This window comes from Manacus candei, unplaced genomic scaffold (genome assembly GCF_025592945.1).
Source record: "Manacus candei isolate 608988 ecotype Guabito, Panama unplaced genomic scaffold, ASM2559294v1 h1tg000061l, whole genome shotgun sequence".
Taxonomy (NCBI): domain Eukaryota; kingdom Metazoa; phylum Chordata; class Aves; order Passeriformes; family Pipridae; genus Manacus; species Manacus candei.
In genome coordinates, this window is record NW_026138109.1 from 3,696,552 (window position 1) to 3,984,909 (window position 288,358).

The 288,358-nt window shown below is 39.3% G+C and overlaps 3 protein-coding genes across 7 annotated transcripts; 1 reads left to right on the forward strand and 2 right to left on the reverse strand.

The window, feature by feature from the left end:
* Nucleotides 1-9,665: 9,665 nt before the first annotated feature.
* Nucleotides 9,666-18,206, forward strand: SELENOP (selenoprotein P). The gene is made up of 5 exons (XM_051804806.1): nucleotides 9,666-9,914; nucleotides 11,384-11,587; nucleotides 14,139-14,351; nucleotides 15,461-15,578; nucleotides 16,448-18,206. Exons 2-5 carry the CDS (start codon nucleotides 11,397-11,399, stop codon nucleotides 17,096-17,098), a joined length of 1,173 nt encoding a protein of 390 aa, XP_051660766.1. The 5' UTR covers nucleotides 9,666-9,914; nucleotides 11,384-11,396; the 3' UTR covers nucleotides 17,099-18,206.
* Nucleotides 18,207-18,287: 81 nt separating this feature from the next.
* On the reverse strand, nucleotides 18,288-31,762 carry CCDC152 (coiled-coil domain containing 152). 2 transcript variants are annotated; one of them, XM_051804818.1, is made up of 9 exons: nucleotides 31,621-31,762; nucleotides 29,546-29,638; nucleotides 29,031-29,136; nucleotides 23,153-23,221; nucleotides 22,063-22,127; nucleotides 20,799-20,901; nucleotides 19,980-20,107; nucleotides 18,950-19,036; nucleotides 18,288-18,419 (listed from the first exon to the last, which is right to left on the reverse strand). In XM_051804818.1, the coding sequence occupies exons 2-9, from the start codon at nucleotides 29,630-29,632 to the stop codon at nucleotides 18,297-18,299; spliced, it is 768 nt and encodes a 255-aa protein (XP_051660778.1). In that variant the 5' UTR covers nucleotides 29,633-29,638; nucleotides 31,621-31,762; the 3' UTR covers nucleotides 18,288-18,296. The 2 variants fall into 2 exon arrangements, with proteins under 2 accessions (XP_051660778.1, XP_051660779.1); XM_051804819.1 differs by lacking the exon at nucleotides 18,950-19,036.
* Nucleotides 31,763-44,993: 13,231 nt separating this feature from the next.
* Nucleotides 44,994-208,385, reverse strand: GHR (growth hormone receptor). 4 transcript variants are annotated; one of them, XM_051804777.1, is made up of 11 exons: nucleotides 208,137-208,385; nucleotides 192,313-192,368; nucleotides 129,573-129,657; nucleotides 116,986-117,065; nucleotides 61,203-61,332; nucleotides 58,912-59,072; nucleotides 57,770-57,948; nucleotides 52,916-53,084; nucleotides 50,764-50,854; nucleotides 48,021-48,090; nucleotides 44,994-47,763 (listed from the first exon to the last, which is right to left on the reverse strand). In XM_051804777.1, the coding sequence occupies exons 4-11, from the start codon at nucleotides 117,053-117,055 to the stop codon at nucleotides 46,801-46,803; spliced, it is 1,833 nt and encodes a 610-aa protein (XP_051660737.1). In that variant the 5' UTR covers nucleotides 117,056-117,065; nucleotides 129,573-129,657; nucleotides 192,313-192,368; nucleotides 208,137-208,385; the 3' UTR covers nucleotides 44,994-46,800. The 4 variants fall into 4 exon arrangements, with proteins under 4 accessions (XP_051660737.1, XP_051660736.1, XP_051660738.1 ...); XM_051804776.1 differs by lacking the exon at nucleotides 192,313-192,368; XM_051804778.1 differs by lacking the exons at nucleotides 192,313-192,368; nucleotides 208,137-208,385 and adding an exon at nucleotides 173,603-173,769 and having other exon boundaries at nucleotides 57,872-57,948.
* Nucleotides 208,386-288,358: the final 79,973 nt, after the last annotated feature.

Consider the following 288,358-nt stretch of genomic DNA (forward strand, 5'->3'; position numbering starts at 1 on the left):
ATCAACTGCTCATTCCTGTAATGTTATCAATCATTTGCAAGAAATCTCTTTATCAGACAACTCAGCATGTGTCCATTGCACAATGACTTGTTCTGTGCATGAAAAGGCTTTACTGTCATGCCTGGAGCAAGCCAGATGTGTGCTGTTATGCAAGAGGAAAACATTTCTGTAGAGCCCCTTTGGTAGGTATACCCAGGGAAAAAATATCAGTACCTGTTTATAAAGTCCTATAGGAAAATAAACATGGGTTATGCTTCTGACAGAGAGCTGTTCTGTTAATCCTCCTTATTTCTTTACTATCTCCAGAGGGAAGGGAAGATATAAGAAGTTAAAGAAAGTCAAAACGATAGTGGTAGCTGCAAAATTAAATGCTTGAAAACTGTAATGTGTCGAATTGTGGATTGAAGTAAAAAATCCTTAAATCTTGCTCTTGAGACACAAAGGTGTCAGCCTGTTCCTCTGTTATCTTTCTATTTTCAGAGGAAATGCCCAGCTAGCACAGGATGGGCGTTTATATCTATTCAGTATTATCTGCTGACCTACAAGCTCCATGCCAAATCTTATCTACTGTTGACAAGCGTCATATTTTTGTGACTCCAGAGAGATCAGCTGACTGCTGAAATCAGGGAGATCACTGTCTGGTGAACACTGCAAGAGTGGGTTGTTGCATTCTAGAGTTCTTATCTAAATATTTTCTTTTATATGATTTTAAATATCTGGAAGAAGAAGCAAGTCCAAAAACTTACTATATATCAGTTTCATAAACCATAGTTATTTGGATTCTGCAGAATTATAAGAAGCATGCCTAAGGGTATTGTATAGTGGCTTAGAGCTTAAATAACAGTAGACATTAAGTACTTTGCTATTTTTTTCTCTTTTTATCCCAGAATATAGAATCACAGATATAAATATAGAATGGGTTGTGTTGGAAGATTTCTTTAAAGATCATTTCCCAGTATAAATTCAGTAGCCTTGGCTAGGTCAGTACTTGTCTAGGAAACCTCTTAAGGAAAGCCTCTGTAAAAAGTTACCTGTGTTTATTGATAAAATACATATATAGCATGTCATTTTTGTATTGCAACAAGCGTGGGTAGTGCCTTCCCAAATCTTCGTTCGCAAAGCCTAGCCATGATTTGTATTGGTGTGCGTTGTGCATCATGAGTAGAAATAACATATATAGACATTCTTAATAAAGATTTTGTATATGTAGTTATTACCTCTTCACAGGTGACTCAGATTTTTCACCAAATCCAAATCTTTAACCTGATTTGCAAAATTATTTTTGTTTTGTTTTGTGGGTTTTTTTTGGTTTTTTTTTTTTTTTTTTTATAAGCAACAGTGAACACAGCACATCAGTACATGAAATGTGGTGGCTTTTCTAGCTCTCTTTCATAATCCATGAAAATCTACAGAGTCTGTAAGGGATTAAAGGTAAACTGTAAGAAAAGGTTTTGACCTAGCCCATGATAAGTGCTGCAGTTCCATGTGTTAAACATGCAGAAACATTTAACAGATAATTTGTGTTTACTCCTCCTTCAGGGCACATAAGCTTCCTAAAAAACTGCAGACCTATGGATCATCCTATTGCTGTGAGAAATTATGTATGACCAATAGGTGCATAAAGTGTTCACTGCAGGTAAAAGTCTGTTTCAGAACCTGGAGACAATCCATGAAACATTCCACATTCAATTAAAATAACACTAAGAACAATAAAAAGTTGGAATGTGGAGCAACCTAGAAATAATTCTTGCCGTTAGGCAGGGAAATGTTGCTTTTCCCTTCAAGAACTTTTTTCTTTCTGGCACAGCCTTCCATCCATCAAGTGCATCTTCCATCTGCACCAGACAACGCATGCTCTGTGTCACACTGGCTGGGACTGTGCTGATTGTAACAGCAACGTAAGAACTCCCTTTGCAGACACACAGGTGGAGCAGCTACCAAAGCACATGTGCTACTGAAAGACCACCCAGCTTCTTGCTGTTCTGTCATTCAGGTTCTTAAGACCGGCCTCATGCATGATCCACACTGAAAGCCTCAAACAGTGCCTGAGCTGCCTACTGCATAATGATTTGCCTGAACAAAGGGAGTCTGAAGTCCTACACTTGGCTTCAGGACAACTGAAATGCCTCACAGTCCTTTAATTACGTATTTTGTGACTTACCTAGGCATACGTCTGTGTTAAAGAATTAATAAGAGTTTTGTAATTAACTTAAAACATTTACAGGCAAGACATCATGAAGTCTTTGCAAAAAGGGGAATACAATTAAAAAGCACTTATTGTTAATTATTACTGTAGTGCAGTCATGGGATCGCTTATGCATTTAGTTTTCTGGTCTGTCTCTCCTTCTGAATGCCTGTTAGCTGTGTTGAAGAGAATGTTTAGAAACTTTATTGCCATGATTTTTAAAGCACTACAGATTTTTTTCACTTCACAGTCATATTTTGTTTCCTCTTCTTGAGCTCTTACAGGAAATCTGGCAAGGATCATGATGCAGGATCAGCACAAAAATCCCTACTTTGTTTTTCCTCTTTTTTCATTTTTTGCTGACAAAGAAAAGGTCAGAACATTTCAGCTTGAAATTTGATGGGCTGGATAAAATGCTGATGGTCAAAGGCAGGTGTGGGAGCTGCTCAACTGTTCCATGAGATGCAGACTGGGCTCTAAGGTGGAAACTGCCACCTTCTTATGTACAATCCTATGACTGTTATATGCCTGATATATAAATAATAACTAGTAAATAATACAAGGCATACATGAATAATATTTTGAACATGTCTTCCTACCAAGAGACAACCATTAAAAATTGAAAATAGAGGTCAGCTAGAGATGAGGACTTACCAAGGTAAAATGCCAATCCTGAACTCACCTCTCCTGTAGTTCTACAGGAGTCCTTACAAATGAGCATCCATGCAAACCTCTATTGACTGGAAAGCTGTTCAGGTATGTGTGATGACTATTTCTTGACAGGGCCAGGACCTAGTCACCTTTCAAGTTCCACAAGTTGAGCTAATGCTTTTGAAGTGGGATGAAGAACATCAAAAGTGGGTGTTGCTGTTATTGTCTGTAATCAGACAACATGATATGAAGCCTGTTCAGTGTGAGTCCTCAGTTAAGCCAAGAGGTCCATCCAAACACATGTGAACATAAGAAATAATGGTGATTTCATAAAAACAACCAATAGTGGCTGCTTGAATTTTGCAGGACAGATTTTTTCCATGTCTTTGCTATTTGCCATGAGGTGAAGTAGTGTGGCTTGTGTCAGTGTCCTCAGACAACATGTATCTTCTCTACTCTCACTTCTCTTTCTTTCAAACACTGAATTACTTCCTCTGTGTTGCATTCTGCACCCTTTATTCTGAAATGCTATTGCAGTTCTACTACTCTGATCTTACCTTTTCCTTCAGCCAGCCAAAAACTAGGAGACCAAAACTGTACGGAGAACAGAAAGACTGCCAGTGTCAAGGTGTGGCTAACACATTTGCCAGATACAATGGTCTCTGATTTTTACTGACCCCTTATCAATGTAATACAGAAGTAGTATTTTGTATTCAAAATTTTACTTTGCCTTGTTACCTTCAACAGCTGCATCTGTGGAAAATAAAATATAGGACTATACTATCCAAAGATTGAGAACTTCTGTTATGTATATTTCCTCCAAAATACAGGAAAATAATCATATGTTAGTTAATAATTATAATTTTCAGCAGAATGCAAACTCTTCATGAGAATAGGAAATACTTGGCTATCTGAAGCTAGTAATAGTTTTTCTTCTTTTTTTTTCACCAGTTAGTATGAATTTATGACAGCTACATTGTATACTCCTACCTGGAGTATTATATCCAGGTTTGGAGTACTCAACACAAGAAAGACATAGACCTGTTAGAGCAGGTCCTAGACCTGTTAGAGCAGGTCCAGAGGAGGCCACAAAGATGATCAGAGGGCTAGAGCACCTCCTCTATGAAAACAGGCTGACAGAGTTGGGGTTGTTCAGCCTGGAGAAGAGAAGACTCCAGGGAGACCTCATTGCAGCCTTCCAGTACCTAAAGGGTATAAAAAGAAGGGAGGGGGACTTTTTATATGGGCTAAGAGTGACAGAACAAGGGGCAATGGTTTTAAACTGAAAGAGGGCAGCTGTGGATGCGCTATCTCTGGAAGTATTCAAGAGCAGGTTGGATGGGGCTCTGAGAAACCTTACCTAGTGAGTGGTGTCCCTGCCCATGGCAGAGGGGTTTGATCTGGATAATCTTTAAGGTCCCTTCCAATTCAAACCCTTCTATGATTCTGTGATTATATACTCCAGTGTTAAAGCATTTAGCACTTCCAGAAGGTGTGCAGTCACCCATGTTACTACAGGCACAGCCATTGCATTCTGAGTGTGGGCTGCAGACACCAAGTACCTGTACACCAACAACACGTTAAACACTTGACAAAGTACTGTCTGCTGAAGACACAATTTATAAGCTGGTATAGCTTTGTTAATAGAAATCAAATCTAGGCAGGGGCCGAATGCCAGTTGTTATTGCTGACTAATAATGGCCCAGACAACAACAGCAAAGTTATTATTGTAAGATAGCTGCTGTAAGTCCTCCTGACACACCAAATCTGTTTTCTGATCTAAATCAGGGAAAAGAAAAAATCTGACTCATCCAGACTTCAGTCAGTCAGTCTGTTCAGGGTTTAATTGCTGCAAGCATGTGACATGTATCAGCACAGCACTCCCTCTGCTTTTATATTTAATAAACAGTTTAGTTCTTCCAACAGTCCTCAGAAGGTCAGTATTGCTTTATAATATTTGTATAGCTACCACTTCAGGTATTTATGTGTGGAGTTGTTTATAGTACTCAGAGCTCCCTTTCTGTGAAAAAGGTTTTATTTCATGGTGGGAGTAGATGGCTCTCAATCTCACCTTCCTGTGTGCTACAGCAGCAAAGTATATTTTCATAAGTGAAAACCATTACTTGGACTGATCTACTTTTTTATTTCCTCTGCAAATTGTTTCAACAGTTCACATACAATTGGCTACTCAGAGGGCTGAAATGGCAGCTGCTTTTGAATTTCCAGAATGGACAGAACAGTAAAAAGTGGTTGATTTAGTCAGTTAGTTCTTCATTACTGGTGGCACATTCACATTTTCTTGCCCTAGGAGGGGACAATAGTATTTTCCATCACATTCAGCATTCCATGACTATACTATTTGAAAAGAAGTATCATCAGCAATCAAAGCTGAAGCCACAAGTGTTTTAGTTTATCAGACTTAACTCCATGTAAGACAATCGTCATCTTGCACTCAGCTATCTGAATCTGGCCCTAAACACTCCTAACATCTCTTACAGACCATAATGTTTGCAGCTACTCCTGTATTGTTCAGGAAAATAGAGCTACAAAAAAGAAATTTAACCAAGAACACATAATCCATTTTTTAATCACAGTTCAACAGTTCTCGAAAAATAACTGTTTTGTATACAAATCCCTCTTATTCATTAGCTGGACCCAGTTTTCACTTCAGTTTTAATATATTTCACAACAGATAAACAAAGAACAGATTTGAACTTCCTGTAATGTTCACTGTGTATTGTCCCCAATTCCACATACTGGGCTATCTTAGCTTCCATTCTGTGGCTAAAGTTCAGCACAGTGAACTACGCCTAGATGACCTGTTATAAATCATTAATAAGAACTTGCTGGTGCAGACATTTCTGGTGAAAAGCATTTAAATTTAGTCACCTAGAATGAACTATGTGGATTTAGTTGATGAATCATTTTCCTCCACATCTCCTAAGGAGAGTTATTTTATGTATTGCTGATGATACTTCTGAAGTTTTGATTACTATTACACACTCTTGAAGACTTGATCCGTTAATGTAAAGAGAACTGTCTGAATGGAGAATAATCAAGAGTTTTGTTTAACTTTCTCTGTATTCATTGGTCCAGAGTTGTAATCACTTTATACATTTACTCATTCATTTGTACTGGAGACCCTGACGCTGCCTGCTGAATTGCTGGTGCAACTGCATCATTCCTTACAAGGATTGCTGATTATTTTGTGGGATATGAGATCCATAGGGGAGGTCTGTACAGATATCCTGCTTTGGGCACTGCATGAGTACTTAGCTTCTTTTTGGTTTGCTATCCCAAACACCAAGAGCCTCAGCAGATTCATACCAAACAAAAGGAATTTTCAGTTTTCTTCTATAGTTCACAGGACTGCCAAGGCACCGATGGAGATACAAAAATACAGGTGTTGTACAGCTGTGATCTTCTTAACCACCTCTTGGGCACCATTAAGAAATTTGTGCTTCCTTCAGATGATAAGAGGACCACTGGTTTTAGGCCCACTGAGGTGACATGGAGAATTTGTGGCTTGACAGAATTATTGCGGGATAAATGCAGAAAGTAAACACAGCCAGTAGGGAACTCAGAATACATGTAGGTATTCAGCAACCAGGGTCCGTTTGCATTTGTAATGATTATGACTAAAGACACATAAAAAAATATTTCCCTTCCTAATTACAGTGTGCTACAGATAAGTTCAAGTAGAGAAAGATATTTACTTAATATAATGGAATTTCCAAGCAGAAAACCCAAATATTTTTCTACTAGATCAGGGCTCCTTTAAGTCTTATTTTGTTTATAAGTAGACAATTGCATGTAACATCTATTCCTTTGTTCACTGAAACAGTCTTTAAGACTATATCAGAGGATGTCAGCTTTTGCTTCTTCCTTTGAATTCTGAGAAGTGTGCATTTAGTTATCTTATGCTGCTCTGGATCTCAGATGCGAGGAGCACAGATTTACTTTACTTTAATGTATCCTCTCACCCTTCACTTAAGTGACCCTTTTCTTTACAGCATTTATGCAAGAGTTTAAGGCCTCATAAACAAATGGAAATTTCTTTACATGAGCATTAAGTAACTCTAACAGCCTGCTGTTGTTGCGATATTTTCCACTCTAAAGTATGAGTAACTGCACTGAGTTGACACAGTTGTCTGAGAGGACATGAGAAGAACTAGCAGGGACTTACGATCTGCAAGTGGACTTTGAATTCCCTGTTGGTGACACCTTTCAGTCACAAGAGAAAAACAGACTCTGAAGTCCTAAGGCCTCAGGACAAAATTCATGCTGGATCTATGTTCTTCCCCCGTCCTCTCATCATTTGCACACGTTACAAATCACTACAGCAGATTTTAACAGAATGTAATTTCTGACAGCCACAATTCCTTATCCATTTGAGTTGTGGTATCGTGTTGAGTTTTTTGGGGTTTCTGGTTTTTTTTTTAAGAAATGTGTACATTACTAAACAAGATAACAGAATTAGCAAATTATATTTCTGTGCTCTGATACTTCAAAAAGTTTGAAACATATCAAAAAAGGGAGAACTGATGTTCAGTAAGAAGGGAAAGGGGCTTTTATTTCTACCAGGACTATTATTCTCCTCCCCAAAAGAAAGTGAGTAGGAACAGGATGATAATTATAAAAATTATTGCTTAAAACTGAGGGCTTGTCCAAATTAGAGTTCATAACTCCCTCCTGCTGTGACATTGGAACAAACTCAACAACTAAGAAAATACTTGCAGTGGAAAGCAAAATAAGGATCAAAGACAATTGTTTCTTTAGAAGCTATGGACAAAGGGCTACAGAAGCCTATCAACAGAAGGGGGATTAATATAAGAAATTATATGGTCAGATTCTTAGACTATTAATAGCTTTATCTTCCATTCCTAAAAAAAATGTGGAAGTGGATTTTTTTTTCTTCTGAGAAACAGTAATGCTTCAAACTGAACTTTAAACATATTTAATGTTTATACATTTCTAAACCAAATTATCTAGATCTATCTTAATCCACACCCATGATTATAACATTCCCTGCCCCTTGCTTCAAGTCAGATTATTGAGGCAGTACAACCATCTAAGGTAAGGTGAGTGTTATAAAGCAACATGCTTATAGCTTATCGCTAGGAATTTAGTTGAAGTCACCTTAAAATTATGAAGGTTATAATAAATATAATGTAATATAACACTAAATGATACTACCTATAGTATTTATTGTCACAGTGTTAATTGCTAACAACAGTTGCTTCTCATCATTGGTAAGGCAGGGTCTGCAGGGGCCTCTGCATAGTCTAAGGAAGGAAATAATAATTTTTCAGTAGTGACTACTGTACATTTCCATCCTTAGTGTGCTTTCCACAACAATGTAGCTGTTTTATACATTAGCTTCTTCAGCTCAGTTCACTCCATCTGGCCTGTTTGTTCTTCAGTACTTGTGGGCTTTATGTCTCAGCAGCACTCAGTGGTATAACGTAGTTTATGGGTTCAGCACTTGCTAATCAAACCTTGCCCCCATCCTCTCTACAAAGCAGAAAAGAAATGGGGATGGAATATTGCTCTTCATTTGAGAGTATCTCCACCTGTGTTGCAATAATTGGCAAGAAACCAACTGTCAGTCACTATTGAGCTCACTACTGAGCTATTATTATTAGCCCTAATAAAAGATTTATTAGCCCTATTAATAGAATAAATTTTATTATTCCTATTAGTGAGCCCTGCTTAATTTCTATTTGGCTGCTTCCATGCTCATGGAGGAATTGATGGACATGGTGCATGCCACATACTTACTTCCAAACAACCTTACAGGACTTTATTAGACCTGAGAATTCAACACCCAATCCTGAAGCAGGAGGTCAGCAAATTGTCTATCATTTGGAATAGTAAAGGACATCACAGATATGAGGGCTTGGTCCCAACCAGCAAAGAATACAAGATTTGTTTCCCTAACAATATAAGGAAGATAAACACATTCTACCTTATAAAAAAACTTCAGGCCCAGTATGATGTCTGTTTGTTTTCTGCATTGTATCTTCCAAGACTATTGAATGAAAGTTCAGATTTTCCTCATTCTTTCCACTGACTTCTACAGCATAAAACCCCAAGGTCAGCAGTTCTTTTTCTCACACCCAGCCAGACGCACAAAGCTTATCTGTGCAGAAGACAGTGTCAGGCCATAGAACTAAGCAATATCAATCTCACCACTGTGAACTCTTGAGGGCACAACCAGTTTTTAAACATTTATTTCCCCATAAACACACGTAACGTTTACATTGAAGGAAATCAAACCCAAGCAAACTGCTATCGAAGTAAACCACCCCGTGCATAAGCTATTCTCTCACCAAGGCAAGGGGGTAAGGAAACAGTTTAACCTGAATGCCCGCAGATACCTCAGTGATGAGGGTGTAGCTATTGCCAGTTATATAGCTATTGCCAAAACTTCATGGCTTTCCTGCAGCTACATTGATTTAAATGGCTAAAGTTCTGGGCTCTAACTTTCAGCAAAAGCTGATAAACTGGCAAGTTCTACAGAAGTAAGTTTGAAAGCAGAGTGATGTAATCAAGAGCAGCTGGGCAAAAGGAGCTCCGTACACACATGCCTTTAGACAGAGCACACCATTCTCTAAGGCAAACAGCAGATAAAGCACATGAGAAAAAACCTGCTAGCTCAGCGTTTTTATAATAGAGAAGTACCTTCCCCCCTCGCTGTGGTTACCACTGTGTTCAGAAAATAATGACTCTTTGGCCCATCCCCCTCCCCTGACTGTACCACTACCTCTAGCTGACTGGGGTGACCGAAAAACCGCATAACATGATATTTGAAGTCATTACATTAAAAATACTTTGTCATTATGCACCGTAAATGCTTTCCACTTGGAATTAGTTAATGGAGAAATATTTTGGCTCTTTTTGCTAAAGGCGTTTTCTTTGCTTGCAAGGTTGTTCAGAAAAAGCTCCCTGAACTTTGAACCGTATCTGCAAAGTGAGATAAACAAGAGCCATATAAATACCACAGCCCTTTTCCCCACACTGTTTTCTTCTGCAGCAGAGCCAGCTGGAGCTGCCAAGAAGGGGGAGGAGGGAAAGGGTAAGTGTACTGGGTTTGCTGTGAAAGACCTTCATGACTTAAGATTTGGCAGTGTGTCTGCTTGTTTCTTTGGCTGAAAAGGCTGACTGTGGAAATTTCCATTGGAAACAAACTATAGAGTTGAAATGTGAAGAGAAGTATAATGCAGAACATAGCTCTCCTGTGGTTCACAGGGTGAGACAGCTGTTGCTGGGCACTCTATGCCACTGCTGCAGGAGGCTACTATAAAGGCATAGAAGGATCTCAAAATGTCCTAAGAGTTCTATGTGTGTAGAATGTATGTAAAGGCAAGAGGTTTTCCTCGTATGTGGAAAGAGTGAAAGAAAGGTCTCTATTGGTATCTATTGGACCACAGTTTAGTCTATAAAGTACTGTACCTGAAATGCTTTTGGTAGAACTGCAGAAAAGAAACATTAGGAACAGCTGGATTTTACAAATGCAGCAGCCGGCTCTTGTTTTAAAAGATCAATTATTAAAATGTTTTAATTTTCTTAGAATATGACAAGATTGATGAAACACACGTTATTTATCAGACCTTGTTGTTTCCAAACTGTTCTGTGTTCGCTATGAGACTTTGATGTAAGTGGTGAAGTTATACAATTCCACAACCTGGGACATGTTGGAGAGCAACTTTATAATTTTATGTGTTTCTCGATAATGAGTATTTTCTGAACATTTTAAGCCGAAATTGTGATGTTCATGGAGTAAAAGGGAAAGGTAATTACAGAATTTCTCATGTGCTTTGGTTTTCATAAATATTAAAAGGACTAAGTGTGGATAGGAGATTTTGTAAGATCTGAGGAATCCTGAAACTCAGTCTTCATTTCCTGTTTATGCAAAATTGTTTCTAGTGCCTGTCTTTTTCAGAGATTTTCACAATGGGATCCAAATTCTCCAGAAAGACTTGAAAAAATCTTGAAATCTTTTTTTATTCTTTTCTACCAGGTTCTGTAGTACTCGCTGGGTACTGATATACAGTGTTGGTGCATGTACTTTTAAGTCAGTGGAATTACCCTGGAATCTGAAGTGAACTGGTCTAGATTCTTACTACTGTAAACTGGCTGAGCACAGTTGATTTCAAAAAACAAGAAACAGGCCACTTTAAAATCACTGAAGTGATAAAAACAATTAAGGAGAATTTACAAAGAGGAAGAAATAACTTAGTGTGATTAGTAGTATTAAGAGAAAATCCAGTTATTCTGAAAGGTTATTTTCAGCTGTTAAGATGCAATAACGATCAGCAGCGAGAAAAAACAACAAAAAAAACCAAACAAGCAAAAACACCTGCATATCTGCTATAGCGGAACTCCACTGCAAAATCAAAGACATTGAGCAGTAAACAAAGTAGCTCAACTTTATTCTTGAAGGTTTGACTTTTTCTTTTCTGGACTGAATGGAGCCAAAATGCTGCTGTGTTTTTTTATGGGAGCTTTAGGTATTGATCTCACTTTTATTTTCTCTCTTCTCAGGAAAAGCCCAGCCATGTGGGCAGGGCTGGGGCTAGTTCTGGCTCTCTGCCTCCTCCCAGGAGGAGGGACTGAAGTCCAGAACTGCCAGGAGCCCCCAGAATGGCGTATTGGGGAGGAGAACCCAATGCTGAACTCCAGAGGCACAGTGACGGTGGTGGCTCTCCTCCAGGCTAGTTGATTCTTGTGCCTGCTGCAGGCTTCCAGGTAAGCATAAGTGTCTTCCGAGTTTTTGTTACCCAGCTGAGGATACTATGTGTGCCCTACTACAGTGCACTCAATGAACTCTGGCTGCCTCAAACGCCACCACTACAGCTGGAATATGTGACCTAGTAACCAGTTTCACTCTCAGCAGGAGGGTTCTGACTTCAAATCTTCTCCAAATTATATTTACAACCTATTAGTGTGATCCACTTGACATTAATGAAACCCAAACCACACAAAAACCCAAGAGAAACAGGTTCCTCAAGATTATGCTTCAGTTAGGAACAGATGATTAAGACAGCAAAGACACTGAAGCCAAGAAACATCACAATTCTCTAACATGGCTAGATCACATGAAACAGAGATCTGTGACCACTCATTTCTTACACAAGATCTGTAGGGGAAAAGACAAATCAAAACATGATTTTAATGTGCTTTTCCAGCCTGTGTTCAGAAGTCCTCTCTCTCTATATATCATTTGCAAATGACACCAAGCTGGGGGGGGAGTGTTGATCTGCTGGAAGGCAGGAGGGCTCTGCAGAGGGACCTGGACAAGCTGGAGAGTTGGGCTGATTCCAACAGGATGAGGTTCAAGAAGGTGAAGTGCCGGGTCCTGCCCTTTGGCCACAACAACCCCATGCAGTGCTACAGGCTGGGGACAGAGTGGCTGGAGAGCAGCCAGGCAGAAAGGACCTGGAGTTTGGATTGACAGGAAGCTGAACATGAGCCAGCAGTGTGCCCAGGTGGCCAAGAAGGCCAATGGTATCCTGGCCTGGATCAGGAACAGTGTGGCCAGCAGGAGCAGGGAAGTGATTCTTGTCCTGTACTCAGCACTGGTGAGGCCACACCTGGAGTGCTGTGTCCAGTTCTGGGCCCCTCAGTTCAGGAAGGATATTGAGGTGCTTGAGCAGGTCCAGAGCAGAGCAACAAGGCTGGTGAAGGGACTCAAGCACAAGTTCTGTGAGGAGAGGCTGAAGGAGCTGGGGTTGTTCAGTCTGGAGAAGAGGAGGCTCAGGGGAGACCTCATCCCTCTCTACAGCTCCCTGAAAGGAGGTTGTTGCCAGGTGGGGGTTGGTCTCTTCTCCCTGGCAACCAGCAGTAGGACAAGCTCTGCCAGGGGAAGTTTAGGTTGGATATTAGGAAGATATATTTTACAGAGAGGGTAATCAGGCATTGGAGTGGGCTGCCCAGGGAAGTGGTGGATTCTCCATCCCTGGAGGTTTTTAAGATGCACTTAGTGCCATGGTCTAGTAACAACAGTGGTGTTGTATCAAGTGTTGGACTTGATGATCTTGGAGGTCCTTTCCAACCCAGCTGATTCTATTATTCTATGATATATAAAAATCCATAGGATAAGGTAAAGACTGGCCTTTCAAAAATGAGATGAAACATTCAAAGAAGTCAACTGTGCTGTGTTTTCATACAGGACTGGGACATTGGGGCTGTGATTTCTAGAACCCACTCTTTGCAAATAATTAGCTATCATGACAGTAACAGTAGCAAGAAAATAATTATGAGGTGACCCAAACAGGAATTGTATAAAGCCTTTATCTTGGATTCATTCAGTGATCATGAAATCAGTTTGGTGTAAAAATTAGTAATACTGGTTTCAGACTTGGATTTTAGTCACAGTAAGGACATCTTAGTTTGCCCCTCTTGGCTGCATAACTTCATAGTACAATAGGCTTTGCAAGTTTACTAAGAATTGGATTTGAAAAAGTACTGGTAAATCTCTAGCTCCATCAAAGTCAAAAGTGGGCTTTGCAGTTGGCTTTCAAGGTATTTAGGTTTGATTCTCACAGGTCAGAAAAATTTAAAAGAATTTTCCACATTCTAGATTATTTCCTGCAACTGAAAAATAAAAGTTTTCTAGAGCAGCTCAACAGGAAGGCTACAAACCAAAAGGAAGAAACCCCACATCAAGCAAGAAATCAGCTTTCTGAACTATTATCAGAGATAGACTTTTGTGATGAAAAGCCAGAGGAAAGACTAACAGCTGCCAGACAGGTTGTGCAGCATTTCTATAGCACTCATTTTGCCCCCGCTGCTGTAATAGCCCTTTTCTGGCCGTTATAGAAAATAGCCATGTCAAGATGAGTGGGAGAGCTGTCGACCTTTTGCTGCAGGTTTGCTTTCTTGATATTTCATTTCTCTGCTGTATTTATGGTGTGCGTTCTTTCACCAACTGTATGACCAAAACCTCAGCATTCAAATAAAGGCATCAAATAAACTGTGTTGGACCATGGAGGCTATGAAAGAGCTGACGTAAAAGTAACACTGAATTCAGTCTGAAAACAGATGTCTGGTTTACTGCATTCTACTTACAAGGACAGGACTCATGGCATATGAGCTGTTGCAAAGTCTGGTTTAGTGACAGTATAGTTGATAGTCATGGAAAATGGCAAGAATGTTTTAATACTATTAGACTGTTGCCATTAAAACTGGGATAAAATAACTTCACTGTAATAAAAGCAAGATGGAGCATATTCACTTTTGTGGCAAATCTTATGATTCTCTAATGATTTATGGTCTTGCTTCTCTACATTCCCACTAGATTGGAGGACCTGCGAGTAAAGTTAGAGAATGAAGGACTGGTCAACATCTCGTATGTGGTTGTCAACCATCAGGGAGCTCAGTCCCGGAGGAAATTTCACCTACTGAACGGAAGTGTTTCAGACTATATTACTGTCTACCAGCAAGAAGAACAACAGGATGATGTCTGGACTACCTTAAATGGAAACAAGGATGACTTTCTCATCTATGACAGGTGTGTGTTTACAGAGAAACACGGAAAAATATTTGTGTATATTTAGAGTAATGCTTTGTAAATCTATATCATTTCATTTATGTGCAAATAACAAAGACATCGTTATTAACTTCTTAGCTGAAGTTTACTGGAAAAAAAGAAGTCTGCTCTTGCATAAGTAATTTTGGAATAAATAATTTTTTCTTTATAATTACTGTATATTTAGATTAATGTAACTGAGTGTAGAATTTGATAACTTTTTTCTTGTTTTACACTATTTTTATTTTCAGACAACTTCATTACACCCATGCATGTCAAAGTAGAATCAAAGAGGAAAGCTATCCAAGTTCTAGTGGAAACATTTTGACCAGAGTTGTTGAAAATGTAGACATATGGAAAAATTAGTCTTCAGTTGAAACTTAAAACTTCAGCAGAAAATAACTTTTTGATACAGGATTCTGGCACTTGTATATTTTGGCAGAGCCAGTAGTAACTGCAACTGAAATCTATCCAAGTTATGCTACTGTAATGAGCATTCCCAATGGGTTTACCTGTTGATGGACATGCACTGCAGACATGTAAGGAGCTAAGGCTAGAGGCCCACACATAGATGGGTATTAAATAAGAGGCCCTTGTGTACAGGTTCTGGATTTACTCAACTCCTTCAAACTGACCAGTAGCGTAGTCAAGTGCATATCAGAACACTCAAGTAGAGACTTGGAGCAAATAGGCAGCATAAAAATCCCCTTATGTACACTAAATGTGTAATGGAGATGCACCGCAATACACTTTCCAATCAAAATACATGTGAGGTTGCATAAAAACACGTTGTAAGGATGCAACAACTGCTGTGCAAGCAGCCCTATTCATTAGCCAGATAACCTGTAATGAGTGTACCTTTGCTAGTCTAAGGACTCCTAACACAGAAGCTTCTGCCAGTACAGCTAGAAATCTCTCTTCACGCTGCTGGCTGATGCAGTTGAGCAGGCAACCATTGTAAACTCCTTGAACAGGAACACTCTCCATGGGACTATACAGTTTGGGTGGATTGGTGCGAATAATGTGAGATGTGATGAGAAGAGAGATTTAACTTCAGGTACATGTAACCACAAAGTTCTTTCTCTCCTTAGATGTGGCCGTCTGGTGTATCATCTGGGACTGCCCTATTCCTTCCTGCATTTCCAATATGTAGAAGAAGCTATTAAGATTGCATACTGTGGAAACAAGTGTGGAAACTGCTCTTACACGGTATTTTCTTGTCTCATCTGTGTATACTAGGACAGGAAACTGGATTTGACTAGTACTTAAAAAAAATTATTTCAGTGTGATTAATCCACAAAAACATGATTTAGAATTTACACATTTCATATGTCTTGACAGAGAGGTTTTAAATATTTTTCCAAATTAATTAGATCTAATTTATAATAGACTGATTATCAGAATACTTGCCTGTGATAGAAATAATTGTTGGAAACCTAAATGTAATCTTGGAGGCTAATTCTGTTTGTGGATTTATATACAGCTAGTGAGCAATTAGCTACTCTGGTTTTGGGGGATGGGTAAGGACATAAACAGATGGTATTTTTTTTAAACCTGGGAATCAAATCCAAGCTGGTTTGAGGTAATATTCATTTTAGTTTGCATTTAAACATAGTAATTTTAAAAAGTGATAATACAAGATGACAAATTATTGTTACTGCTATAAAAGAAGGGTAGCTTTGTTTTATGTATAATTAAAGATCAGAACTACTCTAAGGATTATCAAGAAATGTACATACATAGTCATGAAAGTTCACTAGGAATAATATTTTTTGATCCCATAATGCAGTTTTCCATCTAAATATAGGCCACAGGCAGGTCAGATGTGGGATCTAGAAAAAAAATACTTCTTGTTAGCGATTACTGGAACTATAATTGCTAAAAGCTTGTATTAAAAGCACTTTTATCAGTGGTGTTTCAATGAAAGGTTATTTTTTATACATCCATATATTCTTCAACAAGGTGGCACAAATAATTTAAAACTGGATTTCAGGTTCTGCAAAAATGTTAAGATAATTAATATTTTACAACTAGTTAAATACTCTGCCTTGTATTTAATGTAAGCCTCTGTTTTTCAGGAACCTGATATTGATGATGTATGTGAAAACATCACCAGAAAAGCAGATAAGCTAGAAGAGAGAGAACCCAAACCAACTGGTCAACACCCACATCACCACAACCTGCACAGACATGGGCACCACCACCGCCACCACCACCGCCACGGCAGTCATCATCCCAAAAATGAGAATGGCCAGACTTCCTCTGAAACTGAGAGGCATCATCCTCACAGCGGCTGGCATCACAGAGTGTTTGGCCATCACAGACATGATCACTTAGGTAGTCAGGAACAGGTAGACACTGCTCCTCCAGGAGAAAGCGTGAAAATTACGCAAGAGAAAAAGCTATGAAAAAAAGGGAAAAACAGGTGTAAGAACCAGTTGACTTGAAATTGGCAGACAGCATCAGACTCGACTTCTAGTAGCTGATGCTGTCATTGTCGACACCTTCTGTTTGAAGAGTTAGGAAATTCTGTCACTTGACAGTGTCACGGAGCACTTCCAAATTCTTGCAGGTGACATAGCGAGCTGGCAGCAGAGGACATCACTGAGTCCTGACAGTGACGTCTGCTCTCTGCTGCCTGACAGTCACCAGCAGCAGGAGAAAGTGAAACCAGTGACACCTGACAGTGACAGGAAAACGCGAGAAACTGAGCCTGAAAAACAAACTAAGCACCTTCAAAATGCAAGGGAATCCTGCTAACTAAATTCATATGGTTGCAAGAGCAGAAAAATGAACAGATTAGGTGTTTTTATTGCCTCAGATTAAAAATTACCCTGACAGGTGTGTGGAGTTAAAATATTGCAAAGAAGTAGACTTTTAGAGAAGTCCTCTTAGAATTACAGAATACCTGTCAAATTCCATCACTGAGAAGCATCATAATTTAATGGAATTTAATTGACCCCTAGTTTGTTTTTCAGGTGCACTGGGAAGGTGTCTGCATTCTTGATTAATTTGTCTTTCTTGCTTTTCTTCTAACATTCTGCTTGCATTTTTGAGGACAGGAGCATAAACTATGACCTAGGGGCTCCTGTCGGATGTTTTGCAATAAAGAACAGAAGATAACCAAGACAGATAGTTTAATCACTTTTTATTCAAAAGTTCAGTTAGTTTTTTTCCTAACCTGGGGATACAAACTATGCACACAAAAAACTTACTCCTAAGCAATGTGACAAAATAACTTTGTTGAAAATGTAATATACAAACAGTAACTGAATTATTTTAAAGTAACAGATTTATATGCTTAACTTTTGTGGCTTAGATACAATAAAAGGATCCATTAATACATAATCCTACTAAATCAGTAAGATCATGCCTAAAGAGAGAAGCAGTGTTAACAGCCCTTCATGCAGAATCAGTGTCAGAATCAATAAGAGGGAGGGATAAAATGAGTTTAATCTTAGTATAATGTTTATCTTTGTTTATAACTGTGCTGAATTTGATAAATCTGTATCAATTAGTAAGATAACATACCACTGAAACTTGTATAATTTCTCTGTCTGTAGCTTAGCATTTCTAATGTTTGGTTAACTGAATGGAAGTAAAACCAGTTGTTTGAAGGATTTCTGGATGAAGAAAATAATATTTATGAAAGGAAAACTGCTATGAAAGCATACACCATAATTAATGATGGTTTGATAGGGAAATTATTACTCCTACAAAACCTGAGTCTTTCTATTGTGAATGCTGATTAGCAAGAGTGTAGCCCTGCATATACATGGAGTGCAAGCCTTTGGAATATTTGACAAGAGTGTTTTCAATAAAAAAATACTATCTTCATATATTGTTTTGACTTTGAGATGCACAGTTTGAAATACACTATCTGTATTTTGAATTGCATGTTCTGCTGAAATACTTCATGTCATTTACTCAAAATCGCTTCCGTTTTAGGTGCAAGTCTTGGCCTTTATGAAGACGTTGTTCTAAGTCTCTTATGGTGTTTCGGAGAAATTCAATTTCCTTGTTTTTCTCCTCCTGGAGATGCTGCAGCTTCTGTAAAAATGCAAGAAAGGCCTCATTGTTAAACATCACACAGAATTATATAACAATACAATTTGCTATTGCAAATGAGAGATTTTCTAATTAGAATATTTTTCCTCGTTAGTTTGTATCACAAAATGACCAAGATTACTTCCTCAAAATCCTATTTTTGTGACATCCCAAAATCTCAAGCCTACAAAAAAAATAATGCCCATACACAGTTTATATCAGTGTCACTTATGTCACCTGTCTTAAGTTTCCAGGTTAGTCATTCTGGTGGTTAGAAAACCACCTCACATGTGGTCTTTTGTTGTTGAACCCCGAAGGTATCAATATGCAAAAAGACATGACAGCTGGACTTGGTGATCTTAAAAGTCTGTCCTACGTTAAATTATTCTATGATTCTATGAATTTAGTTGTCTAGGTGTGGGAGGGATATGTGAGAGAGAACACACAGACACAGACAAAACCCAGGGAAGTCCTGTTTCCAACAGGCTGTAACAGTGCAGCTCCTGTTGACCATGGACCATTAAAGCACATACCCTTCGATAGATACTTTGTGGCAAGACAGAAGCATCTGAAAATGACTTGGTGGTTTTATCCTGAGCTCTTGCTAATTTAGCATTGAACTGAAAGAATGAGGAAAAGATAAAACAATAAGAACCATCAGGAAAAAAAGGTATAGTAAATAATTCAAATATAATTTTCACTTTTTTTTAGTTGCATTTTTTACCTGAGACTAGTAATAACAGGCTTATCTACTAATTAATCCTAGGCAAATGCAGCTATGTAGGTTTATTTAAAAGAAAGAACGCCATTACAAGTTATGTTTCTTTTTAAAAAAGCCTTAAAATATTTCAAAAGGTTTGTAGCACAAATATGATCAAAAAGATGTAGATGTAAAAAACATTACTGAAAAAAAAATAAATTGAAGGCTCCTGAGCCACATGTCTACAGGAGGGGAAGATGCAGAGGATGCTAAAGACCTCTGAAACCATCATCCTTCCCTCATGTTCCAAGAGTAACTCAGCATGAACACTTCCACACTTTATTTCTTTTTTTGATATGTGAAAGATTTGAAGTATTTCCTTAATTATTTCTGTAATGAGAGTGGTTTAAAACCTGAGCAATTAAATACATGTTGAATACTTTGACTTAAATCTCTGCAGGATTCTAATTTTTTATTGGAATTTTATTACGAAAGTAAATTGTAATATATATTCCCATCATTTAGAAATTAAAAACAAGAAAGTTAAGCAGAAAATGCTGTTTAATTTTTTTTATGCCTCAAAAGCCTAGAAAAGTTTCAAAGTAGTTTAATTTAAAACAAGAACAGAGCAAACTTCAGTCTCCCTATACAGTAGGCAGAACTTGAATCCTGAGCAGAAGTGAGTCAGATTCCATTGAGGAAGGGAGCTTATGCCACTGATCTTTGTAAAGACAATAATTTTTTAAGTTTTCTAGATTCCATAATATTATGTTGTTAAGTACTAATTAATGTTTTTTCACTAGAGTCTCTTTGAAGTTTACCCAATGCCCAATTCATCTTTAAGTCAGCCTTGTAATGCATACCTCTATCTGCAGTTTAATTATTTCATTTTGCTTCTCTTCATTTTGAATTTTCAGCTGTCTCGTTAGCTCTAGTATTTCCAGTTCTTTTTTCTCTCTCTCTTCTCTATACTCCATTTCTTTTACTTCAACTAGCAACAAAGTAACACCAGATATTGTGATTATCGAAGATTCTTTGATGGAAAAATAACATAATTTCCTAAATATTAAAACTTTCTTGAATATCAGGTGAGTGTTTCATTGGAAAACATCTTCATTCAAGCAAAAACCATATCAAACTGATTGAAAACCACCCTGTCCCATCCCAGTGAGATGGTGTCTCTTTAAAAAAATCATCATGTTTTACAAAAACTTTTCTAGTTGTTTTCAGCTATGTGGATGACCAAAAATCCTACACTTCAAGGTTATGCCTCTAATGGAAAAAATTAGTATTGAAATAAGCTTTTTCTCATTGCAATATTATTTATTTGTTAAAATAATGTCCTACTCTCCTGAACACAGATAGAACACTCTAACAGCAGTTTAGCTTACAGTTCAAAGCAAGTTTCCAGTCTACACTTTACCCAAAACTTCAGTCCTTCAGATTTTTAGGTCCAAGTTCCCAGCATTTGTTCTAACTGTTTGGGAATTTCTGCTCATCCTGTGTTGCTGTACTATTGCCTTATTGTCACTGTCTACTCTTTAGCAAAGATAAAATTCAGATAAACACTGTCCACTTCTAGTGTTCATATGTTTCCACTAAAAAGTGGAACTTTTAGAGGAAATGTAGCTCCTACAGGTTATACAAGTTTTACCCCATACAATAGCATTCAGAGAACTTACATTTTTTCCTTATATCGCAATTCAACTGTGTTATTTCTGATTTATGGTTGTCCTCTTTGTTTTTAATTTCTGTCATGAGTTTCTCAATCTGATCTTTATATTCCTGTGAATGTAAAATGTTTTATAAAAACTGTGCAGATTCTGCAAAGCACAACAATTAGGCAAAAATTATATGCTCTATAATATATGCTCTATAATTCAGCACTTGTTTGATCCTCAATCCTGTAAATTCAATATGCCAAATTACTTCTTACACAGTCTGGCTGAAGTCCACAGATGAAAAATGTAGCAGATTTCGTTGTGTTGCAGCTGTCAGCTAACATAAAATTAGAAATTGTACTTCTTAAGAGAACAGGTAAATGGAGAGGTAATATTCCTTTCCCCACTCCGGGATCTGACAGTGCAGTTAGTTCAGCCAGTACAGTTTTACTTTTGTGGATCTTTGACTCTAAGATTGCATTAAAAAGTTGTATTTTAAGTACGAATTTTGTTAGTATTGCTTATACCAAGGATTCCACAACTTCATACTGGAAGCAGTAGAAATACCAGCAGTAGCGATGCTGGTGGCACTGATATTCAGAGTCTGAGCACGCAAATTGTATAAATATTGGTATAAATATTTAATTTTAACTCATAGTACAAACACAGGCAAAGTAAATCAGCAGTGAGATTCCTAATCCTATACAGGTAACAGATCTGCATTTTGTGCACAGAGAACTAACACAACTTATGATTAGCCCTGCTGTTTTTACCTCCTTTGCAAAAATGAGTGCCATAGATAGAAAGTAGAGAGATCATAAATGGAATTTATTATGAGACAGAGATAAGAGGTAGAGACCTATTATCTTTGTAGTATTTATTTCCAAAGAAACTAGACAAAATTCAGACCATTCTTGATTCTCTGGCAGCACAACCAAGTATCTTGAATATAAAAACCTTATTTCCACACAAAAAATTATTTTAATACAACAGATTAGAATTTAAAGCTGAATTTAAAGCTACATAGAGCTAAAAACCCCAAATGCATCTTAGACTGAGACAGAGTTCTCAGCACCTATATGGTTTTAATCTCTCAGTTCTTTTAACACCTTCTCACATGGGTGCTGTCATGAGACCAACCCTTCTCTTTTTACACATGATAAACATTGAGAAGAGCAACAATAAAGGTGTCAACAGCAAACCTAAGAATATAAAGATATATGAACTGCTACAACAGAGATAAAATATTATTCCTCTACCTAAAGAATGAACATTTGTGACTTACCTCTTCAGAAGCCTTTAATTTATCTTCCAAGGTGTGAATGGTATCCTTCAGTCTATCATTTTCATCTACATAAATAAAAAAACTAGATTACATACTAAAAAATACATTTTGACAATATCATTAGCATGAAAGCAGAATAAGGAAATTACTTTCATTTTTCGACTTGGGTGAACTTTAAGAAACTTTTTTATATGCATTATAATCATCATTTACAGAATTATATGCTCTCATTCTACATTTTTTAACAATCATAGTTTAATAATAATATTTGCCTGGTACTACTACTTGGAAATGTCTTTAGCCTCCTGGTAAATGATGCATTCAAGAAAATCTAAATGCAAAGTTCTTTGACTCAGAAAATAAAAGATTTTTATCATGGCTACAACAGTTTCAAACTGGAGGATGCAAGTCTTTAAGTACTTGTTCCCTAAAAATTAGAAAGTAGTATCTCAAAAACAGAATTTAGGAAAAATAGATGCTTTTTAGAAAATTAGTATCAGTTTGAGTATTAAAAGCAGCAATATACTTCCAGTTTTAGAGGTTTATTAATATTTATGCTAATATGCTTTGAACACGTAATTGTTATAAAGTTAACTACAGCGGAATAGTAGTATAAAGATATAGCAAATATTTATGTATTTTGTTTTTAAATAAAAATTAGTAATTTTCAAGTATTTATGGATAACAGCAAAACTTGAAGAACATTATATTATGGATTAATACTCTTTGGTTTAACATAGTGATAAAAACTATTCATAAATGCTTTAATAGTCTACAGACAAAAGGCTGAATGATGCTTTCTAACCTCTTGTAAAATTGCCTGTGCTATACTGAAATAAATTTAAAGCCCAAGTATTGATTAAAATAACCTCACTGAAGCAGAACCTTTTTAAATGTGGATTCTAAGTAGAATAATAGCAATAGATATTTATTACTGCACAAAATTGATCTGAGATATATTTTTTTACTTTCTGTTTTTCTGGCAGTGAGTTTCTCTGTCTTGAAAACCCAGCAAATATAAACAAAAACATTAAATGCCTGCTCATTTGAAATTACAGTACAGCATATATAAGAACATATTTGCTTTTACCTTTGACATTACACTGGTTTTCAATGGTTTGTGTTAGACCACTTATCACATTCTGTAGAGTAGTGCATTCTAAAAGAAAGAAAAAATGCAGATTTTTTTGAATAATTTCTTCACAAGGAAGTTTACGTTTTGTTTATAAACTTCTGTCAAATATTTGATAATAATTTTGATTAAACATTATTCTAAGTGTTCTTACTGACTGTAGAAATAACACAGATTATTATTACATAGTTACTGCTTAATTTTAGTTTTTAGTTTGATGATAGATTAAAATCAATTTTATGAAGCTATACAAACAATTTCATAAAACTATTAAATTCTTGTTTCTAGCCAGAAAACAAGGATCTTATTGTCTTCTGATCAATAATAAAAGTTTTCCATATCAGTCTTCCAGCAATCTGTGTATTTAATGAAACTGTGGCTTACTTTCCTGACAGCATTTTTGCCAAGTTTTTTTTTAAGAAGATCAACTATATTCACTCATTGCAGTCTCTCACCCACTTTTTAGTGTATATTAATATTCATCTTATGTCTCAACATAAACTTAGAGTGATTCAGGATATGCTACTATATCCCTGTTATCTCAATAAATACAAAGTAGTTATGTGCATTTATATCTATACACATGCAACCTGTTATCAGCCTGCATATTTGTGATTCGTGATTTTATTTTCTAAGCTGTATTTTAGACAGTTGAACACCGTGTGTACTTCCTGTAATATACCATTTGGTTCCATTAAATACTACTTCTACCCCTTACATGTTCCTTGTAAACCTACCAGTAAAGCTGCAAAACAGTCAAAAACTGGGAAAAGTGGAGACGCTAAAACTGAATTTGTTTACTCTTTAAAATTCTCTATTTCCAGAGTGCTGCTGCATTTCGTAAGTGGGTTTTAACTTCCATAACAGATAAAAGTAGGATAAATAACAGTTACACGTTTCATCAGGCTGCAGCTCCGTTGAAAACTGTGTATCCTATAATTAAAGACCACGTTACAAATAATGGAGCCAGGAAGACGAACTAAGATCTCAGCTGAGAGATTCAGTTTTCCACTCAATCTTTTTGACTGCTAGCCTATTCTTCCATCAAGTCTGCTTTTCATGCAGCCGAATACTTCAGCCAGATGTCTTCTCCCGTTACATGCTTCCAAAAAAACCCAGTAGAGGGAGCACGAGCAGCACAGAAACCGCCAGCTCTCACTCCGTGTATTGGATCAAAACCATTTGTGGAAAAATCCTGTTCCAAGTCGGAAGCACTAGGTTAGCATGCCCATTTGTACCAACTAGTTCTACTACAAACTTCCTCCCGTTTGAAAATATATGGAAACAAATTCAAATGCTTGTAATTCATGCAAAAATGGAAAGACACTAGAGCAATATCTAGTCTTCAAAAGAATAAAAACTGAGTGCAAGCCACTCTTCTGTTCAGTCCCAAGAATATCTGCTCACAAAAATATCTTTCTTATCTTTAAAGGACATATCTTGGCAGACCCCATAAGTAATTACAGTTGTGACTGGAAGAAATTACTGGGAACCCACAAGTTTTGCTTGTCTACATTATAGAGAAAAAGCAAAATTTTGCTAAGTGATTGCAGCTTTGTGATCTCTGGCATATCTGTTATGGATTCTGTGTAGTTTCTTCCCTGTAAGGACTATTCCCTACATGCAGAAAGATCACACAGCCTAATGCTCATTTTCCCTGCTTAATGACTACTTTATTGCAGTTTCATCCATCTGCACTTCTAACTGATTTTTTTACAGGGCAGTTACATCAACCACTTTTTTCTTTAACACCTTAGAAACACTAAGTAAACAAATAGGCAACTCTGAAGATGCTAAATAGAGCCACCTTAGGTGTTTCATAGATACTAATGTGATTGCTTCCTTTTAAAAAATTACAGCAGAACATAGTTCAGAACTGTAGTACCACACGAGTCAATTTAGTCACCATAGAGAAGGTTTAGGAGCAGAGAACAAGGATGCCAGACTTGCATCTGCCTTAAGTGGATCTGCAATGATTTACATAGAACAAAAACTGCCATTCTGAATCTCAACTTGGTGCAGCAAAGAACATATGAAGGGAAAATAAAGTTAATTTATGACTTTTCAGAACGTGTACTTGCCAAGCTGCTTATCTTTCCCCACTTTATCTTGGGTATAAGTGTTTCACTGCCTTCTCTCTAGAGTTTCAGAAGTTTTCTTTTTTCCTTTGCTTTTCCTTCAGAATTCCCAGTCTTCTTTTACCTTAAATGGTTCTACAGAGTGACTTTTTGCACTCAAGGATATCAAGGAGCTCTCAGATTCTCACTCGTTGGAGATTTCTTGGGATATGAAATGCTACTATTTTTCTGTTTCACATACTAACAGAGTTCTTCAAGCCGGGATAAAATTCCACCTCCTCCACCCCACTACCACTAGTAGCCACAAACCCTTCAGGATAGGTGGAACCACAGTCTTTCCTTCCACGGCACTCTTTCTTTCTGCTCCTCTGCTGTAAGCAATTTCTGTTGCCTTTGGGCCAACTCTTTAAAAGAAACTTTCAGGAACTGGCTGAGTTGGTTCTGGAAAACAGTTTGGGACATAAGGCTAGGAGAAATCTTTTTTCCAAGCCACAACTGGCAATGTCACTGTATAAACGCCATTCTCACAACTACAGTCTATTAGGATAACTGTTGCCAGAGCAAGAATGAAAGTATCAATGCTGTATTTGGTCTCTTGCATCTTCTCTAGTTCTGCACAGGATCCCTCTATAACCTCATCAATATTAAAGAGGGTTTTTTTTAACCCACAGTGTTTTGACCTTCCAAAAGTTTTTTATGAACAATTTAACTTGAGAAACTTCTAGTACTCTGATTCTGAATACAACATATGCCATCACCCCTTTTGAAGGGTCAACATGGCAGGTGAATTTAATAAAGGCGCAAAGCACAGAATCACAGAATGTGTCAGGTTGAAAAGGACCACAGTGAGTCATCTGGTCCAACCTCTATGCTCAAGCAAGGTCATCTCAGAGCACATGGCACAGGATTGTGTCTGGACAATTCCTGAATATCTCCACTGAGAGAGACTCCACAACCTCTCTGAGCTTAACCTAATAGAACAATCATGATAACTGTTTTAATTGCTAAATACATTCTACCCCTTTGATATCTTTACAGTATTTTACTTCCTTACCATCAAGGAACTTTCAGAATCACCTGCTGGATATCCCACATTGTTCCAAGGTTGTACTTCTCACCTTTTTTTTTTTTTTTGATACTGCTACTAATATCTTTGCAATGGCTCTTACTCACTGATCAGAATCCTTGTCTTCCAAAATTCTGCCTCCTGTCTATATCCATATAACTTCCATGACTACAGTATTATTGAAATTCGTTTTTTCCTGACTATCCCTGCTGCTAAAACTGGTTCATATTTCAGGCTGATTGCTCTGCTATTTTTACTTGGACTTCTGCCACTCACAATTTTTTTTCCATGGTGTGTTTCAAAAGAAGCTCCACAGGCTGTTCTCTTCAGTTGTATCAGCATAACTATCTCATAAAATAATTTCTCTCTTGTCTCATCAAAGTGAGGCACTGCTGTTTACAAAGCTCAAATCTCTCTTCTGACTTTTATCTGTTTTCAGTACATTCTACTTCCTTGTTGCAGTCAACCCAGATGCTCTGATTTCCTAAGTTGTCTCTTTCACTTTCTCTGCTACTTTTTATTCCATAGGTTTTACAGAAAGAATAATTTCTTCTTTTTGGCCACCTTTTCCTTTCCCCTTTTACAATCTATTTTATATAAACTCACTCTTCTCTGGTTTCATCAATAATGAAGCCTCTTGTTCTGTTTCTGAGTGACTGTCCTGCACTGTCTTTTCTGCTTAATAAAGAAACAAGTGTCTCTGACTCAAACCAAAGTTCATCCAGTTCACTATTCCACTTCACAATACCCAGTACAAAATACTTCAGGAAAGAGAAAAAAAAGCTGGATAAACACTTGATACATCCTCTCAACTTCCAAAACACAGAAGTAAGGGAGACCTCAGTGAGAGATACTGTCTTCATGTTTGTCAAATTTTTTTAAGTTTTTTTCCATGTTTTTTTTCTAATCTTATTGGACTATTCTATAATTCCGTTATCCACAGGTTTTTGTGGAATTGATTTAACTTCATTTTGTAATGTATGGAGAAGTTCCTCCTGTTGTAGGCTTTAAATCAATCAAGTTTTATTTCCATCTAGTTTTCTTATTACATTGGACAATGAATATTCATCCTGTAGTCACTTTCTCTGTGCCATTCACAGTGTTGCAGCTATGAGTCCTATCAGCTCTATTCTTTCTCTTCAGGCTAAGAAGTTTCCAGTCAACTTAAGTCTTCCTTCAGATGTTCCAAAATTGTGAACGAACCTTCCAGGTTCTTGGCTGCGCACAAGGCCGTCTCAGAAAGAGTATAGCTGGTGACCTTGCTGGAAGTTGATCCAGAAATGGCTGCCCCTCCTTCCCTTGGGAGCTGCTTTTAAGCTGAGGCTTTTGCCCTGGGCCTATGGTGCAGCTGTGTTGCAGCCACATGCTAGACTCGGGTCATGATCTAGGGAGTGACTTTCTGGCTTGATATCAGACCTGCCTCATCACTGGAGACCTGGTGGTGATCCCTAGGCCATATCTGGCCTTTGTTACCATTTGTGAGCTCCATTCTGACTCGGCCTCCTGAGTCACTCCCATCACTACATACTTGTTTGGTAATGTGCACTTTTGTCTGACCATGGCAGTCCTTGCTGGGCCAGCCCTGCATGGGTACAGTGGATGGTTGGTTAAGAGCCTACATCCATAGTCCTTGTTACATGATTGGTTCCTGATTCCCTGAGTCCTCCTCCCTCACAACAGAAAACCTTACCACCTTCTCTGTTACCTCTTCTTGTTCTGGTATGTTTGTTTTCATATGTGTGGACCAGAAAGCTACATGAAAATCACAGACCTTACAGGGGCATGATGCTTGTTTCTCTTTTTCTTCCATAATCATGGTTATCACGATGTTTGCTTCTTTTAGCACTGATATTTTAAGAGAACTGTTCAGAGGACATCAAGACCTCTTTCCTGAGAAGCTGCCACCTATGTCCAACCACTATTTATATAAAATGCCTCCCATACGAACTGCTACTGGTTTTCACCTCCCCTTTGTATCACCTGTCATCCTGTATCATGAGTTTTTTGGTATATCTGAGTAGATTATCATGATTAGCAAACTTCACTCTCTTACTCAATAGCTTAATTTCTCAATTTCAGTACTCAATTTCTGATTATGCTAAATTATCAAAGTCCCAGTGAAGATTTAAGTGAAACCAACTGGCAATCTCATTCTGGTATGAAACTAAGTTTATTCCTATCCTGTTTCCTAAGTTTTAGCAAGTTGACGTCCCAGAGATGAAAGTCCTACAAAAAGGTGCACCTTTCAGCAACTCTACCAGCTACAAAAAAATAAACAACCACAAATCTATGCTAAGTACTAGATATTATCTCTTATTTCAAATACTCATCTGAAAACATACAGTTCTAGAGTAAAACCAAAAATCTTAATTTTATAGTTTTCTCTTTAGTTCTTCCTTTATTTGGCAACATTTTAATTACACTTATAGATTTATAATTTCCACCTGAAAATGGTAAATACCATTTTATTACTTTTCATTGAACAGTTTGAATTCTTATAATATTAATGCAAACTGTTACTATGAGAGGGATTTAATTACATGACCTAGGATTAGTTATTGCTGCTTTTCATACAGTATCTTAGATCCTTGTTATTTTATTTTTTATTTTATATGACTGAAAACAGTGGAAATATCTCACAGAACTTCCTGAATATATGCAAAAATCATACCTTAATAAAAAAATAACTTACCTTCTTTTACCGATTCCTCCTTTAATTGGCTTAATGTTAGCAACCTGTTACATTTTTCCAGCTGATGAATCAGTAGGTTATTTGCTTCGTTAATTTCTGATATTTTCTAGCAAATTGGAAAAATACTAACATTATATTAATATGTTTTAAGTTTTAAATCTTGAGGTTTAAATTAAATTAGCAATTTCACAACACTGCAGTCACAGACCTGTATTATTTCTCACAATTCAGGAAATTCCTTTATAGAGAAGAACAATGCTAGACTTGAGAGCCTGTGCTATTGCAAGTTTACCTGCAGAACTAAGAATGCTGACTTACATAATTAGTTATGAACTGTTTTCCTCTCAAAGTGGCTTTACAGAATTCACTTCTATGATGCCAAGATATAATTGGTGTTATAAGGCATAACAATAAGCTGATACCACTTAAAAGAAATTTTCACTTGAAAAGCTCTCAAAAATGTCACAAAATAATTATAGATAGCAGTTTCAACATTTTTTACCTTCTTCACTTACCTTTTCTATCTCTGAGAAGTCATCTAAAAGTTTATCAAGGTTCACCACACTGTTTTTTTTCATAGTTTCTTCAACACTGTGATTCATTTTTTTCTGAAACATACAATCTAACGATTAATATATATAAAAAAATCTCTCTATGAATTCATATATTTCTCATTCAAACTATATAAATTCTTAAGCACAATTATAAGCAGAACAAAGTACACTCCTTTTTTAAAGTTAAAACTACTTCTGCATGTGAAGCTAAACTTCAGCCAACCTAAGATCTTGCATTTCCAGGAAGTACAACGAATGTCAGAAAGCCCAAGCAAAAATTCATCAAACTGTTAGATGATATAGTTGAATTTGGAATTTTTGCTGCAACCAACCAAAAAATTAACGTGAATACGCTTTCATAGACATAATGATGCACTGGGCACATACATCGAGACCTTTTACCTGTGTAGATGTTTTAATACTCAGCTACTCAGGTTAACTTACATATTTTCTTATAAACAATGTGTGTTAAGATCCGTGATAGACATTGCAGCACATAAACCCTATTGTAGAATTAAAAAAAATGGTATTTTGAAAAACACCCATATAATTCCAGATTATTATATACAATTCCTATTTTTATAAATTCTACGTAGAGAATCTTCAACATACATTTGCAAGATGGATCAGAAATACACAATGTGGTTGCTTCTAAAAATATTTAAACTATCTCTGAACATCAGGCTCCATGAGACAAAAATTCCAACACCAGATAAACCATATGGTCCAAACAAAATCATCACTTCTGTGTGATAATGTGTGAATAGCCTTTTTACAAATAACAAAAAATTACAATAAGAGAGATGAAACAGAAGATAGAATGTGTTCATTATCCAGAAAGTGAATGGGTTTCCAGACAAAAGTACTGGCAGCAGAGTCAGGCTGGGATAGGTAAATGCATAACACTAAACAGGAACAAAAATTACATAACTGAATTAATTTCTCAGTCTTTCAATATTTACAAGCCTTTATTTGTATGTAACTTCTTTACCAAAGCAGTAAGATACTTGTTCTGTGTGTTTCATATTCTGTTTTTTTTTCTTGTACCCACTGTTTCCTCAGTGAGACTAAAATTAGTGACACTAAAACTAGTAAAGCTTTCTTTTTAAATCAACAATTTTTCAGAATATAGGTAACATTAAGGAATTAATGCTTCTAAGTTAAATTAGTGGGGTTTTGTTGTTTGGGTTGGGTTTTGTTGGTTTCTTTTTTTTTACGAAGTTAGGAATCGATGAACTTCTAACTTACTACAATGCAACGATTTGTTAAAATAGAGTTTTAAATATATATTCAGGACATTCAATTTTTTAAAACAATTACACATCTTAATATTCTATTAGCTGATAGTCTAAATGTACTCTATGAATGTCAAGCCCCGATCTTTCCAATCCTTATCACGGGCAGTATCTTGCATTTGTCAATCAGCATTTGTTTTCGTTATACTCTTAAATCTGTGTTCTACCCTCCTAATATTGACTGAGGATGGGAGTTCAGGGAGCTGCTGTTGTGTCCTGCTTTTAGTTTGCGTGTTTCCTTATTCTGTGGCATCATTTATTTTCTCAGAAGACAGGATGTGCTCAGCACTTGGCAGCATTAGGCAACAGTGCCACTGGGAACAAAACTCCTGCTGAACCGAAACAGTAAATTAAAAATAATGTATTATTAATGCTGTGTTTTTCCAGCAGGAAGAATATTCATCACTGTTATTTTTGTGCATATCACTATGCACGTGTTATGTCTTCCAAAGGCATTTTTGTTTTGAACTGTGATATTTATGCCATTGAGGGAAAACTAAAAGATTTAAATTGTAGTTTTGACGGCCATAAAACTGACACCTTCTTTTAATCTCTCTTTAGCGTCTTGCCACCCATGCTTTTTCAGTACCCTTTTTAAATTAGTCGGTTATCCCATCTTTGAAATTTAAAGTTTCTCTTTTTTTTTTTGCTTCGTTATGGCAGGGAAACCTATATTTTAATATATATTTATTTATATATATATATATTTTAAAGTAGATATTACTTTTTTTAAATTCATACCTCAACTAAACGTAGTTGCTATTCAGTAAGAGGCGTTTCAAGCATTCCCATCGTTTTCCGGATCCCCACAACCCCCCCCCGCCCTCACGGGCACCTGAAGGAACCCGCGCGCGCCCCCGAGGGCGGGAACACGGCCCCGCCGGCGGAGCGTACCACTGCCGGTCCTGCAGGGGGCACTAACCTCCCCCTCCCCCGGGCCCTGATGGACTCGACCGGCCCCCAGCTCCCTGGAACCGCCTTCCAGGCATTTGTGGAGAGGGAAAAGGCACCCCCGAGCCTCCTCTTCTCCAGGCTGAACACCCCCCAGCTCCCTCAGCCGCTCCTCATAGGACTTAGACGTGTCCTCTTTAGACAGAAACAGCTGCTAATTTACTTTATGAACCTAGGAGTCCACAAAACCTCGAAGTTTTTTTAGTACATTACACACTTGGCATGGAAATTGGTATGTTGGTCTCTGACTTACTGTATAAGCACATTACAGCTGGTTTTGGATAAAGGGGTAAGGTGAAAAGGGGGAGAGAGAGAGAGAGAGAGAGAGAGAGAAAAGACGACAAGGAAAAGAAAAGGAAAAGGGAAGGTTTGGGAAGGTTTGGGAAAGGAGGGTTTGGGAAGGGAAGGGAAGGAAAGGGAAGATTTGGGAAGGGGAGGGGAGGGAAGGGAAGGAAAAGGGAAAAGAAGAAAGACAAGAGAAAAGAGAAGAAAAGAAAAGAAAAAAAAGAAAAGAAGAGAAAAAAAGAAAAGAAAAGAAAAGAAAAGAAAAGAAAAGAAAAGAAAAGAAAAGAAAAGAAAAGAAAAGAAAAGAAAAGAAAAGAAAAGAAAAGAAAAGAAAAGAAAAGAAAAGAAAAGAAAAGAAAAGAAAAGAAAAGAAAGAAAAGAAAAGAAAAGAAAAGAAAAGAAAAGAAAAGAAAAGAAAAGAAAAGAAAAGAAAGAAAAGAAAAGAAAAGAAAAGAAAAGAAAAGAAAAGAAAAGAAAAGAAAAGAAAAGAAAAGAAAGAAAAGAAAAGAAAGAAAAGAAAAGAAAAGAAAAGAAAAGAAAGAAAAGAAAAGAAAAGAAAAGAAAAGAAAAGAAAAGAAAAGAAAAGAAAAGAAAAGAAAAGAAAAGAAAAGGAAAGAAAAAGAAAAAGAAAAAAGAAAAAAAGAAAAGAAAGAAAAAAGAAAAGAAAAAGAAAGAAAAAGAAAAAAAGAAAAGAAGAGAAAAACCTGGTTCCAGTGTTGGCCCAGATGATGGGATGTCCAGGGTCCTGGGGATGCTTCCTGGCCTTGTTGGGGGTACCTTTTCACAGACAGGTTTTGCCCTCCTGGAAATAAGTTTCCCACTTTCTAACCAAATGAGTTTATCATGTGCAGTCCGATTTCAGACCTTCCTGGAAATGAGTTAGAGGCTTCATCTGTCCTATGTCATCTTGTGCATGAATGGAAGATCTGCAGCTGAGACACAAGGGAGGGAAGGACACAGTACCAAGAGTGTCATGATGACAGATACTAATAGAGAAAGGGGTACTCCTGTCATCTCCCAGTGAACTCAGTACATGCTACTCATGTTTTGTAGCTCACTTTCCTTGCTTCACTTACCAGTTTTTACAAAATCAGTTTCACAATTTGAGTTGTTCTTGTAAATTGTAGCACCCCCAAAAATCTGTTCAAAAGGTTTGGTACTTAAAAAGAAAATAATTCCATGTTAATAAAGTTATTTTTTAACCAAAGCAAAAGGTCATGCTCATCTTACACCTAGAAAAAGGTGCGTGGTTACTCTTGATTGCTATAAAGATAGAAAACCCCACCAAACTCTGAGTAGTGAGCATTTTAATGCACAGTAAACCACACTATATTGCCTAGACTGGTTTTTGTATTAATTATTTAGTGGTGGTGTGTTGTATAGTTTACATTCACACGATGAAATGGAATGAAGACTGAAATCCAATTCTCATGATTAGACAAAAATGTTACCCTGTGGCTATATGTTATATTTGCAGTAATGCTCTGCTAAATGACCTATGTGTCATTTAAATAAGTCATATTTAAGTATAAGACATACAGGTAAGCATGTCATTTGACCACTGGGAAGGTGATTACTGTGAGCAGGCTGGGGGAAAATGCATTAAAAAAAAACTTCAAGGGAAAAATATATGACAGGTTTGGACACAGACATACATGGCACAAAGTCTGTAAGACGGGTAGAACATCTAGCTTATAATACGTTTAGTAGTCAGCAAATATTCTTTTGTTTTAGCTTTTAAAATATTGAGGCTTAAATAGTAGGCAGTTTAGTACTGCAAACTTCCAAGATATGAGATTTTTTTTCTATAGTTCATTTACAGTTCATTCTAATTTTTTTTTGGTCCTTTTATAGGGTAGCAACTTCTCTGGCAAGATAGTTCAAGAGTCTAGTGGTCACTGAAAAAATGTCTGATATCCACTGTGTGTTAGACAAATAGGGAGGTCTTTTCTGTGGAAAGCAGCAGGTAGTTTGTGGTGCTGTAAGAATACAGTGCAATCGACAGAGAGTTTTTAACACACATGCAAAACACAGATGCCTTTTATTGCCCTTGTGAGCATCCCTGTACCAGAAACTTCTGTGCCAAAGATTCTATTCTGACGTGACATTGTTTCTATTCTGGTTCTCACAAACAGCATCATCTGCATACATTTAAAGACTCCTGCTCAGGCATAGGCTTGAGCAGTTATTTACTGGTCTTCATGTCATTTTGATGGTCTTTAATACCCTTATTTGCAACCCCAGCCATATCAGATCTATGTGTCACATTCATTTACAGAGTTAGGATTTGCAAGATTCAACTTAGTTTGTAAAATTATTAGTTTTGTCTTTTTCTGAAGAGCACATGGAAGGAAGAGTATAGGTTTTAACCTGCTAGAGCACTCATCACAGTGTTTAACACACTTTAGTGTCACACTGCAGAGTAGCTTAGTAAGATGGATAATTGTATAACTGTATAATTATTGTGTAATTGTATTATCATGCATCTTGGGCATCAGCATACTGTTTGATGTGTTGTATTCCTCTTGATAAAAAGATCTGTTTTTCTGTTTTATGATATTAATGCTATCAGAAGGGATTTTTCATATAAAAATAGCCGTTTCTCTTGCATTCTCCAAAGTATTTGTCCAAAGGATGAAAACATAGAAATATACACAAATACATACAAATACACATTTATTTATGTAGGGTTTTTGTGACCACGTTTTGGTAGTGACAGGGGGGCTACAGAGGCAGCTTTTCTGAGAAGCTGCTGGAAGCTTCCCCGATGTCCAACAGAGCCAATGCCAGATGGATCCAAGACAGGCCCGCCACTGGCCAAGGCTAAGCCCATCAGAGATGGTAGTAACACCTCAGTGATAACACATTTTAGAAAGAAAAAGAGTTGCTGCCCAGATGTAAATGCACTCAGAGAAGAGAGGAATGAGAATATGTGACAGGAACAACTATGCAAACACGAAGGTTGATGAAGAAGGAGATGAAGGAGGCGCTCCAGGTGCCAAAGCAGAGATTCCCCTGCAGCCTGTGGTGCATATTGTGGTGAGGCAGCTGTGCCCCTGCAGCCCATGGGAAGCCATTGGGGTGCAGAGATCCACCTGCAGCCTGGGGAAGAGATCCACACCAGAGTAGGTGGATGCCCAAAGGAAGGCTGTGACCCCATTGGAAGCATGTGCTGGAGCAGATCTTGGAGGGATCTGCAGACCTATGGAGAGAGGAGCCCACACTGGAGCAGGTTTGCTGGTAGGACTTATGACCCTGTAGGGACCCACATTGGAGCAGCCTGTGCCTGAAGGACTGCACCCCGTGGAAAGGGACTCACTCTGGAGCAGTTCATGAAGAACTTTAGCCCATGGGAAGGACTGACACTGGAGAAGTTTGTGGAGGACTGTCTCCCATGGAAGGGACCCCAGGCCGGAGAAGAGGAAGGACTCCTCTCCCTGAGGAGTGGCAGGAACATTGTGTGATGAACTGACTGTAACCCCCACTCCCTGTCTCCCTGCTGCTGCAGGGAGGAGGTAGAGCCCAGGAAGGAGGGAGGGGTGGGTGAAAGGTGTTTTTAAGATTTATTTTACTTCTCGTTATCATGTTCTGATTTTGTTAGTAATAAATTCAATTAATGTCCCCAAGTTGAGTCTGTTTTGTCTGTTTTGACAGTATTCAGGGAGTGATCTCTCCCTGTCTTTATCTCAGCTCATGAGCTTTTCATTATACTTTTTTCTCCCCTGTCCAGCTGGGGAGAGGAGTGAAAGAGTGGCTTTGTGGGAGTCAACACATCAATTATTAAGTAGGGTAATATACTAGAATACATTTAACTAGCTAAATATATAAATAAATATATATGTGTATGGGCAAATATACCTGCTAAAACAATATCTGTAGCCATCAAAATAACCTCAGTGAAAAGAGTTGTTTACATGTTTGTTACCTAAATATCAGGGTGGGAGTTTTTAAGGAAAAAAAGTTCATTTATTTTCAGCATGTGTTTGAGCTGTTATTTTCTTCAGGAACAGAACAGAAATGTTCTTTCACAAAGTATTTTTTCCTCTGTTCTTTTATCTTTTTACTTGTCAAGGGATGACCTAATCTTTGTTTTATATCTTCCGTAATTGAAAAAAAAATAATGGGTTAGCATTAGTGATTATGGTATTATCAAAATACAAGTTTCATTATTTGTAACAAGAGAGTGGTAAGCAGTAGACTTCTAATGTTGTTTATATGAATCCCATGCTATTGTAATCTTAACAGGAGTGTTCTGTGATGCAGGATGAACTAAAAAAAAAGAAAAAATAAAGGAAAAGTAAACACTAGTTAAGTCAGATGTTTATCATTCAGTGAATCTATAAAACCCCCAATTTCATAATCTCCAGAAGGAGTGGTTAGAGTCAGATCTAAAAATCTCACAATCTTCTGTGTAAGCTGTGCCACAAGCTCACCTTAAAATGGCTTTGGGTTGCCTTGTGAGATAACTTCCTAAATTACTACAGATGGAAAATCACTGTATCTTGCTGTCTACAAGTCTTTGTAGGGAGACAGGAACACAAAAATAGCCCGTGTTCATCTGCAGCATAACTTCTAATAAAATATTAGCCATACAGCATTGAAGGTAGCATGTTCCAGCACTTTTTTTCATAGACAGACTGCTACATGCTGTTTCCAAGAGGAAAAAAGCCCCTCACATGTCATGAGAGTCTGAGACCTTGACGGTCATTTAGCTTGTCAGAATAATATTTTTGTTTTAAAAGTCTCTACTGTCACCCAAGTAGGAGTGAAAACATTAATTTGTAGAACAGCTTGCTGCTCTTTTCACAGAGGCTCATGTCATAGATCATAGAATCATAAAATGGCCTGCACTGGACCTTAAAGATCATCATGTTCCAACTCCCTCGCCCTAAGCAGGAACACCTTCCACTAGACCACTGCTCAGAGCTCCATCCAGCCTGGCATTAAACACTTCCAGGAATGGGGCATCCACAACTTCTCTGGGTGACCTGTTCCAGTGCCTCACCACCTTCACAGTAAGTTTTTCTTACTGTCTAATTTAACTTTTCTCTCTTTCAGTTTGAAGCTGTTTCCCCTTGTGCTGTCACTACATGTGCTTGTAAATAGTCGCTGTCTCTCTTTTTCGTAGGCTCCCTTCAGGTACTGGAAGGCTGCAATTAGGTCACCCTGAAGCCTTCTCTTCTCCAGGCTGAACAAACCTAATTCTCTCAGCCTTTCCTCATAGGAGAGGTCCTCCATCCCTCTAATCAACTTGGTGGCTGTCTTCTGGACTTGCTGCAACAGGTCAGTGTACTCTGACCTGCTGGCCACACTGCTTTTGGTGCAGCCCAGGATACATTTGGCTTTCTGTGCCGTAAGTGGACATTGCCAGTTCGTGTCCAGCCTCTCATCCACCAGCACCCCCAAGTCCTTCTCTCTAGGACTGCTCTCGATCTGCTCATTCCCCAGCCTTTGTTGATACCAGGGTTTGGAACACAGATGCAGCACCTTGCACTTGGTCCTATTAAACCTCATGGGATTCCCATGGGCCCTCTTCTCCAGCTTGTCCAGGTCCCTCTGGATGGCATCCTGTCCTTCAGATGTGTCAACAGCACCACTCAGCTTGGTGTCATGTGCAAACATGCTGAGGGTGCACTCAATCCCTTCATCTATGTCATTAATGAAGATACTAAATAACGCTGGTCCCAGTATGGACCCCGGAGGGACACCACTTGTCACTGATTTCCCTTGGGACTCTGAGCCATTGACCACTACACTCTGGCTGACCTTGTTTACATTTTCTTAAGAATGTACATATCTATGGCAAAACAGAAATCAAATACCTAGACTAAATAATTTAACTATATTAATATAAAAGTTTAATCTATGCTACAGGAAAGAAAGTGTCTATGTGCACAAAGTCATATTCAGATATTCCTGTGGCCTGAGTTCTTCAGTAGTCAAGTATCCTTCATTAGAGTGTATCAATGTCATCTCCTTGTCACTTTCAGTCACTTTCAGACTGAACATAATTATGCAAAAATGGATTGTTGAAAAACTTTAAGTCACTAGTATAATTTTCTTCTCAAAAGACTTTCACCTTGCAAATTACTATTTATTACTTATACTGCAGCCCTGTCAGCATTCCAATAATGCCAAAACTCTGTCCTGCAAACCATGGTGCAAGCCATGGTAAAATCCTACAAAAAACACCAGTCTTTGCTTGAAAGCACTTAGCAGATAGATATTCTATCTAGTTTAAATAGGATATGACAAAGATGATTGATGAAGCTCAGAGATGAAGAGCAGCAAAAAAAGAAGAATGAAGTCAAGAGAGGTAATTGTGTTGCTTCTGGCTTCCTAAGTAACCTAGTTTGTATTTGCTTTCCTATCTACCTCAGATTTATTTTTCTGTGAACATACTGGTGGGTCAAACTGTTATAATTTCAATTTTAAGCACAATTATAACAATTATATTCTTATAATTTATTTGTAATTCTGGATCTCTTGTACTTTTTAAGTAATGTTCAACTTCTGACCTAGTTTGCTTGTACTCCTGAAAAAATCAGGTTGATAGTGAGTGTTTGAACCATGCAAATGTCTTCATATGTGTCAAATTGGCAAGGAGCATATTATCTTAAATACATGTATTAAATACATGTTTTGTTAGGGACTGTTTTCCAGAAATTATCAAATCTTGTCTTACTCATCGTATATCCAAAACAGTCCATTTGGACAGTATTTTCTTTATTTTCTTACTTTTCCCTCCATTGACTATTAGACCTTTTCCTATGGAAGTTAAACAATTGGGGCTCGTCTTGTGAGAAAGGAATGCTTGTGCCTAAAGCATCATTTACTACACTATGGAATCAGGAATATGTAAGACACATATGCTTCTATTTTCTTGTATTTCTGTTTATGACAGTGCTCATCTATCAGTGCATTTTGCTTCTAAATACTCATTTAATACATTCCTGAACAAACTAAATTCAGAAGGTTGTTGTAATTGATCAACTGGCGATTGGTGGAAGTCAGCTAATTAATGCTAATGACATTCAGAAGAAAGTGACACAACTTTGCCATTATTTACACTATAAAAGCAAGAGAACATGCATCCCTAGAGCTTTTCACAAAACATAATTTTTGGCTAGTCTGTTCTTGTAATCTGACTATGACTACAAAGTGTACGATGTGCATTTTCAAATACATTAAGTTTACAAATCTAATTACAGTTAACACAAAGGTGCACATTCTTCCAGCAGTAGTTTGGCTCAGAAAATATAATTTAAAATTTTCATGGCATTTGAAGGCACTAGTAAATCCTTCTCATTCCACCAAAAATGGACAAAGGAAGAATTCTAACACATAGCTAATAACTTAGCCTAAGGAACCCCACACAGCTAGGCCACAGGTGGAGGACAGGATGCTCATAATAATCATAACATCTCTGGTTAACAACCCTACAGTGCTCAGATGTCTGTTGAAGAAGGGTTGGACGTACTCATTTGGTAGCACAGTGTTCACTAGAAATCATGTTGTCTTTGGTAGATTTCCAAGCCCGTGCCTTACTCTTCCAGAGAACGTACATTTAATTGGCTCACAGAATCAGTGCCTGAAGGAGTTTTCCATTCAGAAGGGCAAGGTTGGTATTTCCTCAGTCTTTTGAGACTGTAGCACTGTACATGCTACACAGATAACTGCTGTGAAATAGATCTGAAATTTAACTTCTTTCTTAGTATGAGCGAATTATGTCATACTGTATGGTTCTATACTTTAGTCTTTCTGGTATAATGTCATAAGGTTTCATATGCAAGGGAAATAATATATAAAATATATGTTCTGTTAAAGTTACTACTGAAAAAAAAGCTTGACAAATCAGTTTCCTTGCATGTCCAGGTCTCAGATGTCTCTTATGGAACAGTTTTCATTTTCTTTAATATGAAATCAAAAGCAGACCAAGGGCACCAGTGGAAGCATCATTTGTAGCATCTGGGATAGGAACCTACAAAAAGTTGTAAGCTCTTCAACTTCATTCTTACTCCCATTAAGCCTTCTGCAGACTTTTATTTCTTCCAGTTTCAAGGAGAGGAGTTCACTTGTGTTCTCTCACAAATTGCCACATGGTGTAGAAGGATCCTCTGCTTTCTCAGATTAATTTCAGGAAGCTCATGTATCATTAATCAGCTAATTTTCATATACTAGGATAAAGAAGTTTATGGTATGTTAAAGAAATACTACAAATACTGTAGTGATAAAAAATTAAACCTGTCAAAGAGTGTGTCAGTTTACTGGATGCATTGATTTTAATAACTGCATCTGCTTTTTATGCTAACTCCTGACAGCTGCTCTACTGTGCCTGATTTTCTAACACCACTGGTACAGTTTCTCTTCCATCTGCTTCTGAATGTTGCCTACTCTAATAGGCCTGATTAGAGAAGATGAGGAAACACTTGCTCAATACAATTATGCCAGAGTGTTTAAGTAGTGTACTAATCATGGAAATGGATTTGGACTCCGTCTTGCTTCTGTATGGCCTGAGGGCATGGTTTCTATGGCAGTTAAAGCACTTACTGTGTATGCAATTAATAATGATTAGTCAGAGAGAAGAATTTGTACCATAAAATTACATTTAGACACAGTCAGTTCCAAAAGAGAACTATATCCACTGGTATCTCCTCAAAGTCAATTGGCTATCAAAGCTGGTTAAGTTCTTACCAATTCCACTGTCTTGGTGAAATAGATATTCTGAGTTAACCTGAAAAATTGATAGTGAAAAAGTAATATTCTGCAGTGTTTACTTCTTTGCCAACTAGCCAAGTTTCCATTTCTTTAGTAAAAACAGCAACATGCTCCAAACATTTTCTCCTTTTTCCTCTAAAATCAGGCAGTCTGCATCACGCACTCCTTTTTATTTGTCTAGTGATGAGGCCTTTGAGATAGCACATATCAGTGTAGGAAAAAAAGTTGCCTGTGGCTAAATGTCATATGGTTTTAAGTTTCTCTTTGAACCATAGCATTTTTTCCCATTCTTACAACTATGCTGACGCATACATAGCTGTATACACTAAGCTGTCAGTAGCAGTAGAGTGTTCCCAACATAGGCTGCCATCATTACCTTGAAGCATTTCTAAAAACATGGCAAGTCTATAGAGCACTCACCTCTTCTTTAATACTCCTATTATTTTTAAATGCAAAATATACCTTTGATAATGTTAATTTTCATTCAGAAAGAGTGAAGAGCTCCCACCATCTCACCTCCTGTATTGTAAGTCAGGAAAAACATTTCACCCTAAGTAGTAAAGAAGAGTAGTGTAAGTCTCTCTGTTTGACAAAATTATCTTAATGGCAACTGGTATAAATGGTGATGTTTCACTTGTAACACTAAGCCTTGGAAACGTAGATTGTCTTTGATGGAGAAAAGAGGCTCAAATCCAAACTCTTCCAAAGCAACATGGCTTCTTGATGAAATAAAAACTTGAGTCCTTGCTTTTGAGAACCAAAACGGTTTCTGAATACAGATTCATACAGATTAACCTCTGCCAGGTAATATATGAGTAAAGTGTCACTCTAAGAAAGGGAACAAGCGCAGACATTTTACATGCAAAAGCTTCAATGCAGTGGAAGTTACTGGGTTTACCACCAAAATACTCCTTGTTTACACAGTCAGTCTGTGATGTCTGTTCCTTTTCATCTTGTGCACTTCAGGTATTGATTAACCTTAGAAAGTACAGTTTCAGTAGGCAATTTTAAAATAGTGTATTCCATCACTTTTACATTGACTCCTGTGTCTGGCATTGGGACAATATTTAGCATTATTTCTCAATGTGAAAAAGAGAGAAGTCAAAAAATTACTGGTGCAGAGGTTCTTTCTGTGAAGCACAGATATATTTTCACCCACTGGAAGAAAAAAGTAAATAAGCAGGTTGCTTTGCAACAATGTACTATATGAAGCTATGAAGCTTTAACAGCTATAGACACCCAAAAGCAAAGTCTTCAGGGAGAAACTGTACCAGCAGCACACAATGGATACTGCAGAAAGAAATGGCAAGTGCTTGTAGTGGTTGACTCTGTTAAGGAGCACGGAGGTGCCCATCTGTTGCCCTGACAGGGAGTCATAAGAGCTGTTCTGCCTTCCAGGAGCAAAGATCGGAGATGTTGCCAAGAGGGTGCCACACCTTGTCAAGAGCAGACTACTTCTCTTTCATGTGAGCATGAATGACAATGCAAACCAGAGCCTGGGCAGAACCAAGGAAGACTATAAAACCCTGAGGGTGCAAGTGCAAAAATACTGGTGCCCAAATTATCTTTTCTTCCATTTTTAACAGACAGGAAAGAGTGCAGCCAGAAGAAGACATAATGCAAATCAACTTCCAGTTTCATGGCTGGTGCTGTCATGAGGGTTTTGGCTGTTATGACCATGGGGGACACTTTCTGATGACTACAGTCTGTTAGGGAGGGATGGGATCCACCTGTCTAGAAGAGGCAAGGTAATCTTTGGTGGCAAGCTCGCTAGTGTGTGGAGATGTGCTTCAGACTGAAGGACCTTGGGGGTGGGATCCAAAATGGCAATGCTCCATTGCTGCATCCAACTAGGAAATAAACCAGGCCAACCAAAGCAGTGACAAATGTTCCTAAGCTGCCTCCCAGATAAGACCCAGAAGGCCAGCCACCTCAAGAGTGTATGTGAACAGAAGGCTGTGGAGCGATCTTATCAATGCATACAAATATGTTAAGGGTAGGTCTGAAGAGGATGGGGCCAGACTCTTTTCAGAGGTTCTCTTTTAGTGGTAACTTAGACCTACCTAACACAAAGGGTTTACATTCCCGGACCTGGGGATGGACCTACATTCCTGGGGATGAATTCCACTGCCAAAACAAAGGTATTTACCATCATTCAAGCTTTTAGATAAGATAGAATCTACATAAAGCCTGTGCCATTCTGGACCAGGACGTGGAAGCCTGATTACTTACCTTAAATGGCACTGGATGTCTTTGTAGAGGAACAGATTCTTCTCCTTGGGAGGAAAAGGCTTACCCTTGTCTAGTTGGATTCCTCCAACAGCTTTCTCACTACCTCTAGCGAGAGAAGAGAGGCAGTAATACATTACCAAGTTACACACTGGGAGATTCTCAGGATAGGGCATTTTCCATAGAGACAGACCATCTGATATTTCAGAGTTCCTATACTGCTAGGTTTTAACTATCACTACAAGCAACTATGGGGGTGTCCTGGTTTGAGACCCCTAAAATCCAATTCTCAAGTCCAAGCCCCCCTCCCACATCTCAACCCAGTGTGAGATGGGTTTTCCAGACACTACACAAGACTCAGTATGGGGGGAAAGGGAATTATATTACAATCACTGTACAAATAAATATTACAATATATCATATACATAATCTTAACTATCTCTCCTATGATAAATCAGTATTTACAATGGATCAATCTCTTCTCCCTCCAATAAAAGTCCAGAAGGGAAAAGGAAAGATCCTTTCCACTCTCAGGGCAGCAGCCTCCCTTCTTCCATGCAGCAGCTGTAATTGGATTGTTGTAGCTGGATCTCTTCCCAATACACACAAGGGGGGGTCTCCTCTCCCCCTCTCAGCCCTTCAGCTCCAGTCGAAGGTCTCTCTCTCTTCCGTGGACTACGGTAACCGCGACAAAGGTTCGCCTCACCGCGTCATATCACGAAGTGCAGGGGCATCTTCGTGACGGTCCCTTTCCTCAGGGGGTTTACCCCTGAGTCAGAACGTCTTGGGCAGCTTTCAGTTGTAAGCCTTTGCCTCAAGAGTTCTATCAGAGCTCCTGTGCTCTGTCTCAGCTACTAGCTTGGCAGCAGAGGAGGGGGCCAAGGTCACCCCCTCTGCATTCCGTCTGGCTGTCCCAGTCCAACTCCGGGATGTCTTGAGCTTCTTAGCTCCTCTCTCCAGTGCATGCTGTATTTTAGGACTTCATCCAGTAGGAGTCCACCACCCCTCCTCTCTAGGAGGGGTCTCCAAGGGTTTTGGGGGGTCTGGTTCAAAACTCTGTCTGTAGAGCTTAGTTCTGCTCTGTTGCTGGTTCTCTCAATCTCTCTCTCTCTCTCTCCTTTCAGGAGTTCTCTCTGTGTTGCTGCATGCTTGTTTCTGCTTCTCCTTATCTCCTTCTGGCTCTCTGCCACTGTTTGCGATCTACTGCTGCTCTGCTGCCGCTTTTCAGTATCTCCTGCTGCTGCTTACAGTGGAGAAACTTCCCCCAGCTCTTAGCTACAGATACCTGGCCCAGTCTAACACTGTTCCAAGTTCTTGCAGCCCCCTAGCCGGGGCTGGGGGGGCCCAGCCCCCAGCGGTGCTTCAGGCTCTCTCTCTCCTCATGGTCTCAGAACATGGCCACTCTCTCCAACAACAACTACAAAAACCTTCTTTTCTGGTCTGCTTGTGATATGTTTATATTTTGCAGGAGCGCTGATTGGGTCCACATCTAGTGACACCACCCCCTCAGGGGTTACCATTTTTTTAACTCCAGGGAAAAAACTTTTTCCCCCCCACCACAGGGGGTTTTCAGAATATTTTATTTTTTAGGCTTAACTGTAGGTGTAAATCTTGAACCAGTGCAGCTTATTTAGTTGCAGTCATATACTGTTTGAGCCTCAGACAAACTGGTCTGCTAAACTGGTAACACATGTCTTTGCTAGTTCTGAGTGCAGCATGTCCTGTCTCTCCATCTATAAATTTAGGTCTGTGCTTCTATTTTTAAATACATACATATCAATCGTGAAAACACTGAAACACTGATCTCATGAGGCAATATTTCTATACTAAGGGCAGTGACATTCTACTTTATTCAATGAGAAATACTCACTGAATACTCTATTTTCCATAAAAAAAATTAACTATCCACAAAAAAACACATTGTGTCCAGATAGATCAAAGACAATACATTTATTAAACTTTGAGAAAACAACAAAACACTAACATAAGGAAAGTTAAATAGAAATTGAAAGACACATCTTCTGACCTGCATATCATGGCTTGTGTGACCAGTAAAGTACCAAAATGACATTCTGAGTTTGACTGAGGTATTTAACTATTTTTGGCAATAGAAACAGAGTAAGAAACTTCTTTCCAACAAACACAGAGGCATTACTTGCATTAGTGTCTACCATCTATGAAATTTTATATGAAACTAAATAATGTAGCTGTTAGAAAAATATAGCAGCAAATTAGCAGAATATCTAATGCACATTTACCATAAAGTACGTGCTAAACTTAAAAAACTCACCCAGTAGTTGGGCCCAGTCCTGTAGCACTTGGTCACAGAAAGAGCATCAGTGAGTTCAGTTGGAGACATCATAAGCAAGACCTGCATTTGCTGCACATCAAACACTTCTGAAATGAATGTCCCTATCTGCTTTCTAAGAAGAACCCTGCTGTGATGAAACCATGGCCTAGGAGGGTAACTCCTGAAACAACAAAAAGTTCCATCAGGTTCTTAACAAAGAGAGAAGTTTTCCTAACAAGTTTCAGTTTCCTGTCCCTTCCTTCTGAAAGTCTGCCTAATGCAGTCAGAGGAGATGCTGTTAGGCTGCAGAAATGAAAATCTTGTTTGAGCAATACTGCACTTAATCCCCTTGTTCCACTAAAGTATTTTAATCCTGTTTTAGCTTTAAAAATGAACTGCTGGCTAACTGCTGAAGTCCTTAATTTATTTTTTTTTAATCAAGACTTTATGTGGCACAAATTAATAAATGTAGTGATACCTTTGGCTGTAGAAAGGCTTCAGAAGTTGGTCAAACATGCAGAAACTATGCTGCTAAGTCACCAGAGCTTATTCACATATTCTCAAAAATGTTCAGTGAAAGTATAGTTGCACAGTGTTTAATACTGTGGTCAACAATATTTTGTTTATAAAAAGTATATTTTTATTAGCATTAACTAGAATCTGATGAAGAACAGAATAATTTGTCCAAATATTTTGTATATTTTAAAGTTTTATACAGAACTTTAAATTGCATGTATATTTCTGTAGTAGCTACCATTAGAAAGTAATAGAATCTGTTCCTTTAAGTTTCTACAATATTTCAAAATTTCTCTACAGGTTTCTTTGGAGGTATAAAATGGCTCTGTAAAAAATTTTTTTTTCTTTTAGTTGCAAACAAAACTTGTATAAAACAGAAAACTCCTTTTTAAGACTGCAACAATTACATTCCTTAAATGGGTCATCATAATTGAACTACCGTGTGTAGTGTAGTAGAAAATATTTATGGTTTTATGACTGAAATATTAAAATATATTTTATTAATTTATATAAATCAAAATAGATGTGTTATTTAGTCAAGCTACTTCTGGTTTTCACCTATATATGATCAATTCCCAATTATTGATATAAAGATCTCTGCCAACAGCACGTTTTTTTCTAAATTCTTAGACTTTAAATCACCTGATTTTTAGCTTTATCAAAATGCACTGTATATTAAACATAGTAATTTCAATGTTTAGTATCACAAAAATCAACAACCACAAGAACAAGACAAAACAGCCTTAAGACAAATTCATAGATAATATTTACAGAACACGATAGGAATATTTTGATGTATATTTCATGTTGCAACATTTCAGATAAAATTATAGGAACCACAAGAAACTTCTAGACTTCATTTTGGTTTCAGCATACAAGCCCAGACTGACTCTCTGCTGTGAAACACTGCACACACTTAGTCAAAATAAGAGCTACGGCATGATTTTGTTCAGCTGGTCTGTGCTCACATAACCAGAGGACATGTTGAATTCCTTGTCTGGCACTGGCAGCGCAGTTGCATTGAGCACAAGGCCTTGTGGAGAGTGAACGATATGAATAGACGTGTAGTCTGGGACTGGCATCTCTGAAACTGGGGTTTCTGCTGTTGGAGCTCCAAGATTGACACCAGCAGTGGTAAGGCTCTCTGTGGTGAAGTAGGCATCTTCGTTACAGCTTTGTTCCTGAACGTGTGGCTCATCCTCTTCGCGGGAAGTCACAGCAATACATTTTTTCACATCTGCTTCACAGAAATAGGTGTTGTCGATGGTGAAGTTTTGTTCTGCGCAACCTTCACGCTGTGCTCTCCCCACCTTGGATTTCTGTCCTGGTGAAAGTACAACCCTGCCTGCTGGAGTAATATCACTCACTTGCGCATAAAAGTCAGTATTTGTCAATGAATTCTGGTTACTTATCTGGTGATGGACCGATGGACGAAGTGAGTCAGTGCTCTCTGCAAAGGGTGGCCACAGCTGGATGTTTTCAGACTGAGTATTCACATGCCGGTGTTGGGTGTCTGTGTTGGCAAGGCTTGCAAGTGACTCCTCCTCATCTTTTCTATCAAGGCACAGGAGATCCTCTTCTTTTTCAGTAACCTTTTTGAACTGATCACTATCAGAGATGGCATCACATGTGTCGCTTGCACTGAAGTCTGTCTCTGGAATATCTGGTTCATAACAACTGGCCCGTCCAGAATCATCATCCTTTGCTCCCAAGCAACTGTGAGATTTCAAGTGATCTTCACTCAGGAGCCTGTCAGTATCTGAGACTCTGTTCTTTTCATCAGGGTCTTCTATGTCCAACTCAATAAACTCAACCCACAAGTCATCATTGTATAGCTTTGTCTTGTAGTCACCATGGCTGGCTAAGATGGAGTTCACTTCATCTAGCTTTCCCTTCTATAAAGCAAGAAAAAAAAAATTATAAGGAAAATAACAAAAATGCTTGCACTTTTTATGATATTAATTTATGTAAAGGTAACTATAACTAATGTTATAATTGCAAAGGGCTTTAACATTATTTTATACAAACTAATTATGTGGCAGTTCACCCCATGTCAGAATTTTCTTCTACAAAATTTTTCTGCCTAGGACAACAACTGTTATCTGCTACTACTACAAATATTCCCACTGTAGATTTTAGAGCTCAGTATTACCTTCAGCAGATCTGGGTCGATCCCTTTAATCTTTGGAACTGGTACAGGAGGAAAAATAAGCATTTTTAACCTGGAAAAAAAAATTATGGCTTTTAATTGACAGTGGTCCTTTTTTTAGGAAGTTAGAAAGAAGACAGGCTTACATTGCGTTTATACTTAATTACTTCAAAACCTAAATGTTTGAAAATTCAATTTCAAATATCTCTAATGAAAAGAATTATTGCTTTTTCTCATTGCAAATTAAGAAACAAATTTTCTGCAAGCTTCCTTGTTGAAATCACATTTATGAGGGAATCCACTTTGGAGTCCAGTCTTTGATAATTCAGTGCTATATAGTAAATTCCTAGAGCTCTGTGAATAGTTTCCCTTTTTACCTACTTTTCAATGGAACCTGACACAACTATCAATATGCAGTGACTTTCCCCAAATTTTTTTTCATGAACAGAGCAGCCTTGAATAAACCCAATAAATCTGAATAGGAGAACAGAAGATAGGAATTGGTGTAAAGAGTGAATTACTTTAAAATTAATAAATAAAACAGAAAAACAACTGAAAAAATTTAGGCTAGCATTTTGCTATCTCTATGACACATCTGTTTTCTGAACAAGAAATAAAGGCAGGGTTTTATCCTTGTAGAGAAAGGACTAGTAACTTGCTTATGCATTTGCGTGCTGTGGAAATATATATTATTCTAATCCTTCATACAGCACACTCCTTATTCTTCAAGGGGACAAAACTTCCCCCCCCAAAAAGAAACAACACCCTAATAGAAGGATGATTTTCCATTAATAATAACCCAACAATAACAGGTTATGTCTATTCTTTCCATTTTATCTCCCTGCTTTCTCTGCAAACAGATAAACTGTAGTTCTCAAAAGGAAAATCAGCATTCTTTTTACACTGGGTTACTTGCCAATTTTAGAAAGTGAGCTGTGGGAATGGTAGATACAAATCCACGTATTAGTTCTGCTGCATTGTTAGTGACCTTGGTGAGGTCTGGAGAGGATCACAGGAGTCTTAGAAGTGCTAGAGAGAAATTTACGCACCTTTGGCTTAACAACGGCAGCTCCAAACTCCCCAGCTGCTTTTTGTTTTTGGGCAGACCTTCAATGTTCTGCCCAACAAGCCTAATAAGAGCCAGAAATGCAGTAATTTTCCACCCAATCCCTGGAGGAGTAGTGTTATACGTGCACTGGCTGGGCTATCAGGGTACCAGTTTAAGACTTGGGCTTACAGTCAAATCCACAAATCAGCTATTCTGACAGGACTGGGCATTGCTTCTAATGAAACACACAAAGGATTTTACCATTTGCTGCCTCGAGAAATCATTCAGAAGGGAGAAATATGCTCTGCTTCTTTCTTAGCCTAGCATAATTCAAGCTTTCATCTCTCAGCTCTAATGACCTAAACCTAAGGCATCTGTCCTAGAGAGTCCCGTTCAAGTCCTGTGAGATCAGAACCCAGGAAAATATGACTTGGTATCTTTTCAGAATCAGGAGAAAACCGAGTGGATATTTTGCATTATGGAAAACTTATGCAGCCTGCTTCTCTGCTGAATACATTGCTATTCCACTGCCACATACTCCAGTTTGAAGAAAAGGGTACAGACTCATGGGTTCAGAATAACATTCCACGTGAAGGGTCCTCAGTGCAGAAAAGCCTCCTTTAGCAGTCATAATTCGCATGGAAGATATTTATAACTCTGATCAGAGACACACTTCAGCCCTCAGGATTTCCTGTGACCAAGCCACTCCTTGCTCAGTGTGCTGACCTTAGTGAGTTTCTAGTCCCACATGCGAGTTGTTCTTGCCCCATTCTGACAAGTCAAACTTTTGTCATGAATTGGATCAGGAGCCTTGCTCTTAAATCTGGGATTGGGATGATATTGCAGGGAGCGGTTTCCTGAAATTAAACTCCACCAAAGCAGAGTGCTGCTGCCTAAATTATTTTTTTACATCTGCTCCAACTGCATGACATTCTTTTAATTTCAATGATTTGTCCTTTGTGCAGAACACCCAAGTGTTCACTTTCAAAGTGTATATACAAGGCACTGACAACAGGCATGTGTGCCCTAGTCTTGCCCATGGTGTTGTTTCATAGCTTAGAACAGTACTGGTATGACGTCCAAGCTGAATACTGTCAAAACCTATCCCTGAACCACATATTAGGGGATTAATACACTTTGAGACCATACTGTCATTTTTATATGTTTGATTGTTTCATTTTTATAAATGACACCATTTTATAATTTTTACAAACAACACAGTTCTGTGCTTTGTTTCATTTTATTCCTGTTATTTATAGGAGCTGCAGTCTATCCACAGAGACCAAATATTCCCCTAGGACTCAAGCTCTTTGCCATGGCTTGATGAAATAGAGATTAGTGGAATGGTCTAAGAACAAAATCAAATATACAGATACAGGTCTGTAGGAAACTTTTGAACAGCATGTGGGTAAAAAATAGTACTTACAAAATTTGAATAGATTAAAAAACTAGTACCCTTCAAAGCTTAAGTAAATCAACTATGTCAATACTGTAGAATAAAATGTTCTGCAATGCAAGAGGAAGAGGAGCATTCAACATAATCAGATTCCCACTGCAGAAGGCCCCAGTGTACATGCAGCTTATAAGAATAGACAACAATATTTAAAATAGTTCCTAGTCCCCCAAATTTGAAATAATTCAAGAACCTTTTTTGTCATGCTACAGGTACATAAAATCTGACAAATAAAAACTCTCTACCTTGGTTGTTTAGACAGCACGATTAAGATCACTGTTACAGCCAGCCCACATGCTCCGAAGGTAACAACTAAGAACCATGGAAACCCAATTTCTGAAACAACAGAACATAAACGTGTTATCAGGAATCTGCATCTCTGTCGCATCTCTAATTTCAACCTTCTCTTCTACCACCTGAGTATCCCAAAGTGGTAAAAACTGATGGAATTTTTCGTTACTTAAATGTGAAAGTTCTATGTTCTGAAGAAATAAAAATATGCTTTTGGTCTCTCAATATTTTTCATACTCCACTGAGACTCCTGGCAAAACCAGACTGATTTTATAAACTAAACAAGATCTTAGTAAAGAGAATACTTGTAGCAAAACTAGCCATGAGGAACATTCTGCCTACTTGGAACATGCTGTCAGTAGTCCTGATGGCATATAATACACTTATTCATCCAAGCTGAGAGAACATTACTAATAGCACACTAAATCATAGGCAAACTATATTTCTCTCATAAAAACTAGAGTACGGTGGTGTTAAAAAGCATACTACTTCTCTAAAGGTTGAACATTATGTTGTGAATCATCAGCTGAGGAAAAAAATCTCCCTTTTATTTAGCTGGCATGTGGTATCAAAAAATGTAGAAATTAATTGAGAAATGCAATTTAGTAGGAATGAAGAACAATGCTAATAAATGAAATGTTTTATCCCTTAAATACTAGCAATTCCATTATACTTGAGCTGACACTGTAGAATACAAAGCATAAAGAAATTTATTCTGCCTTTAGTCTTAGATTTTTCTCATTTGTTCCCAATTGCAACTTTTCCATACAAACTTCACTCCTTTTTTTTGGACAAAGGAACACTGGACAGAAAGTTTTAGACCTGTACACATGATCATGAGTGAACTTTCAGAAAAAAAAGAAATCAAAAATTCAGGTACGAGTTTGAGTCCTGCGTTCCAAGTTTAGATTTTGACTAGATGTGCTTTCAGGCATGAATTAAAGTCTTTATGGATATGTCTGTGTTAAACAAGTCTCTATTTTAATAGAGAAACAGAAAGTCCTTGTCATGTCAGTGAGACCAGCAGATGCCTAGCTGCTTCAAAAAGTAAGAATATTGCATTAGAATGTAACTACTTTACATTTTTAATACATGGAAACCTAGAGTTTAATTGTATTCCTTAAGGTGATATATAAAACAGGCAAAAATAAATTCTCAATCAAATCAGCTCACTACTGCTGTGTGAGATGTGTGGATAAGTATCACCTTGGAGAATCTCAGTTGCAGTGACTGAAGAAAAGTGTGGTTGTAAGATGGCCCTAGATTTTTATAGGACTTTAATTTTGTTCATATAAAAATCTTGACAATGTAATGCAGATGGGGTTAATAAAATGATGCCACATGTACATAACATCAGTTTTTCTGAAAAATTAGGTAAGAAAACTAGTAATAGGAAGAGTTAAAAAGGAGAATCTAGTAAGGTTTTAAAAGATAAGAGTTATGAGTTGTTTTATTTAACATCTTTACTACCCTGGAAAATGAAGGGAAATATGTTAAAATATGTTCGGAAGACCTCATATTTTAAAGAGTTAATTCAGTAGCTCAGACCCAAGAACACTTTAGGAAAAGGCACTGTCTCATTCCTTCAATAGAAAAAATGTGGTGATCAATGACTGTTTCTTCTTCTGTCTTTAACAGCACTTTAAAACAAGTAGAAGTCAGAAGCAAGAACCAGAAAACCACTCACTGTCCTTCATAGTAGCAGGATGATCAGAAAAACACAATTCTGCCAACAAACTTAGCCAACAGTATAACACTTTAGCAGAAGTGACAGTTCTTCTCTTTGCTACTGAAGTGTTCATTTTAAATGATGAAGTACGAGATTTAACTTTGTTTTATGCTCTGTAAAATGTGCAACAGCAGTTATGTGTGATTCTTAAAGCTATCTGTATTTTTGCTCTAGGATGAGCTGTGAATGTCTTGGTGAGTTTAATTCTGAGCTTGCATTCTGAACTTGTACATTCTCAATCTCACCAAATTATTTTCATGTAGTAGGCTGAGTAATCTAGCTATTCAACCATACAATATTGATGGTAAGGAGAAAAAACACACACACACACCCACTCTGAAAAGGCAAGAATCACAGTTTTAAAAATACTTACTTACCTTCAGAATGAACACATTCGCTGCCCAGTTGAGAAAAAGATACATAAACGATTTCACTGAACTCCCCAAATTTTTCAGAGGTTTGTTGTCTTGATCGGAGTCGTATCTCATAATCTCTTCCCATCTTCAGAGAGTACAGTGGAACCATTGTTGAGACCCTGGGTGTTAACTACAGAGACAGAGGGACTGTGATTAATTTGTTTGAGTTGTACTGGCAATTTTACATTGTTTCTTGATTTCAGAAAATTTGAAGGCATTTTTGCTACTCTAAATTGTAAGGATACCACAAGAAGAGTTCAGAGAAAATTCACACCATTTACTTTTGACCTACTGGTCATCAGGCATTGCTGTGATTCAGGGGACCAAAAGTGGAGAATCCAAGCTCTCTGTAGAAGTGAAGAAAGGCAGCTTCCCCCAGTTACATGTCATAAGTAGGTGGTGTGAACATCTCTCACTGATCTTATCAAGTTGTAAATACTTTTTACTGTTATAACACAACATTACTTATGGCAAAGAGCCAAAAATGTTGTTAAAATAACACAGGAGTTTAAAAAGTAGTGCAATCTCCACTACCGAATTAATGGTTCTAACTAGACATATTGCATGTTACAAATGTTTTTATTTGGAGAACACTGCATAGGTCTCAAAATCTTCAACTATATGTTAAATGTGATAATGGAGACTGTGTGAGAGAGCTGGCACCAGATTGTTGGTCTTCGAAACTTCTATATTAACTGCAACACAGATACTGCTGAATATCAAACTATTTAGGTAATCACATTAGAAGTCTTTATTAATAAGTGAAATTTCTCTCTTTTTCTATTAATCCTCTAAGAATACATATTTTAGCTTCAACAGTCCAATAAAAGTATACAAAAATAAGGAAAATGTGCTCAAAATAGAAATCCACATGGCAGATGTTATGTTCTACTTTTACTTCAGAATCAAGGATGATACCAGCAAAAAATCACCATGGGCTAAGAATAAAAACACCTGGAAATCAGCAGCCATTGGGAATTTGAAGGAAGCTTTAACAACATACTCTGTAGCTACATAATCTAAACTTGAGACAGTATCTATGATCTGTGGAGTTCTCTGATCCCTGGTGCCTCCACTCCAGTGTTCTGAAAGCCAACCAGGCAGATTTTGAAGGAGGCAGTGATCTCAGGCAGACTGCTTTTCCCTTCTAGTAGTTGAGCACAAGATCATGGAGAACCACTGCTCTATGCCCTAAAAGTTTTTAACATGTGAAGAATATCCAGCACTGGAAAGCACTGGAAAGGAAATTCAATATATACTTATTTCATTCACTGTGGCTATGAAGCCACAAAAAACAGTTCACTGAAGTTTTACAAGTAGGTTTACATGCATCCCAAATAATGGTGTCACTTGGAAAAAGCAGTATGCAGACTAAATTAGAGCCTTTGTGAAAGAAACCTGGATGGAGCAAGATGTACAGACTGCGAAAAGTTCAGCATGAACTGAATAGATGAATAGCACTTGTCATGCATTAAATCAAGTAAAAGTCATATGAGAGAGACATGATAAAATACAACTAATAAAAATGCATGACAGCATACAGCAAAATCATTTAAAGTATGTGAAGGGGAGCTTGGAATCAGACCACTGGACTTACTGCATGCAGTTCAGTCAGGTCAGTGTACAGGGAGTGATGCCTGTGATTGACATACTGAAGAAATGCGCGACAAACGCGCTGTCACGCTGGGCTGTGTGACTGCACTGCCGCATGAATCTGGCCCTGTAAGAGGGGGTTAACACAGAGTGCAGAGCAGTCGTTCTATCATTAGCCAGCTGGAGCCCCTGGGACACCAGGAGTGCCCACTGGGATGGAGTCTCCAGGGGCAGAGGCTGGCCCAGGCACAATAGGCATCACAGCAACCAAGACAATGGCTTTCACAACTTTAACAGAAGAATGGTGAGAACTGGGAGATGGGCAGTACTAGAAAAAGGTTCAGAGGTAACCTGGGAAGGAATAACACAGGATTGGGCACCTGAACAACACAGGGAGACATTGGCTATATATACAATGCAGTGCAGGAAGATGAGTTTCTCATCCCTAGGAGTAGCAAACCCTGTCTCTCAGCCACATTGATGTATGGACTCAATGGTGTTCAGCTCTGGAGTTAATACTCCATGCATCCCTGCCCTAAGTGCACTTGGCTGCAGTATGAAATTTTTCCAGCAAAAATTCAAAAGATAATGAGAGCTAGCAGAGTCCTCCCTGTTTCAGCCTTCTTCATTGAGCACTGAGCTATGATCACCAATTTCATCCTACATTAGGTGGATCTGAGCCTGGGTTGGTTGGGGTTTTTTTGTTTGTTTTTGTTTGTTTGTTTATAATAAGTCAAAAGATCAGGTCAATCCAAAATATAATAACTAAAGCAAAATTAGACTTTCAAGACTCCTTATGACAAATACATTTTTGGCATTCATAGACACTCCATTATGAAGTCACCATTCTTCCCTACTGTTCAGCTGATGGGTGTTTTCACATCTTGTTTAAAAAACAAAACAGTCTCACAGGGTTCACTAGTCAGGACTAGAAGACATGGACAGGCACAAGAGGAGACAGAATTTTAGTCTAGTGAATGTAATGAGTAACAGTTCAAGGTAAGGGGGTAGAATTTTAAAAAGATGCTCAGTAAGAAGCTAGTAACAATAATGGATTTTTTTCAAACTGTGAGACAGGTTGCATTTGTCTCTGTCTCATGAACACCCATTATGTGAGGGTTTAGATTTTATTGTTTTTAGGATTTCTTGTTTCTGTTTTCTCAGAAAATAATTTTGGTCCTCTTATCAATATAACTTACTGTTATAACACTTCACTAATTAATGTTTTAGTCCTCTTTCAATTAATAACTATCTATTTTCAATTAGTAAATGTATTGAAAAAATGAATGCTATACCTGAAAAATCAAACAGTCGTCCCAAAACATATAAAAAAATTACAAACAAGTCTCAGCAAACGAGAGACCTAATACAATATTAAGTACTATAAATTAGTTTTTGTATTACTTATGTGTACAAAGCATTATGGTATATTTAAGCAGTCAAAGATTATCCTTTGTGTAAAAAGTTAGCAATAACTAGACATGTATAACTAGATAATGTGTAAGTAGACATTTATCTCTTTACTGCTGCAACACTCATTACAGATGATATTTGTAGCAAGGGATGCAAAGAGTGAAATTGGAGCACTGCTCCAATGCTGTTATTCATAGATTTGCTATTGTCCTAGGTCAGACGAGGATTTGTTCAGAAATTTGTCTTTTGTACTCTGATAGTGCTTCAGGGAATTATGCCATGTTTGTACTCTTAAGCTGAAAGGCACAAAACCATACAACATATACATCTGAAGACAACATAATCTTTAGTAGTATGTTTGTTGAGGCAAGTATAGTATTCAGCAATTCCTTGTCTGTTTTCTGAAAGAAGAAATACTGATCTTCAAACCTTTGCTCTCCTGAAAAGAACTATTCTGAAGGCATTCTGGAATTATTGATGGCACTAGAGCAAGAACATAGCTTTATGAGGGTACTTATAAGACCGATATCTAAAGGCTTATTAAAACATCATCAAAAATGTGCATTTTTTAAGAGATAGATGTAATGACACTTGCTTTGGAAAATCTGCAGAATTTCAGCTTCTTAAGGAGTATTTATTTACTGCCTAAATTTAACTCATTTCATAGGTTATAGTAAGTACAGCTTAAACCAGTACAGAGGGAAATACAGACATGAATTAGGAAAAAAATTACAGACATTATAGGTCTGTTTGGCTGTACACTTACTAACAAGGAGTAGACTAAAGAAAAAATGCTAACATTGAGAAAAACCACAGGTGAGGAGGAAGCCAAGGTCTTTCAGAGGCAAGCAAAACAGTTTGACTATGTTTCAACTGGTAAATTTGCCTTTTGTAGACTAAGACAAATTCATAACAGTATTATCTGCTTTCTTTCAGTTAACTCATTCATATTAAAAAGAAAGCAAAGGAAGGATTATGCTCTGAAATGATGTTATTACTGCATCAAAGAAGAGATCTCCATATGCAAATACACCACAACACAATGGTATTTAGCCCATGCATTCAGGTAAGATGGGTACAATTTCTTCCCTGTAACAAAAAAACTAACTTAAACTAAATACATGAAAAGTTAAGTGATTTTCAAAAATAAAACTTAAAAGATTTGGAGGATAGGTACTTTATAGTTTCATAGACTATCCATATAGTCACAAATTTCCCCGTACTATCTGGTATAAAATCTGTACATCTTATCTATGTTGAATTACTTTTATTTGCTTATTGTATCAAATCTTAAATTGCAACTCAAAGCTTTGCTATCCTTTTTTTTCTCTTTTTTATTCTACTGAAATGATATTTATAAATACTGAAACTTTACAGTTACTGTAAAGACTCTGAAGAATCTGGACAGATGTGGTGACATTTTCCAATCAAAATATTCCTTGTTCCAACTACTAAAAAACCATGCACTGTTCAAAATAGTTGAAGTTTCAGAAAACAATAGAAAAATATTTTATCCTTGAAAACTTGCATATTTCTATACTTGACTATTCTTGACTATTTTTATACTTTCTAATCTAACACAAGTGTTTCAGGTTTTTTATTATCCAGCATGCCAACTACCTTGACACATTAAGTTACAATATTTGCTAGAAAAATGTCAGAAAAAATATGGTCATATTGTTTGAGAATTGAGGTATAATCTAATTAGCAATTACAAACCTGTTGTTTTCTATAGTGGTACAAACGTGTCAGGGAGAGAACAAGCCTGCACTGTATTATACTATTGTATAATAAATATTTGCTTCATACCTCCTTCCATTTTGTCTCATTAACTTCTTTGTACTGCAATTCATACTCCAGAGTAATCCATCCCTTCTGAACATCTGCTGTTGGTGGTGGATCCCATCTTACCTGGATATCCGCATGGATCCCAGTCTGACTAGTATTTAGCAGAGTCCAGTTAATGTGGACAGGGGGATCAGGTAGTACTGTTTAAACAGAGTATTTGGAATAGAAGTTTTCAATGTGAAGTCACTACACACTGTTAAATGATTTCAGGACTTAAAAAACATATTAACCATGTATTTCCTGCCTAAAATCTAATGAAAGTCAATGACAAAATCCCTGTAGGTTTGGTAACAAGAAGGTACCCTGCCATTGGCAGTAGGCATGCTCTAATAAAGCAGACTAGAAATGTATTACCTATTAAAATATATTTCTGAATAGCAGATTATTAATCACTGAGACATAAACGATTCTCCATCAAAATTTAAATCTAGACTTCTGAATAGAAATAAAAACAATAATTGGAATAACACAGAAAGACATTTGATAACTAATATAGAAGTACATTGAAAAACTATGGTATCTGACAAAATTGATCTATATTTGTTCAGCTTAATAAAAGAAAGCAGTGGGTATTCTAGTCACTTGTAGGAATAAATTAATTGCATATGCATACACTCTGAACAAGCAATAACATCTGCAAAGTCCCAGACAGTCATAATTCTTATTGTCATAGACAGAAATTCTAGCTTAGAAATGCTAAACATCCTGTTTCTGTATATTAATGTTGATTCAGGAACAAAAACTGTTTTGGTTCCAGAGCTTTGCAGAATCAAGGTTTTAACACCATCCTTGCTCGACAAGGAGATGTAGCATCCATTAGAAAAGACTCAGTGTGACAGCAAAGGCAAGCTCATTTGAGCTTGCACATATTTGAGAGACCACTAGTATTCAGAAAAAGAAACCACATATTTGCTTTTATCCTTTTAGCTTTTTTCCAATCTGGGCAATATTTTCTGGTGTGGATCACATCATAGACCTTACAAAATCACATCCCTTCCTATATGCCATATTTTTTAGATACTAACTTTCCTGAGAGGCAAAATTTAAATACAGTAAGAATAATGTGAAAGCTTATAGAGGTAAGATACATAATGGAAGCATACCTATTTCATCAACACTGAAACATTTTTGATCAAATACTTGATTTTTACTGGCAAGCCGAACACAATATGGTACCCAAATAGAGGTGTAGGACACGTTGAAATAACAGCTGTTTTCCCCTGATGTGATATAATCAGGGCATTCTTTCCAGTCCTCATCAATACTAGAATGACAACAAAAACGTAATATATGTGAGAGAGAGGTTTACAGATCTTACACAGGACAAACTGTAGATGTTACAAGACACACTGTTAAAAGTTGTAACCTTTATAAAAGTAAGAAAAACATATTAATATTGATGGTGATTTATAACAAAACCACTCTGCAAGCAACCTGAACAACTGAGTTTAGGTACTCATGTACTGTTAGTGGCATTTCTGAGCTTTGGGTACTGCTTCCAAGAGCACTGATCACTCACACTTGGGAAAGTGCCTGAGGGTGGATGCTGCAGGAGACCTAGCACGAACCAACTCAGGACTACAGGATGTGAAAGAAGAGAAACACAGTGCTGTGAGTGAGGAAGACCTACAGAACTTCTAAAACACAAGCTTGGAACTACCAGCAAGAACCTTTTATATTTTTTTTTCTGACTTTGTTCAAAAATTCATAAATGTTCTTTGTAAATAAAAGAATTGCAGCAGGAAATATCATATCCATTTCAGCTCTTAAAAAAAGACAAAGCAGAATTTATACAGAGTAGCATGAACTCTCAGACTGAGATAGCATCATTTTTAAAATAGTCAAGCTTAAACTACTCAGTAGGTTCAAAAAAGTCTTCAGTTAAAGCGAAATGGGAACGGCTAAATTGTTAGGAATAGTCCATAAGACAAGTAACAGACATTTATTCAGCATTTCTGAAGTCACTTTAGAAAAACAAATCTCATGGTGAACAGACCTGCTGCTGCTGGCTTTTATCTTGATACTATCTTTTCAAAAATTACTGTCTTGGTTTGTTAAAAAATGTGCACCATAAATGCCTATTCTTACTAAGAGCCATTGAAGCTGTACAGAAGGATGATTAAATCAATTAAGCCAAGTGCAGCCTTCAGTACTGAAGTAGGTGCTTAAAAACTAAAAAAGCAGATGCTACATAAAATGAGTAGGAAGCATTTCTGCCACTGGTCTTGTGCCTAGCTGATGAGACCAGACACTGTTCTGAACAAAGTGCTGCAACTCTGTCAGACTCAGGACTTGATAAAGGTGTACACAATTAGATACTATGGCTTCTGTAAGCAGAACACTAGTTTAGATGACAGAGTTAGGTCCTGAGCCTTAACTGTAGCTTGCACATTGAAGCAGAAATATTTTTACACATCTTTTATTGCAGTATTCTAATTTCTAGGACAAACATGTGTACCTGGTACTGCTTTATTGTAGAGTTAATTTAATTGATTTTTAAAGTTTGTAATCTCATGGTATATGTCAGCCAAACATTTACACTTAAATAGTGAGTCTTTGCCCATTGCAGAGGGGTTGGAAAATAGGTGAACTTTAAGGTCTCTTCCAACCCAAATCATTCTTTGATTTTATGATTTCTGAGAGGTCTCAGAAGAGTAATGAAGAAAGCTGGCCTTGCCATTAGGCTCAAGTTTGCTATGCAGATGTATCATCATGATCACAAAGTGTGGGTAGATCAAAAAGATTGAAACTCTGTTCATTAGAGGGAACAGAAACCCACATCCCCCTGTTCCTGTGAACAAAAGGCCTGTTTTCATTATAGCCATTACTGGTAATGTCTATGTCCTCTTTCAGGATAATCATTATAACAACCTGATAATCAAAAAAGTTTAAGTGGGACATGAATGATAATTGAACAGGGCTCAATGAAACATAATCCCCAGTCTTGGAGCAGCCTTTTCATCTGGACCTGCACATTCAGACTTTAATACAGCAATTGATCAATGGGAACTTTATAAAAAAATAATAAAAATTTGAAAGGAGTTATATCCAACCTCCACACTGGTGCACAGATATAAGGAATCTCAGCAAGTTAGGTTGGTAAAGAACAAACTGAAGCTGCCAATTAAAAAATCCTTTCCCAAGTGTTCAGTTTTAGATTCTGCAACCTGGACCTAAATTTAATAAGAATGTGTTCCTAATTACCTGCAAAATAACACTTGTTCCTGCAAATTGCTTAATAATTAATAAATTCTGGCATTGAGCAAAATGCACTTAAAACATAGTTTTATGCTCTTAAAAACAGCACGGCTCATATCATAGCAAACAGTAACAAGCTAAGAAGCATAGCAAAATAAATGACTTCTCTCTCATTTCCTCTTTCAGTTTTTATTACCTTTTCATGTACAATAGTTGTATTGTTCTTGGAGCAGTGAGGTTATAAAAGTTTCCATCAGTCCAATAACATGAAAATGTCTCCATTTCAGGTGATCTGCAAATGCTGATTTGTGGCCACTGCAAAAGGTCTGTCAGGAAAAATGGCAGGGGACAGAAGGATACACATTAAACAAATCCATACGCCAGACTAACATACTGTTAAAATGAAACTCAGCATTTGTAATGATTAATTAACTTCTCTTCCAATCCATTATGTACAATCAGGCAAGATTTAAATTCTTCTTATGTGCATATATGTAGATGACTACACCTGCAGAAAGCCAAATTTAAGATGGGTCAAGCTCTCATTTGTACAGAGTAGAAGTGTTAGTATCACAGCCTGACAGACAGCATGAGGACTTCCCAGTCCTATAGCTGTAGCTGAATAGAATAGAAAAGACTATTTCAGACGGAAGGGACCAAAATTTAAAGCCTGTTACTAAGGGCACTGTCTAAACACCTCTTAAACACTGGCAGACTTGGGGCATCGACCACCTTTCTAGGAAGCCTGTTCCAGAGTACGACCACCGAAAGAAGCACTTCCTAATGCCCAGTCCAAATCTGCCCTGGTGTAGCTTTGAACCATTCTCACGTGCCCTGTCACACCAGTCCTCTCAGATCTGCACACAGTGAGGCCACACCAAGGCTGAGCACAGCGGGACCATCACCCTGGTTTTGGTTAGTTCAGTACAGACAGACTTGATATGCCCCGCATGTGCTTTAAAGAAACTGTGGTACTGCAGAGCTTGTATCAGACCAACCACAGCTTAGTATGTACCCAGCTGGAGTTTCACAATTATGTCTACTCATGACAGTGGCTACCTTGAGCTGAGCTCAGGTTTGTGGATATAATTTCATGTGGATATAACCTTGCTCTGAGAGAGATAAGGGCAGCTCTAAGCATGCTGCCACGTGTTGTTTCTATATCCATAATTTCTGTTCTTTGTCTGAACAGAAATGATATTAGGCCATAAAATGACTGCTACAATAAGTCAGCCTCATCGACCCTTGTGAGAAAAATAAAAATAGAAGTTGCAAGTATGACTCACTCTTTCAAAGTAAAGACTTGACTTTTTCCTGATTTTTAAGGGTGTCATGGTTTAACCCCAGCTGGAGATGAAAATACCATGGAGGTGCTTGCCCACTCGCACACCAGCTGGACTGGGGAGAGAACTGGAAGGTAAAAAGCTAGAAAACTAGCTTGACATAAAGACAGTTTAATAGGGAAAGCAAAAGCCACACACAAGCAAAGAAAGAATTAATTCACTGCTTCCCATGGGCAGGCAGGTGTTCAGCCATCTTCAGGAGAGCAGGGCCTCATCACGTGTACGGTTACTTGGGATGATAAACACCATCACTTCAAACATCCCCTGCTTCTCCCCTCTTCCCTTGTCCCGGGTATGTCTCCTCCCAACCTCTCATGCACCTCCAGTCTCCATGCCAGGGTGGCACCACAAAAAGCAGAAAAGGCCTTGGCTCTGGGTGAGCCCTGCTCAGCAATAACGAAAGCCTCTCTGTATTATCAACCCTGTGTTCAGTACAAAACCAAAACACAACCCCATACTAGCCATTGAGAAGAAAGTTAATTCTACCCTAGCCAAAACCAGCACAAAGCATCTAATGCCTATGTTCCCTATTTGGCTTGGAAAGCTTTCAAAGGAAGACCAAAGGCACATGCACCTCTCTTCACTGTCTATCTGGGAAATAGGAGAATTTATTTACGAAAATTTCTCCCAAAGGCACTTCAGTTGTAGATGTTAGTCAGGTGTTTATGGGTGGTGAAATGAACCATGGTCAGGGAACAACATGGATCCTGGATGCAAAATTCTTTGCAAATGTTTTGTCAGTATCACAACTGTGAATATTAGAATTCCAGACTAGATATAAGAGAGAAATGTTTTATGATGAGGGTGGGGGATGGTTAAACACTGGAACAGGTTGCCAGAGAGTTCTTTAAAGTGCTCTTTAAAGCAAGGTGGTGGATGCCTCACCCTTAAAAAACATCAAAGGCCGGGCTGCACTGCACCCTGAGCAACCTGGTCTAGTTGAAGATGTCCTGGCTGGTTCCAGATGGGTTGGACTAGTGGACCTTTACAGGTTCCTTCCAACCCAAACCATTTTGTGATTCTATGATAATACTTGATACAAAATATTTATCCTCACAGTCAGAGAAAGTATTAAGCTACAGTTATCCACAAGCACTATGTGATTACTCCTACACAAGGAGGATTTTGTGGCCTTCCTGAATGTTGACTTCTTTATTCCTGGCTCAGACAGACACAGCTGCTCCATGCCTTGGCAATTTATATTTCTTGGGCTTAATGGTTCAAATTGTGTGCTTTATATTATACACTGACAAGCATCCACATCAGGCAATAACTAATACATGAATATTATGAATTTCTGTTTTGCTTATCCCATAAAATTGTCTGATTTTACATTTTGGACACTGAACAAGGCCTGAACATATGTATGTAAGTAGATTTCACAAGCTGAGTGGCTTACACCTCTCTGGCCTTCACCTACCCCTACCACCTGACTCCCTAGGCATTTAGAATTCATCTTGTCAACCTAAAATAACTGAAGTTTCATTGGAAGGATTTAGGCAAAGTTGGTTTTTTTTCTTCTTCTTAGCCAGCGTGTTCTATTCAACTGACCTTCAAATAAATTTCTTTTTAAAACTCAAACAAATTTTGAAATAAGGTGTTGCAGCAAATGGAAAAAACTGCACTGTTCTTTTTTGGAAAATATTAAACCAAACATTTTTACTGTTGTGCTTGATTTTTTTGGTATGGCATTCAGTATTTGACAGCTTCAGCAAAATTCCAAAATGCTTTTAAGTGGCTTTGATTTGAGCTTTTGCACAGTTTTATATCATTCATCAAACAATTTTCATGTGGTAGTAGTCTTTGTTAAAAACAGCATGTGATCATAAAATAGCAAACTGTTTAACATACATGAAATAAAACAGAATAAAAGATTCAAGAAGAGTATTATATTTATAGCTTTTTAAAAGTGTGAGTGTTCCAGCTTTCAATCTTGAACTTCCTTATTTAATTGAAAATCAAAAAATTATTTAAAAACCAACCAACCAAAAATAAATTAAATTTTCTGCCTTTACTTCAAAGACCTGAGTAAAATTGCATCAATTGCATAATACCTATAATTGAGAAGACAAGAGTCTCTCCTTTCTTCTATAAACAGATAGTGTGTAATGCAGTACATGTTGTGGCTTTTCCTGTTTCTATCCTCAGTTATGCAAATATAGTTATTTTTACTGAAACAGATTAAGAATTTGAGAAAATTATATACTGGAAAACCCTCCTAAATTAGAATATTTCTGTTGATGTATTTATAGCTGTATTTATAGGTAGGACATACAATATTTAAAGCCTGTGCAGACCATATTCTCATCTCCAGAGGTAAATAAAGTCACACTGTCACTTCTTAACATGATGAATTGAACTTAAATTTTGAGAGGTCCAGTAGAATCTTAGATATAGGCTCTATGACGTCTTAATAATTAATTCTGTTGAATTCTGTTGAATTCACCAGCTTTATACACCCTTTTAGGCGTACAAACTCTTCTACAAAAATGGATCATAGCACAACCAGAAGTGCAATCAGTTACAATGGAGAGGAGCAATGCACACAGAACACAGATTAAGACTTGGTCTCTAACACTCTAACGTCAGAGGAACGTATCCCCAAGTCTCAATTTCTTTTCCACTGCATCATGACAGGACAATTAAGTCTTTGTGTCACAGACGTTCCTACAACAGATAAAGAATTTTCGAGCAGGGAATATTTTTGTTAGGGTTCAGTACTCTTGATATACTGGTGTATATATAAATACATAATAAATACGTATAATACATACATATATATATATATATAATGACCACCTGTAAGAAAAATTATCTTATGATTGTTTCCAGGTTTTGTGTCAAGTTTCCAGCCTTCAAAACCGCAGGCTTTTGTGACTGACTGAAGAAAATTTTATCATATTGACTTGTATAAGGCTTGGCACTCATGGAGTAGATCTCATGAATTGCTTGTTTCTCACACAAGTCAATTATCAGCACCTACTGTACCCCGTGTGAGCTCCATCTGAACAAACTGTACCAGAATGTGATAACTGAACACAACAGCTCAGCTGAATGCATTTAGGCATAAGGGCAGCAGGGTATTGAAAGTAAAGGCCATCAAACCGAGATTTTAAATAGACTAGAAGAGCAAAACAAGCATGGATACACACACTTGCTCTTTTCCTACCCCATCCAGTACGTTCCAGTCAAATTGTCATTAATAAAACCACTCGCTTCATTCAGGATAATGGCTTAGCCAAATATGCAGATCCAACAGCAAAAAACATGAAAAAAATTGGCAGAAGGCTAAGTCCCTCTCATAAAATTTGCTTTAAGCATGGAAGAATAAAGGACTGAAGTTTATAACTGGGGTGTAACAAACCAGTTTAGAATCATCTTAGGGAAAGTCCTACTGCCACCAGATTCCTAGTACTCCTGTGGGGACAACAGTGGAGGAGTACACAATTTGTACAGAAATGTCACTTACTAATAAGGGACTTTGGTAGTGAAAGAGTAATGAGGATATTACCGATCCACAAAAATCAAGCTAACTAAACATAAAATGAAAAATTAGGAGGTATTTTTGCTGAACAAAAGATGTTTCTGGTTGTGGTAATTTTAGAAGGTTTATGTAGAATTGTCAGTTATCAGAACTTACTACACCTATCGAAACTAAAGCAAACTTGAAGAAGTATAACATGTTCCAAGATGGAGATCAATGACAGATGAAACTTCATGCAAGAGCATATATCTTCCTCTCAAAACATACACATCGCATTATTGCTAGAGTGCAATAGAGAAGATACAAATAGCAACATAAAGAAGGAAATTAATTACATTTTAAATTGAAAACAGCTATGAAGACCTGGAGCGTTATTTCTGTAGCTCAAATCTGTACATTGAAAGTGAATGCTCTACCAATTCAGGTCCTGCTCCTGAATCCACCAAGCTCATCAAAGGTTGGGCAATTTAATAAGAGCGGGTTGATTTCTCTGCTATCTGGAAATTCTGATTCATTTAAATCAGGCAGCAAAATGAACCACATTTGGTGTCAGTGAATGACATTTTAAATAGCTACAGCCTTGTACTAATAAATTGTGTACATTATATACACAGAGAGAGGGATGCAGTACAGGGAGACAACAACCATCATGAAGCCACTTCATCAAGTTGCTTGCTAGTCTGACTCAGCTTTTGCAATAAATACAGCCTGGCCAGGAAGGACCAACAGTAAAGTTCTGGAACAACTTTTTGGGGAAAAGAATAAAATTTCTTTCATATCAGAAAAAAATAAGATTCTTTTGCATAAAATACTCCACAGAAACAAAACAAAGCTTAACAACACTAATATGCTATATCACAGTGAAAACTGAAGGGAAATGATGCATAACAGAATATTTTGCCCATGGAGTAAGTCTAAATATTGCAACAGTTCTTAATAAATGCAGATGTTTTGCGGAGGAGAGTGAAACAGGGGTAAGTTTTTACCTCTGTATTGAAGACTAGTTTAGTGACTTCTACCTCAACATATATTATGTAGGCACCTCTGCAAAACAGATAACTAATACTCAGGTTGTTCTTTCAGAAAAAAAACTTCTTCCTTCTTTTGTCAAGTGAGACTGATCCAGTTAAAAGCATAAAAGCCTATACAAGCAGAACTTGTTCCACAGCACTGAAGTCCAGTGGCTGTGCTGGTTTCCCACACGCTCTGTGCTACTAAGCGTCCACAGAACAGAAATCAACATGACTCACTGACATGGTCCATAAGTATAGTACACAAAAACTGAATAAATAAATCTCAGGACTGAGGGAAGAACAATGACGCAGCACTACTCAGTACTACTGCCAATGAGACAGTACAGGGATGAGTGAGGATGTGGCCATGTGCCATGTTCCATGGTATTTGGCATTGGCTTTCCAAATCATGCCCTCCCATATGCAGTGGTGGAATCAAGTGATTTCTGTTACAGGTAAGCCATATCTACTGGTCTGCCCTCATATATAACAAATAAAGAGAAGCAGAACCAAAGGGCATGGTATTTGTAAATGACAGGCAGTTAATGTAACAAACCCATTTCCAATTCTCTCTTAAATGCTTATATAGTTATAACTCAAACTGAAATTACATTTTTAAGAAAGTATAAAAGCATAGAAATAATAATGTAAAATGCTTTTATTTGTTACAGCCATTGCTGTAGATGTTCAGTATTAACTAGTATTATGTGGTAGGGCGTATGAGGAAATATGGAAGTGGAAATGGAAATGAGTTGCCGTGGGCAAACAGGCTGTGCAAAAAGCAAGCACCACTAAAGGTCTTGCATGCCCTTCTCAGTGCAAACAAATTCTACAGTACTGATAAGAATTTCCAACATCCTTCTTTCTTCTGCTCATGTGCTAGCAATTTCCAGTCTGAAGCCCAGTTCAAAGTTAACAGCTGTCTAAAAACAATGCTTTTGCTCCCCATCATGCAGCATTTTAAAGCCATCATGCAGTGGCGAGGGACTGTCCTTGCTGAGACGTGGTCCCTCCAAAACTAATGGAGATGGATGCTAGAAGCAGAACCAAAGACCAGCTTTCCAGAAAGACAAGCTAAAGTTTAATCCAGCATTCCCAAATCAGGCTCCAACACCTCCCCAGACTCTAAGAGGAAAATATTCAGAGGACCTCAGAAGTAAAACTGCCAGGTGTGAACCCAGGTTAAGAACTGCAGCTTCAGAAAACCTAATGGAAAGTCATGCTAGGGCACATCTTGATTGTCCTGCCTAAATGTTACAACTCACCTCCCTCGTTTTAACATTAGCTCCCTTCTAATAAACAAGAAGTTGTGCGGAGGGAGCACTTGGACATCACTGCAGTGAGTGCTGGCACAGGGTAAGGGTAGCCAGGTCTTGGTCTGACCAGGGGACAAGGGGGGATGAAGCTTTAAACCCCAGAGCCCAATAGAAGTGGCTGGGGCTGTGGAGTTCACAGTGGTCAGGGCACTGTGGGACACACCTCGCCACATCAGGTGGCAGAAAACATCTGTGCAGCAGTGTTAGGAAAGCAAACAACACAAGTGCCAGTCTGAGAACACCACAGAGAGTGTCTTAACAAGGAAAAGGTACAGCACAGCTACTGCCTGTGGTGGGAATGGACAAAAGGAGCAAAACCAGGGAGTACAAGATAAAGAAGGACAAAGGTACAGGTGGAAAAAAGGATGAGATGATATGTTTGGAAAGAAAAGCAAAAGAGGACATAAGTGGGTATGAGAGGAAGGCAGAGAAGGATAAAAAAAGACTTGAGGTAAAAGCAGAAGAAACATAATATTGACAAACCACAAATGAAATGTGGGAGCTGATACAGTCACTGTTACTCAGCTTAAGTAGTAAAGACAACTTCTTGGTCTGGCACATACATATCCTGATAGTATTCAGAAGAAATTGCACGTATCTGGAATCACCCAAAAGAGATACTAAGGTAAGCGACTGAAGGAGAAAGCAGGTGGCTGTAAGGACAATGTGAAACGAAACAAACAAGCACTGACACAGCAAATCTCTGTTTAAGGACACCTGCAGAATAATGACAACATAACAGAAAGACTGAGGTCACAAATCTAACAAGTGTCAGTCATTAGGTCTGAAGTAATCAGTGCTCCATAAAAGTAGGGCCATGAGTTTGCCAGGTTTCCCTCATAGACAGATGCAGCTGTGTATTGTCAGTTACCAATGACACTATGTCCCAGACTCTGTATTACATCATCAAAACAGTGCTGGTTATGTAGAAATGTGTCCTAATGTTTCTTGTTATTTATTCCCTGTCCACACCCTCGTTTGGACAAAGTAACTGACAAAGATACTGGCCCTCAATCTGGCCTTGTTCTTGACATTCAGTCCTTTTAATTCACACTGCTTTTGGGAGACCAGAGTCAATATGTACATTCTTGTACTTTCCACTGTTGAACTTTCAAGTAACTTCTGGCTTCTACAGATTTTAACCATTCTTCAAAATAATCACTGCTTGATGTATGTGCAAGAACACTTTCATACCTGACATAAAAATTCTACCTCACACCCTACAGAGATTTTCATCAATCTCCATGTGAAATTCGAAATAGTAGAATTTGGTGAGCTTTTTATTCCAGTGAAGTAAGTGAAGTAAAAATGCCAGTTCAACCCACAGAACTGAAATTTCTTTGAAGGAAACTCCCAAAAGGCAGCAGCAAGTTGTTTTTCAGTCCAGAGGGAAGTTATCTCTAACAGTCACCATATAGCAATATAAAAACTAAGGAGACAAAAAAGATCCAGAGACTGTTACTAGGAGCATCATTTGTTACATTCACCTGGAGTGAAACTCCACAGGACATTACTGACCTGTCATTTCGAGAGTCTTCTGAGAGGTCCTGCTACAAGATCCATCTGACACAACAAGGCCGTGTCCATTGAACAGAAGTTGAGTCCTCAAAGCAATCCAAGGAGTTACTTCCCATATTCAGTGACAATTATGACTGAAACTTTTGTGTGGCTCTGAATGCCTGAAGACTGAAAATCCTAGTGATTCTTGCCTATTCTTCATGATGAGAACTCCCCAATTTCATCTTTAGACTATAGAGAGACTGTGAAGTATACAGGTGCTTATATGGTATTTTCACCTGTTGCACATCTAGACCATAATATCCCAAAGAAGACTGAATTGAGTGTTTTAGAACATTCTGTCATGCAGTATTTCTTCTGTGCTTTTTAAAGTGTCTGGTTTGTTACTGTAGCTAGGATGTTTACTCACTCTGCAATTCAGAGTGTTATTATTGCAATGAATCATCAACTGTGTGCTATCAACTTCAAAGAAGATCCAGTGAAATTTAAAAATCAAACCAGAGAGGAATATAAGTATTGTTTTTCTGCTTCTTTTATCCTCGCACTTAGCAATAACCCGAGTCTTTGTGGTGCTTCTGTAAGAGCATCCTTTCTAGTGGGTTTCAAGAGGAAAATGACTATGACAACAGTTCTGTCTCCTGCTTAAGTAGAGTCCTTGTAGTCTGTTATAGGCTATAAATCCCAGGAGTGGAATTTTTCTTCCCCTGCTCCGCTGTGGGAAGAATGGATTTCGAATGAGGAAGGGGAAAGGGAGTCGATTAGCTTTACAAATAGTCTAGCCAGCAAGGCCGCATTCATAGCTAATGGCCCGTGAGAGGCTGGAGTGAGGGGAGGGAAGGAGTTTGGGATTTTGGTAGCTGGCCTGGCTCACAGGGGGAGTTGCTGGCCACCTTCACACAGGACAGGTGAGACTGCTGAGCTCTCTCTCTCTGGGACAGAGACGGGGGTCTGCGTGGGTGCATTGGGAGAAAAGGCCTAGAGGCCTGTCTTTCTGGCTTCTCTTCCTGGTGAAGCCGGATCACTGGTCTCGACTGGCTTTGCACACTGTCTCGTGACTCCAGCTGGAGCCTACTGTGTTTTCATCAGAGAGCTCTGTGCCCATTGAGGGAGAGAGAGGAGGAGCCTTGAGACACCATCATCTGGGAACAACAGTGAGTTCTGTCGGGGGTGGACTGCTTTCCTTTCCCCCTTTTCCTCCACTGGGGGAAGGGTCTCCATCTTCTTTTCGGCTTCTCCCGCGATCCGAGACCACCCCCCCAGGCCCCCTTCCCGCGTGGTGACTGCCAGGGCCTGACAATGCCTCCTGCAGGTCAACACAGAGAACTGCAGGCCCTGCACCTCCAGAGATCCAACAGTGTCCCCCACCAACCGTGATTAGAACTGCACTAAAGGACAGAGAAGTATTCAGACTTTTTTTTCTTTTGTTTGAAGGGAACTTCTGGGTACAGGACTATTGTTTAGCTGTTTTTATGTTCTGTTACTGTTCTTGTCAATATACATATATCTTTTAATAAAGGGTTGTTATTTCTTCTTTTCTTCCACACTTCCTCAATTAAAGTCCCCTTAATTTTTGAATTTAAAATTGCTGAGAGAGAGGAATTTGGTCTGTCTCATAACTCATCCTCTTTAACAAACATTCCAGTCTCTTCAAACTGAGACATAGTCCTACTAGGATTATCCTTTTAATAGTATTTTTAAAGCAACAATCTCCACTCTTAATGGTCAGAAATGAAGGTACTATTGTGATATATCATGTAAAAATCCTGCTAATCTACAAACTAGTTTTATTTGAAAAAAACCCACCAACAAATCAGAGTACCAAACAGTTCTGACATCCATGACCTGACACATGTGCTTTGGATCCCAGCTGGACTCCTGTACTGAAAGGAAATATATGTGACACACTTAAAGTTACAAACAGGGAGTATCTGAAGTTCTTCTCAAAATGGGAAAGGCGCTGAGCTGGATACATTTTTACTTTCTCTGAAATTCAGGATGACGTAAATACCAAATGAGATAGAAAACATGTCAGTGATATCAGACTGATAGAATTAACAGTGGGAAAACACATCCCCATTCCATTCCCTGAAATATTGGCAATTCAGCACTGGAATGAACAAAACATCAGAGAACATACAAACAGGGGACACTCATGACTCAGAAGTGAGTTGAGCTAATGGAATAATACATATTTTCCTTCAGCTTTTATTTCTGACATCTGGCTATGAGCCTGAAAGATCTTTTGATCATCTCTACAGCACTCAGTGGCCCAAATTAAGCCTTCAGACTCATCCTTATTTTACTACTGTAGAAGAGATTTGGACAAAACAATCATATTCAAAATCACAGCGGAGAGATTTATAGAGGAATTTTTTTTTTTGACAGACTGCCAAAAGTGATTTACATCATGTATCCTCTGCCGAACTTCTCTGATATCCATTCTGTCTTGTTTCCCATCTTCCTCCAATGTTGTCTCATAAACTAGAGTTTTTAAATAACCATCGAGTTGAGAAGGAAGCTGTGATTTTTTCATTTGAAAACACAGACATTTCCTGATAGGACACAACAAAGACCAAACATTCAAGTTAACGGAAGAGCAACCTAGGTCTCTACAATTACTAATACATTAGTCTTTAGCATGCCTTAAGAAGACTTCGTTTCTGACAAAAGCATGGACTTCTGGAATATCATGCTATGGAGGAGCTCATTCCCTGAGTGATATTCATGCAGAAGGAATACAGTTTATCTAGATGAACAAAAGATAAATAGGCAGGGTAGACCTAACAATTCTTTAAAACAATGAAAGAAACATAGGTCAGTCAGAAAATGCACTTATATATCTATAGTAACACACTTCCTTCTCCTCTAGGAGCTTTCCAATATGCAAAAAAAGTCAGCAGGTTCTGAACATTCAACACAGAATACATGACAAGTTTTGTAACTGCCCTCATTCCAGTTATCATGAAACAATTACACATAATCTCCCCAGAATTACTGCTTTAGGCAGGGGGAAAACAGGAGAAGCAGAGAGGTTTGCTATGTGAGCCCTAACTGAGCTTAGAAAGTCAAAAAGCAGAATGGTTGCCAAATCCAAAATGATCACTTAGAAAATCCTAGCACTAACAACTTGCTTTTTTGTGTCAGACTCACATTAAAGACACATTACCTGCCAGTCACTTGGAAAGCTCCATTTGCATTCAGTTTCCTAAATGTATTAGTCACTGATACATGTGCTATAGATTGACACTAGGCATTACTGTGAGATAAACCTTTCCTGCTTTGGAGACCCTGTAACTCTGGAAAGCCTGAAGGCAGCTACTGCAGAACTCGTCTCCCACAGCAACCATGCATCACCTCTCTTCTTGCCCAACTTTCCTTGCTCCCTTGAATTTTCTCTCAGTATACTCCTGCTATTCTGTAAGTGACAACAAACACACCATTAAAGCCAGCAGTTGTTCTGCTGCCTTTCCTCCAATGCCTTCGTAAGAGAAAATTGAGCTTATAACAGCCCACAGATCACTTGTGTGCATTTAGCCAGATCTTCCTGACTACAGTCTCAGCAACTGTGATGATTCCATCTACACCCCTGCACAGTAAGAGTTTGCTACCCAGACACGTCTCAAGAATAATGCCATAATCACACAATTTCCTCATCAACAACTGCAAGCTGTAATTATACAAAATGACGAAAACTACATTTTTGGCACTTTGAGGCACCTGGGGTTAAATGATTAATTTACTCTCTTACAAGTGAGAAGGAAAACACAAGGGGTGCAAGAGGGTTAGACTTGTCTTTAAAACAAAGGATAGAAATAACTATGAGGATGATTCATGTGAGAACATCCCTGAGTGATGATATTAAGTTTTACTTTAGGAAATTGTTCTGTTTTTGGAAAAAACTCCTCTCTAGTTGGTGCTTGTTTTACTATTGCATGAATCAACATCAGCAGGTGAAATGGATTTACACAAGTGTGAGAGAAAGACAAAACTAAAATCCAGTTAGTTTTGGATATAAAGTTACTCTTTAATTTCCTACTACATTTAATAATCCTTACTACATTTTCCTACAACATTTAATGTTGGCAGCCTTGTTTTACCCACATGGTTTACCAATTTTGCTCAGAATATTTAAATTTCTAAAGTTTATGATTACTAACTCATCTCCCACAGTATGTTTTTTGATTGCAATTCAAACTGGGTTCAGAAAGTCATCATAACTATTCCCATATTTTTACTGTACAGACAGCTGCTTTTGTTACTGCAACAAGAGTGATCATGTGAAATGTCACCCTTCTACCTAGGTACAATTCTTGATTATCCACCAAATCATACTGTCTCAGTTTATTTAAGCAAACACTACATTTTGATGGCCCTGCAGAGCCAGTGCAAGTTTGAAGGTGAGATGAATTATACATTATGGCATGTGTTTCAATAGAATTTGCCAGAGACAGCTGCAGAATCTTTACCTTGAGACTTACAGTGCTGAACCCTTTATGCAACCTTTAAATATTCCTGTATTTTCAGTCACTTCAGATGTTACGCTGAGCTACAAGCAGCCCACAATAAGTAGGTGGAAAAAGGCAGAAGAAAAAAGGAAAACAAGGCAGAAAGAAGACAAGAACCCAAAGTCATGAACTGTAAATCCTAACGACACTTATACTTCTTTTTTAAGAGAAGCAGCTTTTTTTTAAATGCATGCTACAGAAAGTAACTACTAAACAGGAGCTAAAAAATAACTTAAATTTTGTGACTCTTTCTATTCCAAAGAACTGTTTGCTTTTGCCTGACTGGGTGTTGTAGCTGCCCATTCCCACTCAAAAGGTTGTTTGACTGCCCACACAGGCAGGGAGTTGCCCTGTCTCCACACTTCAGAGGAACACTGACTGCCCTTGAACACACCACGATAGGTCTGGGCAGGGGTCATGCTGTCTTGCACCACAAATAGCAGCAAAGCAGGGTGAGGGGAAGCTACCAAGCCAGCAGGGAGTGGTTGATGGGTGCCAAGTTCATCTCAAGGGTAGGAGTTTCAAAGCTGTTTCCAAGGCTGGATATTGAGACACAGCCTCATACAAATTTGACTGGTGAGGGGAGGGAGGCCAGCACTTCCCACTGCCTTATTTTGTGAAAAAAACCCCCAACCAACCAAACAAAAAAACCCCAAAAAACAAACAAACAAAAAAACCCAACCCAACCCAACCCAAAAACAAAACAACAAAAAACCCCACACCAACCCCCCCCCCCCACACCTGCCTGAGTGCTTGAAGAACCTCTGGAGAGACCAAAAGCCACAGCAGAAGACTGGCTAAATAATTCTATACAAGAAGATAAGAAGGTAAGATATCAGCGATGTACACCTGCCTGTGAACAGAAAGCCCATGCAGAAATGTTATTATTCAACTGAAATAAGTGACACCAATTAGTCTGTATTACAGCCATGGGTGATATTTCTTCTGGTTTTCCAAAAAGTCAGAAAGGAAAGCCTGCACAAATTGGCATTTGCGTTAAGAACCAGCCTAGGCTCATGCACGAGCTCGCAGTAGTAGACAAGAAACCTCTAATTTGAAACAAACACCAGTTCTTTCAGAATATTCAATCTTTACTACTCTGGGTAGCTACCCAATAATTTTTTTAATGAAAACATATAAAAGGAAAGAGCAAAATATTTCCTTGGAAAGTTGACATTCAAGAAACACAACAGAAAGGCAGAAGTTAGAGCAAAATATCAGATCTCAAAAAGTTCAAGAGAGAGGAAAAGGACTAGATAAAAGTAAACATACAGTCTCTTGAGCATGTTGCAACATTTCAGAGCTACTGGCACTTACTGGCATGTCTAAAAAGTGAACTTGTCAATAAAAGCCCATAACATTTGCTCTCCATTATTGATTTTGAAGCCAGAACGATCCTGAACAGCCAGACATGTTTACACCAACCATTATAGTTGAACTTTGCAGACTGTGAAAAACATGATTTTGTTTCCTACAACAATGCAGTAGAAACTACCAAAAGAAAGATATTATTTCCTTTAAAAAGCCCTTCCTTGGCAGATAATCATTTGCATTGAATGCTGGTCACAGCTGGACTAACGTCAAGAAAGTTGAGCTCAGCACTTAAATCTTGAATGTTTGTGTCTTTACAGACTAATTCTTCTTCAGCTTGCAATCCAATTGGCTTTAGTCAGGCAAGTGTTATGGGTTTTGCTCCACAGCCTGCAAAGCTGAGCTGGAAGTCTATGACCAAGGACTCCCCTGTGACTTTCTGCACCTTCCTTTTGTAGCAGGGATAAAAGTAATGCTGGAACAGGGAACACAGTTACACTTTGGAAAACATAATTATGCCTAGAGAGACCATCCTGATTGCTTCCACTTACTCTGAAACACTCCGCACTGCATCACATATAAAGGTAAGTCTCCAGAGGGAATATGCAAACTGCAGAGGGGACATTTAAGGCTCAAGTCAGCATCAAAATCTGCAAAGTTCTGAATTTATGGCAAACTTCAGTGCTTCTGTCACCTTATGTCAGTGACCAAGACAATACTATACTGAATGACATGAGCCATCACATTCTGATGGGTGCCTCAGAAATAAAATGCAATTTCTGCTATGTCTGCACAGGATATGATATTAGGATGTATGATTAGCTCCTGCATGTAGGTCTAGCACAGACAGAGTCAGGTCTAAGATAATAAAAATACACATAATAATAATAACAACAACAATTTAAATTTCAAAATAGGAAAACAGTTGGTAAGAAACATGAAGACCATTCTTTCTCCAGATGCTCTCAGAGCTGTTTCTTTTGAAAAGGTAAGAAAAAACATGGATCACATCTGACAGTGTCCAGGCAATCACACAGATCTCTTTAACAAATTAATCTTTCATAAGACAACACAAGGAGCTGAAATAGAGAACAGCTTAGTTTAAAAAAAAAAATGTCGAAATAGTTATATCCAGGACTGGTCCTTTAATTGATAATATTAAGCTCACTCTTCCCCAAGATAGAAGAGTAATACAGTAAACAAGGGGGACTTGGCACAGAGACAGAGGCCTCAGTGGTGACGCAGAAAATTCCTTCTGTATTTTACAATTTCTCTCTGTGCTCCCCTTTCTCATCAGCCAGCCAAGAGACACAAGGTAGGAGAGGTGGAGAGGTGGCTCTATATGTTAGAGTCTCTTGACTCTGTAGAACTGGAAGTCAGTAATGATAAGGTTGAGTGCCTATGGATCAGAATCAGGGGGAAGGCCAACAAGGTTGACATCCTGGTGGGAGTCTGTTACAGACCACCCAACCAGGATGATGAGGGTGATGAATTATTCTACAAGCAGCTGGTGGATGTCTCAAAATCGTCAGCCCTTGTTCTCGTGGGTGAGTTTAACCAGCCGGATGTCTGCTGGGAACTCCACACAGCAGAGAAGAGGCAGTCTAGGAGATTCCTAGAGTGTATAGAGGATAATTTCCTGCTCCAGCTGGTAAATGAGCCTACCAGGGATGGAGCCCCTCTAGACCTCCTGTTCACAAACAGAGAGGGGCTGATGGGAGATGTGGTGGTCGGAGGCCATCTGGGGCACAGTGACCATGAAATAATAGAGTTTTCAATACTCAGGGATGCAAAGAGGGCCCTCAATAAAACTTCTGCCCTGGACTTCCAGAGGGCAGATTTAAGCATACTCAGCAGACTGGTTCAAAGGGTACCTTGGGAAACAACCCTGGAAAACAAAGGGGTCCAGGAGGGATGGACATGCTTCAAGGAGCAAGTTTTGAAAGCACAGGAGCAGGCTGTCCCAGTGTGCTGAGAGGCAAGCTGGTGGGGAAGACGACTGGTCTGGCTGAACAGGGAGATTTTGAAGGAAATTAGGGTAAAGAAGAGAGCCTACCAATTATGGAAGAAAGGGCTGGCTACTCAGGAAGAGTTTAGGAATATAGTTAGGTCATGTAGAAAGAAAATCAGAGAGACAAAGGCACAATTTGAACTTAATCTCGCCACTTCTGTGAAGGATAACAAAAAGTCCTTCTACAGATACATCAGTAGCAAAAGGAAGGGCAAGGAAAACCTCCATTCTTTACTGGACATGGGTGGGAAGACAGTTAACAAAGATGAGGAAAAGGTTGAGGTATTTAACATCTTCTTTACCTCAGTTTTCAAAAGTAAGACAGGTTGTCCTCAGTACAGCTGGCTTCTGGAGCTTGTAGAAAGAGACAAGATTCTGAATAGCCCCCTGTAATCCAGAAGGAAACAGTTAGCGGCCTGCTGAGCCACTTGGATCCTCACAAGCCTACGGGATCAGACGGGATCCACCCAAGGGTGATGAGGGAACTGGTGGAAGAGCTCACCAAGCCGCTCTCCATCATTTACCAACAGTCCTGGCTCCCTGGGGAGGTCCCAGATGACTGGAAGTTGGTGAATGTCACGCCAATCCACAAAAAGGGCCAGAAGGAGGACCCGGGAAACTACAGGCCCATCAGCCTGACCTCAGTGCCTGGCAAGGTTATGGGGCAGATCATCCTAAGTGAGATCACACAGCACCTACAGGATGGACAAGGGATCAGACCCAGCATGGGTTTAGGAAGAGCAGGTTCTGTCTGACCAACCTGATCTCCTTTTATGACCAGGTGACTCGCCTGGTGGATGAGGGGAAGGCTGTGGATGTGTCTACCTGGACTTCAGCAAAGCCTTTGACATCGTCTCCCATAGCATTCTCCTGGAAAAGCTGGCAACCCATGGCTTAGACAGGGGCACTCTGTGCTGGGTTAGGAACTGGCTGGAGGGCCGGGCCCAGAGAGTGGTGGGGAACGGTGCTGCATCCAGTTGGCAGCCGGTCACTAGTGGTGTCCCCCAGGGATCAGTGTTGGGCCCAGTCCTGTTTAATATCTTTACTGATGATTTAGATGAGGGAATTGAGTCCACTATGACCAAATTTGCAGATGATACCAAGTTGGGGGGGAGTGTTGATCAGCTGGAAGGCAGGAGGGTTCTGCAGAGGGACCTGGACAAGCTGGAGAGTTGGGCTGATTTCAATAGGATGAGGTTCAACAAGGCCAAGTGCCGGGTCCTGCACTTTGGCCACAACAACCCCATGCAGCGCTACAGGCTGGGGATAGAGTGGCTGGAGAGCAGCCAGGCAGAAAGGGACCTGGGAGTTTGGATTGACAGGAAGCTGAACATGAGCCAGCAGTGTGCCCAGGTGGCCAAGAAGGCCAATGGCATCCTGGCCTGGATCAGGAACAGTGTGGCCAACAGGAGCAGGGAAGTGATTCTTCCCCTGTACTCAGTGCTGGTGAGGCCACACCTGGAGTGCTGTGTCCAGTTCTGGGCCCCTCAGTTCAGGAAGGATATTGAGGTGCTGGACCAGGTCCAGAGAAGAGCCTGGTGAAGGGACTTGAGCACAAGTCCTATGAGGAGAGGCTGAGGTTGTTCAGTCTGGAGAAGAGGAGGCTCAGGGGAGACCTCATCACTCTCTACAACTCCCTGAAAGGAGGTTGTAGCCAGGTGGGTGTTGATCTCCTCTCCCAGGTAGCTATCAGTAAGACAAGAGAGCATGGTCTTAAGCTCTGCCAGGGGAGGTTTAGGTTGGATATTAGGAAGAAATTCTTTACAGGAAGGGTAATCAAGCATTGGAGTGGGCTGCCCAGGGAAGTGGTGGATTCTCCGTCCCTGGAGGTTTTTAAGATGAGACTGGATGTGGCACTTAGTGCCATGGTCAAGTAACCATGGTGGCAGTGGATCAAGGGTTGGACTTGATGATCTCGGAGGTCCCTTCCAACCTAGTTGATTCTATGATTCTATTCTATGATTCTATGAATAATTTCAGGACTAGAAGAAAGGAGATGTGAACACAAGATCTTTGTACACTTTGTCCTAGTGAAACCCTCTAGATGTTCCAGCAGAAGAGAAATGGCAACTGTGGTGAGAAGAGAGGACAACCAAACTGTGAAAGATTATGATCCTCATGACAGCACCACATCGCCTGTGCTGCAGCACATGTGGCCAGCATCAGCTCCGCAAGTACTGAGTTCACACTGCTGGTCTTGGGCAACACAAACATAAAATTAATGGTGCAATTAAAATCCATAGCTCACAAAGCCCTTCTTCACACTTACAGGACCAGCAATGTGTTTCGATAAAACCATCTGATGCAGTTTAGCCATTATGTCGGACTCCCAAGAACTTAATTTACATTGACCCTGATCAGTGTGACAGCAATAAAAGATAGCCTGGACTCTGAATGCACACATCACATCTCTCTCCTCTCACTCCCACCCCGGCCCTTCTCTTTTTCTCTGATGACCAGTGTGGTTCTTCCAAGAACACCATGTGGATATTGCAGGAGAAAATGGATGCTCACACAATTAATGTATTCCAGAGAGTGGGATGCTGAGATGTTTGTATTGACTTTGGTGCACATCAGCCTGTAAAAGGGTATGAAACTAAATGCTGCCAGAGACTGGGCATTGGGGTAAACTGGCCTCCCAGGGTTAGAGGCAGCTCCTGGGTAGATTCCCCCCCCGCCACTGGCAGGGATGCCTGCAGGGTCCATCCAGTCCGAAGATGGAATACTCACTTTTTGATACTTGAGTGAAAGCACTTAAGATCCAGCCAAATACATAGAAGAAATCCTAAACTAGCTCCATATATGTGCTTTGTTGCTTTGTATTTGTGAATTCTGTGAGGCCAAAGGCTGTAAACCTATATGTTTCTAGCTGAACCTGCTTATGTTGTAACTCTTTAGATACTGTAATTCATTACCATAGATGATAAGGCTGTTATTTAGATACTGCACTGGCAGTATTTAGATACCATATTATAAATCCAATTATAATCCTTGTAATTACTGTGTCCTACTTCTCGTGTCTGGCTGAGAACCCTTTCCTCTACAACTCTGCTACACTCAGTTTGGTCCCTTCGTTGCCCATGAAGGATCCAATGCTCTCAGGGATTTCCTTAAACTCATCAAAATACAGCTAAGGAACCTAAACAGTAAATCAAATCACATCCAAAACCAATGTATTTACTTTAAGCAGGAGGGACAGGACATACAATAGTTACAATAGGTTGGATAATCTCTTTGTGGGTTCCCTGTTATTAGCAAAGCAAGGGAGCACAGGAAATCTCTCCATGCTACAGTCTGTTGTGCTTGTCACTACAAATGAACCTGGCATCTTTTCTTTAACAAGCACAGTGTTGTCAAAACTCCCCCACAGAACGTGCTTCCCAGGGTGCTATGGATACATGCCAGTACTGTTGCCTCAAAGCCTTCCTTGATCTGGGTGGGCTCTGCCACTTTTCTTCTCCCTGAGTTTCTTGGCATGCTTTCTGGGTGCAAAGACATGGATTTTTGACTTCTAAGTTCAAAGACCTCAATTCATGCCCTGAAGAATGGAGTCGAGGTGCTTTGATCTGGCACATGATGATATTGATCTGTCATCTGGAGATACTGATCTCTCCTCCTTGACTGCAATTTGGCCAGCTCCTGCAGCAGGCACAGCCAGCTGTGCTATAAGAAGGAGGCTCCAAGGCCACTCCCTTTCTCTCCTGGTCCAACAGCCTGTATGACCAGGTGGTATGCTGGACCATGGAAGGGAAGCACCTGACTGCTAACACTGGGTGTGTGGGGGGTGGATTGGGGGCGCAGTGGGAAAAGGAGTATTTTTCAGCTAAATCATTTTGTCAAACCAGCTTCCCATGTGACTGCAAAAAAGCTTGTACCAGCATGTGGAAGGCAGTCATGGTTTGGAAACAAGTAGCCAGGCACAGATGAGCCCAATTCTTTCACTGGCAATTAAGTGCTTATTTTGGGGAAAAAAAACCAAACCAAAACGAGAAATCACCCTTGCTCCTCTTGAGGTGCCTAAGGCTGAGTGCCAGTCACTCTGCACAGCTTAAAAATGATGTAGGGGCACACAGGGGGGAGTAAGAGGCACAAGCAGAAGTCCATTACGTCCCTTGTCTTGACTTGTGGTGTGGCTCCATCAGCAGGAATAAGCATGAAAGACAAAAGAAATCGGCTTGCATAGTTTTCACTTGCCACACATGAACTTAATGAGAATAATTTATATTGATTAAATGAACCTGAAATTTTGGATAACATTTCTATGTTGACCATATAACTGGCTCCAGCAACTCTGGCTCCAACAAATCTGTGATACATGTATATTAAGGAGGAGTAAGCAAGCCAGTTTAGGAAATAACAACAGCATGAAGTTTTATACAAGCCTACTGCCCAGCTTTGCTCTGTTTGAAATTTGAAGAACTGAGGGGTTTTTTTACATTCTTTCAATTTGTCTTAATCTTCAACTATGTTCTTTAGTTCTACCAGGAAGAATAAAAGGAAATGTTAAATTATTATTAAAAATATGCAAATTTCAAATTGTTGCAGCAAAACCAGGAACCAAAGAACATGGGAAATACTGATGTACACTGTGTAAAATTTTCAGGTTTATTTCTAGATGATTAAGCTTGAGGTAAGCATTCAAATTAACTCAGAGCATTTCAAAGGAGAAGAAAGGAAAATTATGGTACTCAAGAGACTGGAGTGATAACTGTAAAACAAAACTCAAAAACTGTAGTAGTTTTTGTGACCTTATCGTAGCATAAGAGAGAAAAAAATTTGGAAGATGGGATGAGTAGTGAAAGTAGAGTCAGGGTCCACAGGACCATACAGATATAAGATAACAGAAACATTAAAAATAAAATATGTATCAGTAGCAAAGCTAACAATGGCATCTGCTAAGTCTTCCTCACATATCCCACTACTGAATCTGGTATTCAAATGTTTGAATCTTTGCTCTAATTTATTCATTTGAGGTGACAATCTCAATATCAGGTGCCTGTTTTTTATGGAAATCTCCATCTGAAACAGCTCAGTGATTCCTAAGTGTTATAGGTTGTAAGTCTGAGAAATTTTTCTTTCCCTGCTTCCCTGTAAGAGAAACAGAGTTCGAATAGGGAAGGGAGAAGGGAATCAATTAGCCTTACGAAAGAAATGACTGGTCAGGCTGCATTCCATGCTAATGACCCATCAAATGCTGGAGTGAGGGGGAGAAGGTTTTGGAGATTTGGGGAGCTGGCTGCCCGGACAGAGGACAGGTTAGATCGCGGAGTTCTCTCACTGGGATGGAGACAGGGACTGTGTCCGGGCATTTCTGGAGGAAAAGCCTGGGAGCCAGTCTTTCTGGTTCTTTTGTCCTGGTGAGGCCTGACCACTGACCTTGGGCCGCTTCTGCCTCGTGACTCCAGCTGAGACCTACTGGGTTTTTTCATCGGAGAGGTCTGTGCTTGCTGGGAGAGAAGGGGAGAGCCTTGGAACACCTTCATCTGCGAACAGTGAGTCCCGTAGGGGTGAACTGCTTTTCCTTCTGCCTTCCTTCCACTGGGGGAAGGGTCTCCATTTTTCTTTTTGGCTTCTCCCACGACCCGAGACCACCCCCCAGACCCCTCTCCCCGTGTGGTGACCGCCAGAGCCCAACAGCACCCCTGCAGGCCACGGTTAGGACTGCGCTAAAGGACAGAGAAGTATTCATCCAGACTTCCCCTCCCCCCCCCCCCGGATTACTGTCTAGGTTTTTTTTCTGTTCTGTTACTGTTCTTGCCAACATACATATATCTTTTAATAAAGGGTTGTTATTTCTTCTGTTTTTTCCACACTTCCTCGATTAAAGCCCCTTAATTTTGAATTTACAATTGCTGAGAGAGAGAAGTTTGGTCTATCTCATAACTCATCCTCTTTAGTAAACATTCCAGTCTTATCAGACTGTGACACTAAGCAGATTAGAGTAAGTGGTTTGCTCATGCTGAGTACTCTGTTCTTCATTTTTAAAATAGCTTTTGAATTAGGAACACACCATTATCTTGTGGAAATCCACCCCAACTCCATTATGCACCATACTGAAGGTTTCACACCATGCCTAAATTTGCACTGGCCCCTGGCACAGGGCAGAATTTTATCACATGAGGTGCAGATAGACCTATTACTTTTATTAAAGTGACTGCTTATATAATGCTATTATAGGTCAGCGTAGGTCTTCTGTTGATGAGATGTTTGTGCTGTTATCTGAGCTGGGAAACCAAACATAAGAGTGATCTCTTTTGAGGCCTAAGGGCACAGAACATGGTGGCACATGCTGGAAATTCCTTCAACAGTGGCAAAATGCTGACAGATTACTCTACACCTGGCCCCCAAACATGCCTAAATATGTCTCACTGAACCATAAATCAAATATGTTTTTACAAGTTTTCTTCTTTTAGAAATCACTCAGCAGATATTCTGAGCTCAAATCAGGATCCTTTTTCTCATAAAAGTGCCAAGCCCTTTTCAACCCATGTTAAGTGAGGAGCAGATTAAAGTATCAGTTGCTTAAGCATCTAGAGGAGCAGCACTACAAAGAAGGGGTATCTCTAATGCTGCCTTGCAGAAGGTAAGTCAAAGAGCCATCATCCCTTATCACTGCAGAAAACTTGTCAACTCCTTCCGAACAGCTGCTGTCACATTTTACAGCAGTAGATTTGCATAATGGGGCTCTCCGAGCTCCAGCTTTCCCTCACTCAGTTGCACTGTGTCAAGTCCTACCACAGAGGATTAAACAACTCTGGAGAGCAGAAGCGTGTGTATGCATGTGTGAATAAATACCGACATCTCTTTCCCTGCCCTTCGTTGGATTTGGAAAGGAAAATTGTATCCTATCCTGAAGTGTTTTCAGACAAGGTTATAAAAAAAGCTGAAGAACATACAATTATTAAATATGCTAGGACTTTCCAGCCTGGAAAAGAGATAGCTTAGCAGGGAGATTTACAAAACTGGAAAGAATGAAGAGATGACCTGGGATTGATTACTTACGGTCTCTTGAATGAAAAAAAAAAAAAATTACAGCTAATGCAACCAGTAAGTAGCAGCTTAAAAAGAACAAAAGGACACATTTCTCCACTCAGTTAGTAGTTGACCTGTGAAAGTCCTTACTACATGGCATTTCGGATCCTAAAATTTTATACGTCTGTATTTTCAAGAGGATAACAGTCAACTTTACAGCAAAAAATATTCAAAGGTAATAAATATCAAGGTATCACCTCCAAAGTGGTAATAAATATCAAAGTACCACCCTCTTGAGGGCTCCAAACCCCTCAAGGCACACATCACCAGGGGAGGGCAGAATGGAGTGCTCGCTCCACTGTTCTGCTCCTCACTGCACGTTTGGCAAGTAACCATCGAAGACACAGAAGATAGGATATAAAGCTAAAGGAATTTTAGGTTTTCATCAGTACATTTCACAATGCTTTTGAAAAGGAAGATAGACATAAGCCACATATCTTCCTTTTGCAAGGAAGACAGATACGAGTAACGACCTGTGGTGGTTCAAAATATTTTTTCTACTACAAAGTAAATTAGAATTTATTTGATTAGTCAACCTAGTTTTGTTATCCCCTGTCAAAAGAGGATAACAAAGGCAAAAAATTAGTAACACTCACCATACAACACAAACACGATACAAGCTTTCTCTTCTACTTTTAGTAAAAAACTACTTGGTAAACTCATGTTGATTCAAAACTCTGTGCCAACAACTCCTATTCCATTTTACTGCCACAAGGAAACATGAGTTACACACTGTATATACAGAGAGCTCGGAAGGAGGTGTATGGCAGGGATAGCATGAAATTCACAGTTTAGAAAGGTGTAAAGTCCTGTACTCTTCTCTTAAACTCTACACTGTCTCCTGCCTGTAAATGGCACCTCAGGCTTGCTTGCAAGTTACTATATAAGCACCAGTATGGGAGTGCAGCCAAACACGGGGAAGTCTAAGCTGTATCCTCTGTTCAGTCCACAGTCAAAGTAATTTTGTTAGTATTTTTTATAAAAGTAAGCAGATTATGGTAAGGAAGGGTATACCAAACTGTAAGGAAAGGTGGCTTAATAAAGCCCTTCAACATCTAGTCATTTAGCACCAATAAGACTGATATCCCCCGTGAAAAAAAATTCCTAAACATTTCTCAGTTACCAGAATATGTACAGCATCCATGGTGGTTTTTAGACTGCTCCATGTGCTGAGCTGTAAAAAACAACAGTGGTTTGAAGAACTAAAGGAACAGAGTATTTCCTGAACTTTTGACATGTGCTTTTTCTGCTGCTGAGATTGTACCAGAGATAAATGGAAAAAGATTTATTTCTCCCCCCCACCTGCAACTGTCCCCCTTCCAAATTTTGTGGAGCAGTTAATGCATTTACTCTCTCTGTGACTTCTAAACTACACATCGAGAAGGCAGAGTATGCAAAGTTTTGCATCACTGATGCAACCAGTTTGAGAGATGAATAGGAAGGCTCAAGAAAAGGGAAGGGGCCATCATAACTTGTAAGCCTGTAAGCTGTTAGAAGAGCCAAAAATACCTCTCATTTTCAATCCCTGAAGAATCAACTGCATGGTACTGTTCATGAACAATGTGTTATAGTGTGGAAGGGCCTGTGACACATTAGTAACAAAACGTGCTTAGCGTAATAATTTCATCCAAGCGTACAATTCATTTACATACATTTCAGTGAACACTGAGCACACTTGCTGCCAGGCATCTAGGAAGGTGAGAGTCAAAAGAAAGGCAATGCTGGGATTAAGTCCACTTTGCAAAAATAGAATAACTAACATTCTTATGGATGGGAAGATCAGAGAAAAAAAAATTCCCTTTCATGCTGTTTTGGAGCATTGAGGATCTCAGATTTTGCCACTTAACCTAGTGACAGAAATTCTTTTGCACTTCTCATTGTCTTTTTTTTGGGGGTCTTTTCTCATCCCCTCCTTCCCTTCCTAAGTTCTTTGCTTCCACTGATGTATTCCCTGCCTTTTTCCTCATTGTGCTTTAACAGAATTCCCAAATGGGTGAGACTGGAAGGGACCACAGTGTATCATGTGGTCCAACCCCCCTGCTTGTGGACGGTCATCTTAGAGCACATTGCACAGGACTGTGTCCAGACAGTGCTTAAATATTTCCAGAAAGGGAGACTCCACAACCTCTCTGGGCCATCTGTTCACCTGCACAGTGAAGTAATTCTTCCTCGTGTCCAGGTGGAACTTCCTCTGCATCAGTTTCTGCCCATTGCTTCTTGTCCTATTGCTAGGCACCACTGAGAAGAGCCTGGCTCCATCCTCTCAACATCCTCTTTCTTCTACCCTTATTTTCTTTGATTTTATCTTTGATATCCCACAATTCTTGACTTCAACTCTGAGTTATTTTCAACATTGCCCCTGATATGTGAACATGGGAGCTGCCTGCTGAGGGACAAATCCTGGCATGGTCCCAGGGCACCACCCTGTTTTCTGTCTAGGGCAAAAAGTCACCAGCAAACGTCCTGAAGTGGTGTCAGAGACTGAAATGTTTGATGATTTATGCATTCTAGGAGACTTTTGCAGGCTTTTGACTTGCATTATACCCCTGATGAGCAATCCGGCCCCTCCCTCCCTCCAGTGCTGAAGGTGTGAAGCCCTGAAAAGGAAAGAGCTGAGCTTGCAGGCTTTTGACCTTTGATGGGCAGTTGAAGGGGCAAGACCTCTGATGACCCATAGGAGCCCATCCCCCCCCCCCCCCCCCCCCCCCCCCCCCCCCCCCCCGGCAGCCGGGAAAAGGGTGGGAACCAGGCCAGACACAGCAGCTCTTGCGCAGGGCCCAGGGAAGGATTGGGGGCTCGAGGCATGGCCCGTGACAGTGACCATGGATATAATAACTCATAACTTCTTGGAGTGTGGGGACTTCCCTCCTTCACCTCCGGCGGATCAAGGCCACCACTTCAAGTGACAGACATGGAAGCTGCAACCACCAAGTTTCATCGCTGGACCCCGTGGGTGGTGGCCATATACATCTGTCCATTCTCAGCTTTTCTTCCCCTTACTCTTATCCTGCTTTTCTCTCCCCTATGCATTTTCTCCCCCCCCAAAGGTTATCTCTATGTCACATTGTTATATGACAGCACCTAAAATTCTAGCATACCTGTTGATGCAAAATTGTCCCCTATGGATTTTCTATCTCTATGCCACATTGTTATATGACAACACAGAAATGCTAGCATGCCTGTTGATACAGAATTGTTAAAATAAACCTTGCCAGTATATGTTTTCAGGCACCGATTATTCAGTGTCGTTTCACTCTAATCCACCCCAAGGGAATTATTGATAAAACCTGGGTTACCCCCCTCCCTTTTTCTGGGGCAGGTCGTAACAAGTGGGATGGTGGAAATTAGCTAATTTAGATCAACCCAGGGAGGGGAAAAAGAAAATGAAACAAAAAACCAACCCAAAAGATTTACAAAGGTATCTATCTTGGTATCTTTAATTAGGATGCGTTCAACAATTGTCCTGCCTGCTCCAGAGGGGACATTGAGGTTTTTGCTATCGGGACAACAGAACTCACTACTAAAAAGTCAGAAGATACATTCTGGCAAGCATTTAGTAAGAACATATTATGAAGAACTAGGAATAATTTAATTTAGGAATAACACATTAGAATGAAATCAAAATCCTTCCCCATGAGGGTAGTGAGGCACTAGAACAGGTAACCCAGAGAAGTCATGGGATGCCCCATTCTTGGAGGTGTTCAAGACCAGGTTAGATGGGGCCCTGACCAACCTGGTCTACTGGAAGGTGACCCTGTCTGTGGCAGGGGAGTTGCAACTAGATGATCTTTAAGGTCCCATCAAACTTAGGCCATTCTATGATTCTATGATTTGTGTGAATTCTGTTTCACCGTTTGAAGTCCAGAAGGATCCGTGAGAACTACAGCTCTGCTATGTGACTGTGAGACCTTACCAAACCATGTTTAAAGACTGCAACAATAAACACATCAAACAAAACTCACAAGTATTACAAATGAAAAGGTACCAAATCCTTAAAATACCACAAAGCTTCCTCCAAACTGCTGCCACAGAAACCCTGACATCCTTTCTAAGATCCTTGTATAATGCAGCTGTTGCAGCATTTAGCCAGTTGTTACAGCATTTAAAAATGGATTTACTTTTGTCATAGGCATTCTGGCGAAAAACCTCTTGTTGACGATGGCAATTTCTTCTATGAAAATAGTCCTTTAATTTCACATCAAAGATAAACTGACTAGGCATTAACATTTCAACAGCTTTTCAGAAAGCTGGGTTATAAATTAGGAATGTCAAGATCATAGTGTCTCCTGAGTAATTTAAGTCCTATCACTCACACTAAAAAAGACACAAATTAATTATGGAATGAACACAGGGTGGGGCTGGTTCCATCATGCTTACTCATGAAGAACAGGGTGTACCTAGCCAATTCCCCTTTGGGATACTTCTGCAAAATGTACTACAGGCCTGTTCAGATTAAATTGAGAAAAGAAATGTAATAAAATGTTCCCTTTTTAACTACTTACAATGCCAATATGTTGCATCTAATGAGACCAAACTGGTGCACTTCTGGTGCAGTGCCTAGATGAATCTCAGTCACCAGCAGATTTATGGGTTTTTTTCTGCAGCTCTCATGCACAGTGGAAATAAAGATGTATGTACATAGGAAGAAAATACGTAATAAATATGAGACAACCTTCCTGAATCCCAACTGTAACAGCACTGTCAGGATGGGAAATGCCTAATTGCTGGCACTCCGTACCTAGCTTGGACATGCACTTCGCCAGTGAGATTTACATCTGTCCAGTATGAAGCTGCAGACCGAGGAGACAAAGAAATACAGTTCTAATTCAGGCTCAAGAAGAAAGCAGGCTGTAGGAATCATCCAGAGACTTTCTGCGCATTTCTTTGCCAGCGTCATCCCTTGTGTCTCAGTATGACAAACCTGTCATTGGCTTCTGACTTCCTGTCCTTATCACAGGATCTACTCTTCAAGTTGTTGTGCTCAGTCCATCTTTTCCATTTAGACAACTCTAATCTTTTCTTGCCAGCTCACTCCTTCAACACACAGCAAGCTCCGTGCAGGCGCCTTCTCTTTCACCTTGTCTAAAACAGTCCAACCTGGCTCCTTGGCTGTGTATCCAGATACCATGTCTCAGACAGCATGGACCCTCACCTGCTTTGAAGTTATGCAATTTAAGGTCATCTTTAGGGAATATCTACATGATGTTAAATCTACATGATGTTAATAAGTCATCGCTATATAACAGGTACAGGCTGTACAGAGAGCTGGATCCAACTGCACTTCAGGTAAGCTTATTCTAAAAGACTATCCAAACAAAATTTCAATACTTTCAAGAATATTCTCCTGGATTATGGGGAGTGTCATTCCAGAAAGGAGCCCCAAATGCATGGAAGCAGGTAAATAATACAGATATGTATGTACAGGGCCACAGAATCTCCTTCAGCTCATATCCACACAGCTGCATAACTACAACCCTTGCCTGTATCCTTTTCTCCCAGTTTAGTTCTTGTCCCCACTAAATTTGAACCTATTCCCTCCTCCACACTGCCCTGGCACCAAAAACGGTGTCACTGAACGCACACAAGAGACAAGCTTCCTGCTCTTGCTTCCCGAGCTTGGCCACATTCCAGCCCACAGCAGCTGGCTCTGGCTGCTGGAGAAACTCTGCTTCATCTCTGCAGTCCTGAGACACAGCGTGCTCAGACACCCTGCATCAGGAGCTCACACAGGCTCGTCAGTGCTAATTGCTGGGAGAGCCTAAGCAAACCGTGATGTCAGGGTCTTTGAGGATTTTAGTTTCTAAGTGCAAAGGAGCTTCTACTGAGCACACACATACAGAACTGAGAATTCTTGTAGCAGCACCAGAATCTGAGCACATTTTCACAAATACACTAAAAGACAATTCCACAGTGAGGCTACAGGGAACTGCGAATATTTCCATAGGAAGACTTGAGCAACCACACACACATGAAGTGTTAGCAACACTGCCTGCAGTCATTCTGCCGTCAGTGTGCTTGAAAGTGCAGAGGAGCACACAAACTTGTGCTTATTTATGATGCATTCATTTATGAGAATGACAGAATTATTTAGGTTAGGAGGGACTTCTGGGGGTCATCTCTGAAGTCAGATCAGGCTGCTGAGGGCCTTGCCCTGTCCTGCTTCGAGTATCCCAGAGATGGATATCCTGTGGCCTCTCTGGCAAAAACTGCTCAGTCTGCAAGGGAAGAATGTTTTCCTTATGCTTAAATGGGTTATCTTCTGTTCCAGTTTGTGACCATTGCCCCTTGCTATTTTTTGTGTGTATCTCGCAGAAAAAACTGGCCTGTCCATAAAAGCTTCTGTAGGTAACAAAAAAGTCAGTTTCCCCTTGTTTATCATGTGTTCCCACCCTCTATCCATCTAGTGTCCCCCTGCTGGACTGCCTCTAGCTTGTCAGCCATATTTGTACATATTTATAAGGCTCTCCAGATTGCACAATCCCACAAGAACACACTGGCTTAACAACAGTAATATAAATATTATGAATACATTTTAGGGATCTTTCATGATTCATGAAAGAAAATGATTGCTAGCAAAGCGGTAGATCTTGGCAGTAATTACAGCACAGTACAGGGCAGTTTCTCCAGGCATGCTGTACAGTAAAGTAAAAAAATAAAGCTTATTTAAGAATATAAATATCAGGTAGAAAATGTCCTGAGGAGTTTGGTAACTCCGAAGAAAAATACCTGAGAGCATGTTGCCTGTAAGTACAGGTTACAAATTTTGAGTCACAATTACTTTCTTTTAGAATATTCCACATATAGCAAAACCACATATTTCTGTGAATTGAGATTTTCATTTGCTTTGAAAACTATTTCAGAAAACAAAGCCTCATTAATCAATTTCTACACTTAGGAACTGGAAACACTTCTTGTCACTGAAAACCAGTCACTATGCTTGAAGCTGTCAACAGAGAAGCTCTCCAAATTATCCAACTCTCTGTTGGGAAACAGCAACTGATGAAAACTCCTCCAGCGTAGCGAGGGCAGTTACCTTATCTCATGGCACTATTTTTTAGCCCTCACACAGGGTTTTATGGGTTTGTCAGGCCACATTTGAGTTCTCCTTGCCCTCATGAAGCCTGTCTTCTCTCTTTTCATTATGCAGAGAAACAATGAGGAAAGCAGAGACCATGTGGCACCAGTTATGGTATTCACAAAGGACAATAAAAATTATATATTTCTGACAATGCCTGCCACTGCAAGCAGCAGGGCTGACAACCTCACTCCCATATTCCTAATATCAAAAGCTGTGTTAATGCCTTTGGGGAAATGCAAGTCCAGGTTTCCTGGAAGCATCCTTCCTCCACAGAGCACTTCTGAAAGGGAAGGGGACAGATGAGCTGCATCAATACTGCCTAACACTCCTTACCCATATGACACCAGAGGTGCCATCTATGCCCTTGGTCCTGCTGTTGTGGGTCAGTGCCCATCGAAGGCTCTGCACTCCAACACTCACTCATGACTCTGTAAGATTGATACTACTTCTCCAACTATATTTAACAGTACATTTAAGTATTTTTTTAAAGATAATAAAACTAAATATTTTGGATTAGTCTACAAAGTGTGGTATAAAAATGCACTGAAAATATCAGTATTTATAAATTACAGTCTATTGGTATGTAAAGGACTGTAGTTGTGGTGTTGAGTGACACTGACAGAACCCTTTCAATGTAACTCCAAATGTTTATAAGTGCACTATTCTAAAATAACAATAAAAACACAAACACCACCACCACTCCCAAACAAAACACAACCTAACCCCCACAATTTTGAGAATCAGCATTTGGAATTGAAGTGCTAAGTGTATTGAGATTGGTGGAAGTATATTTAAAGACCCAACAATTATTTCAATTAAACGAATACTACTACTGTATTTTTAACATCATTAGAAGTAATAAAAATAACAACAATATAGTAAGAGCATTGCTGAAGGAGGTGATAGAAAAATATTTTTCCTTAATTCTGTCTGCTGCTATGTTCTTCGTTTTTTTCAGTGTGTCTTGGTACAGTCATTAATATCTTTGCAGCTGGTCTGCCTTCTGTACACAACATGATAGCAAGAGAGAAAAAGGCAAAATGAAAACGTGGATATTAGACTGCTAAAAAGCTTCTACATTTGGGGACAGGAGGAAAATCCGTAATGTTTTAAACATATTTCAAAGATCAATTATGGAGGTGTCTCTTCTAACTCCTATGCATTTCTGACATATCTAAATAAAAGATGAAGACTGCTGCTGAAGAAAAGCAGGGGTCCTGTGCTTGATTTGCAATGTTACCGAAAAACCCGTAACAGCTGTCCCATTTCCCTCCTTATCTTTACAAACAACTGTTGAACTCTCCCAGCAACTCCCTGCTTCAGCTTCATATATTCCTTTCCTATCTGGCAAAGCACCTTCTGCTATGATTTCCAAATGTCCTCTTGACACACGTACCGCTGCATCTGCTAGTAATTAGGGAGGGATATTTAGCCTGGTTGGAGAATGACGCTCTTGGGTAGGGAAAAGAAGCCTGCAAGTTAGAAACACCTCTTCACTCCATTTCCATTATTTTTTATGCATGGCTAAACAGAAAGAAAAGAGCCTGTGAACCCTCTACAGAAGGCCAGTGTATCTGTGCAGGTTTAGGTTTCTCCCCAAGATGCTGGAAAAGTATTTATTTTGCTTTCCTTTCAACTCCCAGTCAATTGGCATTTTTTTTACATGCCTGTCCATGATGGACCTTTTCTATCAACAGTTGTTAAAACTCTGCCTAGGCTTTCACAGACTAAATAACAAATTCATACTGCCTAATCCAGCCAAAAACTATAATATGACACTGAGGAACAGAAACAGCAGACAAAATTATCAACTTGTCAGGAAACACGCAGAGCAGACAAGAAAGCCCTTTTAGCCTACATCAATTTAAAAAGCTTTGCAAACCTTTTGGAGCAAAGGAACAGGATATTTAGTACTAATGAAAGTATTGTAGTAAATTAAAATACAGTCTTGTCAATGCAAAATGGTAAGTATGGTGCTGTTGCCACAACAACATTCCCCTATAGGACAGATTCTTCAGCATATAACAACTAACATATTCTGTCTTGCAAGATTTCAATAGCCACAAGTAAAATGAAGATATGGTCATTTATGTAACAGTTAGCAAATGTGAGATTCATTTAATTCAATTTTAGATACCCATGATGTGTACATAGTCAGTATCCTTTACAATCAGTGGAGAGAAACAGGTGACATGTAACATCATATAACATTTGATGGACATCTACTGTAGGATTAGCTGAATCACAGTTGAAGCATGCTTGTCATTCCTGTGTTACTGTCAATCTATCTTCTAAGCTCTCTTGCTACAGTTGTCTAAAATTTCACTATTTACTTTTGAAATCCAGGTAAATTGAGTCTCTCGATGACAATTTTTTACTGAAGACATTGGGCAAGACAGTGTCTTCAGTAAAGAAGAAGGAAGCAAATGATGAGAATGAAGGAAATGCTTTGCAGGACCTGCAGACAAGGAAGACCTGGCAGAGGATGTCGAGGTCTCAGCAGCTTCAGCTGTGCAGACCAGGAGAGTTTTGGAACTGGTGGAGGCAACAGAAATTGCTGTAAGGGAAATTCTGGTTAGACATAAAAATTGTTTTTTTTCTCCCCCACAGTGACGGTGGTCAAGGATAAGAACAGGTTTGCCAGAGAGTCCGTGGAGACTCCGTTGTTGGAGACATTGAAAACTTGACAAAGCTCTGAGCAACCTGATGAACTTCAAACTCAGCCCAGCTTTCAGCAGGCCGTTGGACTAGAATTTTCTTCTGATTGAAATCACTCTGTGACTGAAAAATTCCATGACTCAATAGGAAACATGCAGAACAGCTGTTTAACTGTTAACTAAGAAGGCTGTGGTTCTTCAGTTTAATAATATGGGATTCAGAAATTCAACTTTGGATGAAAACAGTAATATCTGGAGATGTGGTAAGAACTTCTAGGGCTTTTCAGAACCAAGGCTTCCTCACAGAAAATCACTCCTTACACATCAGAAGACTCAGGATAATTTCTTCCCTCCTTCTGCAAAGGAACAAAAAATGGGTAAACTCTAAAGAAAATAAAAACAACCGATCTTGCAGACTCTGACAACTCTGCTCCTCTTGATAAGCTAGCATTATGCAGCTTTCATTTCATACAGTCTTTTTAGTGTCCCTGATTTTCATTTTCCTCAGTGTTATTCTTATCCTTCCTCTTCTTAGTTCAGCCCTTTTATGCATTTTCAGTCCACTTCAGCCATATTCTGCTGTCCAGTTCATTCTTGACTTGAACTGCAATACTAAAAATTACTTGATTTACTCTCTCTCATGTGAAGACAAGAGATTAAAACATTCAGTTGAATACACAAAAACATATGGTTAAAACATGCATATACACACTTGCTGCTTCTGTTTCCATCTAGTGGATGAATGATGTTTAATTTTTCCTAACTTTCCATACATTGTTCTTTTTGTTTTATTCCAAAGAGCTTTGGAATAAGTTCACAACCAAGCTAGAAAATGGATATTTGCAGAATAATGTATTCACTGCAGGCTTTTCATCATAATAACATTTAGAAATAGGCTTCTCAGACATCTGGCAGCAAGACTAGGAAAGGCATAGTTGTGCATCTTTAAACTCACCACGATAATTTCCAACAGTAAATATTTCTGTCTCCCTAGAACCTCTCATTATTCCTCACAAAAGAAAACAAATCTGGAAAACATTGTTTTAAATGCTTGTGCTTCTGTCAGTAAAAAACGGTGCCACTCATTAAGAAGGAAAGGCCCTGATTATGAGAACTGTAAGTCCTACTGACAAATGGAACAGCTTATCACGCCCAAACTGAATGTTATAAATCAACAATTAGTGACAACAAGCAGAAAGTTAAACCTCGCTATTCTGATACAGAAAAAAAAAATATCCCATTTCCATGAAAATACGACATGTAGATTCCAGTTGCATCTACTCATAAGATCAGGCCAAGACATCATGAGCCTGATGGAGTCTAGTCATTATTTGTTTTGAGAGTGGACTGTGTCTACTATTTAGAGAATCATCTTAATAAAGATCCTTAATTCTTCCCAAAGCATAAACAAGACTGTCCAGCCTGTGAGAGCAGACAGGAAGGTCAAATTGCACACTCAGCATTGATGAGAAACTTACTATTTCCCAACCTTGAACCTGGTTGCTTATTTCTGGAGGCAACCTAACTCAAAGCATTAATGCATTTATGTCTTGCAATCAAATTTCAAAAGTGTAGGAATGGGTTCCTATGCTGACTGTGGTATGTATAAAGCTCATATATAGAGCTTCAGATACTCATCAATAAAAATATTGCCTGCCTTGTTGTCACATTGCTTTATGTTAAACATAAACAACAGTTTATAGCTACTACAAATTCCTTTATTCCACTAGAAAAGAAAAAAAATTAAAATACTTTTTCTTTGAACCCATTCTGCATTCAAATGCAGTGAATAGCACTGTCAGTCTTCTTCATTTATCCCTCCTTTTTTCAGAAAGTATCATACTCAGTTAACAATTTTTAATTGCTTTAGTCTTCCAATATTTTCTTTGTTTGCTCTTTCATGTTTTTCTCAGTGAATGGTCAGAACCATGGATCTGGCAGATCTGTCCTTCAGCACAGCTCACCATTTTCAGTGTTAGCTTCTCTGAACCAGTTAACAATGCTGGAAGTTTTCTCACATGAAGTAAAATAAATCCAAGGAGTGCCTTTAATTTTGAGTGTTGTTGGGTGCAAAGGGTTCTCAGCTCCTTAGAGAATAAAATTAGGGCCTCACAGTCATATTCAATCCTTTGAAATGTAAGTGTTCTGTCAGAGATTAATAAATTACTTGCATAGGACTGTAAACTGCAAAATAGAGCACCAGTGAAAATCTACTCCTACAAGTATTTAAATACAAAAGCAACTGAAAATCATCAAACTGAGTGTTGTTCACTCAGAATACAAATAATGCTGTTCCTACCTTTCAATCTAATACATATCAAATGGTGTAATTATCATTACAATTACTAAAAGTATTGCAGCCTGGGTGGACCCTCAACAGGGTTTGCTCTCTGTTTATGAAATGGTTGGGTATCAGGTCCTCAACTGAGGTTGCCTCTCACCAGCCACCATCTCAGCCCGTCTGGGACCACAAAACCACATAATAATTTAAGTGGGAAATCTCTTTGGTGGCTACTCAGTTCACCTTCAAAGCAAGGGCAACATCAAAGTTAGATTAGGCTGTTAAAGCCCTTGCCTAAGCCCACGTTGAGGGTTCCTGCAGCCTCTCTAATACACTCCAGTGCTTAGCCACCTGACAGGGAAGAATCCTCTCCTTAGGTCCAAGTTGCTGTTGCAGCTCATGACTTCTGTGTCTTGTTTTTCTGTGTGTACTTTGGAGAAGAAACTGTCTCCCCCTTACATGTAACTGCCCTTGCGGTACTGATGAGCACAGAAAACTGAAACCTGACCCACCTCTGTCAGGCTAAACAAGCCCTGTTTCTACAGCCTTCTGTACACCAAGTGTTGCAGCTCTCTCTCTGTGTGGTGGCCATCCACTCGATCCTGGTCTGTTGTTGTCGTCTGCTGGGATGTCTCGTGTAATAAGGAAACCCAATACAGCATGGAAAAGGGGGGAACAATCTCCTCTCTGGACCCACCTGTAATGCTCTTGATAGAGTAATCTACTGTATGGCTAAGTTTTTAATCTCACCCATCAACATCCACCTCTTCTCTTTTTCTGTTTTCTCCTCTCTTATGTGGCATGGAACAATCTTCCAAGGAGCATCCTGTTGTGAGCATGGGCAGAGAGCACACGCTCATAAATTCACCACTGCTAAACAGCATCATCTGTACTGTAACACTTTTTTCTTTGCACATTTTGCATATATTTTTCAGGTTTCAGATATCCTTTATATAATTCTACAAACACAACTCTCTGTTTCAGAAAATCCAAAGTATTCTCATAAATTACCTATGGTAAATAAGTGAAAATGTCAATATGTTACTTGCCAGGAATTTTTAATCTCAGTGGACTAAAGTAATAAACACTAAAGAGTGTTACCAACATTACAACTAAAATCTCTCTACTTCATTCTTTCAGTGAGGGGAATAGTATCTGAAATTATGTAAACCACAAAATAAGAAGAAATAGAAATTTTTTTCCACCCCTTCCCAAAACACCAGATTTAACTTGCATACACAAGGATCTACTGATCTTCCAGTAACTAGAAGTCAAAACAATTTGTTCTCTGTATTATTGGATTATAATCTATCAGTATACCACATACTTTAAAAAAATCTTCTTTATTACTAATATAAAACAAAAATGCAAAAACCAGTGAAATGGGAAACCTGGCTCTCTGTCAGGATTTTAGTTTTTTTCTCTGCCAGGTCAGCACATTTTCAGCCATCACATCTCCCTTAAGACTTCTGGAAAATCACTGTTTCTCTATATCGCTATTTCCCTCAGCAGTTAAATGAAAATAATACTCATGAAACCTGTTGTGATTCTATATTAAATCTTTATTAAGTATTTTGATATTCTCAAATGCAAGGTCCTCTATAAGAAGCACATATTGTGGTCATTTTTATCTGTGTATGGTTCTGAAACCAAGTCCACCCTGCATATGGAGACATGGAGACCTTTTAAATATCATTTATTACAATATACTATACTACTAATATGACTACTACTAAACTATTTCACTTATTTTAAATCACATTGTATCACTAGTATAGGCTAGGGTGGGTTTTTTGTTTGTTTTTAAATTACATTGTGTCTTGCCTCGGATGGGCGACCAGGTCATAATCTCAAAGCAGTGGTTGGTGAGATGGCTTTAAATTAACAGGCACTGCTAAACATTACTTGAAAATAGCTTGTCCTGTTAGAGCAATATAGTGATCCAAATCCTGCAATTTTATTTTATTTTTTTCACCTAATGTGCTAAGGTTTGATTGATCTATTTATCGAATATTATAGTTAGCTGTACCTCTTGGCCTCTAATCTATATAAGAAAACTGAAGAATAAGCCAACTGCAATTAGAAAACAGTATAAAACAAAGACTGAACATTGATTTCAATTACTGAATTTTCTTCAACATAATTCAAAAGAACAGAGAGGGAATTCGGATTTCATAAGTAACAGCAGGAGGTTTGATACAATTCACTGTGTTCTGTTTTATCTTTGTGGGTAAACTGTTCAGCTGCTTATTTTTGAGCGGAAAGAAAAAAAAACAGCACAAAACTCCACCCTTATCCTCCAGTTCTCTAATCACAAAAAATAAATACACTAAAACCTAACAACATTAGATAGCCATGCCTGAAGTTTTTCCCTTAGAAAAGCTATTTTCAGTTCTTCTGCTTCATCAGATGAGACACTGCCAAGAGCATGTGTTCTTGGATGTGGCTGCAGTTCTTGAGAAGGAATAAAGTCTCTTCAGCTGGAAAAACCTGGCTGCAGAAGGAACTATGAGAAGAGACACTGAGTGCTGCCCATCCTTGTTCTGAAATGTTCTGAAATTTTTCTTCTTGTGTTTTTTTCCCCTGTTTGTTTTTGTTTTGCTTTTTTACTCTAACTGGAATGGTACTCATTTCATACCAAGAGCAGAAAAGCAGCCAAGGACTCCCTGAAGGTGACTACAGACTTGACAATTTCCAGTATTTTCTATGGAAACAGCACAAATACCAGAATGGAGGAGGACATATCAAAACAGGAGCTACTCTAATTCTCTACTACATTTCTATTACCTCCTGCTCAATAACTGAACTTTCCTTTGGGCACAATGTTTTTAAACTCTAGCTTAAGATTTGCAGACAAAACAACTACGGGAAAATAAGACTTTTGAGAGCCTTGCTCTTTTACTGTTTTCTTTAAAAAAACTGGGTGTGTAGTATTTGTCTGAATCAACTATTTTTGACCATGTTTCTCCAGAAAGCTGTTCAATCACTTACTTTCCTGAACTGATGTACTCCCCCACACTCTGCTGTATCAGATGTAATAATTAGTACAAAAGGGACTAGAACCCACCAGGGTTAGTTTCACTATTCTGCAGATTCTGGGACACAGGGTAAAATTAGTTACGCCAGTGGGCTTCTTCCTTCCAGGGAACCTGTGTGCTGTCATTGGGTAGCGTCTGCACACAGCACCCGAGCTGGTCTGAGTGAGAGACACTTTTATCAGAGAGGCTCTTGGTTCTTCATTCCAGGACATAATTAAAGGAGCGTCTGAAGAGTAACAGCTTGGGAAAGGCCACATCAAGGAAGACCTTCACAGAATCTGTTCCAGAGCTTTGCTATCCTTATTGGCCTCCTCTTAATTTTTCCAGCTCTGCTGTATGTTTTTGGTGTGGGGAGGAGCAGAGCTGTGATGAGCAGTGAGCTGACCTTCTCTGGGACAGACTGTCACAACAGCAAAATCCTATCTCTGAGTCATCATGTTTGGAGCACGTGAATTTATGTGTCCCATTAGGGTTGTATTTTGACTACAAGCTTCATTCTACATTAATATACACTGACTATCATTTGCTGACTTATTACCCAGGCATTTGCCTTGTAAGGACTTTCTGCAGCTCTTTAGCTGGCCCATCATGGTTTAGTGGGGCATTGTCAAACTCCTTGTTTTGCAAACTTCAGTATTCGCCTCCTTTGCAGAACTGCTTATGAACATGCAAAAAGAACAGATCCCAGCACAGATCTCACCTCACTGACTTCTGCCCTCTGTTTCCTAGCCTGCCTGTACATGCAAGTACTGCCTCCCTTATACCTCTAAGGGATTAGCTTTTCCTTACACAGATGTGAATGGTTTCCCTATTACTACGCTTGCTTTATAAGTATCTACTGTTTAATGTCTGCACACTAATGATAAGATGAAAACAAATTCCAGCCAACCACAATGAACCAACTAGATTTTCTATACTTTCCTGAACTGATGTACTCCCCCACACTTTGCTGGTTTGGCACACTGTGCCTGCTGGTTTTAAGGAAGAGCTGTGTCCTGGTTTCAGCTGGGATAGAGTTAACTTTCTTCCTAGTAGCTGGTATAGTCCTGTGGTTTGGATTCAGTATGAGAATCACACTGGTGACCCAGTGATGTTTTGGCTGTTGCTCTGTAGTGTTTACCTTATGTGAAGGACTTTTCAGAGACAACGCTCTGTATCTGACCCAAAAACGTAATTTTTTGGGTTTTATAAGTTTTCTGACATTTTTATTTGCTGGTTCTGTATGAAATGTTAAATTAAGCTAGAGGCCTCAGAGAACAACAGAAAGAGGAGAGAAACTAATTCAGCAGGAAGACTGAATCCTGGTTCATGACACAGTTGTGATCCAACACCGTCCTGGAAGCAAGCATTTCAGACTTCTCATACTATTTCATTTTTGAGGATGAAAGAAGGATTTCAGTTTCCACAGGTCTCAGCTACACCATTTCAAGTACACCAAAATAATTCCATACAAACGGAAAATAAAAGTCCCTTACAGTAAGAAACCTCCCACAACACTGGACTGAAATTCCCAACACATATTTCTGTTTCCTCTAGACAGATTTCATTTGCTGTATTTTGTTTTATGAACAACGAACTATTTTAAGCATCTAAATTGTCATATGATTCACACTGATGATAAAAGCCAGCAGAACACATTTGAACTTCGCACACATTCATCTCCTCTTGTTTTTAATGGTTTAGAACAGCCTTAATGTATTTACACAGGTTAGGCAGCTTAAAAGCTGGAACACAGAAAACCTCTGGGCTAAGCTCAACATGATTAAAGTTCACAGTAATGGATGGGAAAAAAAATAAGAACACACTACAAAAAAAAAATTAAACAACTATTTTGCAAACACTTTAAACTGCAGCATTTTTGTTAAGAAAACAACAAAGTAAAATTTTCTCAGCTATTAAAAAAGACTGGTTAATTACAAAATTTTCTTCATTTTTCAAAAGGTAAGTTTGGCAAAAGGATTAAATATGACTTCTAGAATATGTTCTTACGTATTACATTTCATGCTTTAAAATAAACCACATTTCTAAAAATCCATCTTCTTCAATAAGGTACTTTACAAAGAGAAAGAAAAATGAAATAATTTAGAAACTTCCATTGTACCCATCATTCTATAACTACAATTGTAATATGACAAATATCTGTAATTGTATTTCAAGAAATTGAAACCAGAGATTTATCTACTTGGAGATCTTTAAAAATGTTTAAAGTGGTCCAAATAGCACAAACAAAATATTATGGCAATTCACCGAAAATACAGATAACACTTTAGACAAGCTACCTTGAGGGTGGAAAACCAATTAAAATTCTTCTTTTAAACCTTCCATATAGATATTTCAGTAAGAAAGATACTTTCTAGAATCATTAAAATCTTTTGCAGTTTGAACTGTTTTCTGCCTCATTTAAGCAATTCAATTTAACTGATTCTTAAAATTCTTTAAGACCATGAAAAAATAGTAAAACTTTTATGAAATATGATCTGTATACATATGGTTTTTGTAATGTTTTTTTCTTCATTAGTAAATTACTCAAGACTAGGAAAAAAGATAATGGGTGTCAGGCAGCTACATGCAGAGATGTTTAATTTGCTACTCTCCAATATTACAGATTCACAGAATCCATCCACTAGGTTGGAAAAGATATCAGAGATCATCGAGACAAAACTAAGGCCAAACACCACCACATCAACTAGACCAAGGCACTAAGTGCCATATCCAGTATTTCCTTAGACACCTCCAGGGATGGTGACTCCACCACCTCCCTGGGCAGCCCATTCCAATGTCTAATCACCATTTCTGTGAAGAAATTCTTCCTAATGTCCAACCTAAACCTCCCTGGCACAGCCTGAGGCCATGTCCTCTTGTACTGTCACTGGCTGCCTGGGAGAAGAGGCCGACCCTCACCTTTCAGGTGGTTGTAGAGAGCAATAAGGTCTCCTCTGAGCCTCCTCCAGGTTAAACACCCCCAGCTCCCTCAGCCCTCCTCATAGGACATGCGCTCCAGACCCTTCACCAGCTTCACTGCCCTTCTCTGAACTCACTCCAGCACCTCAATGTCCTGCTTGAAGTGAATATTATTAGTATTTACATCCATACTGATAGGTAAAGGATTATAGCTGGATGTGAGCTCTCCCAGTTTAAAGCAAAATTGAGGTTTAAGGAAATACAAGCATACAAACAGTATGACAATTAGGTGTACATCACATCTAAAAATTCCACTAAGTATCTAGTCACCTGTAGTTATCTCATCATCATCATCTATCTGTAGTATCATAACAAACCATAATAATAATAAAATTTATAATAATAAAATTAAATTAATAATATGTGTAGTCTCCATTTATCCAGACTTAAAAAACCCCTTCAAAATAAAAAAAGTAAGGAAAGCAAGGGAACAGCCTAATAAATTATGCAAAGTCACACAGTTAGGGGATCACTAGAGCCCATGCTCCTGTGACACCTGCAGCTCATTCTTTATTTAGGAAAGGACCTTCTGGTGGTAAAGGTGCTCACACACAACACAAAAATGCTAGACAAGAACAAGTTGTTGTCTTAAAAGATGCTATAATTAAAATTTATATTAATTCAGTCAGTATGTGAGTATGTAGACGGAATTGGCAGGTTAGACTGTTTTGAAGGAAGGGAGGGAGCCAAGCATTGCACTCAGTGCCAAATTCACAGTCCAAAGCAAATGGGTAGCTCAGCCAGTGACAATGCAGCCTTTTCCACAACACGTCATATGTTTCAATGTGCTTCACACAGATCTGCTTTGAAAGGCCAATGGTACACTGAGAGAAGTCCTTGCTCTGCTGATGGTCTAATAGAGAAACAGTTACGCTTCTTGACCTTAGTGGTTCTCTAACTCTGCAAGAGCCAAGCAAGAAGTTTGGCTTTAGTAGCAGATCTAAAAGCTTTCAGAAATTAAGCAGCTTAAAAATAAGTCAAATTTAACCTGTCAGAGAGTGCAGAACTGATGTGAGCACCTGCTTGTACAAGTACCTTTCACAAGCATCTGGCAGTTAGCAGAAACCATGGACCACTGACAGTGCTTTCTCCTGTCCCAGCAGAGACACCTTGGTCACCACCTGACACCAAGGACATCTGGGTCACTTGCAGCTTTCCCAACTTCAGTCATCTCAGCTGAAATTTTCCAAGTCAGATGTACGTATCACAACACAAATATTTTAGAAAACTTCCCACAGGACAATGCAATTTTTTCTGACTACAAAAAAAGGGGGAAAATGAGTTCATAATTAAAAATAAAATACTACTTTCTTCTTTGAAATGCTCCAGAATTTCCATTTTTATGTTTGGATGATATTATTCTGTAGGAAGAAAGGCTGTGGGGTGACATGGGCAACAACTAAAGAAAGAAAAGTGAAAATAATTTTTTAGGACTGGTTGTGCCTTTCTGTTGGCTCTGAGCACACCACTGAACTGAAGGAACACCAAGTGGCACTAAGGGCATCTCAGCACTGGAGCAGCCCCACAGACACAATGTTCCAGGTGCTGCTGATGTTTCCAGAATCTTTAACATGAAAGGCAACCTTTCATAATTCAACTTGACCATGCTACACTAGGGAAGAAACATACACACGCACTAATGTGCATATGCTGACACACAGATGGAACAGTATGTCCGAACACAAGCTCCATTCAGGTATAAAAGTGTGGGTGGCCATTTCAGAGTTTCCCATGGCAACAATTAGTTATGGGCCCGCACTAGCACAAGTCCTTGCCTGTTGGAAGAAAAGCATAGTTTCTGCAAGTATGCAGATTTATGCAGAAAACAAATATTCACTGGAGGACACTTCAGTGCTTTCTCTGCTTGTGGGTGGTGTCCCTTACCTCCTGACAAGCACACAGCCACCTTTCCCTGCCTTGGTGGAGGAGGCAGCCTGCCAGCTCCATGAGCACTGGAAGAGGAAATACAGTTTTCTATCATTTTGCTCTGCACAATAAATGCAATGCTGTTGACAGAGGATATTGCACAACCTCAGCAATTTCAACACCATAATATCTGATAGACTCGAACCGATTAAGGAGTTTATCCTTCGAGTGTCTTCTCACTTTACAGCTGGGATACAGATATTAATCAATTTTCCAAGGACACTGAGGAATTTCTGTGGCACAGCCAGATGCTGAAATCTTGTTTCAGACCAATGTCATTATTACAGAACTACTACTCTTCCTGCAGTTACAGGGATTTTGCCTTCTTTAGAACAAGTAAGTGGCTTTGGAACTTCACCCATTCCTGTCAACATGTCTCAGCCTTGTTTGAAAGGCTCAGGTTATTGCCACCCCTTTGGCTTTCTGCTGAGACCCATGACAGGTACGTCTGCTATTGGCAATTCAGGTAAATGGGGCATGTTATGAAAATGGTGATTTCACATCAACCATGTGAGAACCACTTAAAAATAGTAAAAAACCCTAACAAAATAACACCCCTCCATCTCACTCACACCTTAGCACTGAAATAAACACCTAAGAACTCAGGACAGCTCCGCGTGTCCCACAGCCTGGGCTGCAAGGATTTGAGTATGCCAGCTCCGAACTTCCCAGGGATCAATCCATCCTGTAGCCATCTCAAATACAGAAAAGATTCCTTATTTAAGATCTAGGCCTTGCCCTGATTAGAAGGAAGCAAGTTTCAGTTTTATGCATTTTTGTAAAAATCACACCTTTCTAACATGCTACATTTAAATGCTACAGTGCCTTATCAACCAGGAAACGCTGTGACACTTCCCACATACGTAAGAAGTCAGGGCAGCTTACCTCTAGTAAAGATATGATGGATTCAAGGCTTTTCTAAAAGTAATTTGTCAGAAGACTACAGCAGCTTTCATAAGCTACAATTGAATGCATGATGGGATTCCCACAAGCAAGTAGGACAGCACGGACTAGACCACTTCTCTTTACATCCATGAGTCCTACTAATGTAAGCTATATATTATTTTTATCAGTCTCCAGTTCCGTTCTTAAAGAGGGCAAAAAGCCACGTACTAAGTCTAATATTCTGTTTTCCTTTAGTTGGGAAAAACAATGCTGTTTCTAGAAAGCCAGTGCTCATATATAGGTATCTTGGGATTACTGGAAATGTTAATTGTATTTCAAACATCTTCGCAAGTTGCTGAGATGTGAAACCCATGAAGTAAAAAGCACTGACATGGCCATAACACGTTTCTTGAGGGATGTTAAGGGGATATAATGAAATTAAATAGCAAGGCTTTAACTGTTGACACATCTCTAAACTAGAATAAAATAGAGCCTCATTCGCTTAAGAAAAAAATGTGCTTTTTGGTTTAACAAATTGGAAGAAAAAATCTGTTGAATTCCAGTGGTAACAAGCTCTCATAACTGAAAAACAGCATTTAACAATAATTTACAATTATGTCTGTTATAATGCTGGACAACACCAGACCAAATGCTGACTCTGATAGATGTAATCCTTGTACAGTCTTTCCTGTAACTGGAACTGCTACTTAGAACTATTAGCTAGATAAACTGGTGTAGTAGAATACCAGCCCTGCTGTACTGAGGGGATAAGATTGTTATTTTGAGATGGTCAGAACTTCTGGAAAGAAACCCTCACCTCCTGCACAACACTAAGTGGAAGCTGTCACTCACTTATCACAACAAAACATTCACAAGATTGCACTGCAATACATGTGCCAGATTCTGTAACGCATGTTCCTCCTGGTCAAAAACAAATGTTTCTTGACTTAAGGACAAAAACAAGGACAACCCAGAGAAAAACCTACTTTAAACTATGAACAGTGTTCACAGTCTTGGAAAAGTAATAAACATAAGAGCAGCTAGGTGTTTTGGGCAATGACATGAAATTCTGATGGTTTTGTCTCTGTTACATCTCTTAACATGAAGTCTCTGTCAGGAGGGCTCTTGCAATATGATTGCAAGTATTTTTGTAGACAAGGATGGAACTCAACTGGTTTGGTCAAGAATGAGAGGTTAAACAGACTCAGCTGTGATAGCTGCATAGCCTGAAGAGCTCTCAGTGCATTGTTTCAAGAGTGACCTCTTGCCTTCTACCTCTGTGAAACATGGCAAGACTTTAATTTTTCTCTTTCACTTCTACAGCTCCCTATTGTGCAAAGCTACGGAATCAGAAAGGAGAGATGATAAATTATTGATCTCACACCCATTTCACTACTTGTGGAGCTGTCCTAGATGCTTCTTTTTTTTTCTCTGAAGTGGCTTGATAGATCTTCACAGCATGAAGAGCTAAGCTCTGGAGCTAGCTGGAGAAATCCTTGGATAGCAGGGAAATTTCAGACAAGGCAGTTACAGTCAGAGCTAACTCAATTAGTCAGCAAGACCAAACATCCCCTACAAATCCACTGAAAAATATGCTGGAGAACAAAACAGTTCACTAGAAAATAAATTATGCTGTTTCTGTACACATTATGTACATGTTTATGACAGCATTTCTTGTCATTTTTCTCCAGTGTTTTGCATCTCCTTTTTAATAAACCACTCATATTTCCTTTGCCTTATGAAATAAATGGACTTAATTAAGTTGTGGAGAATAATCAGACCAGTGACTTACACTTCCAAACACCTCACTGGGATGAACCCCAAATATCAACACATAGACTATGACAGAAAATACTTCTGCGTTATGCTCCACCCTCAAACATTTCTGGTGCGGAAGCCCTCTAAAATAGACACCGAGAACTTGAAAAGGCATTTCTTTTCCTTGTCAAACCATGAACCACTAATAATTTCCATTCCTTTAATAAATACTTTCAACTTCCAGAAAAACACTTCACTGCAAGAAATGATCAAGCCAGGATATATACGAGTGGATTAAAACAGATGGTTTGAATTAAAACCTATACAACAGTAACTATAGTTGACATCAGCATTTTCATTGGAGTAACTATATTGACTATTAACTACTTTATCACTACAGCAAATAATAAATAGACCATGTTAACAGTTATAGTTATTACCTACATTTGCTTCCCTAACACTTCCAATTTCCTGTTCAAAGTCAAATTATCCCATTATTCTTTGTTCTGTGTTTCAGTGATGAAGAGACTAAACACAAATTCACTGGGCATAATAACATTATTTTAATTCTACATGTTCTTGTTGAAGATTTCATATTTATTAAACATTATCTGTTTTTCCTGTTTCACAGTAGGCATAGGCGGCAAACACTAAGTGTCTTTTAAAAGTAACACGACACATGGTGTTTGCCCATCAGGCACGTAATCGTTCTGTTTATTTTGTCTCTACAAACTGAAAAACAGAGGGGTCTAGCAGATAGGGATTCAAGGATAAACTCTTGATCCAAGTGAGTTTTCAAATTTGCTTCTTATGTTTCTGTGCCAGCCCTAAAGCCAAGACTACACATTTCCAGGGGAGTAAAAAACAAATAAAATTCCATACCAAATACAAGATAAACATTTCCTTTCAGCACGTTTCTCTGAATATGCTCTAGGTAACAGCTTGGGACTGCCCACAGAAGACACACTTCTTGGTCTGGGTGAATCTTTTATAATTCCCCAGGGAGACCTCACTCCACCATTCCATCAGTGTAGTGCCAAGCATCTGTAAATGTGGCTGCTGGGCTCCAGCAGCCCCCACTCACATCCTCCTCCTTCGTTCCCCTGGCACCATGCAGAACTGCACTGGTTTTCATCCCGTCCTGCCACAGAGCTCTCCTAACAGAAGAGATCTTGATTTAATTTCTGCCTGTACAGTTTGTAGAAGGAAGATATCCTTGGATGTATCCATTTTGGGAGATGATAATTTGTTCCCTTTCCCCCCTCTTCTGATTAATTTTTTAATCCATACAAGTTCTTCCATTTTATTCCCTGGCATTATTTTAAGAAACCTTTGCTACGGTGCTGTATCAAAGACTCACAAAATCCACATTGCAGGGACTGAACAACTTGAGTGTGTTGAAACATTTTTTTTTTAATCAGTAGGCACTGTCTTGTGAAAGAAACACGACTTCCACAGACTCCTAAGTGTATTTATCAATGTATTTACCAACATATGTTATTTTCAAGTTTCTTCCAAATTGCTTTGCCCAAACTTTCAGATATGCAATTTCCTTGAGTTCTTCCTCATAAGTGGTGTCAGGCCTGCTACATCCCACTCCTTTGCTGCCAAGGCTGATACAATACAACTCCCAGCTACACAATGTATAACCGTTTCCTGTTGCATTGTTTGAAACTCCCAGGAAAATCTCCATGACCAGCTAATGAGAAAAATATGAGACTGGCATTTTGCATGGCTCTTCAGAAAAGTCTTTATCAAGACTTAATAATCTGTAAAAAAAAAATCTGTATTTCTAGAAAAAGAGAGTCTTCACTGTATTATGCAAGAAGATTTCAAAATCCCTACCAGGGTGACAATTTTTTAGATGTTCTGCAGAAAACTAACCAGTGCTGTTACTACTTAATTTTACAGCATGCTTCTACAAAGGATGGAGATGGCAAAGTAGAGAAATCTCTATCTGGTTAAGTAGTGGGACTCATTCCAGATTCAGAAGCTAGAGAGTCCTTACTGATAGCTTGCAGCTCTGCATCTCACCTACTGCATCACTCTTTCATAGTTCATTCTGGCACCTCTCCAGTAGCACAGAAGGGAAACAGACTATGCCAAGTATTTTTATTCCCCAAGGGGAACCTTGACAAAAGACTTGTTGTGGATGGTCACACAAAGACCAAGCTTGCCAACAGTATCTCAGTCTTGTTCCTCTTTCCATCCTCAGAAGTACATAATCACCTGAGTACCAGTACCTACGTTTGAGTGGGTGAGTTGCCAAGGTTGGAAACAGGCAACCAGGGGAGTCTCTGGGCCAAGAATTCCTCAAGGCTGGACCTAGGCACCCTTCAGATGGTGGCTTCAGTTCCAGAACTATCCAGCTGTGCTGGAAGTTCTGCTGCAACCCTGAAAACATCTGGTTCTGCTGCAGGTGGTGACCAGTTCAAAGGTTTTAGAGTCCCTCTGTGTGACTCAAAAATGGCATCTTGTGAACTCCTATCCTAAAAGGTTTCTCTTCCACTTCTGATCCCTTGGAACAGCTGGAGAGAACACCAAGTTGTGCCAAAATATTGCTGAGATGCACACAACGCTTCTTTCCTTTATACTGGTAGGAACTAGGTCTGTTCAATGACAGCTCTCCAACTTCCAGTCACACTTTAACTCGTCTTCCAGTCCAATCCCCACTGTCACTTTCAAAGAGCACAGCATGAAAAGAGAAGGTGCAACACTGCAACACTGCAAACAGTCTCCCAGTTCTAAAAATCTCTTGTATTTTAAATCAGGCAGTGCAAGTTACAGCACAATTATTGCATCATTTAAATCGATGATAAAGTTAACCCTTTTCATGACCATTTAATTCTGTGCTATGAATATGAAGCAACTAGGGGTTCTTTTTCTTTTTCCAGTTACAAAAGGGTGTTATGGAAAGCAATTTGCTCTGTGTGTACTTCACTGTATGAAATGACAACTCATGTAATATGCTTTTATAATACAGATTAGTGTTTATTTGCTTGAGCTAGTTTTCCTTCCCCTGCTGCAGAATCAGTTAATATTAACTGCGTCCCTGTTGCAGAATCAGTTAATATTAACTGCAGTGATTTGGCTAGTGCAGCACACAGTGCTTCACTAATTCACAGGAAACACACAACTACATTTGAAATACAAACTGAAGTGAAAGTGAAAACTATAACTAGAAATTTCTTCACTTGTTAGCTTCTTGGACAGTGGTAACAAACTGCCACGCATGGTTTTGCATCATTTCCATCATCCGATCTTCCTCGTTAAATATACAGACCTAATTGCATGTGTGGGCAAAAGTTCGTGTTTCAAACTGGCCTCACTCCCCCAAAAGCAAGCCACAAGTGGCCACCATCAGCCAGTGGTTCTGGGTGCAGCTCAGTCCTGGTAAAGGAGGAGCAGTTCTGGTTCACAGGAGGACCAGTGTGTGTGTGGGTGGCTTGGCTGCAGGCTGTAAGTTCGCTTGGGAGAGCAAAGATGTATGCTAGGATCACAAGGTTTGCTGCTGAGAGAGAAAAGGACTAACCTCTCCTTCTGGCTACAGCAGGCACTAACTACTGATGTATAGCTAATTCTTGCAAATTGCCTCAAAACCCAGAAATCAGAGGACAGCAAATCAGCAAGTTTGTGTTTAAAAGGCAAGAAAATACAATGGCAACAAAAGAGCAACAAAGGGAATACACACAATAGTAGGAATATTAAAGATAACAGAGATAACTATGGCATGTACCTTATTTTGCAGGGTGTCTGACTGAAGCTGATTGTCCATGAAGTGTTTTTGGCAGGCTTGTGGGTGAAGATATTCAAAGGCTTGAAAATTCTTCTGTAAGTGCTGGAGTCACAGATATGGTTTAGAGAACAGGACAAAGGAGAAAAGTCTCTGCAACCCAGGTTAGCCTTTAAACCAGTGGGTCTACTCACTTAAGAGATTAAACACAGACATTTAGGGGCACAGCTTCAGGCCTGAAATACCTGAAAATGTTTTTATTTTCTGAGTTTTCTTAGAAAATACAGCCCTGTCTACAATTCATTTTCAGCATATGTTTTCCACTCTTAGAAATCCCAAATCCTTTTCTGTTAAATACAGACAGACAAAGTGAAATCCTTTCTTTTCCATGGGAGAGCATAGATACTGCAACATTGGCTCAGACAAATGGCTTATCTGAAATATACACTACTGGCTAGGAAACAAGAGCAGTAAAAGTAACTCAGAAGTGCACTTCCTTGGCCTTCCCTGGAATTTTCTGCTAGTCATCAAAGCCATACCTAATCCCAATGGAAAGTGATGATGGAAATACTATTTTGCTCTCTGCCAAAATGAATCTTCTCTCCAGCCGAAATGGCTTAGCCAGATCGCAGTGGTATAACTTATGCTTCTCTGTGCCAAGTTTTCTGATTCTGGCTCTTGGAATGTCTCTGTAGCAATTTCTTCCGTTTCATAACGGAACATATTTCTTCCTCAGAAACACTTAAAACTTCTGGAAATAGGGCAACTATTCTAAAGGCTTTGTTTGCAGGTCGAAGTTTTAAACCCGCATTCTCGACAGTTCTGCGCCCGCCCACGTAAACCAGGATGCACTATGATCGTGGTTTTGAACTTTTCAGGTTTTACTGCCAGCTCTGCTTGGACTTATGTTCCACACCTAGTGCATATGATTGAGAAAGTAGGCAACACAGAGAAAGGCATAGCAAAGACGCACAAATTAGAAGAATTAAGAAGAGAAAACATCCACCATGAACGAATGACTACCAACTGTATTATGGCACTACTATTTACCAAGAGGAGGCAAGAAAGTTTGCAGCTTAAGCTAAGGAAGATTCAGCCCCTTAGCCCCTTCTTAACAAGACTAGAATAGCTAATACATGCAAATTATGTCTAGTCTTTCTGATTATCATTAAAAAGAAAAGAATACCTGAGAAATGGCTCATCGTTGCACTGTCTGAAATCCATAAAATTTGAGTTTACAGCCAAGAGTCCACACACTTAATGATCTTTTTTCCTGAATATTTCAAGCCAAGCAATGAGGTCCCTGATACCTCCTGACTCCATGAACTGATGGACAAATTTCCCTCTCCTTGAAGAGAATATGCTGCCATTCAAAGGCATCTTTCTGCTTATTCTGATTCTAATAATTCATTCACATGTCACAGAAGTCTTCAAGCAGTACATGTCTGCTACTTAACTTCATGGTGACAGCAAGAACCCAGCTTTCCTGTCAATCCAGTGAGAAGACCCCCTCATCTTGGTAGTAGCAGAAGACCTACAGCATGTGGCTGAGTAGTGGCTGTAACACTACCCAGAAGAAAGCATGCAGAATCATGCATATTCAGACAAAGCAACTGTAAGAATGAGGCTCAGTTTAAAATGAAGACACTTAAGTTTAGTTCTCTTTATGCCAAGGAGGGCAAAATCCAGTTGCCTAAACATCTGTAGCTATCTCAGACTACCTAGGATACTCTGCCTGCCTTCCAGCTTCTACTTGAAAGGGCACAGATGTGCTATCTGCAAGTTTTATTTAGATTTTTGAGTACCTAGAGGATATGCCTATGATGAATCCTATCCTTAGCTGTCCAAGTCAATGGAGAGTTAGTCCATGGAAAACAGTCCATGGAACAAAGAACAGCTGATGGACTTGATTTAATTGCCTGAAAACAGATGCTCAGGTATATATAAGATGCCTGGCCTTTAAGCTTTTATAGAGCTCTTTAAGCTTCTGGCCATTCCAGAATGATGCAGATGTCCTGCAGGTCCCCTGTTATCCTTGCCAAGACATCTGCTCAGGAGTGTCTTTAATGACATTGAAGTCCTATGCATGGTTATGGATTCAATTTCCAGCTCTGTAATTGGAGCACTGATACACAGTGCACACATACATTTAGATGGTTTAATATGAATATGTAATGCACACAAAGCATCAAAGTACAACAACAGACATCAGCATAACAAAAGGACATTTTGATGGAAATAAAAACTAGATCTGGTATATCTCAGAACGGAAAATAATTAATTCTATTTCTTACATAAAAGTTAGGCAAATAGAATATTTGAGTATCACAGATTCATAAAATAATTTTAAAAAGTTGTGATGGGAAAACATAAATATAAAATAAAATTTAAAACCAGATTAAATGAACAATAAATTCAGGCTTGTAGCTCTTTAAATTGTCATTGTACAAAAGCATTTCACTCAAAATTATTTTTATTGTGCTATCATTAAATATGAATGTCTCTCAAAACCTGTTTCAGAGGACGAATTAACAAAGCTGTAACAGTCTGGAATGAGCTTTGATCTACCATAAAAAAATGATAAAAGGCATTTCCCACTTCTTTTCATTGGGAAGAAATTCATTTTGGAACTGCTTGAGGTTATGTATTGTTTTATTAACTGGGACTAATTCCCAGTTTATTCCTCTATGTCCTTATGTGACCTACACTCCTCAGTTGTAGAAAAGGAACAAGTAGGCAACACTACAACATTTATTTTGCTTCCTAAACATACCGTTGCCTGTGTCTGAAGCAATTCCCCTCCACCACTTCTGATGTCAGCAGGTATAGCAAACCAAAATACCCTTGTGAATTATGGATATGTATTTGAAACACCACAGTTACATTAATGTAACATTTCAAACACAATTTATGTTTATATACACAAATATAAACTTTTTTTCATGAATGACAATTAATTTTGCACAGATGTAGGTGATCTATTTATGAAGCAGTACTCTTTCTTGTTCATGTACCTAATGAATTAGATTAAACTAAAGTGTCAGAACCACACAATTCCCATCTTCAAAGCAACCCGAACTCTTAGAAGCCTAATTCTGCTGACTTAACAAAAAGCTGTGAAAATGGGCCTTGTGCTTTCCAATCCTGAAGGTACAAAACCCATTTACCTGTGGTAATTACACACCTATTAGAAATTACCTTCCTATTATTGTGGTCTTCACATTTTCTTCCTACCACTATCTCTGTTCTGCCCTTATCAGCATACATCAGGCATCTTGAGGATACGGACACCATGTGGGTCAGCATTCCTGGTAGAAAGCCTGGCTGCAAATGCTCATCTCTGAATTACTATCAAAGACCTGCCTGATCACATTCAGCATCACCCTCACAGACAGTGGGCACCCCTGTCACTTCATGCTAACTGCAGTCTCAGTTTAAGGAGCCAGAAATCCAACCTCTTTGCAAGAGGAGAGCATGAAAAACAAGCTAAATAAAGGGAAAGCCTTCAGCAGTACTGGGCACCAGCCTGGAGACAGCAAATAGGTGATTAAATGTCCAGTATCTAGTCTCAAATGTTACGCAGTTGCCTGGCCAACTGCTGGCCTCACACCCTCGATCCCACAAGGAGGAAACACGTATGGGATTTCACCCTGTGTCAAGGATGGATCCAATCCCACGACACAGAGCCAGCTTGAAGCACAGGCTCTTGTAAGGCTGAAACTAAGCTTTGTTTACTTTCAAGACACAAAAGCCTCCCATGTACAAGTCTATATTATACTGGTTCCATAACAGATTGAAATACAACTACTGAACTGAATTCTTTAGAGAACCATGTCATCATAGATCCAGTCCCCCTGGCAGTGAATCAGATATGGTACAGGTATGGAGGACATTTAAGTTTATAGGAAGGCCTCAGCAAGACTGTGCTGGGTAGAGCTCCATAAGATTGTCAGGATTCATCACCCGAGTGTAACTGGATGCTCACAATGACTTTTGCAGGTATGAGCACATTCACATGGAAAAAAAAAAAGAATGAAACATCTAACAAACAGTTCTCATCTAATACTCTGTCCTAAATCATGCAAGAATAGCAAATGGGTGTTCTTTCATGCTGTTATCTCGAATATTCCTGTTCAACTTATACTTTCTTGTCTGACATTCTCAGCTGAGCACGTGCCCTACTCAGAATAAATGTGTTACAGCATCAGAAGCAAGTTAGTCATTAGAAATCACCAAACGAAGTTCTATCCCCTTCACACATACAATGCTTTAATAATGCAACAAATCAGGACATATATATTTAGTGCTATACCTTGTACTTAAGCAGAGAAACAATGAAAATGTTCTTAATTTTTTGGTTCTGAAGGTAATCTCATGGAAGCTACTATTTTATCAGTATAGACAAAGTCACACAAAGATGATGCTGTGGTCAAGTTTTATTTATAACAGATTTTTACTGCATATCTGGACCACAGCTCATCTGCCAAGGATCATAAAATCCTCATATGCCCTTAAAACTTGGGAGAGAAATCAGTTGGTCCAGCAGACTGCACCGGGGCAGGGATTATTTTTTCTGTTGAATGAATCTATTGTAAAATGCAGACACAGTGGGGGAAAGAATCAACTCAGGACACATTTATTTTTGTTCTACTGACCATTCTGTAGTGGCAATGAACAAAAGCTGGTAACACTTAAAGAAAAAGCCTTAACCAGCAAGGGAGGAGACAGTCTTATAGATTCTCTTCCTGATAACACAGAGGACAAGCACTGGAGCCACACACATGGAAGTAAATAAATAGAAACTTGTGTTTTCTCTCTCCAAACCTGCTTGTTAATAAACAAAATGAATTTTATGGAAGAATCACCTGAGAACTGATCATCTGAGTTTTAATTATTTTTATTTCGGCTTAATGTCTCCTTTAACATCAAAGTAACACCCCTGATGTCTCTCCAGTGCTTCTGCAAATATAGATACCTAGAAATTTGAAGTATACAACTCCAAAAAAATACAGAACTGTACCAGAACAAAGGAGGATGGTTATACCTTTAAACTGTAGAACAGTTATGACTACAGGCAACTATGCCACAGCCCTTTGGTTTAGTACCATATTTTACAGTTAACAGTAGAAAGGCTAATGAAACATGACTTGCAACTCTGGAAATGTTTAATTTACATTCAGTAACATGCAAGTATGGATCTAAATTTAAAAAGAAGAAATGGAAAGATGCCAGAAATTCTCACTAAAAATTGTACCAGTTTATTTGCACTTTGCTGTGGAAGCTGTTTTCATCCCATTTTTTAAAAAATTACTCATCAAACTGCTGTCTCGGACTTGTTCTGCTAACACGGATTTTGGCTAGGGAGGCAGGAGGGGCACCTGCCTACAGAGCCACTTGGCTGCAGCTGCATAAAAATAGTTATTATGGAAAACTGTTACTGTCTTTGTTCTGAAGACCTGAACAGGACAGAGACAACCAGGTTTTAAGTTGTACTTCTTTACATAACTGGAGCATAACAAGTATAAGCAGATCAGTTTTACACAACATGAAAGTTCCACTGGAGTTTATGGGAATTTTTGTTAAATAAGTTACAGACTAGTCCCAGCTGGCTGGTTGAAGGTACACAGTTTTTTTAAAAACCCTTTTATAACCTCTATTCAAGAATTTGTAAGTGTATTTCTTATGAAACTTTACTGGCCAGAGATCCAAAGTGTACAGTCTTTAAATGTTTCCTCTGTATCTTCAAATAGTCCTATATTTAAAATATGAATATACTAGAAGACTCGTTAAAGAAAAAAAACCACCAGTTCATATAAGAAAATGAAATCCCATACAATTATTTCATAACTTCAATACCTGAGCAAAGAAAATTGAGGTATCTAACACCAACAATGATCCAGCCTGCTTACACACCAAAAACTGTCTATGAAATTCACAATGTTTCAATTTCATCCACTACATTTACAAAAGATTAACTGATGTATTTTTCACATTTCACATTATGTACCTGCGTTACTGCAATCAAGAAAGCTGCACAGTCATGAAAAATTGAATATAAAAATACTGTTTATATATAATTATATATATGTGTACACACACAAAGGCATGGAAAGGTATCATAAAACTTACCATCACTTGTAGAAAGTGAGTCATTTGCACAGATCAGTGCCAAAGTAAACAGCAAATGCCAAAGATCCATACTTCTAATTCTGTAATAACAAAAGACAGTGGAAGAGTTTCTTTATAAACAAATATTACTAACATGATATGACATTTAAACTATTATCTGGTTTTATTGAATTTCTGATTGGATTTAAACCATAAGTATATTTAGTTTATGGTTTATTGCCTCATAAAGTAGTACATCATCTTGCAGTCTAGGACAGAGAGTATATACACTATATTTACAAGACAACTAGCTTATGCATTTGTAGTTCATTTAATATTGAGAGATGAAAAAACCAAGTATTGTCAATCTCTAGACTGCTTCCAGGGAGTGGCCACATGGGGATGGATCCCAATAACTAGCACAGGTTAAATGTGAAAGTAGGAAAAGAACTGTACTCCTTCAGGGAACAAACATGTGATGATCCCCTTTCCAATTAATGCTCCTGTGAAGCTGTATTCATCTTCCCCTGACAAGTACAACCCTTCTCAAGTTACAACTACATGCAGTAAAGCTGAGAGAAGTGATGCAGTTCCACAGGCCAGCTCCCACACCAGAAATGGCTGTTAGCAGAAAAGCACCTTCTCTGTACCTATGGTCACTGCCCGTGGCAGGCAGCACACCAGGAGCAGAGAGGGCAGCAGCAGTTGTGGGGCTCCAAGAATGAGAGTAACCCAGGCTAATTCTCTGATCTGCTCCTTACTGGCACCCTGCACAACTGTAAGCACCTGTCTTGATGCCCCCGCTCAGCCACTCTGCTCTTGGGGGGCTGCCCTGGAGACTGTCTCACTTTTACCTATGTCATTTCTGAGAGAGAACCTTCTGATGGAGACCTGAGCACACCCACTAAAGCCTTTACAATCCCCAAGCATTCAAACCCTTAAAATCCTAGCATAAACCAACAAGCCTTTACAGCTTCCCCCAAAAGCACGCTCCTCCTTTTACCTAATTCACCTGTGCCACACACACACATCCTACAACCCCATCACACGATCCTGTTTTGAGGCACTACTTTGCTCCTGCCATTATCACCAAAATCTGGTAACAACAATGAAGGGCAGAAGCTGGTCTGTGCTGGACTTGCAGACAGTGCAGCCTACTGCACAGAATTGTACCTTGCTCCCAAAACCTCATGAGGTGTCCACAGATAGTATGGGGAAAGCATATGTACCATGGTTACAACCCGACCATTTACAACCATAGACGTTACCAGAGATGCTGCAACACAGGTGTTAAAATGAGGACTGATGCTGAAACAAGTTAAGAAGCAGTTTTTTGTTCTGTGGCACAAAACTACCAAGATACATTGACACCCCTATTCAATGAGACAGCAGAGAGAGAGAGAGAGAGAATACTAGCTCCACTTTCACATTTGACAGTAAATCCACATGACAGACCTTGATTCTATGTTGGACTGTTTTCAATTAGAGATTTGCTTTCTTTATCTAAAAGGAGATTAAATCACAAGTGTCCAAACAACATGCAAAAATCTCTAAGTGCGTGTTACCAATTAACAACTCAGGCTATCAAATCTCTGTGTCAAAAACTAGTCAGTTTCCTAGTAGAGTCAGCAAAGTTTGAATTAGGTTAAAAACTGTAAAATGCAAGGATGCAGAGTACGTAAAACATGGTAATGCTCAATTTAAAAGGTAATTCCCTCAATTTTCTTGCCCTAAGAGAATAGAATGAATAACACCACAGAAATCAAAACCATTACAAACTCCAGATTTCTCATTCATGCTGTTCCGTACAAAACTTGAAAATCAGAAGGTATTTCTCACATCCTCATTAATGCAACTGCTTAATAATTCTCATGTTTCAGGCTCGGCATAGGAAGCATTTATTCAAACTGCTCTAGACTAGCAATGCCTAAGCCAGACCTGCAAAGCCAAACCAGGAGATGCTCCCTACTGCACCCACATAAGGGCAAGGATGCCCAGAAGCACTACCCAGGCAAACTTGGGCCAGCCTAAGTAAGGGTGGGCCAGTTACATGGAGAGAGAAGCTGGAGGAGCTCTGTGGACTGACCAGGCAGGGACCAGCAGGGCCTTCCCCTGGCCAAGCAGACACGGGTCTCTCCAGCGGTGACTCCCCTGTTCTCAGTGGACAGGGAGGAAAGAAGGGGTACAGAAATGTGTTAGTGAGGATTCACGGCACTGTGGGAGTGAGGCAGCCTGGGGAGCAGGACCAGGGGCAGTGACAGCTGCAGCTGCTGGAGTGCACAGAGCTGGGAAAAAGTTAATAAAGTAAATCACAGGCCACAAATCCTCCTCTCAGAGAGATCCACTGGCACAGCATGAAGTTCATCTGAGATCAGCTACATTTTCAGCTAGCTCAACTGGTCCTCCTGCTTCATCTGTACTCTTGTTTAAAGGATCCTCATTGTCTCTTTTTCATAAATCTTCCACAAAAATATGTCTCTGTATTTGCCAATTCCTCTCTTATTACACAATTTATTCACTGTCAGTCTTCCCTCCTCCTCAGCCCTTCCACTTTCTCCCTGAAGTTTTGTGTTCTCTTTCACAGGCCTGAGCACAATATCACTTTATTTACAAACCTCCTGCTCTCTGCCTGTCACAGTACCCAGTTATCCCATGATGCCTCCATATTCACATTTTCCTATTCTCCCATGTCCGCCAGCCCTGCTAATCTTCCTACCACTCTTCTCCAAGCTTTCCTACTTCTTCCTGGCTAGTAACAGCACAAGAAAAGCCTGAACTCTCACGGGAGTTCTCCTGTGACACTAAATGTCATCTGAGTTCATCATTCTGAGCACACCATTTCATTTTCATAACTGCACGGGACCAGGATTGGCTCTCATGTGCAGCTGTCACAGCACAGCTATTCCCTGTATCCCTGCACCCCTGACTGGCGGCCATCTCAGCTTCCTTCCAGGAAGAGTGGGTTGACAGCTGGAGTGCCAACCTAGGAGCCTGGAAACACATCACAGAGGTCAATAAACATGCTGCACTTCAGTAAGGTCTCGCTACTGCAGTTGAAAACAATTCCATTCCAGTACTGCTGTTCCTCTTGAGCTGGCAGACTTGTTTACATACCTGCATTAAGTGAACTCCACAGGAAACTGTTCCAGTTAAAATTAATCCATAAACATTTATTGTAACGAACCTGTTTGCTAACCAGATTGAACAGGACTCCACAAAGACACAGCCCAGGAGCAGCACTGGGGCAGTACAGACATGGGAGTGAGCAGTGAGTGTGGAGGGGAGGACACAGCTGCACTTCCCTCCTCACCCTTCCCTTCCCTGGTCAGCCACAGAGCTTGACTAAAACAACTGAAACAGGGCACAGGATTAATTTGCATTCCTAAACCTCAAAGATTATCAAAATTGCTGCTTCATCCCTTGCCTTTTTGCTAGTAAAATGTAGTATAGAAACAAATTATGCTCCTTCAGTGGATTCTCACAAATACAACATCTTAGCAAGACAAAACAAAGTGTCTCTACTCTGCCTAAAACCATATGGGATCCTCCACTGCATTATTCATCCAGACAAGTTGTGTCATTGAAAAATATCCAGCTGGTGTACTCTGAACATACCCAATATGGACAGGACTGAGCTCAAGAACAGTAACTTCTCTCATCCGAAAACATGGATGCATCAAGCCCTTTGTGCAATGGCCTCTGTAAAGTGCAAGCTGTGCTACATCCTTGAAGCTCAAACTGAGAGTCCCTGGAATAGGGCTTGTACTCCAGGCCTCACTCAGGCAAATGGAGTCTGCAAGGGGTGTGAAGCATCAGGGACTATGTCTGTGCATCCAGCACAAATACCAAAAGCCCTACTGGGCTGCAGTTATGATGACCACTTCTAGTGGTATCTGAGGTCAAGAGACATCTACACTACCACAGCTCCAGTCTTATGGGAGAAAATCTGGTGCAAAGCAGGAGGTGCCCCACCATGATACCACTTTTGGTGGTTCAGAATAAATATTTTGAGAGAAGGGTCCTATGAAGTCCTACCTGCACCACCATCAGACAACCACTGCCTTGTAGAAAGTTCTCTCACAAATCCATCCCATAACCACCTGCTGCCCTTCCTCTAAGACACTCTTGAAAACTTGCTGTCAACAGAACAGTATTGTCCAGAGGCTTCAGTGTTAACCTAGCAAGAGACAGCTTCCCTGTAGGTATTGGGACAAAATTGACCTTTCATAATCTAGTACTATCTACCTCCCAACATCTACCTCATATGCATATGAAAGACAAATGCCACTTTTAAAATCTCTCTTATTTAACAGAAAAAAAAATAATTCAGTGTTTGCAATACACTCTATTCTAAAGAATAATAGTCTATATCCTACCCAACTCCAGCAGCTTGTAAGAATGAAGAGAGCTAAAATCAGGGGGATAAAAAAAAAAATTACAGCAGCTGACTGTCTTCAAGCCAGCTGAAACTTGACCACAGAAACATTTGGCTAGAGGTCAGCTCAGGCTAATTGCTTCAGTACAGAAAGGGAGCCAGGAGTTATAAAAAGGATAAAAAAAAAATCTTGGCCTTTTTCTATAGCAATGTTGGAGTAAGGTCAATCACAACTGAATTTAAACACGACATCTCTCCAGTGGGATGCAAACATAGCATAAACAGGCAAAACTGGGCTAAGAAACTCCTTGAGAAAAGAAACAGTTTAGTCACAGCATACTGAGTGGCTTGCATCTACTCTGGTCAGGTAAAAATGTTAACACTTGGAGTAAACCATAAGGAGTTTTGCTTATAAACAAAACTTGTTTGAAGTGAGATCTTGACCTTCAGATAGCTCCTGAACCTGAAAGGACCGGAAGGAAGGGGAAGGACAAGGATATTGAACTGCACCTATGAAGGCACTGCTGCTTTTGCCGTCGCCATGAATACAGTACTCCAAATATGAGAGAGTTTTTCCCCTGGTAATGTCCTCCAGTTTAGCACTGCTTGCCACAGCAGCACATATGCAGCTACTACAAAGCCAAAGGCAGCCTCTTTGCTGCAAACCAAACCACAAAATTACTGAGTTAAAGATTAATCTGAAGAGCTTTTCCATACATTGCCGTTTCATCATTCCATCAGGTCACAAACTGGCAAAGGCACAAGAGTGTGCAATGCAGACGAATATACACCAACAGATCCACCACAAAATAAGACCAAATACTGAGAAGGAAATGGTAACTCCAGGCTCTCCAGGTCCGTCCTGAATCATCTTTATGACAACTACAAAATGCATATGCACGTACTCGTACACAATTTTTCTGGGTGAAAGGCCTTTATTTTTCACAGTGTGAACATTTCTTATCTCAGGGCAGGACCAGCGACACCAAGGGGTAACCCTTCTGTGCTTGCCTAAAAACATTCACGCCAGTTTGGCTGATCACACATAGCTGAAATCACTTTGCTTGCTTACCCTCACTCCCCTGAGTGCCAACAGGATGGAGTCATTCTGCAACTGAAATTAGTTTCAGCCCTTCCAATCAACAGAATCTAAAACTGCAGTGGACCTAAAGCCCTCTTCCCTTGCTTGCTGATATTACAGCTTGATTAAGTCATCAGCAGCCCTTGGACAAAAGCCTGTTTTTATAGAACCCTTGTCAAAACTATATACTCAGATGTATTTATTATCTCAGTTGATATGAATAACATACCATTCACTTACTGTGTGCCACTATCCTGGATACGAAAAGAACAAGGAATGATACCACAGAAGCAGAAATTATGTACTTCAAATAAAAGAAATCCAAAAAACCTCACAAAGGGTAAATTTCAATTAAAAAAAAAAGTTCAAAACCTAACAACAACAGATAGGCCCACTGGGAAACAATGAAGGACTATAGCATAAAGCTGCATTTATTATGCATGTTTTGATGCAAATTTGAGGACTACTAAAAGGTACAGTGTAATTAGAAACTAAAACTGTGGAAATGAGGCTATTTTGTATTATTAATTAGATCTTTATGTAAGCTAATTAATTTATAATAGTTTCAAGTGTGAAAGTGTTAAAATTGCAAATGGAGTCTATTAAATTAATTGTTCACTTTGGATTTAGAAAAATTATTTTTCTCCCTACATAAACTTTTAATTTTGGAATAGAGACTATATGAAATCTTCATTTCAACACCCAATTTATTTCTATCTCTATTGTAATAGGCACCTTCAATGCTTTTACTTCAGCTGGTTTCTTTTTCCCATGGACAGATGTGTCAGCTAATACTCTGATTTAAACTGGTAGCAGGCCAACTGGTTATCAGTTCTTGGATGTGGTTAAGGAGCCCTTCAGTGAATCCAGACTTTAGACATTGCTCTGGCCTTGTACAGAAAGCTATTTAAAGTCATACTCCAAAAACTGGGCTAGGAAGTCTCAGGATGGATGGGGCATATGGCCTATCAATTCTTCATTTACAACAAAATCTGTAATACTTTGACAGCAGTAATCTGATGGACGAGGTACAGAGAGAGAGGGGATCTTAGCTGTAAGACCAGCAGATTTCTCCATCAGAAGACAATTCCTAAAAGAGGACTGCAGTTACAGTTCTAAGTTTCTGTCTACTACAGACAGAACATTTTGAACTTGGAAAAGACTTAATTGCTTGTTTGCCTTTCAGCCCCCCGCAACAGACCAAAGTAGCAAAATAGATGCATCTCAGCTGAAAGAAATTGCAACATTTAGCTGCATATCATGCAGATGTGAATCGCTGAGCAGATACTCAGCTGTACATATAATTGTATCATTAAGGAAGAGGATTCAGGCCTGTTTAAGAGAATGGTAATTTTTTTTCAGGCTATAAGCACTTTCTCAGCTACACTGGTAATTCTTCTGAGGCTTTTACCACTCCTTTTTTTTTATTAATTATTATTATTTGGATAAATCATCCAAGGGACAAAATTCTGATCTTCGCTTTGCTATTTGTACAATCAATTGCAAAGAAAAGTGAGAAACTTTCTCTATGTGCGCAACAGTATATTCTAATCTTTTTTTAAGAAATGTAATGCATCAATTTAATATCAAATATCAAAATATGTCAAGAAAGTAAAGAGAAATAGCTGAGTCTGTATCTACAACCAATAGCCTAGTAATCTGTACTAAAAGAACATGGTTTTACTCAAAAACATGTCACATTCAGACTTTATATAAAGAGATTAAATGATTTTTCAAGTGCCCTAAGAAAATTTCATACCAGTATTAAAAAAACCCCAACCAAACACAATCCAAAAACTCTTCAGCGTCTTGCTAGCAACCAAGTTCAAATCCCATCAGGACTTCATCAGTGTAGACCCAATCCATCAAAGCAGTGAAAGACATCTGATTTTAAACAGGCAAGATTATATATTTAACATGAGAATGTTGCTAAGTAATTCTCCTAGCATTGCCAGATAGCTTAGCACCTACAGAAACTATGAAGAATTCACAGAGCACAGGAATTGTGATGGAAAGCAACGTAAGTGACATCACTGGGAGTTCAGGCTGGAACACGATGGAAAACAAACAGGATTAATCTCATGCTTAAAAATAAATAACTATCTTATATGTGCTGCTGGATCGTTGATACACAGCAGGCCAGTTCCACTGTTCTAGTTGGCATATTCTTTGCAAGCCTTCTCCTGTGTGCTACTATCTGTCTATCACTCCAATTAGAAAACTACTACCTTGGGCAAATATAATCAGGCTTCAGCACACATTATAAATAAATACACCTCATCTCTTGGAGCTTTTTTGTAACATGATAATCCTGCTTGCTCTGATTTCCTGAAGTGACTCCTTGAGGCCTGGAAGACAGGCTTGGGTTCAAGGTGATTAAAAGGAATTGAAGATGCTTTGTTCAAAAAAGCTCAGTTACTGCCAAACTCTATTTCAAAATTATCAAAACTCATGTTGATCTCAGGTGAACCAGAATTTGGTTAGAGATGAGCATTTTTGAACAAAACCTCCTCAATTTCTTCTAATCACCTTGAACCCAAACCTGCGTTCCAGGCCTCAAAGAGCAATTGTAGGAAATCAGAGGGAGTAGGGTTTTAATTTTAAATGGCATTTAAATATAACATGCATTTCTTCCAGGAAAAAACATCTTCAAGCAGATGTAAAATTTAAGTTCAAGACCTTGGTATTTACCCTAGACTAATGAAATTACTTAACAGTTCATTACCATAGAACAAATTAATTACATGGTTTAATCGCATGCTAAATTATTCGTATGCTCCTAATCAGATTAAAACTACATAACAGAGCCTGCATGGCATTTAGGAACTTGTTAACTTTAATACTGCAGTAAGTGAAAGCTAGTAAATGACTGACAAAGCATTTCTGAGTGCATTTCTAGATAGCCACTCGGGACGCCAAGCACTCACATATTTACTATCAATTGGTCCACCTGATAAGATTAATCAGCCTGACAGGTCTAACAGTAATCATTGCATTTTAAATTAGTGCAGTTTTGTATGTCCTGCAGCTCATATCAATTTAAGATGTGATGTGTATTGATTTAATCGGCATCTGCAATATGCAGATTAAAGGTAACTTTAAGTCTTGGTTAAACTGATGTAGAGTTAGCATCTGAGCACATCTATTCAATGCAACTGTTTCTCAAAATAACTGCAAGCAAAATTATCTGTTTAAGAAGTTCTGTGTTAATGAGAAGCAGTACGATTGGCTTTCCATTGACTTTCTCTGTAAGATCATACCAGCATTGCTTCCTGGCCCTATTCCTGTGGATTTGGTGTTTTAAGTCCACACAAGGAAGAAGTATGGGAAGCCTCAAGGAAAGTCTTTTTTCCTGCATTGGAGAGGTCAGAGGATATGTGACATGGGATCCAGGAACAACTTGGAAATAAGAGTGATTATTAAAGTGGAGACAAGTGGGCTGCACAGTGGGTGATCAAGCCAGCCTGACATTTAAGGGAAATAAACTAAACAGCCATGCCTAGTAATCTCTAGAGTTGGTGACCTATTAAACACTTACTAGTTTAGCAAGTTTACCTTCTAGTTAATTTTCTGAGTGGGCACTTGCAGCCAGCACAGCAATACAATGAAGCCTGTCTTCTGGAATGAGTGAGGTAAAGGGAGATGTCAGGTTGCAGTTAAAAATGAACACTGGAAACTGACAGAGCTTTGTCTTGATTTCCATCACTTCCTCTAAGAAAACTCTACCAATGAAAAAATTAAGAAGGGTCTGCAAAATAAGCCATAGAAACAGACATATTAATTTTAAATGTAATTTGACAGATCTGTTTTTAGATACGTATTTTAATGATGTCAAACAATATTTTCCATCAGCAAATCCTGAAGCAGTCTGCAGCAGGAGTCAGTGGCATTATCCATTTAACAGACAGGGAAACAGAGACAATGGGAAGAGGAGCAGCTTGCCTGTATTTACACCACAGCCTAACAGCAGAGTAAGGCATGGACTGCAACCCTCTCCAATGTCTTACCTACCAAAGAATATTACAGTCTTCCAGATATACTGCTAGCCATCTTAGCATCCCAAAATAAAGCTGCAGTGGATTAAAAAAAACCAAACAACCAAATCCAAACCAACAAACTCACAGTTTGCATTAGGACAGAAAGAATTACAATTTAGAGAAAGATCAGTTCATCTGAAACACTTAAGCAACTAGCAACACTTTCTTAATAAGTGTATAGCTCTTTTACAAACAATAGGAACAAACTATGCTCTTTAGCTTCCAGTGTAGTGGAAGTAAACCTCTCCCTCCACATATATCACTCCTCAAACATCAGACACAAACACAAGGATAGTTCTGCATTGCAACCTTTCCTTTTAGACATCACAGATAAAATATGCAAACTCTGAATTGATATGCTTAAAATGAGATACTCTGCAACACACAGGTGCTACAAAAATCAGAGCTGCTCAGAGCAAAGCTGGCTGGCTGATGGAGAGCACGTCCGCCTCCATGAATGTTATGACTTCCTCCTCTGCAGGAACTCCATTACAACACCATCTCATTAAAAAAATGAAACTTCAACTGTTCATCAAAACAGAGTAGTGCATTCACAGTTTTCCATTGCTGTTATTGTTATTTTACGTAGGACCATGAAGAAATAGATGTTTACAGATAAAATTCCCATAGTGTCAGCTGCTGAGAGCCTGAGCCTTCATCCATAACCACCATTAAGTATTTCTCAGATTCAAACCAGAAGAAAAAAAATCCACACCAAACTAGATCTCAGGACTTACATAAGACATACAGTGCAATAACAAGGAGCAGACTAAAGTGGAGGACCATAGGACTGTAGCTGGAGAGAGTTTTGTAAAACCCTTCTGGGGGCTCTCCTGGTCTAGCACAACACCCAACTCCCCTGAAGTCTGACCAGCAGCCTTACCTCAGTATCCATTTTTATATTGAAATAGGGAGCAAGGCTGCACAGCAAGTCTTAGGAACTGTTTCCCTCCCTTTAATCAGCACACCAGTAATCATTCTCACATCACTCAGCCCTGGGCTCTGAAAGGCAGTCTCACCAGTGTGGACACTGTCGGTATAGAAGGGAAACAGTATGACTATTCCTTTTTGTGGTTCTTATACTGAATAAATTCAATATCACAGGGAGCTTTACTTCTGGAGAGATCAAAGATTTTCATTTTTATAAAAACTTTACCATGAATAAAAACATTTAATCCTTTTTTTATGTTTAAGAAGTCATTAACGATGATACCATCCTAAAATATGTATAACACTTACCAATCACACTTGAATCATGTGTAAGCAACCATTTCACAATAAGCATGATGACTCTAACTGCTCTTAGGTTCTACTACAAAGTGTACAGCAGCATTAAATAAATCACTTCTGCATAGATTATATTTTCCCCAACATTACTAAACCTGTGAAATATCACAGCAGATACCAGTTTTGAATTGCCCTGATGCATAAATTAGTCCTGATTTTTAGTTCACTTTTATTGCATACAAGTTTTTCTTCAGCCATCAGACTCGATAACAGGTGACTAGATTCATACAATAAAAAAGGGTCACACTTACATGCAAAGGGCTTAAACTCTTGCCTGGTAACACATTCTTAACAGCACATCAAATATGTCAGCCCCTTGTGAATAACAGCATTTCCTAAGGATTGGGATGCTTTCCTCCCTTCTGAAAGTTCAGAATTATTAGTCTTCATTTACAAACAGGAAACTGAAACACAGTGAGGTTACAGAGGATGACAGAATCCAAGTGAGTCTGTAGTGGAGCTCAAAAGCAAGGCCAGACCTCGAGTCCAAGCTGTGTGCTCCCAGTGCTAGGCACGCTTTTTGCAACTGCTGCTTGCAGAGGAATCAGGAATGGGCAGTTTAGCTAGGGATCAACTGGCTCTCTGGGCACAGAAAGCCAAGGAAACACAGCACAGAAACAGTTTTCTGTATGGCTGTTTTGCCATGTTTCAGCTATAAAATAATAGAAGCCATTCATAAATTGTTTTTCAAGTGTGTTTAACTCCGTATGAGAAGGCATGGTAACCACAACAAAAAATGCTTTGGTTAAGGTGGTCCCTAATGACTAAGTTACACCTACTTTACAAGCATTTTTACAAGTAACTTTTCACTATTCTGACCTTCTTATTTTCTCAGTGAAATTGTTTAGGTATAAACAAATCTCCCAAGAAGAGATCCATGGCGCAATGAATGCATCCAGTGTTCTATCATCTGGTTTCAGAAACATTAAGAACATGGATATAGGATAACAAGTTCTATCTATTGGTATCGTAACCAAAGCAAGGAGTATCTAGAACGTCTCTTCTATTTAATGACATTACAGTTGTGTACACTTAGACAGGAATAGCCAGTTCAAGTCTCATAAAACTGCTACAGCCCACAGATAGCAGCTGTAAAGTCTCATGCAGCAATTTAACACCAGATAACAGCTTTTCAGCTTCATGCCATGAGCAGTCACAGGTCTGAATCTCTTACACCACAGTGTATTTCCGTGATCCAAATTTACCCCATTGTATTTTGATTAAGCTTTCAGTAATACATTCTAGATATGAATTAGAACCAAAAGGTGCATTAAAACTACATGTCATTTAAGTGTCATTTAAACCATGATTTGTTATCTACAATGTTTTGCTATGCATTTTCACCTTATCCCTTGCTTGTAAAATACAGACTTTCTCTATTTTCTTCACGAATGTGCATTTACAAAGTCAGGGAATTAATACTCTAAATGACACTATAAATGAGAACCGTCTCATTAAAATGCAATATAATAATTTTTCTCTGACAATGGCAAATAGCCTTTAAACACTTCTAAGAGTCACCAAGCCCTCTATCTACAAATATTGGCTACTAGAAGTTGACAGAAATGGGCTTGAAGCCATCAATTTAATCAGGATTGAATTTGACAGTGTTAATTCACAGATCTCTATTGTCCTGGGTAATAAAATATGACAATTAGATCCCAATCAGAATTTTGTATATTGCATATTATAATTATCACCTCCTGCAGGAATGAATCATGGGATCTGTGAGGATTATCTGCAGGGCTACAGGCTACTATTGATCCCTCTGCTTAGCCAACATTGGTAATAAAGGCACTCACAGGTAAGATAAAAGTTATCACACTACCTCAAATGTCAGCAGGGGATGGATGATGCTTCACGCCTCCCTCAGCTCAACTGCAATCCGTGACCTTCTCCAGCCATCCCAGCACCTACATGAAAGCAGGAGAAACAAACAAGGGATGAGTTCTGAAACAGCAAAGGTCACCTGCGGTGGGAGGGCAACATAACAAAATCCAAATGGGTGTCCTGGCACTGCTATGCCTCAGGGAAGGCTATCGGCGGGGCAGTCTGCCTGGCAGCCCTGAGTGCAGCACCTGGGCTTCTCACTCAAACAGCAGCAGTGGCCTGAAAACCCGTGTCACTGAGGGCCTGCCAAGCCACAGGACCCTGCGCTAACCTTGACATTAAAATGCACCAACAGAGATTTAAATGGCAAAGAGACATCAGGGTGACTGACCAATGCTCATTCTTAATGGACATTCCTGCTGAAAATCACCTGCACTGGAACTAATCTCTGAGTCACCCAGAGGATGTGTAGTACCTCACTAGTCCTATGACTACTTCAGAGAATAAATTGCAGTGTGGTAACTTATAAACTGGTAATTTTAAGAAAATAACATTTCCTTTTTCTCTAAAAGAAAAGTGTCTGAATCTCAGGAAAATGGCATACTGTTAAAAAAAAAAAGGCAGTACATCGATTGTTATGTTCAGAATTCCTAAGCACATTATCACTGCCATGATATCTGGCACAGCAGCAGCACCCAAAATGGTTTTGAATTAGTAGTACCTCTATGTTTAATAAAAATAACAGGAATTCAACATGGAATGTTACTTCTTCCCAAAGATGCAAGTCAGCTTTTAAAAGCATTTTAAAAAAGCTGGCCATGGTGCCCACATTATTTGAATAATTCATAATAATCTGGTTTCTAGTGGGTGGGACTATGAAAAGAAGCCCAGATTTCACAGTATCAGACTCTTTAAATTACCATCAAAAAGAAAAAAAAGGCAGTCTGCAACACCCCACAAATAACACCTAAAGAAATACTGTGTACATTTGAGGTGCTGGAGCAGGTCCAGAGAAGAGCAACGAGGCTGGTGACTGGAACACAAGTCCTATGAGGAGAGGCTGAGGGAGCTGAGGTTGTTCAGCCTGGAGAAGAGGAGGCTCAGGGGAGACCTCATCACTCTCTACAACTCCCTGAAAGGAGGTTGTAGCCAGGTGGGGGTTGGTCTCTTCTCCCAGGCAACCAGCAGTAGGACAAGAGGGCACAGGCTTAAGCTCTGCCAGAGGACATTTAGGTTGGACATTAGGGAGAAATTCTTTACAGAGAATTTCAGGCATTGGAATGGGCTGCCCAGGGAAGTGGTGGATTCTCTGTCCCTGGAGGTGTTTAAGGTGAGACTGGATGTGGCACATAGTGCCATGGTCTTGTAACCACGGCAGTGTTGGATCAAGGGTTGGACTTGATGATCTTGGAGGTCTTTTCCAACCCGGCTGATTCTATGATTCTGTGATTCAGATAGAATGTTCTGGGGTCACACTGCCATAGCTTTAATAACACCTTAACAAGAAAAAAGCAACATTTTAAAAGAGAGTTTTCTTTGATTGAGTTAATACTAGCTGAACAAAGAGCAGGAGGAATTTTTTCGCATTCATAGAACTGTCTTCCTTTTAGGTGTATAATTTTAATGTACGGATAAACAACTAAATAATAAATAATGGAAAGCAAAATGTGATTCTGAATGAAAATTTCATTAGTATTTCTCTGGAATCCCGCTCTAGTGCAATGTGTAAAAGGCTGTCACCTCTGTTTTTATATTAAAAAACCCAAAACAACACCTACCCAACTACTAAATGAAAAAATCATTGAACTTAAAGAAAAATTAAACATATATTTGAAAAGAAGGTAATTTTCATGCAAACCCAAAAATAATATATTATTATAAAATATATCATCCTACGTGTTCTACCCTGTTCTACCCCGTAATATGCACAGCCAAGTGCTATTATGCCAATTTTTTGAAAGAGCCTGCATATATAATTCCACCAGAGTCTTGTTCATTTAATTTCTCATTTTCAAAAGAACTCTGAATTTCAGAGAGAATAACTGATCAGTAAGCCTCTCTTTTCCAAAAATAAAGGGACAGCTTAGTCTGAAACAAACATAAAGTCTAAGCCAACTGTTGACTGAAGTAAGCTACCAAGGACTACTGACAAATTCCTGTTACAAAACACTCAGTAGGGCATTAACAAGGGGAAATGACCTTTTAATGACAAAGCAGAATCCTTTTACAACAGGACAAAGAAAATTATTCCAGTAGTCTTTCCAAAATATTTTGAAATCCTGCTCAAGAGCAGAAAAGATCTCTTAGCTACTTTATGGGCAACAAAGGAAAGTGTCCTAACTTCTGATTACCTGATTGTACTTAGAACATTTTGTTTCTCTCTGGGCAGCTGTGACAATGTGCTCCAACCCTTGCTTTTTTCTGCTTGAGCAACAGACACCAGCAGTGGTTGTGATGGCTACATCTGGCTTGCAGATATCAACACAACAGTTAAGGGCCATAAATCTTGCTTGACATCTAAGGGCCCTAAGTCTTGTTGAACAGCTAAGGGCTGGTTGAGCATGTGCCAACTGAAATACGGCTGCTACACAAATATGACTGTCGGTCAATCATCTTATTCCATAAATAGTGGACAGCCCAAGGCCTGTCCAGCTCTCCTGCAGGGCAGCAGGCTGCATGCCAGGCTCTCTCCTTGAGTACAGACACCTCTCAAGGCTACTCCTTAAGACTGAGAGATTCTTTGCCATAAAAGATTCTTGGTAAGTGATTAGTAGCACGTTAAACTTTGGAATCTTGACATAAAATATTGATTGTGCACATACAATTCTTCGGGTATAAACTGTTGATCAAGTCTGGGACTAAGTCTGAATCCAGACATATCTGAACTCCCCTCAGAAAATTTAGAATGTGTTGGGATCCTTTCTGAACCTCATGACTCAGTGGGAGGCTCTCCTGAACAGTTTTGTCTGACCCCATCCTCTGTGCTCTAAACAATCAAATACACATTGCCATCCAACATTGTTAAACTGCTGACTCATTGGCCAAACTTTGTGAAATCGGTGCTCTACATCAATAAACATTTTGTAACTTTTCTCTAGCAAGTGAAGTGAGTCACTCCACCTGCGACAGCAGCAAGTGGAGATAGCACAAAAAATGCCAGCAGCAATATCGTTATTTGCAGTAATGTAGTTTAGAAAAAGCCACAGAAGCAAAAAGACAGTTATATTTATACTTGGCTCTGACAGGTGTGAAAAATAGGCACTAGTGTACCTAGGTAATGAGCTAGATACTTAAATGAGAAGCAGTCTCCCTCTAAATGGAAAAACTGCAGCTTCAGCAAAAGGAGAACACAGATTCATATGAACAAACAATACAGGTGAGGCTTTTTTTCCAGACACATATTTTGACAGAAACATATTACTGTAACCCACATGGCAAACAAAAGGATTGCAGCACTGAAATTAGAGAGGGCCCATCCAGACTAGTTTGCTTCACAAAATAAGAAACAGACTCAGATTCATCACTCCCTTATTGGGATGTGAGCATCTTAGCCCTTTATTATCTTCTCATTACGTCATAAACTAACGTACCAAAAAATAATAATCTGGACAAGACAGTATGGGCCCAAAAGTGCCAAAAGTTCTTTTGGTCTTCAAAAGAGCATCTAAGGAAACGCCCAGTGATAAAAAAAAGTTGGAAAGGCTTTCACCCCTGTCCCATGTAAAATCTTAATAGAAAAACTGATGAAGTACCAACTAGGTAGGAGTACAGTGAAATGTACTGAAAACTAGCTGAAATGCCTGGCTCAAAGGGTTTCAGGCAGTGGTACAAAGTCCAGCTGAGGGTTAGTCACTAGTGATGCAGTCCAAGAGTAAGTGTTGTTTAAATCTCCCCTAATAACCTTTTCCCTGAAGAGGTAACAAAACAGTGGAACAGATTGCTTAGAAAGATTGTAGAGTTTGAGGCTACTCAAAACCCAGATGGACATGGCTCAGTACAACTGCGTTAATAAAATCCTGCTCTGTACAGGAGAGTCGGACTAGATGATATTCAGGGTTCCCTTCCAACCTTAATAATTCCACAATTCCACAATTCTGTATATTTACATAACTCAAAAGCTGCAGGTAGCAGACAAAAAAGATGAGGGTATAAATGACAGGTTTTGGAAGAAAGATGGCAAACTATGGACACCCCGTGATTGCATAGACCATTGACAAAGAGTGTATTATTTCCAGCCAGACACATGACCTGGATTCACAAGTCCTAAGAGACTGTTCAGGAGTTCTGCCCCTCCATTATGCTGGGCTACCAACAGATGCAACAGAGAATCTCTGGCATCTGCGACAAACTATTTCCAGAGCATTTGTGCTTCTAAGATTTGGCCTAAGGAATCCTAATTTTCTCTTTATTCTATTTCTCCTGTATTTTACTTCCTTCCATTTCTAGTTAAACAACTCCTCAACAACTAAATTCAAAGGACAACAAAACATAATTTGCCTGAGATGTATTCTAATTGTATCTGATAAGCACTTCATTAATTTCTCTAGGTTGCATCAATTGTGATGTGTGGCACTTGCTGAGAGTCTTGAACTGCTTTCTCCTAAACCCATTTTGAAAATATTTACCTCAAACAGAAGGAAAAATGGGCTCTTCATATATATTTTTAAGTTTTCTCCATTCAAGTCATTCCATCCATTTGCTGGCAAGTTGAATATGAGTCAGCAGTGCCCTGGCAGTGAAAAGGAACAATCGTGTCCTGGAAGGCATCAGGCAAAGCATCAGTAGGTGGTCAAGGGAGGGGATTCCCCTGCTCTGCTCTGCACTGGGGTGGCCTCACCTCAAGTCCTGTGTGCAGTTTGGGGCACCACAACATAAGAATGACATCAGGTTGTTAAAGTGTGTCCAGAGGAGGGTCACCAAGGTGGTGAAAGGCCTTGAGAGCAAGATTTATGAGGAGCATCTGAGGTCACTTGGTTTGTTCAGCCTGGAGAAGAAGAGGCTGAGGGAGCACCCCATAGATGTGTACACCTTTCTCATGGGGGGCAGCAGAGCAGGAGGTGCTGATCTCTGTGGTGACCAGGGGCAGCACATGGAGAAGTGGAATGAAGCTGCACCAGGGGAAGTTCAGATTTGACATTAGGAAAAGGTTCTTCACTAATACAGTGATCTGCCACTAAAACAGGCTCCCCAGGGAAGCAGTCATGGTATCAAACCTGTCAGGAGTCCAAAGAGTGTCTGGACAATGCCAGGAGTCTCTGGTCCTGTGAGGAGCAGAGTCAGACTCCATGACCCTTATGGGTCCTTTCCAACTTTAGAAATTGTGTGATTCTATGATCTTTCTTAAGTTCAAACTCTGCTTCTCTAATACAATGAGGTTTCACATCCTCAGCTGAAATATAATTCTTGCAACTGTGAACTCACTCGTTAACATCTCTCACCAACTTTCTCCTTTGCACAGGAATTCCCTAAATTCTTTCAAGGAAACACTTACAAAACCCATCAGAACTTCCATCATCATTCCCTTTCTCTTCTATTTGATAGCTAAGGCTTTTAATCTGGTTTTATCCTCTAACCTTTACACTTTCCTCACCAGCATACGCTGGACAAGGAATCACATTCTAGTTCCAAATTAGAGCCTTTCCCCCCCACCCCCGAACTTATTCATATCCTTAGGAGTCTAACAATAAATCTTGCCCTTCATGCTTTAAATACTTCACTGAACCACATTTCTGTTCTCACAGACTTGGCAGTCTTTGCCTCTTTGACATAACAATAACCGGAACATTTTCTTAGCAGCACTAATCTGAGTAACAACTGATATTTGTTTTGGCACTTGTAGTAGAGATGAAAAATGAATTTATGTTTTCCACTGCATTATGCTTACGAGTGTATATGTGGACAGGATAGCTCATGAGGCCTGCACCACAGTGCAAGGCCAAATACAGGAATTAATACACCTCTTCAGCGTTTTAAAAGAAACCCATCAGTGTTGTAAAGGAGGCAAACAGGTAAGAAATCCAAACTTTCTAAGTAAGTAGCAATTTCACTTGATATACAAGATAGTTCTTGTGGTATCCAGAAATTCAGACTGTCTTCCTTAAGTGAAGTATGTCATTTTCCCAGCTACAGTTAATGATCTTCTTGGGTAGGAGGAATGTTATGAAAAATAGTTTAGTCAATGTTTACAGATAGTATTTTGAGATCTGGACAGCTGGAAATCCAGAACTCTATTACCTGAAACTGTTGCTGACCTATCAATAACTTAAAAGGGAAAGTTTCTTGATAAATTAACAGAGAAATGTCGAGCACAAGATTAGAAAAAAGATGTATTACTGGATTCTTGTAGCCACTTCTGGTGTCCACAGTTAAGAGACTAACAAACACCAAAAGAACATGGACCTAAAAATGTTGCTTGAAGACTGGGACAACTTTTTAGAACCAAGATAAAAGCCCTAGTTTATTGAGAAAAATACATAATAGATTACTGTACCTGATAATAATCCATATGTGGAAGAAGCAATAAACACTAGATTGCTCTTCAATGAAACATAAGACATAATGATGAATCAAGAATGGAAATAAGGAAAAAAAAACTTTTACGAGGCTGAAGCAAAATGAAAACTGGAATTTACTAGAGGCTGAATAATAATAATAATTAAAAATACCCATCACTTCAATTTGCTTTTCACATAAATTACTAGGCACAAGCAGCTGTAACAGAAATATGGTGACATAAGACTGTCAGGCATTATATGGTCTAATCCCACTCTTCACAGACAGATCAATTAATTCTTGCTTGACTCTCATCTCTGACTACTGGATTTTTCTAAACACCAACAAAGACCTGTGAAGATTTTGCAGCCTCAACAAGCAATCTATCCCAATGCATCTATCCCATTCCACTAGGAAAGTTACTTTGACATGTACCTCAAGCCTCTCTTGATGCAATTCAATTTCTCTACTTCCCCTGCCTTGCCCCCATAAGACTATAGATCAGATTATTCCTGCCCTTTTCATAGTCTTTTACCTACCTGAAGACTGTTACACTTCCCTACCTCTCTAGATCACACAAAACCTATTTTTCAACTAAGTTTTCCGGATTATGGATCATTCTCAGGGACTCATTCTCAACAAACTCTCTCCAGTTAGTCCAAGTCTGAAAGCAAAGCAGAAACTTCCTTACTTCTTTAGGTAGTTCTTTTTCAACTTTATATATCCTACTATATCTCTCCTTTTGCAAGTGGATGGGAATTGCATTCTTGAGCCACAATCAGCCAGCTCCAGATAATTTTCTGCAAAACTGGAAAGCCTAGCTTTTGAATAATAAGGTTCCCTTTCCTATTGACATCTTCATCTTATTTTTCATTAAACATTTCTCAATAGGGAAAAAAAAAGTTGATGGATATGGAAAAACAAAGTTATTAACTAAAGCAAAGATAAAAACTGTGGTTTGGGGAATTGGGACTGTAAAAAGGTAGAAGAAAGAAAATACAGAATTTTCCAAAAAGAAATAAAGAACTTAAAGAAAATCACCTGTTAAATGCATTTTGCCAAAATTGTTACTGCTATAAGAAAAAACATGGTGTACAGAATGATTTGGCGAACTGTTAATACAGAAATATACAAACAATATATATTGGATCAAAAAGCTCATGACAACTAGCACAGTGGGTAAATAGTGCAGTGCTTTGAAATACAGGGCTTGAAATTCAGAGATACAAATTTTATTTTAGGCTTACTGGTGCCTTAGAATGTAACTTGGGCAAAGTTACAACCTCCATAGTTTCATTTTTTCCCTACTTTTTGAAATGGTGTAACCTTAGGACATTGTTCTTGAGAACAAAGGAGAGAACTGTAGGGGACAGTAGCAAATTTACCTCATCTCCATCATTGCTATGTTTGAGCTTAGTTTGGCTGTTAAGTCTTGCAGCTGCTACTCTAAGGATTTTTAAAGATCTCAATTTTTAAATTACTAGCTTTTCAAGTTCTAAATATGGCTCACATTCAGACAAAGACCTGTGAGTGGTCACTTTCTTCAAACTTCCCTTCACTCAACAGCGAATACAAAAAGCCCACTTTGTTGTCGTGTCCCAAAACAGCCTCTCTGTGAGTAGCTCAGTCACTTCTGTTTCCTCAAAAAAATCTAACATTTGCCTTTTCAGTTTCCCAGGGGTCAGATTTCACTGACAGAAGAAACACAACTCTTCGTGAGTGTATTTCACCCAAAATTATGTAGCAAAATGGACAGATCGTTCTATACTTTTGAAGTACATTCTCAGCTTTTCAGTCCTGAACTGCACTGCCTTTTGCAGAGTCAGGGAATCTGGACATCACTTGGCTATGCAGAGCAATGCCTAAAACCCACACTGCTGAGCATTCAGCTCCAAGGTCAGCATGACTGGTGCTATCAAGAAAGAGGGCATGTCAATACCTTAACCATTAAAGAAAGGGGGTTATCCAAGTTTGCTAAGAAGAAAGATGCTGAAGTCAGCCAGGAGCAACAAGTGCAGCTGGCAAGTGCATATGTATGAAGGGCTGAAGGGCTAAAATGAAGCCTTCCATCCTCTAGATCCCCAGCCATGGGCTGTTCCTTGAGTTAGGCATCCAAGCCTGATCAGCTGTTCCTGCAATGCTGAGATACTCATGGCTTCTAGTACTACTGGAATATGAGTGAATGTATTAATTGCATTAAACATTTTGTTAACAGAAAATACTGATCTTAGTTTTGTTCATCAACAATTACTACTGAGATTTCATTTAAGACGGCAGCAAGAGTGACTAAGATTTACATTTTAGTTGTGGCTTTTCTATTGCCCTCTGTTAGTTTTCTGGGATGAATTACTAGCAAGCTACATATGTATTTAATGTATTTTCATATTCTAAACATATTTCTCTTATGACAATCCTCTACAATTCTGGAAAACAAATACTCTTAATGCTAGAGAGCTGTCTGTTTAACGAAGCCAGAGGAGCGATATATGCTATGGTTTTTAAGAGCAGCTTTCCAAACTCTAAAAATTGCTTAAGAAGACACATTTCTTGCTGGTTTTAGTCTCCCCTTTCTTCATGCTTTCAAAATGTCTAGTTTCTAAAATCTAAATCTGAAGAGTGACCTTAGAAGAAAAAAAGCTAATAGATCAGAAAAAAAAATCTTTTAAAGGTCTCAGGCAAACATTTTATTTCAGAAACAAATATTTCATCTGGGGAGATCTCAAATCCAGCTTCTTAACTCAAGAAAGATTATACATGGCATTATTGGCCTGCAACATCCATGAAAATAGAGACCCAGAAGAGATATCCCATGTCAAAATGACACTACATAGTTGATTCCATATTCCATATTTTTCTTCCATTCGATTTTAAAACCAGTCACCATTTGCTTCTAGTTATTACTCTAATCAAGAGAAGGAACACAGCTCCAGAATACCTCTCTGCAAGTTGATTACAATGAGGAACTTGGGAAATCTGAGCATTTAATCCAAAGGTCTTCCATTCATATTCCCTAGGACTGCCTTGGCTTGCATATATGTATACGTTTAAATTGTAGGACTTTATGTATATGATATGAGTTTATACCTGTTTCATCTTGTGAGTTCTCATTACAGCTGTCATTTATTTTAAGTTCTGCTTCTGATTTTCATGTATATTTGCTTCCATGCTGCCTCTTTAGCTTGAAGTATTTTTAATACATCTCAGGAAAGGTGCAAGACAACATGCTGCCCAGCCGATGAAAAACAGAGTCCAACTATAAGAGCACCAGTATCACAAATTAAGGTTTCTTTACATGTGGCTAACTAGGAAACAGAAAGTATCTGTGGCACAAATTTTTGTGGGTTTTTTTGGGGGGTGGAGAATAGTCAGAATATACATAGGAGTGGGGTGGAGAATTCCTCCAGAGTATGTTTTACTTGAGGTGTCAAGTGAAAATATGTATCTTGTGCAATTCACATTTTCAGCCAAATACTTCTCCATTGATCTAGGCTTGTTTTCTAAAAATATTAAATCAACAATCTTAAATCAGACTCAGGAATCCAAAGAGGCCTATTTTCACAGGCTCGCAGGAACACCACTGATGGTAGAATTCAGACAGCCTCTAGCCTATACCCAATATTAGACTGAATTAGAAATATAAATTTACTTATATATTTACATCGTGTCATGTAAGTATTTATTGGCAATTTTCTCATGTTTGGTTACATAGTACACGTCAGAAATGCCACGTAATTGCAAAAGAGAATCAGGTAAACTCACTTAACACTTTCAATTAAAATAAACACAGAGTACTTCCTCTTCCCATTTCAGTATGCAGACATCACGAGGGGTCCCTGAAGAGATTCTCATGTGCCAAATCAGATAATCTCTAATAACTTCCTTATGAGACACTTATAACTAGATGGTAAATGATGTCATTAAAAATGAAGGGATTTGCAGTTTTGTTGCATTTCTAAAGGTATGTTTCTAAGGTATGTTTATCAACATCTTTGTAAATTTTACTTCCTCTGTATAAAAGTGACTTGCAAGTTATCAAGTACTCCCAATTATTACAACAGGAAAAGAAGTTAAAGCAAAAAAAATGGGGGTTTTTCATTTCTCCTTAAGCTCAGGTTATTTCAGAAGTTTCATCACAGTGGACTAATTGATGCTGACAGTAAGTGACTAGGAGATGTCACAGAGATTGCTTCTGGGCATAATAACTACTGTCTACCACAAAGCATGTGCATTTATACAGATGCAAATTATTATTCCTTGTTCTGCTTAATGGTAAGTTTAATGTAAAGTTCATTTATTCTTCATCTGTTCTTCTAAGATGGAATCCTCATTTTCCATTACTGAATCACTAATTTAATGAAGCTCTAATTTACCTTGTCAGTGTTTAAGAATCTAGACTAGGGATTCAAGGGTTCCATTTTGTTACAGTGTGAGTCTTTAAAAAGATTAGTTACAAGCAGTTATTTCTGTAAGCAGTTCTGTACTGGGCATAAAGAAAAATCAATTTTCTGAAACCTGAACATGATTTGAAAAAATAATATACCAAACTCAGAATGAAAACAAGTGATCTACACAGATAAACAAAAAATAAGTATTACTGAATAGAAACACTGGTTTTTTTAAAAAAAGAGAAAAGGCAGCATACTTCAACTTTCACTTCAGCTTGTTCTTCATAACTCCAGTGCATGCTACCTTGCCTTGCCAAAAATAATGAATTACAACAGTAGACAGCAGTTAGATTGCCAGGGCAGCATGAATCACTGTCAGACTGAAAATTCACAACAGTGATACTTTTAAAGATAAAAGTATCATTTCAGCATTTATCTATATAAAAAATATATAGATAAATGGATTTGAGAAATTTTCAGAGTGCTTTGTTTCCTTCTAAAGTACCACATAAGTCCTTAGACCACATGTTGACATCAGCAAATTTTGGTAATTTTATGACTTGTAACTTTTGATTAGTGATTTGATTCTTTTACAAAATATAGTTTATCTTGGTAGATGATCAAGCATGGATCTAAAAATGAAAGAAACTGTTTCCAACAACTTGAGTTGTGATAGCAGTGTGAGAAGCTGGAAGTGCTTCTCACCACAGTGAGTGCCTTTCTCCAAACCCATGAATTTTGTATGAAAATTATCACATAAAATCAGACCAAAATACTAAAGCAAGATGCAGTTACCATCCCTTGAATCTGTTGTTTCTGAGGATTATTAGCCTGCTATAGAGAGCCCAGCAGAGAGACCAAATCAGCTATACCCATCCATCTGTGAAAGCCAGTTCACAGAATTCGCACAGAATTCTTGAAGCAGAATGAGATTATCCTGTGATAGCTTTTCCTACCAGAAGCAATCCATTCCTTTAACCACAACTGAAATGAGGCCCATCAGGAGAAATCAGAAGAGTTCCACCCCAATATGTACTAATTTACATAGAATTGCTGATTTACATAGATTTACAACTGAATTGCTAATTTACATAGAAAAGCCAGTTTCAACAACACATCCTCTTTTTTCCTAAGCATACCACAGACTCTCTCCTTCAGTATGTCCCAGCTGCCACAATGACTATGGGATATGCCAAGACTGGCAGGTAGAATATATGTCATGCCCCTCACAGTCCCATCTTTCAAAAGGAGTTCATACTCTTGGAATGGCTCCTAAGCATCTTTCAGCTGCTGGATGAATACGACGTGGTGGGACCTATCACATCTCACCTGTCACCACAAAAGCAGTGTATGAATAAGGACTTAGGTGAATGAGCACAGATGGATTCAACTCTGACAGTGCAAGAAACAGCTCACATATCACTCACTGTGCATAAAAAAAATTAGGTGAGAAAAAGTAAGATTGGAGGTCTAAAACAGACTGGGAAGAGAGTGGAATGAAACGTGCAGAGAAATTAAGAGCTTTATACAATATTTGCTATGTACACTTAGTTCAAAGGGATGAGAAAGACTGCCCAGGCAGGGCAAGACAGAAGGCAAGCAAAGTCAGGTAGAGTAGATACGTAGGTGAGGCAGCTCGATGTCATGTACCAGAGTTTGCACATCTCAGCAGACAGTCTATGGTAAAAAATTTCAAAATAGCCCAGAAAGATTCAAAACAGACCAACAAAACTCACAGGAGATGACACAGTCTGTACTGATCAACAGCCTGTCTCCAGGCTGGCCCCAGGTTGGCTCTTCCCATGTGGGCAATGACTCAAGGACAGCATGGGTGGTGTCGCTCTGCTACAGAGGCCCAGCTTCTTTTCTAGGTACCCGAAAAGTGCTTCAGAGGCATTTGGCAGAACACTGAACAAACTCTGCGTTCACTTTATGAGTCAACATTTAAGCCCAGGAAAGAGAAGGTAATTATGGGCCACATCAATCTTCCACTTACCAAGAGATGTCTGAACAGCACAGATAAAAGATAACAGGAAGCTGCCTAACAGCTACTCCAGATGGGCCACTGTCCCAGTGCTGCCACAAGGTCACCAGCCAGAAGAACTCATCTAAGACTCTTCCCCTGTGGTTTCTTTCCTTTTTGAGGCAGCAAGAAAGGCGTGGATTAGTGTCAAAACAATTTGAACACTTCTCTCAAGTATTAAGTAGATGAAACTTTTTTTTGGTCTAAGTCCTTCAGCTCCTTCCTCTTGCTCTCTGTCCTACTACCCCTCTCTTCGTCGTCTTCATGCTTTCTTCTGACCTTCCACGCTCTTCTGCCTCTCCTTTTCCATTACAAATGTGTTCAGTATTTCTAATCTTACAAAATTCTCTGTCCTATCAGCCCAGAACTATCATGAGTCTTTCCACAATTTTCATGTCAAACTCATCAAACAGTGCGTCCACTCATTGAAAGTCTCATCCTCCAGTTTGTGGGCCTGACTCTGAAGGATGGACCTTTTACACCTCAAGAAAGTTTCTGACGATCTGTTTTTGGAGGCAACTCAGAATCTGAATCCAATCTCAGTCTCCTTTGCTTACTCTTCTGATTGAAATCCCCAAATCTGTTTTTTTTTGGTGATACCTTCCATGGAGTTCCTCACTTCTACATTCACAGTGCTCCCTCCTTCCCCTTTATATATTGGAAATCTCACCCAGAATCACCACCTTTCCCTATATGTAAAACCCTGAGAATATTCCTTCTACCTCTTCCTTCAAATTTATCTTGTCACACTGAAAAATACAGTTGGGAGTAAGTTTAAAATAACTGTAAACTCAAATCAAATTTCACAGAACTGAGATGCAAAAAAAGTCTGCAAAAACTCTCTTCTCTTCCTCCTGAACTTAGTACTGACTAAGTTCTACTAAGTACTGCTATATTTATTATATAATAAAAGGCAATGGTTTAAAGACATTTTACATTTAAAATTTGAGCTAAATCTAATTTTAAAAGGTTAAAGGACAGCTGAAAGCTGGAAGTAAAAGAAAATATTGAAAGGCCAAAGCAAATTTGAATTAATAACCCCATCTTTTCCAGGTGTTTCAAGTAATTAAAAAAATTAACTGAATTCTTGCCAGAAAATAAAATAAATTACTTGAACAGCTCTTAAAGCTACACAAAGCAGAGTTAAGAGTTCATAAGCCACTGATCTCATTTTTAGCAATAGATTTCATATAGCTGAGGCCCATTTTTTTATTGCCATGTCAACACAAAAGAACGCCAAGGCAAATTTGGTTGGCATGATATTAGGGATGCTATCCATTTGAAGTGCCTCTATCTGATATTAAGAGTTCTTTACTGAAAATTACTTTGTTTCTTTTATTTTACGCCAAAATAATAGTAAATCAGGGCAATCAGAAAGCATTTCACCACCACTGCTTATATCTTGATATAAGATATAATCAAACAGCTAATGCTTTTAAATGATAGGAGCCTTCTCCACACTAAGAACAAAATCACACTGGCTTCTGATTAATCAAAACATATCAGCCTCTGTGTTGTTAACTGAACTGAGTTATAGACAGCTTCTATCTATATTATTTCATAAATATGCATTTATGAAAATAAAATGGCAGTAGGCTGTTTTTCATAATAATTTGTGTTTATTATTAGAATGACTGCTGTATTTTTTCCTCTGAGATGAACATGTTTCCATGCCATGTACTTAAGCAGATGTAAATTTCTGTAGAGTAGGATTTTAATACGGTTTTCTTTTTAAATATTCTTTTTCTTTTAAGGAAAGCAAAGCAGGTAGTAAACAAAACAGAGTCAGTGAAGTGTAGCAGTCAGAAACAACAGATTAGGAATCCCGGAACATTTCACATATTTGCGACAGATGCAGGCACTAGCATCTTGGAAATCCCAACTCACACACACACACATCGTGGCCATATGATGTGCTCCAGGAGTACAAATGACACAGGAAAGATCAGGGCAGAGTTAAGCATTAGGAATGTCTTATAACTGGCAAGAGACACTAACCCAAATACCATGCACTTCAGCTGCAGAATAGTGATTTTGACATTACTCATACAACTTACCTCATTTTTAGACAGGGAAAAAGAAATTGGAGGGTTATCCATTGAGCCAGCAGTTCAGTCACTTACCAACTAAATTATTCCTTTTTCTTAGCTCAGAATTCATTATTCAAAAACTAATTATCTTCAGGTGCCATTTTATTAAACACCCCAAAAAGAAACAAGCCCCCAGAAGCAGAGTGAACCCCCTAAAGTCACTACACAGCAAGTACAGAGTATCAACAACAGGAAAAGGGCTTCCTGGGAATAGCCTGCGCCTCAGTCCTACCGATAACAACAACATGGCTAACAACTGAATGTATAAAATAAAAAGGAGGAAAATGGAAGATATTAAGACTTCGTTTTTTTCAATTAACACTTATTTCCTTTACACACTACTTGAAATCTTTAGAGTGTGCTACCTTCCCCTCCTGATTCTTCAAAATGTTTCTACAGCTTGCTCTGGGGTCCTCTGGTACATGAGTGTAACCACACAATGGCAGAGAATATATTAGCTGAGGTATTCTGGAGTTGGATTCTACTTTTTGAAAGCAAAAAGGAGAAACATCTCTCACACAGTAAAGAAGAGCACATATAAAATGCTCTTCTTGTGTCCGGTGCTGACTAGCTAATTATGAATATGTGAAATAAATGCATGGTTCCCAACATGGAAAACTGCCAGTGGCTCCTTATGCATCAGTTATATGGAGAGATGGACTCAGTTCTTAGCTGCAAATCTTCGTAGTAAGAAGCACTGTGCTCTCAAAGATACTAAAATACAGGCATGTTCCCTCATCCCACTCTTACTGACCTGGACTGCTGAGAGCAATGGTCTGTAAAGCACCACTGCAGCCCGTTAGACATGTGAGTGTTGTTCTCCCCTAGCTCACTGGACAGAAAATGGGGATTTGTAATGAAAAGCTGAAAGCTCCATTTCCCACAATTCCTTTGCATGATTTACAACAATCACGATAATTTAAAACTGGCAACCCCAGACCAGAGTGTTTGACTACTATTGTTTTAGTAGCACAATCAAATTACCCATTTGGGGCTTTTACAATTAACTTGTAACATGCACATATTATCACTTCCTAAACAGTAATATTATCATACGAAAAAATTCAGCAGGAAATAACAGGAACAATATTCTGCACATAATTCTTAATCTGAGCCCTAGGGAGAAGTCCTCTATCATAGTACATATTTTATGCCAAAAAATAATTTTAGAAACTTCTATAGCAGTCTGTTCTTTTCCACTCGAGTCCTAGAAAAAGAATGAAGGAAGGTCTTTAAAAATAAACATATAAAATTCCTGAACAGTAAGATAATTGCACGGATGTTTAAGTAATCCCTCAAGCCCTTAAAGCTTTAATTAAGACTCTAAACTACAAAGATACCTACTGCCAAAGCTAACACCAGCCAGATATCTGCTTCCTTCCCAAGTTAGGATCACGAATTACGGTAAGATCCTTTTGTAAGCACATATGATGAATCAGCCAGAAGTGTAAAAGGCCATTCTTTTCTTACACTCATTTTTGTGATGAGATTTGTCATCAACATTAATAGGATAATTCCACGTAACTGACACTCAATAAACATCACTGCACTCCTGCGCACTGTGGTATTACACAGAGTAAAAAGGATGGAGAAGAAAGCTTTCTTTATACATCGCCTTGAAGAAAAAAATAATGAATCACACCAAGTGGGCAGCCTAGCAGTATTTGCTCTGTAAAATAACTATAAAGAAAAAACCGGGCTCACCTGGCAGTAATTTCTTTACTAAGAAATCTGGATATTTAATGAACCTCAGATCTAAGAATTTCAGTGAAGAAAGCTGACAGTTCATACTAATTAGATCCTTTCCTATCTAAGCCAGGGGAATCCTAAAATGGCATTGCAACACTGTCAGACATCAGCTGTGTTCACACTGTCCTGCCCAACTGTGAGTGAAAAATGAGCTGAATGTTGTATGTAGATCCTCCCTCACTGCTCAAATCCTGCCTTCACAATCAGGTTTGCTTTACTATGGTTCTGACCCTGGAGAGACATCAACCCTTTAGAGGTCTATTTCCTACTTGTTTACTCTCTGTTTGAGATTTCATCCGGCAATCGTTGTGGCTTGCTCTTGTTCAGTCCAAGTTACATCCACCTAAAGTGTTAGGGGAACAGCCCAGAACACCAAACCTTCTGCAAATGCAGTTGCAGAAGTGTGTCTTGTAGTAAAATAAAGATTTTGCAAACAGTAACACTATTAGCTACTCTTAAATGCAGCAGCAACTCTATTTCTTAGAAATTTGCTTCAATTAAATAATGAGTGCTCAAAAGCAGTTATTTCACTGCTGTGAGAAGACATCAACACCCAGGCAAACAGTACCAGCCTCTTCAACCACCTTCCTGGTGCTGGCAGCTGTGTGAGTGTGGTCTGCTTTACTATGAAAATCAAATAAGCACTTGAAACTATCACTGTTGCAAATACAATGATCATTTAAAGAGCATTGGTATCTTTGAAAGCATCAAGAGATACTGACTTTAACTGTATGATAAACCTGAAATGGTTTGGTTTACACTAGAGAGGAAATGTGTTGTGACCAGATCCCTACTCAGGTGAAACTATAATGGAGATTTACAACATCATAGAAACCTAGCTGGCTTTGCTACAACAGTCTTCAAACGCAGAATGAAGAACCTCAGTGAATTTCCCTTATTTTCTCTAAAGTTTAAATATATAAATGCTTAAGGAGTTTACATGAATGCTAAGTTTCAATAAACCAAGTCAATATGGGAAAAGAAGAACAATACTTTCACCAATCAGTAACGGTGAAGATAAGTCTTTGTCTTTTCTTAACAAAAGATGAGCAAACCCCTTACACTTCTGCTTCAGGGTCTTTTCTTGTTCTTCTATATCTGTCATATACTTATTTTATTCTGACTAAGAATATCAGGGATCCACAATCTCCTTAGACAGTGTTCAGAAAAAAAAAAAGGTCTATAATATTTAAAAGGAGAAAGTCTCACAATTGTATGCATCATACAACTTAGACATAGCTTGAGAGCCCAACAAATAACAGATAAACATTTTTAGGCTTCTGGAGACAAAGGTTTCATGCCCACAGAACGATCAGTGCTTTTCCAGAGTAACACTTGCAATTCTTGGGCTTGTTCTTTGTCTCCCAAATCTTGAAGAACCTTATGGTGCTTTTACTTTGTGTCGATCATGTATTTCAGGTATTTCAAAAACATACGAAAACCATTCTACAGAGGTATAAATTATTATCCTTTGGCTTAATATCAGCTACAGTTATCTTCAGGTATACTCTCTTTCCTCAAAAAATCATGGTATTTCAATATTATATTAATATAAATCAGTTTCTTTTATTTAGATAGTCCTTTCCATTTAGACCATTTTGCTTTGAAAGCAAATTACTCTCCAGTTGCCAGTTTCAGAAAGGAAATACAGAAAAATGCCAATTAATTTGCAATCCAAAAGAGCTAAGGAGAAATCCTCTTTAACTAAGGGTCATCAGTATGAATACATTCAAAGCTTTCACAGGTTACATTTACCTTCTGTCCAACTTGAACTTTCTAACTGAAAGGCAGAGATCTATCACCATCTATAGAGACGGGGCTTGTGGCAATCAAATAACTTCAACAAGATCTACATGATTTCTTTATTATTGCTCCATCCTTCAAATTATTTAGGAGTGAAATTCAGTAGCTGCACCAGGGCAGAATGATCTGTCTTCTCTCTACACTACACTGGGGGACAGTTGCTGGCAGCCCTGAACAGCACATGAAGACGGCACTTCCACTGGATGCCAGCAGAGGCATCAAGAGCCTACCAGCTTCCACAGAAGCAGCCTATACACAGTGTATAAGAATTCCACATAATTTTCCAAGGATTTTGAAAAAAATTGATTGATTTCAGACACTTTCCCACTGCAAACTCACGCTGCTGAATACAGCTCATGCTTAATGCAGCCACAATTATTTTAAGAAGCACCCTAATAAATCCAACATATGTCAAAATTTTGGTGGTTTTTGTTTTGTTTACAATGTTGGGGGGTTTTCTGTTTGGTTTGGTGGGTTTTTTTGTATTTAGATACTACTCATGTATATTCTAACAGTAGTAGTAATAGTAGTAATTGATAAATATACATAAAAGGAGTTACAGACCCAAAAGCTCATGTTCTTTAATCCTGAACTGTTAAAGCCAAGCTTCAATGACTTTAGTTTGGATGCTACTTTATTTTTTATACAAAATGGACCACCATGAAACTTCTGAGGAAGCTGCTATGTATTTATAAGCTTTTGAGTCCAATTAACTCTAGATACTACTATATATTTCTGTCCAGTGACACAGTGCTGGCAATAAAATGCTGAGTTGACGCAAGCACTAGGTATTCTGATTTGAACACATTACTGCACTGACTGCCAAAACCATAGGACAGCACCAAAGTGTGCACAAACAATTCACAGTGTCCTGATGTTAAATATGAGGTTCTGGGAAAACAGATCTCACTATGACTAAATTGTAATATTTAAAGATTAATTATGTTATTGAGAAAGATTTCCTACTAGTTTGACACTAGCAGAAACCAATTATACTGTATAATAAGCACAAAAAAAGAAGAGAAACCTTTGGTGATTTCTCATTTGGAAAGCCATCAAAAACAGTTTTATGTGATTATGAAATTGAAATTAAAATGCTGTTCTCTCATTTCAAACCAGATCTCCATTGAGCCAAGGCTTTCCTCCTGTTCAAAATCCTAGGCCAACTTGGCCTTAGCATTCATCAGGACATTCCCTCCTGATCCATCAAAGGAATTCATGATGGTAGCTGTATTCTACTAAAATAACATCCAAACCCCGTCCAGGTCTTGACCACAAGCTTGCTGAAGCCATAATGACCTCTGTATGGAAAGGCACAAGAGGTGCAAAAGGACTAGTATCCCATTTCCCCATTTGGGCTAGGTCTAAACTAAACATGGGAATATTCCCAGGCACATTGTCCCTGCAAGAGCATTTATCCATTTCCCACGAAGTCTGGTTATGTCTAGAGCTAAACTGTTACCATGATCCCTGGCAGATCCCCACCTTGGGTCAGTACCACAGTTGAATGCAATTCTTAAGCATGTTTTAAGAACAAAACATGTTGATAGTAAAGAGATGGGCCGTTCTGCACCAGCTGGTCCCAATCCCAGGCATGCTTAAGGTACCAATCCATAGCTCCCAGGCAGCTATTTCCACACTCTGGAGGCACCAACCTCAGAGGGATGCTGCAACGCCATTTTAAAGGAGCAGGAATGGTACAGCCATGCTTTGTTGCCTCCTGACCTTACTTGGAATAACCCTGTGGCTCCCCCAAAATAAAACATCCAAGGAGGCCATGCTGAAAGGACAGGAGGATGGAATTCAAGAGCTAGTGTTCAGCAGAAGCACTTGTTTAAAATATTCCTTGCATGGCAGAATGCACAACTGGACAGTACTGCCTGGCCTTGCTTCACATCAGCACAATCTCACAGTGCTGTCAAGAGGGGATCCCAGTGAAGTGATGAGAAACTCCCATGTAGAAGAGACAAAAACGGTTTTTAACATCCTGAGAAAAATTACAAATATCTCTGCCAGTTTTGAATACTGTCAATCATACCAGGTGTCAAGCCACTTTCAGCAGAGGTGCAGTCTCATTAATATACAGAAGCTATTAAAAAAGACCAAAACTGGGGGGGTCCATAAGAGGCTATGACACACAACAGACTATGCAGAATGCAAAATTCTGTGAATGAAAAAAATACAGGCCTTTTAACAGACTACAAGATGCCTAAGCTCATAACTCTGTTTACCATACTTTCAGATGTTCAGAAGAGCTATATAACGTTTATCGTTTCCTATTATATGTGAAGTATTTTTCTGTAAAGGAGAGGATTTTTAACTAATCAGATTTCTCACCAAATGTATTACAGACCAATGTGTTAGTCTGTAATAAGAGATGGGAAAGAAATGGTTAGTGATGGTTACTATTTGTATAGAGCAATGGTAAAATAAAAGTGTGTTGTGAATTTGTTCTGCTGGTATTATGACTGCATATGCCAGGACAAGACATCCATACTATACTGATTTTTAATTTTCAGTGGACTGGCCATGGATGAACTATTCTGTTGCACTCCTTACCCCTTAGAAGATTTACAACTGCATCATCTCTCCACTGGATGGAACAGTCACTTGTAAAGCACACACTGAGCTGTAAACTGTAAACTATTATGATCCCATGTCCATTTAAGATCCAGGACTGACAGATTATGCCAACTAGCTGATAAACTTGTAACCAAAGATTCAGAATACAACTGCCCAGCCAAAATACAGGTGGGATGGACCAAGTCCATAAGGGCACAAACCAGCCTCCAAGCACAAATGACCCCTTAAAGGGACACATTAAAATCAGAACCTAGTTCAAAAAAAATGTTACTTAAGTTACCCCAACTAAAATATCCTGCTAAATTTTATAGCTATTTTTCCTAATTTTTCATAGCGTATTTGCCTCCCTTGTTGGCATAGTGCTAGGTAAAACTGTGATGTACATACTAAAAACAAGTCTAGAATGCAATCAGAAGCAGACAGTAAAAAACATCCAGCAATCAAGAGAGAAGAGTAATTATTTATTAATTAAATCTTTTAAAACATCAGCAATTAATTCTTTTCCATGCATTCTTTTAGGGACTACTATTTTTCAGGTCATTTGTAGCAAATCTTACAGAATCATAGAATGTGCCAAGCTGAAATTCCAAAGGATCTGTCAGTCCTGGTGCTGTGGTCACTTCCCTGGGGAGCCTGTTCCAGTGCTCAATCACTTTCTGGATGAAGAACCTTTTTCTAATATCCAACCTAAACTTTCCCTGACACAACTTCAGGCCATTCCCTTGGGTCCTGTCACTGATCACCACAGAGAAGAGATCAGTATCTGCCCCTCCTCTTCCCCTCAAAAGGAACTTGCAGACTGCGATGAGGTCTCCCCCTCAGTCTCCTCCAGGCTGAACAGACGGGGTGACCTCAGCCACTCCTCATACAGCTTCCCCACAGGGCCCCTCCCCGTTTACGTTGTCCTCCTTTGGACACTCTCTAATGGCTTAATATCTTTCCCATGTTGCAGTGCCCAAAACTGCACACAATATTCCAGCTGAGGCCACCCCAGTGCAGAGCACAGCAGGACAATCCCCTCCCTCAACCAGCTGGTGATCCTTTGCCTGATGCCCCTCAGGACATGGTTGGCCCTCCTGGCTGCCAGGGCACTAATGACTCGTATTCGACTTGCCACCAACGGGGACCCCCAGGTCCCTTTCCATCACTGCTCTCCAGCATCTCATTCCCCAGTCTGTACGTACATCTCACCTTCCACTAAGCATTTAGTGCAAGCCATATAAAATGGTAGCTAGATCACTTTTCAAGTAAAAAACAGATAAAGGGAAAGGAAAGAGAGGGATCCCTTCAAAAGCTGATTACTTTCAACCATTAAGAAACTAAGCGCTAAGAATCCAACTACTGAAATGTACATATAGGGAGATATGAACAGAAAAACATGACGTGAATGTCACCCCTGGATGATTTATGTCAAGCATTATTCATTCTCTGATAATGGCAATCAAATAAAAACCTCTAAGGGAACACTAAAGCTAAGAAGGATGAAAGCACAACTCCCATCCCTTTTGTAGAGAGCTGGCCAAGGTCTGTACCATGGAACAAGGCTTCAAAATTTTATGTCTGTACAGTGCGGGCAAATATAAACAATAATAACCCTTAGAACAGAGAGGAGAATGCCATTTCAGCCTTACCACTAAACCTCATTTTCTGCATGGGTAAATAATCAATATTTAGTTTATAAAAACCTGATCATACAGGCAAATTCTGCGTCTTTATTTCAGGATGGCCTTCAGTCAACCCAGACAGAAAATTACATTTATTTAAGATCCATAAAACCGTAATTCCTGAGGCCATAATCACATGTAAAATCAAAACCACCAAATCCTTTACAAGTAAAAAGGCAGACAGGGGTTTTGAGACTTCAATATCACTCACTCCACCAAATATGAAAAACAATTATGAGAAAACTGAGACCAAGCTAATGTCAGAGGGTTTTTAGTGGGCTTATTTTGTTTGTTTTTAAACTAAACTGATTGTACCAATCAATAAATAAGTTTCAAAGAGCTCTTTCAGTAAAGGCCAGGCCTAGCCAGCAGGTATTACATTAACTGTCATTATCAATTAGGACTCACCGGGAACAGACATTATTTACAAAGCAAGAGTTCTGGGAATCTACTCATGTGTTAAAAGAACCTCTGTACTGCTCCAGAGAAACGTTAGCAAAGCTAAGTGCTGCTTCATTAAGTGCAGTGCACACACTTCTTAATGGAGAGCAACTTTAATAGCCAGAGGGAGTCCATCTTCACCATCTAGGGTGAGATAAACACATTCCTGTTAGAAATTTCAGAAACAAGAGAAAACATTGTTTGTTTTTTTTTCTTCTTCCTTTTTTTCTTAGAAAAAGGAAGGATGTCATAAATAAAGAATTAGTGTAAACTAGACAAACACCCTTCACAACTACTAATTAGTGCAAACTCCACAGCTACTAAACTCTGTCCGCCTTTAGAAGGTATAAATGTAATAAAGGAAGGATGTTAAAAATGGCAAAATATTTCACCTTATGAGAGGTATCTCCTCAATCCCATTCAGGTAGACATTGATTATTCCACACTTTATGATGGCAACAGCCAAACACAGGAAAGAAAAGAGGACAAGTATTTCTCATAAGTCATTTTGCTATTTCTCAATAAATTCTTCCCCTCCCCTCTCCAAATGCCTCTTCCAATATATATAAACATCAGAAGCATGTTTATTAAGTCACCTATCCTTTCAAAAAGGTAGTTTTTTTGATATTTTGATGATTACAAAGTATGCAAGTTACACAATCACAGATAAATCACTGTAACTGCATTTGACTCAAACAGAGAGAGGGAACCTATTAGCTAATGATGCTGATGGTCAGCACAGTAACAGGCCAAACATCTATTTTGGGTAAAGACTTAAAGGATTTGCTTTTTGGTACGACAACATGAGCCACGCGTGGAATGGAGATAAACCGCATCATTCCCTGCAAGAGGAGAAGGCTCTGCAATGCTGTCAGTATTTGCACTAAGACACTGAAACAAACATGGAATGAATGTGTAAGTCTCTTTAAAGAAAGAAAAACCATCTTAGATAGTACAATTAAAAAGATAAAACATCCTCCACTTCAATCGAGTAAATGTAATTGTCTCTCCTTTTAACAGAGGCCATTTGTCACCACCCTGAAGGCACCTATAAATTGCCAAGTGCAAAATTGTTTCCCAGCTCTGTGTTCATCTATCTCGGTAAGTGGCACTGAGATCTGGATGGTTTAACTGTTGCTTAAAGAAACAGAAGGAAGAACAGAGGGCAAGATTATTTCTTCACTTTTAAAAGCAGCTTTATGCTGAAACACTCTGAAATTCCTGTACTTTGGTTCAGGTAACATCCTATTAATTGGGAGCATGCTCTCCTGAAATAACAATTTAAGAAACAGAATTTCCTGCAAGAAAATACAACTGCTGCTTATTTAACAATAGAAGTAATTTCATATATAAACCAATATGACTCAGAACTACACAGTTTTACTCTAAAAAACTCCTGTACCTTCCCTGCCCTTGAAACAGTTTGACCAACATTTCCCTGCTAAATCATGCCTTATTGCTCCCCCTCAGCACATGAAACTGACATGAAATGAACCCTTTTCAGAGAGATCCATGTGTATTCATCCTGCCAGTGGTTTTAACACTGGCTTGTGCTTAGAAATCTCACTGCAGGATCAGAACCTAAGTAGTGTCCACCTTGAGAAAGCAACTAATACACCACACGCATAAATCTGTAAATCAGTTAGCTTACAGATTGAAAAAGAAGATGTAGAAAAAGATGCTGCTTCTACTCTCTCTGTTTTAAATAGCTGAGGCATTCATACACCAAAGACAGTGAATGGGATTGTATTAAGTTACTTGACTTGCCAAGTTTACCACAGACATTCAACATTCACGAGGTTGGCTTAAAGTCATGCTTAAAAATGAGTTTTCTTATTTCTTCTGGGGCCTCAGCCTTTAGGATTCACAGTTGCAAAATTCTTTAGACAACACCGACGGTATAAAAATTTCATTAAAAGCAAGAAAAAGGCATACTGCACATCTGCAAAAATTAAATACTTTATATAGTACCACGCGTAAGATCAAATCTCAAGCAAGGTGCTAAACAGACATGGAGGTAAACAGGGAGTAAAACAAACAGAATGAACCTTGCTCTATGCATTTACCCTCCAAACCTGAAACATGACATTATCAAGAAATAAACAGGACCAATGAGAAAAGGGAGGCTATGACCCCCATCAGGCATTATGACTGAATTTATCTTGGGCAGTGTTTAAAGAAAGAAGAAATATATGCAAGTGGACAGTGTCCTTTTCAAAAGAAAACCCCTTTGTTACAGTCAACTGACTTTAGCAGAATCTCATAGTCTCTCAAAAAGCCACCAGGCTTCCCTCAAGTAGTCGAACATAAAGGGTAACATCGTTTTTGTGTACACTCTTTCCTCCTGCCTGGTTTGCAATTTTTTATTTAAATGTAAATAGCATTAACTTTCTTCATGTGATTAATTTAGCAGGTTAAAAAGTTCACAGGAATACTCATCTAAGTAGTCCATGGTGAGGAGTAATTACATCTAAGCTGTACAGTGAAAATGGAATGCAAAGTAATTAGTGCTGTACAAACAAAAAACATTATTCCTCAATACTGAGCAACCCCATCTTCCTAGTTTCTGTAAACCAGCCCTTATAATCCAGCATTGCGTTCTGTCCTTCCTTCCTATCACCCTAAACCCAAGAAAATAACAAAAGATAAAATAATCCAGCTTCTGGATTAAGACAAGCCAGCAGGCTGCTCAATGGGAGCTCAGCTTTCAACACATCTGCAGCAATGGTCAACTTCAAAGAAAAAAAGCAGCTGCGACATCCAAGAGAAGGAGACATGCTAGGGCACAAAGGGGGCAATCTGTGCCCAAGGAGAGTGAATGAAAATCAGTAGATGACCCCCTCTTACCTGCTGCAGCCTTTCCCAGCTACTACCCCTTCCCACTTGTCCTACCAACACCCACATTCTACCTGCAATCTCCATTTCTAGATAAGTACCCCATCCATTCATTGTCTCTGGTACTCAAATATTCCCATCCATGGTGCTAAAAAATCAATAACATATTAAATGTCCACTATTTGTCCCACCAAGCACTATCACAGCAAGAAAGAACCATCACCCTCAGTACAATTTGGAAACTGCGCTCACATTCAATTTTCCAGGAATGAGCCCTCTAACAGAATAAACAAGAAAAATGCATTAAGGGATCACCTGGAAGTTTAAGGGCAAAACTGTGCTGTGTGAGAGCAATAGCCCTGTGTACCCAAAAATCAACAACCAGATTCCAAGTATTCTGGAATATGAACTCAGTATTTCTTTTGTTAACAAAGTTTATAAACCTGAGTTGATGCCAGAGAGAAAGGGAACATTCTCATTTTGCAATAAACCTCAGGGAGAGCGAAAGCTCTTAGCAGGGCTCTCCCTCTAGCTTAGGAAAATCAGCTTGCCAGCTTGGGAGCTGTATTTGCACAGTTTTGTAAGTAGAAGCTAGGACCAAAGGAGAAGCTCTAGTGTCAGACGCTTAGCTTGGCCACTCCAGTTACCACTTTAACCCATGAAAAAAAGCAGAGGTAAGACCTTCACTGACCAAAAAACCAAACAGGACTTTGAGCGTTGGCTCTGACAAAGGACAGCGCCAGCAGCAGGTCACGAGTATCACGCTCATGTAGCGTGGGAGCAGTCCAGATCCACAGCAAACCCTGTTATGCCCGCCCCTAACCTGGAAATAAAGATGGATTTTGAGTATTTCACTAAAGCATTTTTCAGTCTGAAGCTTCTTCTAACACAAATTTATTTTGGGCAGTGTTTAAAGAAAAAAAAAATCAGAAAAGACTAAACAAAAAATTTATTAAAACTGGGGATTTCCCATGATTTAATACAGTTTTCTAATTGCTGTATTGCAAGATTAAATGTCAGAGTGTCCTATTCTACCACTAACCAATACAAGTAAGGAGTTACAGGCTAGGCAACAGTTTTTGCTGGGAAAAAAGAAAATAAAATAAAAATCAGTGGAAATCAAAGGAAAAAAGTTAATGAGAAAATGCCATTGTCTCACAGGCACCTGGAACTCTGTAGCACATCAATGGGAGCAGCACGTTAGAAGGCTTCTCCTTTCCAATACTGCTGTCAAATGAAAGTGTGTCAAAGAGGGCAAAATGATACGAAGTTCAGAAAATCTGACTAGCAGAGAGAGGTTTAAAGAGTGGCAGTTGGTTTACAGAGGAGACGCGAGACTTTTGAGCAAGGAGAAGGGAGGCCAGCAAAGAGCTTTGCAGCCTGGAGACAACAGTGTCTGTGGTGAAGAAGGGTTTTTTTTTTCATTAACTTTCCAGCTAGGTAATTAAGAAAGGCAAAACAAGCCTGCAGCAGACCCTGTGGAGCTCACTGGGCAGTGCTGAGGGGCTCTGCTGACCTGTCACACAAGAGGCGACAGCTTCCATACCCGCACTGCACACTCCTCAAGGACAGAGAGGTGCGTCCCCTCAGTGCTCATCATGGCACCAGCAGAATTATAGGTACCATAATCTTTATCTTGCACAATCAATACCTTGCATCAGTAAGTAATCATATAGTAGAATCCTATCTGCTTCAAGGCATTTTAGTATCTTCATGAACATCACAAAAACAGTGGCTTCTCCATTAAAGAAAACTGAGACCAGTTAGCCTGACACAAAAACCAGTTCAGCAACGGATCCTTCTGGTGAGACGGAAAATATTCAGTTGGCTCCGTTCATATTGATATATAATTCCATAGGAAGATTGGAATTTTTATTACTAGAGAATTTGCATCATTTATACAATACAAAAAAATATTTTTTTATTTACAGGAATGCACTTGAAATTATTAGAACTTATTTGAATTTATTTAAAGTTACTTTTGTTTAGCTGTTTTTAACTCATTAAAATCATTCTTCAGACAAAAAACCTAACTTTTTTAAAAAATATGTTTATACAGTCCAGCAGTAAATTATTGTCTCCTGAGGCAAGAATCTTTGCTCCTGTTTATCACAGCAGGCAGCACGTACCAGCAAAATTCAGCACATACCACTGGAAAGCATGCACTAAACTGAGGTGTCTGAGGTGGTCTTAGGCTATTCATAGTCTGTTGAGTCTTTACAGAAAGCAAATAATAATTCAGGTATCTAGTACAGCTACTTAATACTACATCATATATACAGTATTCTTCAGCAACTTCAACAAACTTTGGAGACCACCCACACAGACTAGCTACTATTAGGTCACATTTCCCATGTGCTGCTACAGCTAAATCCTGCTCAACCTGCCTGCCCACAATTTCTCTTCGATTGCAATGCCCTGGTCGTGGAGCTCTCAGACCCCTTGTCCCTGAATACACAGGCCTCTGGGTTCCATGATATACTTGGGCCATCTTGCAGACGACAGATGCCAGTGTTCCCAGCTGCAGGGGCTCCAGCTGCTTCTTTCAGCCACAGCCCTGCAAAAAGACTGGCAGCACCTGGTACACTGGGCTGTAAAAAAGCAGCTTTGTGCCGGCCAAAACCAACCTGACCGTGGGCTGCTGCCAAAAGAATTTGACTCGCCCTTTCTGATGACAAGGGAGCCCCCTGCCAAAGGCTCCCCACCCCTCCTGGTACCAGGCACTTGTGGGACAAGATGTATCGGCCCAATGAAAACCGAGCTCCCACCCCACGCCACAGTGTACACTGCAGCCCCCACGGCAGAAAAATGAGAGCCTCCCCAATTATTTCATCTTGGATTTATTTTCCAGACATAGCTTTTAAATGTATTTCACATCTGAATCTATCTTAAACAGCCTTTGTATTGACACACACTCCACAAAGATGCATCACTCTTAATCGCAGTGACTCCAAAGATATACCTTCGGATTGAGGAACTGCAGCTATCTGGGGAGATAACAGGCTTTCAGTACTCCAGCACATTGCCAGAGTAGTCAACTGACAGCCAAGGAAGAACAAAATGCAAAGAAGCAAAGGAAATGCCAGCTGGGAAACTCTGCTTTTCACTGATGCAGTTTCTATCTACCACCAGCCTCAGGAGAGTTATTGTAGCTTGCTGAGAGCATATCTCAAGGCTCAGAACCACAAATCTGCTTCTATTTACATGGGCGTTTATGAATTTGTGTGTATGCAATCTGATATGCATGTTTTCCTTTGGTAAAACATGCCACCATATACAGAATAGCGGCAGGGAAAAATCACATACTTACAAGCTTTTTAAATAACCAAATATGCTTGATTATTAATTTCCAGTTATGAAAAGTAACAGTCTTATTCCTTCAAGACAAAATGCTTACAGATAATGAGACAAAGTAAGTTACTCTTTCAGAAAGCAACAAGTTATTATGTCCACACTTATTTTTCCTACTAGTTTTCCACCTCACAGAATCACAGAATGGTTTGGGTTGCAAGAGTTTGGGTTTCTACTTAACGACCGTCTAATTCCAACCTGGCTGTTGTGGGCAGGGACACCTTTCACTAGGCCGGTTTGCTCAAAGCCCCATCCATCCTTGCCCTGAATATTTCAAGGGACTGGGCATCCACCACTTTTCCAGGCAACCTGTTCCAGTGCCTTGCCACCCTCACAGTGAAGACTTTATTCCTAATATCTCATCTAAATCTACTCTTAGTTTAAATCTATTCCCTCTGCCCTAGCACTGCTTGCCCTTAGAAAAACTCCGTCTCTGGCTTTCTTGTAGAATTTTTTTTTCTTTGGGGGGTGGTGTTTTCATTGTTGTTGTTTGTTTTTTGGTTTGTTTTGTTAGCCTAGTTATGGAGGCATTTCAGCTGTGTGTTTTTAACAAAAAAAAAAAAAAAATCAAATGCATATGCCTGTCTATAAAACACTCAGGAGCATGCCAGAAAGTAATTAGGAATGACAAGCATATAATGACATGCAAGCTGCAAGTATTCAGTTTTTAGTCTGGAAAATAAAACACTTAACGGATACGGAATGTTTTTGCTCTAGCTCTTTTATGCATAGCTGGCATGACTGATCTAAAAAATAAGAGAACATATGCCAGTCTACTTTTCAGGCAGAGTTCAGATGGCAGAGAAGTTCAAACAGTGGAAAGAAAAAAATCAGACTAACCATACCAGGTGACTGAATTAACTCTGCAGAGCAACTAGGAGTGTATCCAAGGGCCTGTAGGTAGGTATCCACAAAGAAACTGGTTTGCACTTGAAGCCTGCCAGATTCCTATTTTTGCTAAAGAGTGACTTTTCAGCCATTCTGAGACTGGTGAAGAAGTGCTTGTTTCCTGCAGAGAGGTCATCATGTGGCAGAGACCAGAGTAACAAATTAAGATTATCTAAGAGGATACCTACTGGTGTTTAAGTTTTTCTGGATTTATGAAAGTATCTTTTAAATAAATTTGACAGCACAATCTGAATTTTATGAAAGTATGATGAATTTTGAAAAAAAAAAAAAAGGAAAAGTGATTCTGCTATGGCTTGGAAACCAGTGTCATGAGCACAGGCTCTGAAGGCTCACATCTGGGTGAGGTCTTTCTGAACACACTGCAGAGACTCTCAGGCAGTCAAGGACAGGGTTATGGCTCCATTCCTAGCCACAAGCTGCATATCACTTCCAGACGCTACTGTTTGGGAAATGCAGACTAAATCTTTCACTCCTATCCTACTATCTATGCTACAATCCCTTTTGCACAGCTACACTGAAATCCCAAATAAAAGGTGCTGTATGCATTCCCACAGATAACAGGTGATATAAGGTGATATACACTTTTCACATAAATATAATTTCTACCTGCTTGTTTGTCATTCAAACTGTATAACAGTCCACAGAGTATTAATAATCCCCTACAACAACTGGACTGAAAATTGGCTTTGAGTAATTTCAGAAAACTAAGTCCTACAGCAGTGGCTGCTGTTCTCTCTCATTCAGCATGAGCATCATCATCCTTCACCCATCCCACACAACATAGGTCTGCAAAGAAAAAGTCAAAGGAATATGAGCTTTTTTTTTTTTTTTTACTGTTTGGAATGACAAAATAACATAATGAATGGCATTAGTCCTTTTCTGTATTAACTGAAGTGCTCTGCTAAGACAAAGACAAAGAAATGAATGGTAAAAGCCACAGGGATCAAAAGTCAGTGCACAATGCCAGAGCTGCCAATAAGAAACTATTGCATGTATTATAACGTAGAACATCCAGGAAGGTCAGTGCTGTTGAGGCAGAAGTACATCCTTGATCTACAGTGTTAGAATTACTGTCTCAGTTCCATAATGCATCCCAGAAAACTCATGCCAAGTATCAATACCAGCCTGTTAAATGTGCTTCCAGTGCTCCTTCATCGTTGGTTTTCTAACACCCAAATTCCTCCAGTAGTTGGTGTGATTCATCATGGCTAGGCTTCGTGAACGAAGATTTGAGGAGGGCTCTACCCACGTTTGTTACAAGAGTGTCGGTGGCTAAAAAGGCCAATACGAGACAGGCACATCCAATTGCAAAAGGCACAGCAGAAAGACTCCTTAGGTGGTATATTCTGCAGGGCACAAATCTTTCTGCATTGTCTTTTCTCCTCAAGAGTGATCCTGCATGCATTCTCAAAAGCATCAGCAGGGTTATAGATGGTGTGTCTCCAGACCTCCTGATTGGAGGCCAGAGTAGACCAGTTATGGTGATCAATATGGCCAAGGCTGAGATGTTGTTTTAGGGAGTCCTTGTATCTTCTCTTCAGTGCTCCTCTCTTGCGGCAGCCGGTGGCAAGTTCACCATAAAAGCAAGATCTTAGGAAGGTGGTGGTCCTTCATCCTTGAGACGTGCCCTGCCCAATGCAGCTGTGTTCTCAGTAACATGGCCTCAATACTTGTGACTGCTACTTGCTCTAGAACAGACGTATTAATACGTCACATAATCTGACCAGTGGATGTTTAGGATTGTGCAGAGACAGCGTTGATAAAAGCGTTCTAGGAGTCGCAGGTGGTGGCAGTAGATGACCCATGAATCGGATCCGTATAAGAGAGTAGACAGTACTATGGCTCTGTAAACACTGATCTTTGTACTTTTCTTCAAGTGTTTGTTTCGCCAAACTCTTTTATGAAGCTTTCCAAAAGCACTGTATGCCTTTGCTAACCTGTTGTCTATCTCCCTGTCAATCTTACCGTCCGAGGAGATGAGGCTACCTAGGTAATTAAACTGCTGGACTGACTTGAGCACTGATTGGCCAATGGTGATGTGGGGATGATGGAAGACTTCCTGAGGTGCAGGTTGATAGAGAACTTCTGTCTTCTTTAAACTGACTTCCAGCCCAAAGAGCTCAGCAGTGTCTGCAAAGCAGGATGTTAAACGCTGCAGAGCTGCTTCTGTGGGGGTGACAAGGGCGTCATCATCAGCATAAAGCAGCTCCTGGACAAGATGGTTTAAGGTCTTAGTGTGGGCCTTCAGTCGCCTTAGGTTGAAGAGGCTTCCATCAAGACGATATCAAATGTAGATACCGTCCTGATCATCGAGGTCTGCCGTGGCCCTTTGGAGCATCATGCTGAAAAAGACTGTGAATAGAATTGGTGCGAGAACGCAACCTTGTTTCACACCATTAGTTATTAGAAAGGGCTCTGCAAGTGCATTGCCATATCTGACTTGGCTGTGCTGATCCTCATGAAGTGAGATGATCATTTTAAGGAGCTTAGGGGGACAACCTAAGCATTCCAAAATCTGCCATAACCTTTTCTGCTCACAGTATCGAAAGCCTTGGTGAGGTCAACAAATTTCTGTTGGAGCTTGCTGCATGTAAGGCAAAAGGCTGTTTTTCTTACATAACAGGATGGCAGTGCAAGGTGTGCTTGATGAGCAGTTCTCTTCCTCCACAACAATTCCTGGATCTCTTGATTGTTTTCATCAAACCAGTTCTTGTTCTTCTTGAGGGAGAACCCTAAGGATTCTCCAGAGGACTGCAGGATGCTGTTTTTAATACGTTGCCAAAGTGTTTCAGGAGAGGCATCTATAGAATCTATGGAATGGTTATCGAGCCTAGTTTGAAGATTAGCCTGGAATTTGTTCCTCACTGTGGCTGATTGGAGATTGTTAACTTGGAGTCTCCTCCTTGGGATACTGCCCCTTTTAGGTTTGAATTTAAGATTGAGGTTAAGTGTACAGCGCACAAGCCGATGGTCTGTTTGACATTCTGCACTGGGCATCAAGTGGGTGTGATGGACATCGTGGACATCTCTCCGTCGCACCAAGACATAATCAATAAGGTGCCAATGCTTAGATCTGGGGTGCATCCAGGTTGTCTTCAGTCTGTTTTTCTGCTGAAAGATACTGTTGGTGATAGTGAGCTGTTGCTCCGCACAGAATTCTAGCAGAAGTCGACCACTATCATTGCAGCTTCCAACACCATGCTTGCCTAATATTCCTTTCCGGGCTTCAAAATTCTTACCTACTCTGGTGTTGAAATCACCAAGGATAATGATCTTATCATCTACAGGAACCTTTTGGATAAGGTGGTGCAGGTCGGTGTAAAATTTATCTTTTTCAGCAGGGTCAGCTTGGAGAGTTGGGGCATATATACTAAAGAGGACAACGTGTTGCTTGTTGTGTAGTGGAAGGCGTAGGGAGATAATGTGATCACAGTGACCTGTTGGCAGATTTTCGAGTTTAGGAACAATAGAGTTTTTGATCATGAAGCCGACTCCTGAGATACGCTTTTCGGTTCTGATCAAAAGAGTGTGTAACCGGCACCATGTTCTCTGAGGCTGCCTTCCTCGTGAAGGTGAACTTCGCTGAGAGCAGCAATGTCGATGTTGAGACGTGACAGTTCATGGGCGATTAGGGTAGAACGACACTCAGGATGTCCGCTATCCGCAGAATCAAGCATGGTTCTGACGTTCCAGCATGCTAGAGTCAATTTGGGTACACCTTTGGAGGCAGGTGTATATGCCTTTGTCTTTTGATCTTTGTGTAGAAGATTTGTAGATGTCATTACAGGGCTTTGCAAATGTGGGTATAGCCTTCAGGCCTGTGCAGTGGATTTTTTAGGTGAGATGCAGTATGCATGGAACTGAACCCACCCTTTAATCCTAAGGTTCATCTGCCGGGGCCGAGTGAGCTTGGATGGTGGCAGCGAGGTCCTCAGAACACAGGTTTAATTAGAGTGACCTTCTCTTAGATGGATGGCCTTACAGGGCTAATCGAGCTCCATCTGCCTGGGTTTAGAGTTGTCCTTCTCTTCTCTGCGTGCTCCGGGGCCCCCCCTCTCTCCCCTCCCCAGGGGGGCACCGGTCTCTGTGAACTCCGAGGTGCCCTCTCTCCTCTCCCATGAGGGTGCAGTCTCCGCCAGCAAAGTTCCCTCTCTCCTTTCTCCCCGCCCGGGGGGGAACACCGCTCCGTGGGCCGCGTGCCCGCGCTGTACGCCGGGGGTGGGCGGAAGAGTCTGTGTGACAACAGCACCCACAAATGACTGCCAGTCACCTCTACCTATGAACTACACCAATGCAACAAAACGCAGGTTGACTTTCATCTTTCCCCAGAAAATTCCTCATTTCTGTCCAGTAATTGCCTTAATGAGTACAATTGTTTGTTCAGGCTTCCTGCTTTTCTCTATTAGCAAGTTTTCACCTCCACTGGTGCCACACTTCCACCAGCTTTGGCAGCTCTGCCCTCTTAGGGACAGACACTTATGTGCTAGATCACTGTAACATACACTAGCCCAGAGACACTTCAACTTCTGCTCGGCAAAGCTAGAGGGGCTGGTGAGGAACAGGGGATGGCAACTGTGCTCACAGTCTGCTGGATGGTCAGCTGAAGCCCCATCTGCCATCTCTTAATCAAGCACAGCTAAGTGCTTTCCCCAAGCTAGCTTCAACCTGTGTTGTCCGCAAGTGCTCCACAACCCACAGCCTGTAAACAAGTGCACTGCTTCAGACCAGGTATTTTAATAACATTTTTTAAGAATACCTATCTGGTATTGTTAAGGTAGGGAGTCATCAGAACATCTGAAAAGTAGCAATCTACTAGGATATGAAGCAACAACACAAAGTCTCAAGAACAGAGAGCTGTGTGACCACTGGTCCCAAAGCTACTGCTGAGGCTGCTGCTCTGTACTACTGCTCCATCTGAATGGAAACGAATGTACTTCTCACATTTTCAAGATATCTGGTCAGTGCAGGTGTTTAAGATGTAGAGAGTGGGAAGATTCTTCTTTTGCCCATAAGGCCACACTTCTACTTCATACAAATGGGACTATACAAAGCAGTTCACATGAACAGTTACAGCCTCTTAGTCAGATCAGGCTTCTTAGAAGGAACCTTTCAACTTTTAAAAATCCAGACAATTAAATAATTAGTGAGAGATACCTCTTTTGCTTCAGCCCTAACAACAAATGGTGCCAGTCACTTTTTACGGACAGCTTATATTTCATTTTCACACTTCAGCATCAGTAAATAAAACAAAAACTGCAATGTGAACAAACAGTATGTGTACCAACTGCTCACATATAAAACGAATTGGTGAACAATATCAGTTGTTTGATGCAAAAATACCATATTTCTGTTTTCTGTATTCTTATGAGCTGTTGCACTGATAGGTTGCTACAAAATACTGCAACCAAAACACCATTTGGAAAGCATAAAACTGCAAGCTGCTGGCAAAATCAGTCCTACCCTACCAAAAACATTTCTACTCCTATCATAGCTCTATCCACAAAGTAGTATAACCTTAACAATGATTAAAAAAAAATAAAATATTTTGAAAATCAGTATGAAAATATACTTCTGGCTGCAATTCAAGTTATATTTGAATTTTTTAATCAACTTGAGGATGTTGGGTTTTTTACTGTTTTAGTCCAGCCACCTCAAACATCCTTAAACAAATCATTACACTAAATCTTAAACATGTCCTTTTGATTACTGGTCACATAATGTTCAGTTACATGTTCACATAAATGTCCACTTAAGACAGTGGAACCAAATTGTTTGGAGTCTATGACTTCAGTCCTTCCAATAACAACCAATAATTCCCCAGGCTTTCATGTCCTGGTCTTTCTATCTGCACATATTCCATTTTGTTTCAGAAATTATCCAGAATCTGTATGCAGTCTCAGGCTCTTGATCCCTCAACACCATAAAACCTCCTCTCCTTTTCTGCATGGTTTCATGAACTGAAACACCAAACATGTTCTCCCACTATGGAAAACTTCTTCCCTCTTCTAATCCAAGATCTCCTGTGGTTAATCAGGCTCCCAGATTCCTTAGGTTTGAAATAACAAACAATATACCAAAATTCTTTTAAAAAAAATCTGCAAACTCTACCTCAGCACAGAAAACAGAACATGGCTACAGAAGGTTCTTCATGAAGGTTTCCATTCTATCATTCAATGTCAACAAGAACAACTTGTCAAGAGGAGTCCCTCTTCCTAAATCCTATGTCCTTTCGTTTTGATGGATACACTTTTTATTCCCAATGGGTCCATAATGCTCTCTTGGGCTCTTACGGAGTGAGCCCTTCACCTGCAGCAGTAAAATAAGAAAAGGGACCAGCAATGATTTCCACAATACATCTGGTTACTTTAATAAAAGATTAACTGTTTATAATTGGGGAAAAAAGGCAATAGAAAAGATCACAACAAACATATGGGTGGAACAGTAAACAACATTACTTTTGCCATCATGGCATCAAGTGCACCCATCTATGCCACAAGCTGGATCAAAAATACAAGGACACAGTGTATTGCTTATTTCCCCCATATGCTGGATACAGGTCTTATACCGTTATACACAATAAGCGTGAAAAATCACAGAATCATAGAATGTTAAGTGGTTGGAATGGACCCTAAAGATCATCTAGTCCCAATCCCCCTGCCATAGGCAGGGACGCCTCCCACTAGACCGGGTTGCTCAAGGCCTTGTCCAACTTGGCCTTGAACACTGCCAGGGATGGGCATCCACAACCTCACTGGCCAACCTGTTCCAGTGTCTCACCACCCTCACAGTAAAAAATTTCAAACTAATATCTAACTTAAATTTCTCCTCCTTTAGTTTGTTCCCATTACTCCTTGCCCTATCACTACAGTTCCTGACAAACAGTCCCCCTCCAGCTTCCCTGTAGGCCCCCTTCAGGTACTGGGAGGTTGCTGTGAGGTCGCCATGCAACCTTTTCTTCTCCAGGCTGAATACCCCCAACTTTCTCAGCCTGTCTTTGTAGGGGAGATGTTCCAGTCATCTTATCGACTTCATGGCCTCCTCTGGACTTGCTTCAACAGTTCCATGTCCTTCTTATACTGGGGGCACTGGAACTGTACACTGTACTCCAGGTGAGGACTCACAAGAGCAGAGTAGAGGGGGGGAATCACCTCCCTCGACCTGCTGGTCACACTCCCTGTGATTTGGGATCCCTTTGACCATTTGCAGCCCAGGATTTGGTCGGCCTTCTGGGCTGTGAGCGCACATTGCCAACTCATGCAAGTATTCCTGAACTCTTCCTTTATTTGATGCAAGTTAGGAAGGGCCCTCATGCCACTTAAAGAGGTAAGTGCCATCCTTCCTTAACATTACCACCAGCATCCCTGTGGTCAGCTAGAGGTCTGAGAACCATCAAGCAGAATCCACTGAAGTTAACATCCTTTGTGTGTGCCTTGGGATGGATAAACTACATGACACTGCAAAAAGCGTGCCTTGACCCAGTACAATCAAAGGAATTAATTTTCTCAAAGCTACCTATTATTTCAAGGAAATTAGCTATTCAAGTAGAATACTTACATTACTTACATTACAGCAGTAATGAGGCACAGGCTGCTTTACAACAGTGACTGCTTTTTCTGAAATGGCTTCTGAATTGACACAGTCATCCTAATTAAAGCACCTTAGAGCTGGAAGATACCAGAGCTCATCGTACAGTTCCACAAAAACAGCCTTTCTCACACGGAAGTGGAAGGGCCCTTTTTCCCCAGGCTGCAGTCCCTCCATGATGTACACACTGTCCTGCACTGCCAGAACTGGCTGGTGTACAAGAGGCCAGCAGTGACTGTATCACATAACAAGCATCTCTCCTGTGCAGTGTTTGTTACCACCACCCAGCATGAGCCGACCCAGAGACTCACTGACACTCTCCAAGGGTCAGAAATCACAGCTAAAAAGTGTAACGCATTGTCTCACACTCTTGATCCTACTGTAGAAACACTGCAGTGGTAAGAACAGCTCATCCACACATACTGGATCAGTAGGTTGGCACCGTTTGGGACAAGCACAAGTCAAGCCCTAAATGTTTAGTTGCATATGTTTCAGTTACATATGTGCATAAGCCAAAACGAGTGGTATTTCCTACTGCACCCCCTGCAAATAATTCCTTCAGGTGGCTCAACTCGCCAAGTGCATGCCCTAAACCAGCCAGGACTCAACCTGGAGGACCAAAGCCCCAGCATAAGCACAGCTCACTGGGCTTGAGCTATGTGTGCTGTGAAATACAGATGGCCTGATCATGGTGTATTCTGCTTTGTTTACTTGACATCTGACTTAATTCTGAGGGCTATTCCGTGTCAGACTTCGAACTGCCAGTCATTACAAAAGCAGTGGCTTTCTTAAAGCTTTCTTTATAAATAAAAGTCCCACAGTGTTCTCCCAACATACTTGACTAGGCTCAGCCATCAAGTACAACTAAAAGCCAAAGATACAGCAGCTCATTGCTTTAACTGCTCTTCTCTCAATCCTCATCCCAGATCTTCCTTACTCTTGGCAGAACAGGTAAAGCTGAGTCCCAATTCAATCACAACCAGTTCTCTTCAACTCATGCAAAGCAAGAGACAAGTACCACCAAGCAAGGAATCCTGCTTTCTTTTCACTGACTTTTTACAGCATCACATAAAGCCACTAGCAATCCCACAAACTACCAAAACACTGAACAGTTCAAGATTTTCTGGATGAAAACAGTAAACAAGGCATTGCTCAAAACAGTTATAATGTAGGTTCATAACATAGTTCTTGAGCAAACACAATTTAATAAGCATTCCATAACAAATTCAAACAATACTTGCAGTCATGCGATAAATGAGAGCCCACTGCACCAACTCATGCTCTAGGTAGAACTAATGTAATGTGTATGTGAAAAGAGCAGGTAAAAAACATGGAATATATTAGACATCAGGCTGAATACTTGAGAGCAGCTGGGAATAAGGCACACAGTTTGTGAAGTAAGGTGAAAATTGATAAGCACTCTCATTTAACTAAGACAGCTGGAATAAAATGTGTTGGTTCTTTCAGTCTGTTTCTTCTGGCCTACAGACCCTTCTTCGTGCTTAGACTATCCCGAAACTCCAATGGGCCCTAAGGGAGTTATTTGGCTATACCAATAAGGTTGCAGAGATGTACAACATATGAATTAAAACCAAAACTGTTTTATACCAGTCAGGCACAAAGACATCTGTCCACATAACTAACAAAGGGACAGTTTCTACCTACCATCAATGCATCCTAGAGATCTACTGGAATATGGAGTTTTACCAATCTCATTTACTTCTGAGGCAGTAAACATTCAAACTCAATTTAAATGCTTTAATGCTCTAACATAAGGGTTGTTATTAACAACCTAGCTCTTTCCAACTGCCCCTCGGAATTGTTGTATGTTAGCTGATGACAAACTTGTTTGGTACAAAATTACTGTCACGCATCTGAAATAATACTTTCTGTTTGGACTGACTACTTACAAACTGAGTTTGAAGACTGTAATGGATTTATGACAGTATTTAAACAGCTTTTAAAGTTATAAATATTAATTATCTCTGTCTACTATTGTCATAGTGAAATGCAAGTGATTACTCATATTTATGTCTTCATATATCATCTTTGTTCTAGGATTATGAGCAATAAGCTTATTAAGTGATCAGAGGTAGCAATCTTCTGCCTTAATGAGTGTAAAGCCAGCAAAGCATCTTTTCTTTGTATATTCTGAGTTCAGTTCTCCACATTATGAACTCATCTTCAGTAGTCACCCTGTGCCACACACACAGGCCAAGCAGGTCTAGCACTACAATACAATAATGCTGTGAGTCTCCCTAAATGGCTACAGGAAAGGAGACCTGGGGAAGCATAAATCATTCCACACCAACAGAATGGGTGCTGTGTTTATTCTCTTAATGCAGAGAGGTTAAAATTTTCTGCTACATTTACGAGTTTCATATCCTCTCACCAGCAGTCGCGGTATAGAGCTCTTTGTCTCCACCACATCTCTAGCATTCTCCGTGAATCCCTGTAGGACCTTCCCCAAACAACCACAATCCCATGCAGTGGATACCTTCCACAAAATGTTATGTCTAGTTCAGACACATAGCAGGACAAAAGACTATGTTGCAGACTGTATCACTACAAATAGGAGCATCTCTAAGTTATAAAGCTGAGCATGATTTAGAAGATACAGGTGTTGGCATTGCAGTCAAAGGATTTTTTGTAAAATCAAAAGACAGACGTGATTAGTATGATAAGTATGAATAGCATTGCAAATAGAGTGTCAAAGCTCATAAATGTTTGATTACTGGTGGAGTTGTTCAGCTACTGACTAAGTAGATAACGAAGTGGGACAACCTTACATCCGAAAGTTACTACGAACCAAGCGTCTGTGCACACGCATTCACACACTTAACACAAGTATCTCATGCATTACTGATCACAGAAGACTGCATCAAGAGTGTTTTCCAGCACTTATTACTTCAGTAAAAATAATTCTAATTGTCTTTTACATCCTCACAACATTGTACATCTGAAATTAACAATATAATGTACCATGCTGTTTGTTGGGCAAGTGAGACATAAAGTCCTACCCTATTGCAAACCACCCTGCTACTGTGAAGCTTTTCTGAAGTTTATACTACCTCATTAATAATTTAAAAAATAATAATTCTGGTGATTAATGTATGTTCAATGGCATACATGCTTTCTGAAGGTCAATAAAATACGTGCTTAAATATATTTTCATTTCATAAGCTGCGGTAAACGTGATACGGACAACATCCATCTCCGTCACAGCTGTCAAAGGAAACAGCCCTTACAATTTTGTTGGAAAAGTTGTTTCTCATACATTGAAAATCAGCTCTTTGGTAAGAGGATGCTTGTTCTATCTCTCATGAACTACAGTGACGTGTAAACAAACACCTACCTCATACGAAGACTTTAACTGGGATTCATATACGGTAAAGAAAGATTTCCCTTGTGATAAACAATTTGAGCACAAAGTGTTCCTTCAAGTCCTGGCATAAATCTACTCCTGCCAAGCTAGTATCTCATTGCATCAGCCTTTTGCCTTCGCCACAGCAAAGTAGCAACCCTACTACCCCTCTCTCCCTGCTTTCCTCACACTGCCCTCTTCCCAGAATTACTCTCTCAGCTCTGCTGGGTCAAAGAATTGTCTTCTCATCAGACAAATATTTGGTAAAAAAATAAGGAAGATCTTTCATTTAAAAGAAACCTGGTCCTCTAGCTAGTCAATCATTTAAGAACTTCCATGTGGACTAAGCAGACTCGTTATTACACTGGTGATATCCCTGCCCTTCCTTTCCCCACTAACTTTATACCTCCCTTCTTGTTGTTCCTATAATTTTTATTTATTTTTTATGATTTCAAAATGTTTTGACACATACCTTAAGATTGCAAGAGCTTCAACCTGGCTGAATGCAAGTGCTGTCATGTCTGATAAAGCACATCTTATTTTTCAATCAGTTAAAAAAAAAAATCAAAGCATCTCTGCCTACAATGCTTTCTCAATGACAAATATTCACAGCTTCCACTTTGTCCATGGACATCTGGTATTTCAAATAAGATACATGATGTTATATTTATTCTCCCCAATGCTCTCATTAATAGCACAAGATGAATACTAGCTTTGTTAAAAAACAATTTCTGCAGCAAAAGGAAGCTTCATTTAATGGGAGCAAGGCCTAGGTCTAGTTTAAATACACACTTAGAGTCATGTACATATTGGTAATCAAAAGAAGCCCTGTGCGTGAAAGTCATACCCTAAGGGAACCTCAGTCTCCAGATCATGGAAAGGAAAGGTACCAACCCATATAAACAGGGGATTTGCCATCAGAGTTCTTGATCGCTCCTTATTGGAAAATGTCACAAGAGGTCATATATGGTATAACATGCTACTTTAGTTTGTAAAAATGTGGAGAACTAAGCTCCATACCTCTCCCCAACACAGCCAGTGTTGCATAGACACTCAAGCACTCTCTGGGAGCAGTGCTGCTGCCTTGCACAGTGCTATAGGAATTAACACCTCTATAGAGATCCCAATTTTATATACGTGCATGGTGCTGCACTGGGCTGTGCAGATACATCAACACTAGAAGACAATGAAACAGCCCATGGTAATGAAAACAATCCTTGACCACACTAGGACAATTTCACTCCAAAATATTTGGGGGGTATCTATGACTTCTCTGTACATTAGAGTAAGTTACAGCTACATATTTAGTAAAAGTATCACTACCATTTACTGGCAACCTCAGAAATTACTCCTCAGAAGGACTGCACACTGGCATGTTTCTCAATCCCATATAATTATTAGAACATGCAAACGTCGTGAATTAACAGAGCAAGTAGCAATTCTAGTAATGCGAGACTGAGATGTGGTAGGGATGAAAGACATCGTATTCCTATTCAAACAATTCCAGCTGTCTGAATAACTTTCAGTAATACTTATATTTACCACTCAGAGCCACAAGACATCTCAATCGCCATCTGCTTTAATCTCAATATTTTAAAAAGCATCTTTTAAATAAACACCAGTACTCAAATAAATCTTACCAGATCTCCGTACATTGATTCTATTCTCAAATACATTTTCAATGCTGATGTGAGCAAACAAGTCTAAGTTAAAACTTTTGGATTTAAGAAGATCTTTACCTGACAAATAACTTCAATTTTTCCTATCAGTAAATACTTGCTTAAAGCATCTATAAAATAGGATCCAACTCAAGCATTGGGCTACAGCTTTTTAATTGTTTCACTCTCATTTCCTATTTAACCACAAAGATGACCAGTTGTGAATATTTTGTTGTTGTTACACGAGAAGGAAAGTGAAGCCGTGACTGAATACAATAAGTTAATAATACACTAAATTCTGAACAAAATATTCTCTAGTGAAAAGATGAGTAGCTAATGTACATCCAGTCTAGCATTAGTCCCGTGAGAGTTTGCAACAAGTATCACAGAAGACGCCACTGTGATAAAACACTCGTTATTCCACTGCATTAACCCCTCTGTTTCGTATACTTCTGCTCAGAGCATTTGCAGTGTTTGTTTTTAAAAGCATTCTCTTTTTATTTTTAATCCTGTGCAATACTTACAGAAGGCCACACATTAAGAAACAAAATTATAGATAGCATTAAAAAAAAAAAAAAGAAAAGAAAAGAAAAACGAGAGTAGGGAATTGTATAAACTGGAATAAACCACAGAGAACAGAAACTCCGATTAGGTCTATTACAGAGAAGCCTGCAACGCTGGCAGCTAAACTACCATTCTCGCTCTGCTTTTTAAATCCCAGTCCACGCAGAAAAGAGGGTTTCTCTGAAGAAAACTGCTTCTCCAGACCTTCCCTCCCCCATCACCCCCTCCATCACCCACAGCACGGGAGCTGACGGGAATTCTTGCCCCACATTCGCCGTCCCGGCCACAGCCAGAGCTGACGCCGCGGTCCCGGCCCGGCTCCGGGGCCGGGCTGCCCTCGCCAGCAGGGCACGCCGGGCGGCCCCGCGGGGCGAGCTCGCAAAACCCCGGGGCGAGAGCCGGGTGAGGGCGGCGAAGCCCGTCAGGAGCCGGACCCTGGGGCTGGGACACTGGGGCGAGGAAGCCATTCGGCGTCCGCCCCCGGCGGGAGGCGGCGGGCAGGGAGAGGCGCGGAGCCGCCGCCCGGTACTCACCGAGTCGCTCACAAACTTCGCCCAAGTTTCGGCGGCGCGGCGGGCGGCGGCGGGCGTGGCCCCCCCCGGCGGGCACCGGCACCATGGGAGCGCCTCAGCGAGCGTCCGCCGCGACCGGCCCCAACTTCTGGAGCGGCAGCGACCGGCGAGAAAGCGAGCAACAGCAGCCCAGCTTCGGGCTGAGCCCGCACTCCTCCCGCGGGGCGGGGCGGGGCGGGGCAGGCGCGGGGAGGGCAGGGGGCGGTGGGGAGGCCCCCACTCCTCTCAGCACACCCGCCCGCCTCCGCCGGCAGCGAACGCTGGTGGGGTACTCGGTTTGCTCGGCGCAGCCCGCCCTGCCCTGCCCTGCCCTGCCCTGCCTGCCGGGGCGCGGGGCACTCAAGGGCTGCCGCTCCGTGCTCCTCCTCCTTCTCCTCCTCCTCCTCCTCCACCCCGGCAGCTGGCGGCCCGCCCGCCGCGGGAGGGGGGATCAGGGTGCGGGGCCAGGGGAGCGTGTCTGGACGGGTGGGGCGGGCGGACGGGGCCGGCTCGGCGTGTCCTCCGGATCTCTGCCGCCCTCCCTGAGCCCCGGCCGGTGCCGGCACTTTGGCTGCGCCGCGGGGCTCCGTCTGGGGGGAGACGGCGGCTACTGAAACGCACGTCCCTAGCCCCCCCCGGGGGTTAGCTCCGCGCTGCGGGCACAGCCCCCCGGCCATGGGCAGCGAGGGCGAACCTCCGGGCTCCCGAGCCGGCGTGTGCCTGTAAGGGCAGGGCTGGCGCTCGCGTTTGTGTTCAGGAAGGCGATGAACCCGATTTTAGGGAGAAGGGGGTGTCAGCGTGCCACGGACGCGGCTACCAGGTGGAAGTAAAGTGGCGTTGGACGGCTGAAAAGATGATGATAGGCATCTTCCGTGAGCAGGTGTGTGGTGGCTCACACGAAGAACTGAGTAGTGTCAGTGTAGACAGAAGCTACGGCAAAAGGGAGAGGGACTGCTAGGGATTTTCTTACAATAATAAAATATTTCTCTTTTGAGAAGCACCTTAGGAAAGAAAACATTCGAAATGAGCATGGTGCCATCAGTTTGTTTAGGTATCGTTTACGTTGATAAACTATCAGAGGTAGGCACATAAGTGCAAAGGTGACCTCAGCAGTAACACGCTGATCTTTGAGGCCCTTGCAGGCACGCTGTCCTGTGTGTCCCATTCACCCTCAAATGGCTCATCATCTGGCTTCCTCATACAACAGAGGTGGGACAAGAGCCATATAAGCCAGTGTTATAAAAGTTTCACAATCACTCGGCAATCACAAGGCAAAGTCCCCTCTGAAATTAATTGTAGCTCACCCAAGCTCCCTGTTGTGGTTTGGTGAACAGGAATACCAGGGCCAGCAGACAGAAGTTGTTTGGTTACAGTGGCTGGGGACAATAGGGTTCCTGGCACCTCTGGTTGCTCAGGTTGGTGCTGCCCTTCCTGTATTACTGCACCAGGAGCTGTGCTACTGGGTCCTGCTTGGCTTCAGGGAGGTGGTGTGCCTCAAAAATCAAGTGATGTGTTCTCAGCTGGGCTGTTGATCTGGACTTGCTCTGCCCTGAACAAATAGAGTGGGCCCAGGGGGTAAAGACGTGTAGCTGTGGCAAGGTGGACCATAAGATGTGGCCTTATGAATTTTCAGTTGCCTTAAGGGAGTTAAAAATCTGACATCAAAACTGAAATGAAACTGTATGACAGAAGTATCACTGAGGTTTTAAACTAAGAGTATACAGCTTCATCTTTCTTATTCCTAGAGCATACAACTTCATCTTTCTTATTCCTACACCAGAACCACCTCTTGCCTTTTCCTCCTTCAAAAATCATGGGAACAGAACTCTACATTTTTTTAAGTGTCAAGCTCAAGCAATACAGTAGTCTTTCCATTAATATATGTGCAAAGGACATTAACTTTCAGTTCTTACCACTGGTTAGGAAACTCATATCCACATCTCCTATGAGATGCCTGTGCTGCCAAACTAGTGGTTGTTTTCCAGGCCTTTCACTCTTACGTCTTCTACTGAAGCTATGGCAAAGCATGATTAAAAACTCACTGGTTTAGAAATTCTAACTATAGACCTGATCCTGGCCCTGTAATTTGATGGTTGAAACACTGTGTTAGGAGAGAAAGACTTGTATTCCGGGTCCAAATATGTTTATGGGGTTTGTTTAATACAACATTCCTGTAACATAATAAGATCTGAGACTATGACAAACTGTTTTGTATTGGCTAAGTAGCAGTGAGAGCTGAACATCTGAAATACCACATGGGTAAACCAGAGAAAATATTTACTGCTTCCTCATTATATGTACAAATCAGTGTAGATAATTATAAATCCATAGTTTATTATATATTCTGGGTTTATACCTGCCTGGACTTTCTGTATACTAGATAAAAGTTGTTTATTTTTTCACATGGCTGGTGGTTTAGTTTCATGGGGATTAATGTCAAACACAGTTCACTGCCAACAAGACCAGATTTAGGCAAAAGCAGCCAAAATAATTTTCAATCAGAAAGCTTATGAGGGTGTGCATAGGGCTGGAAAAACGGGAGACAAGTAAGAGTGTAGTTTTCACACTGTACAGCTGGTCCTGGAGATTTGAAAGCACAAGCGTGTGTATAACTTGAGTATAGGATAAATATTTTTAATTTTCTTAATCTTTCCAATAAAAATAAACAGCATAATAAATGGTCAGTGGTCTCTTTGCTTCTCTCAAAAAAAAAAAGGTTTGTCTTTTGATAACTATTGTACTCAATTTCATTGGAGGATTTAGGGGGATATTTGTTCTGTGCTTCTTCCCAGTGGTAGTATTTTAATCACCAACAGAAATTAGCTTCAGAGTACCTGAGTTTGGTATCTTATGAAGCAAGAATCTTAAATTTGGCTCAGTAAAAATATAGAAATTGGTTCTTTTTAGATCTGTTAGGACACATCTACTTTTAAAGCTATGTATAATTTAATGAATGTCTATGTGCTTCATTTTTCTTTTTCATTTATGCTGTATTATCACTCTTCCAGATTCCCTCCAATCTTCTTAAAAAGCCTTGAAACTCAAGTCTGGCTTGAGTATTCTCAGTAAAGATACCTTAATTCTGACCATTTACTCTGACACACTATCCAGTCATGCTTACACCTACTCTTTTCTCTGAACATGCTATTGCCAGTTCAGTCCATTCCAAAGAGTGTATTGAAAGCCCTCTCCTTTTTGAGCATGATGCTCTGCAACCAGGTGCAGAAGACAAAATGATGTCTGAGTCTGGTTTGCTCTCTGTTTATATTAGTGTATAACATAGTGTTTGTCAACAGTATGTCAAATAGAATTCTAACAGCTCAGTTCATAACAGTTCTTCATCTGAAAGAGGTTCCTCTACTTTACAGTGTCTACAGCAAGTGCTGATCATAATTTCTGCCAGACTCACTGTGAATGCCTAATGTAAGCACGGGCTAAAGTCTGAGCTTGTGCAACATAGAGGTAGCTGTATTGGTAATGCCTGCCAAACTCCTATCGCTTGATTTAGCAGGCAATAGTTACCTATAGTCAGCAAAAGCAAGGTTAATATATGCATTTCTAGATCAATATAACAGGGTCCACATGCAAGGTCCATGCTAAAAAAAAAAACCACAAAAATCTGTTATTTTGTCTAGCAAAGTTTGTACTGGAAGGAAATAAGGTGACTTTTTTGTTACTAAGCACTTTGCTAATATGGTATTGCAAAATATACTCTTAATTGATACTGCTTTACCTGTGGAGCTCTTACATTAGGCCTGAAACAACATGATCTAGTCTGAGTAGTTCAAAATTCCCAGTGGTTTGAGGTTTAAGTGACTATGAATATGTTTCTCTTGAGTGAGAAACTACTTAAATTACAAAAACATTTTTTATTTTTCAAAGCTGCATTAAAAACTACAGGAGAATGAGATTAAATCAAGACGTTGTTCATATTCCACATTCTTACCTGCAGGTTAAACCTATATCTTTATCTGTTTCCTTGGCTTCTTGTTTAACACCATCATAGAAACAGAAAGATTCAGCTTGGAAGAGATCTCAGGGGCTCCTTAGTCCAATCTCCTGCTGAATTCAGGGTAGGTGAAGAGGGAAAATCTTATTACTCAGGGCTTTACCCAGCTCGGTTTCAAAAGCTTCCATGGATGAAGACTGCACAGCGTCTTAAGGCAACCTGCTCCACTGCTGCAGTGTCCTCACAGGGCAGAAGGTTTCCTTTCTTCTCCAGTCTGAACTTCTCAGTTCTAATTATGCTCATTGTCTCTCCTTTGTCAATCATGCACTGCTGTGGAGAGCCTGGCTCTGTCCTCTCAATGTCCTACTTGTAACAGGGGGAAGGCTGCTCTGAGGTGCCACTGAAGCCTTTCTTTCTCCATGCTGGAGCAACCCTGTCCCTCAACATCCTTTTGGGGTGCTCATGCTCCAACTCCTGAGCTGAGCACCCTGGTGGCACTTCACTGGGTCACTCCAGTTGTGCAATATCTCTGTATCAATGCATGGGCTTCTTTCTTTCCAGGGCAGGATTTTGCATTTGTCCTGGCAGAATTTCACACAGTTCCCATCAACCCACTCCTCCAGCCTGTCTAGGTCTTTCTGGAAGCATTTCTTGAGCATATTGACTGATCCCTCCAGTATATTGTTATGCGCACACTTGACAAGTGTGCACATTACCTCCTCCAGGTCATTGATAGAGATATTGAACAGGATGGGTACAAATTATTGATCCTGTGTTATTGCGCTTGTTACTGGCCTCCAGGCACAGGGACTATGAACCCATATTTTTTTAGTAATACAAGACAACATCTTTTTCCAATTAATTTTTCCAGTTAATCTCCACTGATCTTATCTAGATGGTAATAAAAAATGAGGGCTATAAAAGGAACATGTTAGTCTTTTAGAAATAAGAAAGAGAATGATTCAGATGCACACGTGTTTCCCCCTTTATATCATGTGTCCTGGTTTCAGCTGGGGTAAAATTAATTTCTTCTCAGTAGCTGTTACAGTGCTATGTTTTGCATTCAGAATGAGAATGGTGTTGATAATACTCTGATTTGCTGGTTCTTTACTAAGTCATGTTTATCATAAATCAAGGACTTTTTTCGTGTCTCATGCTCTGCCAGTGAGGATGATAACAAAAGAAACTGGGAGTTAGCACAGCTGGGACAGGTGACCCAAAATGACCAGATGGATATTCCACACCTTAGAATGACATGCCCAGTATATAAACTGGGGACAGTTACCTGGAAGGGCAGGTCAGTCTGGGTTCAGGAAGGGACATCTGGCACCAGTTAGCAGGTGGTGAGTAATTGCATTATGCATCACTTGGGTTTTCCCTTATTATTATTATTATTGTTGTTGTTCGTGCTTTATGGTGAACTTGCCACTGGCTGCCACAAGAGAGGAGCCCCGAAACAACATCTCAGCCTTGGCCATATTATCACCATAACTGGTCTACTCTGGCCTCCAGTCGGCAGGTCTGGAGACACACCATCTATAACGCTGCTGCGTCCTTTGAGAACGCACACAGGATCACTCTTGAGGAGAAAAGACAACGCAGAAAGAACCGTGTCTTGCAGAATATACCACCTAAGGAGTCTTTCTGCTGTGCCTTTTGCAACCGGACTTGTCTATCTCGTATTGGCCTTTTTAGCCACCAGCACACTTGTAGCAAATGTGGGTAGAGCCCTTCCCAAATCTTCGTTCGCGAAGCCCAGCCATGATGATGATGATTATTGTTGTTGTTATTATTATTATTACTACTACTACTATTACTATTATTACTACTATTATTATTTTACTATTATTACTGTATTTTAATTTATTTTCAATTATTAAAGTGTTCTTATCTCAACCTACAAGTTTTACTTCAATTCTTCTCCCCATTCCACCATGGTAGAGGGTGAGAGAGTGGGGGTTGAGCGAGAGGCTGCGTGGTGCTTAATTTTCAACTGGGCTTAAAACCATGACATATGACTTTAGAAAACTTATGGAGAAAAAAAGGCCACTGGTGTTGTGTGAAACATAAGTGAAAGTTAACCTTTGTAGGGAGTAAGTCAGTCTTTTAGGCATATACTATGTTTGCTGTCAAAATATCTGTTTATAGGATGGTAGCAAGTGAAAATTCTGAACAGGGGGTAGGTTAATGCTTCCTCTTTCCTCCCTTCACCTTTTTAATGCTCTTTATTCATCTATGGAATAAGAATAGCTGAAAGAAGAAAAGCACTCTTTTAATCTAAATTTCCATCATAAGTAGAATTGCAGAAAAAAGTACCACAGCACACGATTGCTTGCCACAAAAAGAAACCACACTAATAAAATGCATATTTCAACCATGATCAGACTTGTACCAAGAGCTGGGAATACACAGTGCTTGCTGTATGCAAAAATAAAAACAATATTTAATAGCAGCTCTGTTTTCAGCCTCTGAATATGTGGAAAAATTTAGGTTGTGGGATATCTGGGTTATTTCCTTTAAAGCTACAGAGCAAAGCTCCCCTGAATACTTTATATGAAAGTAGAATAATTACCTAACCAATATCTGTAGAAACAGAGAATTTTCTTTGAGGAACTAATCTCCAAGGAACCAATATGAACAAGCATGCAGGATAAGAAGGCACAGGCAAAGAGAGAAAAGAAAGAAGGAACACTCTGCCAGAGCCTGAGGTCTCTTGCTCTCTCCTTCTGTTATTTCTAAGTCATTCATCATGTCATTATCTGCAGCTAATATAAAGCAAAGACCTATCTGCTGTGTAATGAATACACTGACTTTCTGGTTTTTTGTGGAAAAGTGTAAATGGTGGTATTTTGCTTGCTTTGTTTCTGAAGAAGGGAGATGGGGGAGAGTAGGAGTGAAGGGTTTGCTTGAAATTTAATATTCACTGCTGTTTTTTTCTAAGATAAATATTATCAAGGCTGGTATCCTGGCCCATTTCCAGCACTACACAGATTGTCCTTCATCCTAGATGTTACATTAGCCAGAAGAACTACTTCAAATGAACAGTGAAAAATATCAATCAATTTTATGATAAATAGTGTGATGGTGTTGCCCTGTGATCTTAACTGAATCCCATCCTTAGTCTTTCAAGCATTAATAGAAGATTGTAACCACAATCTGCAAGGCTGGAATTCAGAGCCTGAGACCACTTCCTGCATCCATATGTCCACATTGTCCTCCATTTCTTTCTATGAATAGCACAAGTTTCAGTATCTGGTGAAGCTTCTACCTAAAATGCTAGGGTCTAAAGTGTCTCAAAGGTTTAAGCACGTTAAACAAGGCTTTTTTGGATTGTCTTCCTGTGTTTTAATGCCTAAATTCTAATATGCTAAAGAGCTAACTGATTCACTTTTCCAAGTATTTTACATTTTTTTGCTCAGAGCATGTCTTCATTGTCTACCCATGTTTCATGAGCATTTTTCTGCAACTTTTTGCTACATATTCTTGCTCTCCACCCAAGTTCTTTTGTCTCTCAGACTTAGGTGGAAAGGAGATGAGAAAAGCTAGAGCAGACACTATCTTGATTATTTGGGTACTCAAATTCACTTGAAGCTAAAACAGTAGTGTTACCATGCAAAAGACAACAGACTAGAATTGAATAAGGTTACAGCGTATAAAGTATGTTACTTGAATATCCTGGACTGGTTCCATGTAAACAAAGCCACAGAGTAGCTTTGTTTGTCGTTTTCATAAGTCTGGGACTTCCAAGAACAGCAGCAACCTTTAATTTACAATTCAGCTAGAAGCCTATAATTGACAGATCTCAAGCATATGTGACAGCAAGGAATTTTGGACAGACCGACTAATAAAATACATGCTACTGCCGTCTCTACATAACTGGTATTCTTTCTATTGAGAAAAACATCGACCTCTTTCTGAAGAGCTTGGTTTTTTACATCAACTCACCATTTTGAGAAACACGTAACATCAGTAGAGGAAAATCCTGAATTAGTATTATCTTCTCATTTAAATGCTCACAGGGAAATGTCTTTCAAAGCAGAATATTTTTGTACACATGGAAGTTCCTAAGATGATGTGAGGTAGCACTTTGATTCTTCAAAAAGACTATGTTTATTGACATTCTTCCCAATTCTACTCTGTATAATCCATCTAGTCAGGTGTAAAAATCAGACCCACAGGTCTGTAGCTCCCTGGTTTTCATATTATAGGGCTATTTTGCTGATACTACACTGATCGTTCTCCCTTCAGAAATCTTAATGGAGCCATAACCACCTTGCTGTCAAAATGCAGATCTCTGGACCCTTTTGTTTTTACTCGACAAATCCTTCTCCTTCGTGGAGTTCTCCCATGGACTTTCCATTCCATTCAAAGAAAGTGGTTTAGCTGTCCATCCACACAGTCTCTTGTCCTTTGGCCCTCAGCCTCTGCCTGGGTGAAGTTGCTGCACATGTTTACTTCCAACCCTTTATCCTGCATGCTTGTACTGTGATGGTTCTTAGTGCTCATAACAGTAACAAAAAGCAGTGGATGCTCAAGTCAGCTGACACAGAAATGACCTCTAGAGTCGTCGAGTTCAGGGAATGTCCAACCTTTCAGGTTAATGGTGCTGCATAACAATGTTTTACCTTATGCAAGCCATGTGATGCATACCATTGCCTTGGAGAGGCCAAAGAGCAGCAGTCCTGTGAACAACAGTGTTCTTAGAGGACTCCTGAGTTCCATCATGGGATGTGGGGCAAGCTAAATATAAAGCTGGTTTCCAGGAAAATAGGTGACTTCACTCTAAACAGGATCTGATGATTGTTTCTTTTCCTAGGTGGAACCTCAGATTGAGCAGTAGTTCTGACATCAGAACAGGCCACTTGCTCATCATGTGCTTGGCATGCTTGACATGTCATTGTTTTGACATGGTAAACACATTGGAATTATTGAGGAGCCAAATAGAGCTGAAACCTACGAGTTATCTGCTCGTAGTGTTGTTCACTGATGTATCCCAAAACAGAATTTACTGTCCTTACCTAATTCTTGGTATTTTCTTGAGTAGATTTCTTAATGTCTCAGTAGTAAATACTCCCTTACCTACCAAAGCCGCCTGTGTCAGATATTCACAAGTTTATAATCAGAATGTTTTCCTTAATACCTAACACTTTTTTTGCTACAATTTAAATTCCAGAATTCTTCTATCCACACTGACAATGGTGACCAGATTATTCTCTTTTGTGCTAGAAAATAATTACCACGTACTCTTCAGTTTTTCTTATATCTTAGGCCGAAGGATCTCTGTTTTTGAAATCTTTCATCATAGATCACTTTCTCTTTGCCTCTGATCACTTGCACTGTTTTGGGCTTTCTCCAGTTGGTCCATGTCTTTCCTGAAGTATAATGCCCCAAAGAGACCAAGTTTTCTACCTGACATTCTAATAGTGCTCAGAAGAGGAAAGCATGAAGGCTATACTGCTATTTATAAATCACAGCATTAAATTTGACTATTTCCACCTAAGTGCAGTGTATCATGTGGCCTTTAGTCCATTTTTCATTCCACCACCACAATTTCTTGAGATAATGTAATTCTCACTTTGAATTACGTCTTCCAAGACATTCATGCTTGTGCTGCTTTCCAGCTTTGTCTCATCTGCAAGCTTAATAAGACTGTTATCCAGATTAAGAAAAAGTTGAATAAAGTGAGAACAGAGAAAGATTCCTCAAAAACCCTAATTTTGTGATATGACAGTGTCAAAATAAAGAAAATATGTTTAAGATATGCATTAGCATATTGGTTTTTATGCTATTTTCATTTTCAAAAGTTTAATTGATTCTAGATATGTTTGGGAGTTTTTTGTGTTTTGGGTTTTTTTTCTGTGAGTTGAAGTTAAATTAATTAGTTTATTTCCAGGCTCTTCTTCCTCTGCTTTCTTCCCTCTTTTTCTATAAGGCAGTTGTAATTTTTTTGTCCTTTCCCAGTCTTACATGTTTTAGCAATTTTTCACTGATTCTCAAGTAATTGCTAATCTGACGAATTCACCTCATTCTTAAAATATCCCAGGCTATAGTCTATCTGGTCTAACTGGCTTGAGAGCGTTTCTTAATGCACTCCTGTCCTATTTCTTTCCTGTTTTACACTGAGTACTTAACCCTTTGTCATCAGGGTTAATTACGCTACTGATGTGCCTGCCTGACATGCATATGTACGTGTGGCCAGTCTTCGCGAACGAAGATTTTGGGAAAGGTCATTACCCTTCGAGACACAGTGTGCGCTGAACTGAGCCCACCCTTTAATCCTGAGTTCATCTGCCGGGGCTGAGTGAGCTTGGACAGTGGCAGTGAGGTCCTCAGGATGCAGGTTTGTTTAGAGTGACCTTCTCTTAGATGGATGGCCTTACAGGGCTGATGAGCTCCATCTGCCCGGAGGGGTTCCCTGACCAGGAATTGAACCCCGGGCCGTGGCGGTGAGAGCGCTGCATCCTGACCACTAGACCACCAGGGGTCCTCAACTGACGTGCGTAAAAAGATTTTAAATACTACCATTTTCTTGAGCTCATCAGTTATAGAATCACAGAATCATAGAATCGATTGGGTTGGAAAAGACCTCCGAGATCATCGAGTCCAACCCTTGGTCCAAATCCAGTCCATTTACTAGATCATGGCACTCAGTGCCACGTCCAATCTGCGTTTAAAGATCTCCAGGGATGGTGAATCCACCACCTCTCTGGGCAGCCCATTCCAATGCCTGATTACTCTCTCTGTAAAGAATTTTCTCCTGATATCCAACTTAAATTTCCCCTGGCGGAGCTTAAGCCCGTGCCCCCTTGTCCTATTGCTGAGTGCCTGAGAGAAGAGACCAACCCCCACCTGGCTAGAACTTCCCTTCAGGTAGTTATAGATGGTGATGAGGTCACCTCTGAGCCTCCTCTTCTCCAGGCTAAACAACCCCAGCTCCCTCAGCCTCTCCCCATAGGACTTATGCTCCAGTCCCTTCACCAACCTTGTTGCTCTTCTCTGGACCCGCTCCAGCACCTCAATATCCTTTCTGAACTGAGGGGCCCAGAACTGAACACAATACTCCAGGTGTGGCCTCACCAACGCAGAGTACAGGGGAAGGATCACTTCCCTGGTCCTGCTGGCCACGCTATTTTTGATACAGGACAAGATCCCATTGGCCTTCTTGGCCACCTGGGCACACTGTTGGCTCATGTTGAGCCTCCTGTCAATTAGTACCCCCAGGTCTCTCTCTGCCTGGCTGCTTTCCAGCCACTCTGTCCCCAGCCTGTCATTGCCTTGCCTCCAGTCTCAAAAATAGGCAGGAAAATTAATCATAATTTTCCTTTCTTTTCTTTATTATTAGTGCATGTTACCTTTTGAAGTGTTTCCTAGCTGTATGTTGGGGTTTTGATTTAGTTTTCTAGTTGGATCATAAACATGTGCTGTTATTTTACATGTTTTAGAATTTGATCTGATTTCCACTTCTCAGAGGGAACTTACTGAGTTTGAGATCAAATAAAAGTTCCTGGATTAGCTAAACTAATCTCTCAGTACTTTTCCCTTCTGATAGGAATAGCTTATGTTTTCTACCACAACAACAACTTTTTCCTTTGATGTTTTGTTGACTTGAGTTGGTGGAAGTTTACCTACTTCAAGTCCATGATCATCTCCCTTTTTTCCTATTTTCTTTCTTAGGATTGTGTACTCTGTAATTTCACAGTCACTGTCTCCAAGTTGCCTTTCATCATTCTTTTCTGAAACAACTACTCTTCACTGCTAAGAAACACATCCAGAAGTGCCTGTCTTCTGTTTTTTTCTAATGAAACAGAAATAGTGACCAATGCTTTTCAGTATAGAGCTTGCTAATTAATTTCTGTCCTGATGTTTCTTTTCTTACCCATTCTTTGGACAGTTAAACTCTCTCGTGACTCTTCAGTTCTATGCTTTGAGTATTGAATGATTTGTCATGTTATTAATGAAAAAGACTTCCACTGCATATATGCTCTGTTCATGTGGTTTGTTTAATGATAGCAGCAATTGTGTCCTCCTCTTCCTTCACTGTCACCCAGAGGCTTTCGACAAGTCCAGCTTCCTCCCCTGTCTGGAGCTCAACACCAGTGCAGAGCTATATCCTTTACTGTTAGATAGTCCTATCTTACTTATAAGTCTTTTTTTTTTAACAACAAGATAATTTTTGTGGTCACTTTTCAGGTATCCTTACTACTCTTGTTGATTTCCTGCATTTCTTCAGGCTTTCAACTTGGCTTGTCACATTCCTCTGCTCTCCACACATTTATTTTTTTTAAATTAAATTTGTTCAAATTTGCTTTGTGCACTTGAAATGCCCACATACAAACAGTCATACATACTGAATACATGGTACATAAAATTAAATCTAAGCATGTAACTTTTTCCCTGTTCTTCAATGGCAAATTGAATATGAGTCATTAGTGCCCTGACAGCCAGGAGGGCCAACCGTGTCCTGGGGATCATCAGGCACAGCATCGCCAGATGGTCAAGGGAGGGGATTGTCCCACTCTGCTCTGCACTGGGGTGGCCTCACCTTGAATATTGTGTGCAGTTTTGGGCACCACAATATAAAAAAGACGTTAAGCTCTTAGAGAGTGTCCAAAGGAGGGCAACAAAGATGGTGAAGAGCCTTGAGGGGAAGCCGTATGAGGAGCAGCTGAGGTCATTTGGTCTGTTCAGCCTGGAGGAGACTGAGGGAAGACCTCATTGCAGTCACAACTTCCTCGTGAGGGGAAGAGGAGGGGCAGACACTGATTTCTTCTCTGTGGTGACCAGTGACAGGACCCAAGGGAATGGCCTGAAGTTGTGTCACAAGAGGTTTAGGCTGGATATTAGAAAAAGGTTCTTCACTCAGAGGGTGGTTGGGCACTGGAACAGGCTCCCCAGGGAAGTGACCACAGCACCAGGACTGACAGAGTTCAAGAAGCATTTGGATGATACTCTCAGGCACATGGTGTGACTCTTGGCAATAGGTGCAGGGCTAAGGGTTGGACTCAGTGATTCTTGTGGGTCTGTTTCAACTCAGCACATTCTGTGATTCTGTGATTCTCTGATTCTGTGATTCTTTGAATATGTTTTTAAAGGATTTTTATATCACTGATCAAACAGACAATCAGGGCAAAGAGGTCTTTTATCAAAATTTTAGGTTGAATTGTGCTTTTCTTTGTCATTGTTTACTTTAGTCTACTGCAGTTTAGATACCAGTCCTGAGGTAATTTGCAAATGCAATGTTTAAATGTCTTCAAACAATGGCAGTAACATTTACCTGATGTGGTTTTGTTATTTTATTTTTAATCATAACAACTGTAACCCCAAAGTGGAACACCAGCAGATGTGTCCTTTCCAGTTGCCTTTCACTGTACTTGATAACATTCCATCCATCCTGATGCTTGTAAACAGATGCTTAAATATCCAGCCAGCCCAAACTTTTGACACAGGCCACATCTAGAAATAGCCTGTACAGAAATAATCCCATAAACTATTTGACATAGCCAAGAGGAGGGCCCCATTATGTTGTGACTTGTGCTAGTTGCTGTTTACTAAGAACACTAATGACTTTGACCCCAGCAGTTGTGCTCAAATAAGAGAAAAAGTCACAAAACTGCTTCTTCTCATTTTCATAAATTTGAAGTTTTACTTTTATAACTTTGAATTAGTAGTTTTCAGCTATTACTCCTGGTGCAGACATGGCCAGCAGGCCAGCAGCTAGGACTGTCTCTCTGTCTCACATGAGGGACTCAAGGTTAAAGGCCTGTTTGCCCCTGCCCTCACTCCCAGATCAATCCATGCCTGGCCAGAGCCTCTGCATAGGAAAGCTACTGGAGTATTCCTATTGCATACTAGAAGTTGAATTTAAAATCTGAAACAAGTCATTAACTTTCTCAAGGACAGGGAAATGTGAGGTAAGTTTGTAATTCTGGAGATATATCTCATACGAAAGTATAGCTTCTGTTACTTGTGGAGCACAGACACTGTTTATGTCACCCTGCAGAGGAAGTGAAAGCTCAGTGCTGGTGTTACATAGGTGCCTAGAGGACTGGAACCTTCAAGCCCCATCCAGTTTTCTGCAGTGGAGGAATAGCTGGAAAGGAGGGGCAGGGGCAGGCAGAGCAAGGACTACAACAGTAAGATTACTCTCTTTAATATGTACATATTTCAGTGATGCTGTATATCTCCTCATATGTTTGGGCTGCCTCATTTATTTTTTCCTCACACATAATGATTGCAATGATGTTTACAGAGACAGCAAAACTAGAAATGTGTGTTAAGTTTTTAGTAACCGTTGAAAAGTGAAACACAGAGATCCCCAAAGCATAGGATCATATATAGAGCCTACATGCATCCTGACTTCTAGGCATCATGAGATACAAGTACAAGATTGGTGTTCTTCAGCATATCCCCTGCAGTTTATGTGCAGGACTCTGGTCCACAATTTCCAGCTATTTTCTCATCTAGACACCTTGAACTCTCTCAAAGACCACCTTAAGCAATGATTCATTGAGATAGGAGCATCAGAACTCAGTTTTTCTTTTGGTTATGAATATTCATCTCATTTCATGCTTAAATATATTCATGGCCAGCAAAAATCTATTTCTTCATGAGTCAAAATTGTCCTTTACCTGAAATAATACACTTTCCTCCCAGTGCTTTCCCTGGGTATATTGATAGTTACTTTATTACCTCTTTGCTTTGACTTTGATTTTAGCGAGCTGCTTTAGTCCCTTCTCAGGTAGGAGGCTGATACAGTAGTCAATTCTAGTAGGAATGGAGATCCACCTGCTTAATTTTTCTAATAATTCTGATGCTGACCTGCCCTAAAAAGACAATTTCCAGTTCAATGCAAATATTTTTTGTGTTTTCTCCTTTTTGTTTGCTTTGTTTTGACTTGGATCAAAACCTGAACATTTTGAAATTTCCAGTGAACTGAACTTCTGAGAATGTAGAAGATCAGTTGTCACCTTAGTTCTGCTACCCAAGGCCCCAAGCCTGTGACTTTGGCTGGAGCAGTGAAATGCAGGTCCTTGTCTCCTATATATTGGAACTGGATGCCCTGGAATTACAAAATCTGAAATTCACATCAGTCTGGGTGTAGTACATTTGCTGAACCTAGTGTGAGCAAAGTGCCTGGTTTCTGGGAAGCTCCCAGCAATCCAGCCCCACCTTGGGTTCTGCTGAGGCTCCTCAGAGCTGCATGGTCCAGATTACACATTTCAGTGTGTGAAACACACTGTTCAGTGACTTGTCTTTTTTCTGTCATTAATACTGCCTATCCCTGTATGAAGTTCCTTGTCTGGTACATCTTTCTGCCCAAAGTCCCTTCTTTAGAGCAAGCCACAGCTGCTATAGTGCTGGGTGGAGCTGGCCACTGCTACCCAGGAACACGAGAAGACATGCCACCCTGAGGAGCAGGACAGACAGTGCTAAGGGGAGTATGTTCATGTGTGTATGTGTATACCTTGATTCCCTAAGCATTGCTGACAAAGCTGCATGCGGTCATCACTCCCTTTCTCATCTTGTGCTAAATCCCATCTTCCCTCTTATTTTGACAGTATTTTCAATGTAATGCTAAATAAAACAGGAACAGGGAATGAGATTGCTCAATGAGCCCCATATAACCCTCATCACTTAACATGCCCTTTGGCAGGTTTTGACCTAAGTCAGCAAGCCCTGAGTAATGCCAGGGGTATAGCACTGGCTGGGAACTGTCTCCGGTAGAAAGTATGGAGATGACTAAACTGCTGGAGCTGGCTTCTTGTTCTTACACTGTCCTCCAGCACTGTCCCAGCAGTGTCTGAACCCCTGAGTAGGCAACATGGTACACGTCAGGGGTATGCAACACATTCCCTCAGTTTCACGCTATGAAAACACTGGTCTGGCAGACTGATACCTGAGCCTTGACACAATTTTAGCTACCACAAAGAAATAATCATCATACTATACAAGTGCTGGATGGGGGCCCAGAGGAAACCGTGGCCAAAAGCTATGTAATGTGGGCATTGCCCATCTGTGACTCGTTGTGTTTCACATAGTAGTACAGATGTAGTCACGGTCATCTGCCTACTTGAGCTGTCTCTAATTAATTTCCATAACATAAAACTTAGTAGGATGAAAACAAGGTTTTTTTTTTTTATTTTACTCTGTCCAAACATTTTCTGTCCATGTAAATCAACCAAAACCTCTATATAGAGCCAATGTGCTCAGCTTTTAGATGGTGCTTTGCGTAAACTTCTGAGAGTTTTCGTCCCACTTAGTGATCTCCAACCACAACCTCACTGCCCCCCACCCAGACACAGCTTTTGGAGATCACAGTTCAGAAATACAGAGTTGGAATTAAAATTACTAGAGCAGCAATCCTCATTGTCTCAATTGCCTCTTTCAGCTCCTGCATCATACATCAAGCCTCACTTTTTGGTCCACATAAAAGAAAAACATTAATATTTATATATATTAATATTCTTTCCAGATCATTGCCAGCCTTCTCAGATCTCACCTCTCTCCTTCCCTACTTTCAGCTGCACAGCTCTACTTCAGTTCAGGTTAATGTTTTCAGGGAGGCTGAGGCTCCTTATGATCATTCCTAGCCCACTCTTGTAACTGAACTATAGATTTCAAAGATTTACTGGAGGAATAGTCTCTTATCTGGTAACAGATCCAGTTATTTGCCTCTGCATTCATGATTGCAGTACTTTGGACTTATAGGCTTTTCTGTTATAGGAAGCCAGTTAACTCCTTCCCTATTGCATGGTGGGGAAAACTATCTTCCCTTCCCCATTCTTCAAATTTATTTATTGTCTTGCAAGTTTTTTATAGGTATACGATTGAAAGATAAATTTGAATAAGTATGTTCAAGGAGAGAAGACAGGGAAGATATTTGCCAAAAGCAAAACTTTCATGTGATTCTGAATTGACTTGTTTTTTATATCATTAAAATAAAATCCATTAATTCTAAATCCTAGAAGATGGCTACTGTTCTGAACTCTGCAGTTTAAAACATTGGCTGTTCCTTATCTGACAAGTTCTAATAAGGCCACACCATAGATCCAGACCATCCACATGCTCGTGAAAGCTTTGCTATCCACAGCAGCTGCAGCAAAAAATGCAGCACCTAAATTCAAGCAGAACAGCCACTGCACAAAGGTATTACACTGAGCACTGAGACATTTACTTAATGAGATAAAAAATTAGATGGGTCCTTGCTTGCCAACATTTGAGCTCCCTTTCCACAGCCTACAGCATCTGGTCTGAGAGCACCAACTCCAAGAATGGACTTGATGTCTGATAATCAAAGTAGGATTGAGAACTGTGATGAGCTCTGAAATCACAGGGCTATGGGACTAGAGGGAAAAGAAACAAAACATTTGTGCCAATCTCATTTGCATAATACTGATCAAGTCCTTAAGTCAGTTTGATTATGAATTATTCAGACAGAAAAACTAAGTTTACATGTATACACAATATTGTATATAGCAGAATCTAATCCCCATCTGCCCCCATTGGGTGGTAATCATCACACTTCTTTTTCCAGCAAAATGAAGACCATGATTATTGTTACAGAATAAAATCAAGTCTAATGAGAAAATTTGTCATTAAACTAAATAAAAAACAAATAGTGATGTTAAACTCTGCTTTCATTAATAGCAGAATGAGCAAATGCATGCTATTAGTTACACATTGCTGCTTGTTTTCTCTTGCTGTTATATTCATAGACCTTGTGTTTTTGTTAAAATGAGAATGATAAACAGCTGCAGTGTCCTGGATCACAAACTGAAATGGCCTCTTTCAAAGCATGTGAAGCCAATAAAACTGCAAAACCAGATCTGAAACCAAATCCAGTGCTGACAGAGTAAGACTGAAGTAACCTCACTTGCTAATTTTTTACCTAATTACATCTGATTTCAGCAGATGAGAATGACTTGATTCCTACTGATAGCAGTGGAGTAGTTGCACTGAATTTCCTAATCCTTTCTCCTGTTATAATATCCTGGATCATCACTGTGTTGCTCAAAAGAGAGCAAGTAAAAATTTGGTATGATCATTGTCTTTCTTACCATTTTTAATATTAAGCTCTCCTTTATCTTCTCTAGAGCAGGCTTTTGTCCTTTCTCCCTCTGAATGCTGCCAGCTCAGTTCATGGTTACTACCTCTTCTCCCCTTCTCCATTTACTTAGGTATCTTGAGATAAAATGGAAGTCCCTCAGGACATTAGACTTGGAAGCCTCCAATGCTGTTGTATCTCTTACTGCTTTTCAACTCTCTCCCCATCCCTAAATTGCCTCTTATATTTCTCTATAATTTAAAAAAAAGTCCCCAACTTCCCATAATCTAGCCTAACAACACATTTTTTAATGTCTTGAGCTAGTAAGAGCAATGTTTCCCTTATTTGTGCATTCTAGCTACTTATTTATCAGTGTCCTGGCCATCTATAGACAGCTGAGAATGCAGAAAATTGACTTCGATCTATTAATGTAGAGTTTTCATTCCTTTTTTAAATCAAACCTTCATCCTTGAGAAGGATGAGGCTCTGCTCTTCTGCTTCAAAGGCAGAACCCATGAAATTTGTGTTGAATGTGAGACAAAGCTTTGAAGAGCAGTCACGAACTGCTGCTGTGACCATCATGATACTCATTCTTTTCCTCACTGTTTCACAAGCATCAAAAATGGGCTCTACAGCTAGGACTCAAGCCAGTCAGGGGCCCAAAACTGGTTAAACAAGGGAGTTAGAGCTGATACGTACCAGTTGTTGGAAGCAGCAGGACTTACGAAAGGTATGCCATGACCTGATGATCCTGCCTGCAGGGACAAAGGAAATGTTGATCCTGTGTATCCTCTGCCGATTTTTTGTGCTATTCCATAACATTCTGCTTATTTCACAATAAGTTAATGAGCCTACTGTGTTGCAACTTCACCCCAGAGCTACTTAATTCTTTTTGCTGGGGTGATAAATACCAGCAGACCTCCCAGGTCACCAGGGTTTGTGACATGACCCCTGATTGTGATCTGAGCAGTGTCTGGGAGTAGCATGAGTGCACCTCTCCCAGACTCTGTCCTGTGATAAAGGCACATCAAGGCCATTTCAACGAAGGTCTTGTTTCTCCAACTAGTCACTTGTTCATCATCTCCCTGTTTTTCCATATCAGATGCTATTCCACGTGATGGCCCTACAGCATCTCTGAGAGTTATTGTGAGGGAATGGTTAATACCCCTGGTGAAGGAGAAAGCCTCAAATGGGGCATGTGTAGAGCATTGGCTGTTTAACTTCAATAAACACAATTTTTGGATTTGACTCCACTAGGTTGGGTGATCCAGTTCACCCTTCCTCCTTTCCCAAGTGTTAGGTAACCTTGGAGGTAAGTCCTATTCACACTTATGCCCCACATCACCACTAACAGCATTTGGCTCTGGCCAGTAATATTCCATTAGCATCTGAGATCTAGGACAATAGGTTTCACTGTAGGATGCTCTATTCAGAGTCCCATTGCTCTGTCAGCGCAAAAGAGCTTTTCATCCCCTCTGACCAGACAGGTCTTTGATTCCCTCCATGGTGAGGAGAACCCTGCGTCAAGATGCAGGAAGTGAAGCAGAATGGGCAACAGAAATGAACACAGTGGTCCATAACATAGATCCTATCCTCAGCCTGAAGAAGACCAAACAAAACTCAGAACCCACCAAAAAAAGCCTACATTAGCAAAAAAAAAGTGAGCATAAATGGCTTTCTGATTGTAGTTTTGTTATAAAATCGCTCATCACTAACAAAATTATAGAGAAAAGCCTTCTTTTCTGTGTGCAGAAAGGTGATATGCCTTGAGGTACAAAGCACTTTGGATGTGAAGGAGGTGTTAATGGGTGACTTGCTTTGATTAAGTCAGCCTGTGAACTTTGAGCACTGATTTCTTAGGCAATCTTCAAAGACTACATGCCCTCCAGATTCCTCTGAGTCAGGCCATTACAGGGAAATGTACTTGTCTTTGTAGTGAGGAGTTGTTTGCTCTTCAGTAATTCTTGCTTTCTACTCATCTTGCTGAAACCCTCATTAGTGCCTATGATCAGCTGGCACCACCATTCATTTTCCGTTTTAATGTTTTACTTGAATTCATCTGCCTTTCAGAGGTCTGCTCATCTCTGAGCACAAAAAGGCTCTTAGTTCTTCACTACCTGAAGGGAGTAATTACCATCCTCACAGCCTCTGGATCTTCAGCCATTGCTAGTGCCTAAGGAAATTTCAGGAGCATGGGCTAGGACAAACTCTGTTCCCTATCACACAGTTACCCCAACACAGTAAGTTTTCTGATATTTTTGTTGCAAAGCCTCCTTAATGTGGTCTGTCTGCAGCACTGACACAGCTGTAGTGTCAAAGTGCAAATGCCTAACATTTTTCCGTGCACTTAACCTCATGAGGAATACATTTCCAATGCAGCTAAGTCCTCTCTCCGTGCTCCTAGATGGGAACTGAGACCTTAAGAGGGTGAGATTTAAAAAGTTTCATCCTCTGGACATGTTTGTGTATCCCTGCTGCCTGTGGAGAGACCCTTAATAACTGTGCAAACTAAACATCGAAGCTGACTTTCTTGCTGAAAACTGCAGAGGAAGTAGTTTGTGATTCAGGGAATTGCGCGTGAGTGTTTTGCAGCCCAAAATATTACCAAAGGTGTTGGTTAATTTTTCCTGTTAGTATTTCCTCATTCTTGTGCTTAGTTTCAAGAGACAACTGGCATATTCTGTACTCTGAAGAAAGACTTCTTTTCCTTTGCAAGTATTGGTAAAAGACCAAGAAGGTACCTCTCATTTCAAAAAGAAGCTAGAAGGACATTCAAGCCATCATTTAAGAAATTACAAAAAGGAATAATTGTGATTTTATTGGGTTGCTTTCTTTTACAAGTGGTTGGTCTCTAAGCAAAGAAGATGCATGTGGCAATGACAGAGCTAGTCCCACTGCACTGTCATTTGTAAGTCAATGACTAACTGGTCATAAACAAATATACAGACCAGGTTTGTAAAGAGGAGCTGACCCTTAAACAGCAGCTGAGGACTGTAGGTTAAAGTCACAGGCAATCTCTAGCACACCTTGAAAACTGATTGCTTAACATTTATACTTGCCATTAAAATTGTACCACACAGTAAACTGAAACTAGGCCATAAACTATTTTGGGGAACAGCAGTAATTTTCAAGATTTAACCATTTAATGATTTTTCCCCTTTTGAGGTAGATTTTGAGACAAGAGGCAAGGCAGATGTCCCTGGGCTCCAGCATGAGGACTTGCAGAGGAACACCAACCTCATGGTGTCATTGAAATCTATGACTGTAGTAATTTCCAAGGTAATAATAGCAGCAATCTCATGACTGTACCATAGTAATCTTCCCTGACTGAAAAAAGATTGAAAAACTGATTTTTTGTTTATAATAAGATTGAGATTGGGCAAACTGGGTTTTTTTGAGAGTTGTCAGAGATTCTAGACATTTCCTCTTGCAAATACTGCGCATCAAAAATACAGCAGTACAGTAACACTTGTCCTTTACAGGTGCCCATGTTGAATATGGCTGCTCAGATGAACAGTAAAGTTCAGAGCACAAAATACAAATATATTTAATATAAATTCAGTAAATAAACCTCCAAGTTCTCAGATGGAAGAAAGAAAGTTGTATGTGAAAGAAAGCACTTGACTGTTGCAATGGGGACTGTTACATTTGGGATTTTACTGGATAGTACATACATGAACTGTCTTTATAATTGGTTAAAATAGTACAGAGACTGTTTAGCTTATTTTAAGGCATAAATCCCAAGAGCCTTTGACAGAAGTGAAACAACCCCAAACAAACAAACAAAAATACATCATCCCTCAAACCAAAACACACCCTGGAGAAGTTAAAAGTTATTCAAAGTCAGACTCATATGTCATGCATGTGCCAAATGCAGGCAAAAAAGATTAGGCTGAACCTTTGAATTGAAGTTTCTATAGTTTTGAATGCCTAGTCTTGCAAGTCAGTGAAATTAATTTTCAGAAATCAACTACTGAATTAATATAGCAATCAACCTATAAATTTCTGATGAATGACCTTCAAACGATGGGTAGAAAGAGTCTTTTAAGAAGTCACCTTGCAACCATTTTCGAAAGAGATTCTGTTAGAAACTGTTCCTTAATACAGATTTCAGGAGGTCCATTTTTTTGTGTGTTTTTTTTGTTGTTGGTTTTTTCAGAGGAAGGGCAGTGGGAATATCAGCCTTGCTGTCTTGCTAGTCGAAGCAAAATAAAAATATCTCTCCTGTTACTCTTCCTTGGCAGTAAAAGACCTGCTAAAAGAAAACCCTGAGTCCTGTGCTATTCTTTTCATTGAGGCCATCCTAGCCTCAATCTGTCTATGCATTCCTCTGCTGTTTCTTATTCAGAATATGCAGCCTCATATTTCCTGAAATCTCTGTGTCTACAGCTGCATCTTCTCAGGTACTGGGTTTCTAGTACTCCTAGGTTCAATTTTACAGTAAGCCTTCTGCCCAGCAAGAAAAACACACCACTGCAAGAACAGAAGCTTCTCCTTCCTTAGGGACAACAGGCAGTGACCTTTTTTACCTTAGTCTCACATACAAACCTAAAGCTATCTGTTTCAGAAACTAAAATTCAATGCAAAAGAAAGCAACAAAAAAGCATATATGTGAGATTTGAAATACACTTACAAAATGCCCACATTCAGTGACTTATCTTGCCTTATAGGGATTCTTCTGAGGATACTCCAGTGGAAGTCAGATGTTATAAGAGCGTATATAGACAAAATATTAATTTCTACAATATTAATATGCTGTAAGAACTCCCTCCCATTAACTTGAGCTAAAGCATATTTTATCCTCTGGAAATTTCCATAGGTTCTGTCAAACACTGTTGGCGGGATATGGACAAGCTACACCTTTTAACAATGATGTTAATAGCAAAGACTTAATCAGAAATAAAGAGATGAATAATTGTTCCTGGTGCTGCCATTTGGTATCTTCACGCACACTCTCTAAATCATGCTAAACATGCTCACTAAATATGCTGTTCATTTCAATCTTGACCAATAATATTACTACCCCTATATTGTTTTTTTATTTCAGAACTTCACTTCCCCCGTATAATACTCTTTCTGTCTGGTTGGATATCCAAACATGGCATGTTTTCCTTTAACCACATCCATAGTACTCTGGCTTGAGGATCAACGTAAATAGTAATTAACTGAGCCAGGGTAACTTGTATGGGTGCAATACAAAACATCCCCATAAAAAGCCTCAAAAGAATATTGCAAAAGGATTACTTAACCCTTTCATTAGAAAGAAGTCTGTCTCCCTGTCAAATTAATTCATCTTAATTTAGCAGGCATTATGCAGGTACTTCAAAACATCTTTGTATTTTTAATGTATATTTGACTAGGTGGTTTCCAGGCTGCAAGATAAGGTCCAAATACCACCAGTCATAAAACCTTTATACGGATTTCAGTGGGGTTGGATCCAGCCACGAAACCACACAGCCAGGAAAACAGTTGCAAATGCAGGGGAAAGTACTACAGCAACAAATACAGCTCAGACCAACACTCCATGCTGCAACCACACAGATCTCATCTGAGAAGAAACTGTGCAAGATCTCTGCAGTAAGAGTCTCTAAAAATGCAAAGAAATAATTCAGCATTGAAGGTACTGAGCTCAACTATAGGTCTTTTCATAGAAGAAAAAGATGAGAGGAAAGTTTATGGCTGGCTAGACAGTAACAATCGTGAACTGACTGTGCTCATTAACACTTATAAGAAGACAATACAAGTTCTATCAGTTCCTTCTGAAAGCTTAAGAAACTGTTCTTTAAGACTCCTTCTCAGAAACCTGAGAAATAAGGCACAAAAGAGTGAGGAGTACCTGCACTGGTCAAAGTAATTTGAACAAACATAACTTCAATAAGAGGACAAAGAAACACAATAAAACAATAAACCACTTAGAGATAAAAAATTAATCTACAAAATAGGTTATGTCATTATTACTAACCTTCTCTCATGACAGCAGTCCAAATGTAGGGTAACCTCTTTATCCAAGCTAAGAAGTATGTGAAATAGTCAAGCTCTGCAGTATGTGGAACTACAGGGCATGTATTGCTGGGTAAAAGGTAGCTTTTGTTATTTGTACTGCTGCTCTTCAATTCTACCACCACTCTTGCTGCCTTCCTACCCACATCTGTCATCACTGTCAGAGCACTTCCCCAACTGCTGTTGGTCTTCAACATGTGAGCTCTTTCAGACCTTCCAGGAGACTATTTCAGTGCTTAACTCTTAGAGGGAATAAAAACTTACTCTTCAAAAATGGACAGTATTGGCCATGATTTTTACTTGTCTTAAGATCTTTCACCCTACCATTACTGGCTGCAGTTGCTGCCAAAGCAGCAATTTGTCTATGGGAATATTTGTCAAAAATTTAATTTCTGTAAGTGTCCAGAGCTGCAGTCCTACGATCACTTCAACTTGATAATTTATTTTTTCTCTAACAAAATTATCCTAAGTTATTGCACATCTGGCATATAAGTAATGTCTGGTACAGCTGTTCACTTCTCCTGTATGTCAACAAGTACCAAGACTTGTGGACTCTTCTTTCAAACGGGTCCCTGCTCAGATTGAGTACTTTGGTAGCTTCTGTTTACTTTGTACTGAAGAACATCTCTAGTAAGGAGAACAGCGAGCTGACATTTCCTTTCAACACTGAATTTTTCTTCTAATAAATTTCATATAATTATTTCTGAAGAAATTTTCTGGGTAATAGAATACAAGCGCATAGTGAGATTTGAACCCCATTCTGCTAAACACGTATACCATCTATTTTCAGTTACTTTGATTGCTTGCTTGATACCCAGCACTTACATTCAAGAGTCTAAATTCTCTGTAACAGCCTGTTGAGGAATGTAGGCATCTTTGAATCGTGATGCTTAGCATGTAAATTAGACATGTAAATTCAGAATATATAGCCACACCTTTTATAATCTGCAGATCAAAACCAAAGGTATTTACAGGAGTGCACTGCAGGAAGGATATATAGCTCAGAGACAATGTAGTGCAAAGCATCACCAATGTCTCCATAAGGAAACAAGCAGTCTTTTTTAGCTCTAGCTTAATGACAACAAGTTTTGACCTCATCTGCCTTGCACAGAGCAACATTAATGCACTTATGTGCTTGCTGTGGTGCTCTGGATGGGCTTGTTGTTTTTGGCATTGCATGACACAATGAAAATATAAGATCTAGCATGTGCCCTGATGCTGCATTGAAGGCAGCAGTTCCTCCTAGAAGTCAGAAAGTGCTGAGACTCAGGTACCATAAGTAGGAGCATGGAATGAGTCTTCAGAGGAAAAAGGACATAGAAGATGATGTTCTCTGCAGGAGCCAGCCCTGTCCCCCGGGATCAGCATTGCTCTGCTAGGTTCTGACTTGTTGCTGGACTCAACACTCAGGCAGGTCAGGTGTTCACATGGGTTTACATCGAACTTCACAAGCTTCTGGGACCCAGAGAGCTTTTAGGCAGAGTGTGTTTCCACATGGTACTCTCCAAGAGTTCTGGTCTTCAAAATGAGATCAGGAAGCACCTGCCCTGGATGGGCTTGCTGGCAACCAGGTTGAAGCTGCCAGGATTTTTTGTTTCTAGTCTATTTAGCTGCAGGATGGTGGTCACACTGGTCCAGGAGGTAAACTGGTGTGAGATAAAGTGGAATTGTGCTTATGCCAGACCTTAGCAGTCCTTCCATAATTCACATAAATAGTCTGTAATCCAGATAACTGATATTTGACTGTTGTCAGAAATACAGATTCTAGTAGTTTTCAGGCTAACAGATTAAAAAAATGAGGGTAGACAGTGTATTAACTAAAAAAAAAAAATAACCTAAGTAAAAACAAAAGCAAAAACAGGAGAAAATCTTAAAATACTATCTTTATCAAAGATGAACAATTAAAATTTAGGTAATGCATCTTCAACTAAAAGAGGATGTAAAACAAAGTTCTGTCAGACCTGTCCCATGAAAAAACATCTTCTTTCTAATCTGAAGTATTTATAATCTTTTATAATCAAATGCATTTTCTATGGAAGTGATATGCATCAGAACCTAGAGGCAATCATGATTCCTCCCATAGAAAATTAAAATATTTTGACTCTTCATATTTATTTAATGCAGAAAAAAAATCTTTATTAAAGTATATATTTGTTGACTTCTACTCGCATAATAAGTAAATAGACATTAATCACAACAGCTGTCTTGAATTTTCTGGATATCTTTTGGTGTTGTACATGAGATACTGGCATTTACAGGGCACGTAAGTAAAGAATTCAACTTGAATGGCACACCCCATCCCTAGGAAAGGGTTGCACTATTTTTTTTAACAAGAAAGAATTGCGTGCAGTATTTCAAGGGATGAGGTTAACAATAGGAATTTAAACAGATAGCTATAAACTTACTAAAGTGGGGATTAGTGCAGACCGTGGTGCACATTGATTCCAGATTGCAGATTTGTGGATTTTCATTTCGTACTAAGAAAACAACCACACTGGACCACTAAGGGTATGTTCCCTATGTTCTGGGTCTCCAGCTCAAGACAGCCAGAGTCTGAATTTCTAGATGCTGACAAGTTGGTACAGCTGAAGCCAGCAGATGCCATGAGTGGTGGGTGGCTATTAGACAGATTTCAGGCATCTCCAGTGAAGAAGTCAGGTAATGAAGCACTTAGTTTAGAGGCTGCTTCTGTAAATGCTGGGATAAATATTCAGAAAGTTTACAAAATACCACGTCAGGGAGCTGAGGTGGCCAACTCATTTATGTTTGTAGGCTACTCAGATCCTATGGTAAGAAACATCAGAGAGAATAACTCATTTCATTTTGGATACAAGGTTCAGATTACATAAGATAAGCGTGACAAAGTCACACAAGTGACAAAAATAAGTATTGTGATATTATGTCATCTACTCAGCACTTCACATTCACAACACAGAAATACCCATTCTGGGGGACTAAGGAGAAGGTCCAAATTGTTTCCCCTAAGCAGCTAAGGGACTTGTTCAGCTGAAAAACATAAATGCTTGTGTTTTGCCAAATCACATTCTTTATCACTGTACTACACTGGATGACATAAATGTTAAACAGACTTCATTTTGGTACTTCTTAAATTTCACCAATTTAGAGTAAGTAATCAGTATTATAAAGAAACAAAAAAGCTGCACCCTTATATATAATCTCTTAACCAAAAATGCTGCATAGTTAACACTAACTGCCTAATTCATGTACTTTTACTTCATGTAGCCATTTCAATTAATTATATGTTGCTATGTAATTATATATGTGATATATATAATATGCAGTATTAATATATTGAACATTTAATGCTATTTTTATAGAAACACATTGATACTACTTATAATTTAATAGCAAATATTATTTAATATGTTTCTATTTGCTTTAAAACATTTTCCTACTGGAATACACACTTTACAGAACCAGAGACATCTATATTTGACTAACTTTACTATTCTGCTTACAGCAATGACTGTACGAGGGCATTAAAAGAATCTTCATTTAAAGACAGAAAAAGTATCCAGAGAGTTATTAGGGATGAAAAAGGACTTACTTTCTAACCTCCTCTTTTAATTTAATCTGCATAATTCTCCATTAGATGTCATACAGTATTCAACTGACAAGATGTTAGAAAGAATGTCTATTAAAATGAATGGTTCTTATCATATATATATGTGTCAGTGTCATAGTATGAACAGTTACTGCCCATTTATGCCTAAAACACAAATGTTGCCCGAACTCTGCAATCCTTATGATGAAGCTGAATTCAGGTCTTATAATGTCTAGGTGAGTTTGCATCTGAGTATTCAATAGCTACGTGTCTATAACCATGCAATATGTTAGTCCCTGGTGAAACCAGAAGAGGGAATTTCAAGACAGCTAATTTTTTTTTTTAGTACTTCTACTTCAAAGACTTAATTTAAAGCTTTCTTCCAATTCTCCAGGTTTAGAAGAAAAAATTTCAAGGTTTAGAAGAAAATTCAATTTTCACAGTTTAGAAGAAAATTCAACTTATGTATGCCAGTTATACTGCTGTTATAATTATCATAGTAACATTATTGATCATATTGCTTGATAAAAAATATTCATTGGTCTTTTTTTTTTGTATCATGTATAGCAGAAAGGACTTGTATTTCTTTTCCAGAAAACATTTTGAGACAACTTCAGAGTCAACATCCTAGCACATAAGCGGCACCAAACTGCGCCCTTCAGATGACTGAGATTTTTGACGTATGAGCACATTTTTTCTTGCAAGAGTTTGCAGATGCTTGAGTGATACTTGTACTCATGTAATAAAAGTAGGGCAAGACCAGAACAGGCATGAGTGTATTTTTCCACTACAAATGCTTTCTATTCAATTGCAGCCATTAATATTGTCATAACGACTCTCAAGACAGTGGAACAACTGCAGCACTAATTAAAAGAGGGATCCTAAAGGGTTCTTGCAATCAATAGAAATAATTACCATAGTCTGTTATTTAAACTCACACTTGTCGATCCTTTAACGCTACACCTGCTACATGGTGAAATATTTGAATGCTGACAAATTAATATTTTTACATGATGCCCGAAGAAGGAATTTTTCCGACAGATAGCAGGGCAAAAGATGTGGTGTACTACTGAGCAATGGCATCACTAGGATTTTATGAATAAATTGCAATGCACGTCTTAGCATGTCCCTTTCTATCATTTTGACAATATTGCAGAGAGGTCTTCTTGTCTAGGAGCTCAAATGACCTCAGACAATAAAACAAGGCATAGAGAAATGGATGGCAGCTGCTATCACTATATTCTCTGCCTAACCCACACATAGCATAGCTTTGTGCAGTGAACAGTTGATGTGTTTCATACATAAGAAATACTACAGAGATCATCAAGGTTTTTTGGTTGGGTGGTTTTTAGGTTTTTGTTTTTGTTTTCAAAACAGAAGTATTTATAAGCACAGATTAATTGCATATAACATTTGAAGACAAAATTTGTTGTAATGTGTGGTGATTTGGTGACCCTTTTGCAGACATGTGTTTCACTCTGTCAAGTGTGACATGGTCACTGCTGTGCAATGCATACAAGGGTCTGACCTATCACAGGATCAGCAGGAGAGCTGGGCTGCCTGTAGGACAGTTACTACTGTGAGTGAGATGAAGCACAAGGTTTTACTTTCCTCCTGGCTAGAGATTTCATATCCTCTAAAATCTTAGTAGAGAAAATTTAAAAGTGGTTAGCACTGCAATAGTACTCACTAGAAACAAATACAAAAAATAAGGTAGAATAAAACCTAGGGGTTAGGTTCCTTCCTAAGCAGGCACGCCTAAGGAATTCATGCCTGCAGACTCCTTCACTTTACAGGTAGCCTTTTGGCTGGTAGTGAAGAAATAAAGATACCAGCTTCAGGTGAAAGAGTTCAACTCCCCAGGTAGGCCAAGGCTTCATAAGGAGTTGATCACTGCTATGAGACACTAACATAGCTAATGGACTGATGAAACACATTTGCACTATTTTTTGATAGATGCCCTTTGCTGTGGCATATGGATCCCCCTCTTGAAGGCAGAGTAGCCATGCTTGTGTCTGTGTATGTGGAGTGGGGACAATTTAAATTTTTAGCTATGGGGGCCATAAACCTTCCATAGACTCACAAAGTGTCTTATTGTCATGTAGTCATGTAGTCAGGACTACTAAGTGAGCACCAACATGTTTTCTTAACTCTTTGGGGAACAATAAATGATGAGGAAACTGCAGAATAAAACACAGTTTTCCATTATTGTGCTATTTAAAAAATCCACTCAAGGTCCTTCAGAGATGCTAAAAATCCATGCTGCACATCAGAAAAATATGGGTTTTCTGAAGTGGTTAATGTATTGTCTGAACATGTTTTGAAGCTGTCTTAAACTCTCACAGAATACAAAGGGCTTCTGTTTGTATACTTGATCTTTCAAAAAACTTTAAAAATTAATATTTGTGTTTCTCTAATATGTATGTTCACATCTTTACATGTTAGGAATAAATACAAAGAGATATTTCAAGTAGCAAAATTTTCTTTTACTGTGCATATTTCATGCATGTTATTTTGTGCTGTGGATTACATACAGAGAAGAGGCATGCTTATATTTTTTGGTTTTATGTGACCCTTCTCAGCTCTGCAACCACACTGGAACCAATTACTCCAATTATCTGAGATTACAAGATTACATTTTGCATATTTGTAGGCTTGGGAAGAAGGGGAGGTCATCAGGAGGATAAAAAATGTTGCTGATTATAAGAAGAGGTAACATTTAACCTGATGACAGCATTGAGCACAAATATAAAGGAGCTAAGCCATAGCTGAGTGAAAGCTTCAGTTGCAGCTGGAGTCACTTGTGTATTAGACAAAATAAGCAAGAAAATCAGTCTTTTGAAGATTAAGGACAGGCTGGTATAACACTATTTCCTGAATATTTAGGCCAAATTAAAAGATTATTATTTCCTCTAAAACTAGGAAATTGTAATATGTTAAAATAAGGTTGACTATTACATGTTATTTCTATGAAAATCTAAGCAATAATGCTGTAGGTGCCTTTGTCTGGCACTCATCAACTGCAGATTATTGTAACCTAAAGAATGAAACTTGTGATTAAAACCCTTTCATTTATACGTAAGACCAGTTCTACATCTTTGTAATATCCTGCCACAGTTACGGTCTTTTCTTAATCACTTCAAGCAGTTAGAAATGTTCTTCTCCAGCAGTAACATGACGTCTCTTTCTTTCTTCAGACTGTTCCATTCTTTTCTCTAATTCTCCCATTACACTGTTCCTGGATTATTTCTTATCTCGACTCATTGCAAGCAGAGTCACAGGCTTTGAGATCCATGGGATCACCCCATCAGTGTTTTTTCTTAGGAGTACAACAAATGACTAGTTTATATTAGCACAAGACATAACTGTACAGACACCACCAGCTATATAGTGCAGAAAAAATCAACGGCATGTCTTTATTCTGGCACTGCATATGTACAGAGAGAGAGAAGAGAATGGTATCAGATATTGAAATACCACAGATGAGATTTAGGCAGAAAAATGGCTTAGTAATCGGTGTCCCAAAAATACCATTTCTTCCTCATTGGAAATTAATATATCATGTTTCTATACTATCTTCCTACCCCAAAATGGAAGCAAATGTTCAATTTTAATTTAGAATCAAGAGTTCATTCATTGCTAAATTTGCTATTACCTGTTTGTCTGCTTGCATTTAATTGCATACATTAATTTTTTAATTATATCTCAATTTTAAGATTAAACATGTAAAATAAGATTAAAGAGCTTAACAAAGCACTTAAGAGAAGTCTAAACACTATGGCCTTTCTGTTTGACTGGTACTCTTGTTTCAGAAGAAATTAATTCGAATAGCAGTAATAAGGGAGGACGATGAGTTTAAAAAAATAGCTAATAGGGCAAATAGGAAACTCCTGAATTTTCCAGTAGTTGTTTACATGACTTCAGATCAATCATTGACTCATTGCACATCTCTTCTGCTTCTTATAATATAGGCTCTTTAGGGCAGGGACTGCCTTCTACTCTGTGTTCTTATTATTGCAAGGCTTCTCTGTCACGTTTGGTGTCAGAGGTCACATAGGATTGAACTTACAGTTTAGGATGTGTGGGTTCTCTGAGACCAAACACCACAGAGCAGTCAGAACCAATGATTTACTAGATACCAGTTTTTCTAACTTGCTAACAGCAACTGAAGAAGCACAGAAAAGGACATCCAAAGCATTAGCTATTTCAATTAGAGATAAAATAATGTCACCAGTTAATGACAAATGTCATATCAGTTTGCTGAACACTGAAAGTGTTCTAGTAGTGTAGGGTAGCATTATGTAGGCTTGTAGTTAAGATAAACTGGTATTTATCATTTTAATGCATGTTATTTTGGTCCGGAAAAAATTAACCTACTAATTATTTCTGAGACAATAACCAAATCAAACACAGGTATTTAAGGTCTCATTCTGGCCGCTCAATACCTGAATATTGCTTCACAAAATAACCTCAGTATCTGATGCAACTACCTTGTTGTTCAAGTAGTTAGTAAGCTCTGGAAAAATTCTCAGTATCCTTTCCAAACCTCAGCTAAAGAAAACTATGTGGTAATGTGAAGATTAATAGCTGAGTCTCTCAGACTCTGGCATACTCAAAGCATATTCCATTTGCTAAGATTTGTGACAAAATTTTAAGACCATGTTCCTAAAGCCTGGTAAAATGCAGACTAAGGGTTTTTAGGAATTCCATCAGGAGTTGCACAGACTGCAGTGCTGAGTGTACGGAAGCAACACATATTATACATATTTGGTTTCACCAGTTCAGCCTCACTGTAGACAAGAGTAATAAGGACAATCTACACCACTGAAGTCAGAAATAATTGGTATAGTTTATGAAGGTTTCAAAGGACTTCAGGATTACAAAAATATGAAGATTACAAAAAAGTGATTCTGTGTGTCTTTTAGTGTACTATATTTTAAACTTGATGTGTAAAATCTTCCAAAGCGTTCAGTTCTGGTTCTATGACAGATGTCTTACAAATGTATTTGATAGTATAATGAGAGAATCCAAAAATAGAGCTAAAATTAGAGCTCTGATAGAATGTAGCTCTTCATGATGAGGAATACGAAATTTTTCAGATTTACCAACTCTTCTAAAAATTAACAATTCTGAGGTGAAGTGGCTGAAACTAAATCCCACCAAAAACAATTTCAGTTTCTACAGAGAACATTAGTTGTTTATAACTATAGATAAGTGATTTTAATAACTTTTTGGTAAATAAATAAAATCTAGATTTGAAATATTAATGAAAATGCGATTATTTCAATGAATGGTTTGGGTTGGAAAAATAAATATGAAAGAAATTTTGAAGTTGCCACAAATGAAATATTTGATTTCAACATGCCTAAACCATGCCTTTTAACTATTTTCAATTTGGGATGACATAATGTGTTTACAAACTGATTCACTTTTTTTCAAAAAGGAAAAAAAAACACAGAATGTTTTATAAAAAGGACTAAGTAGACAGGAGATAAAACAAGTTGTTAAGATTGTGGATGCAGATTTTGAAACATTTGGTGTTGATTCGAAATTAAATTTCTTTTATTTTATAGGAAATCAGATTTTTTTTTTATTTTTACCCAAATAAAATCTCTTTTATCCCTTTCTGCCTCTCCAAAATTTCTTTCTGACATAGAGAAAAAGTTGTCAAGATGGGAAATTTAGATCTGAAAGACTTAAAAAGCACACTTGGAATATTAGATTGAACAGACACATTACAAGACCTTCATGAAACCCAGGTACTCCTATTTTCAGTGTGTAGTGAAACTACAGCTTCTATATACCTAAGATGAAAATACTCTAGTAATGTTTAAAAATGTGGCTGTGCTGTAGTGCTGCCAGGGTTTTTACACACAGCAGCAGGCTTGACTGAACCGAGAAATTCACAGCATTCCTGAGCGTGCCTTGTGTTTCAACAGTGACCATTTGTGGAAGAACTGGATTTACCTTATGTCAAGTGTAATATACCTGTGAAGGCCCACCATGGACCTCAGCACAGGCAAAAAGACCCACAGAGTGTTCCTGTGTTAGTTCAAGATTCGTTAGGTGTTGGATCTAACACTGCTAACATCTCCAGAAACTGATTTAGAGAAAATAATTTTAAGATTATGTGATTATCAGGTAAAATGATAAATTTGTTTCCTCAAATGCAATATCATCACACCATCTATTTAACCACTGTTGTCTCTGTGCAAAGTGGAATACAATTATGAGACAACCGAGAGGTTGCTTGTGCTGTTTACCAAGCAGACTAATGTAATTTTAAATGGTATACATTTCATCTAGTTTTCTTCTGAAAGTAATACGACACATCACATTTATATTTTCATTTTTTTGCTGCTAATCTTAGAGTAAATGGTTATGCACAAACATAAATCTGAAATTATTTTCTCCAAAGGAAACTTTCAGTGGAGAAAGAGGAAAAAAGAAATTGTAAAAATCAAATGTCAAATTTCTAGGCATATCACAGGATTGTCACAGAAAAACAGAATTTAAAGGCCTTCTTTTTCGGCTTCTTGTATTTTTCTGAAAAACAAATATATTTTGATCTACAGAGATACTTTGTGTTTTGTAGATTCATTAAAACTTCCCCTCTCCAATCACATTTCCTCCTCTCACCATCTGTAGAGCAGAAGAGAAAGGAAAAAGAGTATTTCAGAGTTGGAGAAGGGAGAGACAGATACAAGCAGTCACTACGTGTGTGCCAGCCTCAGCCCCAACAGCAAGCCAGACTGGACACTGTGGTTTAGTGGGATAAACTGCAGGAACACAGTCCCTCCAGTCCCCCTGGCCAAGCCCTCAAAACGAGGAAGAAAGTTTCCTGATGGGTGCTTTGCTCTAGAAATGCTGGGTTTGGATTTTTCGTGCTTTCTCCTGCAGCCTCCAATGCTGACCACCATTAGATCCAGGTTTCCTAGAGAAATCTCCATCCTCCTACCTTTACTACGCAGCTCCAGAGAAGACCAACGGCGTATTTCCTGTGGCAGCCAGGGAGCCATGCATCTGTCCTGCACCCGCTTGGGGCCTCACAGATGGGAAGTGGTTCCCGTTCAGAAGCTGCACAGCAGTGCTGGAGTGCTGCTGGACCTGACGTAAAAGTCTTGAAAGGGGTAAAGTATATCACCTCGGGCTCTGTGGCATGTTTACATGGGTTCAAGGGTTCCTGACCGAAGCTGGTCTCTGTCTGTCTGACCAGAGCAGGGGTGAGGGAGATATGCCCTATCTGTATCCGCCAATGTCAACATGTCCCCTGCATGGCCTTGGAGCGGGGACAGGTTACACAGTGCGGCACAAAGCAATTATTTCCTCTAAGGGGCCCTTTCTTTGGCTGCTTCTATTTTGATACAAGGAGTTAGAAAAATAGGTCATTTTCTTGGGGATTTATGAATCTCCTCATCTTTACATTCACTGCTTGAGTACTCTCTGAATGAAATCAGAATTATATTTCTTGCAAGAGGAGGTGTTGTCTGTGCAATGAGACTGGCCCAGAGGCCCATTCCAAAAATCATATTATTTGCAAAGTGTTCTCAGTTGTTCTTTTGGTTAGTTTTGAACTCCAGACTTCATTGGTCTGTTGAGATAGAAATGTTGCCCTGCAAAGTTTAACATTTCCACACCCCTGGAAAATCTGAGATGCTGAGAGTTGGGTAATGAAGTAAATGGCATGTTTGAACCAACATGAGCACAGATTTCCCATTCCAGGGATACCCACTACTTTCATAAATGTCAGTTGCTCACTACGTTATCTTTATATTTATGCTATCTTTATCCCTTTCATCTGCATTGTTGCTTTGACACAAAATATGCTTTTTTCAGAGGCCGAACTCTTCTGATGGCCCTTAAATGGTTGTTAACTGACTGGAAAAATAATTTTGAAGTAAATGGTGTACGCGCACATTAGGTGCTTGTTCTGACAAAGGGAGGCTCATTCTTTGATCGAAGTCCAATTACTTTATTCTTATGCTCCTCTATTATGAAAGGTTGATATTTCAAAAGCACTAAGATTGTGTATCTCCCGAATACTTGCATCAGAAAAGAAAAAAAAAGCTCAAACGCAAAATAATCAGAGATGAAAATTTCCAGAAGATACTTTTTCTCCAGTTCTGACCATGCAGGGTTGAGAGGTTCAGGTAATACAAACCTCCATGAAGGCACATCTGTGAGTAGCAGAAAAGAATTTGATCCTGATCCAAGTTGCTGTTAAAATAGTGTTAGTTCACACACAGTTCTTTGTCTTTTGGGTAATGAATAAAGAATCACAAGGTTATAAAAATATTAAAATATGATATAAAGATATTAGTAGTAATCTCTAATATTCCCTGTTCCTTCTCTTCTATTTTTATTATTTAACTATCTTTCCCCTCTGGATGCTGAAATTTTAGAAATCTACCTGTTTTCTGGAATGGCTTGAACTTTAAGAGAAAAGGGTTGTGAACATGTCTTAGACATCATATCTTGAACATGGGGAAAAAAACCCAAAGTTTTTCTTTCTTAAACTGTTACTTTATATATATATACACATTCAACACTGTGTGTCTGTCCCAAGAGTTACTTGAGAGAGATCTCAGGGGCTGAAAGACAGCCTCCTTGACAGGACAGACAACCTTCCTTTACAAGAAATAGAACAGAAGTACTTTAAAGCGAGTTTTGTTTTTGGTTTATTGAACACTGCCACAGGAGAATTAAATGAAGATTGTTAAAAACAAAACAGAGCCACCCAGTGATTCATGTTTTCAACACAGAACAGCAAGGTTCTTCTAACATGTACATTTTTCCAGAGAAAAACCTGAAGTATAAGCATTCATTGAAAATATTCTCCACTGATATAGTATTACCTCATTTGAGCATGGCCTCCACTGAACATTACTGGGTTGTTGCTAAGAAACACTGATATAGAATACCAAATTATATTACTGACATTGAATTTTTACTCCTTATCATGTTATAGCTTGCTCGAAAACAGCTGCAATTATACTATAAATGGAAGGAAAGCTAGCAGTCTCCATTCAGTACCTTTTGTATTTTAGTTACAGGCTAAAGTCCTTATCTTTTTACTATATGTTTGTAACAGTCCTACAGTATTTCAGTTAAAAGGTATAATACTGACATTATTGATGGTCTGCATCTGCATCTCCTATACAGCCGTCTTGACAATAAACCAAATGTTCTCTTTGATTTTCACCCAATACATGCCAAATTGCAGAAAGATTGCTCTCAGGGTTTCTCTATTTTCCATCGTAATGTGACAGTCCATTTTGATCTGAAGGTAATAAAATAAGAAGCATTCAAACCCATAGCTAATGTTTTCAGGTCACTTTATATTTCACTTGTTTTGATCCATGCAATTGACCAGTTGAAAGCTGAAAATTGATGGATGTTTTTTAATATGTATTTTACATTCCCAGTTCTTTTGTATGGCATATGGTTATTTTTCTTCTAAAAGAACCACTCATCCGATAGTTGATGTATGTCAAGTGCATACAGCTAGGGAAAGCATATCTTCATTTGTACAAATATAGCTGTTCGATTATTTTTATATATAAAAGAACAGAGCCCAGAACACTCATATCTGAAACTGGGATCTCAAAGCAGCTGATACTACAGAAATACAGCAGTGGAAAGTCCTTCCTGTAGGGTTTAAACCTCAAATAGTCAAAATGGACAAAGGCTAAGATAAGTAATGTTAGATTTATAAAGATTTTGCAAAAGAACTTCTGATTTAAACTATGTTTGCATGTGCAACCTTTAAGTAACTTGCCCATCATTTCTGTACCAGAGCTGGTGGGATCCTTCTGCCAGAGAAGAGGAAGAGCGTTTTTGGTCATAGGTTTGCTGATGAAGAGGGCTTTAAACCTAAGCTGCCAGGGGAGGGGAGCCTTGATCCATCCATTCCTACCAGTTTCCATTTTGATGTCAGGAATAAGAAGAGTTGCCGAGTCTGGAGAAGGATCACAGGTCAGCAGGAGAGCTCCTAGAGAGCAACACAAAGGAATTCCAGCCACTCTAGACAGTAACCTGACTTCATCGAGGCCCAAATTAAATACCTCAATGCAAATGGAATAAACAAGAGTTAGAGACATGCGCACATCTACAGGTCTATGATCATGTTGGCTTCAGGAAGATGTGAGGCATCCCATGACTGGAGTGTTGGAATAGACCGATACAGGCCCTTTTGGAAGGACAGGCAGGGGAGATGAGGAGATGGCATCACCTCCTATGTCAGTGACCAGCAGGAATGCACTGGGTCTCCTGCTAGAGATGGATGGGGAGCCAACCTACGTCTTACGGCAGCTATTAAAATACATGAAAGGTGGAGAAAGTTATCACATCACTGTAGTGGGAAAAAATAAGTATTTTGCAGGACAGAAAAAAACCCTGAAACTTTTACACACGTAAAGATCAAAAGATCAGTGCAATGAATGGAATGACATGTTAGTTTGCCAAAAATAAGAAATAAAAAAACCAAACAGGAGGGTGGTTTGCATCTGAAGAAAAATGCAAGAAGTACAGAGAACTATCTCACATTTCAGGAATCTGTCAGCACTTTCTGTGGGCTACAAAGACCAAGATGATGATGCAGATAAAGTCACTGAATCTGTTGGAGGGAAAGGGACCATCTTGCAGTGAAACGAAAATGGATGATCCAGATGAAAACTACCAGTAGGTTGAGTCCAAGATTTGAAATATGCATATTAACATAGAGTAATAGAGATACAGAGAGATTTTAACATTCTCCCAGCTAAGGAAAGTATTGCATACTGGCAACCATAAAATAGATATTCAATTGCTCCAGAGCTTGGGCAGGAAGATTCTTATTCCATTCACACCTATCCTGAGACATCCTGAATTGGAGTACCTCTTTTAGCCTTGTTCATCACAGCTTTGAAACATGTATAGGCAGATGTTACACTGCCAGGTGTTCCTACTTGATTATGAGAGAGAAAAAAGCTTCAGAATTGGTTAAATTCTGCTGTGCATTGTGGATTTCCTTAAAGGATCTGCACATGCTTAGTGTTTAAGAAACTTGGGTTGGATACAGATAGGCTTTAATATTGTTTGGGGATTTTATGTTTTGAGACTACTGAATGTTTATATATGGAGTTACATTCTTAATGTTGTTCTTACATTCTTCAGTGCTTCTTGAATTTGTAAGAAGCAAATAAAAAAAAGAAACATGAAAAAAAAAACGAAAAAGAAACACACACACATACAAATGCCTCACCCCAAAGCCAATATTTGTACTCTATTAGACTCAGATTTCTCAAATCTACAGAAATTAGTAAACACCATAATATAAACATGAAGAAAAAATTCCACAGATCAGAAATTAGGAATCCTCAGCCTTAAACATTAAGTATTTCTCAGCCTAACATAAATACAGTCATTAAAAGAGGATGAAAAAAGTCAGCTGGAAGTAAATTATAGAAATCTTGTTTCAGTAAAAACACAGTGTAGATGGAAATACCAGCAAGGTACTTGTTACTCTAAAACAGAGTGGAACAGATGATAGGAGCTCACTGTAGTGATTTCAACAAGGTCTACACTAACTGAAAAAAATTATTTATAAAAATGTTTTTATCTTGATTCTCCTAGTTCTGATATTAGATATCTATCATTGGCATGAGTATCATCTTGCAGTTTGCCAGGACACTACAATAATAAATCCAAGGAGGCAGGAACTATTCAATTTATTTCCTAGTATCTAGGTTTTCTGTTTAGAGGCTACTGAAACCACAGTCCTTGGAATCTCTGCACAACACAACTGAAGAGGCAGCTCATTCAGAAGACAGTACTCATCTCAGCCAATGTCTCAAGTGAACATTAAGCTTCCTAAAGTTTTATTCAGAACATGCCTGGAAATGTCTCATCTTCAATCCACTGGCTTAAAACTTGCCATGAAATTAACTTGCCATGAAATAACCATGATTCTTGAGAACCTTGGTGTTGTCCCAGGGTTCAATGATGTGTGTCTGTCAGACTAGGCTGCAGACAAGAAGCAGCTAAAGAAACCCTTTCTTGCGCTTTTCACTTGTCTCAAAGATTGGCACAACGTTCAGAAGGCAGGAGATACAGATTTAGTTCCTTGTCTTCCAGGATGGATCTAAACACACATGTTCTACCTCCTGAAAGAAAAACATATGTTGTTGGTTCTGGAACAGAAGTCCATTCAATCCTCCCAGAGCTATTTCACACCATGTAGAGTAGTTGAATATTGATCGGAAATGGTAATGCTTTTCATGACTGAATGCTCCAGTGACTACAGCACTTCCCTAGGAGAAGGGACAGCTGGAGTTCTGTTCTCATTCTAATTAATATTTCATTATCTCTATTAAATGCTCTGTGGCATATGGATGGAAAAGGATACTCTCAGTGTCAAGAAAGAAACTAAAACTCTTTCTGTTTGAATCCATTCAGCTCCAGTACAGCTCAAAGTCCAGGTGCAGAAATGTCAATGTGGTTTACTTGCAATCTGAATCAAGAAAAGATCATCATCACCCGTTTCTGGAATAAAGAATTATTTCTTTTTTACTTAGCAGAAGAGTGAACACAGAAGCGGTGGAGGAGGGCTCAGACTGTGAATTCTTAGTGGACAGAAGACCCTCCATGAATATGACAGTATAGGGCCCATAACTCAGAAAGTATAAAACCCTCCCCCCTGCAAAGATTTTCAGAATACTTACTTGGTATGTTGGATCTTTTCAATGCCTTTTGTAAGCATCTTAATCTTTTCACGTATTGTTTACAGAGCCTAAAAGACACAACAACTTTTGAGACCAGATATCAGAGACCAGTGCTGTACTTTGCACTGTTATGATGGGATTTCTTTTAACAATAAGTCTTATGAAAGTCAGAGAAAATTGAAAATTGAGTAGTAAGGTAAAAGAGTTTGAACATAGTATCTCAAGAAATTTGTTTTGCTCATCAGTAGTGGGTTATAGCTGGGAAGAAAAGAGTAATCTTAGAAAAATCTTAGGAAAAGATTTCAAAGAGGATATGAAAACCAGAGATCTTGGAGGCAGAATTAGAAAGGAAGACATCTTTAGGGAAATGCTATTTTTCTAAAGTTTTGAGGTAGGAATAATGAGTAAAAAAATAAAAGCCCAATCTCTTGTATTACTTTTAGTGGTAATTTACCATCATGTTGAAGTATCATCCCTGGCCTGACAAAATCCCAGGAATCAGCCCTGTAACTGATTTTCCTCTTTACTGGATATTTCAACTTTTATAGGTCATTTTCTGTGCGAAAGAAGACAGAAATAAAGCATGAAAGAGAATACTTTAGAAAAAATTCTTCATTCTGATTTCTGGCCTGTAGGGCATCAAAGGTAATCTGCCATGCAAGGTAGAACTTTAAACCAAAGACCCCAAATATTTACACACAGAAGCAAGCAAGCAAACACATCAGGCTAAATTAAGTGTAAACAAACATTCAAAATTTTGGCCAGGAGGTATTTGGTTATAGAAGAAAAGCATAGTAGGAACCCTGCACAAAATGGTATGTGGATGACTGTGCAAAAGAAAACGGTTGAAATGCTATATATACATATGTTTTGAATATGAAACTTACACCTGACATAGCAGGTGCCAGACCAGCAAAGATAACACAACACACCCAGAAAGTTACTTAGGCTTGCTAGGATAAGGTGTAATATTTGGTTGGTTTTGTGGAAGTGTTAACTTCATCACTCATTCCATTTATGCCTGGTTGGAAACAACATGAATTAATCATCCCCAGATAATATCTTGAGCTCATTCATTTATTTATATGACCAGTTTCAGTGCCTTATTATTAATCTTATTTCTCTGTCCTAGTCATCTAATATAAAAGGGTTCTTTTCCCAGTCTTTCAGCAAAGTACTGAGTTATTATTTCCAAATCAGAAACTGATTTGAAAATCTCTGGTAATGATGACTCTGTCTTCACAGCCTTTGTGTCTGGACTCAGTCTAGATCCCTGCTTCAAGCTCTGCTTATCCATTTTATTCAACAATGCTTCATGTAAACTATATGTGGTTTCAATGGGAAATGGAAACTCTTCTAAGCCTTTGCCAGCTGAAAAATACACCATGGGGAAAGCAAGTTACATTGATATAGATATAATATCTGCCACTTATTCTCATCTACTAATTGTTTTAGATCTTTTCATGCAAAGAGCAATAGTTTTAACAGAAAGAAGGTGCAATCCTCTCCTGCACAGGAATATTTTATTTCCCTGGTAAGTGCTGAGGTCTCTTGCAACTTCCACTTTATGGAGTTGCCTGAATAAGAAGTGAGCTTTCTTAGTAATGAGTCCTGATTTTAAATAAAACATTCCTGAAAATATGGGTTTTAAAGTGTTGTAATGCCTGGTTCACTTACCTGTTCTTTCTCTGAACCATTCTCTGTTTTTATATCCTATTTGTTATCAACACAGAAAGACAGTAGGCTGCTTGAGAGGAATTACTGGAGTAATTTCTAGATCTGTGAGTGTGGGTTTCTGCAGGTTGAAGTGACCATGGAGAAGAAGACTATTTCCACTGAGAAGTGTTTGACTGTAGTCAGTGTATTATGTTATAGTTATGCCCGTGGCAAGGAATTTGTGTGCCTTATAGCTTATGTTACTTAGAGCTAATTATTTTGAAGTTAAGAAAAGATTAGCTCAGGGACTGATTTATCATGTTTTGGACTTTGAAGTTTTTTTCCCCCGCTCTTCAGTGATGAATTCACTTTCAATTTTTCTTATTATAAAGTTGGATGATCTCATTATTGCATGTTTTAAAAAGAAAACTCTAAGTATTCTTACAACAACAGCCTTTTCATATTTTTCTTTGAAAAATTACAAGTTCTGTGCCATACTGAAGACCAAAATATGCAGGTTTTTAACAACCTCACATACATTTTTTTTTAAAATCAACTAGTGACAGTTATAAATAATGTTACAAGGTTGAAACTGATGGTAAAATCTGTACTACAGAAATACTGTGGTTTTGCAGCTCATGCCTTTTTCTGTAAACTGGGTTATTTTCTTTTTTCAAACACTGATTTCAGTCCTTCTTTTATTTTGTTTTCCTTCTTTATTTTGACTGAGGATCTTGGGAGCAGGAACCCTCTCAATGATTGAACAGCACCCACTAAAATGAAGCATATGGTTCACATAATAAGCCTAGATAGGTCTAGAACTGATACAATTAGAAAAGCTGTATTAAATTTTAATATTATTAAATTAATACTATTAAAGAACTGGTATCTTATTCACTTATTCAACAAAGTGTTCTGTGGGCCAGAATTCTATTCTCTGGTATGTCTTAAAACAGAATTATTTTTTATTTTTAGATAAGCTCATCCACACGAGCCAGCAGGAGCCAGGAAGAGAAGGCAGATGTAATCTCACCAAAGTCACATAGAACAGAGGCAGTTTAGAAAATCTTAGCTATGCAAACTTAGAGGTCATGGTCAGATTGTGTCTGTAAATATATCCAAGTGTTCCAGATTAAATCACTCCTTTACAGAACCATTGTTTTCTGGTAGAATCTGCTTGAGGATTCAGTTAGGAATCCTAATACCCTTTGCCACATTGTGGTGTTTAGATCCTTAAACATGCATTCCTTCCAAAGCAAAACTGTAAACAGCCCTAACTTCCTAAAAATCACCTTAAAATGTAGGGATTAGTTTATTTCTGTACTTCTATCATTCTTCAAACAATCTCCATAGTAATAGCAATATTCTTCCACAACAAATACGGTCAGTCAACAGGACAACGTAATATCCATACTGTAGATAGATGAGAGCAACTGGCAGGTGACATACTGAATTTACTCCATTTTATTTTTCCTTTAAAATTACTAGTAGTGTCAGGGCTTTACCAAGGCAAAAATATTTGGATGAGCTTATACAGTCGTCAATTGCTAACAGGAGAGACATATTAGCACTCATAGAACATTATTCATTCTTGGGAATTAAATTATTTGTTACTATATTTATCTCATGCATAACATAAAAACAAAATGCTGAACCACCTACTTCCCAGTTTAAAAGCACAGGTCAAAAAAATGTAAAAAATAAAGCACACGACTTCTTGAAAGAGTGAGACATCTGGAAAATATGAAGTGTGGGTATTACACTTATTATTTTGGTTTGTTTGGTAGACTTCCCTCTCTTGAGTACACTTTCTTCTCTCCATTTTTCTCTGTTTCAAAGACGTAAGTAACTACACCAAATCATCATATTTCTAATACTACAGTCAGAGGAAAAGGATTTTGAGTATTTTCTCAAATATTGAGAAAATATTTGAAATCACAGTGAATCACAGTGAAAACCTGTGATTCTTCCACCCTTTACATAAGATATGCTTAAAGAGTAATTTCTAGGAGCTAAAAAACCCCATAAACAGGTGCAGGCAGGTGAGGTGGACGAAGAAACTTTCATATGCTGCTGTTACTTAGATTTGGAGCACATCTTTTCAGTGATGAAATTTCTTACTCAATCAAAGCTTTAAGAGCTTATGTGGGGTTTTTCGGTCTTTTGTTTGTTTGTTTTTTTTTTGAGGGGGAGCTTGTTTTTTTTTTGTTGGTTTGTTTGGTTTTGTTGGTTTGTTTGGTTGGTTTTTTAACTGAAAAAACCCATGGGGACTGAAAATATCCAATTATAAGCACAGTAATGGACCAGACCTGCAGTTTGAATTGAGAAAATAAAAAATTTGGAAGAAAAGTGGAACTGTATAAATAATTTGGAATTTCCTGTTTAGTAGGTAGCTTTCAACCTGGGAAATTTTATGTCTCCTTAAATTCCAAACATAGGTTTCTTTGATCTGAATTAAAAAGGGAAAAGTTGGAAATGTGTAAACTACAGAGGTATTAAAGCCTTTTTTTTTGGTGGAGTAGGGGAGATAAGATTGAGGTGATATTTTTGACTGTATTTTTAAAACTTCAGAGAAACTTTTTTGAAAGAGGACATAAATAGTTCTCTGCTGCAATTTCTGTTTCTTGCCTCTTGACCTCTGTTTCTTTGACCTTATGAAAATAGCACCATTATATGTAAGTTCTGACATTGCTTTTACACAGATGATGCTAAAGTGACCTAAAGGAGAGAAATCTGTATGTTCTAGTCAAATATCAGAATATAGCGCAACATTCTTTTTAATGCCCACGTCTATTAGTTACCACATATGGAATCCAAACAGGCTCAAATACATAAATTAGCTGAGATTTGTATTGGCAAATATTGCTTATGTAAACATCAGAAGATTTCCACAGCAGAAGTATGTTAACTCTGCCATTCTTATAAGTGCAGAGTGAGTAAGAACTAAGACTACATGGAAAGGGAGGGTAACTAGTTTTTTCCAAAAGGCTGGCCCTTGAGTGTTAGGCAGCAGAAGTGGAACCAAATTTCCACTTCTGAACTTGCCTTATTTTTTAGGTAAATTGATTGAGCTGGTAAGACAGGCGAGGACAAGAAATAACTATGAGTGAATCTGAGAGACAGTACAAATTTAGCATTTGGGAATAGAGCTGTGAATTTTTCTTTTGCAGCCATACATAGTAGAACATGGATGAAAAAGAAATCCTGGTGAAAGAAAGATGGCATTTGAACCAGGAGCTACTGTGGTGGTTTGTCACAGGGCACTCTTCAAGCCAGTGCAGTTTAACCCCTAGCTCCCATTCCTGGAAGCACAGGGTGATATTGGAATAGTGAAAATTACTGAAGATGGCTTTCTCTGTGACCCAGATTGTGGTGTTACCTAGCTATTAGAAGCTTTTCCAATAGTGAAACAAGCAAGCCAGAAATGGAGCTCCAAAGAACTTGTGGGATGAAGAAGGACAATGGTGAAGTGCTGTCTTAAATGGATGCATAGGAAGAGCATGAGACATGATGTTCCACTGTCAGCTCATCTCAACTTTCACAAGTTTAATGACTATATCAGGTAGGAGAGTTGGGCAGGAGAAAAACTTCACTGTTTTTCTGTTTCAGTCACTTTCCGAAAAGCTATGACTGAACATACCCAGGCTAGTTGTGAATGAGGCATCTGCTACTCTAGCAGTGAATCCATGGCAAGGTGAAATCTAGCACACTCCAAATCCAACCATTTGCTTGCATTTTTGGGCAAATGTTCAGTTACTGCAGCTTTCCAACTGTGCTGCCTCTCAACTGCATTGCTGGCAGTGTCTCAGCTGGAATTTTAAAGGTATTTCAAATACACTGACACAAAAAATATTCAGGAATATGAGGAAAAAATATCAGGATTTATTTGTCTCTGCTATGGCTTCTTCCACAGCTTCACGACCAACTTTAGTCTCTGACTAGCTTCTTGAAATTTCTTTAAGGCTGTGACTCGGATGGTGGGGGTGAGTACGTGGGAAGTAGGAAGCACTATACTAGTGCTTTCATAGTATGATCTTACTTTTACATTCTGATTTTAAAGATTCACTGATCTTGAAGATCCCCTTCTACTCCCTCCCATCCAACCATTAATCTTCAGACAACAAAACAGTCTCTGTCCAGATTTGTCAGTATACATCTGCTGTCTTCAGTCATAATCCTGTGAAAGTATTCATATACAAATAAGACTTTCAGACTTTTACTTGGTGTTTCCCAGCACTATATTTCAGATATGAATACTTTTTGGAACAGTGTGACCTTATGCTGTTTCTTTTTTCTACTTCAATGGTTTTGTCTGGGGGTTATGTACTTGCTTTCAAAAGCTGTCTTTAATATACTAGAATATCTTGTTAACTTGCACTGCTATCAGGATCTTTCTTCTCAAAAGGAAATTGCTCCATCAAAGCTACTTTACTTTACTTTAAGTATAATTTCAAAGACCCTTAAACTGAATTAGTAGCAACTTAGATTTCCTTCAGCCCCACAGAAAGTATAATGTTAGTGCTCTCCTTTCTAATTTTTTGTTCAAAGCTTGTTGTGCTGCTTAACCGAGCAGTTGAAGTAATCATAAAAACATATTTCCTATAGCACAACCAAATAGAATGTAATAAGCTGCTCTTAGTCTGAAAACAGTTGTTACAGACAGGGTGGACTTTCAACACATGCATGACAACACTTATACAGAAAGAAGTAAAAAAAAATTTGTAGGTGTAGATCAATAGGAAGGTTGCTTACATGTTAAACTGGGGGTGATATATGTAAGTAAAGACTAGTACCCCAAATCCATGGTAAAGATCAACAATTTAAAAGGTCAGAGTTTCTGAAATAAAGACTACAATGTATGTCTCTATAAACAACAAAATCCACCCATGCTTAACTGGTATACAGTGAGAGTATAATAAATACAAAACACATATTCACAGTAGTTGAGATGGAAAGAGTGTTTGCCTAGATTTTAGTGGCAAAGTCTTCCAACATCTGAAGTATTGAACTTGTATTTGTATAATACATATTTTGCTCTGTGTGTTTTCTCCTTTATTTGATATATTCTTGTTTCCATGGAGTTAATTGAAACATAATAGAGACACAACAATATGATAGTTTGGTGTATAGTTTGTTGACTTTGGAGAACAGAATATAAAAATATAAGTTTAAGTTCTGATGTCTTGGTCAATGGCTGAATATAACCCAACAGAGTGTGCTCACAGCCCAGAAAGCCTGAGCTATGTGGCCAGCAGGGTGAGGGAAGTTTATGTGAAAACTGCATTATGACTTATTTGCTACACATTGTGTTGGAGGAAAATGGGAAAGCCTTATTGTGAATTCATTGTGCCAGTAGGTGAAATGGATATACTTACATTAAGGTCTCAAGTCAGCTTGTTATAGTTGAAAGACTACTTCTGATAGGATTTTATCGTACAATGTTTATCACCTTCTCTGAATCTCTTGCTTCCAGTTTTGAGGTGGTGTTTTCCTCTGTAATTAATTTCTAATTTTGTTTAGAAATAAAATGATGACTGATCTACAATTCCAGCTATAACTCACATTTACATTCTATACTTTAAGAAGATTCAATGTTAACTTTTCATGAGTCTTGAGGCACGCAGTAAGGCAATGTATTTATACAGGAAGAAATAAAATAGAAAATATATGTCATGATATATCATTATTACATTACCACTGTAAAAAAAGACAATAAGAGATAGTTTTAGTGAAATATCAGATTAAGTTTGTGAAACAGAATAATAAAATAAAAAGGGTAAGCCTATCTTTCTTTTGAGCCTTTGTTTTAGTGCAACTGAAGTAAATCCTGAATTTGCTGCGCACATGTGAACTGCCTCTCCATTCCCTGAATGAATGTGTATTGATTCAGAGGGATGCTTTTTCATGAAAGATCATTCTTTGTCTCTCAATGTGATGCTGAAAGAAATGTCTTTAAGATGTTACACATAGAGTTTCAACATACAGGCAAATTGCCTATGATAAACTGCTTTATTTTCTAATGAAAAACATTAAGTAATCTGAGCCTGCTTAGCCTTCAAAGAAAAAAACTTGACAAGAAGCTGAACAACACATCAGAAATGTACTTTGCAATACACGTCACAGGATAATTTATCATGTAGGTGCACGTTCAAGAGTCTAAATCCTGCCAGCTTGTATAGGGGATGATGGCTTTTATGTCTTTTGGACTGTGTCAGAGGAAACAGGGCTGGGTGAGATGGTGTTACAGAGTGTTCCAACACCTTTCTGCTGCTGTTGTCAGCACCATCCCCTGAGCTGAATGCTGTTTAAATGAATCAAAGTGCTTTATAAATAATTCGCTGACGTTGGTATTGCTGCCTTTCTTAATTCTATGAGAAAAAGGAAATGAAATTAAGAAACAGAGTAAAACCTCAGAGAGCAGAAGTGACTTTATAAAGCCGAGGACTGATCTCCAGCAGTATAACTACCAGTTACCAACAGCAAGTAAAAAAAATTTCTGCAAAAGCTGCCTCACATTTAGAAGTCATTGTTTGCATTATTAAAATAAGTTCTATTTGTGCCCAGGAAACTATCATATTTATTTTCCCTGAAATTTTACTCCTTTCAGTACTACAGAAACAAGCTTAAGCTTTACACTATTTTCTACAGCCAACAAGATTTGTACACAGTCATATAGGTCGAGCTTTGCAAGTGAAGAAATATTAGTATTTATTTAGTTCTACCTGAAACTGCAAAGAATATTTTTTTTTCTGTAGATTTTGTTTGTCTCAAACATTACAGGTCTGTCTGCAACTCAGACATTACTATTTATTAGTACAGTATGTTCCTCTGCTTTAACTACTGTGTCAGAGGTATATGGCATTGACTTGGTGCCTTAAGCAAACAAAAGAGTAAAAGAATAATCAGATAGTCGATAAAAAGATTCTGAGTTAGAGTAGACTTTGACTCTTGTAATTCTGTGCCAATAGCAGTTAATTTAAGGTTACCTTGTTCGTGCAAACTGGGAACGTCTTGTCATGAGGCTTCAAATCCAGCCTATTCATTGACAGGGTGGATCTCATTAGCAATTTAATGTGACTGAAATCATGAAACCCTTCAATGTTACAATAGAATGCTATTTAATATTAAATTCTTTGCCAGCTTATCTCTTGGTATCCAAAGGAGTACAAACTGAAAGTAGACTGAAAGAATCACTTTTATCATGGCCACAATTTTTTCACATGAAAGCTACTGTAGTAGATTGTCCTCATTAAAATAAATATGAAAATGAACACATGGAGATTTGCAGCTCCAAAGACATCCTTTTAGTAGCAGCTGAACTTTATGAGCTGCAGGCATAATCCGAGTTACCCCTAATCAGTGCCAAATCCTCCTCGTTTCAGAATTATTACTAGTCTGAGATAAATCTTTATGCTGAAACATGATGAGAGGACTTTGAGTGCCCTCCCTCAGATAATCAGTACTTCACTACTGACAAAAGCAATTTTCTTGGTAAAATAACAGCTTAATCAAGACTTGTGTCCCCCAGGTGGAGTCAGTCAAGAAATCTGAACTGAACTATCTTTCTGCTCTGAGATGCTGAGAGAAATAATATTTAATCTGAACATTAAAAAAAAGGAAGGATAAAAATATCTTTCGGAGGGTTCCTCAGTCCCTCTAGTGGAGACAGGAAACAGGTAATTTCATCAGGTGAAAGACATATCAGAAATGATCTGGGGGATGATTTAGACAACATGGGTAGCCAGACCAAGATCCAGAAGAAGACATACCCAAAGACAAATACTGGGACAGATATGAGGGGCAGAAGGGTATCCAACAGGACTATGAAACAAGTAGATTTTAGCAAGCAGATAACAGGAACAGAACAAACAACTGAGTACAACAGCAGTGAGGGAACAGGGTCAGACACCAGGAATGAGGGAACCAAGGCAATAGCAAGGTCAGGACTGAAGTGGGGGTGATGGAAGGCGCAACCAAGACAGAGGAGCAGAAATCAGATGCTCCAGGACACAAGACTTGCCTACATCCAAAGTCACATAGAGGAAGGAAAAGCAAGCTGAACAATCCCATCATGTACCTTGTATTTACAACAAATCATCTGACAGCCTCCTGGGGCAACCTGCAGCAGCACCAATATTACGCAACTGTTGCAGTAATATTGCAAGTTATGGACAAATACAGGTCTCACATCCTTGGCAAACATAGGCAGAGGCTTCTAGTAGTCAGAAGACTGGTTGCAAATCACATTGTAGTCTTACAGCACACACAGAGGTCTGGTTTGTTCCTCTCCAATTCCCCAACACCATTAATGAGCAAGGAGACCCAGCATTTAAAGCACATGCTATGAAGAGCCTGGTTTTCCAAGGATGATTTCATTTCAAGGGTGGATTTAACCATGGTGATCATGAGGAGGGCTAAGCAGTCAGAGCTGCATGTAAATACTGCTTTCTAACTAAAACAAAACAATTAAAAAACCTGTAAGGTAAGTCAAACTGGGCATAAAAAAAAAGTTACATATTGTATGTAGAACTACGCAGGAAAGATATCCAACGAATTTCATGAAACTGTCTATCACAAGAGACATTCAGTATTGATATACAGAAATATTAGTGATTTTTTTCCTTTAACTTTACTGTTTCCGTAATTCCTTCTGATTCGGAATTGCAGAAATTTATATGACAGAAACTAAGGAAAATAGTGTGAAGTACAACAGAAAAATTCTAGATGATGTCCCTAGTGTAGTGACATTCTGATGGAATTAATTAGGAATAGGGGGCTGAAAAACTTCATTCTCTGAAGAAATACCTGGGCTTACTCATTTCCAGACACCAATTAAAATCTTGGATGTCAGCCACCTGTACAATCATCTAAAATACTATTTAAAAAGGGATGGTAGAAGGAACTGTCAGGGGATTTTTCAGACTACTGAGCACTGGTCGAAACCTCATGTTAAAATGCTCTGGTGCTTATGGAAATGTGTAGATTTCCCAGCACCCAAACTGGTGAACTGATACACAGATAAACAGTTCTTAGATGCAAATTCTATTCTTCATTAAATTTTGAAAAGAATGCTAAAATATTTATACCAAGTTGATACTTTAGTTGTGGAGACACTATTTCTTAAAAATTACTGTTTATTTTTAACTACTGAAGAGTACATAATATTTCAGAAGTTCACTTAGTCTTGTGTTCATTCAGCTGACTATTCAGAGTGTTTCTGAAATTTCTTACTAAGTATTTGATTCTCTCAAAGACATGGCCTAAACATGCTTGTTTTACATCTTCACCAGTTCAACTTAATTCATGTAGGAGACACCCTGCCTGTCATTACTGACATACACAATAACATTTCAGATTATGATAACTGGGATTAAAAAATAAACCCTATTGCCACATTTCAGTTCTTAAAGCAGGCTTTATATGCAAGATGGATGCAGATCCTTTAATGGGGCCTGAAGCAATAGGGCGAGTGGCAATGGTTTTGTACTAAAACAGGCCAGCTTCAGGCTAGATATAAGGGAATTCTTTTTACAATCAGGATGGTAAAACACTGGAACAGGTTGTAAAGCATCACCAGCTGATCTCCTCACTCTTGTGAAGGACTTGAGAAAGTCTCACCCTAAGATAGCTAACCTGGTGTTTAAGAAAGACTAATCTGACATGTCAGGTTCACTCTTTCTGGAACAGTAAAAATTATTTCGTAGAATAATTATTGATTTTTCCAGTTCAGATTTTTTGTTTAAAATCTCATCAAAGATACTCGATGTGTGAGTTTCATCTCCATATGTTCTGTAAGAGACTACACTTAACAGATCTATTATATGCTGCTGAAACATTTAACCTCTAACTATTTTTTTCTAATGCACTTCAAAGATCATACTCCTGTAAAAATAAGGTACTAGACAGGGAGATAATAGCAACGCAATATCTAAACAAATGTGGATGCATCTCTCTGTATTTTATAGTGTGGATGCAGTTGACTTCTAGAATGCACATAATATTACTCAGAATTAGTAAAACAGGCTACTTCATCATCTACTTTGTGGCATTATTCCATTATAGCAACATGGTTGCTAGAAAGAACCAGAATTATAACTGGGAAAGATGAAATGAGAGCTGCAAAGATGGATTACGTAAGTTTAGCACAAACTGCCCGTTTTCCTCTTTTCCTCATGATGTACATTGGGATTGAAAGGATGATATGATTAACTGCTGCAGGTTGTTTTGTTCTCTGCAGAGTGCTGACTTAAACTAAGCCTCTGAGTATCTTCACTGAAAGACTTTTGAAAGGCTGATGTGACATATTGCACAACTAATTTAATGGCTTTAGAAAATGTAAATGAGATTCATTAGGACCAGTTCCTTGTATTATAAACATTAATTTCTAAAGCCAATACCCCAATTATCATGCCGTATCTCAATACACAAATTTAAAACGCTGAAGAAGTTGAAATTTTTTATTCCCATTAGCCTAAAGGAATTGTGACCATGTTTGCCATTCTAGCTAGAAATGTTGTAATTTTCAGCCTACATTTACCCTCTACCTGCACAGTATTTTGATATTTAAATTCCATTAAATTGTAATTTAAATGCCATTTCTTTCTCCTTGTCTAGTGAAGGTTTCCAATCTATTAATCTGTAGTTTATGCCAGTATTTTTTGTTTTATAATTGGTATTTCTTTTGTTCTCCAGTGGGTAACCAAAGATTTCCAACACACTGAGAAAAACAGAGATTAATTTATAGAAATGCTATGAACTGGTCATTACAAAAACCTTCATAGTGCTTGACATGCCTTTCATTTGTAAAGGAATGAGAACCATGTAGAGGAGTCAGGGAACACAAGCAGCTCCTACTGGCGTGCAAGGGGCCAAGTCAATAGGGAAATCTCACTGATTCTTCAGAAAAAGCTACTGTTAGCAGCTACTTCTCAACCTTCTTTAAACTTGTACAACTAGTCTACACCATTTGTTTTGAAACACACATGGTCTAAAGTTGGGATTATAAACATGAAACTACTTAAGTGTAGCTACTACTAGCAAAAAAAATTTATCAGTCATAGTAACTCAGCTTTATCCTGAAGTGGCTCCTTTATATAATGGGCTACTCTCCAAAGAATCCTGATGCTGAAATCCAGAGAACCTGTTGCCCTTTGAGAGCTAATGTTTTTCTGAAAAGCGAGTTCTTTCACGAGAACAACGTTTTGCCAAGATTCTTGCAGCACCTATGCTGCTATCCAGCAAATCCACGAATTTTTATGTAGTTCAAGATGTCTTAGTTTTTCCACAGTATGATCTGGATAAATCACCAAAATCAACAGATAAATCATGAAAAATCCAATTTTTTTCTTTCCAAAACTGAATTTTTTCACTGGTATCTCTAATCTCATTTTATATCTCTCATTTTTTCCAGTGATGCCTTTGACTAAGCACACTGTTAGCACTAAATATAATCCTTCCAGAACAGTTTTTGGCTAATGTTCGGGATACGTTTTAGCTGAGTTGACTTAATGCAAGTTCCTTGACCTACTGTTGCACCAGGAGCCTCCTGGCTACACGTACCTTGAATTTAACAAATTGCTATGGCCTTATCAGATCAAAAGTCATCTTTCCTTTTTCAGTATTTGGTACAACAGATCATAATGCAGTTCTTTTATTTAACTGTAAAGCCAGCTCTGACAAGAGAGCACAGAATACTGCATTTCATTGCCCAACTGCATGGATGTTTGTGTGCTTGTCATTTGGAAAATTACTGTTGAAATGCATAAAATTAGATTTTTTTTTCTCATGGAACATAACTTCAGACTAAAGGAAGTGCCCTTTTTTATAGTTTCCTGATAAACCATAGGTTGGATGAGAATTGCTGATATCCACACAGTGTATTAGACTTAAGGCTTTCCAAATCACTAACATGTGGTTTATCTGTGCTAATTATCCCTGTTGACAAGCTATTTTGTGAAAGAGAAAAGCAACTCTGATTTTTATCTCATCACTGAATAAACAAAAGCACATCCCTAAGCTCTGTCTACTGCAAAGCAGACACTCTCAGTTTTTGCAGCTTGACTGTGAAGCAAAACCATAGTTGTCTCAGTGTACTAATTTCCAGTCAGAAATATGTGCAGAAGTAAAGTCACATCATGAAAAATTAGGAGGAAAAAAAAAAGCAGAGAAAGAAAAAGGATTATTCTACCTTGAAACCTTGATAATTCAGTAGCTTGAGTTTTAAATTAAGAGAAACTCCTTTTTATTCCAGAGCAGTAAAAACAAATCTCCACTTAGTAATCACGGTATTAACAATTATATCATTATTTCCCTGCGTGTTAAGGTTCTGTGCAGTGCAATCCTACAAATAATAGAACATGCTTCACAGAAATCTCTTGACTAAACTCCTTTGTCCTAGGAAACTACTTAGATGGATATCGGGATTTTCTTTTCAAGTTATACCATATTATACAAATTTGAACAACGACCACCAAAACAAACAAAACAATAACCCCCCCAACACACACACAATAAAAACACTTCAAGCACACTTCTCATAAAACAAATCTATATAAAGCAATCCACAGAAAAAAAAGAATCAGAATAACTATTCAATCATCTGTAAGTAATGAAATAATTTATACAACTGAACCAATGAAAAAGGGGTAGAGGAAGAAATGCGTTATTTAAGTGCCGAGGAACTGAAATCCAGAGATTCCACAATGAACAACACCCTGAAGTTGGAATATTAGTTATATAATAAATTGCAGGAAGCTCCTTGAAAGCTGGTCAACGAAAATTTTAATATTAATACACATATTAAGCTAAATTTCTAAACTGTTGCAGTACTAACTAGATGTATTCTCACAGCTGAACACTGGAGGATCACACAAATATGCTTAGAGGCAAATAACTGGATTAATCTGAATTCTGTAAATCTTGCTTGACTAAACAAAATAGCCATTTCCGGCTCAGCAGAGGCTTTATCTTATTCAAATAGAAGAAGAAAGAGTCATTAACTTCATCATGTTTTCTATCAGGCTACATAAAAATAGGGAATCCCTGAGAGCAAATCTGTTTTATTTTTCTGATCTGGAAAGAGCAGTATCTGGGAAGCTCAATAACCTATACACAGCATGGGACACTGGGTGAAAGTGCTGCTGATAAAATTTCCCTATCAGATGTGGGCAGAGGAAAAGTAACTTTAAAACTGGCATTCCAAAAATGAAGGAGAAATCTTGTCCTCAGGCAAGGAACAGATTTTTTTTTCCCCCATGGTATTCAAGAAGACAGCAGGATTACATCCTCACCTTATTTCCATTTATTGTCACAAATCTATCATTGTAGCTATGGTATGAATCACTTCTGCTGTTGCTTTGTTGGTGGCACTGGGAGAAATCCCCCATTAGCAGGGCTGTGGCTGAATAGATTTAATCCATGCTACCATTTGGTCTGTTTTAACCAGCAACAGAGAGAAGGAAAAAAGATTCTTAGAGAAAAGTGACTTTACAAAGTACTCTATTACTTCCTTTCAATGTCTGTTTTCATTATTTCTATGCACCCATGGAGCAAAACTTAAAAGAAAAAAAGGTAGGCAGACCTGATATCACAGTGCCAAGGAGGCCTTCCCCTTTTTGATCTTTTGCGCTTTCCACCTGGACACTGCTCCCAGATGGGACAGTTCCAGTGTCGGTGTCTCTGCACACTTGAAAGCAACTCTGTGATGTTTTCTGTATAAGCTCCACCCGGGAACAGAACTCTTGATGTTGTCGATCTCTCTGGTGAGCTCAAACTAGCAAACAAAATAGGTTTTCGTTTCTTCCTCATTGAGCCTCAGAATTTCATTTGTTTCAGATATATACCCTATGGCAGAAAACCAAGCAAATCAGATTACAGCAGGAGGAAGCACACAACACAACTGTGACAATTTACAATTGAGTGGGTTAGGATTTGTTGCTAGTGTATGGCTTAATTAAATAGAACCCAATTTTAAAAGGTTACCCTGTGTGCAGCTGTTAATATGTAAGCACTCGGCACTGAATGTAGAGAAAAGCTCCAAGGCAATTTATTCATTTAAACACCAAAAAATAAGCATGAAAAGAGAAAATTGGAATTGATATTTGGGTTTGGTTTGGTTGTGTTTTTTTTTTTTTATTCTAGTTTTATTAGTTAGGGGCAACTCCTTAGGTAGCAAATTTGAAATCTGTATGCAGAAAAGTGCACTGTGAAGTCAACAAACTCTTAGACCCATATTCAACAGCATAAGGGAAAAGAATAGGACAGAAAATATTTTTACACAACAAGTAAAAGCTGAGCCTGCCAAAGATGACTACAGTTCCAGCTATATTACTGCCAACAGTGCATATGTTTCATATGGGCAGCTGAATGCTTTCCATTCAGTGTGTAAGAATCCTGTTCTCCTGACCTATATTAACTGGAAAAGCTCTAAAATTTTCTGAAACAGAGCCATACAGAAACCTCTCACATATAATTATTCCCTGCTCTGTAAAACTTCTGAAAGTTTCTTTGCACATGTATTTATGGGCTATTGTTCTTAGTATTAAAAAAAAAAAGGTAGTGGCTTTCACTTGAAATTTGGAGAAAACAACCAAAAACCAGTAATTCCAAATACATCTAAATTACATCCTAAACGGGCTTTTTGGCAAGCCCAGGCAGTCCAGATGAGATACACTGTGAGAACACGTTAGGTCTCTCTGCTGGCCTCCATGCCCAGATTTTCTCCTTAGAAACAGTGTACATATATGTGTGGATGGAAAACAGCACAGATTTTGTCCTACAGGGAATCCACCTACTCAGGGCAAGTGTCCAAGTCTGGAAACTGGGAAGGTTTCCCAGATCCCAAAGTACGGGCATAGCCACAAAGAGACAGGGTCTGGCTTCCCAGTTCTCTGGTTTTCAGGATCCAGCTGTCCAAAGGGTCCGTAAATAGGCCTAAAACTCTTCAGTGTCCCATATGTTTTGATAAAACCCATCTTCAGGAAAGAAAGAAAGAATCGTGAGTATTGATGTGACAAGCTTCAGATCCCAGCTTTCAGGTCCTCATGAATCAATTTGATCAGAAATTAAAATAAGGACCAAATAAGGTGCTTGATTGAGACAGAAGACAAAACATCCAGCAGTAAAGCAAAGCACATGAGAAGACACATTTCTAAGAAAATGCTGTGGTACAGCTCTTGAACAGCATCCTGTAAGTAGAACAAACAACATAGTCTCCCAGCCATTCCTTCTGTAGGCTTAGGAGAGATCATTCAAAAATACAAATACATTGAAGAAAGATAGCTACACCCAAACATACTACCAAAACTGTGGAAAATCCCTATCTTTGCTGGAAATCTATAACCAGTACAGTGGCAATAGACAGTACAGTGTTTCCTCCTGTCCAATGCGTTTGTGAACTACGTAGTCTATGAAAAGATTTCTGGTCTTGTAAATCACCATTTCTGAGCTCCATAGGTTTCCCAAGCACTTGTCACAACAAAAATAAATCACATCAAAACTCAAATGCAGTGGTTTTATATTAAATATGGAACAGAGTCTATAAGTAATACATAAAAATAAAGACTTTCGTATCTCACTGAAACTCTGGAGAATGTTTTTTTCTTGGAAGTTTTTCACACGACACACAGACTAAACTACTTTGCTAGTTTTCTGGATCAGACAACAAATCAATAAATGAAAGTAATATAGTAGTGTAACACGATATTTTCCCATTTTCTTGACAGTAAATATTCAAATAAATAATGGAGTTAGACTAGCTACATTTGGAGTGATAGTGATCTAATCTCTCCACTGAGGTTGCACTTTTTTCTCTGTACTTCCAACAATCAGAGATGGTTAATATGGCTGATAGAAATTCTATATGTTGGTTTCCTTCAGGCCACTAGTAACTTCATCTCCTTCTATGTCAGTTGCCAAGGGAACCAACAAATTGAGTCAGTGATAAACAAGGTAATCAATTTTAGTTATTTCCTCTACCTTTCTGTACTAAGCCAAAATGTTCTTTTATCTCATTAAGCTGATCAAGCATGAGTTTGGTTCACTTAGTACAGCTCTTATGAAAAACAATACTTCTGTTGCATCACAACAACAGAGCTTGACAGCTGAGTGAACTGAAAACTAGCCATATTCACAAGTGCCAAACCAAAGCTCGTAAAAGTGTCACAGCTCTTAGTAAAAGACTTCAGAAATGCCTAGTCCTTTAATGGTAGATAGGCAGTGTAGACATATAGGCAGGAATTAATTTGATCTTTATTTATCATCCACAGCTAGCTAGCTCTGAACTGAGCAACATCAAAGAAACAAACCAGAAGAAAGTGAATTGAGGGCTCAGACTTTAGATACACGTGAAAAAAAGACACCTAAGTCAAATCTGAGTGAGTAGAATGACAATCAGATGTGAGTTTATAAAACTTTTCGGAGTGAATTTTTAGTGGACAGAGTGTTGCTATTATAATCTTAGCATAGACAGCAATGTGGTTATCATTCAGAATCCCTAAAAGAAGCAAAGAGAGATTATGACAGACACGGCAGAATACAGTCCAAACCGCAGACATTGCTTTGTTTGAGAGCATTGGAACACGGATCAGAAGCATTTTTGAAGTCAGACACCCAGACCACCACCTGTCCTTCAACTGATGTATTCCAGGTTAAAACCTGCTGAAGTTATTTCATTCATAACAGCTAGACTTAAAGGCAGCACTGAATAGGTAGCTATATCCCTTCCTTGGATTCCATACCTTCAAAAAATGTTTAGCTTCTGAATCAGACGTTATAGATTTCATTGAAGATTACCTGGAATCCTCTTGATAGGCATAATTAGTATTTAGAAAATATATGGAATAATTTGGGGAAGAATCCTTCCAGAAGTATCCAGTCAGGATACTTCTATTAATTCTGATTATAAAGATATCTGATTCTATTACAAAGATATCAGATATTTATTGTAGGTTTATTACATACACATATTTATTCCAGATAAAGAGATAATAAAGTTTTTGAAAGGTGGTTTTAAAGGCTGCCCTGGACGAACAACTTATTTGAAAGATTTAGAATTGGAAGGTCCTAACCTAACAGTCCTGGCTTTTTAAACTCTTACTCTTGACAAGATGTTGCTATAGGGAATGTCTTTGAACAGACCTCATCTCTCTGCAGTAGCTCTGTGAACCTTCACCAGGCTGGGATATGACATCAATGAAACCAAAGAGCTGGCAAGCATTTGGCAATATGCTTGGAACTCAAAGCACTCAGTCACATTCTAGGAAAAAAAAAATCTCTTCAGTGTTTAGAATAAAAATTATTCAGAGATTTTTTTTTAAAGGGCTATTCTCATATTCAAAGATCAAAAGGTCTGTTCAGATGCCCCTTAAGCAGATTACTTTTTGTAACATTTCACCTAGCTCTTAAGGTGAAGAAAACAAAATATTACCAAAAGTCCTGCACCCTTCCTGTAGACAACAACTCTACAGGTTCTATAAATATTCTAGGCAATGATAAGGCATTCTACTTGTTATTTGTCATAATAATGTATGTCTTTTATTCTGTTTTGTGATGAGCCATGAAACTAGAAATTACCTTCTATAAAAAATATATGACATGTTTACTCTCTTTATGCTAAGATTTTTGTGCTGTTTTTATGGGATCTCTATTTTTTAAGAGAGAGGTAAATAATTTGTGAAGTTATAGTCTACTTACAGGGCCATTATTAAAGCATCATAATATTTATAAAGCATGCTTAGCATTTAACACTGCTCTCACTTGTTTTGTTAATATTTCTTAAATGGCAACATAACTAATAACACAAAGCAAAGCCATTAAAAAGCAACAGATATTTAAATACAAACCGTTGCTTTAGCACTCCATCTAATCTTTTCTTTCACTGATGGCAGAAAAAGAAGGTAATTTATGTATATAATTTTTCTCACTACAGCAGTTAAAAAACCCCCAGTCTGTTAGCTACTACAATCCACACCTACACATCAAAACTTGTTTTCTGTGGTATATTTTAGTCATCAGCCTGTATTTAGTGGGACAGGGATCATGCTCCCTTAGAAATTCCTTTGATTTAGCAATTCAGGTTGAACAGATAAAGGAGAGATCTAATGAACAGATAATTAAAATTAGAAGTCATGGAAGACAGGCTCAGTAGACAACCTTTTAGTACTTAGATTTGGTTAAACTTTAGCAGTAAGAGAAATGTAAAAAATAAATTTAAATATATGATGGATGTGCTGTTAACACCTTCAAATGCTTTAGCCTCTCTTGGATTTATTTTATACTGAATCTCTGAAAGCATTGAGAGCCCATTACTACTGTTTTTTTTCTGCATAGCAAATTGTATGAAAAAGTAACACTGCAGAGCAATCAGCTGTGGTTCCAAACACTGGAGAGGGCTTTTTTGGCCGCTGAGATGGTTTAGCTTCTGGAAGTCCTGGTGGTGCAATTTGGAGTGATAGAAATTCAAGACCCTTCAGTGTTTTCTAAAAACTGTACATCACAGAATACGTTGATCACAAGCTGTCAGAAGTATTTTACTTTGCTTCAGGAGTGGCCTTTTAATTGTCCCCATTTGCTGTGCCTTGGCTCAAAACATGGGGAGAACTAAGAGTGTCCAGCCTTGGGAGTGTCCCTTGGCCAACTGGGAATACTAGAGGTTGTCTGAAGCAGAACTTCTGAAATGTGTGTTGTGAACCCTGTGCACTCCTCATCAGCAGTGCTACCTCTAAAATCGTCTTCTCTCCTCCCAAACCATTTACTCTCGTAAGGACTGCCAGTAGCAGGATCTCTTTGAAGCTTGTGCTTCCTCCCTAATCAGAGCTGGTTCCAGAACTGGGGACCTGACCAATAAATGCAGGGAGCTTCATGTTCAAAAGAAGACTTATCTGTCGTTCTGGGTTATAACCTCTTGTTCTGCAGGCTCTGCTTTGCAGGAAAGAGGGGATGGGAGGTCTGTGAAAGACAATCTGATGAACATACAGAAGAGCAAGGTCTGCAAATGAAGTGGCAGCAGTGAACATAGGACTGGGAATAATTGCAAGTCTGAATTATGATTTTTTTTTTCAGGTCACTGCAGCTTCATTTTGCCCTTTCTTCTGGGTATAATCCTTCTTCTTATCCCTGTATATCTTTTTCTGTCTTTTCATTTGTACTTAGTTATTCATGAGGAGGAATTGATTCTTACAGAAACTGTTATCTCATTGAGTCTGTAGTTCAGTTAAGGCATATCTGTATGATACAACAAAGAAGGCCCCAGTTATGTGGTTAAAAACTTGTGAAGTCCGGTCCATTGTGGGATAAATGAGTAGCCTCAGGAGTGTTTTAGCACAGATTTGCACTAAAATAAATCTGGATCCAGACATGACTCTTCTTTTTTCAAGGCTGACAAGTCAGGTTTACTTGCTGTACCTCCTACGTAGCCAAAACTGAATTGCTGTGTTCAATACTTTAAAGGCCCCTACACCATCACCATTACCCTCCTTTCTCATCCCTGATTTCCTCTCTTAAATGGCTATTGGTGTGTAGTTAGACTGGAATAAAGTAATAAAGTATTTATCTGTAAATTACAGTATTCTTCCTAAAGGCCCTAGATGTGCTTGCCCATTCTTTACTGTGGATTAGATTGAAAATATATTTGTGAGAATGATCATCATCTTTTTGAATTATGGTTAGACCTTAAGTTATTGTTTTTATCTTTCGATCATATGTAAGCAATTTAAGGTATTCAACTTAATCATTTACACTGCTATGACTTTGACATTTTCAAGCTGATACAAATTAAAGTAAAGCCCACATCGTCAATTTTAATACACTTCAGGTTTTAGAGCACTCCACTTCTTATACCTACACAAATAATTATTTTCCCCTTTTAATTTTAATGTATGCAATACAATTCTTTGATCTTTCAGAATCTTTGTCTATATTGTTTGAAGCAGAAATACCAAGTGTCAAAACACAAAAAGACCACCACAATAACTTTATAAGTGATCGAGAAACTGAGCATTTATTTCCTATCTGCTTGTAGAGTTCATAAAGTCCAGAGGCTGCCCTGTGCTAAACAAGTCAGTCTCCCTTCAATGATGTCCGTTTAATTATGGATGAAATAATAATATCATAAACTGACAGATATACACTAATTTTTTTTAACAGAGAACCTAAAAAATGCCACCAGAAAATCAGACCTGCCCTGTTTCTTTTCAAATGGCTCTCGAATGTACAGGTTGCAGACATGATTTTTCAGATGTGCTCACTAGACTCTAACTTTGCTTTGAGCCCCACATTTTTTTTACTGTTTTGTGTTGAGTTTTTTTAAAATATATACATATTTATAGGATGTAATTGGAAATCTGCCTTGAGTCGAGAAACATCTCTATCTGTAGGGGATTAGTATTTGCACTTGTCTAGCAAATAACAGCTGCAGAATAGCCACATAGTATTTTTGTATCTCCTCCCAGACCAACAAAACTTAAAATATCAAGTATTTAAAAACCATGCTAACTGTGAAGGTGCTATTCATGTGCTAAAGTGTGTGTAGGATAAGGCCTGACAACAGTAGAAGGCTATGAAAAAAACCACAGATAATTCTCACAAGCATTAAGAAAGTTACCCACACAAAAGACTGTCTACTCTTTTATATGGATCCGAATCATGGGTCATCTACCGCCCCCACTTGCGACTCCTAGAACGCTTCCATCAACGCTGTCTCCGTACAATCCTAAACATCCACTGGACTGATTATGTGACTAATGTGTCTGTTCTTGAACAGGCAGCAGTCACAAGTATTGAGGCCATGTTGCTGAGAACACAGCTGTGTTGGGCAGGGCATGTCTCCAGGATGGAGGACTACCACCTCCCCAATATCATGCTCTATGGTGAACTTGCCACTGGCTGCTGCAAGAGAGTGTAACGTGAGGTCTTTATATAATAAAGAAATGGAGTCACTTCCCCTTGAGATGGTGGTCAGAGAGAGATTTATTCAAAACTCACACCCTCTTTTATCACTTGAACTCATGTGACCTTGCGACCAATGGGGTCGTCTATCCTGGCGCATGTCCCTTGGGCTTCCCTGCCCTTGGTGTATCCCCTGCACCCTTGGACACGCCTCCTACAAGAGAGGAGTCCCGAAGAGGAGTTAGAAGGACTCCCTGAAACAATATCTCAGCTTTGGCCATATTGACCATCATCATTGGTCTGCTCTGGCCTCCAGTCGGGAGACATGGAGACACACCACCTATAATGCTGCTGCTTCTTTTAAGAACACACACAGAATCATTCTTGAGGAGAAAAGACAATGCAGAAAGAATAGTGTCTTGCCAATACTGCCTAAGGAGTCCTTCTGCTGTGCCTTTTGCAACTGGACTTGTCTATCTCACATTGGCCTTTTTAACCACCAGAGTGCTTGTAGCAAGCATGGATAGAATCCTTCTCAAATCTTCGTTCCCAAAGCCTAGCCATGATGAAAAAAGTTATACATGAAGCAGTGATATTCATTGTGTGCAATGACTGTGGAATCTAGGTCCATCTAACCACTATTTTGCTCAGATTTGAAAGCACTGAAACTATTAACGGCCCACTTACTCTTTAATCCATTTTGTGACAGTGTAGACTGTGAGACATTCTATTATGTGATGTGAAAGGCAACTTTCCTAGAGAAATGAATGACACCTTACAACATTCACTGGGTGGGGAAAGGGGAAAAGGGAAAAAAAGAAAAATCAGGCAATTGCTATGTTTTAGCTTAGGTATCTATTTAATCAATATTCAGTATAATGGTGAAGAAATTGTATCTCCTCTTCAGGATTAATTGGTATGGTCTCTTATTAGCTGCTTCAGGATTCAAGTTAATATTTCAAAATAACTCCTGCAGGCAAATTGTTCTCACTATGTGATGAGAGACAGTGGACTCGCTTGTGTGGTGATATTTAGCTGCAGCTTGCGACACTTTTACAGAACTGTGTCTGACAGTTTGCAAAATAGAGCAGCCTCTGCAGCTTTTTGAAAATGATAATTACATAGCTCCATTTGATTTGTTTAGGATATACAGGAACAGTTATCTTTAAATGGTTGAAACTGCCTAACACTGAAAAATAATTCCACCCTGCTTTATTTGTAAATGATCTAGCTGGAATAATCCTCCTTTCCTGTAAGTAACAGATCTGAATGATGCTAACTAACCTGATATAAAAGAGAAATAAACTTTAAATGTTGAGGTTTCCACTATAGGAAACATTGCTTTTCATGTTCAGTTTGACAGACTTCACTCATTAAGTGACAATCAAAGGGCAAAGAGAAGTTGGTGCTGACAGGCAATTGCCAAACTGCACTATGTGAGAGCTGACAGCTTCCCTACAATACAGTCAGAGATAAACCTTCCTCCTCTCTACACAGTCATGCCCAGATCTCATCTAAGAAACACAGCCAAACTTGTCCTGATAACGATTTCCATCCATTTCCAGCCACTTGGGAGTGTTGTCAAGTTACTACTTTCATTCTTTAATTGTCAGTTATAGATCCCATGAGGAATAATTTTGCCCTGGATCCTTCTGAAGGACAAAGATTCAATGCCAGCACTGCCTCACAGAGCAATGAGCTGGAGAACTATGGGAGCCAAGGAAATTTAGGTTGGTCTTGACTGATATTTCTGGAAGACCAATAGAAGCCAGAGAATTTGCTACTCCCAAATAAAAAAAATAAATTAGAAATGTTAAAATTCAAACAATTTAAGGACAACTCAAACTTCACTGTGTGCTTATTTCTCCAGATCATTGGCAAAATTTATGCACTGAACAAAGCCTGGCCCTCATCAGCACTATGGACTCAGTTCCTACCCTGAAAAGTCATACTTTACTTCCTACACTTTGTTCAGTTTTCTGTCTTCAAAAGGACCTGTCCTCCAAAACTGTGGCAATTTACAAAAGAGAAAATACTTAGAAATTCAACCCAATCCTAATTATGATAAAGAATTGGCCCTTTTGAAATATTTTTATATGTTACGTGCTCATATGGTTGAAGACTGAGAATGAGGTGTTAATAAGACATGTCAGGGAGAAGAAGGAAGGACAATAGAAAAGGAAAGAACCTCTACACCTTGTTCATTGCTTCTTTTTTTGGCAGAGTGCTACAGAAACACTCTTGGTGATCAGGAATATTAAACAGTGCAATAACAGTACAGGTGGTCCAGTGCTCACATGAACACACTCCAGTATATTAGAGGCACTGTTGAGTTAATAAACCATGCTGTAAAGAGAGTTGTTTAAGTAGCGTAAGAATAATTTGCTTGCAGCTTTCTTGATGATAAAGAATGCCAGAAAGATAGCTATAGTGAAAGAGCTCACAAACTAAAACACTTACAATGCTATAGAAAATCTGATGTTGGAAAAATGAATAGCTAGGACAAAGTAGTGGTATCCAGAAAACCTGAAAAAAGTGAAGTGACCCATTAAAAATATTTATTTTCTCCAACTGTATTAATAGATCAAGGAAGCTGCTGGTAAACACAGGCAAGTCCTACTAAATTGCAAAAGATGATTGAGAAAACTCACAGTTATATCAAAGGGAAAAAATCTTCCCAGTAGAAGTACCCCAAAATGACAGGCATAACTTTATTTTCCCAAAGGCTATTCCAAAACTGGTTGGGGTGATGACAATCATAAAATATCTGCCTAAATACAGTATGAAAACACACAGCCAAGATCCCTCAGAGAACAATCATCCCTCTCTGGTCAATTGATTTTTTTAAGCATGACCACAAAATGGTTGATTATGGAATTAGTCAGCATGTTATTTGGCTTTCAAAGCAGGAACAAAATGGTTGCAACATATATTAGAACCTAGACAGCAAAAAAGCCCAAAAATGAAAACACAGCCCTAAAGCAAAGTCCTAAAGAGCAAGAAGGGACTATGAGATTGGAAATTCTTGTTTAAAGATAGCATTTGTCCAACCATGGACATACAGGATGTGATGAACCCCATGTTTCTTTGTCAGAAATATGACTTCAAAATTATATTGTCACTTTGAAGGTATTTTCTTCTTTTGTACTATCCTCAAAAGCTGCAGATGTGCTGTCTATAAAAGTTTTTATGCAAGACTGGTTGAGACTAAATATTTTTTCTTATTGAGTGGACCATTGTAATGAAGAGTATAAGATCATCACACTTAGAGACTTTCATGATCTTCAAAGTATACTATTTGCAACAGGAATCTTTGGCAGGAATGTGTTATAAGAGGACTTGAAGGAAGATATTTTAAATCAAGCCTATTTGTTTTTAGCCATTTGAGCCCCTGCCATGTTCCATTCCTGTTTAAACTACCTAAAACTTGCAGATCAAACACAATTATTTCAGTGGAACTTGTCAGAAAAAAAGTTAAGAATGCAATGTGGCACTGCAGAGATTAATTGAACTATCATGTTCCTAGGTAGTCTGTAATGAAATTGCTAAAAGCTGCCCTGGAGTTTTCATTAGTGCTAATACATTTGTGGTTGAGGCAGAAATGATTGTGTTTTTCTCAATACAATGTAATTTGGTTAGGAAGAAAATGTGATTATTCCTATAATCTTTCTGCATACTAATGGTTTCCAAACAGTATCCAATATATCCGACATATCTACCTCACTGAGCAGTGTAGCATGGTTGGTATGACGTTGTTGAGGAGAAATAAGCATATATTTTGAGCAACGAGGTCTCAGGAATCGCCCTTCCTTGTTTCTCTGCGTCTTAGCATGGAGGTCTCTGTGGGCCATGGATATGGCCTAGTGACACTGCTTATACTTACCAGCATATACACTTCCCAGTAATTCCACTTCTTGAGGAATTCATGGAACAATAGTGTGGTAGTGTTGTGCTTTATTTCCATCTGGCAGCTCAGCCCCACACAGCTGCTCACTCCCCCCTGGTGGGATGGGGGAGAGAATGGGAAGAGTAAAAGTGAGGAAACTCACAGGCTGACACACAGACGGTTTAATAGGCAAAGCCAAAGGTGCACATGAAAGCAAAGCAAAACAAGGGATGTATCCACCAATTCCCAAGGGCAGGCAGGTGTTCAGTAAACCCCAGGAAAGCAAGGCTCCTTCACACCTAACTTGGGAAGAAAAGCATTGCTCTGAACGTCTATTCTTTTTTCTTCTTTCCCAACTTTATATGCTGAGCGTTATGTCATGTGGGACAGAATATCCCTCTGTTCAGTTTGGTTCAGCTGTCCCATCTGTCCCCTTTCCTTAAATTCTTGTGCCCCCCAAACCTGCTGTCTAGTGTGAGGAGCAGAAAAGACCTTAACCCCGTGCAAGTGCTGCTCAGAGATAATAAAAACATCCCTGTATTTTCACCACTGTTTGCAGCACAAGTCAAAACCCAGTCTCATACTAGCTACTAAGAAGAAAATCAACTCCACCCCAGCCAGAAACACCACAGGTCTGTTAGATAGCTATGAATAGCTTCAATAATAGCTCTGTTCCTGAAAGAGTATGCTGAAAAACAGATGGAGACCTGAAAATTATTCAGAAAAGAAGTCTAAGAATAATCTTAAGATCCATTCTTAAATCCCTCATGGACAAGATGAAGTGATTTGTATGCATATGCACACAAAAGAAAATTTCTAATATTAGACAATTCCTTCATCAAACCCAAAAGGCTTAATAGAACTCAACTAGAGGCTGACACTAAAAGACATTATTGTTTTCAAGTTCTGCAATGATTGGTATGTGTACATAGTGTATACTCTGTTAGTTGAACAATGTGATTTAAATCATTTTTTGGATATTTGTTATAATGGTACAGAAATTATTGGCTTATGAACATTTGTTTTGCAGCAGATAGGAATGATGTGATATAAGATTTGGCCTCTGCTCTTAAAATCTATGATTATGTTCTTTTCATGGAAGAGCATCATTTACTACAAAGGCCACCTTCTGACATTCCAGGTTACTTTGAATACGCTTTTTTCCCCTGGCCATTCTTACTAAACTAGTTTGGCACTATAAGCCTTCAAAAGACTAGAGAGATTTGGAAACAAACACTTAAATAAAAAGCTGTGTAGGAAAACTAAAAGGGAGCCCATCTGTCTTTCCAGTCCCTAACCCTGACCAAAGGGGGCTACGGTGCCTCCTTTAGAAACATTAGAGATACGTTTGAAGATCCTGATCTAACAGAGGAACTGATAGATCAATTACTCAAAAGCATAACTGTGAACTTGCAGAATGCCCAGCCTAAAAGTGATAAGCACTGGACTAACTGACTGGAAAATAAATATTTAACAGGGAAATAAAAAACAGTATTACATGGAGGTAACACTCATACATCAGAATTTCTATTCATATTAGAGAAACAAGAAGGACAGTAGCAGTTTTTCTCCAAAACTTCATCACAGTAAAAGTAATTTAGTTCATCTGAACTGCAAAACTCTATCTTCAAATGAGTTGCCACATGAGGTTTGTTTGTTTGCTTGTTTTCTAATCTAAACATCTCTAGTTTAAGGCTAGAATGAATAAATTATGCCCAGGCAGTAAGGTAACACGAAGAAGATAGACAAAACTCACCCATCATACACAGTCTAGTGAGCCTTTCCAAATGGGTAATGGGATTACCATATTGCAACATACTAGTGAGCCCACTAAGTGACAGGAAAGACAAGGTGAAAAGTTTATACCCAGTCTCAAAGGGGTAGCAGAAATACAAGTCTATGCAGCACAGCAGAAGTGCATCTGCCATGTGCAGGTCCTAGGGCAGCAATGCATGCCTGGGTATTACTGCTGTGCTCTGTTTTAAACACTGGGGATGTTTCTATGCTGGAAAAGAAGAACTTCTGTCCTGCAACAGTGTATTCTATTCTCAAACTGTGACTTCACTATTGAAATAAGTGTAATAAGCAATACATTTGGTGAATCAGGCCCAGTAACTAGGTACATGATAAAAAGGTATCAAAAGTTTTTGAATGTGGGAGTGGGTGACAGGAGTGACTGAAAATAGAAAATGCTACATTTTAACTGGCATAAATTAGGCAAAAAGAAACAAAGAACTAATAGCTGAATTAACAAAAGCATTAAAAGACTTTATCATCACTGTAGGTATACCTAAATTTAAGAAAGAGTCCTGTACTATTGTCATCTAGACGTGAAGATGTCAACCAATCTTTGGTGCTGAAAATTCCAAGACTGATGCTGATTAGGATATGAAGGATATTACCATTATACAATTTTTTTGGCAGTTTATTTCTGCCTAGTATTCCTCATACTTTGAAAATACCAAGTTCTCCTCCCTACTGAGGACTCTATTTGGACAGGTTTTTAAGGCACACCTAACAGATGTCTAACTAGGAAAATGTCATTCTTGTTTGTCTAGGAGCTGTGTGTTGTGAACTTAAATAGAATAGTGCCTGATACAACTTCAAGACTCACCTTTGTCCCCCGGAAACACAAACTAATTAACAGGTGATTGAGGGTTCTCTGAACCCTTCCCATGGAAGGATGTGGCAGTCAGCATGAAATTACACTGTCAGTTATGTGGACAAAATTTGCTTATGTCTCTTCATTCTAAGTGTGTTTTTAAAACAAAACAAATAATTCTTCCATGTTTTTACCCTTTAATATGTTTAGCCTTTGTATGGGCTGAAGGAACCATTATACTTCAGGTTATTGAATGTTAAATTTTAAATCTATTTTGTAGTACCTTTGCATACCAAATAAAACATGGATATAGCAGACCAATATATTTCAACAATAATTTGTAAATAGTAAAATGTTCGGTATTTTATCAGCCTTTTGAATATTGTCTCACCAGTATTTCCATGTCATGTGGGACACGGACTGTTACAGGATGTCCTAGGATAAGGGGACAGCTCTTTTCTAATATTGTTACTGCTGCTTTCACTGACTTATTACGGACTGGTGTTCCTACCGCAACTGGATCTAGCTGAACTGAGCAATATGTAACTGGTCTCAGATGGCGTCCTAAATTCTGCATTATCACTCTTCTAGCTATTCCTTTATGTTTAAGTACAGACAGATTAAAGGATCTGGGAGCCCAAGAGCAGGAGCTTTATAGCTTTTATAGCTATAAAGAGCTTTAAAGCTTTTATAGCTTTAAAGATCGTTCTCTCTGTGGGCTCCATGCAGCCTTTCAAACAAAACTGAGCAACAACGTGGTCTATCAACATTTGACCACGGGCTGGCAACATAAGAACCATCTAGACTGAACAGCAGTTGAAGGAGTTTCAGAAAGACCATTTCTCTGCCTGAGGAAAGGGAAATCTGTGACATATCTGTGACATATCTGCGTTATGAACACCACTGGCAGGAAACTTCATCAATAGTTCTTTTTAATTAATTTTTTTGTTCAGTTTAGATGCTATCAAGAGCTGCTCAGCACTTCTTCTACAGTGGAAAGGAATGTATCTTCCACCCATAAACACCCCTTGTTGCTAGCCTAATCTTGGTAATGATAAAAAGGACATAAACCTTACAGCCCTTGCAGGAGGATTTAAACTTCATATCAGAAGGAAAAAGAAAATTTATCCCAGTTGTATTTCTGTATTGCCTTTTTCCACACTTCTGAAAAAAAAAAACAAACCAGGCTGAAAGAAGTACCTTCCTTATGAAAATGCAGATTTCTTCAGGAATCTTTACTTTGGCAATAACAAGCTGTTTTTCAGATGGGGTTTTCTGGAGGACAGATATTAGCAATAACATCTGCTGCCTGCTGTGCTAGCTGGAAATTCAGTTTCTGCACCTGATTCTATTCCCAGTAGATTTGTTTTTTTTTAATGGCACATTAACCTAAGTGTTTGAAAAAGCTAAATTTCATACGATTCATACCTCTTCTTGTCACAGTAGGTTAACAGTCATGTTTATCCGTGCGGCACATGAAGCACCATCAGTAGGAGATGGGCTTTCCCACACAACTCAGGAAGAGAAGAGTTACCCCAGGACCTAAATAAGCAACACTGGAGTGCCACCAATATTTTGATTTATTCTTTCAGTTGAAAAACACAAGAATGACTGGACTGGAAGATGCTTGTCTGCTAGTCTTCTGTTCAGTAGTCTTCAGCTACCTCGTTCAGTGTTCCTTTCAGATCCAGACAATAAGGCCAGATGGTTCAGGTCATAGAATCATAGAATCATTTGGGTTAGAAGGCACCTTTAAGATCATCTAGTACCAGGGACACTTTCCATTAGACCAGGCTGCTCAGAGCCCTATCCAACCTGGCCTTGAACACTTCCAAGGATGGGGCATCCACAGTTTCCCTGGGCAATCTCTTCCAGTGTTTCACAGTAAAGAATTTCTTCCTAATATCTAATCTAAACCTAATCTAATCTTTCAGTTTGAATCCATTCCCCCTTGTCCTATTACTACATGCTCTTGTGAATAGTTCCTCTCCATCCTTCTTGTAGGCTCCCTTCAGGTACTGCATGGTCACAATGATGTTCCGATGTCACCACAGAGCCCTCCGTTTTCCAGGCTGAACAAACCCAATTCTCTTGCCCTTTCCTCATAAGAGAGGTGCTCCAACCCTCTAATCGTCTTGGTGGCTCTCTCCTGGACTTGCTCCAACAGGTCTATGTCCTTCCTGTGCTAGGGATGTCAGAGCTGGACACAATACTACAGGTTGGGTTTCACGAAAATGGAGTAGAGGAGCAGAATCACCTTCTCAGCCTGCTGGTCATGCTGCTTTTGATGCGGCCTAGGACACGTTTGGCATTCTGGGCTATGAGTGCACATTGCTAGTTCATGTGCTGCCTCTCATCCACCAGCACCTCCAAGTCCTTCTCATCAGGGCTGCTTTCAATCTGTTCACTCACAGCCTGGGTGGATGCTGGGGGTTGCCCCAACTCAGGTACAGCACCTTGCAGTTGGGCTAGTTGAACTTTATAAGGTTCCCATGGGCCCAGTCCCTGAGCTTGTCCAGGTCTCTCTGGCTGGCATCTCATCCTTCAAGTGTGTCAACTGCACCACTCAGCTTGGTTTCACTTGAAAATTTGCTGAGAGTGATGATCCCATCATCTACGTCATTAATGAAGATATTAAATAACACTGGTCCCAAGACAGACCTGTGAGGGACACCATTTGTGGGTGATGTTCATTAGGACTCTGAGCCATTGACCACTACCCTCTGGATGTGACCATCTAACCACTCTCTTATGCATCTACCAAATCCATATCTTTCCAATTTACAGAGAAGGATCTTGTGGGGACCATGTCAAAGGCTTTACAGAAGTGCAGATGAATCTGTAGCCCTTCCCTTGTTCACTGATGTAGTCACTCCATCACAGAAGGCCACTGGGCTGGTCAGGTAGGACTTGCCCTTATTGAAGCCATCATGGCTGTCTCAAATCACCTATCTGTTCTCCATACGCCTTAGCACAGCTTTCAGGAGGATCTGTTCCATGATCTTCCCATGCACAGAGGGGAGTCCTGAGAAGTCAGTAGTTCCCAGGTCCTCCTTTCAAACCTTTTTAAAAAAGAATATGATGTTTCTCTTTTTCCAGTCACCTGGGGCTTCACTTGACTCCCATGACTCTTCAAATATCATGGACAGTAGCTTGGTAACTACATCAGCCAATTCCCTCAGGACATTGGGTCCCACAGACTTGTGTATGCTCAGGTCCTTCAGGTGGTCACAAACCTGACCCTTACTTACAGAGGGAAACACTTTGCTTGCCCTGTCCCCGTCCAAAGAGTTAGCAGCCCTCTAAAAGATAAATAGAAAACTTTTATCTATGCAACAGATCCTGGACATCTATAGGCATACAAGGGAAAAGTGTTTCAGTTCATGAAGCTTGTTTTGGTCTTGGGAAAAGGGGATTTGAATCTGGGTATTTCACTAGATGCCTTTGGAGGGTCTTTAATCCTTTGGTGGAACGGGAAACAACACTCAGCATTTGAAAAGAGTTGTCTTTATCCCACTGGGAGAAGAGGGGTTTTAAAATTCTACTTTCGGGAGAATAGTCTGCATTCCACACTCTAAACGGAAGTAGTAAAGTAATATCTATCTATCATATGAAAAAGGCTGAACAGAGATGTATACAGAAGGTTGGCATGGATCTTCGTTATACTGGACTCTGGATCCAAGTTAATTTATAAAAGCCAAGTATTGCAACACTTAATCTTCTTTTTTGGATCTAGCCTCAGATTTATACATATAATTGTTGCTAATATGTTTTACTGTGTTTGCAAAATAAGCTGCCACACAGAATGTTCTTCAGCACATTTTAGATGTGGTGGTTAGTCCTCTTGGGCCTGCAGCTAAAGCACTTATTTGTCATTGTCCTTATTAAGCATTGTCCTTATTTAAACACACACGCACAACATGAAAATATGGCATAACTGTGAGGTAGCCATGAATGGAGTCTTGTATTTGCACTAGTTTCTGTTCCTAGCAACACGGAACTCTACCTCCCAAGGTGGAAAGAACCCTTGCACGCAGAACCCACCTTCTCCCTTAACATGACCTGCTACACTGGCACAGTGTAAGCATCAGAAAAGAGATGGACAAGAGCAGCCTAACATAGTCTGAGGATGGAATACAAATACCCCAGTTCCTGATTATTAAAAGCCCTGGGAACCTAGATATAGAATTTATCCCATGTTCCAGACTGCAATTTAAACTCCAGGACTGTCATGAGGACCCAGAGGAACGTCATTATAGGTTCAGTGGTGCTCAGCATGTATATATCTACCAGTTCTGCAGAAAATGCTCTTATTTTGGATAAAATGTGGACATTGTTTAGCAAGATAATTATGATCCTTCTTCATTTCTAAATACGTTGTAGGAACTACTGAAGGGACTCAGGTAACTATATAGAAAGAAATTAACATGAGGAACAAAAAATTTGCTGGGTATCATAGAATGGTTTGGGTTGGAAACGACCTTAAAGATAACCTAATTCCAATACTCCTGCCATATTCAAAAACACCTTCCACCATACCAGGTTGCTCAAAGGTGGTCATGAACCCAGTCTTCACTTATCATCTGTTACATCAGCTTTGAGTTGTGATGCAACTGGTTTTTATTTGATTCTGAAGTTTATAGTACTTGTACTTGCCAAAGTGGTACAGTTCATAGCTACAGCCCACTCAGTGCCTTCTTAGAAAGAGCTTTTGATGTGTTAATGCTCAAGGTTTGTTAGCTATTAAAGAAACCAGCAGCAGGTGCCACCTTACTGACTGCATAAGTTTTATAGATAAGGTTTGAACATTCTTGGTGTTGACTCTAATCAAACCATTCCCTGTATTTTACTTTTTTTCCTTTACTTCATGGTACAATTTGGTCTACATTCACATCTTTAACTGCACCATTTTGTTATGCTCAGCATTTTCTTTATTTATCCCATACTTCTGAATGCATGCCAGTTAATATGAACCATGTACTGTACTTTCAGATCTATTCTGGGGAATGAATCTACTTCCATCCCCTGTCTATGCAACATAAAAAAAACCAGTCCGCAGATATGCACAAAAACCAAAACCACCCAAAACCCAACCCCTTCCCCCACCAAAACCCTGTCGAATCATACGTATAAAAATAAATAAAAGTAGAGAGATCATCATTACACACAAACCAGATTGTTTTTAGGGAAGTTTTCACAATACCACGGTACCACAAAAAACAATGTAAGATAACAAAGGAAAAAAGAACTTAATGTTCACAAATAACTCTTTTCAACATATTTGTGAAATGGGGAATTTTACAGCACTGACAACAAGAAAACGGACCAAGTGAACACATCAGTTGAGGGACACCCAACTCAGAAAAGCTGAAGAATGGAAGAACTAGAGACACTGGTGAATGGTCTGTGCTGTAGCCATATGAAGGAGGTAGGATTTGTGCAGGCTCTTGAAGATAGTAGGACCACCAGGTGTAGGGGTGGGAGAACACAGGTGCACAGGATATAGTACACTTGAAAGAGTCACTTGTCCTGGGAAATGCAAAACAATACCTGAGACAGAGAAGCAGAGAGTGGCTAGTGATGGTCTAGAAGAAGAGTATCAAAAATTTGCTTTGAAAATTTAAAACTGCTCTAAAAATGTAATGGGCAGGAAAAGATAACATTTTCAGCAACTTGAGTAATAGCTATAGATGTGTATTATCACTGTGCAACAGCATAGCCAGTGGTATATTAAATTATTATCTGCTAGGTGAGATAGCATGTATAAAAACTGAGCTGCATAACAAGCAGATTTATTAAGACCTTAACTCAAACCTTAGCCACTTGGTGGTTAACAAGACATCTTTGGGATGTGTCTCTGCTACTTATTTCCCCCACAAAAGCTTTGAAAATACTTTACAGGGACACAACAGAGATCAGTTAAAATAGTGTGCATGAATGGGGAATGATTATTGATTATTTCTTGAAATAGAAGAAATAAATGCTTTTCTCTCAAGTTTCAGCTCAGGATATTTGAAATAAGCTACAGAAATACATTCTAATTACACTGAATCAGCTGATAGAACTCACTGTTCCAGCTCATGAAGGAGGTCAAAGGGATTGGATCAATTCCAGGAATATTACTACCACAACCTCCAGCTTGGTGAGCCCCTAAGCCACAGACTGCATAAAGCCAGGAGACATGGTAGGGAAAAGACCACTGTTTGCACCTACACTCTCTAATAACTTGCCACTGATGGAGACCAGGATACTTTGATCTGATTCAGTATTACTGTTCTGAGATGATAAGGAAAACTTTAAATGGGACAGCACACAAAACCCAGAAATCCAATAGAGAGTGATACTGTGTCCACTTCGGGGTCCCTCAGTTCAGGAAGAATATTGAGGTGCTGGAGCAGGTCCAGAGAAGAGCAAAGAGGCTGGTGAAGGGACTCCTTGCAATGAGGAGAGGCTGAGGGAGCTGGGGTTGTTCAGCCTGGAGAAGAGGAGGCTCAGGGGAGACCTCATTGCTCTCTACAACTACCTGAAAGGATGTTGTAGACAGGTGGGTGTCAGTCTCTTCTCCCAGGCAACTAGCAGTAGGACAAGAGGGCATGATCTGGCTGGGGAAGTTTAGGTTGGATATTAGAACGAAATTTTCTACTGAGAGAGTAACAAGACATTGGAACGGGCTGCCCAAGTGGTGTATTCGCCATCCCTGGAGGTTTTTGACATGAGACTGGATGTGGCACTTAGTGCCATGGTTGTGTGGGATCAAGGGTTGGACTTGATGATCACAGAGATCCTTTTCAACCTGGTTAATTCAACGATTCTATGAATATAGAGCAAACCAAATAAATGCTAACTCTTCTGTCCTTCAGCAGAATAGCTTTCTTGAGGCTTTCCTTTCAAGGTTTACTGTCATTTCCCAATTTATAGACTTTAGAAAACAAAATGAGCACAAGCAAGTCTTTCTACAGACTAAAACTGTCTATTTGCTTTCAGTGTTAAGGATTTAAAACTGTAAAGCAGAAACTGAATCACTACACATGAAAAGTAAAATAGTTTATGTTCATTAAATACTACAAAGGTAGTCAATAAAAGTAAACCTGCTAGCTTTTTGCACATTGCTTTGCTTGAGTTAATGTCTTACAAACCCTTTGAACCTCTCCAGCTGAGACTGAGCCAAGGTCCAGAATAATTTTGCAATGGCTACGGCTTGGCTGAAGAAATACATTCCAACCCAAATATATAAAGATGGTATTTTCATTTTTACAGTTTAACTATAGTAAGAGAATCACTGTGTAGTGGTTTCCACATTTTAACCACATAGAGCTCATCTCGGTTGCAGTAGTAAGGATCGAGTAGGAGGTGACACTGTTTTATTGTTATTCTTTAAAACTACAGTAGGACAAAGTGTTGTGCCTCTACTGTGAGGTATAAAAGTCAGTGTAAAAAGGTATTTTTTAATTATTTATGGAAGGGAATTTGAGCCAAATAGCATTGGCTCAAAAGTCTTGGCTCTTGAAATTAGTCACTTTTCACTGTATGTGATTTTGCTATAGAAACATCTGGGAAGATTCCTCCCAAAGTCGAAAGCCAGAAATACACAACACTTTATATTCTTTCAAAAAAGACACTGAACTATCAACTCTGCAAAGAGTAGAGTTCACAGATGTCAAGCAACTGCTAAGTTTTTCTGTGCTATTCCCCAAACAAGTTGTTCCTCTCTTCTCGATCTTGAATACCATGCTTATTTTCAAGATGCACATTTTGCTGTAAACAAAGGAACAACTCTCTTGCCTTCAGATACTTGCCCATTCAAAAGACAAAACCAGAGCAACCAGATAACCCAACCTGTAGGTAAGACAAAAGAAAAGGGCAGTTACTCTGAGGTTTTTGCCTTTGTCACCATCAGCTTAATTAAGACGTCCTAGTCTGATGAGAAAAATCAGACATTTAGTTCTAAACAGCAAAGAGATTCTTAGAAAGTAACATTCTTAGAAAGAAACCTACATGTTGCAATTCCTGGGGGAGGTGTGTGTGTGAGTGTTAATGTTCTCTTAATGTCTTACTCGTGTTAAACACTGCTCATTTCAATATGAAATATGATTTTCAAAAATTAATAATTGATTTCAAGATGTGTTTAATATTACAAACTTTGGAAAAGCTCAAACATTTGGGCTACACACTTCCTATGCTTCACATGCTGAATCATAACTGGTGCCTCTGGAAAAAGATAGCTAAAAGTGTCTAAGAAGGGGCTATATAAAGCAGCTGAGACTAGATTAGGAAGCCCACAGAAATCTGCACATAACTGTAGATTCATATAATTCATGTGAACTGCAGTTCATAAAATTATGAACTTTAATTCTTTCCACACAGAATTCAAAATACCTATTTATAAGTTTTATTTAAAAATATTAAATATGTTTGCTCAGTATATCAGTCAACATAACTACAAAATTTGCAATAAATACAGCAGAAATCATATATTCACGATGTGGTGCAAGCCTTGTTTAACTAGGTTTCAGTGTGCTTCTGCCAAAGGTACATTTCTTTTTCAGGAAGAATTTCCTCACTGAAAGAGTGATTAAGCATTTGAACAGGCTGCCCAGGAAGGTAGTAGAGTCGCCATTCCGGGAAGCATTCAAGAAATGACTGGACATGGCACTTAGCACTATGGTTTAGTTGACCAGGTGGTATTCAGTCAAAGGTTGGACTCCATGGTCTTGAAGGTCTTTTCCAATGTTAACTGTTTTATGAATCTTTTCTATGATTCTGGCTGCAATGCTCAGGTGACCTCATAATCAGCTCCTAAAAAGCTTCAGCTTAAATTAATTTGGAAACAGTACCCTGAAAAGCATTTATTCAAGAACAGATTCAAAATCCCAGTTTTTTAATTAATAAAAATTGATATAATTTCACTTTTGAAGTGTAAATATGGAAATGGTTCCTGGTTCACATAATGCATTATACTGGAAATAGGTACCTATAGAAAGTGATTCATGTGACTACTTTAGCAATGTACCTTTGAAGAAGAATTGTACTTGAGAAGTAGCTCTTCCTCTCCAGGATTATAAAGGTAGCCCAGCCCTAGCTGCAATGTGTGCTGTATACCACTAGAGTTGTGTGAGTTCACATGATCCTAGCAATGACTTGTGAGATTTTTAAAGCCATCTTAATCTTTTTTAAAAAAAAACTTGAAAATTCTTCCCTAGTTCTTTCAGTTAGATGAAGACAGCCTGTCACTGAATTTCTGCATACTATTCTGGCTCAAACCCTTTCTATCTTGCCTACTCTTTGCCTTGTAAGAGGTGGAAAACTTCTGTTTGGTGAGAAAACACTGCCTGATCACCTGAACTCGTCATCTTTATCTGACGATAGCAGCGCATCCCAAAAAAGTTGAGCCAATGTTGCTCTTGGCAAAGGGTGACAGGTAACACCGCTGGATGAGAAAGTACCTTCCCAGCAGCTGTACCTGCATCCTCCTCCCAGACTGCTCTTTTGGCCATCCCTTTGGTGTGAAAAGAAGTGACTCAACTCTGGATCTTGTAGCAACGGTCTTGATACCAGCTTCTCCCTAGGACTCTGAGGCAAAAGGAAGAAAGTGGAGTGGCTATTGTATGTGGAGTACAGCTTGTCTTAGATTGCTGCTAGAGAAGTGATGAGGGAGAGTCTCAAGAGTCTTCTTGAGACACAAACTGAAAAGCTATCCTTTAACCACCTTGGCTTTTTTCCATTTCTATTTTGTTTCTTCTCCTCTCCATACCTTCTTTCTTTTAGGTGCCATGGTATATAAATTTGTGATTTTTTTTTTCTTGCATAATTTAGAACTTTAAACTTTGTCTAAACTCTGAACTTTTAAATTTGCACCCCACAATTCTGGTAAAATTACAGACACAGATATTTGAGTGATTGCTTGTCTCTACAGGGATGTTATCTGTAAATACAGAATCACGAAGAGTTCTCATACAAGCTTTCCAAAATATACAAGTACAGTTTCAGACGGTTCATCAGGGTGTATTTCAAAATGACAAACATTTTGTTCAATGTCAATACAAATGTCACAGAATCAGAGACTGTTAGGGTTGGAAGGCACCTCTGGAGATCATCCAGTCCAACTCCTGTGCCAAGGCAGGGTCACTTACAGCAGGTTACACAGGAACGCATCCAGGTGGGTTTTGAATGTCTCCACAGAGGGCAAGCCCATGACGTCCCTGGGCAGCTGTTCCAGTGCTCTGCCACTCTAAATGTAAAGTTCTTCCTCCTGTTGAGGCGGAACTTCTTGTGTGTTTTGTTTATAGCATCTGCTCCTTGTCCTGTCACTCGGCATCACTGAAAAGAGTCTGTCACCATTGTCTTGGCACCCACCTTTCAGATATTTATACGTATTAATGAGATCACTTCTCAGTCTTTTCTTGACTAACCAGGCCCAGCTCCCGCAGTCTCTACTCATAAGGGAGTTGCTCCAGAGCCCTCACCATCTCTGTGGCTCTCTGCTGGACCCTCTCCAGTAGCTCCTTGTCTTTCTTATACCAAGAAGCCCGGAACTGGACAAAGCACTCCAGATGTGGCCTTGCTAGGGCTAAGCAGAGTGGCAGAATCACCTCCCTTGACCTGCTGCCCACACTCTTGCCGATGCAGCCCATGATACTATTGGCCCTAAATGCCAACAAGATTGGAATTTACTTTTGAATTTAGCTAGACTACCTTTTGAATTTCAGTAGGCAAGGTGTCCTCATCACCTTCCCTTATAACTGCTATGGCAGCAAATTTTATCCAGAATTGATCTGGGATACAATTAAGAGCAGAAGAGGTACTGGTTTGTGCTGCACCCAGAACACTCACCACTATTGACAGGTGGTTGTTTTCATCAGTCCTTTCCTGTCGAATTAATAAATCTGATAAGAGCCATTGATTAGTTCTTAATGCCGATAAGGAAGATTGTAATGGATGTTCCAATTGGTGTAAATTGAAGTATGGTATGAGAGCACATGAGTATCTAAAGATTCAGGGACGGTGGTGAGAGGGCAATTTCCATACTGCCTAGTGACTGTGCATGCTATCCCTTTAGCTGTGCCTAGATCAGTTGGTATAGGTTAGTGGACAGACAGGACAGTCAAAGACTAGTCAGCACAGTCATAACTGTAATAGATTGTTTGCTAATGACTAAGCAATGGGGACTATGAGTGGTCCAGTGCTCAGTTTTGCTCCTTCGCAGTTTTATTTAACAATATGCAGACAATATCCATGTCAAAGCCTCAGATCAGCAGAAAATTCTCTTTGTCTGGTGCTCAGTTGGTTAGAGTATGGTGCTAATAAGGCCAAGATTGTGGGTTTGATCGCCTCATGGGCCATTCACTTAAGAGTTGGACTTGATGATCCTCGTGGGTCCCTTCCAACTCAGAATATTCTGTGATTCTGTGATGCAGTTATTATTTACTGCCATGGAGGCATGCTGCTTCTGTAAAAAGGCCAGTGTCCCAATTACTCTCTTAACAAACTGCAACTTCAAGGCTGGGAAATGGCTGCAGCTGTGTGCAAAGTTCAATATCTCAGCTTCTTTAGACCTTTGACTCGCACCATGGCAATTGCACAAAATTACACCCCCCACTACATGTCAGAAGACTAATGACACTGTTTGTAATCTCTAAGGATCAAAGTTACAACAGAATCTTGGTAAAAGTTAAGCAGTGTTGGTAATATGCCAGAATGCACATGTGCCCACTAAATAGCTTTATCTGTAGGACAGTTCTATCATTTATGAAACTATTGTACTGAAATTCAGTTGGATCACCTGCACATCTATCAGCTTTTATTTTTTGTAATGCATTTCTTTAATTATAGATTCATGTGACATGAATTGGCTCGTGCTATGTGACTCACCTAAAAGAAAACAAGTTCCTTTTGAATTATTTTTTCAATATGGACATTCCTAATTAATTTTCATTCTTTGAATGATTTAACTTTAACAGTGTAGAGAAGAAACCTGGAACAAAATTTTACAAGAACCATTTATTACAAAACCAAACCCATTTTTAGAAGTCCACCTTTGGAAATAAAGATATTCTAGTCATGATTTTTGCTCCTTCAACAATAACTTTACAGTATTTGGGAATAAGATGACAAAACCAAAGATTTAATACTTCTCCTTATTGTCAAGTAACAACGTTAAATTTACATATAAGTTTATCAGAAACTCCACAGAACATACTCTGCTGCTAATATGACATTGACCAAATAACTTGAATTTTTGGTTCTTCAAATTTTTTCAGCACTTGATTTTCCAATCTTACCACTCTTATAAAAATATATTATTGCAACTGTTAAAATAATATCTTAATTTATTTAACCCTATAAAATGAGTTATTGCATGTTTTAAACTACTATTTTAGGAAGTTAAAGTGAGGCATATCTGAAAACAGTAACCTCATTCTGCTGCCAAATGTGAGGGGGAGTGGCCTCCTGTAAGGGAAAGTAATTGGAAAACTGGGATATATACAGAAACAAGTGATTTTTCTTGTAAAAATCTTAAGCCAGTTCTTGCCTCCTTATCCTGCTAATAGCCTTGCCCTCTCTAACTGAGAAAAGAAATGTTAAAGACAAGACTGTTCCCAGCTGAAACCTTGGTAGGATGCATACTTAGGTAATAAGATTTAGTTATAGGAGAATGAGCAGGTAACACAGATTGACTGGGCACCTTTTTTTTTTGGGGGGGGGGGGTAAGGATGTTGTTTGGTGAGTTTTGGGGGGTTTTGGTTTGGTTTGAGGGGTTTTTGGGGGGTTGGTTTTTTTTTGCTGTGTAGCTGATCATCCAGTCAAAGGAATATTATTGTAAGAAGTAGATTTCAATTTCACAAAAATTCAGTGAATGGAAGATTTATACTCACATATTTTTCAATTTGAAGCACTAACAATCAATGAAAGAAGTGCTGATTACGAAGTCTTGTAGAATATCAGGGAATAAAAGGCACTCACATAAGGCCCATTCACCTATGGACAGAAAGCTGAAATTCTAGAGAACAGAGGTCGTGTATTTGTGCACAATCTAATCACAGGCTAATAAAAGTCAGTGAGGCAGAACAATAAGAACTTCAATCACTGCCCTTTTATGGGATAAATCAGAAAACACGGTTCAATATTAAGTGGTGGATTCTAGCTAAAGCTGAATCCTTGACTGTTCTGGACTCCCCAGTTATCCACAGCAGAGAAAAACTCAAGACTCATGACGGAGCACAATATTACCACAAACCCTTCAGTCTGTCAGCGAACATCTTTGGCTCCATGAAGGAAAGACCCAATGGTCTTCCCTGTCAAATACCCACCTAGACTGACAGGTTGTCACTGAGGTGTGAAAAGAAACTCCAATTGTGAGTGGTCCCCAACATATTTACTATACTTGAATGTTCTGTAAATATAAGCACTGCTGAAATTCCTTGGTATACAATAGGCAAGCAACAGCTCTGCTCATGGATACATGTCATGCCTTTCTTAGTTGTACCAGCTCATTTGTCAGCCTTTATTGCAGCCAGAAATTACACATTTTGACGTCTTGCTGTGTGTAAAGACTTCTAGCACAAAGCTACAACCTCATGCCACAGAGTTACGTTCAGTAAGCATGGTAGAAGATCCTTGAATTCTAGTTAAATGTTGAACTAAGGGATGACTGATAGAAATTTTCCCATGAATGATTGTAAAATAATCCTGGAATAAGCTCTTTTAGACTACAAATATTTGATCAGCACCTCTCACACTCCTTTTGTCTGGAACAAACTGATTTGTCCTGTCAGTTCTTAGATGACTGATGTGATCAATTGAATACAATTTCTTTTGATGCAAAAGACATGTAAATGATAACAAAACATGCCCATCACATTGTCATTTCATAGGAATAGAAAGATGCCACCAAAGTATATAAGGGGCCACAGGCCTGCATAAGACATCACTGCCACCTTAAGATGCTGCCAAACATTCTCCAGCAGCCAAGAAAAAGGGGTCTGAGAGTGATTGTTCAGAGTGAATTTGTAGTGATCATGTAGGCAAAACGTACTAGGGCCTGGATGAACCAAATGTTGGTTCCAGACTACTACATTATTTATACACACTGATGGCAAAAGACTGCCCATTATTGCTCTGTGCTTTCTTCTCTACCTAATCGTACTTTCATTTCGCTCTATCCTTCCTTACTTCCCCAAATTTATTTCTGTATCTTATAAATATAGAACATCTTATAAATAATATTCTTGTATATAATAATCTTACATATATAACTTCTTATAAATAATGTTTTCCGCATATTGTTTCTCAGGAAGAATATTACCTTCTTTCTAATGCTAATTGTCAATTAAGTCATTAACTGATGCTCTGCATGGCTGTGTCTGAACACTAAGTTCTCTATGCTTTGTATGAAACAGTGTCAAATAGTGAATTTGATCAGTTCTAAACCTACCTGCTAAGAGCATGACAAAAATAGGCAAACTTATTTCTTTTCATATGTAGACAGTAGCATGAAAACAGTATTTTATGTTTTTATAATCAGAATTTCCTATATTACAAGATAAAATGCAAGTGCATTCACAACTTATTCATATATATTAAAATGAATGGAACACTGATGAGTTGGAAAAACAGAGCAAAGGTTTGTTTGCTTCCTCTAAGTGATACATTAAATAAACTAAAGCAGACAAAACAAATAGTCTGGCAAAATGCTGACAGTGGGTCTAGAATTAACTGCAACTGCAAAATGGACATTCTTTGTTAGTGGTGAATCACTAGTAAAAATAACATTCAGTTAATGATAAAAAGATCAGTTTAGAGATAAGTGAAAATTGATCTGACATTAAACGTTGTGCAAAAAATCAGGTATTGATAGTCTCTCATCTCTCTCTAGAAGGCATTGAGGCAGAATTACGCTTCGGGGGGGGAACAAAAAGACAATAAAATGAAATTGGCAATAACATTATCTGGAATCTTAACAATGACATTTGAATACAGCCAGATTACAGTAAATTAAGAAAATAAAATTCAGAACATGGTGTTGCTGTCGAGATGTATTCTGCACACAACTAGACTGCTTGTGTCTTTGTTGGCCGTCACGACTTTACGGCAACACATGGTGACCCTCAAGCGACCACCGGGCGATGGGTGGTGGTGACAGAGCTTGGCATAGCTGAGAGCAGCGGGGACACTGCCTGATCCGGACCTGAGAGCTATTGACACCTGGAAAAGGTGAGACACCAAGAAAAGGAACTGTGATAATGGCGAATAAGATTTCTAAAGAGGAAAAGTTGGTGCTATCCTCCTGGAAGCATCTTTTAAAGAGTAAAGGTGTAACTGTTGAAGATTATGCTTAGCAACATTTGCTACTATGGTGCCCAAAGCAAGGCTTTGAAGCTAACACATCAGTTGCATTTAGTGTAAAGACTTGGGAGAAGGTGAGGGATAAATTGTGGAAAGAGATCTATAAGGGTGCTAAGGATGTAGAAGGTTTGCCTACCACCTGCCATCTGTTGGTTAAGACTTTAAAAGACTGGCTTAACGAACAAGTTTCGGAAGGTGCTTAGTTGCCTGAAACGGAGCCTATGTCAGATATAGAAGGACATGCAGGGGAGGAGGGAGCTTCAGCCGCTGCAGTACCACTGACTGATACCTCCCCCTCTGATGATGAATTGGTGCTTTAGCAGATAAAATGAAAACAGTGTGGTGTCTGGATCCACCTTCTAAAAAATCTACCAAGGGTCCGGCTCCAAAAACCCTGAAAGGTCTGAAGGTTTGCTATCCTTCACCCCACAAGCTAGTTCAGACTCCTTGTAAATACAAATGTCCTACTGATATAGTCCCTCACCATTATAAGACACCTATGGAAATTGTAAAGGAATTTAAAGCTAAGCAAAGGCTTGCGTCCGCTGTTCCTTTGTCGGAGGAGGAGGAGGACACCGATGAAAACAATGAGGAAGACATACACAGTAAAGGTTTGTATCAATTGGCATTAGCCACCCCAGCAGATGAGGTAGACATGGAGGATGCTGAAAATGCCTCTGTCCGTAGTCGAGCCTCTCAACCCATACTTGGAGATTCCCAGTGCCATGAGACATGAACACTGACTGATCTCTGGACTTTGCCTCCAGTAACTGTCACAGTGATGCCACGTCATCCTAGGAGATTTTGGGAGAGCATGTGTGTACAGGCTGCAGAACAGGGGGATTGGGAGCTGTTAGAAAAGGTCAGGCATCCCTCAAAAACTGTGGATGAAGGTGTATTTGCTCCAGGAGTAGAACCAGGAGTAGAAGCTTATCCTGTGTTGAAAGTTGTCTCTAACTGGCAACCAAGATAAACATTATGTATTTGCTTGGAAGGCTATTCAGGATTTGCAGATGTATGCTATAAAATATAGTGTTAATTCTCCTGAAGTTATATGTGTGATTCGTGCAATTAATGCTGATTTGTTAGCTTCTTATGACATTGATCATCTACCTCTAGTTTTATTTGAGTCTGTACAATACCAAGTGTTTAACTTTAATTGGCAGAAACAGGCAGAATGTACAGCTATGGAAAATATGAGACTTCCTGCAGGGGATTCAAGACTGGCAGTAGGAGTTATGATTTTGATGGGAAAAAAATTACTTTGGTAATCCTGACTTTCAAGACCAATGGGATCCTGCTGTGTTACAACAATGTCAGTAGGTGGGAATGTTAGCTCTGATCAAAACTATGGTGCTTGCTTCCCCTCATCCCAAATATACGACAGTGAAACAAGGAGCAAAAGAACCATTTTTACAATTTGTTGAACGCATTGTGGTCTTGTTAGAAAAATAAGTAGATGATGAGACTCTACGTCAAACACTCCTGAAGTAGTTAGCAAAAGATAATGCAAACCAAGATTGTCAGAAAATTATAGAAGCATTGCTGGGAAACCTGTCTGTTGCTGATATGGTCTCAGCATGTTCAAAAATAGGTACTGTAGAGCATAAAATGACTGCTCTTGCAGCAGTGCTGCACCCTGCTCCTCTCTGTTACAATCGTAACAAAGAGGGACATCTGAAAGCTAACTGCCCTGCCAAAGGCAACAGGGGAAAGCAAAAAGTCTTATCTAATCCCCCTGGAATTCATTGTAATGGCTGTGGTAAGCCTGGGCACTTTGCTAAACAATGTCAATCCAAATATCATGCTAGTGGTCAGCCCCTGCAGGGAAACGGGAAAGCAAGCGCAGCGACAAGGTGTGCTTGGACGCAAGTACCTTTGTTACTGCAGCACAACCCGTATGCAGCTCCCCTGGCATTCCCCTCTGCAACCAGCTCACCGGGAAGACCAGTGGATCAGCCGGCATGGTTGTATCCACCTCTGACACAGTAACAATTTCTTCTACAGATATTGTTAAGGTCCCCTTAGGTGCTAAGGGACCAATTGGTTGAGGACTGAGCGCTTTATTGATAGGGCGCTCCAGTAGCACAGTTGCTGGGATAATTGTACATGTAGGAGTGATCAATTCAAACTATACGGGACAAATCTGTGCCATGGTGTCAACCCCCTATCCTCCGGTGACAATTCCAAAAGGAACTTGTATCGCTCAACTTGTGCCTTTTGTGAGTTGTGTTCCCAGGACAGAGGACCGGGAGAGGCATGCTGGAGGATTTGGATCTACAGGACTTCCAGAAGTATTTTGGTCACAGACTGTCTCCCACAAATGTCCACAGATGGTTTGTGAACTGTGCAATGGAAAAGGCTTGCCTTCTGCTGTTAAGGTGACTGGTTTGCTTGATACAGGTGCTGATGTAACCATCATTTCTTTGCACAACTGGCCAAGCTCTTGGCCCATGGTGTCCTCTGATTCAGGTGTTATGGGGTTGCGGGGAACTACCCAAAGTCATATTGCAGCTCATTTCATTCTGATTTGTAATCCAGAAGGGTAGGTGGCAACTGTAAGACCATATGTCACTCCTACTCCCCCTGACTCTGTGGGGAAGACATTGTTTGGCTCAATGGGGAGTTAAAATTACCACGGATTTTTAACGGGTGCCACTGTGTTGCAGGGTATTAAGCAGCCCACATTGGCACTGACATGGTTAACAGGCACTCCGGTGTGGCTTTAACACTAGCCCCTGTCCAAAGACCTTGTACAAGAACAGTTGGCTGTTGACCACACTGAGCCATCATACAGCCTCTGGAACATGTGTTTGTCATAAAAAAGAAATCTGGTAAATGGAGGTTGTTACATGATTTGTGGCAGGTCAATGCTGTCATGGCAACGATGGGAGCTCTGCAGCCAGGGTTCCCCTCGCCCACAATGATACCCCTCGATTGGCCAATTATAGTGATTGATTTGAAAGATTGTTTTTTCACTATTCCTCTAGCTGAAGCTGATGAGGAAAAATTTACTTTCACAGTACCCTCTGTTAATCATGTAGAGCCTTCTAAATTATATCAATGGAAACTTTTGCCTCAAGGAATGAAAAACTTGCCTACCATTTGCCAGTGGTTTGTTGCACAGGCTTTATCTCCTGTGAGAATTCAGTTCCCAAATTGTTACTGTTACCACTATATGGATGATATTCTGTTCATCACTGAGCAAAAAGAAATATTGATGGCAGTTGCCAATACAGCAAAACAATCACTGCAGTCATTTGGCCTTGTGCCAGAAAAAGTACAGAACACAGAACCTTGGAAATATCTGGGGTTTCCTGTTACTGCAAACCCAGTAATTCCTCAGCCTGTTCGATTAGAAATGCTTATCAATACCCTAACTGACATTCAGAAATTAGCAGGTTCATTAGATTGGATTCACCCTTATTTGGAATTGACTAATTCGCAACTGTAACCTCTTTTTGCACTGCTCAAAAATTCCACTGACCCAATGGAACCACAATCCTTAACTCGGGAAGCAATTCAAATTATCTGGCAGGTAGAAACATTGTTAATAGAATGCTTTGTTTCTCTCATTGATCTGTCTCAAATTATTCAGCTTTTTGTTCTCATAGATCAAGTCTCCCCCTGTGGGATTCTTGTTCAGTGGAATGAGGCTTGAGATGATCCCCTACACATTCTTGAATGGTTGTTTTTACCCTACAGATCTCATAAAACAGCTCATGGCCTATTTGAATTGCTTGCTGACATTATTATGAAAGCATGAAAATGGTGCATTGAAATGAGTGGTAGAGACCCTGGTCATATTGTTTTGCCTGTACAGTCCTGGTATTTTGAGTGGTGTTTGAATCATAAATATCAGTTACAAGCTGCCATGGCAGATTTTCAGGGACAAATTGCTTATCACTTGCCTTCACATCCTTTACTGAAATTTTTTAGCAAAGTACCTGTTGGACAAAAACTGCTGTCACCTACAGAACCAGTGGATGGACTTGCTGTTTTTACTGATGGTTCTGGCAAAACAGGAAAAGCTGCTGTGGTTTGCTATACACCCACAGGATGGCAACATGAACTTGTTTAACAATCCGGGTCTCCACAAGTCGTGGAACTCTGTGCTGCTACCCTGGCCTTTCAACTTTTCCCTCAGCCTTTTAATCTTTTTACGGATTCTGCTTATGTAGAGGGACCTGTACAGCATTTGGATCAAGTTGTGATCTCTGGTTGTGATGATCATCTTCCTTTTCAGGTTTTGTTAACACTTTGGCGTACCCTACAGTCTCGTACTGCCCCTTACTTTGTTTTTCATATTCACAGTCACACCTCACTACCTGGATTTTTTACAGAGGGTAATGCTCGAGCAGATGCTCTTGTAGCTCCTGCACAACTCGATCCTGTTCCAGATAAGCGACAAGCTTTCCTCTCACATTGATTTTTCACCAAGACAGTACTGCCCTCAAGTGACAATTTGGTATTCCACGATCTCTTGCTCGTTCTATTGTGGCTACCTGTCCAGATTGTCAGGGTCAGAATGTCCCTGTCTTTTATGGGACCAACCCTAGAGGAATGAAAGCTTTATAGGTATGGCAAACTGATGTTACTCATAGTTCTGAATTTGGATGTCTCAAGTATGTGTATGTTTCTGTTGATACATATGCTGTTTGTGCTACTGCTCATGCAGGTGAGATGCTCTTGATGTGATTCGTCATTTTCAACTATTTTTGTCTGCTAGCCTTGATGTCCCATTGCAAGGAAAGACTGACAATGGCGTAGGAGTTATAATACCATTTACATTAGTGTTAAAAACAGGAAAAAAAAATCTTCCCACTTGAAACAGTTTGGAAGAATTTCAAAAAACTTTTGGCAAATAATAGTGACAGAATATCTTTTTCAAGTCTGCAACACATTTGAGCTGTGAGAGGGATGAACACATCAACGTGAATATTCTCCCAATGTCACTAAATTTTAAAACACAATTAATCCCAACGCTGTGGGAATTAGTTTTTCTGACCAATTTCCTATGGATGCCACCAGCAGGCTTTATAGTGCAACCCATCATTCCCCCAGGACCTCAGCTATCCCTAACTGTATATCAGGAGGCCATTTGACACAGCCCAGAGCCACAGATCCCTGTTCCTGCCTAACTGTGGAACTTACTGGCCCAGCCTTAGTTTTTGCCTGTGCCCAGGGTAGTGCCTGGTGTCTGGGACTGGGGCTGTCCAGCTTCCTGGCTAGCTGCTAGGATCAGGCCTGGCCACCAAGCTCCCTGCCAACCTGGGGAGCCTTTGTGCCCCTGTGGAGCTGCCAACCTGTGCTGTGTCATAACAATTCAAATGTAAAAACATGGTTTTCTTTTTGGACAAAAAGTTTCTCTGACTAATTTTAAAGTCAATAGCATGCAATGAAAACTGAAAAAATCTTCATCCGAGTATTGAATTCACACTGCTGTAAGAACCATAGCACTCATTTGCTCCAGCTTATAAATGCATGACTGAAAGTACCAGAAATACAGATGAAAACAACTAATGGTGAAATATCACAGCCCCAAAATAAATCTAATATGACACAGGACAGAATTAAAAAGCAAAGCCTTTTTCCTTTCTTCTTCTAATATTATCTCTGAAGTGGGAGAATTTACCCTATGTTTTTCTGCTCAGTGGCACATTTTTATCTGATTGGTAATTCACAGTAAACATTTTAGGCTTGTTCAGTGATGTCTGTCCATTTACTGCTCTTCAGATGAAAGCAATGCTATAAAGATCAGGCTGAATTGCATTGAAAAGGTGAAAGCTGGCATTCAAAGCAGTATATCACTTACTTATGGGTGTATGAAAAAACCAGCAAATTTTACTACCTTAGACGTGATATAATTAGGTGATAACCAACACATAGCTTGGAAAGCATATAGATTATCTGGAGAGGATAAATGCCTATGTAGACTGCTGCTTAAAGCTAATTGAGCTAGTGTTTTTGGGGGAATAAGTGAATCAGACTGCAGGGCCCTGGTTAATCACAATAGGACCCCTTTGATCTCACTTGTTTCAGCTGTGGAAATGGTGCTGCTCAGCAAGTACAGAGACCATCTTAATGCAACATTTACCACAGACTGGATGAGTGACACTAAGGGCCATGCATGCTTAGCATGTGAGCAGACTTATTACTTAATTAGGTGATGTGTTATACAGACGTAAGAGACAAGGCTGACAAATAGACCAGAGTGATTAGGAAACAATAAACTTAGAGTTACAATTCCTTCTCCGTGGTCACTAAACTAAGGCTGCTATGGAGAGGAGGGCACAGGATGCAATGCCAGAGTTCTGCTTGTTCCTTGCTTGCCTCATCAGATCATAAAAAAAGTCTGAAAGATGAATCTAAAGTCCAGTATTATGCATGGGCAAGGTAGGATAAGTGATTTCTGGAACAGTTTTTGGAAGCAGTCAGCTAAAGCTGTAGGAAAAAAGTCGTATTGGGTCAGGCTGTCAAGTCCAATACTCAATCTAGTACAGGAATCCAAGCAGATGCCAGAAGCGAATAAAAGTAGGATAAGCAAATAGTGATCCTTTTGAATAGCATTCACCCAGATTTCAACAACTTGCAGCTCAGCTTGAGCCAAACATATTTAAGAATTATCAGAGGATTTATTTCCTGCAATCATGTCTTGTCTGCCCTAAGTCTTCTGACACTCACAAAACCCCTGTGAACTAAGGATCTCCTCAGGTCACTAGTATGGTGTGTGAGGAGCTTCATCGTCATTGTATCTCTTGAACCTAGCTTCTGTTAACTTAATTTGAGGGTACTCTCGTATACTAAAAGATTCTGGCAATCAGCTTGTTTTTCATCTCCAATTTACTTGTCATCTCCAAGCTACTATCATCTAACACACCTTTATAGTACTTCATGTCAGCACTTTGTCTCCTGGGTTGGAGAGTCTTCAGTTTAATGAGTAATTCCTGGAATGTAAATCATCTCATATTTCTCACCGGCCTGGTCACATTTTTCATCGTATTTTTGCAAGTTCTACCAGATTACAAGTGGGATACAGTCACTTATAAAACTGCTACTGATTGTTCTCATCCAGCTTCTTTCTTACCTATTTATCCCTCAAAAGAATTTTGTTTTTACTCAGACTCTGTAGCAAGGCAGTTCAAAGAACATCTCTTCAAGGTCCATGTAGATAAGACTGAGCAGATTTTGCTAATGCTTCTATGCAGTTAATGCTCTCCACACGTTTATCCAAGTATTATGGAATCATTCTTTATTACAATTCTCTACTAATCTGCGTGTTGCAGACACCAAGATTAGAAGATTATAGTTCTCCTAGATCTCCATACAGCCCATTATAATGTTACAGTAACATCTGGGAACTTTGACTCCAAAAGCGCAAGGGATTTTTAAAAATGTGGCTACCTACTCCAGTTATCTAGTTCAGGTACTGTTTAACTTGTTCATCAGTGACTGGGATGAAGGGACGGATGCCTTCTCAGCAACTTTGCTGATGATACAATCTTGGGAGGAGTTGTTGATACTCCCAGAGTGCTGTGCAGCTCTTCAGAAGGACCTTGACAGGTTGGAGAGATGGGCAGACAGGAATCTTTTGAAATTCAACAAGGGCAAATGTAGGGTCCTGCACCTGGAGAGGAATAGCCCCAGGCACCAGTACAGTGGGGTTGACCTGCTGGAAAGCAGCTCTGCAGAGAAGAAACTCAGGGTCCTGGTGGAGAACAAGCTGTCCATGAGCCAGCAGTGTGTCCTGGTGGCCAGGATGGCTGATTGTATCCTGGGGTGTATTAGGAATATTATTGCCAGCAGGTCGAGAGAGGTGATCCTGCCCCTCTGCTCAGATGTGGTGAGGCCACATCTGGAGTGCTATGTCCAGTTCTGGACTCCTCAGGACAAGAGATACATGGAGCACCTGGAACAGGTCCATTGGAAGACAACAAGGATGATTAGGGTACTGGAACATCTCTTTATGAGGAAAGGCTGATAGATCTGGGCCTGTTTAGCCTCTAGAAAAGAAAACTGAGAGGGGATTTCATCAATGTCTATATGTATCTGAAGGGAGGGTGTCAAGAGGATGGAGCCAGGCTCTTCTCGGTGGTGCCCAGCAATAGGAAAAGAGGCAACAGGCAGAAACTGATGCACAGGAAGTTCTGCCTGAATATGAGGAAGAACTTCTTCACTGTGCAGTGACCACACACTGGAACAGATTGCCCAGAGGGCTGTGGAGTCTCCCTCACTGGAGATATTCAAGACCTATCTGGACACAATTCTGTGCTGTGTGCTCTGGGATGACTCTGCTTAAGCAGGGAGTTCGGATCAGATGACCCACTGTGGTCCATTCCTGACCAATTCTGTGACTCTGTGATTCTGTGATTCTGAGTGAAAAACTAATTTAAGTTTTGTTTGGGTTTTTTTTACATGTTTACCATTTCTGAGTGCTCTTTTCTCATTGTGGTATCTATTGACAAATAACACTCTCCGGAGGGCTACCTCCTCTGATGTCTTTAATAAAGATTTTTACAAGGGATTTGGCTTTTGATTCCTGTCTTTTGCTAGATGTTCCTCTAGCTTTCTCACCTGTTTTATTATGTTTTACATTTAACTAGCAAATACCTCTAATGCTGTTTGTGCTTTCTGAAAAACACCTTTTTTCTTTTAATAACTTTTCCCCTTATGTTGATATTTAGTCATGCCAGCATCCTTTTGCCTTTTCTCAGCACCACATATTTTTTTATTGGGTAAGTAGTATGTATTTGCTCTGTACCTCTGCCATGGTGCCCTTAAATATCAGCCAAATCTGCACAGTTGACCAAGAGATACAAAACTAATTCTGCATTCTGTCACTCTGCCTATTTGCTCAGCTTGATGAATAGAGAAGGATTTCAAATGTCATCTGAATTTCCTCTTAAATACTCTATAACTTTTTCTAAGCTATAATTTTCTGCTGATTTTAACTGGGATAGAGTTAATTTTCTTCATAGTACCTAGTGTGGCTGTGTTTTTGCATTTGTGTTGGAAACAGTGTTGTTAATACAGGGATGTTTTTGTTATGGATGAGCAGCGCTTGTACAGAGTCAACGCCTTTTCTGCTTCTTATCTCACCCCACCAGTGAGCAGGCTTGGGGGCACAGCAGGGAGGAGGTACAGCAGGGACAGAGAAGCCCAACTGACCAAAAGATGTTCCATCCCATATGGTGTCATGTTCAGCACACAAAGCTGAAGGAAAGCGGGGACATCTGGAATGATGGCATTTCTCCTTACAAGCTGCTGTTACAAATGGTGGTGCCCTGCTTTTCTGGGAATGGCTGAACACCTGCCTATCCATGGGAAGTGGTGGATGGATCCTTTGTTTTGCTTTGCTTGCACATGCAGCTTTTGCTTTCCCTATTAAACTGCCTTTATCTCAGTACCCGAGTTTTCTTGCTTTTACTCTTCTGATTCTCTCCCCCATCCCAGCGGGGGGAATAAGCAAGCAGCTGTGTGGGGCTTAATTGCCTGCTGGGGATTAACCACAACAAATCTCAAAACTCTTGGACCTTGAAGGTGCTTCTTCCCTTTCATTGCCCTGGTCTAAGATCCCTATACAAGCTCGCATACCTGCAGCTTGGTCACCATTGTAGGTGCCTGAGGATTGTGAGTAATGCAACAGAAGGGCTGTGCTCTCCACTCTAACGGTAAGGAGGGAAAGAAGGCAAGTCAAAGGCACATTCTCTTACCTATCCTTCACCTCACAATATGTGTGAAGCAAAGACAAGAGATTTGGTGCCTCTGTTATGGGGAAATATGTAAAATTATAAGACTTCATCTGACATACTACAAAAATAATGAGGAACAAGAGGCTATGCTGGAATTTGTGTCTTTGCTCTTCTATCAAGCAATATCTGGTATTTGGGCTCACAAATGGTGTTTAGCTACTGAAGCTAGTAATCATACTGTTTTTTCATTAAACGAAAATTCAGTCTCTATTATAGTCTTGTCCCTATCTTTGTCTTCTCTCATATGGAGTCAAACTGGCAGCTAGATGGTTTTTCAAAAAAGAGATAGAGACAAATGGAGAAAAATTACAGCAATTTTCCTATTTCTGTTACCAGTAGGAAAATAGTGAATAAAGAAGTGAAATTGTTAGGTTTCAGTGAGATAACCATGATTTTCCCAATAATTCTCATTCTTGCCATGAAGTTATGTGGCCATGGTTTGTAAATAATACCAGCTGGAATCTGATCTCTTTTGCCTCAAATTCAAACAAGGACAACTGCACTGGAGTAATGAAACTAAAATTAGAACCTGATCTTTCTGCAGTTCTTGGGTCCTCTCTTTCTACAGTCCTAAAGAACTTAGCAAACACAAACTGTATGTGTCATGCTCTCATGCTAATACAGCAATTACAGTTCCTGAGATGTGGGAATTCAGTGACTGCCTCTTAATATCCATGTCCTAGAGCACCCTGGGCTGCACTGTCATGGTGCCATGAAAAAGGACATTCCTAAACAATAGGAAGGTAACATGTGCTGGGTACCGAACACTTGCACAAGGACCAGGCACTCTTCCTGGCCTACCCTACATTCTGTATCTGTGTGCATATTGTCCATGAGTGCATAATAAATGCCCCAATTGCCTTCTAGAATACATTCCACATGGAACATTCGCACTCATTTAATAACAGAAACAAGATAAATGTGTGACCTAGGGAAGGATGCAGGACAGACAATCAGCCATTACATTTAAATGACAGTAGGTCTTTAATCTCAAAGCTTTCTGCACATGCAACCAACTTCTCTTGAATATTAAATACTTTTATGGATTCTGTTTTCCAATGCATCTACAATAACACTGCCTCTTTTGTCTTGATTTCTTAATGATGGCAGTAAATATTTTTTGTAAGTAAATTGTACAAAATAGCATTAGATAATAAAGTTGTGCTGTTTCTGCCAAGGTAATATAAAAAAGATTTGGATAAGATTTCAGATTTAAAGTTGTAAGACATGCGACTGAGATCTTCCTTCAGCTCAAGCTTCCTGTGATCTTTATTTAAAAGGTACACAAACAACAACTTTACACTCACATCAACTGGTATATGTAGCTTCCATGCTGGAATTGCCAAATTCAAACTGATGCTTAAGGTCTTTTCTCAAATTTTTCCTGTCAAATTTACAGCTATGAACAGAATTATTTGTTCTGCTTCTCCCAGAACACACAACATCTCCTGTTGGCCATGGGGGCATTTAAATTCTTCTGGAAGAACCATATCTCCTATGACATCTACAAGAATGACCACAGTGCTAATTAAGACTTTATGCAATTCAACTACTTGATAAAATCAAGGGAAAGAATAAATGATACAAAAAGAGAAATGGATCATGCACTTTATATTTTCCTCCAAAAAATCCATCTTTAAAATTCAGAAAAATTCTGACTTCCAAAATATGTTGTCTGGACTGAGGATTTCCTTTAATCAACCTCTGTCCCAAGCTGATTTTGTTTCATTTAAAATATCACTCGTGTTATTTTGTGTCCTGATGCTGCTAACATTCATTATTGAAACTAAATATTTTCTATTGAAAAGCATGATTTCTGTCCCTACAGGCTTTCTCCTTAGTAAGGAAAAGAGACTTAATGAGGTTTTCTTGCAAACTAATTTCAGTAATAAATGCATGAACGGGGAACAAGAAAGAAACTATGAGAGACTGCTGATTCCTTGTTTTCAGGGTCTTTCTTTCTTTGAAAACAGTATGTTCCCTTTAGCCACAGACCTCTGAAACCTACAGGCTTCATAAATTCTCAAACATATAACACCTATTTTGGTTCTTGTCCTGTAGACTGTAACAGAACCAAAATGTTATTTCGGATTACAGGTGTAAGCTACAGTAGAAATATAGAAGAATATTCCTCATAGATGAAAGTGAGACACTGGTACGGACCAGTCCATGCTCTGAGACTCAGAAAATGGAAAATGAAACCACACATACAACTGTTGCTTGTGATAAAGGTGTGAAGGAAACAATCAGCAGCCAGTTGCCTACTGCATGAATGAAAAAGAAAGATATGTTCTGCAGAAAACTATGTTCTGCAGGAGAAAACAAGCACCACAAGAAAAAAAAAATCTCCTAAGTGAGCCAGGTGCTTGCCTGTGTGAGTGAGCATGTTTGAACAGTCAGTCTGCTTCAATGTGTGTTTGTAAATGGAAGTGAGATGAGTTACTATATGTGCTGGTGAGATATTTCCTGTTTCACCAGCCAAAGGGACATGAGAAGTATAAAATAGCATCAGACAAAGACAGTCTGGACAAACAATTATATTCTGTAAATGGTTAACCCCATAGAAGATTCAACTGCTTCTGTACATATTTTTTGGATTGTACATTACTAAGATGACCTCCAAAGATCCTTTCCAGTTTCTTCCATTCTGCAATTCTGTGAGTACCTATGGAAAATAGGATCTTCCCTGCAAATTTCTTTATGTGATTCCTCACATACTTCTCAGCATTATCAGACAGGAAATAAAGTGCTGATGTTTCCAGTGAAAGATGGACTAAATTTGTAGTGCCCGAGCTATTTGAATGTGGACAAAAGAAAAGGTACATTGACTAAAAGTTTTTTTGCAAACTAAGTTTGTACGTTTGCAACCTTAATGTATTTTTAGATGAAAACTAAGGTGTCTGGGGGGGTAAAAATTTGCTCTTTTTCAAAGAAAGTGTAAGGAAGATCTAGCACATCTCATTCAGCAAGTCACAACCAGAGAGATGATCCAAGGTATCCCAAAAAGAATTCCAAGGACTTAAGACAAAACACAGAAGAGCTAAAGCCATGTAAGAAATAATACACATAATTAGTGAATTTAAGAGTTGAGCCGAGGCTGGAGATTTGAATCCAAAATAGATATTCTGTAAACTACTTCAAGTCCTATAAGATCTGTTCTTCCTGCTGCTTTAATACTGATCCAATATTAAAAAAAATATTAAGTGATAAAGCTAATTCTTTAGTGAGCCAAATAGCTGTAGGTTGATGGCAGTTACTAAAAACTGTGATAGAAGAAGCAGTTCAAATAGTTGCCTTGTTGAGGTCCCTCTTTCATTTTAAGTCCACAGTTTTCCCAAATCGGACAATATGAAATACACAGATAAGAAAGATAAAACCAGATGCCAGAGATATAACTCTGACATATCTTCATCTTTGACATTCATACCGCTGTCATAGCTGAGTGCTTTGCAAGTTTTAATGCCTTTGGCTCTTTATCCCTGTGATAAATTGATTTACTTGTACAGATGCATGCAGCTAACCTTGTTCAAAACTGGCCCTAGTTAAGCTCAAAATATTGCAAATATTGGCCATTTTTTTTCACAGATGAACAGGTACAAGATGCTCCCTTACAAAACCACACTTACAATGATAATTAAGATATCCAGTCCTGAACACCACCAGGGATGTGTGACCTCTGCTATCTGGTCCTCATCTAGTCAGGTGTTTCCTTCTAAGACATAAACAATCCCCTCAACTTTTGATCAGATTGTCTGTTGTAAAAAACCAAATGGTATAGGCATTCTAACCCACTAAATATGCTCTCCTTGGAAGAACCTCTGCTCTGCTTCAGGCAGTTGTACCTCAGTATGGATTAGACCGAGCACTGCCCACAGTGCCCACATTTTCCTTTCCTCTTTTGCAGTAAGGTTCTCCTGGACTCCTGTAGTTGGGACCAGGAAGGTGCTCGAGCACTTCCCTCAAGCCCTTTGCTCTCCAGATATGTCAAATGGCTCTAGGACTCCAATATCGGCAAAAAATGCATTTGTCTGAAAGCTAACATTTCTCTGGATATTTACTAGCATGGAACTAAAGCTTTCAAATACCCTTTTTAGACTAGACATGAAGGTTCTCCTCATCAAAAATCATGTTATTTATTTTTCTTGAATAAACAAACCACTTCATACGTAATTTTTTCTGATCAAATTAAACAATTTCTTGCTAAGGCCTAGATGTAAGCTAAAGTCAAACATATGAATTCAGGAACATTTTGTTCTTTCTGGTAATGAAATATTGCCACAGCATTCAAAACAATATAAATCAGTACACTATTTCCCAATTAAGATAATTTTGTTATACAAGTTGATTCAGCTGGCACCACAACAGATTTTCAGTCTTTTGTATGCTTTCTTTTCTCCTTAATAGCAAAATAACTTAATTTTGATTAAATAATCTTAGTGAAGGTGCAATTTCTCTATTTATTCTCTGATAAAACAGGAGTCAGAGCCACACTGATTTGCAATCTCAGCCTTATCTAGTCTCTGTGATGTATTTCCTTTGCAGCTCTGGGCCCCAGAACAATCATAAGGGTCCTGCAGTACTGTTAGCAATTCTGTCACTCAAAATCCTGAATTCTTTAAGAATGGGGAGAAGTTATTTGTGAGTTTCTACTTATTGTTCGTTTTGCTTGTATTACTCCTGTGTCCTTTGCCTTTTGGCATTGAGGAACACATTTGGTGCAGGTAGCCCAGTGTGCAGCTGAAGTGTCAGCTGCAGCTTGAGCTCTGGGTACAAGTCCAAGAGAAGAGCCATGAACTGCTGACCCTTTTAATAACCAAGGGCATGAAGAGCAGTGGCACCAGTCAGGTGGATGGACACTGGGAGACACAGCAGGAGCAGAAGACCCAGGAAGAAGAGCAAGACTAGCACAGACTTCGACTGTGATGGTGTAAAAGCTTAGGGGTTCCCTTGTTTGGGGTCCCTCCTCAGAGGCACCAGCTCAAGCTGTTTCTCTTATTGTGCCAAGAATAAATGGCTTTATGGAACAAGACATCTGAGACTCTGCCATGGGAAACCTGGGGTGGACTCAGTGAGGAAACCTCACTGTGTGAGGGGTGTGTGGGGGCCATTGGGTCACTGGAGCTGCCCAGAGTGAAGGGCCTTCAGTCCCAGTAGTGAAATTCTCTGGCTTTGGGAGTGTGACTGCCACAATCTTGTGAATGGTCAGACTGGGAAGTTTCCTCAACATCAGTTCGATACAGATTTTCTGATTTGCTCTAGAGAAGGATTCTAATAAGAACTTCCCTACTACTTCTACTAACAGAATTTAAATTACAATCACATTAGGAGGGTTATGAATGCACACATAACTAAACATCTGCACAACAGTTCATATGGCACCATACTATTTGCTGGAAACAAAAAAACTTGAAGAACAGGCAGGATTCAGGGTTCCATGTGTCAGGAAATAAATGAAACCGATCCACATACAAAGCAGTTATACCATATTGTAGTTAAAGTACTAATGAACTTGGGCAAATTTTAATGTCCCATTGAAGTTTTTCAAAGTTTTTGGTTTGTTCATGTGCAGCACAATTTAATGTATCAGAAGTCAGCAAAATGCACTGAGGAATCTTATTATTTAAGAGCACTTGGAGATTAGTGGGGTTAATACTTTAATTTTCCAACTCTTTGAAAGCTATTCAGATGCTCAGGCAATTAATGTGGCTGTGAAAGGGTATGGAGCTATCACTGAGTCTATACTTCACATGTGAAGTAAGAGTAGTTTCTCATATCACTTTACCTCTACAGCTAATGCATTTCTTTTACTGTTTAAGTACTTAGTCATTCTTACAAGACTCTAACCTCAACACTTTTCAATAGAAATTACCTACTAGTGTATCACAAAGCTCTGTGATATTTCACTTTCAACAATAAAGTATATTTGGAGATGCACAGATGCATATGATTTTATTAAATAAGATTAAATACAATTTTGTGTCTGTCTTTATACATATAAAGGTTTTCACACTTGAACAAAACTACAGTTTCAATATATGGAGAGCCCAAGAGACACCTTTTCTGTAACAACAGCAGATGCTTAATGTCAGTAACCAATCCAAACACCTCCCTTTTATACTCAGTCCATGGCTGTTTGCTTTTCCCTTCCCATCCACTCTAGGGACTTTTGCTATGAGGGCTCCCAAGTTCTCTACCTTCAAGTAGAAGTCATGGGAGAGGGGGTCTGTGAATTATCAGACTGGCAAAAATTATCATGTACCTGTATTCTGACCAAAAGGGGACTCATAAGCCCCAAGATTACTTTTGTTACAAAAGTAATATTGACAGTATTTACCAGTAAGTATTTACCCATTGAGTTCCATTGTTTTGACTAGATTAGATGAAGATGTTGTGGATTTTTCTGAAAGTGGCATCGGAGCCACTTCCCTCAGCCAGGAACTTTAACTAGCATTGGTAGCCTCCATATCAGGAGATTTTCAGGATAACTGAAGCCTTTGAAGCCCTCTTCTTCTAAGGACAGATAGATCTCTGAAGGGAAGATGTAAGGGTAAGGAAGCATGTGTGAAAATGAATGAGAGGGGTTCCTCCAGTTTTACCAGCTTGGCAATAGTGATGAAATCACTGAGAACAGTATGGAGAAAGCTATCAACATTGTGCTGCTGTGAAGAGGCAGTTTGGGGTTACAGCTGCTCTGTCCTTCACGTCCTTGGGCAAAGGGCTCAGCATGTACGTAGAAAGCTGTTCTAACAGACCAGCAGCTAAAAGGATTCTCTGACTGGTGGGAGGAGGGAGAGGTACAGAAGTATTCTAAATCATAGATATTAGAGATAGCCTGATAATTTTAATGTGTAGCCTCCGTGCAAAACTGACAATGAAGTGGAAATCATGAATATTTTAAAAGCTGTGTGTATGGTGACATGTATAAAAGGTTTTATATAGTTTTATAATAATGAAAAAATGATAGTACTCAAATCATCGTGACTTCACTTAGGAACTCAGTAGGAATATAAATTCCAAAAATTATACAGTAAGGTTAACCTCAGATAGGAAGTCAGAGAACTAGCACTTAGGAAGGGAAGAAACTGTCTGTAGTATTTTCCATAACATTAGAAAAAGACCGTGAAAACCCTATCTTAGAAACAAATGAGCTCTCTGATAGTTTAAACTGAGAGACATGACCATTTCTCCAGGGCAGAGAAGAAATAACAGATGTTGTGCTAATTCTTCTTACATGCTGTAACATTATTTTATTACAAAAGCCTTCTACAGGAGGATCTCTAGGACCTGAGGATTCAAGACTTTAAGAGACAAATTCGAGCTAGCCTGAAAGGCATTTCAGGTTATCCCTCTCTATAATCAGAGTTGAGTTATTCTTGAAATGGAAGGCATATGGAACAAAATCCCCCCAAAAATAAGAAAAAACCTTGCTGTTCAGCCAGCCGAACATGAGCCAGCAGTGTGTCCAAGTGGCCAAGAAGGCTAGAAGCATCCTGGCACGTATCAGTGTGGCCAGCAGAACGAGGGCAGTGATGTCCCCTGTACTCCACACTGGTGAGGCCACACCTCAAATCCTATGTCCAGCTTTGTCCCCTCAGTACAAGAAAGACATTGAGGTGCTGGAGCATGTCCAGAGAAGGGCAATGGAGCTGGTGAATAGCCTGGAGCACAAGTCTGACGAGGAATAGCTGAGGGAGCTGGGGGTTTTTAGCCTGGAGAAAAGGAGGCTCAGGGGTGGCCCTCTACAACTGCCTGAAAGGAGGGTACAGCCAGGTGGGAGTTGGTCTTGTCTCCCAGATAAGAAGTGACAGGACAAGAGGAAATGGTCTCAAGTTATACCAGGGGAGGTTTTGATTGGGTAGTATGGAAAATTTCTTCCCCGTAATGATTGTGAAGCATTGGAACAGGCTGCCCAGGGAAGCAGTAGACTCACTATCCCTGGGGGTATTTAAAAGATGTGTAGATGTGATGTTTTGGGATATGGTTTAGTGGTGCACTTGGCAGTGCTGGGTTAACATTTGGACCTGATGATGCGAAACATCTTTTCCAACCTGGATGATTCTGTGTTTCTTTGATTCAAACACACTCACACTTGTATGATACTGCGTGTCCATAACCTATGAAAATCACTGAAGGACGTATGATATGTAATAGGATATGTTAAGAATAAGAGCATATCAAAGTGTCATCGGTATGGGGTAGTTCACTGTGGAGGGAGGCTATTAAAAATTTTCACCCTGGCAGCCTTTCGACCTCCTGATAAGAGAATGACTGAACTCAGATGCTAAGGAATGTTTCATCTGCAGCTTGTGCAAGGAGAAAGCCCATTCTTTATCAGCTGTCTCTTTTCTACCTGGTTTAGCCAGTGTGTCTGGGTGCCTTACAGATTACACTTGGAATTTACTGCTCAAGTGAAGTTTTAGTTTTGTTGGTGTGGCTGTTCATGACATCTGGTTTTGTACAAATAGCTGGTGTGAAAAAACCAGTCATGGATAATGCATCCTTCATACTTTTTTATGTTTCTCTGGAGTTATGCTCTGGAAGATAAGACACTGCTGTATTATGCAGCACATACAGCGGTGGTGTCTTTGCCCATTTGCTGAATTTTACAGCTCTGTCTTGGCTTTGAAAAGGCACTCCACAGATTTCTTGAAGTTTTTCCTGTGTGGTAATCCAAGTGAAAGTCTGGAACGGGAAAATGCAACAGTATAGGCCAACTTACATCAAGACCTTCTGGAGAGCTAATGACATGCACAGGGTAGGGTTGTGTGGCAGATAGTGTCACAGGAAGGATGCCAAAAGGCATCCTGGGAAATGTAGTTCCCGATACTCTATTGCACATGCTCCGTGGAATACTTGCATGTGATTGGTTGAACATTGTTCGTTACTCTTTGAACTGTGTATATAAGATGATGTTCTCAATAAAGCTGATTTGGATGCTTGTCACCTCAAGCGTTGGGGTCCGCACCCACAGTGCTGTCAAATGGTGCCCGAACAGGGACACTAAGTAAGAGACATCAGGTGGATGTCTACCGGTGACACCCCTGGCTAAACTAAAAGAAGAAAGGAGCTCCTAAAAAGAAATGTGCATACAGTACTTGGAATCAGTAGGAAGGAATCCTATGGTAGGAAGGAATCCTATGTTAAGAGAATCAAGTCACAAAGAAAAAAGAAGATAAGACAGCTTCAGAGGTTGGATTCCAGGTAAGCAACCAGGATGGGAAAGAGTGCTTCCTGAGAATTAGAGAAAAATGCTGAAGCCTTAAGCCGAATACTTTAAAAGTACTCGCAAGAAAACAAGAAAGCCAAATTAGTTGAGCTATTAAAATGGATTAACAGAGCTGTACCGGGGTTTCCGCTGGCCAGGACTTAGAGCGTCACTACGTGGCAAAAAATTGGAAAGACTTTAAGAGATAGGACAGTGCTGGGAGATGTGGAGGCCTTTAGAAATCTTACTACTTGGATGGAGATCATGGAAGCCTTAAAGTGTGCACAGAGGAGATCCAACCCCTCCATGGATGTAGACTCTAACTCTCCTGTTCCCCCCACGAACTGTGACAGATGTAGAATTGCCCTAGAGATTGGGCACAGAGATGGGGGTGGGAGGGAACTGCCGGGAATATGGGAGGAAAGAATATGGGAAGGAGAAGGCACATTCTTGGAGTCGGTATTGTGTTCCAACAGCCAGGGAAGGGAGGGGGATATCATGGGCAGTAGCTATGTGCCAAGTTTTCATGGGTGAGCGGGACCTGGGGAGTGAACGCGTAACTCAAACTGTGAGACCGTTATCGGGGGTGGTTCCCAGATTCCCACCGTGAAATGGAGGGGTGACCTTGGCCACAGGGCTGCTGCGGAGCTGCGGCCACGTGGCAACCGCATGGTTGACCGGGGCTACCATTTTCTCCTAGCCACACGGTGGAAGAGAGTCCTTCTCTTCCAGTCCAGTGACCATTTTCTCGCATGCCCTTATTGGAGACCGAATGCCTTGATCTGGTAGGGGGTGAAATAACGGAGGATGTTGGAGAGGGGTCAGCCGTAGTCCCTCAGATTGACAACAGAGGCGTGGGCACAAGTGTTACCGTAAGCAGATGGGAAAAGTTTTGGGAGAAGGCATTATGAACCAGGGACTGGGAAGTGATAAACACATGTAGTCTTCTGAATGACAGGGCAGAATTTTAAGCAATCTTCTGGATTCAGAAGCTGATAGTGGAAAAGCTCATATTACATCCCTTACTATCATACTCCATGCTCAGTCATTTGATTTCTTCATTTTCAGTGATCTGGCTATATTCAACTGTCATTGTTGAGATTCCAGATAATTTTATTGCCAATTTCATTTTTATATCTTTTTGTTTTTTTCCCCAGAAGTGTAATGTTGCCTCAATGGCTTCTGGAGAGAGAGAGACATGGGAGGCTCTTCACTGACTGAATTTTTGCACAATATTCACTTAATATCAGATCGATTTTTACTTATCTCAAAACCAATCTTCCTTTTATCATTAAGTTGCACCATGGTAGGCTTAGATTGGATGTTAGGAACAATTTTTTTCACAGAAAGGATTGTCAAGCACTGGAACTGGCTGCCCAGAGAAGTTGAGTCACCACCCCTGGGGGTGTTCAAAAGACATGTAAATGAGGCACTTGGGGACACAGTTTAGTGGTGGACTTGGTAGTGCTGGGTTATTGGTTGAACTTGATGTTCTTATAGCTGTTTCCAATGTAGATATACATTCATATTTATATATATGTAGGTATCTGCATGAATGTGTATATATACACCATGGCAACTGATATCAAATAAATGTATATTAATAAGAGATCCACATGTTGTTCAGCATGTACAAAAAAGATGCTGGAAAAGGTCTCAAATTCTGGTCTCTGGGTAATGTCATTCAAAATCATCACCTCTGACAGAAATGTTTCTGTCAGAAACCCACATAGATATGCAGATATATTTCATCCTACATAGATAGAAAATCTGTGTTTGAGTAGCACAACTTGAAAATCAGAAACACTTGACAATAAACCCTGATTATCTTTACAAGGCACCAAGAATGGCATATGCGACTCTACCCCAATTACTGCACATGCAGTACTTTTAGCTCCACACAAAGACTTAAGTCACTACTCACTGAGCTGGTGTCCACTGCTGTGAACTTCTGCGCCAGCACTTTCAGAGCCCCACACTTGCCCATCAGGGCTGTACAGAGCCCATGGAGCTCTGACACATGGAAGGCATCAGTGCTCTTCTTCCCAGAGCAGCAGTGGAAAAGGGTAATTGCTGGTCTTCCCGTGTATAGGTTGAGAAACTGATCAGCTGAGTGAGTTGCTTTCTCGGGAGACAAACAATCCCCTGCTGAGATGGTCCTGGTGAATCAAATTGTAACACTACAACAAAGCCAATGTACTCAATTCATGCTGTGATGAAGAGAGTAGTGCCTTCTAGCAAACTTGCCCTGAGAAAATCTTATAACATTGGCCCCTAATCTAATACCAATTACTTTTAAAGTTATTGTCAATGCAAGAAAATGAAATAGATTTTTACACTCTATACTTCTTTGGGTGTTGCTCCCAAATCCCTGCCCAGAAGCTGCTGCCCAGCTACTGCAGTTTGGGGCAGAACTGCAGTTTCTGCTGTACTCATGTTGATCTTGTTTCTGCCCTGGTCAGGGAGAATGGGATGTTTTTCTTGGTATTGGTGAGGGAGCCCAAGCAGCATTCTCAAAGACCTGGCAGGTGTCTAGCTGGTGGTCACACCTCTACCCCAGCATCCTGCACCAGGAGCATTGCTGGCAGGTCTTTCAGGACCTTGTTCAGATTTCGTCTGACCAGTTATAAAACTGTCCTAAAGTCTCTCTCGCTCAAAATGCTTTCTTACTTTTAGAAGTATATTGTTCAACAGTTACACATTGTTCATTGTGTAGTGATACACTTATATAAAATTTAAAATAAATTATTTAATTGTTTTATGAAGTTGCCTTCCAAGGAAAGACCTAACCTCTGGAAAAGATGCAGCCATTCACACCCTCATGGGAGGAAGCAAATCAAACTCCATCACCCCTGATTTCTTTCTGGTGACTGGCTGGAAGACAGAGCAGTTTCAAGACTTAAGATCAAGCCTAGTTATTAATGAGCCTAATTTCTACCTGACCGACACCTGTCACTGGAAAAGTGCCACATCACCCACCGGCCCTACCAAGAATGTCTTCTCACATGTTAAAAGTAGTACTCGCTGCGCACTTAAGTAGGAAAGTTTAAAGTTGTAATTTTCTTTGTATTACCTGTCCTGCTTAATTTTCCCTGTTCATTAAGAGTAGGGTGGCATCCATACCATCTGTATGAAGAATGCCTGCATTAAGAGGTTATGAAAGAAGTTCAAGGTTCTGTTTTTGCACACGAGTGTGATTAGTACTTTCACATGACCATCAGCAAATATCCTGATCACAACCAGCTCTACCTGCAAAGCTTGAGCAGGGATCAGCAGGGAGGAGCACTATGTTATTGATGACTCCTTGGGACTGGGCAACCCATAGGCTCTGCTGCTGTCTCTCACTGCCCTGGACACAGAGGTAGGGGACCATGACTAGGTTATTCTCACTTGTGGTGGCTTGCCCCCCATTCAGCAGAAAAGCTGGTTTTCTCTACTGGTCTCTGGTTCTGGCCATCCTTTTTTTCATGCTCTGCAGCTGAGCAGGCTCATAGAGTCTTTTTTTGCTATTACCATCTCAGTTTAAATGCTCTGAGTGCAAGAGAGATGGCTAATGTGGTGCCTGCTTGCACAGTTCCTCATGTGTAGCCAGTGCCAAAGTGGCAGTTCGAGCCTGGAAAGACTGCTGGCCTTGTGTGCTCTGCTTAGAGGAAAGCAGTTCCCAGTGTGCACTTCCTGGCCAGCAGACATGATTGTGATTGCTCAGTTTCTAGAAGGCTCCCTCTGTACTACCTGATAGACTAAGCCTGAGGTCTGGTGAGTCCGAATTCTCCTGAGTGTTGCTGCGAAAAGCAGGTCTGTGATGGAGAACATAGGATTCTTGTTTGTTGAGTTTATTTCTTCAGCAAAGACACCTTGCAGGGTTTGGCATCTTTATTTTCTCACCTGTCCCTGCTCATGCTCACCATGTTAATGACTGTCATTAACCAGAGTCACTTCAACACATAAGCAGCCTGGAGGGAATGTGAGCCAATAGCAGGCAAAGCTGGGTGCCCAGGCCATGGGCTGCTCCCCTGGCTGTACACGGTACCCCTGTTGCTTCTGCCTTCAATGCAGAGCACTACTTCCCTGCACTGTGAACTGCTGAACTGTATCACACTGTCTGCTCCCCCCCCTTACCTGCGAAAGGGGAAGGGCTGTGCAGAAATCAGCTGATTTAGGCTTGAGTTTTCATGGAGTTTAGGGTGAAGAAGATAAACTGGTCTTGCTGATGGTGGGCAAAGACCTTGGAAGAGTGGAACAGACAGAAGTGGAAAGGAAGGCCCCCACCTCCGAACTCCCCCAAGCACAGACATGCTGCTCAAACACAGATCTATTTGGTGAAGTAGAACCTGAATAGGTTCTCTGTGGATGTGTTCATCCTTACCAGGTGCTGTCTTGGTACAACAGCTCAAAGTATTTGGGGAATATGAATGGTGAAGAATTTAGTTAACTTTATGTAGTAGCTGGACATACAACCATTAAGCCACTTATATTTGTATGATTTGATCGTCAGAAATGCTTAAAGATTTCCTCCCTACAGTGTTTCACTGATAGTTTAAAATCATTCAGGTCAAAGTGTATTCACATAAGCAGCTCTCATGAATTTAACCAGTAAAATATAAACATCTTTTTATAAAGAGTTTCAGGTTTTTCTTAGTGGCTTGTGGAAGACATCATGGTCTCTCAAAACTTTGACTACCTACCCTGATCAGGAAACAACACAGGATTAAAACTCCTTCATAGTGTAAAATAGACAGTCCCTTTCAATGGATGGTTAGGGTAAAAGATCCTGCCCAAAGTGCCAGACAACCACATCCAAATAGATTAAAGCACATTTTTTTGACAGAAACAATGTATCATTTAGTAAAAATACAACTGCTTTAGTTGTATTAGCCCCATGTCAAAACCCCCCCACCCTACAATCCACATGAGAACAGCTTCAAAAATATAAAGATTTCACAGGAAATTCAACACCAACGACTTATAGGACCATTCATTGATAGAACATCAACTACAGCAACTGTTCAAAAATTTGGAAAGGAATATTTTTTTGGCATTCTGGAACAAACAAACAAACAAACAAACTCCAAGAGCTCAATTCTAGCTTTTTCTACTAGGATAGCAGTCTCTGTATTCTACATGCCTCTACTTAAATGGTTGCTATAAATTCACTAAGAAATTTATTTTATTTTATCATCTCAAAATGAGTTCAGAGTATTAAAGTGTACTACAGTGGAGAACAGACAGCTGCTATGTAGTCTATATAAGCCTTGTTTTGAGAACAGTCCTCTTGGGAAAGCTGCAGACTTGGCTGAGCAGTGTTTCTGGTTGTTAAAGACTATCTGTAGCTACCAGAAACTCACTTATACTAGGATCCTTACTACAATTAATGTCAGTGAAACTGAAGCCTCTTAAAAGGGGGTGAATAGATGCCCCTGTTTCCCTCCCCAATTTTACATGGAAGACAACACAAATAACTATTTAAGACCAACTATTTTCATATTAGTTGATTTAATTTAATCTAATTTAGCCATTAAATCTGATCAGTATTGATTCCCATTTGAGACACACCTGCCCTAAAGCTTTTCTCTCCAGAAGTCCTCTGAGGAAACCTACAATAGATGCCTAAAGCTCAGATGGATATATGAATCCCAACCCAAATACATATGTAAATAAGTGTCTAGTTCTAACCCATGAATACCATGAATTTTAAATAAAGTCTTGCCAAATCTTCAGCAATTCATAAAGATGAAAGCAAACCTTTTGAATTTAACTTTGAAACCAAAACAATTAACTATTCAAGATCTGCCATTACAAAACTTCCAGCCTTTTTTTTTTGCCACAGCTTGGTATACTTTTTTAGACATATGTCATTGTAACAAAAGGGCAATAGTCATAGTCCTGCAAGTTTTCCAGAGAGTCACAGAATCATGCCCAAGCTGTGCTGATGACGGGGAGAAAACCTTCATATGGGAGCTCAACCCACTCATTATCTGCAGTTGTCAAAAGCGAATGCCAACTACATGATTTAAGGACCTCAAAATAACTACTTTGTATCAACTTTGATTTACAATTTGTACATTGTTTCTTTGACTTGAGTCCCTGTAAGGGCATGCACTAACCAGTGCCACAAGAAAACTGAAATGAAGGAACTGTGGCCTGAGAAGTGACAGAAAGACTTTTCTCTTTTCTTCTTGGACTTTTATTGAAGAAAAGGAGAAATATAATTTAATGTAAATATATATGTGGGTGTAAATAAACCTTTGTAAATATTTTCCCCTTCCCCCAATAACGAATGGTTGTGTTTTGTCTGAAAACTCTCCACATGAGGTGAAAAAGATATCAAGTCCATACCATCACTAAACCCTCTCACAGGGGCAAACTGTGGGAGGGGGCTTGAACTTAAAAATTAGATTCTTGGGAGTTTCAAACCACCACAGTACTATCTGACCTTAATTGTCATGTAAGTTAGTGACAGAGAGGTGATCCCTTTAGACTGTTTCTAAGACTGTATAGGCCAGAACTACAGTGTGGAAGCAAAGAAGAAATAATTGTGGAAGACACCAGTAATTTCCGCTCCTTATAAACACTAACCTAGTAAACACTCAGTCATGCCCCTTGTGGATTTCTCTCTTTGGTGTTTTAAATGGCATTTGATTCAGAATCACCTGAAGTCGAAACATCAGTGGCATGGATACCTAAGGGAGCTCTGTAATGAGAGGAAAAGCCTAAAAGAGATGACAAAAGATGTGGAAATAACTTTTACCACTCGTGATTTGAAAAATGGCTTAAATCTGAAAGCATATCATAGCTGAAAACAATTGCTAATGGGAGCAGAAAGCTGTGCCCGTCTAATGTAGAATGTTCTTCTGCCGACTGATGGCGTCAATACAATCTTGGTTGTCCTGTGCTTCATCCCTGTTGTGCCTCCTCATTCAGTCATGCTTAGCAAAATAATTTTTGACTGATTAATTGTAGCCAGTCCCTATCCTTTCTGAATAAAGCAAAGGGTCTGTATTTTACTTGGCATGAAACATGACTGCTGAACTTTGGTCTGCTGCAGGCTTCTTGCAGGCAGAGATGTTCCACAAGCTACCACACAGTGAATTGGCTCTTTGGAGGTGCTTGACTGACAAAAGACCATGTTGTGTCATAGCCTGAGGCCGATACTCAAGATGAGTTTGTCTAAGGACTAATTAAGGGCTAAGCTGAGAAAACACTTCAACAACAGAAGCAGAATGAAGAAAGTATTCTAAACAGGAGATCCACATTTCTTGTTCACCTTATTCCAGCCCAGCAAAAAGATGTCATGTTGGTCACAACTACTCTCCTAGCTTTCAGCTTTATTGCCACTGACTGATTCTTTAGAGTTATTTTAGCCACAGCTGACATTTTAAAACTGGAAGGTGCAAAACACTCGTTTAACTATGTTACTTAATTTAAAAGAAGGTTTTATGTCTTTCTGCTTTTGTTTTGGAAATAGCCTTACTTCTCAGAAACTCCGTACTTAAAAAATATCCAGTGCATGGGTTGCAAACCCTACAGGGATTGCTTTTCTTCTTTAGCACACTGTTATTCCATTTGAAATAAACATTTTTTAAATGCTCTGATAGATTTTGTGGTATTAAGTTTTATAACACCCATAATCCAGAATTCCATTTAGTTCAACAGTTTCTCCTTAAAAGATTAAATAAGGAAGTGTTTTCAAAAGTAAATTGGAGAGGGGAAATTTGGTTATTTGAACATTATTGCAGCCATGTAAATGTGCTGGAAACATTTATAAGAAGAGGTCCTGGGCTTGCAGGCATTTAGAGAGCAATACTACCTGAAATAACAAGTGCCAAGGCTTGCTGCTGATGTATGCTAATGAGAAGTAACAGATATGCTATTATTCTGCAGAGCTCAAAGCTATTTTGTCAGACAGATCAAGATAGAAAATGTGTAGCTTTAGAGGGAATAGAATCAGCTGGATCATTTTTTCCATTCCTCCACTCTTTCCTTTTTGTGAAGTTTTGAACAGAGATGTCTATAGAGCAGGCCTATGTGGCAGATTCCACAGGAAGATGTCATCAAGCATCTTTGCTTTCCTGTTCCATTTTCAGTCAAATTGCTCACAAATACCACCACACAACTCTGCATCATGAAGTTCTAAGGCTAGGACTGTGAGAGTTATTTGAGAAGAAGGAATATGTACAGTCATGTTATCCAAGTTTAATTAAGCTAAATTGACATAATAGGAGAGCCTTAGAAGTGCAGTTCTTAAACTCTCATGCAAATAGCCTTTAGGGTCAGTCCCTTTAGGGATGCGACTGTTCTGCCGAGATCATGAGAAGAAATTGGGAAGTGTAAACAATACTAAGGGACTTAAACACCCACTGGTACTTCAGCAAAGGAGTTAAAATCTGAGATAGCTCACCACTAGGGTTGCAGGTAGAATATTTTTGTAGATGTAAAATACTAGTTTTGAATAGAAGGGCTCCTGGTTTAGGATTGATTAATTTATTTATTATAAAAACAAAATTTCAGAAGTAGGCACAAATCTTTTTAAGAATTAGGTTCCTCAGTAAAAAAGAAGTTTAGATCTTGTGTATTCCTGGTCCTGTTATTTGTACTCCTAGTGCATTTATTGTAATTTTTCTTAAGTGTCCTCTGAAGAGTCCAGAGAGTTACATAAAGTCAAACTTGAGCTACCTGAGCAGTTGTACTACCTGTATGATGTGCATAACTCACCTCAGGTCAGCACAGTTTAGATGACATTTGATTCACTTCCTGGGACATTGCTAAACTTGGAGCTGTAAATACACAGTGTTGTATGTGGCTGTAAGTGTGAGCTAATTTTCCTCTCCTATTATCCCCACAATCTTTCCGTTACTGACACTTTGATGGCACCCTCCTCTATTTGTACTGGTGATGTGACTCAATCTTTAACTACTGCAAGGCTGACATGCGACAGGATCATGTCCATATTTATAGGTAGTAAACTTCTGAACCTTTCAAGTTAGGTTTTCCATTCAATTGAGGGACTGTTTGTGTGGAAAGAACAGACAGCACTGTAAGGTCTGGACCCCTTTTATGAATTGATGGTCTGCCATGTGTATCTTCACCTAGCTCTAGGTAACCCGGCTGCAGGAGACCTAACACATACTTCAGAAAAACTGTGTGCTTCATGTTAAGAAACTGTAAATAGTATTACAGTTTTTTCTTCCAAACAGACCTAAAAAGTGACAAAAAGCAACACCTGTCAAACTGAGCATTACAAAATCAACAAAGCTTGGAAGAGACATCAGTTCTGCTCTATTTTGTTGTACGCATTCCAGTTTACTTTAACTGTCCAATACTGCACCCCAGAGGTAAGAGAGTATTGCCAACTTTCTAACTTGAAAAGAAACCAAAGCATAAAGTGCACTTTTGGCCTTCAGTGCTCACTTTAAGCACCATCTAGGACAATTCTGACCATTCAAGACCACTCTGTGTATTGCCACTAAACATCGTGGTTTACATTTGAGAATTACACTAAGAAATATGCTTTGTCGAGGACAAAGGAATTATTTACTACAGGTGCCACAGCATTCCTAGTAAAACTATGACTAACTGGTGTCCTATGATTAAAAGTGTGATGCGTCAGTAGTTTCTCATTGCACTGTGCCCTGAAGATGCATCTCAGGACTATTTTGACACAGGCCTGAATACTCAAGCAGTGGCAGAATCCCAGCTAAACTGTTTCTAAAATCACTTTCCTCTTTTCTCCTCTCCTCATCACAATCCTTTCACAGCCATTGAATTATGCTGAATCTAACTGAATTCCAAAAGAATCCTGGAGACCAGAATGTAGATCAGATTTGTCTTTGAATTTCAGCAAGTTTGTGGTGTTTCTGTTCTTTGTGGTGCTGGGCTAAGCCACACAGAGACATATGTACTCTCCAGGCATGGCTCTGCAGACTACTTGTGAGCCTTTCTTGAACATGGTCATGTGTGTAAGCTCTGTCAAATCTGCTGGAGTTTAGGCAGTGACTCCTCTAGAAGCTGAATGCACCTGTAATGCCCCCACAAATTACTGGAATATACACATTGTGCATATTATAGCTAATGATGGGCACAACTAATGATGAAGCAGAACCTACTGATGGATGTGAATTCAGCTTGTGTGAAAGATAGCTTCAGACCACTCTCAGTGAAGGGGAGAGTGCCATGTGAAAATAGTGCTTTTAGCAACGTAAGTGGCAAACACTGTTTGGGGAGCAGATCAGTTAGTAGCAGACGTGGATTTTTGTTCCTAAGTCTTTGATTCTTGGTGTGGCCTTGGCTAAATCGGATGCTACCTCTTCATTTTTTCAAATGTTTTCCCACATTTTGGGAATGCTTTTCTTAGATGGAGTGTAGTATCTAAAAACAAAGCATCACCAGTGCTGCAATTCTTTTGTCTTCTGAGGTATTTTTCTTCTAATTCTCTCTGGTGAACATACTTCCACTACACAAAGCTTGCGGTCATTTTCATTATCTGTCTGTCTTTCTTTTGACTGACAAGACATTTTCTAGAAAGTCTTGTCTGTCTGTACAAAATAAGCACTTACTATATCTGATGTTTAATAAATGTAGCTGATTGTACGAGGCTTTGGGAACTCTGCAAACCTGTGGATGGAATGTGCCTTCCATTCTCACTGATAACGTACTATTCCCGTATCTTATGTTGTCCATTTTATGCTGCATACACACAAGTTATGGTTTCTTAACTTGTGAGGGATCCCAGACAGGTCTTTGGGGCCTCTTAATTACATTAGTATAAATACTCCCATACTGAAGCCAGGGAGAGTGTAATTTCTATAATAGTTTTCACATGTGGGAAAGGCATCAGTTTCCTTTGGAACCAAGCAGTCTCAAACTTTGAAGAACTCTTAAGCGGGTCATTTGTTCACAAGCTGGTACCCTTGTGGTTTCCATGTAAGAAGCTGAGACCTTGCTGCTATCATGGGTATTGAGGTAAATCTCTTTCTTTCCTCATTTGACCTGGATGATCTTAAATCAACATCAAGACTGTCTAGACACTGGTTTTGCATAAACCCCTGTTTTCTAGATTATGGAAATTCTGTCTTTTCTAAAAGTGTCCTCCTACAGACATGCCTCCAAATGGCATTTCTTTGTACTCAAGTCTGAGTTTTGCTTGAAACCTAAAG

Coding starts and splice junctions, on each gene's coding strand:
- GHR (XM_051804776.1), bottom strand. CDS start 117,055: ATGGATCTTTGGCATTTGCTGTTTACTTTGGCACTGATCTGTGCAAAT. Junction 59,073..61,202: donor CAACTATTGTACATGAAAAG/GTAATAAAAACT, acceptor TTGTCATTCTAG/TATTGATGAGGACTGGAAAG. Junction 57,949..58,911: donor TTTCAGTGTTGATGAAATAG/GTATGCTTCCAT, acceptor CTGTTTAAACAG/TACTACCTGATCCCCCTGTC.
- CCDC152 (XM_051804818.1), bottom strand. CDS start 29,632: ATGAATCACAGTGTTGAAGAAACTATGAAAAAAAACAGTGTGGTGAAC. Junction 29,137..29,545: donor ACTTCTCAGAGATAGAAAAG/GTAAGTGAAGAA, acceptor CCAATTTGCTAG/AAAATATCAGAAATTAACGA. Junction 19,037..19,979: donor TAATTAAACTGCAGATAGAG/GTATGCATTACA, acceptor TCATTCTTTCAG/TTCAATGCTAAATTAGCAAG.